At 41.7% G+C, this 243,793-nt stretch overlaps 4 protein-coding genes across 10 annotated transcripts; 2 read left to right on the forward strand and 2 right to left on the reverse strand.

Moving 5' to 3' along the window:
* Positions 1–24,390: 24,390 nt before the first annotated feature.
* On the reverse strand, positions 24,391–114,040 carry lin52 (lin-52 DREAM MuvB core complex component). 4 transcript variants are annotated; one of them, XM_063044240.1, is made up of 6 exons: positions 113,861–114,033; positions 103,772–103,846; positions 99,077–99,114; positions 97,622–97,688; positions 95,685–95,768; positions 24,391–26,940 (listed from the first exon to the last, which is right to left on the reverse strand). In XM_063044240.1, exons 1-6 carry the CDS (start codon positions 113,877–113,879, stop codon positions 26,885–26,887), a joined length of 339 nt encoding a protein of 112 aa, XP_062900310.1. In that variant the 5' UTR covers positions 113,880–114,033; the 3' UTR covers positions 24,391–26,884. The 4 variants fall into 4 exon arrangements, with proteins under 4 accessions (XP_062900310.1, XP_062900330.1, XP_062900320.1 ...); XM_063044260.1 differs by lacking the exon at positions 24,391–26,940 and adding an exon at positions 29,676–29,779 and having other exon boundaries at positions 113,861–114,040; XM_063044250.1 differs by lacking the exon at positions 24,391–26,940 and adding an exon at positions 73,179–73,237 and having other exon boundaries at positions 113,861–114,040.
* Positions 114,041–114,055: 15 nt separating this feature from the next.
* Positions 114,056–138,428, forward strand: aldh6a1 (aldehyde dehydrogenase 6 family, member A1). The gene is given in 13 exon segments (XM_063044273.1): positions 114,056–114,154; positions 114,156–114,263; positions 116,266–116,307; positions 119,507–119,581; positions 122,153–122,314; positions 124,913–124,991; positions 125,373–125,675; positions 125,979–126,100; positions 126,649–126,838; positions 127,605–127,786; positions 130,408–130,587; positions 131,760–131,858; positions 136,423–138,428. Coding segments are annotated over 13 exon segments (1,746 nt in total). The 3' UTR covers positions 136,528–138,428.
* A 133-nt stretch (positions 138,429–138,561) lies between these two features.
* On the reverse strand, positions 138,562–182,573 carry LOC134344458 (basal body-orientation factor 1-like). The gene is made up of 11 exons (XM_063044288.1): positions 182,473–182,573; positions 180,818–181,070; positions 176,766–176,831; positions 170,440–170,583; positions 163,993–164,073; positions 159,997–160,067; positions 157,489–157,633; positions 154,280–154,773; positions 149,587–149,688; positions 145,536–145,604; positions 138,562–141,646 (listed from the first exon to the last, which is right to left on the reverse strand). The coding sequence occupies exons 1-11, from the start codon at positions 182,490–182,492 to the stop codon at positions 141,514–141,516; spliced, it is 1,578 nt and encodes a 525-aa protein (XP_062900358.1). The 5' UTR covers positions 182,493–182,573; the 3' UTR covers positions 138,562–141,513.
* A 2,042-nt stretch (positions 182,574–184,615) lies between these two features.
* On the forward strand, positions 184,616–240,735 carry entpd5a (ectonucleoside triphosphate diphosphohydrolase 5a). Of its 4 annotated transcripts, XM_063044310.1 has the most exons (15): positions 184,629–184,702; positions 185,738–185,815; positions 187,682–187,914; positions 190,586–190,662; positions 192,515–192,658; positions 199,940–200,015; positions 204,628–204,663; positions 214,253–214,341; positions 217,621–217,700; positions 222,703–222,764; positions 225,896–225,997; positions 227,612–227,752; positions 228,425–228,481; positions 238,051–238,166; positions 238,983–240,735. In XM_063044310.1, exons 3-15 carry the CDS (start codon positions 187,686–187,688, stop codon positions 239,067–239,069), a joined length of 1,296 nt encoding a protein of 431 aa, XP_062900380.1. In that variant the 5' UTR covers positions 184,629–184,702; positions 185,738–185,815; positions 187,682–187,685; the 3' UTR covers positions 239,070–240,735. The 4 variants fall into 4 exon arrangements, with proteins under 4 accessions (XP_062900372.1, XP_062900391.1, XP_062900400.1 ...); XM_063044302.1 differs by lacking the exon at positions 185,738–185,815 and having other exon boundaries at positions 184,616–184,702; XM_063044321.1 differs by lacking the exon at positions 185,738–185,815 and having other exon boundaries at positions 184,616–184,702; positions 225,899–225,997.
* Positions 240,736–243,793: the final 3,058 nt, after the last annotated feature.

The raw sequence follows: 243,793 nt of genomic DNA on the forward strand, positions 1-243,793 counted from the left end.
GACACCAACCGCAGCCACAGGGCAGGGCTGTCACTTCCATTTAGGAGCGCGCCAACCACATCATCAAGAAAAATCAGCATCCTGGAGGCTTTGGTGTTACTGCTTCGTATCCTCTATCCAGCATTAGGGTAAAAAAATATGGACAGCCTAATTATGCAGCGTGGAAAGAGAAGGGGGACATTATGGTCAAGGCTGCACCATCTTTCTCTCAAAGGGTGTGTTATACCATGGGCGCTGGAAGCAGACCCGAATGCAAGGCACAGACACTGAAGTACTAGGAACAGGCCAAGGTTTGTCAAGAAAGCAAGGGGAGTCAGGAAGAAACGACGCTGGACATGGACACAGACCCTGGAGGAGACAAGGACACCGGGCCTGGGCTAGGACTAAGACCAGAAAAGCGGGACCAGGACAAGGAACTTGGAACTAGGAGCCTGGGCTAGGACTCTGAGCCAGAGACTGGACAGGGACCCGGAACCTGGGTCTTGACTTGGGCTCGGACCCCGGATCTAGGCGAGGACAAAACGTGGCTACAGGACTGGACGAGGAACACCTGCACAGGACGAGGCACATGGACAGGACGAGAACACAAAGCTTTGACTTGGACAGGATGAGGTTCTTGGACTAGGCTTAGACAAGATGAGGTTCTAGGACTTGGCTTGGACTAGACGAGGTTCTTGGACGTGGCTTGGAGTAGACAAGGTTCTTGGACGTGGCTTGGACTGGAGACTCCTGGACTGGACGAGAGACTCCTGGACAGGACGAGGGAACTCCAGCACAGGACCGAAGAATCTCCAGCACCGGACCAAGGAATCTCCAGTACCGGGCTGGGTGAGGTACTGCTGAGCTGGGTGAGGTACTCCAGGGCAGGACATGGAACTCTACGCCAAGTCTTGGTTCTTAGACTAGGCTAGGCTCAGCTCTTGGACTCAGCTCTGTTAGGCCCTTGGGTATGGAGCCGGGACTCCTTCTTGGAGCGCGGGGCCAGAACCCTTTCTAGGACGCAGGGCCGGGATGACTGCCAAGGATACTTGCCGAGGGAAACTGCCAAGGTAACTGTCAGGAATCTGTATGGGGAGGGGAGGGGAACAGTCCAGGCCAAAGGAGCTGAATCCCGAAGCTATTTATGTAGCCAGCCCGAAACTAGAATCAGGTGCCTCGATTAAGGAGCCCAACAGAACTGGGCAAAACAGGGAAAACCTGGAATACGGATCGATGGACCGGACCGTGAACCAGAATGCAGACTTCACGGACCAGACCATGACAGGGTTCCCCAACGGGTCACTGGGTTGTCTAGTTTTGCCTAAAATTCAACCTTCCAAAGTAAATCACTTTACACACTTCTGGGTTGAACTCCATCGGTATATGTCGTGAAATTTGTCCATTGTGAAAATTTGCAGTACAATGCAATACATAATAATAGAAAAATGTGAATTACTGTAAAAATATATATACTGTATATTAAATAGTTCAATTAAATAAGTAGAGCAAAAATGGAAATAAAAAAGTAGTGAGGTAGTGTTCATGGGTTCAATGTCCATTCAGGAATCGGATGGCAGAGGGGAAGAAGCTGTTCCTGAATCGTTAAGAGTGTGCCTTCAGGCTTCTGTACCTCCTTCCTGATGGTAGCATGCCCAAGGCATGACCTGGTTCAGGGGAAACATAAAATCCACTCACTGGCCAATCCTGGCCTACTATACTTGAGGCTATATCAGACTTGCACTATTTTTCTTGACTTCAGATTGATAAATCAGTTCATGTGTTCATCACGTAAACTTTCAAAATGTCAGTCTGGTTGTGCAAATACAAAACAACCACAGAGTAGAATGGAAATGCACAACTCGATAAGGCAGAGTTTTGCAGAAGGAATAGATAGTGTGTAGTGCAGTTTATATGTATCATCTGGGAGGTACCAGGCACTAAATTAGGGAACAGTTTCTTTGTGCATTGAGGGAACTGGATCAATTAGTCAGAAGAGAGTGGAAGAGCATAAATCTGGCTCAGGATTGGAAAATGGTCAGATTCAGACTGCAACAGTAATCTGAATCAAAAGGCAGAAGTTATTCTAATGGCTAAATTCCTCCCTTTTAATAAATTTATTAAATTCCCCTCCTGCAATTATATGTCTTTTGTTAAAACAATCAAGTGGGGTTTTCATTGTTGTGCATTCCAATATACTCATGGGTCTTCGTTAACAGAGAGAGCTACAGTGTCTATAAAAAAAGTATTCAATCCCTTAAAAGTGTAAATGTTAATTGTTTTACAATATTGAATCACGGTGAATTTAATTTGGCTTTTTTGACACTGATCAACAGAAAAAGGCTCTTTTGTGTCAAAGTGAAAACAGATTTCTACAAAGTGATCTAAATGAAGTACAAATATAAAACACAAAATAATTGATTGCATAAGAATTCACCCCCTGTCTGTCTGTATCTTGTTTTACGGCGGTTGGCATCCAGCTTAACCGCCACCCTCTGCTTCAGAATATGCACTAGACATATATTCTAAATCCCTTCACCCTATCGTGCACGCGCGCACACACACACACACATACAAACCTACACTTCACCCTCCCATCTTTGACCATCCTAGTATCCTATTCCTGTTTATTCGTCATATTCTATAAAAAACCCCTGTACCCCTTAAAAACACTAAAAATACCCGGACTTGTGCTCTCTCACCCATGCCCAGCAACCCTTTTAATGTGAATTCCTGCACCCCCAACTCCCTTAATTTATTTCTCATCATCTCTCTCTGTATCCCATACTTCCTGCAACACAAAACTACATGTTCTACTGACTCCTCTTCCTGACATTCCTCACACAATCCTGTCTGGTGTTTCCCTATCATTTTCAATGTTTTGTTTAATGCACAATGCCCCAGCCTTAACCTAGTCCACACAGTTTCCTCTCTTCTGTTTCCATTACCTACCCTAGTAACTGCAACACTCTTTTGTATTTGATATAAATGCCTCCCTTTCCCCTCCCTATCCCATCTTTCTTGCCACATTCGGTTGACTTTTTCCCAGATTACACACTTAACCTCTGCTTTACTGATACTAATGTGCATTTCCACATTTTCTTTCTTTAACGCCCTCTTTGCCAACTCATCCACCCTCTCATTCCCCTTCACCCCTACATGTGCTGGAACCCATAGAAATTTTACCTGACCTCCCTGATTTGCAATTCTCGTAACTAACTGAAGGACTTCATAAAGTACATCTTGCCGACTGTTTGTGTGAAAAGACCTTAAACTTGCTAGAACTGAGGATGAATCTGAACATATCAATGCTTTGGCTTGTCTGGCTTTCTGCACCCATTGCAACACAACCAACTCTGCCAGCATCTCCACTGTAAACACCCCTAACTTATTAGATGTTCTTCTGCTGATTCCAATTTCTTTTGCTGGTATTACCACCCCAAATCCTGTCACTCCTGTTTCAGGCTCCTTCGCACCATCCGTACAAATGTGAGTATAATCACTATACTCTTCCATCACATGACAGTTAAATGCATTTACCAAATCTGTTTTATATCTTTATTTCCTTTTTACCTCTAACAAATGCCAGTCTATGTCAGGCCATACAAGCTTCTATGGAGCTACAACCGGATAAACTACTGAAGGAAATTCACCCCCCCCCCTTTAATATGACACACCAAATCATCACCAGTGCAGCCAGTTGGTTTTAGAAGCCACATAATTAATTAAATTGAGATCACCTGTGTGCAGTCAAGGTGTTTCAATTGTTTGTAGTAAAAATACACCTGTATTTGGAAGGTCCAACTGCTGGTGAGTCAGTATCCCGCCCAAAGTCACGAAGACAAAAGAACACTCCAAGTAACTCTGTGAAAAGTTTATAGAAAAAGCACAAGTCAGGAGATGGATGCAAGAAAATTTCCAAGTCACTGAATATCCCTTGGAATACAGTTAAGTCAAACATCAAGAAATGGAAAGAACAGCAACAAAACTACCAGGAGCAGGCTATCCTCAAAAACTGAGTGACCATGCAAGAAGGGGACTAGTGAGGGAGGCCACTAAGAGACCTATGACAGCTCTGGAGGAGTTACAAGCTTCAGTGTCTGAGATGGGAGAGACTATGCATACAACAATTGTTGCCTACGTGTTTCACCAGTTGCATCTTTATGGGAGAGTGGCAAAGAGTAAACCACTGTTGAAAAAAACTCACATGAAATCTTGGTTAAAAGAACTGGAAGAAGGTTCTATGATCTGATGAAACCAAAATTGAGCTTTTTGGCCATCAGACTAAATGCTATGTTTGGCATAAGCCAAACACCACACATCATCAAAAACATCATCTCTACCATGAAGCATGGCGGTGGCTGCATCATGCTATGGGAATACTTCACTGCAGCAGGCTCTGGAAGGCTTGTGAATGTAGAGGGTAAAATGAATGCAGCAAAATGCAGGGGGAAACCTGATGCAGTCTGCATGAGAATGGCAACTTGGGAGAAAATTTGTTTTCCAGCAAGGCAATGACCCCAAGCATAAAGCCAAAGCTACACAGGAATGGCTTAAAAACAACAAAGTTAATATCATAGAGTGGGCACATCAGAGTCCAGACATCAATCCAATTGAGAATTTCTGGCTGGACTTGGCAAAGGGCTGTTCACTCAATCCCCATGCAATCCGACAGAGTTTGAGCAGTTTTGTAAAGAAGAATGGAGAAACATTGCAGTGTCCAGATTGGCAAAGCTGATGGAGACCTATCCCCACACACTCGAAGCTGTAACTGCTGCTAAAGGTGCATCTACTAAATACTGACTTGAAGCAGGTGAATACTTATACAATCATTTTTTGTGCTTTAATTTGTATTCAATTTGGATCACTTTAATAATTTATTTACTAAAGAGAGACAGCAGCCACTGGAAATCTAGAGTAACACACACAAAATGATGGGGGAACTCAGGTCAGGTAGTGTCTGTGAAGAGAAATGAACAGTCCCCATGAAGGATCTCAGCCCAAAGTATCAAATCTCCATTTGCCTCCATAGATGCTGCCTGACCTGCTGAGTTCCTCCAGTGTGTGTAATTCATTAAAGAGTCAGCCTTTTATTGAAGCATTGTGCAATAGCAACTGCTATTTCTTCCCACTTTTAATGTTCCTTTCAAATCTCCCTCCCACTGCTTGCACCAAATGTTTTTTTTCTAACTCCAATGGAAAGACTACACACAAAGATGGACAAGCAACGAATGTGCAAAAAAAAAGACAAAATGTGCAAATAAATAGATAATATTGAGAACATGAGTTGAGAGTCCTTGAAAATGAGTCCATTGATTGTGGAATCAGTTCAGTGTTGAAGTGAATGAAGTTATCCACGCAGGTTTGGGAGCCTGTTGGTTGAAGGGCCATCACTGTTCCTAAGCCGGTGGTGTGGGATCTAAGGTCCCTGTACTTCCTTCCTTCAGCAGTGAAAAGAGAGCATAGCCAGGATGATGGGGGTGCTTGATGGAAGTAATAGGTTAGTTGGGTACAACTACAGAAGCACTGTGATCCATTGCAGTATTCTGCAGTGACTATTAAACTGGCTAAAATCCAACAAAACCTCTTCAAAGGCTTTCAGCTGGTCCATACTTGCCTGAGTTTACAGATGACCTGCTGGAGGAACTCAGCAAGCTGCATCTGTAGGAGAAATCTGCCAACGTTTCAGGATGAAACCCTGAAGGACAGAGAATGGAGAGGGGAGATGATCAGTATAAAGAGGAGAGGGGAAGTGATGAGACAGGAGCCCAAGGTGGTCGGCCACCTGCCCACAGCACGTCTTTCCGTCTTGCAAATGACACATTTCACTAAGTTTCAATGTACATGTGAAAAGTAAATCTGTATCTGGTGGACTGACAAGAGGTGTAAGACAACAGGTAGGTTGTGCCAAATCAGGAAGGGGGAATTACTGGGCTATTGTTTTTTATTTGGGTGAAGGCCTATGAGGGAAAATATGAACAGTTTTTAGGTCAACTGAAATTCTACAGGGAAGAATCTTGTCTGACTGGGGATGGGTTTCTGTACCTAACAGACATCTCATTGTTCAAACTGACCAGTAACTAATGATAGTTTGCAGCGGTCTGTTGTGCAGAGGCACTTGGAGTGCTTGTGCATGAATTGCAAAAGGTTGGTTTGCAGGTGCAACAGGTTATAAGGCCATCAAACATGGGAGAGGAATTAGGCCATCGAGACTGTTCCACCATTCCATCATGGCTGATTTATTATCCCTCTCAACCCCATTCTCCTGACGCCGCACCCTCCCCCATAATCTTTGACACCCTGCTTAATCAAGAACTTATCAACCTCCACTTTAAATATACCCATTGACTTGGCCTCCACAACCATTTGAGACAATGATTCACCATTCTCCGGCTAAGGAAGTTCCACCTCATCCCTGCTCTAAAAGATTTTCCCTCTATTCTGAGGCTGTGCCCTCTGCTCCTCGACTCTCCCGCTACATGAAGCATCTTCTTCACATCCACTTTATCCGGATCTTTCAATATTCAGATGGTTTCATTCCCCCCTCATTCATCTAAATCCCAGCAAGTACAGACTCAGAGGCTTTTCATACATTAACCCTTTCATTCCTGGAATCATTCTCATGAACATCCCCTGGACCCTCTCCTATGCCAGCACATCTTTTCGAAGATAAGGGACCCAAAACTCCTCTCAATACCCCAAGTGTGGTCTAACCAATGTCTTAAAATGCCTCAGCATTGCATCTTTGCTTTTACATTCCTAGTCCTCTCAAAATGAATGCTAATGTTGCATTTGCCTTCCTCACCACCAATGCAATCTGCAAGTTTACCTTTAGAGATTCCTGCAGGGTGATTCCCAAGCCCCTTTGCACCTCTAATTTCTGAATTTTCTCCCCATTTAGAAAAGAAGGCAAATGAAATGTTGGACTTCATTGCTAGAGGGATTGAATTTAAGAGCAGGGGGGTTACGCTGCAACTGTACAGGGAACTGGTGAAGCCGCACCTGGAGTACTGTGTGCAGTTCTGGTCTCCTTACTTGAGGAAAGATATACTGGGCTTGGAGGCGGTGTAGAGAAGGCTCACCAGGTTGATTCCAGAGGTGAAGGGTTATGCTCTGATTCCGATTATACTCACTGAATTTCAGAAGAGAGGGATCTTGTAGAAACATATAAAATTATGAAAGGAATATATAAGATAAAGGCAGGGAGTTTGTTTCCACTGGTAAGTGAGACAAGAACCAGGGGACATAGCCTCAAGATTTGGAGGAGTAGATTTAGATTGAAGATGAGGAGAAACTGCTTTTTCCAGAGAGTAGTGAATCAGTGGAATTCTCTGTCCAAGAAAGCAGTAGAGGCCACCTCATTAAACTTATTTAAGACACCGTTAAATAGATGTTTGCATAGCAGGGAAATGAAGGATTTTTGGGAAAAAGCAGGTAGGCAGAGCTGAGTCCAGAGCCAGAACTGCCATGATCTTATTAAATGGCAGAGCAGGCTGGACAGGCCGGATGGCTGACATTTGCTCCTATTTCTTGAGCTCTTCTGTTCATAGGCCCCTTTATAACAGTGAGGGATTGTTCAGATGATTGGGTATCACTTCAATCTATTCATAAAATTAATAATTTCATTGTAGCTGGGACGAAGAAATTTGGAAGATCTGAGTGGTTTACAGTCGAATGTGCTGTTAAACATAGAAAGTCTCTGCATTTGCTACAGGGTGCCACACTGCACTATACTCCTGTCTCGCAAGTTTTATAAAATTCATTAGTACTCCAGCTAAATGCATAACATTTAAATGTAATTTCATTCTGACAAGTTGTAGTATAAAATATCACAGCCTGCCCTCCATTTACAGATTAACTAGGATTATTCCTTTGACAATTGTTTGTACATATTAATTACTTTTTGTTTCCAGCTTGGAGGAAAGGAAGCCTTCAAATTTATGTCAAAACTGAGCAGGATTTAATGGTGTTAATAATTATGAAAACCCATCTTCCTTTTCTAAAATAAATTATTATCTCAGTTCTATTCCCCAATATCCTCTTCACCACACTAAATAAACCATATCAGAATCCGGCTTATTATCACTGCCTTCTATGACATGGAATTTGTTGTTTTGCAGCTGCAGTGCAAAGATATAAAATGATTATAAAATACAAAATAAATAGTGAGAAAAGGAATAATGAGGTCCTGCTCATAGGTTCAGGGACTGCCCAGAAATCTGATGGTGGAGGGGTAGAAGCTGCTACTAAAACGCTGAGCGTGGGTCTTCAAGATCCTGTACCTGATGGTATTAATGGAGAGGGCATGTCCTGTATGGTGAGGGTCCCTGATGATGGATGTCATCTCCCTGAGGCACCAGTTCTTGAAGATGCTCTCAGTGCTGGGAAGGATCGTGCCTGTGATTCACTGGCTGACTCTCCAACCCTCTGCAGTCTCCTGCAATCCCGCGCATTCGAGATTCCAAACCAGGCATGCACTCTTCACCGTGTATCTGTAGGAGGCTCCTGAGACCAGGTGAGGGGTAAGGTGTGAGGGTGGAGGAGGGATGGGATGCAGTGAGCAGCTGGGAGGTGATAGGTGGAAGAGGTAAAGGGTTGAAGAAGGAGGAACCTGGTAGGAGAGGACAGTGGACCATGGAATAAAGGGAAGGTGGTGGAACGGGTGAGGAGAAGAGGGGAGCAGAACGGGATTGGAAATAGAGAGAAGGTGGAGGAGAGAGAAATTACAGGAAATTAGAGAAATTAATATTCATGCCATTAAGTTGCAGGCTACCCAGACGGAATATGGGGTGTTGCCCTTCAACCTGAGAGTACCCCCATCTTGGCAGAAGAGGAGGTCATAGACTGGCATGACTTCACAAATGCCTCAACTGATCAAGGCAAGCATGCCATATTCCTGATGAAGGTCTCAGCCCAAAATGTCAACTGTTTATTCCTCTCCATAGATGCTGCATGACCTGCTGAGTTCCTCCAGCATTTTGTGTGTGTGTTGCTGATCAAACTTGAACACTTTTGGGGAAACCTCCACTAGATACAATAAGCCTAAACCAAATAAAGACATTTTGTAACCACTTTGTTTTCACTTAAGCAGAGTAAAGCAGCCTCTTTAAACAAGAGTTGCAGCAGTGCCGTCTCCTTCTGGAGAGCGTGTGAATATGTACAGCAATTAAGGGCTTATTAGGGTCCTGACATGATGCATAACTTGCCAGTAGTAGCCAAAATAGCCCAGGTCTTCACAGCAAACCCCAGCTGAGAAAAGACCCAGCCATTGTCTTGTCTAATTATTCTGAAAGGGCCTTCTTTTTGTTCCCCTTTGCCATGGTCTGTCCAATTGCTTTTACCAGGCTGCTCCTTGCATCCGTGCTGGAAGTGTGCTAATTAACTGCGAAACGGCCACAGTAATTATGTCAGGTCTGGTTAAAATGACAACAATGTGGAATATTATTTTTAAGCAATGTTTGTGAAAGCCCCAGTTTTGAAATCTCATTAAAGAGGAAACAGTGCATGCAGTAAAACTCAGTGCTCATCATACTTACTTATTTTCCTGATTTTTTTTTTAAACAAGTGTGTGGCTCCTGGGTGATGTAGCCATGCTGTTATTGTGCTAATTACTGGTCTTGAGACAGACCACTGCTCTTGGACTACTGGTTAAGTGAGGTGAGAGCCACTTGCTTTGGGAAATCTCGGCTGGATTCTCAGTTGGTAGTTTATTTAACTCAATAAGTTGTTCAGTCATGGCTAGAGTCCTCGGCCGAAATATCAATTCCTTTCATTGTGCTGAATGACCTGTTGAGTTCTTCCAGCATTTTGTGTGTGTTACGCTGTCAAGTCTGTGCTTTTCTTTCTGTTTTGGATTCCTCCGGGTGTTCTTTTTCTGTTTTGATTCAAACTACTGTAGTATGCTTGTTCCCTTTTGCAGAGTGAATTATCAGCTGCAGGCATGACCTATCGGTTAGGAAGTTTTCTGGACACTGTGCCAGTCTTTTGCAAAGCATCTATGCCTTCAGCTATCTAGGCCCTATGCTCCAAAATTCCCTCTGTTCACCTCTTCTACACCCGTTTCTCCTCATTACAGCAGCCCTTAAAATCTACTTCTTTGATCAACTTGTTTTATTATCTCCTTATGTGACTTGACGTTGAACTTTTGATTGATAATTCTGGCTGTATACATGGGAAAGGATAGTATGGTGAAGAAACCAAGAGAGATGGAACATTTAGTCAAGAGGAAGAAGGAGGATTAGGAAGCAAAATATCATGCAGAGTACTTGAGGTTTATGAGATAGCCAGGAAGGAGCTTAAGAAGGGACTTGGAGAGCTGGAGCAGGAGATAAGAGGGCCTTGGTGAGTAGGATTAAGAAAAACCCCAAAGCATTCGACACGTACATGAGGAATAGAAGGATGACTAGAACAAGGGTAGGATGCTCAGGAATTAAGGGAGAAATATGTGCCTGGAGGCAGAAGAGGTAGGGGAGGTCCTTAATAAATACTTCAGTGTTCACCAGGGAGAAAGAATGTGACGAATGTGCGGACAGCTTGGGACAAACTAACCTGCTGGAGCATGTTGAAGTTAACAGAGAGGTAGTGTTAGAGCTTCTGAAAAGCATTAGGATAGATCATCTCCTGGAGTCCCAGGTTACTACTGGAAATGAGGAAAGAGATTACTGGGTTGTTGACAATGATCTTTGCATCCTCCCTGGCCACAAGAGTGGTAGCAGAGGATTGGAGGATGGCAAATGGTCTGTTGTTCAATAAAGTTAATAAGAATAATCCTGATTTATAGACCAGTGAGTCTTGTTTTGGTAGTAGGGAAACTATTGGAGAGGATTTTTAGGCACCAGATTTGGAGAAGCAGTCTGATTTGGGATAGTCAGCAAGGATTTGAGGATAGAAATGGGAAGGATGATAGAAAACAGTTGAGTTGCAGAACTTCAAGATAATACCTGAGGACAGAGTAGCACAGCTCAACAAAACTACTTTCCGATCTGCATTTGGTTTCTCTCCCCATTCTTTGGAGTCCTCTCTTAGAGTGACAAATACAGAATGGAGAAATAATGCATGAACTGATGTCAGTTCTATATAATACTGGGTGAAATTGGAAATGGAAGCAATTGTACTGCAGTGTCAGAGGCTAGAATGAAGTGAAGTTGATGGAAGGCAAAGACGGTGTACAGGAGTGAGATAGATCAGCTGGTTGAGTGTTGTTGCAACAAACTTGCACTCAACATCAGTAAGGCCAAGGAATTGATTGAAGACTTCAGGAGGAGAAAGTTTGGAGAACACAATCCAGTCCTCATCAAGGGGTCAGGAGTGGAAAGGGTGAGCAAATTCAAGTTCCTGGGTGCCATCATCTCTGAAGGTCTACCCTGGGGCCAATATATGAATGTAATTATGAAGAAGGTATGCCGACAGCTATATTTGATTAGAGGAAATTTGGTATGATATTAAAGACTGTAGCAAATTTCTACAAATGTACCGTGAAGACTACTCTGTCTGGTTGCAGTACTGTCTGGTATGGAGGCTCCAATAGAGTTATAAACTTAGACAGTTCTATCACGGGCATTAGCCTCCCACCGTCGAGGACATATTTAAAAGGTGGTGGCTCAAGAAGGTGGCATCCATCATAGTCATAGTCATACTTTATTGATCCCAGGGGAAACTGGTTATCATTAAGGACCCTCACCATCCAGGACATGCCGGCTCATTACTACCATCAGGCAGGCAATGCAGGAACCCAAAGACGCACACTCAACACTTTAGGAACAGCTTCTTTCCCTCTGCCATCAGATCTCAGAACCGTCCATGAACCCATAAACACAGCCTCATTAGTTTGCTCTTTTTTTACACCACTTTCTTTTAATGTTTCTTGTTGTAAACTTACTGTAATTCTATTATGTATTGTGTATGATGAATTGTACTGCTGTTGTAAAACAACAAATTTCACAACGTGTCAGTTGTAATAAATGTGATTCTGATGAATACAATGAAGGAAATACTGTTACGAAATTTGTTGTTTTTGTGGTAGCAGTACAGTGCAAGACATTAAAAAAGTACTATCAATCATAATAGTAAATAGTGCAAAAGGGAAATAGTAAAGTAGAGTTCATGGAACAGTCAGAAATCTGAAAATAGAGGGGAAGAAGCTGTTCCTAAAATATTGAGTGTTTTCGATAGGCTGCTGTACCTCCTTCCTTTTGGTAGCATTGAGAAGAGGGCATGTTGTATTGAGTTTTATTCAAAACTACGTACAGAAATAATGCTGCAGAAATGGTTAAACTGTCCAATTTCTACTGATAAGGCAGTTGCTGCATAACTGATTACAGCTACAGTCATAGAGCTTGTGTACGATTCCACTCCAGATTAAAGCTCAGATAATTCTCAGACAGTTTAATCCTGATTTTCTATTTCAGGAAGGCCAAGAATGACCATCGCAAATGATTTTTAACAACAAGTTAAAATTATTTTGCATTTAGTGCATAATTCAATTGACTCATGAAGAACATTGAATTCAGCAAAACTTTCTATTTGGTTTCTGCACCTCATTTGTCCTAAACTGTGTTTGGATGAGAGTATCCCTGGAAGAAAGCTTTGCTGTATATGGGAGAAACAAGCAATCTGCTGGAGAAGCTCAGTGGGTCAAGTACCATCTCTGGAGAGAAAAGAACCTATCAATGTCTTGAGTCCAAAACCCTACACCAGGACAGGTGCAGGGTTTCAACCAAAAATCCCACAGATGCTGTTCAATTTACTGAGCTCTTCCAGCAATTTGTTTGTTGCTCTAGCTTCTAGCATCTGCAGTCTCCTGTAAGGCTTCACATCCATAGGATCTCGGTGTGAAGTTTGGGCATCCTTTGAGAGGGAGAAGCACAACTCAGATGTGTCACTATCGCAATGTAATAAAGGGAATTACAGAGGCATGAGAGAGGAGCTTGAAGGGTGACATTGGCAGGGATTACAGCAGAGCAGTAATGTCTGAAGTTTCTTGGAATAGTTCACAAAGCATAGGATGCAAATGTCCCACAATAAAGAAGTTCTCAAATGGCTGTGGTAGGCAATCGTGGCTAACAAGGGAACTTAACAAATGCATAAAAGCCACATGAAAGGCCATATAATGAAGCAAAAATGAGTGGGAAGTTGGATGATTGGGAAGTTTGTAAAATGCATCAAATGGCAGATAAAATGCCATAAGAATGGAAAGGATGAAACCTGAGGGCAAACTAGCCAGTAATATAAAGCAGGATACTAAAAGTTTTTCAGTTATATAAAGAGTAAAAGGAAGGCAAGAGTTAATATTGGACCACTGGAAAATGATGCTAGTGAGGTAGTAATGAGTGACAAAGGAATGGTTGGTGAACTTAATGAGTACTTTGCATTACTGTGCAAGACATTTGCAGTGTGCCAGAGGTCCCATTGCTATTACAAAGGAAAAAGTGCTAGGCAAACTGAAAGGTCTTAAGGTGGATAAGTCACCTGGACCAGATTTTCTATATCCCAGACTTCTGAAAGAAGTTGCTGAAGAGATAGCAGATGCATTGGTCATGATCTTTCAAGACCCACTGCAATTTGCTTATTACTACAATGGGTCAACAGCAGACACAATCTCAATGGTTCCTCACATGGCCTTGGACCACCTGGACAATACAAACACCTGTGTCAGGATGCGGTTCATCAACTATAGTTCAGCATTTAACACCATCATTCCCACAATCCTGATTGATAAGTTACAGAGCCTGGGCCTCTGTACCTCCCTTTGCAATTGGATCCTTGACTTCCTAACCAGAAGACCACAATCTTTTTTATCTTCAGCGGTTTGATTGGGGCACGACTGTGCAAGCACGTGGATGTCAGCCAGTTAGAACAGCGAGAAGAGTTTAAAAGGAGATAGCTTTATAGAGCGGGTGTCAGTGGTGGAGGATTCTCAATGAAACCTACCGAATGTTGAAAGGACTAGATAAAGTAGATGTGGAGAGGATGTCTCCTATAGTGGGGGTGTCCAGAACTAGATGCCACAGCCTCAAAATTGAGGGGTGACATTTTAGAACGGAGGGAAGGAGGAAATTTTTTGTAAGGGTGTAATGAATCCGTGGAATGCTCTGCCACAGACAGCTGTGGAGGCCAAGGTTGTAGGTATATTTAAAGCAAAAATTGATGGTTTCCTGATTGGTCAGGGCATCAAAGGTTATGGCGAGTAGGTAGATATATGGGGTTGAGTGGGATCTGGGATCAGCCATGATGGAATGGCGGAGCAGGCTTGATGGGCTGAATGGCCTAATTCTATGTCTTATGGTCTATGGTAATAGAAGCGAGCTGACATGAATGATGGGCAGAAGAAATAGTTTGGAAGTAGACCTTCCTAACTAATATCTATCTCATCATCGTTGTGGCTATCCCTCGAGGTCGAGGATGATGGTCTTCGTTCTGTTGATCTACTTATGGGCTCTCAACGTAGGCACGAGGAACTCAGCAGATGATGGAAATTGACGCTCTGTCCGCCAGAGAACAGAAGAGATTCAAAGACGTCTTAAAAGCCAACATGAAGAAATGTAACATCGACATCAACAATTGGGAAATGCTCTGTCCACCAGAGAAAGCAGGATCTCCCAGTGGCCACACATTTTAATTCCACATCCCATTCCCATTCTGATATGTCTATCCACAGCCTCCTCCACTGTAAAGATGAAGCCACACTCAGGTTGGAGGAACAACACCTTATATTCTGTCTGGGTAGCCTCCAACCTGATGGCATGAACATTGACTTCTCTAACTTCGCTAATGCCCCACCTCCCCTTCGTACCCCATCCGTTATTTATTTATATACACACATTCTTTCTCTCTCTCTCCTTTTTCTCCCTCTGTCCCTCTCACTATACCCCTTTCCCATCCTCTGGGTTTTCCCCCCCTCCCCCTTTTCCTTCTCCCTGGGCCTCCTGTCCCATGATCCTCTCGTATCCCTTTTGCCAATCAACTGTCCAGCTCTTGGCTCCATCCCTCCCCCTCCTGTCTTCTCCTATCATTTTGGATCTCCCCCTCCCCCTCCCACTTTCAAATCTCTTACTAGCTCTTCCTTCAGTTAGTCCTGATGAAGGGTCTCGGCCCGAAACATCAACAGTACCTCTTCCTAGAGATGCTGCCTGGCCTGCTGCGTTCACCAGCAACTTATGGGCTCTCAAGTGGCTTATGAGTCCAATCTTGGCTTTGAAAGTTTTTCTGCATTCAGGACAGGTAGTTCCAGATGGCAGATCGGGCTTTGGTTGTTGCTGCCTCTCTTCTTCTCTTTTCTTCTAATTCTGCAGATCTGTTGGCTTTGAAAGTTGCTGTTCCTTCTCGGATAACGGCTTGCCAGAGTTTTCTGTCCTTGTCATTGGTTTCCCAATTGTTGATGTCGATGTTACATTTCTTCATGTTGGCTTTTAAGACGCCTTTGAATCTCTTCTGTTGTCCACCTCTTTTACGTTTGACTTCTTTAAGCTGGGAGTAGAAGATTTGTTTCGGCAGACATTCGTCTTTCATCTGAACAACATCTATCTAACCTCAACCTCATCCTCATCTTCTCTCCTGGAAGTTCCAGTCCCTTCCCTTCCAGCAGCAGAGAGATGCCTTGCTGCTTTCATCCTATCCTCTGGATTGCTAGCTCTTTCACCATTACCTGGTCCAGGTTCCAGAGGTTCTGTACTTCAGAGTAACGGTCCTCTCAACCTGCCACTAGCTATCACTTGCACCCTTCTCACCCAATATGATTTCAGCGGATATGGAGAGGGGTGGCTAAGGTTTCAAAAGTGAGGAGGAGATGCTTCAGTTCTACAGAAGCAGGATCAATGCTCATCTGGATTATCATAGGTCTGGTATGGAGAGAGCAATGCACAGGATTGCAAGAGGCTTTAGAGAGTTGCAGCCTCAGCCAGTGCCATCATGGGTCTCTCCACAATTGAGGACCTCTTCAAAAAGCGGTACCTCAAGTTGGTACCCACCATGAAAGACCTTCACAGTCCAGAACATGCTCTCTTCTCACCACTATCCTCAAGGAGGAGACATGCGAGCCTGAAGACCCACAATCAACATTTTAGGAACAGTTTCTTCTCCTCTGTCATCAAATTTCTGAACTGTCCATGAACTCATAAACACTACCTCACCGTAACTCTGCACTACATTTTTTTTTAATCATAACATGGAGTAATTTGTTATGCCAACATTGTGCTGCTGCCACAAAAAACAAATTTCATGACATGTCAGTGACAATGAACCTGATTCTGAAATGCTGACATTAGATGTAATTACCTTGTTTCTTTGAAACATTGCCTAAGTTTTATTTTCTATGGATTTGAGAGGTCAGGTGGGGCCTCAGTTTAATATCTCACCTAATAAAATGGATCGCCAGATGTAAAACTTGCATTGGAAAGTTAACAAATGCAGTGTGCTCAATTGTCTGCAATGGAACCTGAGCCTACAGCTTCCTGGCTCATAAACTAATCTGCTAGCATTCAACTATGATTGACAGACAACTACAAGAGTAAAGATAAAGATGAGCTTTATTTGTCGCAAGTACATTGAAACATGGAAACGTACAGTGAAATGTGTCGTTTGTGTCAATGACCAAAACAGTCTGAGTATGAGCTGGGGGCAGCCCACAAAGTGTCACCAGCTTCTGATGCCAACATAGCATGCCCACAACCCGTACTAATTCATACAAAGCCAGAGCACCCAGAAGAAGCCCAATGTGGTCACGGGAAGAATGTATAAACTGTTTACAGACAAGAACAGGAATCTAACCCTGATTGCTAGCGCTGCAAAGTGTTACGCTTGCTGCTACACTGCTGTGCCACAAACACATTACGGTCAGCAGCAAGACCCCTATTCAGTGAACAGCCAGTGTAAGTAACCATTGGCAGAGATTTCAACTTGCCTTTCTCCCTCTTGCTTGTCTTCATTAACATTGTGAATGAGAGTTAATCACATTTACTTCTATGTGAACCATTTCAGAATCTGATGCACTGGTAGTTGACTTCTACCATTTTCTTAATTCCAGAACAGTTCCCACAGAAAGCAAACATAAGTACACTACTTAGGATAGGGAGGAGTAGGTAGAAAACAGTAAAATGTTAATCATCTATTACATGGCATCAGACCATTTCAAAAATAATGATAGTCTTGGGCAGTCAACATAGGTTTATGAATGAATCCATGCTTGACAAATATCTTGGACTTGCAGTACATCCCAAGGTACCTTTATACATCAATACTTCTAAGGGTTCTGCAATTTATAGCGTACTTTCCTCTTGCATTTAACGTCCCCAAATCCAGCAGTTCATGCATCCAAATTACATTTCATCTGCCATTTTCTGGCCCATATTTCTGATTGTTTTACATCCTGCTGTAACATTCTTCGACAATTTCTTTGACAACTTTTCTCACTATCCACAACTCCATCAACTTTCATTCCATTTGTAAACTTGTGAATCAAATCACCTGTAATTTCCTCCAAATGTATACATTTCAAAATTCAAGATCAAGATTTTTTAATGTCATTTCCAGTACACAAGTGTTGAAGGTGAATGAAATAATTGTTACTCCAGATCTGATGCAGCACAAAAAACACAATAAGATAAAGAATACAATAATTTTAAAAACACAAATATAAACACTTACATGCATAGATTGATCACACAAACAAGGGATCCCTATAACCTTTCAAATTATTTCCCTTCTTTAAGCATGTAAGATGCTTATATAAGCCACTTTTTAAAAATGTGTGAGTTTAGAGAAAGCACCTAAAAGGAAAACAGAAGAAAGGAATGGACCCTCATCTAGTTTAGCAAGATTGCATTAGAATGCTGCAGATTAGCAGATTAGTTGTCTGATCAAGTCATCATGACAAATTGTCCAACCTTTCACCTTCTAATCCTTTGTACTAAGTAAGATCTACTCTAGGGAGCATGGCAAATCCAGTACAGTTTTATCTCCACTATAAAACAGAGCATTAGCCGCAATAAGTGATTGGACGCAGACTGCTTAACTGTAAAACCACATTGACTAGAAATCTCTATGTGGAGCATTACATTATTAAGATAAGGAAAATGTATTAAAGCATCTGTTGACTGCAGACTCATCTACATATAACTGTGAATACCTGTAAGATCTACCAACAGGCAGCATCTATGGAGAGGAATAAACAGTCAACATTTCAGGCTGAAAGCCCTCATCAGGTCCTTGTTGCTCATGGCTTCTAGCATTGCAGAATCTCCTGTATCCATATATCAGGTGTTTCTAACCCAGGGATGGCCTGTGTGCCTCTGGCTTGGTCTTCGGGGAAGGGTGTGAGGCAAAATTTCCAAGTCTGCGGATAGTGGGAAATTGAGAGGTATTGCAAATAATGAGGGGGATTATGATGCAGAGAAGAATGGGCGAACTCATGCACAGGAAACACAAAGCAGCAAAGTGTGAGCCTTAAACCCACCTCAGCAATACTGACAGGTGTATCTCTTCACCTTGGCACAGCTGGTAGAGTCACTGTCTCAGAGCTCCAATGACCAGGGGTTGACCCTGATCTCTGGTGTTGCTTAAACATTCTTCCTATGACTGCATGGGCTTCCTCTGGGTGTGGGTCACTTGGTTTACTACCCACTGTAAATTGCCCCTTGAGAGCAGGTGAGTAGAAAAATCTGATGTAGGTGGATGTGAATGTTTCAAAATTAATGTAATTGGGTGCTTGATGGTTAGCAGACTGTAATGTCAGTGTGATGGGTAGGGAGACATAGCACTGTGATGCCTTCAGTTGTCCATCAAAATCCAATGACGATGTCCACTCCTTTAACTGTGAGATCTTTGATGACTATACAGTCCACAGCAGTGCAGATTTAACTGCTTGCTTGTAGGTGACTCAGTGGCATAGCTGGTAGAAACGCTGTGTCACAGTGCCAGAGACCCCGGGTTCAATCGTAACATGGATGTTCCTTGCATAGAGACTGGAATTTCACCATAGGAGTTTCCTCTCACATTCCAAGGATGAAAAATGTCCTGCCAAAGGGTCTCAGCCCGTAAAGTCAACTGTACTTTTTCCCAAGGATGCTTTCTGGCCTGCTGAGTTCCTCCAGCACTTTTATGCGTGTAACTGACTAACCTGTACATTTTTGGAATGAGAGTGGAAACCGGAGCTTCAATGCAGACGTGGGGAGAATGTAAATCTCCTTACAGAGAGCAGCAGGATTGAACCACGTTGCTGACACTGTAATAGCATTATGCTAACCACCATGTTACTGCGCCGCCTTGATGGTTGGTATAATCTCAAAAGAGCTTGTTTCCATGCTATTTCTCATTGTGGAGGTGAACTACCATAAACCTATCACAGAATCAATGAATGATAACAGGAAGGGACCCTCAATCTTGCATCAGTGTGTTGAAAGAATTAATTGCTTCTTCATGTTATTTCTTGCAAATTTCCCTTTCTTGTATTCAAAAGCTATTTTCCATCAGCAGGCACTTGTATAGTGCCTTCAACATAGTGCGCTGTGCCAAAGCCTTTCACAAGAATTCGATCAAAGAAGACGGGGTGACATGGTAGCATAGCAATTAGCATTACACTTTGCAGCAACAGTGATTACCAACCGGAGTTCAATTCCCACCACTGCTTGTAAGGTGTTTGTACATTCTCTCAGTGACTGTCTGGGTTTCTTCTACGTGCTCCGGTTTCCTCCCACACTTCAAAGACGTACGTGTTAAGGTTAGTGTTAGTAACGAGTAGTCTTTGGGGTACTGCAAGTCTGGGTCTTTATTGATGCACGTTTGAGTGCTCGGTGAGGGGCAACGATGCTTTTTTACTGGTGGGGGAGTAAGGGGGGTTGTGCCTTGCTGGTGCTCATGTGTGTGGGAGGGGAAAGCTGGGGGTTGCTTTGGGGTTCTAACATTTGTCATTCATTCTTTGGGGGCACTCCTCTGTTTTTGTGGATGTTTGCAAAGAAAAAGAATTTCAGGATGTATATTGTATACATTTCTCAGACATTAAATGTACCTATTGAATTTATTGAGTTGGGAGCATGCTATGTTCATGCCAGAAACATGGTCACACTTGTGGGCTGTCCCCCAGCATCTGTGTTGGCCATTGATGCAAAAATCACATTTCACTGTATGTGTTGATGTACATGACAAATAAAGCTAATATTTAAAATCTTTACACCAAATAAATGGACGGACAAGAGGGTAGATGAGCCAAAAGCCTGGTGTAATAAGTTTTGTTTTGAGAGGCATTATAGCTGACTGTGGAAATACAGTGGGGTAGAAGGGTTTAGAGAGGGAATTCTAGAGCTGAAAGCCTTTATGTCTGAGGGTGTGGCTGCCAATTAGAATGCAGAGCAAGACAGAAGTACAAAAAGCTCATGGTTGAAAGGGATGACGAAGACTTGAAGTTAGAGAGTGGCAAGGGCTTGGGATATTTGTCAACAGCTAAAAGGCATAAAGATGATAAAAACCTGAAATTAGTTTTCAGGTTTTTATCATCATCTACATGAGGTACTTAATAAAGCGGCCACTGAGTGTATATTCATGGTCTTCTACTGCTGTAGCCCATCTACTTCCAGATTCGACATGTGAGTTTAGACATGCTCATTTGCACACCACTATTGTAACTTGTGGTTACTTGAGTTACTGTCACCTTCCTGTCAGCCTGAACCAGTCAGGTCATTTTCCTCTCACCTGTCTAATTAACAAGGCTTTTTTGTCCACAGAACTGCAGCTCACTGAATTTTTTTTTGTTTGTTTACCACACCATTCTCTGTAAACTCTAGAAACTGTTGTGTGTGAAAATCTTAGATCAGCAAATTTTGAAATACTCAGACCACCCCATCTGGCACCAGCAATCATTCCATTGTCAAAATCACTTGGATCATATTTCTTGCCCGTTCTGATCATTGATATGCACAGCTACTGAACCTCTTGACTATGTTTGGATGCTTTTATGCATTGAGTTGCTGCCACATGATTAGCTGATAAAATATTTGCATTAATGAGATGTACAGGTGTATTGAGAAAGCGACCACTGAGCAGAAATCACTATATTCAATAAAGGCAGCATCTGGACTGGAAGAGTAAACAGCTGAGGTTCAAGATTTTTTATTCCAGCACTGCTGATAAAGCAATATGCAGTGCTTGAAAATATAGAATCTATGTTATTTTCAAGATGAAGCATGCTGGATGTATACATTTGGTTCAATAAACTGCACGCATGCAGTTTTCTGCGTAGAACAGAGTTCATGGATGACACAACAGTGGTTGGCCTCATCAACAATGACGAGACGGCGTATAGAGGAGGTAGAGTGAGTGGTAAAATGGTGTAAGCAGAACTTGAGTCTCAGCGTAGACAAAACTGAAGAGATGATTATGGACTTTAGGAAGATGCAGGTTCACCACTCCTCACTGCACATAAATGGCTCCTCTGTGGATAGAGTTAGGAGCACCAAGTTTCTGGAAGTGCACAGAATGAACAATCTCACCTGGTCCCTCAACACCACGTCTTCAGTGAAGAAAGCACAGCTGGGTCTCCACTTCCAGAGGAGATTGAAGGAAGTGAGATTCCCCCCACCCCCTTCATTCTAACCAATTTGTATAGGAGCACAATTGAGTATCCTGACCAGCTGCATCACTGCCTGCTATGGGAATTACAAGGCATCTGACCACAAGATCCTACAAAAGATTGAGGACTGCTAAGCAAATCATTTTCACCCACAAGAGATATTTATCTGGAGCACTGCATACCCAGGCCCTTATATTGACAATGATCTCTCCCATTCTTGCTACTAACTCTGACACATTACCATCAGGCAGGAGGTACTGTAGCATTAGGACCAGAACCATTAAGATGAGAAACAGTTTCTTCCCCCAAGCCTAAAGACTACTGAACTCTCTGCCACCACCCAGGTCTCACCACATAACATAGTACTGTTTACTTTTTAACTTGTGATGTAAAATCATATTATTGTTAATTTGCAGTAATGTTTCTTGGTGTCGTGAGTTCTACGTACTCTGTTGTGCACCTTGATCTCAAGCAATGTTCCAAGGTGTGCAAGCACATCTTTTACTATTAGTGCAAAAAAAAATTTAAACTTGCACGAAAGGTTGTCACCCTCTACCTCGTTGGCAAGTTAAGTATATTTCACAATCGTGAAAAGGCAATCACATTTCCTTTTCCTGTTTCTGATGCAGACAGTGATGACAATGTGGAGTTTGCGATGATTTGACTGCAGGTTTTAGAACTGGCTTATTTATAATGTTTTTATTGAAGAAATTATTGATTCATTATGTCAAATTCCAAAGTAGCCAAGGGCATGAAGTGCAAAAGACTGCTAGTTCATTTAAAGCTGAATGGCTTATTATCCTTGGAGCAGCTTCAGGTTTACTTCCACTTAAAAAATTCAGTGCACACGTTTTGCTGTCACTGAGCAAAAAATTGCATAGCACAAGATTTTTACATACACTGGTCATTACAAATTACAGGGAACATTGGTCTAGAGCAGGGGTTCCCAAACTTTTTTATGTCATGAAGCCTTACCGTCAACCGAGGGGTCTGTGGATGCCAGGTTGGGAATGACTGGTCGAGAGGAACTTTGTTTCACTTGGCAGTATGCATGTATGGGGTTGAAATGACAATAAACTTGAACTTGATTTAATTTTCCTTTTTCAGCTTGGCTGAGTGGAGGCCTGGTACCATATAGTTTGTGTTCAGCACAAGCAGGTATCAATGACAAGACTTCCTGAGTGACTCTGGAAGATGGAGTAAGGAGCCTCTTTGTCTGAATCTGCATTTGAAAGAGGAAAGTTCTTTCAAATTTCCACAAGTCTGGTTGGCGAGTCCAGAGGTAGTGGTGGACTAGAAACAGGAGGCCCAATGTGTGCAAGTCTGGTAGTCCAACCCAGAGACAAGAGGTTGGAGTGCCGAGGTCTGCGAGTTTAAGTGTCCAGGGCAAAGGAATGTTTTCCAGGGAGCGGAGTGAGCAAGTGGGGGGGAAAGGGGCTTGTCTTGCTGTTGTTCTCTTGATATTGCTGCTGTTACTGCTTGTGTTGTCCTGTATTGTGTGTCATGTTGAGCATATTATGTTGGCGTCAGAATGTGTGGCAACACTTGTGGGCTGGTCCCAGCATACCCTTGGGTGTGTTGATTGGAAGTGACACATTTTAATATACATGTACATTATTTCAATGTACATGTGATAAATAATCTACCATTTAAAAGATTGAGAAGTGAAGAGCAAATTCTGAGTTTATGGAGCTAATTGAAGAGGGGAAAAAAATACAAGAGAAGATAACGCCATGCATTTTGCAAATGTGCAGATGAAACTAATCTGCTCGTGTACGTCAAAGTCACAAGGAAAGTGCTAGCAATGTTGGGGCTATTTCTTCCAATGGTGCACCTAAATTCTACCAAAACAGCACAGAATTTCTAGAGGACCTCAAATAAACTCTGATTACCACTAGGAGAACTGAGAGCTGGATGGATTTAGTTGAATTTATGTCACTAGTGCAAATTATTCTAATTGCAATTCTTTTGGGCTGGTAATTCAGGTAGGAAGGACCTCTAATATATTGACTTGATTTAAGATCCAACCTTAGAGACTGATAAAGATAACAATAAAGATATGCTATCCCTAGAGATTTTTTAATTCTATCTTGGCAGAATGTTGTGCATCTCTGAAAAGGGTTACACAGCTCTTAGACACCAATCACACTGGTTCAGAACTTCATGCTCAAAAGTAAAGACAGAAAATGCCAGAACTACTCAGTAGGTTGGACAGCATCTGTGGAGAGAAAAACAGAGTTAATATGTCAGGACTGTTAAAAGTTAGAAATGAATAAAATTTTTAAATTGCAAAGAGGAGAAACAATAGCAGAAGTTTGGGATAGAGTGTAGATGAGGAGAAGTTGAATGATAAAATTAAATATAGAAAATGCTCAACAGGTCAAGCAGCACCTGTGGAGAGCTGAAACAAAGCTTCAGACCTGAAGAGTTTCAAATTGTAGAGATGGGAAAAGGGACTGTGTGTGACAGGTGGAGATTAACAGGGATTTGAATGATATGAGTGATAATCTATCTGAAGAAGGTGTAAGCAGAGGAAGATGATTGAAAACCAAAGTAGAAAAAGAAAAAGCAATGCCAAAGCTATCCAATACAAAATCTTAAAAATGCAAAACACTGCAGATTTGGGAAATCTAAAATGAAAGCTGGAAATACTTAGCATGTTAGGCACCATCTGTAGAGAGAAAAGCATCTCAATTCTCCACAGATGGTGTTATTTCAAAGATTCTACATTTTAAATTCAGATTGCCAGCACCTGCGACTGTCTACTTCCCAATAGCTCAAGAACAGTTGTACATTTAGCATTTGACACCATTCATTCTTAATTTCACAAACAGCAAAATTACACTCACAAACATAATTAATGTGTATTTTCTTTTAGTCATCTTTTCTCCACCAGATTCACCCTAATTGGCCATTGCTATTTCCTTGTTTTTTTTTCTTTATCCACTTCTTTCATTTGACAGGTGAAACAAATCAAATTTTCAACCATGTACAGCAATCTGAAGGGCAATGGAAATCCAGTTCAAGTAGTTCAGGACAAGATGCACATTACAGCATTTTTGGATTATATTTACAATCATGATTAATAAATAATTTGCTCCAAAACATCTCCCAGATGTCCAAAAACACCTCCCAGATGTCAATCACATTTGCCCAAATGGACATAGTAAACCATTTATTAGAAAATGCAATAGTGGTTGATTTTCAATTAAATATTTATTTCCAAGGGCTGCATTCAAATGATTGAGAAGATATTTTAAAAAGTAATTCACATTTATTAATTCAAAAATAAAATGTATCATATAAGTATTTGACTAATTAGTGCACAAGACTGTTCAAGAAAATAAGTCCTGTTTCACATGTCTAAAATAAACTAAACCCAAGCATAAAACTTAAACAGCAATGGTCCAGATACATCTACGTTAAGTAAAAATCCATTGAATAGAGGCCTCAAAGATTCATGTGACTGAGACATAGGAGCCAAATCCTTTTACAAGTAAAACTGTAAGGCCTAATCTGTTTGGGATGCCTCCAAACTGCTTTAGTGGTCAAGTTTCCAGCTATATCTGTCGTCAGTCTATTCCTATCATATCACCCTGATCCTTATTCCAAAACATCAGACTTAAGCTCAATAAGGCTATAAATACATTCTTAAAGGATGGTTTTCACCTTACCAGAAGCTTGCAGTGGGTATTGTGTTTATTAGACTGGGCTGAACAGTATCTTGCAGAGCAACACATCAGACTGGATATGAAAATTTGGGGTCCTTCCACTCCCCAAGATTTCTAATGACATCTGTCCCAGATGTGTAAAGTTACCATAAAGTACATCAAGAGTTTAGCTTTATGTTCTTTACCTCAAATATAAAATAAAAGGAAAGGTACGTCGCATCCAGAGTTTCTCCAGTTAGCGGACGATTTCCCTCCACGCCTCTCTGATGTAGTGGGGAACTGCATATGAGGCAAGTTACAGCAGTGGTTTGCCATTGCCTTCTGCCGGGTGAGTTTCCAAAGAGCTTCACCAGCTCATAACTCACCACGGATGGAAAGCGTGCAGGGGAGCCGGCTAGATTCGAACTCGGGACCTTTCACCCCACTACGCCACCAGCTGGGTCGAAATATAAAATATTCAATCAAAATTTGGTTTAAAATATATTTATTTTTCTTAATATAACCCTGTCCCAAAAATTCACCTTCAATCTTAGCAGCCTACTTTAATTAAACCTCCAAGGTGATCACAGAACATTACAGACTAAGCCCTCCTGGAGGAAGGGTCAGTAAAACAAAGTAAGTTTTTTTTTCTTTCAAAGTTAATCAGGCAATAATTAAATGTGTCAATTTTAATGTGATACTGGAAGAATAAAAAGCAAAGTGAAATTTACTTCCCTAGAAAAATCATGCATTTAAATCAGAATTTCTTACCTGTTGTACTCTTTCCAATTTTTTCATATGGCCTTTCTCTGGATCAAAAAGATCCAGAAACAATTTTAATTGCTCTGTTTTGTCAATGGGCATGTTATTAATATATCTTATTTTGTTTCCTCCTTTGAATTTTTCTTTTGTTTGCCAGCCCAGTCTTTTATACCATGTTGGTGGAAAATGTACTTTAATGTATCATGAGAATTTCCAACTAAACCTTCCTGTTGTTCTACTTTGAAGAATACCAGTTCAGTAGAGTCAACTAAATTTTTATAGATTCTATCACAATATATGAATTAAAAAACACTGCAAGGCAGCAAAATAATAAAAACAAGATGATCTATCAAATTATCAGAAATGCTGAATGCTCGACTGACCTCATCTCAAACCTAGAAGATTGTTACATCTTTTGAAATGTGCTGTCTTGCATTAATCTACATGGTATTCAGAAGTGAGAATTGTGGTAGCAGTTTAATTGCATACCCAGGCACTGTATATTTTTGTAATTTGTTACCCCATCAGAAGTAATACTATTTATTTTGTAAAGATGGACATGTGCTGTTAAGAATCACATGTCTTTAACTAAAGTGCTATCATTCTGCATAACTTCACTGCTGTTGCTGGAGAACAGTAGATTATGGAAAATATATCTAGATTAGTACACCACAATAATAACTTTGTTATTTGACATGCATGTGATAAACTAAACTCTGTCTCTTCGACACTAATTGTGATCTCTGTTTGCATTTAAAAACGATTTGCCTTGCAGGCTAAAAGATGAGTTCTTCACAAAATGTGGTCTTGTGTTGCACTATTACATAGGCAGTTTGAACAGATGCCACGTGAAGGCATTTGTAGATCTGAAGCAGACAGTGACTGTCTCTGAACAAGTGCTGAGTCTTCTTGCAGAAGCAAGCGGTTTGGAGTTATACAGCTATTTCTTGGGCCGTTCCAAGATGTTTAAGAACTTTCCTCTTGTCATTTCTCGTGCTGGAAAACAAAATATGGTAGAATATAATAACATATGGACTGATTTGTGTAAAAACATCTTGTCTGTCAGTCATCTGAGAAGACAATGTGGTTGTTTGGTGGTTACAGCAAGAAATTAAAGAATATACATCATTATCTGTGAAATTGAACTGCATAAATCTGATGACCTGCTAGGTCAGTGGTCCCCAACCATCGGGCTGTGAGGAAACAATATGATTTGGCAATATGAAACGATATGAGTCAGCTGCACCTTTCCTCATTCCCTGTCACGCACTGTTGAACTTGAACACCCACCCCGCCCCCCCACCCATCGGCCGGTCCGCAAGAATATCGTCAATATTAAACTGGTCCACCGTGCAAAAAAGGTTGGGGACCCCTGTCTAGGTACCTCATGAGGAAGTTAGCCACATCCTCACAAACCTATCCAATACAAATAGCCTGGCAGGAGGGACCATCACCTGATCAAAAAAGTTTCATCTTTACAGTAAAGAATTCTTCATCGCATTCTATTCTAAATGGAACAAAAGATCTAGCAACCCAGAACATTAATACAGGAGTTATTCAGGGAAGTGTTCTTGGCCTATGTATTTTTAGCTATCCTTTCCATAAGTCAAGATACATATTATTCTCTGAAAATCTTACAGTGCTTGACATATTTCAAACACCTCTAATAACTTATACTCTACAGGAAGACTCAAATAAGATTTTGGTTCTTGACCAGTTCAAGCCAGAGATTTTGACCATCCCCACTATGAAAAAACTCCAATCTTCTTCTAATCAGCAGTAAAACTACCACTGCCATGCCCCCAGCATCAATATGTTGTAGGTGATGAGTGAAAAAACAGCTTAATTTCAGAGTAAAAGTGTAGATATTCTGCAATGAATAGATTATCAATTCCATTTCTCAAACTTTCTTCTACAGGACTCATCTGCACCATAATAGTGTTCTGACCATTTGTGTGGGAAGATGAAAGATCTATCTCATTTACCTGTGCTACACTTCTTCAGTAACTTTTACATTTTACTTTATTGTTTTACTTTACTCTAGCTCAATGCACGGTGTAATGATTTGACCTGTATAATTACAGATCAACAGAAGGATCTTTGAGTCCACATCCATAGATCCCTCAAAGTTGCTACACAAGTTGATAGGGTGGTTAAGAAGGTGTAGGGTGTGTCAGCCTTCATTAGTCAGAGGACTGAGTTCGAGAGCCAAGAGGTAATGTTGCAGCTCTATAAAACACTGGTTGGACCCCACTTGAAATATGTTCAGCTCTGGTCACCTCGTTATACAAAGGATGGACAAGTTTTTAGAGAAGGTGCAGAGGAGATTTACTAGGATGCTGCCTGGACTTGAGAGTATGTCTTATGAGGATAGCTTGAGTGAGATAGGACTTTCCTCTTTTGAGCAAAGAAAGATGAAAGGTGATTTGACAGAGGTATACAAGATGATAAGAGGCATAGATCAAGTGGATAGCCAGAGACTTTTTCCCCGGGCAGAAATGGCTAATACCAGGGGATATAATTTTAAGGAGATTGGAGGAAAGAATTTGTTTTTATACACAAAGTTGAATGGTGGTGGTAGAGGTAAATATATAAGGAGCATTTAATTGCCTCTTAGATAGACAACTTAATAGGAGTGAACTGAAGAGCTACGTAGGAGGGAAGGGTTAGACAGATCTTAGAGTAGGTTAAAAGGTCAGCACAAGATTGTGGGCTGAAGGTCCGTACTGTGCTGTAGTGTTCTATGTTCTAAATAGTACAGATTTCTGTATTGCTGAACAGAGTGAGTACACAATGTGGGTATGTATGTTTCTACATACTTGTGATAAATAAATGAGTTGAAACAGTATGCAAGACAAGTTTTCTACTATATCTTGGTACATGTGACAATAATAAACCAATACCAAAGCAAAGATTCAATTTTTTTTCTTGTTGACTGCTTAATGTCCTGCTGATGCCTACAATGATACAGCATGGCTATAGTTTCTGCTATGTGCACGGTTATTTTGCCACCATCTTTTTGCCACAAGCCTCAATGAATGAGAGGGGTGCATGTTAGCTAGCAAGTCCACACCCCTAAAAAAAAATTCTCCAAGATATTGCAATGTCAAAAGATTAGCAATCCTGAAATTCTTCTGGACATCACCTGCACTCAGAGGAATGAGTGGCGAATAACAAAGAGAAATCCTTGCAGCTCCTGTCTATTTTGGGATAATTATCATCTGTATTGCTAGAATTCTCCCTAAATGAATTCAGAAAATGAAAGGGCTAATTTTCAAATGCAGAACAGTCACTAATTTCTCCCTCCATGTCTTGAAATGAAATCAAAAATGCTTTGTTCATAAATCTGCAATTATAAATTTGGACTTTCTAACACTGGAACTTCTTGCATTCAGACTGACAGCAAAGTAGAATTAGTGTCTGAACTCTCAGAGTGAACTTACTGGTTAACGTGAACTCCTCTCAACGGGAGGAGAGTGGCTAAAAAATGGTGTCAAAATATCTTTGTCATCACTAAATTGATTGAACTGTTAGAAGTGAAGGCACGAAGTATACAATATTGCAGCACACAGATCATTTAGATCTTCATATCGCTATCAATTCTTTGAAGGAGCAGTTCAAATATTAACATACCAGTCACAGAACATTATAATGCCACTACATCACATCTGCTGCTTCACATCTTTAGTGATCTGGTTCAATCCTGACCTGTGGTGCTGTTTGTGTGGAGTTTGCAGACTGTCCCAGTGGGCTTCTTCCCATGTTCCAAAGAAATGTGTGTTGGTCATTTAACTGTCCATTGTAAATTGCCCCAAGGATAGGTGTGTGGTATAATCTGGGGAGAGTTGATGAGAAGATGGATGAATAAAATGAAATTAGTGTGAATGGTTACTTAATGGCTGACATGGATTCAGTGGGCTGAAGAGCCTGTGTGTGCTGTATGACTATGAAAATACCAGATGTAATCTGTTACTTTCCTGTTTGAACCCAACACATGAACTCTTCCCTTCAACCACCCAAAAAAAGGTATCACATTGCTATTTTCTTCATCTTGCAATCACTGGAGTTATCCAGGATGATCTCCCAAGGGGTTGTCTATTGGTGGGTCCTCAAGCAGAGGAGGTGTTGATCCAGCATCCACACGTTCTGGTGCAGTATTCGCACAAGTGGTTAGTGGATGAGACATTTGGTTGTTCAGTCTCCCTTTTCGCAGCTGCTGTTTGTTCTCTGCGGCACAGTGGAAGTCACTCTAATGTAACATAGCCCCCTCTTGAACAGATTTCCTCCAGGTGTATCCATTGAGTACAATGTCTTCCTAGTTTTTAGAGGTAATATTTAATTTCTTCAAGATGATTTTGAATCCATCTTTGAAGCATTTCCATTGCCCACCAGGGGATCGCTGACCTTCCTTCAACTGGGAGTAAAAGATCTACTGGAGCAGGGGTGTTGACATGACCCATCCATTGGTGTTGGTGTTACTTTATCATGGTGGAGATGCTGTTTATGTTGGCTTCCTCCAGAATGCTGGTGTTAGTACATCTGTCCTCCTAGCTGATCCTCAAAATCTTTCAAAGGGTTCTTTGGTGATATTATTCAAGGGCTTTTAGATGTATACTGTAGGTGGTGTATGGTTCAACTCCATTCAGAGGAAGGACAACTGCTCTAAAGACCATTGCACTACTCAGGACATGGTTGATCTGAGTCGATATCTGCTTTTGAGGAGAGAATGCGGCCAAGGTAGGGAAAGTAGTCCACATTTTCAAGGGCGATATCATCAACTTTTATGGAAGACTGGATAAATGGCTGGTTGGGTGGTGATTGATATAGTACCTATGTCTTGTTTATATTCAAACAAGACCCTATGTTTTATATGCATTGGCAAAGACATTCAGGATACATTGGAGTTCTTCAGAGTCTGGTACAAAGACAGTGTCATCTGTATACTGAAGCTCCATGATAGTGGTGATGCTGACTTAGTTCTTGGCCTTGATCCAGTTGAGGTTGAAAAGCTGCTGTCCATTCTATACACAACTGAGATTCCCTGTGTCATGGCCAACGAGGTGAATGATGGCAGCAATAAAAATGCCAGATAAGGTGGGCACAATGATACAGCCCTGTTTAACCAATCTTGATAGTGAAGGGTTCTGGTTCAGTGCCACTATTACTGAGTACTATGGCTGACATGCCATCAGGCAGTAGCCTCAGTATTCATAAGTACTTGTCAGGACAGCCATGTGCTGACAGCATACGCCTGAGAGCTTGGCACTCTACTGCATCAAATGGCTTTGTCAAACCTATGAAAGCCAAATACAAGGATTGCCTTTGTTCACAGTAATTTCCTGCAATTAGCATGCTGCAAAGATCATGTCTACAGTACCTCTAGATGAGCAGAAACCACACTGTGATTCAGGAAGTACTTCTTCAGCTAGTGGAAGGAGTCGGTTGACCAGGATACATGAAAGCACTATGCCTGTTGTTCACAAGAGGGAAATGCCTCTAATTGTCACAATCGGCCTCACCTCCCTGTTTGAACCCAACCTGTGAACTCTTCCCTTCACCCACCCAAAAAGGCATCTCTGCTCTTTTACCAACCACTCAATGCCACGGCTCTTTGGTAATCTTGAACTATATTATTTCACTTAGTTCATATGGGATTTTCATCATGTTCAGTAACATCTAACACAGAACAATATACCAAAGAATAAACAAAAGGAAAATCATTTTAGAAACATAGAAAACCTACAGCACAATACAGACCCTTCTGCCCACAATGCCCTCTATTTTTCTAAGTTCCATGCAACTATCCAGGAGTCTCTTAAAAGACCCTATTGTGTCCGCCTCCACCACCATTGCTGACAGCCCATTCCACACACTCACCACTCTTTACATAAAAAACTTACCCCTGACATCTCCTCTGTACCTACTTCCAAGCACCTTAAAAAAACTGTGCCCTCTCAAGACAGCCATTTCAGCCCTGGGGAAAAAGCCTCTGACTATCCACACAATCATCTTATACACCTCTATCAGGTCACCTTTCATCCTCCATCGCTCCAAGGAGAAAAGGCAGAGTTCACTCAGCCTTTTCTCATAAGGCGTGCTCCCCTATCCAAGCAACATCCTTGTAAATCTCCTCTGCCCTTTCTATAGTTTCCATATCCTTCCTGTAGTGAGGTGACCAGAACTGAACACAGTACTCCAGGTGGGATCTGACCAGGGTCCTATATAGCTGTAACATTACCTCTTGACTCAAACTCAATCCCACGGTTGATGAAGGCCAATGCACCATATGCCTTCTTAACCACAGAGTCAACCTGCGCAGCAGCTTTGAGTGTCCTATGGACTCGGACCCCAAGATCCCTCTGATCCTCCACACTGCCAAGAGTCTTACCATTAACACTATATTCTGCCATCATATTCGACCCACCAAAATGAACCACCTCACACTTATCCAGGTTGAACTCCATCTGCCACCTCTCAACCCAGTTTTGTATCCATTGATGTCCTGCTGTAACCTCTGACAGCCCTCCACACTATCCACAACACCCCCAACCTTTGTGTCATCAGCAAATTTACTAACCCATCCCTCCACGTCCTCATCCAGGTCATTTATAAAAATCACAAAGAGAAGGGGTCCCAGAACAGATCCCTGAGGCACACCACTGGTGACCAACCTCCATGCAGAATATGACCTGTCTACAACCACTCTTTGCCTTCTGTGGGCAAGCCAATTCTGGATCCACAAAGCAAGGTCCGCTTGGATCCCATGCCTCCTTACTTTCTCAGTAAGTTTTGCATGGGGTACTTTATCAAATGCCTTGCTGAAACCCATGTACACTACATCAACTGCTCTACCTGCATCAACATGTTTGGTCATATCCTCCAAAAATTATTTCATTTTCTCTAGAAATGCAGCAAATTAACAGGCTCTTCCAGCCCAATGGACCCATGCCACTAAATTACACCCATGTGACCAATTAACCTACTAACCGGTATGTCTTTGGATTGTGGGAGGAAACCCACGCAGTCACAGGAGAGAATGTACAAACACCTTACAGGAAATGAATCTGGGTGGCTGATGCTATAAAGCATTGCACTAACCCCTATGCTTTCGTGCCACCACTAAAACAAAAACTTGAGGTTATTAGTGTTTTTATCAATCTATGTAACACCTACAATAGAGAGTAGACCATGAAAAGGCTGGAATTGTGTTTCGTTTCACAGCACTGATATATATGTCACTTTCATAAAGAAGAGAATTAATCAAATGTCTTTCTTGAGAGAACATACTAATTTAACTAGAGGTAGCAAAGTAAGTGATTTTATTGTGGCCTTACTATTTCGGAGTTTATACTTTAATTCTGTATGACCATTTGAGTTGAGGGGTTATTGACAGGCAGCTTTCAAGTCCCCAGCATGAAGAGGAAAAGGTCAGCTTGTTTTCCAATCAGCTGTCAAGTGTTAGTCAATAACCAGATTCTTGCCACTGGCACCTGTCAGCAAACATGGAGGGCACTGTGTTGTACCTGTCAATAACTGACAACATCAATTGCATTGGCGTGGAGTTTCCTCAGTGGTAGAACAGTTACAGTAGCCCTTGCAAACACTTTGATTCACAGAACACTGAAGTTTTCCAAGGCAAAGGCATTCAAGAGATAAATAAAAATATGTGGGGGCAAAACCGAAATAAAACAGTGTAGAATATAAACTCAGTGGTCACTTTATTAGATACCTCATGTCCATATAGAGGGGCCACTGAGTGTATGTTTGTGGTCTTCTGCCCATCTACCTCAAGGTTCAGCGTGTTGTGTGTTCAGAGATGCTCTTCTCTACACCATTGTTGTTATGAGTGGTTATTCAAGTTACTGTCATCTAGAACCAGTCTGGCCTTTCTCCTTTGACTTCTCTCATTAACAAGGAGTTTTCACCCACAGAACTGTCACTCACTGGATATTTTGCTTTTTGCACCATTCTCTGTAAATTCTGGAGAATGTTGTGCGAAAATCCCAGGAATTTCAGCAGTTTCTGCGATACTCCATCGCATCCACGATCAAGGTCATTTAGATCACATTTCTTCCCCATATTGCTGTTTGGTCTGAACAACTGAACCTCTTGAGCATGTTTATGCATTGAGTTGCTGCCACACGATTGCCTAGTCAGATATTTGCGTTAGGGTGTAGAGGTGCATCTAATGAATGTAGTTTTACTGTTACAGAGGAAGTGGAATACAGATAGACAAATAAAGTACAAGGGCCATGATGAGTTAGATTAAGACAGTAAGATCAGTGAAGTTGTACACAGTGTGGAGGGTAGTCTTAAGTTACAAGGTGATATCGATGTGATGGTGAAATAGACTGAGAAATTACAGGTGATGCATTTTGGGAATACTAACAAGACAAAGGCATGTACCATGAATGGCAAAGCCTTAGAGAGAATCAAGTAACAAAGGGACTTTAGAGTACAAATCTATAAATTCTTGAATTTGGCAGAGCCGGTAGATAACACAGTTAGGAAGGCATAAGGGAGGCTGGCCTTCATTAGTTGGGGCAGTGAATATAAAAGGTATGGAAGTCATGCTCCAAATTTATAAAACATTGGTCAGACTTCAGCTGGAGTAATGCATGTGATTCCAGTCACCAAGGGATAGGAAAGATGTGATTGCATTGCAGAAGATACAAAGGAAATTCACCAGGTTGTTGCCTGGGATGGAGCAATTTACTAATGAGGAGAAACTGGAGAGACTAAATCAGTTTTCCAAAGAGCAGGGATAATAAATTGAGGAGTAAAGACAGGGTACATTTTTGGTAAGTTTTGCTCTTATCTAAAACTAGGGGACAGAGATTTAGATAAAGGATAATAGATTATGAGCCATAATTCCTTTCACTCAGAGGACGGCAAGTACCTTGAATCCACCGCCAGAGTGTGGTGAAAGCAGAATTGCTGACAGCATTTAAGAGAGTGTAATGAATATTTGAATCACCTAGGTATTGAAGGTTACAGACCAAGACCGTAAATGGAATTAATAAGAATTGGGTTGCCCTACAGAAGACAGCATGAACTTAATAGAGTGAATGGTCTCTTTTTCTGTCAAGATGATTTGAGGCACAGATAAACATTTATTGCATACCATGTCTCTGATGGGCTAAAGTGAAACAATGAGCAGATGACTGCGGCCTCTGTTTGTAACCTATTGCTTTTGGTAGGCTCTTTGATTTTTTTTGCTCATCACATCAAAAGTCAAAATCTATTACTCATTCCAGTTCTGCAACAGTCTCATGTCCTTTGGACTGGCCCTTTAATCTGTCCGAAAATGAAATCCCTAACTTCTAAGGCTTCTCATCCTGCGATTCCACTTGAACCCTTGACCTAAACAAAAGAGATTCCACAAATGCTAGAAATCCAGAGTTACACACCCAAAATGCTGGAGGAATTCAGCAGGTTAGGCAGAGTCTATGGAGAGGAATAAACAACCAATGTTCGGGCTGAAATATCAATTCATCAGGACAGGAGAGGAAGGTGGAAGAAGCCAGAATGTGGAGGAGGGGAAGGAGTACAAGGTGGCAGGTGATAGGTAAAGCCAGGTAAGGTGGAAAGTAGGTGGGTGGGTTGAAGTGAAAAGCTGGGAGATGATCCTCTTACTTCCCCATACTGCCTGCAAACAGCTCTTATTATTAAATCACTGATCAGTATTCTTTCCTAGTCCCGCTATCTCTATTACTCTACTCGTTCCGATGTGAAGTGCTTTGTGCATTTTATGTTATGGATGCCACAATAAACATACAGTAGATTATATTAGACCAGACTGTCCTAATGTAGGAAAATATTTAATTGAAAAGTAGTGACTACTGCTACACATCATGAAGGACAGACAAAGGCTGCCAATAAACAGTGTTATTACACAGTGTGGCAACAGCATTGATCACTGCATCGTTAGGTGGAACTAGACTACAAAAAAACATAGACTTTTCTCAGCATCAATAATTCAGAAATTTCCCGGCGAGTCCTCCTCATTGGTGCTACAACTTTGACAGAAACTTCAGATAAATGAATGAATTAGGTTTCTACTGACCTTCCAAAGATATTACATCTGACTGGAATGCATGAACCTCACAGAATGTCAACGTTTGTGATATGGAACAGAAGTAAAAAGATATCAGTTTATTTTAAATAGAGCTATCAAATATTAATCTCCATGAAGCATTACTTAATAGACATTGAGATCCAGCAGCAAATGACATGACTATTGCTCTCTACATCTGTCTCCAAGAGTGTAACTGCAGCATCAATGTATTAAAGTTTAGTTTTGTGTGAGATTATATAAAATAAATCAAACTCTAATCTCTCTACTTGCCCAGATGAGTGAAGCTCCAATACTCAAGATCAACACTATTCAGGAGAAAATATTTGAATGGCACCATATTAGCTACCATAAAAATTTACTCCTTCCATTACAGTGCACCAGGTCTATAACGTGCACTATCTAAATGTACTGCAATAAATTACCAAGTACCTTCCAAACCTCTAATCCCTACCACACAGAAGAGAGCCGAAGCGTAATTGTTTCTTACAGATGTTCCCTTTCACAAACTCTTACACAGGAGGTAGAAGCTCACCACTATCTTCTTAAAGGCTATTAGATGTGGCCACCATGTTAAACAACTTCTGCCAGTGAGCACATTGCAAAAATAAATAACAATGTGAAAATATTAAAGATAGAATAGGACTTTTTGAAGGACAAAGTCATATTTCCATTCAGTGCCATGCCAGATTTACATAATGGTTAGTAAGTGCGAAGATTTTGCATTTGTATTAGGATGGTGGATAAAGATGCAACAATAGCCTGCAAAAGGGAAATGGAATAAATGCAAAAGGAAAAATGAAGATCAAAGAAAGAGTAGAAAGCAGGAGATTAAACAAAAATAGAACATTATGGTAGAAAACAAAAAAGAATGGCAAGAAACAAACGATGGATCTGAAGGTGTAAACAGAGGCCGACAGTTGCTACTACAGTTGCTTGATTAAGGAACGTTTATGTAACAGAATATTATTCAGCAACTTCAGGTGGATTTATGAAACAAAACAAAAAATGCTGGAAACACTCAGCAGGATAGGTATCATCTATAGAAAGACAAAATTAATGTTTTAAGACCAAAATGTCTAATGAACAAGTTGTGTCAAGAGGCCAGTATTCATGCCGTATTCTTGGATGAACTGTTTCTATTTTCGTTCAGATTTAGGATATACAGCTTGACTTAGGATATACAGCTTGACATTGCTGCCCTCAGCCAAGTAGTGGATAGTGATATTATGTTGAGACTGATGACAACCTACCAAAATATTGGCAACCATAAAATCATACTTTGGCTTGCAGCCAACACTCAAGCAGACAAAGGAAATGGAAAATAAAAGTTCAGTAAAATAAAATAGTAAAACAATTAAGCCATTAGTTAGGAATGTACTGATTACATGTAAACAGTCAGTATTAAAGTTATTCAATAATGTTGTTAATTATCAACACTTCCTTACAGATTTGTCTCTTTTTAAATTTGTGCAGTGCTGTACTTTGCTTTAAGATAACTAAGAGCAATGTTAAATCATTTTGGCTAGATAGAAAAACAGGATTAACTTCACTGTAACCCAAATTGATTTTTTATCATTTGAATCCAGAGATTAGATTGCAGCCTCAAACTAACAGTTTGGTATCTGCTTTTAATAATACATATGACCCCATTTTATTTATGAGTTTCTTGTTTCCATTTTAGAGTTAGTCCAGTCAATTTTGTTCTCTAGTGCAAATTATTTGTCTCGTTATAACTTGTACACAACGGAAGAATTAAACATCTTTTGCAATCAATAAAAGAGCATTGGCCATTTCACCTGTAGTTCAGTATTAGGACTGTTTGCCAAGGCATGGAATTACAAAACGGTACAATGCCCCCCTATGCAAAGCAGGTACATTGAGTGTTAAGGTATTTCAAGCACATGATGCAGTGACTGAGAAAGCAGAGTAACAGATTTAAAAGCTGAAATCTCCACATAGTGACCTCCACCTCTTGAAATATGGTTATGGAAATAATAGCAACTGGAACTTTAGAGCAGGGTTTCCCAACCTTATTTAAAGCCATGGACCAATACCATAAAGCAAGGGGTCTGCAGAGCCCAGTTTGGGAACCCTGCTTTGGAGGGATACCAAGCTAAATGCAGGCAAATGAGACTAGCATCAACGGGCATCTTGGTTGGCATGTATGAGCTAGTCTGAAGGATCCTTTGTGTGCCCTATTACTCGATAACATTAGGAAAGGTGAAATCAACACCACAGGCCAAGAGAGTTCATGCCACATGAACACTGACTTCTCAAACTTCCGCTAATGCCCCACCTCCCCCTCGTACCCTATCCATTATTTATTTATATACACACATTCTTTTTCTCTCTCTGTCCCTCTGACTATACCCCTTGCCCATCCTCTGGGTTCCCCCCCCCTTTTTTCTCCCTAGGCCTCCTGTCCCATTATCCTCTCGTATCCCTTTTGCCAATCACCTGTCCAGCTCTTGGCTCCATCCCTCCCCCTCCTGTCTTCTCCTGTCATTTTGGATCTCCCCCACCCCCTCCCACTTTCAAATCTCTTACTAGCTCTTCTAACTATTTAGCAGTTACATTTCAAACCTCATCACCAAGATAACAGAACTTTAACACATGTAAACAACTAATTGAAAGCAGACAAGGTTGTGGCCTGGATAAATTCATCTTTTATAATTATTTATTGGAGTTCATGAACTAGTTCATGGACATTGTAAGAAGTACTTCTGTAACTGCTTGCTGTGCTTTTTAAAAAGTGTAAGTGGTCAGTTCTATATTTAAAATAATAATGGTGCAGGGTAAATTATAAATAATACATTTTTGTAAATGAATAGCATTACCTACACTGGTTGGCACATTGCAACATATCATATTACGGAAATAGATCTCTGCTAATTATAATGCTCCTGATATTCTGGTCAATGGTGAAGTAACTGCTCAGCAATACTCTCAAATAAGTGTCCTGTGGGGATTGACCCCTCCCTCCTGTGGATTTCCAAGTTCCCCAATGTTAATTACAGCACAAGTGTCAATTCTACAGCATCTCTGGCGCCCTGCAATAGTAGGCTAACCAACAGGGGGCAATCATAGTGGAAAATTCTTTGCAGGGTTTAGACTTCCAACATCTGCAATTTTTAATTTTCAGTAAAAAGCACAATTTGTAACTATGTTTTTTAAACACTTCAAAAATACATGCAAAGGTTAACATAGAAAATAAAGTATTATACACTCTTTAGAATAATAATAATCATAAAAAGTACAGAGGACCTCCATTTGTGAGGGTGAAACATAGACGTTGTGTTCTAGCTGTTGATTCGCAAGCCAGGGCGATACAACATTGGAAGAAAGCTGTTGATAATGCAGCAGGCTAACCCTCTCCACGTAGCTGATGAATCCAAAGGAAAGGCAGAGACCAAAACAGTTTGACACCAGTGGTGTCACAAGAGTTGCCAGACAGTGTTGAACTCAATGTTGGACTGTCTTAGGGACTGCATCTCCAGATTTTTCCACATGGTTTACTCCCAAAGTCTGGCCCATGAGTGGGTATAGCTGCAAGGTAGTACATTTTGAGGATTACCCCAAAAGAGGCTGCAAAACAGAATGTCCAATGGAGGTGCAGGACTCCACTGAAATTAACGTACATTCCCAAGTTTCATATTTCGGTATTTCGGAAGATAACGTTGTTTTCACAATGTAATGTGGCTATGCTGCTAGTTATGCCATTCACACAACAGCAATGTACTGTCCCCGTTTGCTTTAATAGCACTGTATTCATCTCTCACCTCTGTCAAATCCCTCCACCAATTCTGCAACCATCAAGGGAATTAATTCACACTACTGATTATTCGACCACGGTTCAATTAGGCTAGAAATTCACTAACAGCATTTTATAGGAGGGCTCTGCAATGGGTACTTAAAACTGCCCGATGCATCACCAGCACCAGTCTACCCACTGGACAAAGGCCAGCAATATCATGAAGGATCGCACCCACCTTGCTTATGGACTGGTTGTACCATTTCCATCAGAGAAGAGGTTACACAGTATCCATGCCAGCACCACTAGACTCAAAGACAGCTTTCTCCCCAAAGCCATCAAGCTGATCCACACCTTCACCCATTAACCCACCCATCTAATACCACCATTATGTCATACACATCACCTTATGAACATACTTCGCTTTATGTACATAAAATCAGTCTATACATATAACATTTGTGTTTTATAGAATTGCTTTTAGACTTTTGTTTTTTTTTGTGTCCTCTATGCTTATGATGTTTTTAAGCTGCATCGGATTCAGAGTAACAATCATTTTGCTCTCCTTTATACTCATGCACTACTGAATGACAATAAACAATCTTGAATTTGAGAAAACACAGAGCACTGGAATAAAAACAGAAAATAACAATGCATTGTTTTCTGTGCATTAATTTAATTTCAGAACCTGATGACATCAGATGAACACGAACAAATGTCTGCAGCGGAAATCAGTTATCTTGCATAAAATAGTCAGGGTTATGGTTTCCTTTCCTGAAATGTGTCCATAAAGTGATTTCCCCAAAATAAGAATGTGAAATCTTTAGACTCAAAAGCCCTTAAGAACTGACTTGCAAGGAGTAGACTAGGGTACGGAGGTATAGATGATAGTGGTTACCAGTGAGTGAACTGTGAGAAATGTTTGCCTGAATGCAGTCTAAGAGGGAGTGACTTGGAGAGCTAACCTACTAATCAGAGAGAAAGCCATCAGCAGTTTAATGAAAGAATATGTATTAACGAGAGGCGGCTCAGGGGTCATAATGTTTGATCCTACCCAAAGGAAAGTTTGGAAAGGACATTGGCTTTAACAAAGGCTGATCTCTGCATTGTTTACTGGTGGGGGATTTGAGTACTATACCCAAGAACAGACTCCAAGAGAATATTCATCAGGTTGAATTTCTGTCACCTAGTTCTTCCACAACCTGGTGAGGGCCTGTATTATTTCAATTTTAATATTGTTCCCAACACTGGTTAATTAGAAACTATAAGCCATATGATTTATGAAATAGTTTAAAAAGTTCAAACATTCGACATTTTTATCCTTAAATGAATTTACCTTTTGATAATTAAAACTTGAATTGAAGTTGTAGTCAAATTTTTTTTCCCCACATAAATACTTTTGCTTTTGTATTAATTTCTGGGTACGCTTTACTCACATACCATCTGCCATCCATTATAATTACACAGTACTACATAATGTAGTATCAGTGGTTTATTGTTCAATATTTTAAACCGTCCTTAATTTTTGTTTCATATTCTGCTTACTTTAAGCTAACAGTTGCATGCCAAAAATGTCTTCCAGCATCTATTTCAGTCTTATTTTAAAATTAAGTACTGGAGGCAGCTTTTAAAAGCCAAAGAAATCAAGCCATGCTAAGAAATAAGGTACTTAATTATGATTCAGTTGAGAGGAGCTAAATTGACTAATAGCAATCCAAAAATCATTATGAATACATCACCTTGGGGTGTCCATCACTAGGTTAAACATGATGCTAATTGGAAATGGGCTGATTAATAGCCCTCTGTCCTGTCTATTCAAATAACACTTAACAAAATAATCAGTGGTGGCTGGCCACCAATTTCCCTAAAAGGAATTAAGCCATCAGAATTAACTGATAGGAAACAAATGAAGATGACCTGTAATTACTAAACTGGTGAAGTAATTATCATATTATAGAAAATTATTCTTGATGAAAATCTTGTAAAACTGTGTCTCTAAGTCCGTTTCTTTTCAATTTCAGGCCCTTCATTTGTAACTCAGAAACACTTTTTCCTTTCATTTTAATTATTTGCCCAGAGACTCTGGAGGTATTTGCTGTCTGTGGTACTATAATTAAAAATGCAACTTGGTCAACAAACCTCTCCCTATTTTTGTTTGAAATTTAAACAAATTACAGATGCATGAGAGGGTTCAGTGGGTTACAACAACCAAGTGCATTCCCCTTACCATGACATAGGCAATCATTTTTGTAGCTTAGGATTGATTTTATGGGTGTATTGGATTTTTTTTAAGAAAAGGAAAACAACTTACACTTAATAGCATTATCTACGTGATAAACATCCAAGTGAGCTTTATAAGATTTCAGATAAAACGGAAGTGGATGTCAGTTGAAAGCTGAGTTTTATGGGGAGGCATTTTAAGAATGTCCCATGGCAGAGGTGTGGCAACTGACAGCTCATTCACTGAGAATGGATGGGAAGGAAAGGAAACAGAGGAAAGCAAGTGATGGAACTTTGATACCAGATATTTGAGAATCTGCTGGGGAGGTGGAAGCCAGGTTTTTGTAGGCTGGACTCCAGAGGCCTGTCCTGGGGTATGTGTGGTAACACTTGGGATGCCCCGTGGACACCAGAGCAAGGAGGCCTACAAACCTGACTCAGTTACACCAGTTCTATCTGGAGGAATGGAACAAAATTCCAGCAACTTGCTGTGAGAAGCTTGTGGAAGGCTACCCAAAACATTTGACCCAAGTTAAACAATTTAAAGGCAATGCTACCAAATACTAACAAAGTGTATGTAAACTTCTGACCAACTGGGAAAGTGATGAAAGAAATAAAAGCTGAAATAAATCATTCTCTCTACTATTATTCTGACATTTCACATTCTTAAAATAAAGTAGTGATCCTAACTGACCTAAGACAGGGAACGTTTTCTAGGATTAAATGTCAGGAATTGTGAAAAACTGAGCTTAAATGTGTTTGGCTAAGGTGTATGTAAACTTCTGACTTCAGCTGTATGAACCATCTACAACCACCCTTTGCCTTCCGTGGGCAAGCCAATTCTGGATCCACAAAGCAAGGTCTCCTTGGATCCCATGCCTCCTTACTTTCTGAAGGAGCCTTGCATGAGGAACCTTATCAAATGCCTTACTGAAATCCATATACACTGTATCACTGCTCTACCTTCATAAATGTGTTTTGCTACATAATGATCTGAGCTTGTCCCATCATAAAGGAATAGGCCATCTTACCCATCAGATCTGCTGTCATAGAAACATAGAAAATAGGTGCAGGAGTAGGCCATTCGGCCCTTTGAGCCTGCACCGCCATTTATTATGATCATGGCTGATCATCCAACTCAGAACCCCGCCCCAGCCTTCCCTCCATACCCCCTGACCCCTGTAGCCACAAGGGCCATATCTAACTCCCTCTTAAACATAGCCAATGAACTGGCCTCAACAGTTTGCTGTGGCAGAGAATTCCACAGATTCACCACTCTCTGTGTGAAGAAGTTTTTCCTAATCTCGGTCCTAAAAGGCTTCCCCTCTATCCTCAAACTGTGACCCCTCGTTCTGTCATTCAATAAGATCAGGGCTGACTTGATCTTAGCTCCACTTATCTGCCTTTTCCCCAGAACCCTCAATTACCCTGCCACGCAAAAGCAATTTTAAATTATGGTATGAATATAATTCACATTTATATACTAAGTGAAAGGAGCAGATTCTATATGTCAAAAGTAGTTTTTCTCACTGGAATTACATAAACGATGCAGCACAAACTAGCCTGATCTACTCAGTGTTGGTGGACTTCACTTCCTCCATTTCATTCATTCATTTTAGCTTCTCGGTATGCTATTTTCACTCCTTAATCTTACATAGGGTTGGCAGGTGGTGTAGTGGTATCAGAACTGGACTTCAAAGCAAATGGTCCCGAGTTCAAAACCGGCCAGGTCCCAACCCGGGTAGCAGCAATATCTGTGCAGAAGAAAGGCCTGGCAACCTACTTCCATGTATTGCCATGAAATGCTATGGACAACTACACCATCCATGTGGTCACCATGAGTCAACAATAACTTGATGGCTCTCAACAACATTCTTACATACCCCAGTTTCCTTTAAAAATAAAAGTTAGTTTTAAATTAGATCTGTTTTATATAATTTAGATTAGGAAAGTCTAAGTAGCTTCAATCCTAAACATTCAGTCGCTCCACCACTAGTGTACCATGGTTATACCATCTACAGAAAGTACTACAGTAACAGTCTTCCAATATCTCCTGAACTTGTAAACTCTAGCACTAAGGACAGTGACAGCAGGCCAAGAGGAGTGCCACCACCTGCAGGTTCCGTCTGCGTCACACATCATCTTCATTTGGAAGCATCTCCGTTCTTTCATTGTCACTGCAGCCAACCTTAAAGGACTGGAGTGGTACAAGACAGTTCACATATTTTCAAGAGTAATTAGTGATGGGCAATAAATGTTAATCTTGAAGGTGATACCCATGGTCTGTGGAAAATACCCTTCCTGGACAGCACTAATCAATGCCATTCAATCCTTCCAATGTAACATGATTTAAAAAAGCAACTAGAAATCTACTGACTTCATGTCATGTAATATGTAAATACTAAAATGTTATGATATTCCACCCCCACCACCACTCCAACAGGAGGGGAATATTGATTACAATTTTGTTTCTATCTTCTGGTAGATACTGAGGAAGGAACTGCACCTTCCTAAGAGATACAGTCACAGGTCATCTGTTTGTATAAAGCCACTTTGCATTTGCAATTTAAGCCGCAAAAGTCATTTTTTTTCTCTAAAGCAATTTTGAACAAGACCATTCAGAAGTATGCAGCTCCCCTTCTCATCTCCTGAGACCTTAAGGGTTAACTCCACCCACATAACAATTCAGGACTTATTGAAAGGCCATTTAATATTACTACAGATAGTGACCAGTTAAAAACCTGGTAGAATTAGAGATCACAAGCTTCTCCACTAAGCTTATGCATGATTGCTAAACTCAAAGTGGCCTTTTTTTTTTAACATAAATCTGATACAGGGCAAACTATAGCAACACACACAAAATGCTGGAGGAACTCAGCAGGCCAAGCAAAAAAGTACAGTCGACATTTCCAGCCAAAACCCTTCGGCAGGACTGGAGAAAAAAAGCTGAGGATAAGGGTTTCCCTTCCTCCACCACCAACGCTGCCCTCAATCATATCTCTTCCATTTCATGTATGCCTGCTCATGCTCCATCCTCCCGCCACGCTACCAGGGATAGGGTGCCCCTTGTCCTTACCAACCACCCCCCCCATCCTCCACGTCCAGCAGATAATTCTCCAAAACTTCTGCCATCTACAACTGGATCCCACCACCAAACACATTTTTCCCTCCTCTCCACTTTCTGCTTTCCGCAGGGATCACTCCCTATGCGGCTCCCTTGTCTATTCGTCCTTCCCTACCTATCTCCCTCCTGGCACTTATCCTTGCAAGCAGAACAAGTGCTACACCTGCCCCTACACCTCCTCCTCACTACCATTCAGAGCCCCTAGACAGTCCTTCCAGGTGAGGCGACATTTCACCTGTAAGTCTGTTTGGTCATATACTGTATTTGGTGCTCCCAGTGTGGCCTCTTGTGTATCGATAAGACCCGATGTAGATTGGGAGACCGCTTCGCCGAGCATCTATGCTCTGTCCACCAGAACAAGTGGTATCTCCCAGTGGCCACCCATTTTAATTCCACATCCCATTCCGATATGTCCATCCATGGTCTCCTCCATTGCCGGGATATGGCCACACTTAGGTTGGAGGAACAACATCTTATATTTTGTTTGGGTAACCTCCAACCTGATGGCATGAACATCGATTTCTCAAACTTCCAGTAATGCCTCCCCCTCCCTCATTCCCCTTGTCCCTCTCTCAAGTTATCTCCTTGCTCACCTATCGTCTCCCTCTAGTGCTCCTTCCATCCCCCACCCCTTTTTTCTTTCTTCCATGGCCTTCTGTCTCTTTTACCAATCTACTTCCTAGTTCTTTGCTTCATCCCTTCCCCTTCAAGTTTCACCTATTGCCTGACATTTCTCTACCTTTCAAATCTACTCCTCAGCTTTTTTTTCTCCAGTCCTGCTGAAGGATTTTGGCCTGAAATGTCGACTGTACTTTTTTCCATAGATATTGCCTGGCCTGCTGAGTTCCTCCAGCATTTTGTGCGTGTTGCTCAAATTTCCGGCATCTGCAGTTTTTCTTGTTTGTGACAGGGCAAACTACGACAATTACATTTGTCATAGTTTCTAGTAATGCCTTGAAAGCCATCTTTCACATCATATACAGTGTCTTCAATAAGGAATCTATGATAAAAAGCAGAAACATTGCACTCATGAGAATACGATTGCATTTGCCCAGCTTCTGTCTTGGTCACATTTGTGGCGAAGATATAACATTCTGTATAGGTTCCTAAAATATTTCCTTCTTCCTGAACTACAGTACCCCCTTTACCACAGTCAACAGAGCCCTTGACCACATCGCAACTCTTACCCCTTCTCCTAGAGGGGGCAGGAACACAGGTGCTTACCTTCTATCCCATCAGCCTCCACATCCAACTGATCAACTTTCACATTTCTGCCAGCTGAACTACCAGATATACAGTAGTCAGAGTAATAGAAATAGCACAGAATCAGGCCCTTCAGCCCAACGAGTCCATGTCAACCACACATCCTCCCTGCTAGTCCCAGATGCCCACTTACAGCCCATAACCTTCCAAGCCTCTCCCATCCATGTACTGTACCTATTCAAATGCTTCTTAAATGTTGCAATCGTACCTGCCTCAACAATTTCCTCTGACAGCTCATTCCAGGTACTTACGACCCTCTGTGTAAAGAAGTTACCTCCCAAATATCTTAAATCTCTCCCCTTTGTATCTGAGGTCTCTAGGGCTCCCGACCCTGGAGAAAAGACTATGACTGACCACATTATCCATAACCCTCATGATTTTAATAAGTTCTATGAGATCACCCCTCATTCTCCCCTTTCCTTTTCACGACATATGCCAGTGATATTAAAATGATTCTGATCCTAATTCTGTTCTATGTTCTATAATTACTAGTCAGAGGAAGAAATTGGGTCTAGTGCTAGCTGGCCACAAGCTGGCAATAGAGAGGCAGGAAGGTTTGGTGCCAAAAAATGGAAGGTATTGCCAAAGACAAGTATCAGAGAAAGAAAGGGTTCAACTTCATCGAGTAATTTAAAGTAGAGGATAAGATTCCTAACTTCCAATTGCTCCATCTCCAGAATTCAAGGAGTTCCTCTTGTTTCTATTGGGAACCAAATGGCTAATTTCAACCCAATTTGTAGGAAAATCATTACATAAATCATAATTATGACTCCTTGCTGGGGCTCAGCAGGCACCACTTCTAATGAAAATGGAGAGATTGATGGGATGCTGCACTATATATATGTGGCACCAATGGAAATTCACAGATTATCAATTAAACATTTTAATCAACAGAAAATTAAACAGCTACTTAGCCCCTTGTCATCAAGCCAGCTGTTATTTTACAACATACAGACAGCTCATCTGATCGTTAAAGGAATGATGCTAACATTGGATTTAATAACAAACACTCAAATGTACTTAATCCATGCAAATTGGAGGCCTGATGGGCAAAAAATCAACGAGATGCTGAAACAGCATTTAAGCATTCATCTAATGATGGTTAAATACTCAATTGTTCCCCTAAATTAATAAAATATTCAGCTCCAAATGCTAAATGTAATGATACAGGCTTACTAATTTAAAATATTGTTTTTTTAAAATTGTCCAAAAAAATAACTACTTCAGTAGATTAGTGAACCTCTTTGTAATTTAATAAATAACCCAAACCTCAATTGGATCCAAAACAGTCTGTATATTAGCTTGATGCACAAAGAAATAAGACTCAAAACTGGACTCATCCACAATATCCAAATCTCCAAGGGAAATACAGACAGAAAGGCATGTGTTTTGCCTACAGTGAAGCCATTTCCCCACAAGTTTATATATGCTGGTGAAGGGGCAAGTTAATCAGCTCAATCACGCTTAAGTAAATTAATACTTCAAACTTTTACAGTTAAGTAGCATTATAGCACCAATGCTGCAGTATCAATTCAGAGTGCTCAAGGATAAACAAGGTAGAAGTTCAGCACCTCCCCATGCAAACACACTTCTCTTAATGAGTGTTTCATCTCATCTACTTTATAATGAGAATTTGCAATTGGAAAGAGGGAAAACTTATCACCAGACCACTTACACACTTTTAAAGCCTGTAGGGAGATTGGGAGCAAATGTAAGTGTGAAATAAAGATAATGTAACAATAATATGTAAATACAGGCAGACTTTTTCCACTGAGGTTGGGTGAGAATATAGGGGGTCTTTGAGGAAGGATGAATGGCAAAATGTTTGAGGGGAACGTGAGGTTGAACTTCTTTACTCAGAGGGTGGCAAGACTGTGAAAGTAGTGGATGCGGGTTCAATTTCAATATTTAAGAGAAGTTCGGATAAGAACATGGATGGGAGAACATGGAGGACTATAGTCCAGGTGCAGGTTGATGGTCTAGGCAGACTGTGGCTCCTCCACAATCACCATCAGCACAGGTGTACCAAAAGGCTGAGTGCTTAGACCTTTGCTCTACTCACCTTATACCCAAGACTGTGAAGCTAAGCACGGCTTCAGTGCCATATTTAAGTTTGCTGATGACACCATTGTCGACACCAAATCAGCGGTGGTAACGAATCAGCAAATAGGAGGGAGATTGAAAATCCAGCTGAGTGATGCCACAATGAGGACCTTTCGTCAATGTCAGCACGACCAAAGAGCTGTTTATTGACTACAGAAGGAGGAAACTAGAGATCTGTGAGCCTGTCCTCATCAGGAAATCAAATGTTGGAGAGGGTCAGCAACATTAAATTCCTCAGCATTATCATTTCAGAGGATCTGTCCTTGGACTTGCACACAAGAGCCATTACAAAGAAGGCACAACAGTTCCTCCACTTTCTTAGAAGTTCGCAAAGATTCGAAATGTCATCTAAAACTTTGACAAAAACGTCTATAGATGTGCAGTAGTGAGTATACTGCCTGGTTGTATCATTGCCTGGTATGAAAACACAAATGCCCTTGAACAGAAAAGCCTACAAAAAGTAGTGAATACAGCCCAATACATCATGGGTAAAGCCCTCCTCATCATCCAGTACAATAAAGGTCGATAGAGTGGCTGTGGAGAGGATGTTTTTTATAGGGGGAGGGGGAAAGAGTCTAGGACCAGAGGACACAGCCTCAGAATAGAGGGGCGTCCTTTTAGAACAGAGATGAAAAGGAATTTCTTTAGCCAGAGAGTGGTGAATCTGTGGAATCCTTTGCCACAGGCAGCTGTGGAAAGTCTTTATTTATATTTAAGGCAGAGGTTGATAGATTCTTGATTGGTTAGGGCATGAAGAGATACAGGGAGGAGGCAGAAGAGGAAAATTGGATCAGCCATGATGAAATGGCAGAGCAGACTCAATGGGCCAAATAGCCTAATTCTGCTCCTTTATCTTTTGGTTTTATCTATAAGGACATGTAGCAAGAAAACAGCATCCATCATCAAGGACTCCCACCATTCAGGTCAAACTCTCTCCTTCTACTGCCATCAGGAAGAAGGGTAAAGGAACCTCTGGCCCCACACAACCAGGTTCAGTAACAGTTATTACCTTAGGCTCTTGAACCAGAGGGGATAACTTCCCTGAACTTCACTTACACCAACACTAAACTGTTCCCTTTCCCCTCATCCCTCATCACCTTGTGTTTCTCTCTCCCACCTTTTAAATCTACTCATCTTTTTTTCCTCCAGTCCTGCCATGCATCTCTGCCAGAAACATCGACTGCACTTTTTTTCATAGATGCTGCCAGGCTTGCTGAGTTCCGCCAGCATTTTGTGTGTGTTGCTTAGATTTCCAGCATCTGCAAATTTTTTCTTGTTTGTTACTGAATTGTTCCCACAACCTATGGACTCACTTTCAAGGCCTCTCTAACTCATGGCCTCAATATTTATTGCATATTTATTAATATTTGCATTAGCAGTTTGTTGTCTTCTATACTCTTCCTCTTTCATTGATCCTTTTTAGTCACCATTCTGTAGATTTGCTGAGTGTGCCCACAAGAGAACGTAGTTCAGGGTTGTACATGGTAACGCACATGCACTCTGATTATAAATTTTACCTTTGACTTTTTTTTATTATTTTGTCAATACAACAAATTTTTCTGAAGTGTTACTTACTCAATTTTTCTTGTTTATGATAGACCACATGAAGCAGAACAAATATGATTTCAGACTTGTATCACATAGGAATTTGGAGAAACAAGAAATTAACTCTTATGGAATATAATGTGTTTAAATGCAAAACAGTGCTAATGCTTTGCAATAGGTCAACTAAGCTAAAAATGTTTTGATGATTTTTGTTTGTACTCAGTGTCTGAGACTTCTTGCTTAGGTGTCCAACAACAATCAGCCAGCATTAATGGATTCCAGTTGTCCTGATACCATTTCTTCATGACAGCAATGTCTGGTGAAACCTATCACCATTCTTGTCATCGGCAATGCCTAAATTTTCAGGGAAGTCGTCTAAATGGGAATGCAGAAAATGAATCTTTAAGTGACATGTTGCACTTCATGGTTTTGTATGCTTGAAACATGTTGTCAACCAGCTGCATGTAGTTGCCAAAATAATTTTCAACAATTTTCCATGAGACTTTCTCCATTCCCACTAGAAGTTCTTTGAATTGCCTGTCAATGAAGACCTGTTTGATTTGTGGACCAACAAAAATGCCTTCCTTAATCTTGGCATTAGTTATTCTGACACAAAGTAAGAATTGATTTAACAAAAATAGGTGAATTTTTAAAATAATGGTGTTATAGGGAAATTTTGTAATTTTCATGATCAGCAGCCCCAAATCCATAAGATACACCCAAAAATATTCAGGAAGCAAAATCTTTGTTGTCCAGAATATTCAGGATACAATAGGATCTTTTAAGAGCCCCTTAGATAGGACAATGGAGTTTAGAAAAATAGAGGGTTACACACTAGGGAAGTTCTAGGCAGTTTCTACAGTAGGTTACATGGTCGGCACAGCATTGTGGGCTAAAGGGCCTGTAATGTGCTGTAGATTTCTAAGTTCAATAGGTTTCAATGAGATTCCACTTATTCTTCTAAACTCTAGCAAGTGCCGGCCCAGAGCCAAACACTCCTCATAGGTTAGCCCTTTCATTGCTGGAATCATTCTCATGAACCTCTCCAATGCCTGCACATTTTTTTCTCTTAGATAAGGGGCACAAAACTGTTCACAATACTCCAAATGTGATCTGACCAATGCCTTATAAAGCCTCAGCATTACATCCTTGCTTTTATACTCTAGTCCTCTCGAACTGAATGTTAACACTGCACTCCTTACCACCAACTCAACCTGTAAGCTAATCTTTAGAGAATCCAACACACAGACTCCCAAATCCCTATGCACCTCCGATTTCTGAATGTTCTCTCCAATTAGAAGGTAGCCTAAGCCTTTACTCCTACTACCAAAGTGTATGACCCTATATCTGCCACTTCTCTGCCCATTCTCCTAATCTAAGTCCTGCAGACTCCCTGCTTCCTCAACACTATCTGCAGGTCCACCCATCTTCCCCAGAGGATGGGGAATTTGTAGAAATCATTGCCACAGACAGTTGTGCAGGCCAAGTTATTGGGTATATTTATTTAGTTTGGAGGTTTATGAGGTCCAAAGGTGATGGGAAGGTGGCAGGAGAACGGGGATGAGGGGGATAATAAATCAGCAATGATGGAATAGCAGAGCAGGAGCAGACTTGATGGGCTGAATGGTCTAATTCTGTATGTCTTATGGTCTAAATCCTACAAGTTTCACTGAGAGGTACAACTCTGACATGATCTGGTCCACTTGGCTTCAGACCCAACCTCAAACTCCAAATCACTGTCTAGCTTGTACCTATCGCCTTCTAGATCACACACACAAAATGCTGGTGGAACACAGCCAGCCAAACAGCATCCATAGGAAGAAGTACGGTCGACGTCTCCGCCTGAGACGTCGACTGTGCTTCTTCCTATGGATACTGTCTGGCCTGTTGCATTCCACCAATATTTTGTGTGTGCTGCTTGAATTTCCAGCATCTGCAGATTTCCTCGTGTTTACCTTCTAGATTAACTCCTTCCCCTCACCCCACTTTCTTAAATCAGGCATCTTCCCCGTTCCTTTCCAGTCCTGATGAAGGACCTCAGCCTGAAACATTGACTGTTTATTCATTTCCAAAGATGTCGCTTGACCTGCCAAGTTCTTTCAGAATTTTGTGTGTTGGTCTGGATTTCCAGCAACATCTCATGTTCAAACTGCTTTCACAATTCAAGATATATAGGGATGGACAATAATCGATGTCCTTTATCAATGACATCCACACCTTATTATCCATAGATGTTCCAACCATGCAGTGTGAAATAGGAGAAAAACAGGGCAAAAAGGACACAAGATAAAAACAAACATGCTTTGGTACATCCTTGTTGCAGCAGAAGTTATCATTACAAGAAACAAAATTATTAAAATCTAAATTAGAATGAGAAGCCATACAGTAGTTAAGGTACCATCCTTTCAAAATTTCAATCAGCACATAACAGGTTAAGTAGGAATGCAGAAAAAATGCATCACCCATTATGTAGGTAAAATGCCATTTTGAAATGTTACAGTGCGTAATCTTTACTTAATGGATTTAAAGGCCATTCTATTTGGACTGATCCCGCAGAGGACAGTACAGAGGAAAAGACAGCCCCTTCCTCTCCCTTGCCACCTGTATGTGATGTTTGTGTTCAGGATTCAATTACACCATTATTGATACCTCACAAGGATATTTAAAATGCAGACGTGGAGCCTGATTTCCCATGGGCCTGCTCATCTTTATTTCAATGCCAGCGTCCCTAGGTGAATTCCTAAGGCGTCCATATTAATAGGCCTTCAGTCTGGATTCATTCATTAAACACTGTGCAAAGTTTATGATGCTATGATTATTAGCCGACAAGTCCTTGAATCTCAATTTACTTATGCAAATGCAAGTTTTCTCCTTGAATTGCCTGAAAAAATACTACAGACTGATCCAGTAAACTCAGAAGCCATAAAAGAACTAAAAGGTTTTAATTTATTGCTCCAGCTAACTACTTGCAATCTGACCCAAGAAATAAAAAGCTACTATTTGCTTCTATTAAGTACTTGCATAAGAATATAAAACAAATTTGTCAGTGTGAACCAATCATCCAGAATGTCTAAAAATTACTATGTTCAATAGTTTGGGGAATAAAGCACTTTCATTGCAAAGTAAGTATTAAGCACATATATACAACAAATATACCAGATGAATTGCACACAATAATAAGATCATGAGACATAGAAGTAGAATTAGACCATTTGGCCCATTGAGTCTACTCCACTAATCCATCATGGCCGATTTATTATCTCTCTCAACCTCATTCTCCTGCCTTTTCCCTGTAACCTTAGGTGCTCTTACTAATCAAGAATCTATCAACCTCTGCTTTAAGTATATCCAATCACTTGGCCTCCATAGCCATCACTGGCAATGAATTCCACAAATTCACCACCCTCTGGCTGCAGAAACTCCTCATCTGTTCTAATGGACGTCCCTCTATTCTGAGGCTGTGCCCTCTAATGCGAAACACCCACACTATAGGAAACATCCTTCTACATCCACTATATCTAGGCCTGAGGGGTGCAAGTGGCTACACTTCAGATCCAGTTATAAGCTACAATCTAATCAAGGAGCTTAGATGACTGCTGGAAAAGAAGCATGCCTACCTGGGAGTGATTAGAGGTGGCCTATCAATGTATCATATCTCAACACAAAATAATCTGCAGATGCTGGGGTCAAAGCAACACTCACAACACGCTGGAGGAACTCAGCAGGTCGGCAGCCTCCGTGGAAGCGATGAGTCGACGTTTCGGGCCAGAACCCTTCATCCTGACGGATGCTGCCCGACCTGCTGAGTTCCTCCAGCATGTTGTGAGTGTTGCAATGTATCATATCTATTTTGCTGTTACAATGCAACAAAGTTAATATAAAATTAAAGACCTCAACTGGGCATATAGACTCAATGCTTACTCTCCTTTTACCCCAAAGAATTACAGACTATGAAGATCACATCAATGACTTTAAGCAGCATCATTTTTTAAATTTGCTACCGTTGGTTCTTAATGAACTCCCAGTATGGTAGCATATAGGCTAGTACAAAAATTTACAATGTCAGTGATCACTGATTGGGGTTCAATTCCTATTTGTAAGAAGTTTGGACATTCTCCCTGTGATCCCATCAATTTCCTCCCACATTCCAAAGCCATACCAGTTAGGGTTAGTGAGCTGAGCTGTGGGTAAGCTATGTTGGCACTGGAAGGGTGATGATATTTGTGACTGCCCTCAGCAATCTTTGGACTGTGTTGGTTGTTGACACAAGCAGCATATTTCTGTTTCAATATACATGTAACAAATAAAGCTCACCTCAAAATTAATCTTCGGGTGTAAGAATGTTCAACCATAATGGGCTTACACAACTTGTACATTTACAGCTATCATTACTCAGAAACTATACCATTATTAAAATACAATTATCTTGTACTGACTTCCAGACTTGATGGGACTGGTTTTGAAGTTTTTAGGCAACAGGACACAGATGTCACTGTCAAAGCCAACATTTAGTGTCCATCTCTATAGTTCTATCCTGCAATGAAATTGGAAGTTTTCAAGCTCACTATTACCAAGAGAGCAGTGGCGTACAACTAAATCAGCAGGGAGAAAAACGCTGATAATCAGAAACTGAGAGACAGTCAGGCAAACACTGATATCCAGATATTCTAAGAAGCCCTCACTGCTATCACTCCAACTGCATTTAGACAGTCGATTCTTGGCAAAATTCAATGCTTCCTGGGAAGCACCGACTAAACCTGTGTGCAGATTTAATCCTTCCATTCAAGTTTCAAATTTCTAAGTACATATATGTCACCATATACAACCTCAATATTAGTTTTCTTGCAGGCCTCATTGTAAATCCAAGAAACATAATAGAATCAATGGATGACCACACCCAACAGGAAGAACAAACAACCCATAGGCAAAAGACAACAAACTGCACGTACAAAAGAAAAAAGAGCAATAAATATTGAGAACATGAAATGAAAAGTCCTTGACAGTGAGTCCATTAGGTGGTGGCAACAGTTCAGTGATGGGTGAGTGAAGTTATCACCGCCGGTGTTATCAACAATCAAATATAGCATTGGAACTGCGCTTGGCCTCACAGTCATAATCCCAGATCAGTGGCTTTCAGGTCTGGCAACCAAGAAAGATATAAGATGTCCAATTATGATCTCCAGAATGCCAGCTCACAGGTGAAGTAGCAATTCCAGACCAAACTTGAGTCACTGGGGGATGCTAGACAGCTGTGGCAGGATTTGAATACCTCTTACAACGTGAAACTAACTGACATTGGTGACATCAAGGCTTCACTCACAGATGAGCACAATGCCTTCTATGCTCACTTTGACGGTCAAAACATGGAGGAAACTTCACGAACTCCCACAGCCCCTGATGACCCTTTGATTTCAGTCTCTGGAGCTGGTGCGAGTGCATCCTTCAGGAGGGTGAATCTATGGAAAGCAGATGGCCCAGACTGGGTACCTGGCTGAGTACTGAAGACCTGTGCTGATCCCCAATATCTTTAAACTCACGCTTGAGCAGTCTGAGGTGCAAGCAAACCTGTTTCAAGCAAACTTCAATTATACTGGTGCCCAAGTGGATCATGGTAACGTGTCTCAATGTCTATCGTCCAGAAGCACTTACACCAACTGTGATGAAGTGCTTTGAGAAGTGGTGATGAAACACATCAACTCCTTCCTGAGAAGCAACTTGGGACCACTCCAATTTGCCTACCGGCACAACATGTCAATGGCAGATGCCATCTCTTTGGCCCTTCACTCAACCCTGGAGCATCTGGACAGCAAAGATGGATCCATCAGGATACTCTATACAGCTCAGCATCCAATACCATCATCCCCTAAAAACTAATCGATAAGCTTCAAGACATTGGCCTCAAAACCTCCTTTTGCAATTGAATGCTCGAATGACTCACTTGCAGATCCCAGTAAGTTTGGATTGGCAACAACATCTGCTCCACAATCGCGATCAGTATAGGTGCGCCACAAGGCTGTGTGCTTAGCTCCCTCCTCTAATCGCTTTTCTCATTCACTTCAATAATGAAGAGTGGTTCCAAAGAAGCTGAGTAAACTACTGGTAATTAAAAGGAGCTGAGTATAAACCAGCATCTGCAGACTTTCTCTTGTTTGTGAGCAAAAAGTGCTTTTCTCCCCCTACACATTTTTCCATTGCTTCATGTTTCATATGCATATTTTGTTTAAAAAAAACTTATGATAGTTAATTTTCTATTATCAAGGTTCAAAGTTCAAAGTAAATTTATTATCAAAGTGTAGTCACGCGCAAACATGCTACTAAAGAAACACGCAGACGCAGAGAGAGCTGAGCTCAGAATGCCCTTACTGATTCAAAATCGCGAGCTTAAATCTCCCCTCCCACGGGCCCCGGCGACCCACCGACTCTCGGGTGCACTAGGAGGGCTGCCTTTGCCAGCACCTCCTGGGCCTGCTCGAACACCTCCGTGGACTCCGTGTCCCGTGCCACTTCTTTGGCCTTGTTGGCCATCAGGCTGAACAAGGGTCTCATGATGCGTGCCGCCGCCGGCACGAACCGATGATAAAAGTTGACCATCCCTACAAACTCCTGCAGGCCCTTGACCATGCTGGGCTTGGGGAACTGGCAGATGGCCTGGACCTTATCCAGTAGGGGAACTGCGCCATCTCGGTTAACTTTGTGGCCCAAGAAGTCGACCTCCGTCAGCCCAAACTGGAACTTTGCCAGATTGATTGCCAGTCTGTGTTCGCTCAGGCGTTGGCAGAGCTGGCGCAAATGTGCCACGTGCTCTTGGTGCGAACTGCTGACCACCAGGATATCGTCCAAGTAAATGAAAACAAAATCCAGGCCACGTCCCACCAAGTCCATGAGCCTTTGGAAAGTTTGGGCTGCATTCTTGAGACTGAAGGGCATCCTCAGGAATTCGAACAAGCCGAACTGGGTGATGAGTGTTGTCTTGGGCACATCGTCGGGGTGCACTGGGATCTGATGGTATCCCCTGACCAGGTCGATTTTCGAGCAGATGGTTGCTCCGTGCAGGTTCGCCGTGAAGTCCTGGATGTGGGGTACCGGGTATCTGTTGGCGGTTGTGGCATCGTTGAGCCTTCTGTAGTCTCTGCAGGGCCTCCAGCCTCCTGCGGACTTGGGCACTATGTGCAGCGGGGATGCCCACGGGCTGTCTGAGCAGCGTACGATTTCCATCTCTCCCATCTTACTGAACTTCTGCTTGGCGAGGTAGAGCTTGTCGGGTGGGAGCCTGCGAGCTCGGGCGTGCAGCGGCAGTCCTTGCGTGGGGATGTGGTGCTGCACGCCGAGCTTAGGGTCGGCCGTGGAGAACTGCGGGGTGACTATGGAGGGGAATTCCGCCAACACCCTGGCGAATTCGTTACCCGAAAGTGTCACAGATTTCAGGTGGAGGGCCGGTAGCTTGGCTTCTCCGAGCTGGAAAATCTGGATCATCTCGGCGTGGACCAAACGCCGGCCTTTTAGGTCGACCAGGAGGCAATTGGCTCGTAGGAAATCTGCCCCTAGTAGGGGCTGTGACAACGCTGCCAACGTGAAAGTCCAAGTGAAGTGGCTGGATCCAAAATGCAGTGAGATAGTTCGCGGGCCATACGTCTGAATACTGGTGCCATTTGCAGTGGTGAGTTCGGGACCTGGGACCGTGTTACAAGTGTCCAAGTTCGGGGGGGTGGGGGGGGGGGGAGTACGCTGACTTCGGCCACGGTGTCTACCAGGAAGCACCACCCGGAGTGTCGGTCCCAGAGGTACAGGAGGCTATCTCGATGGCCAGCCGTCGTAGCCATTGGCAACAGCTGGCCCCGGCGTTTCCCGGAAAAGCACACGGTGGACGGCAGCGCCGCGCGCCTGAGCCCCATCTTTGGTGATAGAAACACCATTGCTCCGAACTTTTGTCTTTTTCCCGTGGGTCTCGACGGCTTCGGTTGTGGGGCCTGGGCTTTGGGGCACACAATCATGGCTAGGCCGATGGAGGCTGCTCCACGTTGCTTGCTCTGCCAAATGACATCTGCTTTAGCTGTGACCCTGCGTGGGTTGCTGAAATCCTCACTCGCGAGGAGGAGGCGAATGTCCTCTGGCATTTGCTCAAGGAACAACTGTTCAAATAGAAGGCATGGCTTATGACCATTCATGAGCGCCAGCATATCATTCATGAGCTTGGATGGCGTGCGGTCGCCCAGGCCGTCCATGTGTAGGAGCCGCGTGGCCAGTTCGCAGCGGCAGAGACTGAAGGTACGGATCAGAAGCGCCTTAAGCTTCGTGTACCCGTCCTCCGTTGGTGGCTGGCGTAGGAAGTCGATGATCCGGCCTGCCGTCTCCTGGTCGAGTGTGCTGACCACGTAGTAGTATCGCGTGGCATCGGCTGTAATGACTCTGATATTGAACTGGGCCTCAGCCTGCTCGAACCAAACGTGGGGCTGAGTGGCCCAGAAGGTCGGGAGCTTCAGAGAGACCGCGCTGTGCGAGTTGCTCGAACTCATGGCTGGTCGCTGAGTCCCCAGCTCCAGAAGCCGTCTGGAACGTCGGGGTTACCAATGTAGTCGCGCGCAAACGCGCTACTAAAGAAACACACGGAGGCAGAGAGAGATGAACTCAGAATGCCTTTAGTGATTCAAAATCGCACGCTTAAATCTCCCTCCCATGGGCCCCTGCGACCTGTGGGGTGGACATGATGTCAGACTATCCCCGGAAGGTCCGCCCCAAGCGGGTAGTTCCAAACGCGCTATCGCGTGTTTGCCTGTGGCTCCCGATGGCGGTTCGAGTCCCGCGTGTGCAGGCCGCCACAGAAGTACATATATGTCACCATATACAATTATGAGATTCATTTTATTGCAGGCATACTCAATAACTCCATAATAGAATCAATGAAAGACTGCACCAACTTGGGCATTTAACCAGTGTGCAAATACAGAAGTAAATAATAACAATGATAAGTAAGTAATAAATATCAAGAAATTGAGGTGAACTGTCATAGATTGTGTGAACATTTCAATGATAGGGCAAGTGAAATGAGGTGAAGTTATCCCCTCTGGTCCAAGAGCCTGACATTGAGGGATAATAACTGTTCATGAACCTGGTGCTATGAGTCTATAGGCTCCAGTACCTTCTTCCTGATGATATCAGCAAGAGGAGTGTATGACCTGGGTGGTGGGGGTCCCTGATGATGAATGCTGCTTTCCTGAGAAAGTGCTCTGTGTACATGTGCTCAGTGGTAGGGAGGGCTTTACCCACGATGAATTCAGTCATATCCACTACTTTCTGAAGGATTTTCCATTCAAGGGCATCGGTGTTTCCATACCAGGCTGTGATGCAACCAGTCAATATTCTTTCCACCACACACCTACAGAAGTTTGTCAAAGTTTTAGATGTTATGCCAATTCTTCGCAAACTCCTAAGGAAGTACAGGCGCTGCTTCTTTGCAATTTCTTTGTAATTGCACTTGTGTGCTGGGCCCAGGACGTGTCCTGTGAAATGATAACACCGAAGAATTTAAAGTCGCTGACCCTCTCCACCTCTGACCCTCCAATGAGGACTGGCTCATGGACCTCTGGTTTCCTCCTCCTGAAGTCAATAATCAGCCAAATAACACGCACACAATGCTGGAGGAACTCAGCAGGTCAGGCAGCATCAATGGAGAAGAGTAAACAGTTGATGTTTTAGGCCAAGACCCTTTGTCAGAACAAGAGGAAATTGATGAAAAGTCAGATCAAGAAGGTGGGGGGAGGGGAGGAAGAAATACAAGGTAGTAGGTGATAGGCAAAACCAGGAGGGGAGAGGGGTGAAGAAAAGAGCTGGGAAGTTGATTGGTGAAAGATGAAGGGCCCGAGAAGGGGGAATCTGTTAGGAGAGGACAGAAGGACATGGAAGAAAGGGAAGAGGGAGGAACATCAGAGGGAAGTGATGGGCTGATAAGGAGATAAGGTGAGAGGGAAATGGGAATGGTGGGGTGGGGGTCACATTACCAGAAGTTCAAGAAATCGATGTCCATACCATCAGGCTGCAGACTACCGAGACGGAATACAAGGTGTTGCTCCTCCAACCCGAATGTGGCCTCATCGTGTCAGTAGAGGAGGCCATGGACTGACATGTCAGAATGGGAATGGGAAGTGGAATTAAAATGGGTGAACACTGGAAATCCTGCTTTTTCTGGCAGATGGAGCATAGGTGCTCGGTGAAGCAGATTCCCAATCTACGTCGGGTCTCACCAATATATAGGCCACACTGGAAGCACTGCATACAGATGACCCCAACAAATTCACAGGTGAAGAGTCACCTCACCTGGAAGAACTGTTTAAGGCCCTGAATGGTAGTGAGGGAGGAAGCATAGGGGAGGGTATAGCACTTGTTCTGCCTGCAAAGACAAGTGCCAAAAGAGAGATCAGTGGGGAGGGACGAATGAGCAAGCGAGTCATGTAGGGAGCAATCCAATCCCTGTGTAAAGCAGAAAGTGGGAGAGGGGAGGAAAGATGTGCTTGGTGGTAGGACTGCTTCGCAAAGCACCCACGTTCCATCTGCCAGAAAGAGTGGGATCTCCCAGTGGCCACCCATTTTCATTCCACTTCCCATTTCCATTCCAACATGTCAGTCCATGGCCTCCCCTACTGCAGCAATGAGGTCACACTCAGGTTGGAGGAGCAACACCTTATATTCTGTCTGGGCAGCCTCACACTGATAGCATGAACATCGATTTCTTGAACTCCCGGGAATGGCCACTCCCCACCCCCCCCCCATCTCACCATTCCCCATTCCCACTTCCCTCTCGCCTTATCTCCTTACCTGCCCATCCCCCTTCCCTTTCTTCCATGGCCTTCTGTCCTCTCCCATCAGAGTTCCCCTTCTACAGCCCTTTATCTCTTTCACCAATCAACTTACCTGCTCTTTACTTTATCCCTCCCCGACTTCTGGTTTCACCTATCACCTACTTCCTCTCCCCCACACCCCCCCCCCACGTTTTTAATCTGACCTCACCTTTTTTCTCCAGTTCTGATGAAAGGTCTCAACCCAAAATGTCAACTGTTCACACTTTCCATAGATGCTGCCAGGCCTGCTGAGTTCCTCCAGAATTTTGTGTGTTGCTTAGATTTCCAGAATCTGCAGATTTTTTTCTGGTTTGTAATCAGTCAAATACATGCTTTTAATTAAATATACATTACGACTAAATATATATATACTTCTTGCTCTAATGAATACTTATGAGTGCCAGAGATGTTCATAGAAACTTAAATTTCTTTGATAGGCAATGGTGTGACGTATTTTCCAATATGTTTGTCTTGCACGAACAGAACTTGCCAATCAGAATCCCCAAGACAAGCTGGATGGGATAATCCTATGGGCCACATACTGAGAGTAGCAGGACAGTTTTTCTATTAATCATTCCAGTGAGGGCTAGCTGCTATCTGCCAACAGACAACAATAGGAACAATCCAATGGGCCATACATTGAAAGCATCCAAGAAAGTACCACCAACAAACAGCAACACAAGGAATCCAAGAGTACACTGGATTATCTGATCTACCTCACACAAGAGTCAAGGGAACAGGAGACAATGATTTGAGGTTTGCATATCCCTATCAACTATGACCGTACCATAGAGTGCATATGTAGATATGACCATACTGTAGAGGACGACAGCACAGAAACAGACCCTTCATCCCATCTACTCCATGCTGAACTGTTATTCTGTCTAGTGCTATCAACCTGTATCTGGACCACAGTCCTCCATATCCCTCCCATCCATGTACTTAACCAAACTTCTCTTAAGTGTTGCAATTGAACCCGGAATAATCACTTCCACTGACAGCTCATTCCACTTTTGCACCAGCCTCTGCAGAAGTTGCTCCTCGGGTTCCCCTTAAATATTTCACCATTCAACCTTAACTTGTAACCTATAGTTCTAGTCTTACCCAAGCTCAGTGTAAAAGAAAAACCTGCTTGCATTTACCCTACTTATACCCCTCGTAATTTTGTATACCTCTATCAAATCTCCCCTCATTCCCCTACACTCCAGGGAATAAAGTCCCAACCTATTCAACCTTTCCCTATAACTCGGGCCCTCAAGTGTCAGCAAACATCCTTGTAAGTTTTCTCTGTACTCTTTTGATCTTATTGATATTACCAGCAATGCTTTCAAAAAATATTTTGAATCCCTCGATAAGAGAAGCATGTATACAAAAACAGACCTCTAAATGTGGTACTGAAAAAGTATGCAACTGGATAGATCATGCAGAACTGCACAAAGAACACATAACAACATCTCTTCTTTATACAGAAGAAAATGAAGTCAGCCAAACAGTTTCAGCTCAGAGCTTTTCCCATCTGAACACAAACTAAAACTCACTAATGGACAAGTGACCTTGGTTTATCCACATTCATGATTAATGCAAGATGGAGCTGCTGCTATCCTTTAAAGTCAAAAGGGACAACTGATCAAAGTTAGACTAATTCACAATAACTTTGATGCAAAGTTCTTTCTGTATTTGATAACAATGCATATTGATTTTTTTGGTAAATCCATTTTATGTGACTGTGCATTGTTTACATAAAATATAGGAATGCAAAAGGGCATTGATATGAGATTGTAGGTAATCTGCATCTTAAATCCATCCATAAACCTTGGCTCCTTTATCCTTCTGTACCATATCCAGCAATAAGCTAACGTTTTCAAGACTTCAAATTAATAATTAAACTAGCATTAACACAAGAGATTCTACAGATGCTGGAAATCTTCAGCAATACACACTGCTGGAGGAACTCAGCAAGTCAGGTAGCATCTATGTTTCGGGCTGAGACCCTTCACCAGGCTGGAAAGGAAGGGGGCAGAAGTCAGAATAAGGTGTTTGATGGAGGGAATGGAGTACAAGCTGGCACATCTGCCCTCACCCCCATTGTCCTAATCCCATTACAGGGATAGGGTTCCCCGTGTTCTTGTACCACCTCATGAGCCTCATTAACATAATTCTTTGCATCTTCTGCCACCTTCAATGTATCCTATCACCAGGCACATCTTTTCCTCCAACCCGTCCCCCACTCTCCACTTTCTGTAGAGAGCACTTTCTATGTGACTTCTTTGTCTACTCATCTCTCTTAACCGATCTCCCTCCTGGCACTTACCCTTACAAGCAGCACAAATGATACACCTGCCCTGACACCTCCTCTATCACAACCATTCAGGGCCCCAAACAGTTCTTCCAGCTGAGGCGACACTTCCCGAGAGTTTTTTGGGGTCATCTGCGTACCACGATGAGCCCTCTCTCAGGTTGGAGAAGCAATACCTTTTATTCCACCTGGGAAGTCTCCAACCTGATGGCATGAACAGCATGGAGTTCTTTAACTTCCAGTAATTACTCCTCCCTTCCCCTTCTGTCCTTTACCAATTCCCTTCTTCTCCTCACCTGCCAATCACCTCCCTCCACCTTCCCTTTCTTTAATAGTCCACTGTCCTCTCCTAATAGATTCCTTCTTCTTCAGCCCTTCAGCTTTTCTGCTTATCATATTCTAGCCTCTCACATCAACTCCCCCATCCTCAACTCAGCCACCTTCCTGCTCACCTGGTCTCATTTATCACTTGTCAGCTTGTCCTTTTTCCTTTCCAGTCCTGATGAAGGGTCTTGCCCAAAACGTTGAATGTTTATTCCCCTCAATAGATGCTGCCTGACCTACTGAGTTTCTCCAGCATTTTGTGTTGCTCTGGATTTCCACCATCTGAAGAATCTCTTGTAATTAAATCTAACTACCTTTCCCTGATATCCAATGAGATTACTATTGCTGAGTTTATTTTAGAAAGCTGGAGGGAGTCATATTTTTCTCTACTGCAAACAGGACATGCGCCACATATCTGATTACAAGGAGTTGAGAGAGCTCAATGAGATGCAAATTATTGCATGATTCATGCATTTTATTATATACTCATGCCTCAGTGCCGGTATGACTCAATGTACTGCTGCAAAATGCAAGGAGGTTAACCAATTTTGCTAAAAAAGTGCTTAAGACTACACCCCTGACGTGCAATTAGCAGGGAAAATAAAAGGCTGCAGATATAGTGATAGCCAAGTATACAAACATGGGTTTGCAAAAGTTAATTGTTTGGTTCTCATATTTCTATATAATACAGAATGTGGCCATTCAGACCATTGAGTCTCTGCAAGTTCTTACACCCAACCCATTCCCCCACTTTTATTTCCCTGTAACTTATTCTCTTATCCAGTCCATTACTTCCCCTTAACTTCTTACCACCCTCACACACTACAGGCAATTTACAGTAGCCAATTAACCTCACAATGAGCATTTTCTGAGGGGTATGTGGTGAAAGCAGAGCAGCTGGGGAAATCCTCATGGTCACGGGGAAAACATCGAAATGAAGACAGGATTAAACCTGGGCTGCCGCAGCTGTGTCACTGTACTGTCCTTGTCGGTCTCCACTGACAATTAAAGAGGTTACATTAGTCACAGAACGAGTCACCAAGATAAATGAACTTACATGTCCAAACAGGGGACTTCACTAACATAACAGCAGTGTATTCCCTCAATCTTGTAATGACGGACATTCAGACAGGTGATTCATTTCTAAAGAGCCTCATTAGGAAGTCAGAAACACAAATTCACAAAGAGAGATCAGGGACCTAATGAACCCATTTCAGATCAAACTGCACTCATTTCTCTATTAATCCTCTTAGCCATCAGCTTCTTTTTTAATCTGATTCTCTGCAATAAAATAAAGGATTTTTTTAATATACAACAAACTGTTAAATGCTCGTGGAGGAAAGTTAAGCAGAGTAGATAAACCCCTTCACAAACAGAAGATCCTCTTGTCATTTCATTTTGCATTCTGGATGACTTATAGTCATGAAATCTTCTCATTGACCACTGAATTTAGGTGGAGGTCAAACTCTTAAAACAGGGTACAAATCCACACAAAATAGGAATGTGGTATTCACTATGTTCAGCCTATATTAGTTTGTGAGGGGGGGGGGAAAAGAGCAACTTTTGGTGAGGGAGAGGTCTGCTACGAGTCCCAACCTGCTACAAATTAGCAGGCAATTTGCATCAGTTCAGCATTTGCCTTGGAAATACAAGAAAAATCTAAAACTTTGCCGTGATACTCAGTACTAAGATAAGTTTCACGAAATTGCTAGATTTACGTTGATAATACAAATTAATCTTGCTGCAGCCATTTAGTGCTGGTAATTCTAAATTGATGCAAACACGAGGAAATTTGCAGATGCTGGAAATTCAAGCAACACACACAAAATGCTGGTGGAACGCAGCAGGCCAGGCAGCATCTATAGGAAGAGGTACAGTCGACGTTTCAGGCCGAGACCCTTCGTCAGGAATAACTGAAAGAAGAGATAGTAAGAGATTTGAAAGTGGGAGGGGGAGGGAGAGATCCAAAATGATAGGAGAAGACAGGAGGGAGAGGGTTGAAGCTAAGAGCTGGAAAGTTGATTGGCAAAAGCAGTGGTCCCCAACCACCGGGCCGCAAAGCATGTGCTACCGGGCCGCAAGGAAACGATATGAGTCAGCTGCACCTTTCCTCATTCCCTGTCGCGCACTGTTGAACTTGAACATAGGGTTGACAACTGTCCTGTATATGCCGGGACACTCCGTATATTGGGCTAAACTGGTTTGTCCCATACGGGACCACCCTTGTCCCGTATTTCCCCCGCTAAGGTAGAGCGTTCCTATGAAACCTTTTGTGCCGAAATGGCGTAAAGCGAAGAAGCAATTACCATTAATTTATATGGGAAAAATTTTTGAGCATTCCCAGACCCAAAAAATAACCTACCAAATCATACCAAATAACACATAAAACCTAAAATAACACTAACATATTGTAAAAGCAGGAATGATATGATAAATACACAGCGTATATAAAGTAGAAATATTGTATGTGCAGTGTATTCGGAAAGATTAAGCCAAAACTGATTTGTGGGAAAAAAAATCGGCACGTATGTGCATGCGTACGTCACATATGCGTGCACATGTACCCGTGCAAGGCTTCATGGTCATGGTAGTCTTTCTCAGGGTAAGCACAAGTGTCCTGTATTTGACTGCTACTTTTGTCCCTTATTTGGGAGTGAGAAATTTGGCAACCCTAACTGTAAAAGACATGTTAAGGTAGGTTTAACAACCCTGCTTGAACACCAAACCCCCTCGCGCCCCCCCCCCCACCCCCGGGTCAGCCTGTCCGCAAGAATATTGTCAATATTAAACCGGTCCGCGGTGTAAAAAAGGTTGGGGACCCCTGGGCAAAAGGGATACAAGGCTGGAGAAGGGAGGGGATCATGGGATGGGAGGCCGAGGGAGAAAGAAATGGGGAGGGGAGCACCAGAGGAAAATGGAGAGCAGTCAAGGAGTCATTGTGAGAGGGACAGAGAGCGAGAGCGAGAGCGAGAGAGAGAGAGAGAGAGAGAGAGAGAGAGAAGGAAAAGGAAAAATAAATAAACAGACAAAAATAACTGGATAAAAATGAATGAATGAAGGAATAAATAAATAAAGGATGGGGTAAGAAGGAGAGGAGGGGCATTGACGGAAGTTAGAGAAGTCAATGTTCATGCCATCAGGTAAGTCGACTGTACTTCTTCCTACAGATGAATTCTAAATTGACCTTGTTAATAATGTGATTTATTGTCCTGATGTAACACTAAACCTTGGAGGCCCAGAAAAGGACCAATGAATGTACAGTCTCAATTGAGCTGGCAGTGAATTGTTCTTGCACGATTTTTAAAACTCTTTAATCTGTCTTAGCATTATCTTTGTGTCAGTCTTACAATTCATAATGCCGATGGTATCAGATGAAAAGTGGTGTAAAATTGCTACAAGGCTGAGAAATACAAAATCAGAGGTTTTCTTTTCAGGAAAATTTTGGAATTCTGTACAAGACTAATTTGAAATATGACATGCTACATGCAGTAGGCTTGAAGGAAGATAATGATTTGGACCTATGATTCCCAAAGCTCAGCATCCTTGAGTTTGCCTTGAACCAATTGCGTGATTAGTCAAAAACAGTTTAATCACCGTATTACGTGACTACCTTGTTGCTAGAAGGTAAAGCAGACAGAACTGATCTCTTTGCTGTTCTTGAAGGACAAGGCTGGTAGTTTTTCATTTGGTTGGTCAATAACATTTTACAGATTTCCCTCCTATTCATTCAACTTCTCAAAGCCTAGTACAACTCCCAAACGCAGCTCAATCACAATATCTTCATCTGTTTGTTCATTCAAACAATTCTCGTCTCCTTCCCCACTTTTTAATCTATTCTCTTTATTCCTGTTTATATTCAATCTGACTTTATTTTACATTATTTCATTTTCTGTTGTTTGCTGTATTCTGTTTATTACAATTTTATTTTGTTAATCGAGAAGACAGATCACCAGTTTTAACACTCAGAAGATCTGAACAGTGATAATGACATTACAGGTGTAAAGTAATATGCAAGCAATATGCTGAGGAACTTGATGGTTGAGGTATAAAATTTTATTCATATTTGCTATAGTAATTTCTGACTTCCTGTCAGCCTTTCATTTTCTATCTTCCATGTACTTCATCTAGCTACATTCTGTTAACTGTATTTTTTTAAACAAAGACATTTAACCTTTTGAAAGTTGCAACTTTAACAAAGGAAAATGGTGCGTGGCATATCCCATAAAGAGGAAGCACATACTGTGAAACTCCCTCCTACAAATCTTGGGACAATGTTCAAATCAACACTTTTTGAAGTTCCACACACAAAACGCTGGATGAACTTAGCAGGTCAAGCAGCAGCTATGGAGAAGAATAAGCAGTTGACATTTCGCGATGAGACCCTTCATTAGGGCAATCTGCAGTGTGATGAAGGGTCTCGGCCGGAAATGTTGACTGGTTATTCCTCTTCATAGATGCTGCCTGACCTGCTGAGTTCCTCCAGCATTTTCTGTGCGTTACTCTGGGTTTCCAGCATCCACAGAATCTCATGTTTATTTCTTGAAGTTTGGATGATACAAGTAAAAATGTTAACAGTCATTCTTCTCCCCTATTTCGTGACCTCACTTAATGATATTTCAGAAACTAAATTTTCCACTGTACTGTATTACCCCGCATGAAACACACCACCCAATCCATGTGCTTGATAATTGCTCTTCTCATTTTCATGGCTGTCATTGACTTGAAACAGGAACTGTTTTTTAAAATATCTGCACAAATCTTACCTGACCTGCACAATACAGCCAGGACTTTGTTTTTAAACTTAACTTGAACGTCTTAAAGCAGACTATTAAACTTGCACCCAATGCTCCATCTTTAGCATTAACTCTCTCCATCACCAATGCAGTAGCTACAATGTGCACCAGCAACAAGATGCACAGACCAATGTACCAGAAGTACTTCAACAACAGGTCCCAAAGTTATAACCAAGCCACCTTGAAAATCTGGAAGCACTGACGCTTCTGTAATTGTCAGGTTGAATCATTCCTAGCATAAATGTACTGTGAAAGTACAAAGGCTCAAGAGCAGTTTTCAGCCATCTTCAAGGCCAATTGCAGATAGGCCAAAAGATAATGTTTTCACCCAGTGAAGAACACATCCTAAGGAGTTGTTACACACTTCACTCACCTATTTATTCACCTCTTAGCTCCTGAGAACAATTTCATTAGAAGTGTGGAATGCAATGAAGTGCTCTACTTATCTGGAATTGTTTCAGTAATTCTCAAAAAGGTTGACCCCATCCAAAATACAGTGGTCTGCTTAACTAATGGCTCGTGTGCTACCTTAAACATCTATCTCCATCACCAATCATACATGATAGCTGCAATTCGTATATCTAAAAAAAATTACCACAGAGACTCATCTTCTATCACTAAAGAGGAATAGGGCAACATCACCTACAGGTTTTCTTTCAAATAACATGCTACAATCAGTGTCTACTTTATTAGGGACAGGAGTAGAACCCAGTGTGGTTTTCTGCTGCTGTAGCCAATCCACTTCAAAGTTCAATGTGTTGTGCATTCAGGGATGCTCTTCTGAACACCACATTTAATGCATGGTTATTTGAGTTACTGTCGCCTTCCTGTCAGCCTGAACCAGTCTGGCAGTTTTCCTCTGACCTCTCTCTTTAACAAGGCATTTTCACCCACAGAGTTGCCGCTCACTGGATGTTTCTTTTTTTAAACCATTCTCTGTAAACTGTAGACACTGTTGTACACGAAAGTCCCAGATCAGCAGTTCCTAAGATGCTCCAACCAACAATCATTCCATGGTCAAAGTCATATTGCATCACATTTCTTGCCCATTCTGATGTTTGGTCTGAACAACTGAACCTCTTGACCATTTATGCATTGAGATGCTGCCACATGATTGGCTGCTTAGATATTTGCATTAACAAGGTGTACAGGCATACCTAATAAAGTGGCCATTGTGTGCATATCCAATATGACTAATTAACATTAGACAGTGGAGAAATTATATTGAAAAATAAAGAATTCACGTAAAATTTGAACAAATACATTATGATTGTCTATTTGGAAATAGTGAAGGACTAAAGGCAAGAGCTAAAAAAAAAATGGTTTGTGGATTGAAAACAGAGGGCAGGAATAACTGGGTCATTAAGGGGCTTTAACAATTAATTGGGCCAGGAAATGAAAAGTGATATATCCAAGTATGCACTTGATAGAATGCAAGGTGGCAGAGAGGCTTCATTGGGTGAAGGGTATAGACTGGCAAGAACATAGCAAATGGAATATAACGTAAAAGAATGTGAACATAATGATGAAAAACAAAGTCAGAAAATTTTTACAAACACTTGAGGTTGCCAAGGATTAGGTGTTCAGATGTGCTTACTCAAAATACAAGAGAGTGAGAAGTTTCCAGGAAACAAGATGGACCTTTATCATTGATTCTGTTCAGTTGCTTGACTTCTTATGTTTCCAAGTTGTGCCAGATACAGGGATGAATCTGAACTAATTGTATTTGTTAATACTAGTTTTATTCATGTCAACACAGTAGCAGGACTAATTATGTTGCTGTCCACAGACTCTGTGACTTACATATTCTCCCTGCAACTACATCGGTTTCTTGCACATTCCCAAGGTGCAAGATGCTTATTTAATTGGCCACTATTAATGTGTAGGCAAGTGGTAGAAACTGGAGCCTTTGATGGGAATGTAGATAGAATTAAATGAGATTATTGTAAATGAGTATTTGGAGAGCAAAAGGGCCTGTGTTATGATATGCAACACTTTCAGCCAGCCACTCTTGTAATATTACAGTGAAATTAAAGATATGGATTGGTGAAAAATACTTATTGCTTATTTTGAACATTGCATACGATAAAATACAAAACATTCTTCAATCTAGACATATTATTTCTTTAAGTAATTTGCAAATTCTATTTGCAGCAATAGCATCAGCATGACTGAGACATCTTAAGATGGCAGCTGAACCATGGATTCATTGGGCTGCAAGTTAAATGAATCAGCTTTGCTCTGGAAACGTACTCTGCATTAAAGAAAGCTTAAAGCATAAGATCAAAATGATCTAAATATTGTGCCTCAACACGATGGTCTACTAAATCCTCCTCGCAAATATATTTAAAAACAGGATCTGGCCAAAACCAACAAGTGTTTAACTATCAACGTACTCACAAGACCCAAGAGAGTAATCCGAATTCAATTACTATAAATAACATTAGTTAGAAAACAAGCAGAGAGCCCCTGAGGGACAGGGAGCCGTGATGACAAGCTGCAGCCTCTTGCTGCAGAACAATTCATTAGGCAGAGCGTAACAGATGTGCCACGTGCTTACTGAAACCCATCAATTCTACTGGGGATTCATGTAATTATTTGAGTTTCGAGTGGCAGGCGCCACCAGTGGCACGGCAGCTGCACAGGCACTGGGGACCCTCGTGTTTTAATCAGCATCACTTAGACGGGCCCTCAGTGCACTTGACGCTAGCTTGATATGCAGTCAAGTGCAAATCCAAGCTGATAGCACAAGTAACTACCATCTAGATTGTTTTTTAAAGTGAGACCTGTAACAATTCACCAGTGCAATGTTCATACCCATCTGCCTATGAGAGTCTGGAACTGAGACTAATGAAAGACAGAGTAACTCACTGACTCGGATGGAATGCACTGAACTGACAGATTAATTTATACAAGGAGAAAATGCATCATGTACCAACCTAAGAAATGGTGGTTTCTCTCCTAATCAAGGCACTTTGGATGCCATTTTCTATCAATGCTGGATGAATGAGGCCTCTGCCAATGCTGCTCTGTAAACTATCACAATGGGAATGGCTCACGGACTTCCTCCTTCGGATTGATTTCCTGTTGAAGGGTCTCTGTCTGAAACGTTGACTGTTTTCCTCTCCATGCTGAGTTTCTCCAACATTTGTTGTGTGAGTGTGTTGCTCTTTCAGATCTGTATGCCTTCATATGGATTCTGCAAGGCATGACCTCAATTTGGCACAATGGTGGTAGCTCTGTCAGGCATTCATATAACTATTGCAAAACCTTACTGCTCTTTCTAACTGTCCAACTAATAACAATTAAAACTTTACAATGTCTTTGAGAAATAATTAATGTGTAATTGTATTGAATTAACCATCACCAGGCTACCAGCCACCACACATCATTAGCTATATTGATCTCTCTATAGATTAGCAATAGGTAAGTTTGTTTTGTTTGCAGGATGTCTTCCTTTATCTCATTCTTAGATTTTGCCTTCAAAATGGGACGCTGGTAAAAGCTGTGACATGGGAAGGAGGGGGAGGGGTCAAGAAATTTGGAGGAAAGAAGTACCTTTGCAAATAAGTATGCTCACACGTGCATACATGACTACATTCATGTCTTGGTGGTTCTGAGCCAATAACATTTGGGTGTCATAGCAAACGACTACAAGGACTGTGTGTTTGCAGGAAGTGATGAATAATATAATTCCTTCCAAATTTTATGATCTGCAGCAATTGCATCACAATCTGGGGCTCATTACCGAGAAACAGTATTGTCAGCAGACATACAAGCTAAATGGAACATGGTATTGGAAAAGAGAAATTTGCATTCAATTCTTGACAATTCTGAATTGTTGCTCTTCCCTCAATACACAAAGGTGACAACTGACATTGCAGGAAGACAGTGTTCTGCCCACCAACTCACTGCTAACAGAAAATACATTCTATGAGAAGTAAAGGCATTTTCTAGACATGCAGTGTTAAATTTTAAATCTCTTCAGCCTTACCATCCTGTTCTAAATGCAAGAACTAAATGGCAGGCAAAAGGTCCTCAGGGTGAAATTCCAGCAGTCAATAACTGAATCAAAAAAGTCAGTGTGAATATGAAACAGGATTTTACATTTTGCACACTCATTGGCTATTTTACTAAAATAGTGACAGGAGAAATTTTACATACAAAAGATTTATGTTATGGATGAGGTCTCAAAGATAATTAGAGAAGAGATCAAGACCTGCCTTTTGAACACTATAAAGTCAGACAGAAAGCTTTGGGGCTGTTCTCATTATAAATGAGGAATGATTTAATAGAGGTGTATAAAATAATGAAAGGGTGGGACAGAGTAGAAGCAGAGGAGGTCCCGGGGATTAATAGCTCCAGAACATGAGGACACAGCATAATATTAAATACATGAGAGTAGCACAGAGATCAGGAGAAACTTTTCCTTTTATCATTGGGATTTAAACTTCTGTGAGATGTATCACTTATCAAGAATTATCATCAATTACGTTTTAATTAATTTTAAAACTTTATAACAATAGCTTCAATAGGTAGTTGCAGGAAAAGAGAAATAAAATGATTTAGTTACAGTGCAGCCACACAATATTGGAACTGAAAATTTTGTGAGGACAAATACCAACACAGATTGTTTGGACCCAATTGCAACTTCAGTGCAAGTGAAAGAGAACTATAGCACAGAAACAGGCCCTTCGGCCCATGCAGTCCATGCCAAACTATTATTCTGCCTAGTCCCATTGAGCTGCACTTGGGCCAAAGCCCTCCCATCCATGTACTTATCCAAACTTCTCTTAAATGTTGAAATCAAACCCCCATTCATCACTTCCACTGTCAACTCATTCCACACTCTCACCACCCTCTCAGTGAAGAAGTTCCCCTTCATGTTCCCCTTAAATACTTTACCTTTCACCCTTAATCCATGACATCTGGTTCTAGGCTCACCCAACCGCATTGGAAAAAACCTGCATATACAAATGTAATTATCCTATCAATACCCCTCAATTTTGTATACAGGTTTCCCCCGCTATCCGAAGGTAGAGCGTCCTATGAAACAGTTCGTAAGCCGGACTGTCATAAAGTGAATAAGTGATTACCATTTATTAATATGGGGAAAATTTTTGAGCGTTCCCAGACCCAAAAAATAACCTACAAAATCCTGCCAAATAACACATAAAACCTAAAATAACAGTAGCATATAGTAAAAGCAGGAATGATATGATAAATACACAGCCTATATAAAGTGTCTAGCTCAGCGAAAATCTCGCTGAAGCGCTCTCAGCAGAAAAACTCTCTCCAGTAACCTTAAAGCTATGAAGCTGTCAAATCACACCAAATAACACATAAAAATACACAGCCGATATAAAGTAGAAATAATGTATGTACAGTGTAGTATCACTTACCGGAATCGGGAAGACTTCAATAAATTGCAGTTTTGTCACAGTTAAACACTTGCTTATACGAATAACCATCTGACGCAATCGGCAATTGCCTCTGATCTGGGCCGACATTTATGTGCTGGGCGGCACATAAAGCTAATTAATTAGCTTGTTTATTTTGGCTCTTTTCTTAAGGATGTGCTGGGTGCATTCCGACTACTGCTGCACCCCTGCATACTTCACGGCAATGTATCAGTCCGCGGCCCAGAGGTTGGGGACCACTGCTTAAACTATGAAGCTGCCCTCGCCTCAGAAACTGATCAAATCACCCATGACTACCTTTAAATTCCACTTTAGCAACACTTTCATCACCATCGTCCAGTGCTTTCTGTTTCAGCTTATTAAAAAGACTGATTTCTCCTTAAGTATAAGAAAATTTAACAGAACACCACGCTTTGTACACCCATCAGTCCACTCAAGCAATAGACATTCCATTTTATCCATTATTGGATGCCGCTAAGAGAGACCACTTTGCTATGAGCAGAACCAACAGTAACATCCGCAGCTTTCAAAATTTTTTCTCTCTGCGTATAAATAGTGCGAATGGTGGACGCAGGCAAGTTCAACACGTGGACAATGTCCTTACTTCGTTCACCACGATCGAAACAATTAATTATGTCTAGTTTTACGCTAAGTGTAACACCCTTACGAGCTCTTTTAGGCTTTTCCGATACCTTAGAACTAATCTTGCTAACGGTTGCACAAAATAAAACAAGATAAAGTACGTGTTTAAGCAATGCCGGCTAGAATGCAGTTCCAGGGGGAGGGGCTTGGCTGTTCAGGCGTGCGTTGTATTTTTTCGTAACAGTGAAAACACCTTCTGTTAGCAAAAACAGGTAACTAATGTAGGTCTTTCATAACAACGAGGTGTCATAAAGCAAATGTTCAGAAAACGGGGGCCACATGTACCTCTATCAAATCTCCCTTCATTCTCCTACACTCTAGGGAATAAAGTCCTAATCTATTCAAATTTTCCATATAACTCAAGTCTTCAAAATCCTTGCAAATTTTCTTTGCATTCTTAATGTTATTGATAACTTTCCTGTAGGTATGTAGGTGACCAGAACTATATACAATTAGTGTTGTTAAAGTCAAGTCTGGTCAATTCATTTAAACAGGTAACTATTCTAAGGCCTATAGCTTTTCCAATCCCCACACCACCACCCCACACTTTAAAAAATCACATATTATTTAAATTCATTTTTTACTTGTCTGCAAAAGTTACACCACCCCTTCAATTATTTTCTCTTTCATGTTCAGTTAGAATAACAGTAACTGCTGAACAACTCTAGTAACTGTTGAATGGGAAGAATACTGTCAGAGACCAAATTTACTTTTTGTCATTAACCTAACGTAACGTGAAGTAACTTTCAACATGTACCATGAAACGTAACCAGAACTGATTTTTTTATATATTTATTAACTTTTTATTTATTTATTGCAAACAAAAAAACAAAAAAAAAGCACATCCATAAAAACCACAACCATAACAAAATCAAATTAAATATTGGGCAGTAAAAGGGAGAAAAATATAAAGGCAAAAGTAAACATACACAGCAGAGGTGCACCGCACCAAAACACCTCAGTCCTCACCCCGCAAGAAAGCCAATACAGGGCCCCATATCCTTTCAAAGATGTCCCCTCTGTCCTCATTACATAGTCTTAGTCTCTCCAAATGTAGAGTTTTTGCCGGTTCTCTCAGCCACAGATCGTACGTAGGCACAGTCCATTTTCCACATTTGCAGGATTAACTTCTTAGCAATCACCATTCCAAACAATACAGCCATTTTTTCATACATATTGGCTGAAGATAGGGAGTTTGTTGCTCCAAGCATGGTTATGAGCGGGTCTGGTTCCCACTTATATTGACACTCCGATTTGTGACAATCATTCCTTTTTGCCTGGCCTGAATGATACTGTTTTTTCTACCTGGCATCTGTAGTGTAGGTGACAATATATTAATGGAAACTTTGCCTCATTTGCACAGATACAAGCAGTTTACAATATCCCTGCATCTAGTTGTTTTTTTTTAAGATATTTACAAATTCGAGATTATGTTAGGGAAATATATACCTAACTTCGAAGTTTTAGACAAACACGAGTCCCTGGAGACAATAAATAAATTTGAACTTGTTACTCATAGTGTGGTATCCTATTTTTATCAGATCCTACATAATGGAGCTCTGGTGAATTCTGCAGATTTTAAACAGGCATGGGTAGGTGAATTGGGTATAGAACTGACAGAGGACGTCTGGGATGAGTGTTTAAAGAGTATACATGATTGTTCGGTCAACGTCAGACACAGACTTATACAGTTTAAAACAATACATAGACTCCATTATTCCAAAGAAAAGTTGCAGTTTCTACCCTGATGTTTCACCAGTTTGTAATCGATATAAATCTGTGAACAATAACTTGTCACGTGCATTCTGGTCATGTTATAAGCTTTATGTATACTAGAAAAGCATTTTTCACTGTTTCTATAACCAGAACTGATTTTTAAAATATGATAATATAATTAAAAGCAGCTAGTCTCAGAGGAGAGAATGATAGTTCTTACATTTGAAAACCACAGTATTTGCATGTACTTTATACTGCTTACTCTGAGGTTCCAATAGTTAGTGGAGAGACAACTGGCAAGTTTATATGAAGAATTCTGGTATAGATGTACAACAAAAATTAGCCTTAATTATATTTGTCTATCCTGGGTAAAGAATCTGTAGCCCTCCAATACATAATTGATTATAACCCCAGCATGGAATGTCACAAAAGATCAATTAATAATAGAGGAAATATCTTGCTAAAAATTAAACATATACTTCGAAAGACGTTAGCAGAATACATAGGAGGAAACTCCTCTCTTTGGAAGGACAGCTGATAACCACAGAATACTGAAGGCAATTGGCAAAAGAAAAATTTTTTTTCAGCAGCAGGTTTATGATTTGGAATGCATTGCACAAAAGATTAATGGAAGTTGATTCATTAGCAAGTTTCAATATAGAGTTGGTAAATACTTGAAAAAGGAAAAACACTAAATCTATGGGGAAAGAGCTGTGAGGTGGAACCAATTAGAGAGCTCATTCATAAAGCTATACAAAGTACGGAGCCCTCTCACTCATCCATATCCAGGGCACATTAAATATTAAATATTACAACAAAAAATAAATATAAAGTATTTTGCTGATCCCTTGAATATGAAGAATAACAGACATTCATATTTATTTTTAAAATTTCTTTTACAGATAAATCCACTCTTAAAGTTAAAATGCACAATACACGATCAAATCTCTGCCTAAAATCCTTAAGATATAGACTATAAAATATAGGAACAGAATTACGCTATTTTGCCCATCACATCTGCATCGCAAAACCCTTCTAATTAGAAAGCTTATTCGTAAAGCTACACAAGTACTGAGCCCTCTCACTCATCTATACCCAGGGAACATTAAATGTCAAATACTACAACAAAAATTACATACAAAATGTTTGTTGATCCTTTGAATACTTGGAATAACAACTGAAATATATATTTATTTTAAAATTTTCTTTTCCAGGTGAATCCACTTTTAAAGTTAAAATTAATTTTGATGGTAGTGCAGAGTGCATGATCAAATATCTGATTAAAAACCCTTCGAGTTCGGCATTTTTTTTAAAAATAATGTCCTTAATTTTTTTTTCTCCTTGTTATTACGAATCAGTGGCCAGTAAAAAGAGACCCATGTTCCTTTGGTGGACAATGAATAAAATCACACATTTTACTACAGAGTATTATACTGACAGTTGTGAATAATCTACAGTATATAATTTACCTTATTCATAGGCACTTTTGCCTAAAGGACGTTCAGCACATTGGGCCACCTCAACCCATTTCCTAATTCATACCAACCTACAAATTTAATCTTATCCTTTGGAGTTATTTTTTGATCTACTGAATAAGGTTATAAAATTGGCCGGTTAGAGAAATTAACATACATATTGAGTAGTAGACCAGCATCTTCACTGACACCAAGAATTAATACAGATACCAGTGGAAAGCTGGGAAGCAGCCCTTTGAGTGATGGGGGATTAGCCAAATAAATGTTCAAGAGCTCTGGAAAAGATTAAATGCTCCTCTTGTTGTTTATCTTGTCCTGTCCTAAAGCATTCCACTTACATTAATTGCATTAAAGATCCTTCGATAACAAAAAGAAAAAAAAACAAATACATTGCTGGTGCTAGAAATCTAAAATAAAACAGAAGATAGTGGAAAATCTCAGTAGGCTTGGCTTTTATTTCAAGGTTTTCATTCTTTATTAAACAGGTTGCATTTATAAAGCACCATTAACACAGTAAAATGCCTCAAAGGAACATTACCAAAGTAAGTATGATTCAAGTTACACAAGGAGAACACAGATGATTTAAAATTACATCAAAGTAAGGATTAAGGAGGACAGTACCAGGAAATTTACAGAAGGAATTTTAAAGTTTCAGATCTAGGCAGCTGAAGACTGAGCTGTCAAGAGTAGAGTGATGAAATTTGAGAATGTGCAGAAGGCCACAAGGCACAATTTAAGGTGCACAAATGGACAGCTGCAGAAGGTTACATAGAGTGAGGAAAGGGGAGGCACTAAGGATTTTAAAAACTAGGATAAGAATTTGTAGAGTTGGTGGATATTACTTAGAACTTCACAGGCCTTTATCAAGATATATATCTATAGTAGGTAATACAGGTTTCCCCCACCATCCGAAGGTAGAGTGTTCCTATGAAACAGTTCGTAAGCCGAAATGTTGTAAAGCGAAGAAGCAATTACCATTTATTTATATGGGAAAATTTTGTGAGCGTTCGCAGACCCAAAAATAACCTACCAAATCATGCCAAATAACACATAAAACCTAAAGTAACAGTAACATATAGTAAAAGCAGGAATGATGTGATAAATACACAGCCTATATAAAGTAGAAATACTTTTCCACAATCATTACTGAACTGTTCTCCATAGCGAAAATCTCACGCAAGCGCCGTTGGCAGAAAATCTCACGCAAGCGCTGTTGGCAAGAACGCTCTCTCCAGTAACCTTTAAGCTATGAAGCTGCCAAATCATACCAAATAACACCTAAAAATACACAGCCTATATGAAGTAGAAATAATGTATGTACAGTGTAGTATCACTTACCGGAATCGGGACAGCGCCGAGCAGACTGATGATGGTGTGTTAGACTGAGTCGTCGCAGGCTGGGTGGTGCAGTGGCCCCCACCCTCCGGGCCACCAACCAATACCGATCTGCGAAGCATGCAGGGGTTCAGCGGTAGCCAGGAGGTACACAGAACATCTTTAAGAAAAAAGCCAAAACAAACATGCTAATTAATTAGGTGCCGCCCGTAATTGTCGGCCCAGATCAGTTTCTCTGCTGTCTCGTTGTCTCTGATCTGGGCTGACAATTACGTGTCGGCGGCACCTAATTAATTAGCAGGTTTATTTCGGCTTTCTTCTTAAAGATGTGCTGTTTGCCTCCCGGCTAACTTTGCATTCTACGCGAATCAGTATCTGTCCGTGGCCTGGGGGTTGGGGTGGTGGGACACTGGGGTGTCATCTCGTCATCTGTTTCCATTAGAGCAGCAGCTCATCTTCTCCTATCTCTGCCCGCCTCGATGTCGAAGGTCGAGGTTCGTCGTCTGCTGCGGCTGATGTGGAAGGCTTGCTTGACTGCTGAGCCTCGCACATTTTTCTATCACACAGTTCTTTAATAAGGACTCAAACCATCCTGCAAATATCTCCTAAACCGACATACCCTTTCAAAATTAAAGTCGTACTTTATCATTACTCATTGTTATCCTTTTTTCTTCCAATTGCATCAGCTCTTCATCTGTCAGTTCTTGGTGATGGGATGCCAAAACCTCTTCAACACCATGTTCGTCAGCTTCCACAAGCCAAACTCACGTTGTCCTTACTTTGTTCACCACGATCAAAATGCTTAATTATGTCTAGTTTTGCTGTAAGTGTAACACCCTTATGAGCTCTTTCAGGCTTTTCCGATACCATACTCATCTTGCAAACGGCTGCTCACAGGCACGTGTTAAAGCAATGCCGGCAAGAATCCGGGGGAGAGCAACTGCTTGGGGTGCGCTGCTTTTTATCACGCGCTGATTTTTTCACGCGTTGAATTTTTTTTCATAACAGTGAAAACACCTTCTGAAAGCGAAAACAGGGTACTAATGTAGGCTTTTCATAACAGTGAAGTTTCGTAAAGCGAACATTCGAAAAGTGGGGGACACCTGGTGTATATTAGAATTAGATAAACCAGTACCCAACTAAACACTACCCTGCAAAAGCCCAATTTGCTAGAGGGGCACTTAGACCTTCGGTCAGAAGCTGACAAGTAATATCCTCCGCACTCCTATACTTTTAAAGGGGATATATGCTTGGGTCGCTTGCCGCTGTGCTGGGAACATTGCACAAATATCTACCTAGCCTGCTGTTGTTGAAGGGACCTGGCACAAAACCCCTGCAATTCACTGACACCCTTGTAGAAAAGAATCACCAACAGCTTGGTGAACTGAGTTTATCTGTGAGGGTAGTGTTGATCTGGAAATGATATTGTCCAGAAGGTTCTTCAGAAGTCAGAAATGGGGCCCAAAATGGAGTCTCAATTTTGAACTTTAACAAGTTACAAAACAAAATCGGGCAGCATCGCCAACAGTAGCAGATCCTATCCTGATGAGCTTAACGCATTCTTTGCACGTTTTGAACAAAGGGAAATGGTTGTGTCACCACTCATCCTGACAGCCTCCAGTGCATCTAATTCTACAGTCACCATCACAGACATAAAATTAGTCTTCTGCAACAAGCATCAGGCTTGGATGGTTTCCCTGGCTGTATCCGTAGATCCTTAGATCCTGTGTGGGTCAGCTGGCAGGGCTATTTGCAGACATTTTTAACCTCTCCCTGCTTCAGGCCGTGGTTCCTCCTGCTTTAAGAAGGTCATTATCATCCCGGTACCAAAGAAAAACAAGATAATTGCTTTAGCAACCACCAGCCAGTGTCTCTGACACCTACCATCAAGTACATCAAGCGGCTGGTTATGACACATATTGACTTCAGCTTTCCAGACAAACTCAACCACTGCAAACTGCCCACTGCTGAAATGGGTCTACGGCGGGCAATATCCCCCTGGTCCTACACTCATTCCTGCAGCATCTGGATAGCAAACACAAAATGCTGAAGTATCCCAGCAACTCAGGCAGCATCTATGGAGAGAATAAAGAGTAAACGTTTCAAACTGAGATCTTCCATCAGGACTAGAAAGGAGGGGTTAAAAGCCAGAAAAGGGTTTGGGGGAGGGGGGACAGAGAGAAGGAGTATAAGCTGGCTGGTTATAGGTGAGACCAGATGATGAGGAAGGTGGGTGGGTGAAATAGCACCCCCCCCCCCACACCAACCCACCTTCCCCTCCTCTCTTCCCCCACCCGTCCACGTTATTACTCTAAGTAAGCTCATCACCAAACTCCAGAAACTGGGAGTCAATGCTTCCCTCTGCAAATGGATCATAAGACCATAATATATAGAAACAGAATTAGGCCATTTGGCCCATCAAGTCTGCTACACTGTTTCATCATGGCTAATCCAATTTTCCTCTCAGCCGCAATCTCCTACCTTCTCCCCATATCTCTTCATGCCCTGACCAATCAAGAATTTATCAACCTCTGCCTTAAATATATGTAAAGACTTGGCCTCCACAGCTGCCTGTGGGAAAGAATTCCGCAGATTCACCACTCTCTGACTAAAGAAATTCTTCTTCATCTCTGTTCTAAAAAGACACCTCTCTATGTTGAGGCTGTGACCTCTGGTCTTAGATTTTCCCACCATAGGAAACATCCTCTCCACTTCTACTCTATCAAGGTCTTTCACCATTCAATAGGTTTCCATGAATTCTAGTGAATACAGGCCCAGAGTCATCAAATGCTCTTCATATGACAAGCCATTCAATCCTAGAATCATTTTTGTGACCTTCCTTTGAACCGTCTCCAGTTTCAGCATATCCTAAGATAAGAGGCCCAAAACTGCTCACACTATTCCAAGAGAGGCCTCATCAGTACTTTAAAAAGTCTCAACATTACATCCTTGCTTTTATATTGTAGTCCTCTTGAAATGAATGCTAACATCGCATATGCCTTCCTCACCACAGACTCAACCTTTATGGCACTCTGCACAAGGACTCCCAAGCTCCTTTGTGCCTCATTTTTTTGTATTGTTTCTCCCTTTAGAAAGTAGTCAATCCTTTCATTTTTTTCTACTAAAGTGCATGACCATACACTTCTGACACTGCATTCCATCTGCCACTTCTTTGCCCATTCTCCTCATCTGTCTAAGTCCTTCTGTAGCCTCTCTACTTCCTCAAAACTACCTGCCCCTCCACCAACTTTCATATCGCCTGCTAACTTTGCCACAAAGCCACCAATTCAGTCATCCAAATCATTGACATATTACATAAGAAGAATCGGCTGGCTACCACGAGCCACCAGCGGCCAACCAGAAAAGGCTCCCTTTATTTCCACTCTTTGCCTCCTGCCAATCAGCCACTGCTTCATCCATGCTACAATCTTTCCTCTAATACCATGGGCTCATAGCCTGTTAAGCAGCCTCACGTGTGGCACCTTGTCAGAGGCCTTCTGAAAAATTGAAGTGCACAACATCAACCAATTCTCCTTTGTCTATCCTGCTTATTATTTCTTCAAAGAATTCCAACGGATCTGTCGGTTTTTGATTTTCCCTTGAGGAAACCATGCCTACTACAGCCTATTTTATCATATGCCTATAATTTCCTTTCTTCTGCCTCTCTGCCTTCTTTGCCCATTCTCCTATTCTGTCAAAGTCCTTCTGCAAACTCACTGCTTCAACACTACCTATCCCTCCACCTATTATCCAGAACCTCGACCACAACAACAATTGACTCCATTTCGCCAATTAAAGCTTCACTGGGCGCTAATTAAAGAGATGAGGGACATTGAAGCATCGAGGCGAATGTGGAGAGTGAGCGCTGGCTGTCTGTCTTTTTGATCGCTCTGTACTGGAGAGGGGTGAGCCTGCTGCAGTGCCTGGAGGGTGTTGCCCAGGTTTTCTGCCCAGGATGTGGTCTATAGACGTTTTATCCAGTCTTAATAGTTTTTTTTATATTCTGTGTTTTTCATCAGATCTTTCTTTTTTTTGTGTAGGTGGGGGATTTGGGGGGGGTCAATGTGCTGTTCTATTTTGCTTGCTTTTTGTGCAGGGAGGTGGGAGTTGGGGGTCGATGATTGCACTGCCTTTCTTTTCTTTCTTGTTTTCATGGCTACCTGGAGAAGAATAATTTCAGAGTTGTACAAGGCCAAAAGAGATAGGAGTAGAATTAGGCCATTTGTCCCATCGAGTCTGCTCTGCCATTTAATCGTGGCTGGTCCTTTATTCCCCTCCTCAGCCCCAATTCCCAGCCTTCTCCCCAAAACCTTTGATGCTGTGTCCAATCAAGAACCTATCAAGTTCTGCCTTAAATACATCCAACGACCTGGCCTCCACAGCTGCCTATGGTAATAAATTCCACAGATTCGCCAGAGATGCAGAGCACACGCGGCCTCTCCGGTGAATGAATCATATCTGTTATCTGTCAAGTAGGGGACCGTGCACAATTCTGATTTGATGGAGACAGGCGTGAGAGTACGGAGGAACATCTGGAAAACTTCTGAAATGCCCGCTTCACTGCCGCTGCTATTGTGTGGTAACCGGAATCTCCAGAGCAGAAGGTCCTGAAATCCTCCGCTTTGCGTGTTTCAGCGGCCGGGGCGAGGTCGAAGGCGCTCAGCAGAGGATGGCGCTCGGGAGGCTGTATTGAAGCGGCTGGTCGGAGGCTCGAAGTTTTCGGACAGACGGACTGGGTGTCGGCTTTGGTCAGCTGCTTCCAAGGCATCGGCAAGTTGACAGTGCTTGGAGGTTTATGGCAGGCAGTTTCTCCCTTTTTCTGCCTGCTATCAGGAACTCGGGAGTCAATTGACTCGGGGACTTTGAGACTATTTTTACCGTGCCTATGGTTTGTTCTTCATCAAATTATGGTACTGTTTTGCACTGCTGTAACTACATGTTATAATTATGTGGTTCTAGTCAGTGCTGGTCTTTGGTTTGTCCTGTTTTCTGTGATATCACTCCGGAGAAACATTGTATCATTTCTTAATGCATGTATGCATTTCTAAATGACAATAAAAGAGGACTGAGTGTTCTCATAATCTAAATCTAAGTGAATACCCCTCTATTCTGAGCCTGTGCCCTCTTGTCCTAGACTCCCCCCAGTGGGAAACAACCTTTCCACGTCTTCTCTGTCTAGGCCTTTCAAAATTCAAAAGGTTTCAATGCGATCACCCCTCATCCTTCTAAATTCCCGTGAGTACAGACCCAAAGCCTCAAATATTCTTTGTATGATAACCCTTTCATTCTTGGAATCATCCTTGTGATCCTCCTCTGAACCCTCTCCAATGCCAGCACATCTTTTCTTTGATGAGGAGCTGTTCACAATACTCAAGGTGAGGCCTCACCAGTGCCTTATAAAGCCTCAGCATCACAACCCTGTTCTTGTATTCTAGGCCTCTTGAAATGAATGCTAACATTGCATCTGCCTTCCTCACCACCGACTCCACCTGCAAGTTAACCTTTAGGGTGTTCTGCCACCCTCTGGCTGGGTAGCCTCCAACCTGATGGCATGAGTATCGATTTTTCCTTCCGGTAACAAAAATTTTCCCTCCCCCTCCCCTCTCCTTCTATTCCCCACTCTGGTCTCTTACCTCCTCTCGCCTGCCATCAACTCCCCTGGGTTCCCTCCTCCTTCCCTACTTTGAGAATAAGTGAACCTTAGAACAAAACCATCAATTCCATCATCCAAATCATTGACGTATGACATATAATGTGGAAAGAAGCAGTTTCAACACGAACTCCTGTGGAACACCATTAGTCACTGAAAGTCAACCAGAAAAAACACACACACACATAAAACAGTTGAGCTGCAATCTCAAGGCAGTGCTGCCATCTTGTGGTGAAGCTGACACCCTAACAATCAATTCACTGAACTTCATTCAACACAGATACACAGAAAGCTCCACCACTTTGTTGAAGAGTGGGCCTTTTGTGATTTGCGTTTACCAAGTGTAGAATGTGCAATCTCTTTGTAAAAACATAACCCAATTATGCAAGCTCTGACAGATTTACTATAGACTGGGAGAGAAAAAAGGTTAGGGTTCTCCAGATACACACAAAATAATTAATGAAAATCAATCAACTAAAATTAAAAGACCACTGGTATGCTTAATGTTAATTGTCCAGCTGGGTCCATCTTAATCATGAGAGTTTTAGCCTGAACACAATGCATTATGATCCTCTCCAGACACCAAACTCTTTTTCAAACCTTCCACCTTTTAACTTTCCAATACCTCCTGATTCCAACAAAGCGCAGGATAGTTCGATATTAGCATTGTCCTGGAGTGCTGTGTAACCCTCTGATTCAGGTTCATGTCTGCTACGTATGAACTCACTCAGATCCAAACCTGAAGTATCAAGTATGTCACCTTGGATCCAAATACAAGAAAACTAAAATAAGAACAGAAATGGAAGCAGGAAGAGCATATTAGACCTCTTAGGTACGCTCCACTCAGTAGATGACTTAAACAGCACTACTTTTCTATGTAATCTCCTATACCTTTGATTCTATTTATATCCAAAAATATTGATTTCCATCTTGAAGATACTCAGTGCCTGAAACTCCATAGCCTTCTTGGTCACTGAATTCTAAAAATGATTACTGCACGGATACAGAAAGGTTTTCTCAGTTGAATTTTGAAATGTCACCTTTTTAGTCTAAGGTTGTGACCCCCTAGTTTTAATCATTACAGCCAGGAAGAATCTTATACTATCATACTTTATACTAGGAACTTAGTCACCTCTTACTTTTCTGAACACAAGAGGATAATCCACCACAAACCCATGCCAGAAATCAAGAGAGTAAAGCTTTGAAAATTTCCTCTCGTCCAAGATAGGGAGGCCAGACCTGCATGTAATGTCCCAGGCAATCTCAGCTGAGCCATATACAAGAAACTTTTTTCTTCTTGTACTTACATATTGCAATAAGTTTAAAGGAAAGAGAAACCTAATACCACAAAATATGAAGAGGTGACCTCAGTAAAACAAATTTTGTTGCACTTACACACCACATTCCTCTCAAACCCAAAATCTTTCAACATTTAAAAACACGGCTTTCCTTTTTCTCCCCTCATTACATCAGCCACATCCTCAAGCATTTATTAATCCTATCTAATACTCCAATGCCCAAAATTTCTCTGCAGCCCTTTGTATCATAAACAAATGAGGATATATTATACATGGTCTCCTCAAGCATATCATTGCCATAGACTGTGAATATTTTATACTTTATTGTCGCCAAACAATTGATACTAGAACGTACGATCATCACAGCGATATTTGATTCTGTGCTTCCCGCTCCCTGGATTACAAATCAATAGTAAATATTAAAAATTTAAATTATAAATCATAAATAGAAAATAGAAAAATGGAAAGTAAGATAGTGCAAAAAAACTGAGATGCAGGTCCGGATATTTGGAGGGTACGGGCCAGATCCAGGTCAGGATCCGTTCAGTAGTTTTATCACAGTTGGAAAGAAGCTGTTCCCAAATCTGGCCATACGAGTCTTCAAGCTCCTGAGCCTTCTCCCGGAGGGAAGAGGGACGAAAAGTATGTTGGCTGGGTGGGTCGTGTCCTTGATTATCCTGGCAGCACTGCTCCGACAGTGTGCAGTTTAAAGTGAGTCCAAGGACGGAAGATTGGTTTGTGCTGCGTCCTGTTCACAATTTTCTGCAGCTTCTTCCGATCTTGGACAGGACAACTTCCATACCAGGTTGTGATGCACCCTAGAAGAATGCTTTCTACAGTGCATCTATAAAAATCAGTGAGGGTTTTAGGGGACAGGCCAAATTTCTTTAGTTTTCTCAGGAAGTAACGGCGCTGGTGGGCCTTTTTGGCAGTGGACTCTGCTTGGTTGGACCAAGTCAGGTCATAGCTAGGAACTCTGGATTGATCGGAACTCCATATCAAACAGAAAAGCCTACAAATAGTGGATACTGACATTCTCTTCACTCTTTCTGCCCTGCTACTTCTCTCTGCAACTGGAAACTTGTTTTACCTCCAGCTTTTCTGTGTTCTGATGAAAGGTCATTGTCTTGAAATGTCAGCTCCACTGCTACTGTGTGACCTCATGAATATTCTCACCATTTTCTATTTTATGTCACCTTGGAGCCACATCAACAACACCTCTCCCAATGAGGCCACTTCAACTTACGTTATTTTGCTTTCTCTTTATCAGTTCTGCCTAAAGTTCTTAGATCACAGAAAGTGTTTCTTTTTGAATACACGCTACCTAAAGGAGGGAGGAGAAGATGGCGGCGCGACACAGCGCACGCGGCCGTTCTAAATGATATCGTGTGTGTTAACTAGGGGCCGTGCACAATCCTGATTTAATAGAGACAGCCGTGAGAAGCACAGAGGAACACCTGGAGAAACTTCTGAAATGCCCACTTCGCTGCTGCTGCTACTGTGCGATCGAGAATCTCCGGAGGGGAAGGTCCCAAATCCTCGGCTTTGCCTACTGCATGTTGCCGGGGCCGGGGTCGAAACACTCGGCAGAGATGGTGCTCGGTGCTCGGTGTCAGAGAGCTGGTCGGAGGCTCGGAGTTTTCCGATGGACTCGGAGTTGGACTGTGGTTGGACGCTTCATTGGCAAGTTTGCGGGGCTGGAGGTTCACCATCTGCGTGAGATGATGGGACTTTCGAAAGACTTTGAGAGTTTTTACCGTGCCCATGGTCTGTTCTTTATCAAATTATGGCATTATAACTATATGTTATAACTGTGGTTTTTGTCAGTTTTTCAGTCGGTTTGTCCTGTGTTTCTGTGATATCATTCTGGAGAAACATTGTATCATTTCTTAATGCATGCATTACTAAATGACAATAAAAGAGGACTGTGTGTCCTCATAATTTAATCTAATCTAATCTGCTGAATGTTTCTAATATCTTTTTATTTTTAAGAAAGTAAAACGTGCATGCCCGGCTCCGTACTTGTCCAACACTACCAGCTTCTGCTTGGATTCTGAATTGGAAGATTGCAGGTTTAAAGCTCCTCTGCAGAAACATACATTTCATCCCCCTCGTGGACCGGGAGAATGAAGGGCATGTCACTGTGAGGAAGTTCAAGCGCAAGTGCAACTCTAAGGATTTGCAGCCAACAAATGGAGGTGCCTCCTTCCCTTTTTTGAGACGAAAGGGTTTTTGTAGTGTTGCAGGAAGAACTGATCCCAGGACAAACAGATTATCCCTACACTAAATATATTTGAAGCGAACACTGAAGTAATGCACTGTTAAATTATACAGGAACAGCTGAAACAGTGCAAACACCTTTTAAGTGCAAGACATCGTCTTCGCTTTTCCCCAGCAACACATTGTAATAGCATGCTTTCCCCAAATATACATTTCTATGAGGAAAGTTTGAATAAAAACAGTACATTACAGCTTCAATTCACTGTAGAATTGAATCTATCCTTTCATTCAATGTCGATGCAACACGCATCAAAGTTGCTGGTGAATGTCGACTGTACCTCTTCCAATAGATGCTGCCTGGCCTGCTGCGTTCACCAGCAACTTTGATGTGTGTTGGTTGAATTTCCAGCATCTGCAGAATTCCTCGTGTTTGCGTTTTTAAATTCAATGTCGATGATTGGACTCCAACCACTGTTAGTTTTTTTATTGTCAAGGTACATGATGATAATTTGTGGATATTCATAGCAGCAACAGGAATATAGTGCGATTTAAAAATCACAATTTTTAATATAGGGCTTTCATTGCCTTTATAGCTTTAAGATTCCTTAACCCTTTACTGAGATTACCTTTGAATAAATCAGTTGAATATTCGTGAAACTCTAAAATCATGTGGCAATAAAAATTTCTATTAAATCAACTTCCAGCCATTCCTTAATAATTGCTGTAATTATGTTCCAAACATTATTCCTTCAGTGTGAATGCTATCAGACATCAATATTGAAGGCCTTTTCCAGTCATCATTATTGCTTTTAAAATTGGACCAAAACAATTTCAATGTTATTGTAATTTTGCTTTCATTTGACAGTTGTAAATCCTGCAAGTATTATTCTGACAATTTAGGAAATCCACAAAACAGCTCAATTAGTGTCTTGTAATCATTCCCAGGGATCCATTATATTCTGTATTATTATAAGTTCATGTGGATCATTATACATATTGCTCACAACGATGACAATACAACAGCTTCAATCAATCTTCAAGCAGTAGGCAGTGTCTATTTTATAATATGCTATGACATTACATATTCTTCTTTCCTATTGCCATTCAAGATTTTTTAGTTTATAATTCTCTATTTTCTAACCAGAAGAAATACCCAAAGTGATTGCTTTTCCTATACCTTTCACATCTCCCAAATCTGCAAAAAAAAATCATACTCTTAGGGTTGCTCCAAATAAATTCTCTATAGCCAATATTCTACAACACTCAGCTTTAGATTTGTGATATGAATCAGTCCAGTGGTATGATTCTGGGAACCACCTAAAGTCAAGAAATCATTATATGTAGACAAGTTCCCTTAAGACCAATCTTGTTCCAATGAATAGCAGCACAACTTTTACTCAATGAGGCAAAGTATGTTTGAAAAGCAGGACTTCATGCCTGGCACAAAGCTCATGCTCTACCAAGCAATACAGATCCCCATTTTTCTGTACTTCAGTGTCATGATCTACTTACAACAGGCTCCTTAAAGCACTGGAGAAATACTACCAAAAATGTCAACACAAATTAGATTTATTGCCATTATCCTCTGTCAGGCCAATATCTTCAGCATTAAAAGGCTCAAATTACCCTCAGCCAGATCCAATGGGTAGAGTGTCTGGTTTGAGACATTCATCCTTTGCATCTCTCAAACCTTCTTTAATAAAATTGAAGAAATCATTGATTCCTGGGAAACCATGGCTTTTGAGTGACAAAAGTGAAGGATGAGTAACCAGAAGGACTCTGAAAACCTCAAGTCACTTCAACAGGAAAATGTGCAATCCAAGTGGAAGAGGTGCAGCAGCTCCCAACTCTACAGGCACCACCTATGCTACAGAAATTGTCCAAGAAGGATAAGACAACAAGAACACTGTTTCAACCACAGCTCATATTCTGACCCAATTGTTATAATTATTGAATATGGAAGTTATATTTTGCTGCTACTATGGCTTTTTGGATATCATTTCAAGGTCTATATACTTCGACTGTATGCACTACATCCAACAGGTTTCAAAGAGCGGGCCTTAATGTTTATATTTTCCTCACATCATAACTAAGCATAGATCACAAAGCTATTTGTATTCACAATGACCATCTCAATTTATGCCATATCATGCTTAAGCCAGTGAAGGTGGATGATGGGAACTCTCTAATCATCACTATAGGTCCTCTCCAGGTTACTATAGAGAGCCTATATAAACAAATGTGCATTTGGAAGACCAATGAGATGGATTTTCTCGCTGTTGCAAGGCTGCTGGCATCTTCTACCCCCTGGATAGATGGCTGCATTTATAACCTATAAACAGCTGGGTTACGAACAGTTCACGAGAGAATTCATTTAAAAGAGAAATCAGGAGGGCTATTTAAGGGCATGAGGTTGCTCTGGCAAGCAAGATGAAAGAATTCAAATAATTTCTATAGCTATAGTAAGAGTAAATGGATAACAAGGGAATCCTCTTGAAGATCAGTGTGGTCACCTATGCATGGAGCTGAAACAGATAGGGGAGATTTTAAATGATTTTTTTGCATCCATATTTATTCAGGATACAGAGACTACAGAATGGAGGCAAAAGGGTAGTGAGGTCATGGACTGTATCCAGATTACTGAACAAGTGGCATTTGCTGTCTTGAGGTGAATTAGGTGCATAAATCACCAGCAACACACACAAAAGGCTGGAGGAACTCAGCAGGCCAGGCAGCATCCATAATAAAAAGTACAGTCAACATTTCGGGCTGAGACCCTTTGGCAGGACTGGAAAAAAAAAAGATGAGTAGATTTAAAAGGAGGGAGAGGGGAAAAAGAAACATAAGGTGATAGGTGAAACTGGGAGGGGGGATGAAGTGAAGAGCAGGGAAGTTGATTAGTGATAGAGATACAGGGCTGGAGAAGGGGGAGTCTGACATGAGAACAAGAGGCGACACTTCACCAGTGAGTCTGTGGGGTCATCCACTGTTACCGGTGCTCTCGGTGTGGCCTCCTGTATATCTGTGAGACACGTCATAGATTGGGAGACTGTTTCTCCGAGCACCTACACTCCGTCCGCCAGAAGAAGCAGGATCTCCCAGTGGCCACCTAATATAATTCCACTTCCCATTCCAATACGTCAATCCACAGCCTCCTCTACTGTCTCGATGAGGCCACACTCAGGATGGAGGAACAACACCTTATATTCATCTGGGTAGCCTCCAATCTGATAGCATGAACATGGATTTCTCAAATTTCTGGTACTGGCAACCTCCCCCACCCATCTCCTTAATCCCCTTTTCCCTCTCCCTCCTTGCCGACCCATCACCTCACTCTCGTGCTCCTCCCTTTTCTTTCTTCCACGGCCTTCTGTTCTCTCTTGTCGGACTCCCCCTTCTCCAACCGTGTATCTCTTCCACCAATCAACTTCCTAGCTCTTTATTCATCCATCCCCTTCCCGGTTTCACCTATCACCTTGCATTTCTTTCTCCCCTCTCCCAGCTTCTAAATCTACACATCTTTTTTTCCCTTAGTCCTGCTGAAGGGTCTCCACCCAAAATGCTGACTGTACTTTTTTTTCCCCCCATTGTTACTGCCCGGCCTGCTGAGTTCCTCCAGCATTTTGTGTGTGTTGCTCGGATTTCCAGCATCTGCAGATTTTTTCTTGATTGTGCGTAAATCACCAGGGCTTGGTGAAGTGTCCTCTCACATCTTGCATGAAACTGAGGGGTTGGGGGGGGGGGGGAAGGTGGGGTGTGCTGTAGCAGACAGCAAGGAAGGCCATCACAGCTTGCGAAGAGATCTCTGGACCAACTGGGAATACAGGCTGAAAAATGGCAAATGAAATTTAGTGCAGACCAGTGTGAGATGTTGCACTTCGGGAAGGCAAACAAGAGTAAGCCTTACAGTGAATGTTAGAGCTCTGAGGCATGCAGCAGAAAAGGACTTCAAGGAACCTGGGATAGATCTTTAAAATGTCCTTAGTCACAGGTGAGATCCTGGAGGACTAGAGTATAGTTAATGTTGTTCTATCGTTTAAAAAAAGGCTTTAAACATAAGCCAAGAAATTATAGGCCGACGAAATTATACACCCAACAACCTGGCCTCCACGGCTGCCTGTGGTAATAAATTTCACAAATTCACCACACCCTGGCTAAAGAAATTTCTTTGCATCTGTTTTAAATGGACGCCCCTCTATCCTGAGGCTATGTCCTCTAGTCCTCGGCTCACCCACCATGGGAAACATCCTTTCCACATCTATTCTATCAAGAACTTTCAACATTCAAAAAGTTTCAATGAGATCCCCCCTCAGCCTCGTAAGTTCCAACGAGTACAGACCAAGAACCATCAAACATTCCTTATACGATAACCCCTTACTGTAACAGTAATGAAAACCAATTTCCCCAGGGATTAATAAAGTATGACTATGACTTTCACTCCCAGGATCATCCTTGTGAACTTCCTCTGAACCCTCTCCACTGCCAGCACATTTTTTCCTAGATGAGGAGCCCAAAACTGTTCACAATACTCAAGGTGAGGCCTCACCAGTGCCTTATAAAGTCTCAGCATCACATCCCTGCTCTTGTATTCTAGACCGCTTGAAATGAAGGCCAACATTGCATTTGCTTTCTTTGCTACAGAATCAACCTGTAAATTAACCTTCTGGGACTCTTATACAGGACTCCCAAGTCCCTCTGCAACGCTGATGTTTGAACCTCCTCCCCATTTAGATAATAGTTGCACTATTGTTCCATTTACCAAAATGCATTATCGCACATTTCCCAACACTGTATTCCATCTGCCACTTTTTTGCCCATGCTTCCGATTTGTCTTAGTCCTGTTGCAATTGCTTTGCTTCCTCAGCACTACCTACCCCTCCACCTATCTTCGTAACATCTGCAAACTTGGCCACAAAGCCAAATCATTGATAAACAATGTGAAAAGTAGTGGTCCCAACACTGATCTCCAAGGAACACCAGTGTCACTGGAATGTTGGAGAGTGAAGGGTGACATTATAAGAGGTACACAAAATTGAGGGATATAGGCAGAGTGAATTCTTGCAGGCTTTTTCTCCTCAGGTTGGGCAACACTAGAGCTGGATGTCTAAGGTGAAAGGTGAAATACTTAAGGAAGATATGAGAGGGAGCTTCTTCATTCAGAGGACATATGGAATGAGCTACCAGAAGTGGCAGATGCAAGTTTGATGGTAACATCCAAGAGAAGTTTGGACAGCACATGGATGAGAAAGGTATAGAACATAGAACATAGAACATAGAATAGTACAGCACAGTACAGGCCCTTCGGCCCACAATGTTGTGCCGACCCTCAAACCCTGCCTCCCATATAAGCCCCCACCTTAAATTCCTCCATATACCTGTCTAGTAGTCTCTTAAACTTCACTAGTGTATCTGCCTCCACCACTGACTCAGGCAGTGCATTCCACGCACCAACCACTCTGAGTAAAATACCTTCCTCTAATATCCCCCTTGAACTTCCCATCCCTTACCTTAAAGCCATGTCCTCTTGTATTGAGCAGTGGTGTCCTGGGGAAGAGGTGCTGGCTATCTACTCTATCTATTCCTCTTACTATCTTGTACACCTCTATCATGTCTCCTCTCATCCTCCTTCTCTCCAAAGAGTGAAGCCCTAGCTCCCTTAATCTCTGATCATAATGCATACTTTCTAAACCAGGCAGCATCCTGGTAAATCTCCTCTGTACCCTTTTCCAATGCTACCACATCCTTCCTATAGTGAGGTGACCAGAACTGGACACAGTACTCCAAGTGTGGCCTAACCAGGGTTTTATAGAGCTGCAACATTACATCGCAACTCTTAAACTCTATCCCTCGACTTATGAAAGCTAACACCCCATAAGCTTTCTTAACTACCCTATTCACCTGTTAGGCAACTTTCAGGGATCTGTGGACATGTACCCCCAGATCCCTCTGCTCCTCCACACTACCAAGTATCCTGCCATTTACTTTGTACTCTGCCTTGGAGTTTGTCCTTCCAAAGTGTACCACCTCACACTTCTCTGGGTTGAACTCCATCTGCCACTTCTCAGCCCACTTCTGCATCCTATCAATGTCTCTCTGCAATCTTTGACAATCCTCTACACTATCTACAACACCACCAACCTTTGCGTCGTCCGCAAACTTGCCAACCCACCCTTCTACCCCCACATCCAGGTCGTTAATAAAAATCACGAAAAGTAGAGGTCCCAGAACAGATCCTTGTGGGACACCACTAGTCACAATCCTCCAATCTGAATGTACTCCCTCCACCACCACCCTCTGCCTTCTGCAGGCAAGCCAATTCTGAATCCACCTGGCCAAACTTCCCTGGATCCCATACCTTCTAACTTTCTGAATAAGCCTACCGTGTGGAACCTTGTCAAATGCCTTACCAAAATCCATATAGATCACATCCACTGCACTACCCTCATCTATATGTCTGGTCACCTCCTCAAAGAACCCCATCAGGCTTGTTAGACACCATCTGCCTTTCACAAAGCCATGCTGGCTGTCCCTGATCAGACCATGATTCTCTAAATGCCTATAGATCCTATCTCTAAGAATCTTTTCCAACAGCTTTCCCACCACAGACGTAAGGCTCACTGGTCTATAATTACCCGGACTATCCCTACTACCTTTTTTGAACAAGGGGACAACATTCACCTCCCTCCAATCCTCCAGTACCATTCCCATGGACAACGAGGACATAAAGATCCTAGCCAGAGGCTCAGCAATCTCTTCTCTCGCCTCGTGGAGCAGCCTGGGGAATATTCCGTCAAGCCCCGGGGACTTATCTGTCCTAATGTATTTTAACAACTCCAACACCTCCTCTCCCTTAATATCAACATGCTCCAGAACATCAACCTCACTCATATTGTCCTCATCATCATCAAGTTCCCTCTCATTGGTGTATACCGAAGAGAAGTATTCATTGAGGACCTCGCTCACTTCCACAGCCTCCAGGCACATCTTCCCACCTTTACCTCTAATTGGTCCTACCTTCACTCCTGTCATCCTTTTTTTCTTCACATAATTGAAGAATGCCTTGGGGTTTTCCTTTACCCTACTCACCAAGGCCTTCTCATGCCCCCTTCTTGCTCTTCTCAGCTCCTTCTTAAGCTCCTTTCTTGCTTCCCCATATTCCTCAATAGACCCATCTGATCCTTGCTTCCTAAACCTCATGTATGCTGCCTTCTTCCACCTGACTAGATCATGGAGGGCTATGGTCCAGATACAACCATGATGGAACTTGGTAAAAGATCAGACTGTCATGGACTAGATGGGGTGGGTGGCCTGTTCCAGTGCTCTATGACTAAGAATGGAACATGCAGTAACCTGTACATTGTTTTACACTACATTGGATTAATTGTCTTTACTCTAAAATGGAACCAAGACTCATCTCAACTGTTCAGCCCAAAGCTGTAAAAATATAACAAACAGATTAGGTTTAATAACCAAAGAAGATGCTGCTACCATCAACAATGGCTTAGGGCAGCAACAGCAAGTAATCTGTAATTGATCACCTACTTTTAAGCCTCCGATCGAATTTCTTAGTGACCAGAAACTAGTGAATAAATTGTTACATAACATTGCAGTATTATAATAACATGTAAAACTCAGAACAAAAATCAGATACCTACATTCATCTAGTCCAAGCTGATATGCAAGATTCTGGAGCCCTCGTACTTTCTCCATTAAGTTTGCAGTTGTAAGGCTTCCCAACTCTGTGATAGAAACCACAATTCACTAAGATACCATAACTAGAGCATAACAAGATGTTACAATTAAACTTGTTCAATATGCTAAGACCAAGTCCACAACTTAACGTGACAATTTTATTTTAAACACAATTGATTCGGCAGATGCTGGAAATCCAGAGTAGCAGACACAAAATGCTAGGGGAATTCAGCAGGTCAGGCAGCATAAAGTTTCAATGTTTTGGGCCAAGACCCATCATCAGGACTCAATTTAAAACTATTGCAATTTCAGGACAATCTGCAAATTGAGAAGCATTTGAGAGGGGGAAGAATAATTTCAGGTCAAAACCCTGCATCAGTGCATCAAGAGCTGTGCTTATCACAATAAAAAAAAACACAAAATATTTCAGTGAAATCCTATTCAAAATTTAAATACTCCATAGGAGTCCCCAGTGCATAACAGTCCAAAGGATTTCACAGTGGATAAACAGTTAATAGTAAGAAAACATTTATTAAAGGAAAGGTTTAGAAAATTCAGGAGTCTGAAAATGCTGCATGCCAGAATTTTCATCTGTGAGCACAGGAAAATTAAGACCAGATCCTTTATTACCATAACAGCCCATGAACATTGCATTCATTTTTAAAAGGACCATTCTACTCTTTTCACGTGGATATTTTGGTTGCTACTTCTTTCAACTGATCTCTCATGTACAGACAGAAACTATACAAACGGCTCCTTGAAAACTACATCACTAAGGGAAAAGAGCACTTGCCAAAAATTATGAAATTAAAAGAATAAAATGAAAATAGGCATGTACCCTAGAAATTAGGAGTGATATAATCACAAAATATTGTTAAGCAACATATAAGGAAGTAATAATTTTGTACATGAAGACACTGACAAGGGATATTTAAATCAACAAAATGTTTTGGCAATTATGATTAGATAAAGGGTGGTAAGGTGCATTGTGGGTCATTAAAGATTTGGTAATCTTGGAAGACAGGATTTAGGAAATATTTCAACTTACAAAGGGCAATTAAGATTTGGGACTTTCTTTGCAGCTGCAGCAAATTCCAAAATCAGAATCAGGTTTATTATCACTGACATATGACATGAAATTTGTTGTTTTGCAGCAACATTACAGTACAAACATAAAAAATATAAATTAGAATAAGTGTATATAAAATATTAAATAAGTACTGCAAAAAGACCAAAAAAGAGAAAAATAGCAAGGTAGTGTACATGGGTTCATTGTCCATTCAGAAATCTGATGGTAGAGGGGAAGAAGCGGTTCCTAAAACATTGTGTCTCATTGGGCTTCTCTGCCTCCTCTCTGATGGTAATAATGAGAAAAGAGGCAATAGTTAATGTAGATAGCAGTTTTATGTTGAACTTTAACTTCAAATCTATATGTGACAAATTTTTGTTTATCAAATGTATGAAGACATGAAATATGAAATGTACAAAGATTAATGGATGAAACTAATATATTAAGTGACAATGATTCCTCTAAATGGCAGAGCCCACACGTGGGATTAAATAATTATATTGCTGACCAGTATTTTCTTCTCTATCTCATGTACAAAACCCACTAACAACTTTCAATATGTTCCTTTCTGCACTTTGTTTCCTAATCTTGTATTCCTTCTACACTTTCCATACACCTTGTGATTACTTAAGATTTTTTGCCTTAACTTTACTGATAGGCTGCCTTATAAAATATGTTGGAATTTTATGAAATTGTGAAAGGTATTATACAAATGCACATTCTATTTCATTTATACTCCCAACTTTGAGTCCATGCATTAATGTGCTCTGGCTCTGTACTATTCTAGATTATTTGAAAATAATTACTGCACAATTTGAACAGAACAAATACCTTTCAGCATGTCAATATCATCTTTCTCAAGTTCTGCCATCCATTTGGGTGGAGAGCTGGTAATGGGCTACAACAAAAAAAAATGCAAATTAGCCTTCATTTGGATCTTACAATTCAAGCTTTACTTCATGTTACGTTTTACTTTTGATTTGGGGAAAAGAAGTGGCACATCAAATTTCTAATGTATTTTCACCTTAGATTCAGAATTACAAAATATGGAAACAGACCCACATGACTAAAATGTCTCACTTGCCTGTGTTTGGCCGATATCCCTCTAATACAAAGTTCAAAGTATGTATACATTATACAACCTTGTGATCTGTCTCCTTACAGGCAGCCACAAAACAAAGAAACCCAAAAGAACCCATTACAAAAAAAAAACAGTCAAACATCCAGTGTGCAGAGAGGGAAAAAACACAGATCGTGCAAACAATAAAAGCAAGCTAGTAGCATTCAGAACTGAAGTTCATGAAAGAACTTCATCCACAACTCTCAGTTTAATGCAGAGCTAAGCAAACATCACAGAGAAGCAAGCTGAACCAGCCCGTTTCTCACTCAGGCCCTGACACCCTGACCTTTTCATCATATTCATATTATCTGTCCAAGAGATTTTTTTACATGAACGTTGTGATTGCACTTACCTCTACCATTGCCTCTGGTAGTTCATTCCATACGCCCACTACCCTTTGCATGGAGAAAACTAGTCCCTCTAATCCCTTTTAAATCTTTCCTCTCTCATCTTAAAACAATGGGCTCTAGCCTTGGACTTCCCTATACTGGTTTAAAAAAAAGATACAAATTTTCTACCTCTCAATTTTATAAAGCACCCTTTATCTCCTTTGCTCTAGGGAAAGCAGTCCCATTTATCTAATCTCTCCTTATAATTCCAGTTCTTCAGTCCAAACAACTTTGCTGTGAAGACTTTCTTCATTTTCTTCAATTTATTATCTCTTTCCTACAACATAAAGATCTCTGGGATTGAAGCTCCTATTCACCCATCGTAAAGAAATGCATTAGCATGGGTTGTTAAGGTTCAAGAGGAGAGGAGCCAATCTACAACTATATCATGAAGAGAAACAAATATGGAAGCTGTATATCATTTACAATGAAGGTTCAAATATACATACATGGGGAAATACATTTTATTTTCCCAATATTAAGCTTTATTTAAAGCATTTGTTTCCAACAATATCATATACTCAAATTGGAACTGGTACTTTGGAACTTATCAAGACAGATTGTGGAATAGGATCTTAAATATTATACTATTTATCCACAGTTAAGGAGGCAAAGTTCCTCATGTAAATAAATTTAAGAAAGCAGAGTAGTCTGCTTTTACAGGGATTCTAGCTTCACATGTAATTATTTACTAAGAATCTGTATTTGTATAACCCTATGTATCAGCAATACTCACACTATATTCATCAGAACATCAATTTGCGCAAAGACACTTACACTTTTGAAAGATGCAGCAAATTCTGCTACCCCTGGCACTGAAAGAGATAATGAGATACACGATTAGAATAAAATGAGATTAGCTTTATTTGTCTCACGTACAGCGAAACATCGAAACATACAATAAAATCCGTTGCTTACGTCAATGGCCAACAAATCCAAGGATGTGCTTAGGGCAGCCTTCAAGTGTCACCATATTATGATATTGCACAACGTCTAAAAGAAGTGAATTTAAAATATGTATGGGGTATTCATATGTATGGATGCCATCTCTCTGGCCCTACATTCCTCCTTAGAACACCTGGAGAATAAAGACGCATATGTAAGGCTCCTTTTCATTGACTACAGCTCTGCCTTTAATACCATCATTCCAAATAAACTGATTCCTAAGCTCTGGAACCTTGGCCTTAGCACTCAGATCTGCAGCTGGATCTTCAACTTCCTCACAGACAGGATCCAGGCTGTGAAAATAGGGGACAAGCTCTCCTCTACAATCACTCTGAGCACCGGTGCCCCACAAGGCTGTGTACTCAGCCCCCTGCTGTACTCACTGTACACCCATGATTGTGTAGCCAAGTTTCCATCAAACTCAATATATAAGTTTGCTGATGACACAACAATTGTAGGCCGTATCTCGGGTAATGATGAGTTTGAATACAGAGAGGAAATTAAGAACCTGCTGGCATGGCGCGAAGACAATAACCTATCCCTCAACGTCAGCAAGACGAAGGAATTGATTGTTGACTTCAGAAAGAGTAGCAGACCACAAGACCCAATTTACATCGGTGGTCCGCAAGTGGAACAGGTCAAAAGCTTTAAGTTCCTCGGGGTCAATATCACAAATGACCTGACTTGGTCCAACCAAGCAGAGTCCACTGTCAAGAAGGCCCACCCAGTGCCTTTGCTTCCTGAGAAAACTAAAGAAATTTGGCCTGTCCCCTAAAACCCTCACTAATTTTTATACATGCACCATAGAAAGCATTCTTCTAGGGTGCATCACAACCTGGTATGGAAGTTGTCCTGTCCAAGACCGAAAGAAGCTGCAGAAGATCGTGAACATGCGCAGCACATCACACAAACCAATCTTCTATCCTTGGACTCACTTTACACCGCGTGCTGTCGGAGCAGTGCTGCCAGGATAATCAAGGACACGACCCACCCAGCCAACACACTTTTCGTCCCTCTTCCCTCCGGGAGAAGGCTCAGGAGCTTGAAAACTCGTACAGCCAGATTTGGGAACAGCTTCTTTCCAACTGTGATAAGACTGCTGAACGGATCCTGACCCGGATCTGGGCCGTACTCTCCAAATATCCACACCTGCCCTTCAGTTTTTTTGCACTACCTTACTTTCCATTTTTCTATTTTCTATTTATGATTTATAATTTAATTTTTTAATTTTTACTATTTTTAATATTTAATATTTGTAATCCAGGGAGTGGAAAGCACAGAATCAAATATCGCTGTGATGATTGTATGTTCTAGTATCAATTGTTTGGCGACAATAAAGTATAAAGTATTAAAAGCAGTAACATTAAATGGTCCCAAAAATCCCTCAATCCAGCACCAAAGTTCTGAGTGTGCCGGATTACCACCCCCCCCATATACTTCAAATAAAATAAAAGAATGTCAAATATGTCTGCATATTCTAATCTTAGAGCATGGCACTTATAAGTCATTGAGTAATTTGTACTATTAAGAATATCACTTGCGGTAGAATATATTTATTTGCAATTCCATGGTGATTATGAAGAATGCAACTGCCCTGTACAATTCAGTCCACTTTTATTGAATACAAGGTTTCCAAACTGCGCTGTGCATACAATTAGGGGCATTAAATTCATCCCTGAGGTACTCATTTCTTCCTCTCCAAGTGGTCACCGAGTATAGGACTGTGGTGGCAGCCTCTTACTTCAAGCTCAGTGGTGGCAGTGGTAGAATCCCTAGAGATTCAGCTGTTCCATACACTACTGCCCGATGTCTGCTTTAGTCTTCACAAAACATGGCTGACACATTGTTCTGAAGGCCTCTTTGGGCTTCTAAGGAAGTTTCTCTTAGGAGTTACAGAGCTACATAGCAAGGAAAACAGGCTCTTCAGCCCTAATCATCAACAGTAACCAAATTGGCAATTTAAGCTAGTCCCATTTAGCCCATATTACTTTAACTTTTCCTGGCCCATATACCTGTTCAAAGTGCTATAAAATGTCAATATTATACCATCTCTACTACTTCCTCTAGCAGCTCATTTCAATGTGTACCAAACTCTGAAACAAAATTTTCATAAGATTCCTTTTAAATCTTTTCTCTCACTTCAAACCTAAGCCCTTTAGCTTTGGATTCCACTACCCCGGGAAAAAGACTGGTTATTCGCATTATCTGTGCCCATCATGATTTTAAAGAGTGTTTTTATTTGTCACATACAGTGAACTGTGTCCTAAGAGGATATTCTGTGGACAGCTCATAAGTGTCACCATGATTCTGGAGCAACACAGTATTTCGGGTAGATGGAGCTCGTCAGCCTGAGAAGGCAGTCCATCTAAGAGAGGGAAAACTCTGATTTCAAACCTCCATTGCCTTGCGGCCATACCCACACAAGGGAGAGGCTTCGGGAGTAAATACCGAGGACAAATCCGGAGCTGGAGTCCCTAAGGCAGTCCGATGTCGCCTTCAACCTTGTTCTGGCAACTGCTGCAACAACACTGGTGCCAAGCTGTATCGGCCCTTGCCCCTCCCTTGGACGACATCAGTGTCGTGGAGAGGGGAGACTTGCTGCATGGGCGACTGCCAGTCTTCCATAAAACCTTGCCCAGGCCGGCGCCCTGGAGACCTTCCAGGCGCAGATCCATGGTCTCACGAGACCAATGGATGCCATCATAATATGTCCACAACATACTAACCCTACCCTATACATGTTTGTAATACAGAAGGAAACCCATGCAGTCACAGGGAGAACATACAAACTCTTTACAGACAGCAGCAGGAATTGACCCCGAATGCTGGCACTATTACAGCGTAATGCTAACTGCTACACTACCATGCTGCCCTTATATAAACCTTTCCAAAGGCCATCAGCTTCCTATACTCCAGGGAAAAAATTCCTTGTTAATCCAGTCTCTCCTTGTATCTCAAACACACCATTACCAGGAACATCCTTGTCAAGACTGACTGTTGGCTTCATAGTTCCAGCTACTGCAACTCCTTAAAGTCCAAAGTAAATTTTATTATCAAAGTACATGTCATCGTGTACAACCCAGTGTGGGCACATGGCCAAGTGGTTAAGGCATTGGACTAGCTACCTGAAGGTCATGAGTTCGAGCCCCAGCCGAGGAAACGTGTTGTATCCTTGAGCAAGGCACTTAATCACACATTGCTCTGCGACAACACTGGTGCCAAGCTGTATGGGTCCTAATGCCCTTCCCTTGGACAACATCAGTGGCGTGGAGAGGGGAGACTTGCAGCATGGGCAACTGCTGGTCTTCCATACAACCTTGCCCAGGCCTGCGCCTTGGAGAGTGAAGACTTTCCAGGTGCAGATCCATGGTCTCGCAAGACTAACGGATGCCTTTACTTCTACTTTTATACAACCCTGAGACTCTTTTGTCTACTCAACAATCTATAAAATAATAACTATAACAGAATCAATGAAAGACCGCCCAACCAGGGCATCCAGCCAGAATACAGAAGACAACAAATGCTGCAAATACAAAAAGAAGAAACAATAACAATAAATAAACAAACAATAAATATCAAGAACATGAGATGAAGAGTCCTTGAAAGTGAGTCTATTGGTTGTGGGAACATTTCAATAATGGGGCAAGTGGAGTTATCCCCTTTGGTTCAAGAGCCTGATGGTTGAGGGGTAATATCTGTTTCTGAACCTTGTGGTGCAAGTCCTGAGGCTTCTGTACCTTCTACCTGATGGCAGCAATGAGAAGAGAGCATGTCCTGGTTGCTGGGGGTCACTGATGATGGATGCTGTTTTGCTGAGGAGGTATTTCTGTAGATGGGCTCAGCGGCTGATGCACTGGGCTGTATCCACTACTTTTTGTGGGATTTTCCTTTCAAAGGCATTGGTGCTTCCATACCAGTCTGTGATGCAGCCAGTCAATATACTATTCATTACACATCCATAGAACTTCTTCCAAAGTTTTAGCTGGCATGCCAAATCTCCACAAACTCCTAAGGAAGTAGAAGTGATGCTGTGCTTTCTTCATAATTGCTCATGTGCTGCCAGAACAGGTCCATCAAAATAATAACACTTTGGAACTTAAAGTTGCTGACCCTCCAATGAGGACTGGCTCATGGACTTCTGTTTCCTTCTCCTGAAGTCTATAATCAGCTCTCTGGTCTTGCGGAAATTGAGTGAGAGGTTGTTGTTGCGGTGACACTGCTCAGTCAATTATGGTAACTGAATTATGGTATATGCTGATATACAGCACTCAAATCTGGTAGACAGCAAATCTTCAGGATCTTCTGTGATATACCATTGACTTGCTGCGAGTCTTCCTTAGTCTTCAATCTTCCCTAGACATTAAATTATGTGGCATGAATTCCCATAATTATTCCATGTGGGGGACATTCATAGTCCACTGCAGGTACTATCACCTTCTACATTTAGATGTCAATACCAGACAACCATTTTAACACAACTATTGGATCTGTCTGATACCTATTTGAATCATTGCAATAGTGTCTTACTTTGTTCTGGCCATAAATCTGGTGAAGCTCGGTCTAGTTTCTCAAAACTCAGCAACGACTGCTCCAAGTCTGCACCTGATAACATAGAAGCAGAAATAACGAGTTAGACCTTGATGGGCCAATGCCATTAAATTTCTGAACAGTAGTGGAATAACATATTTTGCATAATTAATTTGGCCTGGAGAAATTAAATGAAGAGTTAATGTATTCAAAAATGTTACATCTAGCATATGGGACCACTAACAAGAAAAAAGTCTGCAGATGCTGGAAATCCAAGCAACACACACAAAACATTGGAGGAACTCAAGCAGGCCAGGCGGCATTTATGGAAAAGAGTACAGTCGATATTTCAGGCCGAAATCCTTCAGCAGGACTCCGTGGCACACAGAACGCATGGGAGAAGCAGTCAGTTGAATGCAAGTACATGGGATCCTTGGAGGGTCCAAATCGAGCAGCTTGAAAACAAATCTGGAAACTGTGTGCTATAAACTGGCGGCAAAGACATGTTCCCAGAAAGGATACATGGCTGTAGTAGTGGGTCTGGGTAAACACATGGTCAAAGAGTTGGAGGGCAGCAAGTATCACAGCAGGAAAGCAGTGAGAGAGAGTTTCACTGAACTCCGAAAGGGAAGATTTAAACTTCTTCAGGGTAGGCATCCTTGGAAGAGACTTCGCAGAGTAGTAATCAAACCATAAATGAGAAAATCTGCAGATATTGGAAATCCAAGCAACACATACAAAATGCTGGAGGAACTCAGCAGGCCAGGCAGCATCAGTTCTGCCAAAGGGTTTCGGCCTGAAACGTCGACTACTTTTTTTCCATAGATGTTGCCTGGGCTGCTGAGATCCTCCAGCATTTTGTGTGTGTTATATGGGACCAATGATCCCTTCAAATTTGATATAAGAGGATCACTATTAAATTTATGGAGCAAATTTGTGTGAGCACCACCAAAGGCAGTGAGTTCTTTCTCCTTGGGTGGGTTTTTTCTTATTTTTTTAAACCATACAAGACAGATATGGTCTAGCAGAGCGGCCCATCATCGGAATAGGAACTAGAGTCAAAGTAGGAACTTAAAGACTTTGACTTGAGAAATCGAGGCCAAAGAAACAGATAATGGTAGGTTTTTCCTTTCATTATTGTTGATTTGATCTCAGTACAGTGCAGGCAGGATGGCAGATATGGCAGTGGAATGTTCCTCTTCTAGGATGTGGGAATTCAAGGAACTTGATAGTCTCCCTGATGACTACACCTGCGGGTAGTACAGCCAACTCCAGCTCCTGAAAGACTGCATTAGGAAGTTGGAGATGGAGTTGGATGAGCTAAGGATCATCCAGAAAGCAGAGGAATTGATAGATAAGACTTTTGAGAATTCAGGGAGTAGATGGGTGAACACTGAGGAAGTTAAAGGGAGAAAGAAGTCAGTGCAGGATCCCTGTGTGGCCATTCCCCTCAACAACAGGTATACCCCTTTGGATACTGATGATGGGGATGAGCTATCTGGGCAAGGCAGCAGCAGCCAAACCAATAGCACTGTGGTCAGCTCTGAGCCTCAGAAGGGTAGGGCAAAGTCAGACAGAGCAACAGTCATAGGGGACTCAATAGTTAGGGGGACAGAGAAGAGATTCTGCGGCAGCAAGAGAGACACCAGGATAGTGTGTTGCCTTTTGGGTGCTAGAGTCAGGATGTCTCTGAGCTGCTGCAGAATATTCTTGAAGGGGAGATTGAGTAGCCAGAAGTCATGGTACATATTGGTACCAATGACATAGACAGGAGAGGGGTAGAGGTCCTGTGTAGTAAGTTTAGGGAGTTAGGAAGGAGGCAGAAGAGCAGGACCTTCAAAGTGGTCATCTCTGGATTACTCCTGGTGCAACTAGCTAGGTAAGGTCAGAACAGGAAGATAGCGCAGACAAATGAGTGGTTGAGGAAATGGTGCAGGGGGCAGGGTTTCATGTTCTTGGATCATTGGAATCTTTTCTGAGGAAGAGGTGACCTGTACAAGTAGGATGTGTTGCACCTGAACGGGGGGGGGGGGGGAGAGAGAATGACTATCCTAGGAGGGAGTTTGCTAATGCTATTGGGGAGGATTTAAACTAGATTTGTAGGGGACTGGGAACCAAAATGAAGAGGCAGTTGGTACAGAGGTAGAGACAGCTTGTAGGGAGGTTATGAGGAAGGACAGGCAGTTGTTAGAGCAAAGACGCACTCAGCCAGGTGGTTTATTGATGTGTCTACTCTAATGCAAGGAGCATCATAAACAAGGCAGATGAACCTACAGCGTGGATCAATACGTGGAACTATGGTGTCGTGGCCATTACAGAGACTTGGGTGTCTCAGGGGCAGGAACGGCTGCTGAGTATGCCGGGCTTTAGATGTTGCAAAAAGGACAGGGAGGGAAGCAAGAGAGGTGGGGGTGTGACATTACTAATCAGGGATAGCATTAAGGCTGCAGGAAAGGAGGAAGTCATGGAGGAATTGTCCACTGAGTCAGTGTGGGTGGAAGTTAGAAACAGGAAGGGGGCAATAACTCTACTGTGGTTTTTTTTTTATAGACGTCCCCAATAGTTATAGAGACATCGAGGAGCAGATAGGGAGGCAGATTCTGGAATGGTACAATAATAATAGGGTTGTTGTGATGAGTGATTTTAACTTTACTAATATTGACTGGCATCTCCTTAGAGCAAGGAGTTTGGATGGGGTGGAGTTTGTTAGGTGTGTTCAGGAAGGTTTCCTGATGCAATATGTAGATAAGCCAACTAGAGGAAAGGCTGTACTTGATCTGGTATTGGGAAATGAACCTGGTCAGGTGTCAGATCTCTCTGTGATCACAACTCCATCTCTTTTACCATAGCACTGGAGAGGGATAGGAACAGACAAGTTAGGAAAGCATTTAATTGGAGTAAGAGGAAATATGAAGCCATCAGGCAGGAACTTGGAAGCATAAACTGGGAACAGATGTTCTCAGGGAAATGCACAGCAGAAATGTGGCAAATGTTCAGGGAACATTTGCATGGTGTTCTGCATAGGTATGTTCCATCGAGGCAAGGAAAGGATGGTTGGGTAAAGGACAATGGTGTACAAAGGATGTAGAAAATCTAGTTAAGAAAAGAACAGCTTATGAAAGGTTCAAGAAACTGGGTACTGTTACAGCTCTAGAAAATTACAAGGTTGCCAGGAAGGAGCTTAAAAATGAAATCAGGAGAAATAGAAGGGGTCATGAGAAGGCCTTGGCAAGCAGGATTAAGGAAAACACCAAGGCATTCTACAAGTATGTGAAGAGCAACGGAATGAGCCGTGTGAGACTAGGACCAATCAAGTGCGATAGTGGAAACATATGCATGGGGTTGGAAGAGGTAACGAAGGTATACTTTGCTTCAGTATTCACCAGGGGAAAGGACCTTGGCAATTGTGGGGATGACTTACAGCAGACTGAAATGATGTAGCATATAGACATTAAGAAAGCGGATGTGTTGGAGCTTTTGAAAAGCATTGTTAGATAAGTCGCTGGTTCTGAACAAGATATACCCCAGGCTACTATGGGGAGCATGGAAGGAGACGATCTTTGCATCATCAACAGGGATGGGAGCAGTACCAGATTGGAGAGTTGCAAATGTTGTTCCCTTGTTCAAGAAAGGGAGTAGAGATAACACGGGAAATTATAGACCAGTGAGTATTACTTCAGTAGTGGGCAAGTTGTTGGAGAAGATCCTGAGAGGCAGGATATATGAGCACTTGGAAAGACAACCTGATTAGGGATAGTCAGCGTGGTTTTGTCAAGGGCAGGTTGTGCCTTACGAGCCTGATTGAATACTTTGAGGATGTAACAAAACACATTGATGAAGGTAAAGCAGTAGATGTAGTGTATATGGATTTCAGTGAGGCATTTGATAAGGCTCATTCAGAAAGTAAGGAGGCATGGAACTCAAGGAGACATTCTTTGTGGATCCAGAATTGGCTTGCCCACAGAAGGCAAAGGGTAGATAGTTCGTATTCTGCATGGTGGTCAGTGACCAGTGGTGTTCCGCAGGGATCTGTTCTGGGACCCCTCCTCTTTGTGATTTTTATAAATGACTTGGATAGGGAAGTAGAAGGGTGAGTTAGTAAGTTTGCTGATGACACAGAAGTTGGGATTGTTGTGGATAGTCTGGAGAGTTGTCAGGGGTTACAGCAGGACATCGATAGGATGCAGAACTGGGCTGAGAAGTGGTCAGCACAACATTGTGCACCGAAGGGACTGTAACATGCTGTAGATTTCTATAATAAACCTCAACTTCAGTTCTACAGCAAATTGTAAATACTTTTGCTCTTCTATGGCTATGCTTGCCAAACAAAAGCAGAAATTACCCCTACATCAACATCAATTAACTTCAATAAATTACGTAAGTATTACCATGAAAGAGTTAAATAGGTTACTAGCAAATTAACTGTGGTGATAAGCAATTTTTTAAAAAATATATACATATGATTTTGACAGGCAGGTTTCAGAAATTTAGCCCCACCCATGTAGTAAAATATTGGCTACAACTACATAACTGACAAGCACTTTAAGTAGTTATATGGACTGTTTCAAAGATAACTTCAAAATTTTGATCAAACTAGTTTATATATAGCCAATTGGTAAGTGGCATTGTACAAGAAATGTTCAAGTTTGTTAGAACAGATGAAAAGAAATTTCTGGAAATATTCAGCAGATCAAAGGCACTTATTCAGCACTTGAGGAGAAAGGACAGAACTAATATTGATCTTTCATCTCTCTGCCCCAATGTTAATCAAATTTTTCCAGAATTTTGTATTTCTAATTTAACAATTCTAGCAATTCTGGTTGTGTCCCCCCGCCCCCCCACTGGGAACAAATGCCAATTGTCCGAATCCTTTTTACAATTTTGTGGTTATTTCACAACTTCCCTGTATGATTCATTGGATGAACCCATTTATCTATTTACCTTCCCAGTTTTTAAATTTTCAATGGCTTATTATGGGGAGAATTTCAGACTTTTACTATCTTTTGTGAACTTAATGTAAACCAGATTTCACTCCATTTGTTAAACAGATCAGTATATGCAGATGATATTCAGTATTCACTTCAAAGGATGAGCATTGTGTCTTTATTTTGTACTATTAAATAATTCCAGGCCACAGCCAACACCTCCTTGGAGAAGAGGCTGTAATTATACCATACAAGTCAACAATTGTTTTTTTCAAAAAAGACTAACCAACTGCAGGGAACAATAGCATTGTAGTTAAGTTCCTTACCTGGTACTCAGAAATCTGAACTACTGAAAGGGAGATACAAGTGCAGAATCCAGTGCAACATGTTTGCCATTTATATGAATGATTTGGATGCAAATGTACATGCTTACACAAAAATAGGAAGTATCACAGACAGTGAAGGTGGTTATGAAAGATCATAGAGGGATCATAGAAACATAGAAAATAGGTGCAGGAGTAGGCCATTCGGCCCTTCGAGCCTGCACCGCCATTTATTATGATCATGGCTGATCATCCAACTCAGAACCCTGCACCAGCCTTCCCTCCATACCCCCTGATCCCTTTAGCCACAAGGGCCATATCTAACTCCCTCTTAAATATAGCCAATGAACCGGCTTCAACTGTTTCCTGTGGCAGAGAATTCCACAGATTCACCACTCTCTGTGTGAAGAAGTTTTTCCTAATCTCAGTCCTAAAAGGCTTCCCCTTTATCCTCAATCTGTGACCCCTCGTTCTGGACTTCCCTAACATCGGGAACAATCTTCCTGCATCTGGCCTGTCCAATCCCTTTAGGATTTTATACGTTTCAATCAGATCCCCCCTCAATCTTCTAAATTCCAACAAGCCTAGTTCATCCAGTCTTTCTTCATATGAAAGTCCTGCCATCCCAGGAATCAATCTGGTGAACCTTCTTTGTACTCCCTCTATGGCAAGGATGTCTTTCCTCAGATTAGGGGATCAAAACTGCACACAATACTCCAGGTGTGGTCTCACCAAGGCCTTGTACAACTGCAGTAGTACCTCCCTGCTCCTGTACTCGAATCCTCTCGCTATAAATGCCAGCATACCATTCACCTTTTTCACCGCCTGCTGTACCTGCATGCCCACTTTCAATGACTGGTGTATAATGACACCCAGGTCTCATTGCACCTCCCCTTTTCCTAATCAGCCACCATTCAGATAATAATCTGTTCTCCTATTTTTGCCACCAAAGTGGCTAACTTCACATTTACCCACATTAAATTGCATCTGCCATGAATTTGCCCATTCACCCAACCTATCCAAGTCACCCTGCATCCTCTTAGCATCCTCCTCACAGCTAACACTGCCACCCAGCTTCGTGTCATCTGCAAACTTGGAGATGCTGCATTTAATTCCCTCATCCAAGTCATTAATATATGTTGTAAACAACTGGGGTCTCAGCACTGAGCCTTGCGGTACCCCACTAGTCACTGCCTACCATTCTGAAAAGGTCCCGTTTATTCCCACTCTTTGCTTCCTGTCTGCTAACCAATTCCGTATCCACATCAATACCTTACCCCCAATACCGTGTGCTTTAAGTTTGCACACTAATCTCCTGTGTGGGACCTTGTCAAAAGCCTTTTGAAAATCCAAATATACCACATCCACTGGTTCTCCCCTATCCACTCTACTAGTTACATCCTCAAAAAATTCTGAGATTCGTCAGACATGATTTTCCTTTCACAAATCCATGCTGACTTTTTCCGATGATTTCACCGCTTTCCAAATGTGCTGTTATCACATCTTTGATAACTGACTTCAGCAGTTTCCCCACCACCGACGTTAGGCTAACCGGTCTATAATTCCCCGGTTTCTCTCTCCCTCCTTTTTTAAAAAGTGGGGTTACATTAGCTACCCTCCAATCCTCAGGAACTAGTCCAGAATCTAACGAGTTTTGAAAAATTATCACTAATGCATCCACTATTTCTTGGGCTACTTCCTTAAGCACTCTGGGATGCAGACCATCTGGCCCTGGGGATTTATCTGCCTTTAATCCCTTCAATTTACCAACCACTTCCCTACTAACATGTATTTCGCTCAGTTCCTCCATCTCACTGGACCCTCTGTCCCTTACTATTTCTGGAAGATTATTTATGTCCTCCTTAGTGAAGACAGAACCAAAGTAATTATTCAATTGGTCTGCCATGTCCTTGCTCCCCATAATCAATTCACCTGTTTCTGTCTGCAGGTGACCTACATTAGGAGAGTGGACCATGGAATGGCAAATGGCATTCAATTCAGATAGATTTAAGATATTGCACTTCAGGAAGTCAAACTAGGGTAAGACTTTCACAGTGAACAGAAGAACCTTGGGAAGTGTTGTGGAACAGAGGGACCTAATATTACGGTATACAGTTCCTTCAAAGTGCTGTCACACATAGTCAAGGTAGTGAAGAAGGCATTTGGCATGCTGTCCTTTGTCATTCAGGGTATAGAGAATGGAAGTTTGGACTTTACGTTGTGGAGGAGTGGGGTCATTGCTTTGCTGCTGCTTATGCATGGGAGGGGGGAGTTGGGGGCTTTGGGGTTCTAACACTTAAATGTCATTCATTCTTTGGGGCACTCCTCTGTTTTCGTGGATGTTTGCAAAGAAAAATAATTTCAGGATGTATATTGTATACAGTTCTCTGACATTAAATGTACCTATTGAAACCTACTGAGTTACATAATATGTTGGTGAGGCCACATCCATTAAAGCAAAGACATCTTCATCTAATAAAACTAAAGATTTACGAGAATGTAAATAGAACTCACGGGCCTCCGTTACAAAGGTTGTCAGACTAGGACTTTAGTCTGTGGAGCGTAGGAGGCTGACAAGTGACCTTTTAGAAGTGCAAGACATCTAGAGAGTGCAAATGTACACACACCTTTTCCCCAGGAAAAAAAGAATCAAAAACTAGAGAACATAGGTTTAAGGCAGAAAGGAGAGATTTAAAAGGGACCAAAGGGGCAAATTCTCGACACAGTGTGATTTGAAGAGTTGCCAGGGAAATTATTGAGGCACATACAACAAAAACATTTTAAAGAGTTTTTGATCAGTAGACGAGTTGGAAAGGTTTAGAGCAGGGGTTTCCAACTTTTTTTATGCCGTGGAGCCTTACAATTAACCAAGGAGTCCGTGGACCCGAGGGTGGGAACCCCTGGTTTAGAGGGATATGGGCCAAAGGAACCAGCTCAGCTGGGCATCTTGGTTGGCATGGACAAGTTGGTTGTATTATTTTGTAACACAGCTGCTGGGAAATTAAAATTCAAAAGCCAAACTAAAATATGGTTGATTCTTCAATGATGACTTCACAATTCAGGAGCAAGAGGGTTTGGGCAGAATAGGCAATAAGTTGTGTCCTGACCAATGAAGTGTCCAGTAAAAGATCAAATGGGCAAAAAATGTTGGAGACCAAATATGGTATTCAGGTGATGTATATTAAATGCTAAAGTCTGTTATCAATAACAATTAATAAGCAATGTACTTGTAGCAAAATCAAAAGAATACAAGATTGTGAAGCTAATAATCAAACATTACAGTACCAGAGAGCACAATCTATTTTTGTTATCAAATGAACAAGGCAATCAAAACCTGAAGGTTAAGCAGAAAATAGCCACATGAGAAATCAAAGTAATGCCATCAGGTTGGAGACTATCCAGATGGAATACGAGGTGTGGCTCCTCCACCAGAGAGTAGCCTTGTCGTAGCCCAAGATGAAGCCATGGACCAATCTGTCAAAATGGGAATGGGAATCAGAATTCCTTGTTGATTCCCAGTGTGTGTTGCTTTGGATTTCCAGCATCTACAAAATTCCTTGTGTTTATGGAAGGCCCAGATAGAGTGAACAAGGAGTGGCTTTCCATTAGCAGGACAGTCCAGGATCTGAAAGCATAGCCTCAGAATAAAGGGACATCCCTTTAAAACTGAGAAGAGGAGGAATTTCTTCAGATAGAGGGTGATGAATCTGTGGAATTCGCTGTCACAGAGGATTGTGGAGGATTATGCCCAAGTCACTGGGGGTACTTGGGCGGAGATTGACAGCTTCATAGTTGATTGGGGGCTCAAGGGTTACAGGCAGAAGGCTGGATAATTGGTTTGAAAAAGAAATTGATTGAATGGCAGAGCAGACTCGATGAGTCGAATGGTTTAACTCCGGACCTGCGTCAATCAGACAAGGCACGCGTCTATTCCCAATAAGTGTGGTTAGGCCACACTTGGAGTACTGTGTCCAGTTCTGGTCACCTCACTATAGGAAAGATGTGGAAGCATTGGAAAGGGTACAGAGGAGATTTACCAGGATGCTGCCTGGTTTAGAAAGTATGCATTATGATCAAAGATTAAGGGAGCTAGGGCTTTACTCTTCGGAGAGAAGGAGGATGAGAGGAGACATGATAGTGGTGTACAAGATAATAAGAGGAATAGATAGCGTGGATAGCCAGCGCCTCTTCCCCAGAGCACCACTGCTCAATACAAGAGGACATGGCTTTAAGGTAAGGGGTGGGAAGTTCAAGGGGGATATTAGAGGAAGGTTTTTTACTCAGAGAGTGGTTGGTGCGTGGAATGCACTGCCTGAGTCAGTGGTGGAGGCAGATACACTAGTGAAGTTTAAGAGACTACCAGACAGGTATATGGAGGAATTTAAGGTGGGGGCTTATATGGGAGGCAGGGTTTGAGGGTCGGCACAACATTGTGGGCCGAAGGGCCTGTACTGTGTTGTACTATTCTATGTTTCTATAACAACCTTAACTTGTAATTACAACTCTGCCCGGTAATAACGCCCTCTGGGCGAAGGGAATTTATTACCCACACTAACGGCTGTAAGTTTTGATCCACTTTTCAATCACCATTCCCACTGGCAAAGCAGTACCCATGTTTTGACAGCTTCTAGTCAATGCTGACGTTGGGGGGGGGGTGCTGTGGAGACCAACGAAAAGAAAAAAATTAACTTTTTTTACGAGACAGAAGGAATCTGTGTCTCTTTCGTCTCACTTCCCCTCAGAAACGTACGAATAGCGGCCTCCAGGGCACGGTACGGACCAACACACTGACGGCTCTCACACGCACTTTCTCTCAGTCTCAAAAGCAAATTAGAATTTACCCGCACTCGGCGACGCCATCTTCTCAGCACCATCACATGACCTACACGTCAGCGAATGTGGAAAAAGCTCGCCATCATATTAATACTTCCAGATGATAAAATAAGTTCTTATCTCAAACCAGAAATACGCAACTGTAGACTATGCTAAATAACGCTTAAATGAACTCACTGAATGCTCGAGGGGCGGTTTGTAAAATGGGTTTGGATGGACGTCGGAGTGGACCAATGATAAGAGGCGGTGGGTGGAGGCTGCGCGGCTACGTCAAGGCGCTGACAGGAGGCCCCGCCCCCCAGCTGGGTCGGCCTTTCGCGGTTTTTCGTGGGCAGTCTCCCCTCGTTCAGCTGTTATCGGCTGGTCGCTTCAATCATGGCAGCAATCCTCAGAATAGCCTTCAGACGCAAGGTAAACCTGCAGCAGAGGCGGGGAGGTAGAAATAGGGGAAAAAATTACCATTGGAGACTTTCTTATTAGTGTTCTGGCGATAAATAGCGGTTATTTTTTTAATTGTGTGCAAGACAGACCTAACGCATCTTGCAGCCTTCAATGAGCTAATCCAAACTCTCTACCTGGCAGTGAGCAATATGAGTGGTTGGCATTTTGGGGTTTTTTTTGTGTGTTCCCTATTTACCAACCAGCGGAAACAACAATGTTCTGTCTACATGGTTTGTACTGATTTATTTCGTTATGTCATAATTTTATATTACTTTTGCTTCTGTTCGTTTGGTGACTCCTCTGCAAACTCTGTTGCAGAAACTAAGTCGCCATTTTTGCGTGAAGGGAGTTTGCACTTTTTCACATCTAGTTGTAGACCACCCCTTTAATTTTCTCGTCTTTAATGATCAGGTTGCAAACTTCAGTCGCTTTCCAGTGATTTCCCTGAAAGGAAAATCCAGTTGTCTTTTTTTTTGGCGTTGTTTATTATAGTTCTACCTTAGTGCTTCACGACCAAGGGCTTTTTGAGGTTGCAACTAATTAATCGTTTAACTGTCACCGATTCTGATGTCTTTCCCCGCAGAAATCTTTGTTTCTTGCAGCTTCTGGTCGAAATGTCTGAAAGAAAAGCAGATTCCTTTTTATTTTGTATTCAAGGTCTGTAGTTCATTCGCCTGGAAACAACCCTGTAGGTCAACGTTAGTGGGTGGCTTCCAATGCTTGTTATTTATTGGTTCGTACTTGCTGGAAAGGTCTGTCTTTGGTTCACAACTCTGGAGCATCTTTTGCTCTTGTTTTCCTGAAAGTGCGTGAATATTTTGTTCCCTATTGGAAAGGGACGGTGGAGATAAGTCAGGAGATTGCAGCTGGTGATTTTTATATCAATGTAGGGAAATCTTCGGAAAAGTAATGTAAGAGACATATCGTGGAAATCAGGTTTATTCTCATTGGAATTTGTTCTGCGGTAGCAGGTCCCTATAAGACAACTGTAAGTTGCAAAAAAAAAGTGCAAAGAGGACTAGTAAGGCAGTGTTTATGGGTTGTTAAGAAATCTGATGGCAGAGGGGAAGAAGCCGTTCCTGGAACATTGACCATGTCTCTTCAGGCTCCTGTACCGCCTCCCTGATGGTAGTAAGAAGAGGACATGGTGAGGATCTTTAATAGCGGATGCCACCCTCTTGAGGCACCATCTCGGAAAGATGTCGTTGATGGTGCGCGGAGGGGGGTGGTTCTGGCTGAGTCTGCACCCCTCTGCCCCTCTGCAGCTTCTTGCAATCCACTGCACTAGAGCCTCCACCAGGGGCTGTGCTGCACTAAGTCATGCCATCAGGTTGGAGGCTACCCAGACAAGAATACAAGGTGTTGTTTCTTCAACCTAAGTGTGGCCTCATCACGACAGTGGAGGAGGCCGTGGATGGACATATTGGAATGGGAAGTAGAATTAAAATAGGTGGCCACTGGAAGATCTTTCTCTGGCGGACGGAGCATTGGCGCTCGGTGAAGCAGTCAGTCTCCCAATCTACGTTTGGTCTCACCGATATGTAGGATGCCACACCAGGTGCACCAAACACAGTATATGACCCCCAACAGACTCATGGGTGAGGTGTCGCCTCACTTGGAAGGACTGTTTAGGGTGCTGAATGGCAGTGAGTGAGGAGGTATAGGGGCAGGTGTAGCACTTGTTCCACTTGCAAGGATAAGTCACCTCTGCTCTTACCCCATCCTCCCACCACCCTACCAGGGATAGGGTTCCTCTTGTCCTCACCTGCCACCCCACCAGCCTCTGCATCCAGCACAGAATTCTCCAAAAAAATTAAGTGGCGCGATTGTAAGAAAATGAGGAAGAAATAGGCCAGAGAAATGTATACAGTCCAAAGAAGTCCTGATGGAGCAGGTGAAAAAAGATGGTCAGGATTTTTAAACAGCTGATCAGCTTTAGCTACACTATGATGTTTTTATCTTTTTGTTCCAGCTCACTCCATGTTTGGGACGGATGTGCTACTCATCATCTCCAGTAAGTTCACACCTGCAGCTGTGCAATTATTCAATGAAAGTAGTTGTTCAGTGGTAATGACTTTGTTTTGTTTTACTTTTAAATATCAAAAATTGCTATTGAGTGCTGTACCAGCACCTGAAGCTAAGTCATGAGTGTAAGTCGTTAATTTTACACTGGGCTGTGTAATTAATTACATAGATATGCATTCACAAGCAAGAGAAAACCTGCAGATGTTGAAAATCCAAGTAACACACACAAAATGCTGGAGGAACTCAGCAGGCCAGGCAGCATCTATGGAAAAGACCCTCCTGCCGAAGGGTCTCTGCCCAAAACGTTGACTGTATTCTTTTCCATAGATGCTGCCCGGCCTGCTGAGTTCCTCCAGCATTTTGTGTGTGTTACATAGGTATGCATGTTAGGTTTATACTTTTATTGCAAGTATACTTTACCTGGTGAAAAGATTATTGACATTAATCAGTTTCAAACAAAGTTAAAAGTTCAGCAACAATTAGCACTTTTATCAGTGGAGCATTGGGGCATTCTGGTGTAATCTTACCTCTAGTTTCTTTGTTCTGACTTTCCGCCAGTGTTAGAGCATCTTGTGTTGAGTGTTGGCGCGTGGCCAAGTGGTTAAGGTGTTCGTCTAGTGATCTGAAGGTTGCTAGTTCAAGCCCTGGCTGAGGCAGCATGTTGTGTCCTTGAGCAAGGCACTTAATGATGACACTGGTGCCAAGCTGTATGGGTCCTAATGCCCTTCCCTGGGATAACATCGGTGGCGTGGAGAGGGGAGACTTGCAGCATGGGCAACTGCTGATCTTCCATACAACCTTGCCCAGGCCTATGCCCTGGAAACCTTCCAAGGTGCAAATCCAAGGTCTCATGAGACTAACGGATGCCTAAAAAAACAGCATCTTGTCAGCTTGATAATAACTGGATGAATAGCAAACTTGAATCAAATTCAAAAGATTTTTAAAGAAAGTGTTGAGCAAAGAAAGGGCAAATGCTGAGAAGGTCCTTCCAATGAAGAGAGCTTGCATAGCATAAGACCATATTAAGAAGAATAACCTTTTTGAAAAATGATTTCCTTCAACTGAAGAGGAATAAGGGGTCACAGACTCTGGGTAAGGAGATGAAAAATGTTCACTCATGGTAAACTTGTATTTTCTGTTGGAAGAGAAGTGGATGCCTATTCAGAGATTCGTAGATTGTTGGACACTAAATGAAATTGGCAGGAAGAGTGCGAGAAGTAGAAATATTCAATCTTATTTAATTGCAGACGAGCCTGCTGACCTATCCCTTTATTATATTGAGCATGCATACATGGGAAAAAATATGACTGAGACTTGAAAATAAAAAGCCATTTTATGGGCACATTAAATAGTTGAGATTGATCAGTAAGTCAAAGAAATGAGTGGTGGCAATGACAATGTGCTCTAAATTATATACTTACATCATACTGCTAGTATGTTGGGTGGTCGATAGGTCTTAACCCTTTGTTTCTCAGGAATTTTACACAGATCTGGGAAAGCCTCATCCACCCAATGGAGCATATGCTTAGTTATAGATTGTGCAACTGGAGCAGAATGGCCCATCAAGTGAGCTCTGCCATTCATTTGTGGCTGATATATTTTCCATCAAAACACCATTCTCCTGACCTCACAATAACCTTTGATGCCCTTACTAATCAAGTACCTATCAACCTCCACTTTAAATAAAGCCAATGACTTGAATTCTACAGCTGTGGCAATGCATTCCACAGATTCACCACCCTCAGGCCAAAGTAATTCCTCCTCATCTGTTCCAAAGGGGCTTTGCATTCTGAGGCTGTGCCCTTTGGCCCTAGATTTTCCCACTATTGGAAATAACCTCTCGGCATTTCAATGTTTGGTAGGATTCAATGAGATTATCCCTCATTCTTCTAAGCTCCAATGAGCACCAGGCCAGGGCCATCAAGTACTAATGTTTTGTGCAAACTCACTAGGAATCTGTGGTGACAGGAAATGAGTACTGTAAATGAATCGCCAATCAGTCAGTGCATTGAGAAAATAACTTGCTGTTTGTAGTTTGCCAGTGCATTTTTATTGGCACAAGATGGTTTACTATTATAAAAGAGGGGAATGTTTCTTTTCTCACATTAACAAGTCAGCATTCTATATAGAAAAATTCGAAGTATTGAGGTACTGTAGTGTGCAAATGGTTTTGTTATACGTGAATTCTGTTTGACTAATTTGTTGGATTTCTTTGAATGAAGAAGCATTTCATAGTTGGGAACTGAGATGTACTACACTTCGATTTCTAGAAGGCACATTAAATGTTATATCTTATGAAGTGCCTTTTAAGATGTGGAGGCAGAATCTAATACAAAAGTGGTAAGTTTTGCCTGAGATTGGTCATTAGTGAAACCATGTGTACACTGCAGTACCCCATACATGAAGTTAAATATGTTATTAGGTATTAGTTCCTTGGAAGCAACTTATGGTAGGTTGTTTTAGACAAGCAACTGGAATAGGCTGCTTGCCTTGTGTGGAAGGCTGGATAAGCTAATCTTGAATTTGTTGGAATTTTGAAAAATGGGAAGGGACTTGATTGAAACATATAATATTCTTAGGGTCTGGACAAAGTGGAGCACTAGAAACTGTTTAAAAGTAAAGGATGGCTCATATAAAACTGGGGCTTTTTTTTTCTTCAGAGGGCCCTGAGCTTTTGGTACTCAAGTTCCTCAAAGGGCAGCAAAAACATAAATTTTGAGCTTTGACAAGCTTTGAGATGGATTCATGTTGAATAAGTGGATGAGATGGGACCAAATCCAGCTGCCTGTGACTCAAAGAACAGGCAGTGTTCAAATATTCACAGTTGCAGACAAACTGAATGACAGATACCACTGTCATTTCTATTTCACTGCCACTGGGGCTCCATACAGAGTCCCATAATGCTCAGGTTGCCAAACTCGGGAGGCATAGATTCTGTCTGTAAATGTTAAGAACTACAGAATGAGAATTTGGTCATCGAGTGTGCTCTGCTATTCAATCATGGCTGATTTATTTTCCTTCTCAGCTCCATTCTCTCGCCTTCTCCCCATGACCATTGCTGTCCTTACCTCCAACTACATAAAGTGCCACCATCCTTTAGTAGTGTTCTCAGAGCTATCATTTTAATCTATTGGTGCTGTGCATTGTGTCCCTGCATTACCGTCCACTGACCTCATTCTGTTTTACAGCCTACAACAAAATTATTTATTGACGGAAAGTTTATTGAATCAAATACTTCTGAATGGCTTGACGTCCACAACCCTGTGAGTATCTCTTTTTATATTTGATTTAAATTTTAAGATAGCTGATTCACCCAGTATTTAAACTGGAAAACCCACACAGGTTATCAGCAAAGAAATGGTGTTCAGTTTTAGAAAAAGAAAAGTCCTTGAATTGTGTATATTCTATGAAGCCTTCCACTTACAGTTTTAAAACAAATTAAGAAAATTTTAAATGCATATTGAACTATGCTAGAAGTATTGTTAGTCTTTGTGAACAATCTGTATTTGTGCAACAAATAAAAGTGAGAAATCAATGAGGGATGTATTAAAATGTTATTTATTATTGGCACATATTTTGTTTCCATGCTATCCATTCCAATCATTTCAAAGCATAAGTACTTCAAGGTGATATGAAAGAAAAAGCAATAAGAGAATGCAGTTCATGTTGTAGTTCTAGAGAAAGCATTGCAGGTAGACAGTAAGATACAAGGGTCACAATGAGGTAGATCAATCTTGTTGTTCATCTATAATGTATTTAACACCAGGTGGGTGCTGCTGAGCCTAATGGTATATATTTTAAAGCTTTTGTATCTTCTGTCTGAAGGGGGGGGGGGCACGGTGGAAGAGAATGACCAAGATGGGAGAGATCTTTTATGATGCTGGCTGCTTTCTGGAGGCAGTGGTAAGTGTAGACAGAGCTCATAGAGGGAAGGCTGGATTTCATGATGATGGACCTAACTCTGCCCATAACTCTCTCTGCAATTTCTTGCGTTCTTGTGCAGAGCAGATGCCATACCAAGCTGTGATATGTCTGGATAGGATACTTTCTGTGGCACATCAATAAGTGTGTGCAGTATTGTTTTGAAAGTTCCTTTTAACTCTGAGTTTGCTTTGTGTATTGGCATGCAGCAATTTTCCCACTGAACCACTTGCCTGTAACTGCTGTATTTTACATTTGGGAAAGATAAAGGCAACTTCCTTTGTTGAAAGTTCAGAGATTCAATTGTTCATACCATTTAAAAGCATAAGAAATCAAAGCTGGAATAAGCCAAGTTGAAGTTTGTTGTGAAAACAACATACCCAAGTTTGGATGCCAGGAAAAATAGCTTTACAACAATGGCACAGAATATCGCAAACATGACAAACACAAGCTAACATAAATTTAAGTTAATAAAATATATGAAACTTGCATGACAATATAAGCAAATAACAACGTTCGAATAGGTTAAGAGAAGAAAAAAAATATTGTCCAAACACATGTTAGTGTTTTTCTCGCTGGTTCAAGTACCTGACAGCAGTGGAGAAGAAGCCGTTGTTGAAAATCCCCTGTACTGGGGAGAAAATTCAAAAATCTGAAGTGCAAAGGGGCTTGGGAGTCCTTGTGCTGCTTCCCTCTTGTTGTGTTACTTATCTGATATAGGCTGATCCTATCTGACCTGTACTATGATGAACATCTTATAAGGTTCTGTAACCATAAGCACAAGAGATACTGCAAATGCTGGAAATCCTGAGCATCACACTTAAAATGCTGGAGAAACTCAGCAGGTCAAACTGCAACCCTTCATCCTCAAAGACTTCACGGTCTCAGCCTGAAACTTTGACTGTTTATTCCTCTCCGATGCTGCCCTACTTGCTGGGTTCCTCCAGCATTCTGCCTCATTTGTGGTTTCTGAAGAACCTGAACAATATTATCTCCAGATCCAGCGACGCCCTCAGTGGTGGTGACAATTGTACCTGTGACTGAACAGGCTATAATCTTCCATCTGTAGCCCTTTGACTATCCTTGCCTAGCCTCTTATTTATTTCATCTTGTAACACAGTCCATTTCCCATTATTTCTTTATCCAAAAATCTTTGCCTCCACTGCCAAAAAAAATCCAGATTCGCAATCCTTGCGATTGGGAAACTTAATCTTACCTATATTCTGAATTGCTGTGCCCTTATTAAGATCCTTGGTTCTAAATACCCAAGTCAGAGGAAGCATCAACCCTGCATCTGTTCTGTCAAGCCCAGTAAGCGTTTTCAAAGTGATTACCTTTCATTCTTTCACGTTTATAAGTCCACTCTTCTTTATTTCTCATCAGAGGGCAGTGCTTCCATCCCCAGGAATTAATGTGGTAAACACAGAAAATAGGAGCAGACATGGGTCACCAGGACTCTCCAGCCTGCCTGACATTCAATATGACCATGATTAATCTATGCTGGTCTGAACTTTTCTTCTGTGCCAGTTCCTCATAGCCTTCAATTCTTCAATCATTTCAAACTTCTATACACCATGATTTTAAATTAATGGCCCCTTATTTTATAATTATATCCTCCTGTTTGTGACTCTCACAAGTGTAAACATCTCAACGTCAACCCTGTCAAACCCCTTTAGGATCTTGTATATATGAATAAGGTTGCCTGTCGTTCTTCTAAATGGCAAGGATTTCAAACCCAAATTGCCTAGCTGTTTTTGATAGGACAATCCTCTCATCCCAGGAGTTAGCCTTCATTATATTCAAGTTATACTTCCATGAATAGGAAGACCAGACCTGTGTACAGGTGTGCCCTTGCCAGGGCTATATTTAATTTCAGAAATACAGTTTCTTGTGTCTCACTTGTCTACCTTTAGGCAACGAGTGAAGTGATTGGCAAAGTCCCAAAGGCCACTCAGGAGGAGATGCTTGCAGCTGTGAGTTCCTGTGAGCGAGCTTTTGTTTCATGGTCAGAAACGTCAGTACTGACTCGGCAGCAGATTTTCCTGAAATACCAGCAACTGATTAAAGAAAACCTGGTGAGTCATGTGGAATAAATGTGCTACCGAGTTGAGTTTCAGGGAAACAATTGAGGTGGAGGTGGTGAGATGAAGAATGCTGAGTAAACAACTGACTTGTTTAATTGCACAAGAGTTCCGTCTAATTATTTATCAAAAGTAACCTCATTGAGATAGTTTGGGAATGTTATTTTTAGATTAGATTCAAATTTATTGTCATTGTGCCAAGTACAGATACAAAGCCAATGAAATGCAATTAGCATCTGACCAGAAGTGCAAAAGAATGGTGCTATTTACAAAATAACTGCAAATAAAAAGTAAGTGTTACAGCACACAAATATAAAAGTACTGAGACAGTACAATATGGGTGCAATACTGCTTTGCGCTGTGATGTGAGGTTCAGCAGGGTCACAGCCTCAGGGAAGAAGCTCTTCCTGTGCCTGCTGGTGCAGGAGCGGAGGCTCCTGTAGCACTTACCAGATAGGAAGAGAGTAAAAAGTCCATGGTTAGGGTGAGATGCATCCTTTTATAATGATTTTTGCCCTGCCCAGGCAGCGTTTATGGTAGATGTTCTCAATGGTGGGCAATTGGGTGCCAATAATCCACCGGGCAGTTCTCACCACACGCTGGAGTGCTTTGCGGTCCGATACGGGACAATTACCATACCACACTGAGATGCAGTTGGTGAGTATGCTCTCAATGGTACAGCGGTAAAAGTCCGTCAGTATCCTGGGACAGAGGTGAGCTTTCCTGATGCTCTGCAGGAAATAAAGGCACTGTTGCACCTTTTTGATCAGGATGGAGGAGTTCAGGGACCAGGTGAGATCCTTGGAAATGTGGACAGTTGATGTAGATGGGGACATGAGTGTGGCTCCTAGCATGCCTGAAGTCCACAATAATCTCCTTGGTCTTCTGGGTGTTAAGGGCCAGGTTGTTGTCGGTACACCATGCAGCCAGGTGCTGGACCCCGTCCCTGTAGGCCATCTAGTCATCCCCTCTGATCAGGCCAACCACCGTGGTGTCGTCTGTGAACTTGGTTATGGAGTTAGAACCATGTAGAGGAACGTAGTCATAGGTGAAAAGGGAGTACAGAAGAGGGCTCAGCACACAGCCTTGAGGCACACCGGTATTCAGGGTGAGAATGGAGGAGGAGAGGTTGTCTAACTTAACAGATTGGGGTCTGTCAGTCAGAAAGTCCAAGGTCCAATTGCAGAGGGATGAGCTAATACCAAGCTGGCAAAGTTTGGCGATCAGCTTGGAGGGGATCACAGTATTGAATGCCGAACTAAAGTCAATGAGCAGCATTCTGACGTAAGAGTTGGGGCTGTCCATGTGGGTCAGGGCAGAGTGAAGTGCTGTGGAGATGACATCCTCTGTAGACCTGTTGGTGCGATAGGCAAATTGATGGGAGTCTAGGGTAGTGGGCAAACAGGATTTCAGATGCAATAGAATCAGTCTCTCAAAGCACTTTGCATCGATGGGGGTGAGTGCAACTGGGCGGAAATCATTCAGGCCAGTGGTAGTGGAATGTTTCGGCACTGGCACAATGGTGGCGATCTTGAAGCCTGTGGGGACAACTGCCTGGGCCAGGGACAGTTTGAAAATGTCCGTGCAGACCCTGGCCAACTGCCCTGCACAGACTCTGAGCACATGGCACACTCCGGACCAGCTGCCTTCCGTACATTCACCCTGCTCAGGGTGGCACAAACATCGGAGGTGGTAAGTGAGAGAAGCAGTTCACCAGGTGGGATATCCACTTTGAGGGTGACCTTGTTCTCTCGGTCAAAGCGAAAATTAACCTCCCGACTTCCTGCTGTTGGACCCACTAACTATCCATCAGGCCTCTTTATTTCACTATATACTTATTCGATGTGGAAGCAGAATTAGGCCATTCAGCCTGTCACTTCTGCTCTGCCATTCAATCATGGCTGATAGTTTCTTTGCCAACTATAGCACTACTTGTCTAGGGGAAAACAGAGACAATAAGGCATAGGAGCAGAATTTGGCCATTCAGCCCACAAGTCTGCTCCGAAAATTAGAGTTTCTGCCGAGATACTTGATAACACAAAACGAGAGATCGAGACAAAGCAGGTTACCAGCTCGCTAAATATGACAATGATGTTTTGTGTTCAATCAATGAGAGCATGGTATCTAATGTCCCCTGTTAGAGCTGATTTATTTAGCACAGTATGCAAAGGGCTCAAACATTTCATGCTCTCATTTCCCAAAAAACATCCTAAATGTTAATTGAGGTCCTAGTATATTTTTTAACCAATTACTCCGAGCTACACAATAACAAAGGGTAAATTAAGCCTCATTTAATGGGAAACTTAGAATCTTCAATTGACTTAAATGGGTACCCAATTTTGTCAGTCTACTACTCAAAGGTTAGACTAAATTGCAGCTTCGTGGTATGGTTTTCCTTTTCACCAGATAAGTGTTTTATTAGCATCTCCCTATGCTAGTTCAGAAGAGCTTGCGTCTTTCAAATCATGGGCTTAACCCCTCCTGAGTGCAGACTTCTCTATTCTGTATAAACATTGTTAATGCTATGGTGCAAAAAGTGATTTCTTTCTCTGTGCATTCAAACAGATCTTAATTTATTTTATTTATTAACAGGGAGAAATTGCAAAGCTCATTACAAAAGAACAAGGAAAAACCTTGGCAGATGCTGAAGGGGATGTTTTCAGGGGCTTGCGTAAGTGAAGTGTAAAACTTTAAATAATGATGTGTATTTTTCTTTCCTACTGAAATCTTAGCCTTGAATAGAAATTCACAAAGGTAATCATAGATGAGAGAAAATCTTTGGCCCATCACTTTCATATTGTTTTAAACTTTCTCCTATCTTTCTTCCTTTGCTTTTCCTTTAAATATTTACAAAATCTTTCTGGTATTGTTTCCAAATCATGATGTAGAGACAACTTTATCTTTTCTTTTCATTGTATTAGTTTGCCACATACTTTTGAGAATACTTTCTAAAATACTATTCAGGTAGCTCATCTTTTTCAAGTTTATAGCTGCGTTAGGGGTATTTATTTGTCCTGTATATTAAATCTCTGCTTTCCTTTCCTTCCCACAGAGGTTGTTGAGCATACTTGCAGTATCACGTCTCTCATGCTTGGTGAGACCCTGCCCTCCATCACCAAAGACATGGACACGTTCACATACCGTTTGCCATTAGGAGTGTGTGCTGGCATCACCCCATTTAACTTCCCAGCCATGATTCCACTATGGATGTTCCCTGTGGCTTTGGTCTGTGGAAACACCTACCTGCTTAAGCCATCAGAGCGAGTACCTGGAGCTGCCATGTTGTTGGCCAAGTTATTGCAAGATGCAGGAGCTCCAGATGGCACACTTAATATTATCCATGGTCAACATGACGGTAAAAACCTAAAGCATATCTGTAAATTGTTTATGAAAATTAACTTCAAAGCTGTAATAATTTCTTAAACATTTTAGACATGGGATGTAGTAGTGTCAAGTAACTGCAATTTTACAATACAGGATAATAGATGGTTACATTTACTTGCATTTCAGCACACAAAGCTTGGTGTAAGGTTGTACACCCCTTTAGCATGTTTGATTGAGGATTGCATGCCTTCATGTTCAGATTGCACCTTTTTATCCTTGCTATAGCATTGTTGAGAAAAGAGAATAATGTAGTAATTTCTCATTTTATTTCCAGCTGTGAACTTTATTTGTGATCACCCAGCTATCAAGGCTATCAGCTTTGTGGGGTCCAATCAGGCTGGCGAGTACATCTACACAAGGGGCTCCAAAAACGGCAAGAGAGTACAGTCCAACATGGTGAATATTTTGTACCTTTCCTGCCACTCGGTCTTTCTTCGTATACAGGAAAAAATAAATAAACTATTTCCTGGCCCTCCTGCCCACCTATAAATGCACTAACTTTCTTAGGATTGTATTTTCAGGCTTTGTGGAGGCTGTATGTTTTACCAGTGTTCTGTTGTGACCTGTTAAAATTTGATTAGTGTACAGTATATATGCAGAAAGTCTTGTAACTAACTTGATGTAAGCCTTGGTTTGAAAAGTAAACCATGGATTATTTGATATAAATTGTAAAAAGCTCAGTTTAAATTAAAGCATTTGTTGCTGGTCATGATTGATAGAATTTTTCTACTGTTTTAAACTGCTCATCACCCAAATGAGTGAGTTTCAGGATTTCACTCAGTTAAAGGAATCAGTTTAGTAAATGTTTCATAGATTGAAATTACTAGTATTTTGAGACAGGCATTACTTTAGAAGTTCTGTTGTTCCAGTCTGTCTTTGGTTGTGTATTTACTCTTAGGGTATTGGGTGGTACTTGCTTATCACTCTTAACTATGAACTTTCAGGGTGCTAAGAACCATGGAGTGGTGATGCCTGATGCCAACAAGGAGAACACTTTAAATCAGCTGGTTGGTGCAGCTTTTGGAGCAGCTGGGCAGCGTTGTATGGCTCTGTGTACTGCTGTCCTGGTTGGGGAAGCTAAAACTTGGCTGCCTGAACTGGTGGAAAAGGCGAAGAAATTGAGAGTCAATGCAGGTGTCTTTGTTTTTCAATTGGTTTAATACAGTGTGTATAAACAGTATGATGCAGTAGGTGTCTACTACTTTTTTCTGAACATTTATCACTCTCTATCCCTCTGCAATGACCTTCTATAACCAAGGAGTACTAGAAGATTCGGTGCAGTATCCGTGCAATTTTTATCCCTGCTTGGTTCTTAAAATCTTAGGCTGTCTCCCATTTGGTCCATAAAGTCGAGTTAATAAAGATAAGTTGATAGGGATGTGGGGAAAATAAAATGGGATTAATGTAGGTTTTGTTTAAATGGTTGTTTGTTAGTTGGTGAGAACTTGTTGGACATGAAGCAAGTTTATCTTTGTACAACTCTACCTTCATTGTTTTGGAAGCACCCTCTTCACCACTGATGGCATGTAATGTACTCATTTAGTACCTTTTACAATGTTTTTCCTGATTGCTACACTCCTCCATGTATTATCTTTTTACTATTTATAAGCTTCACGAACACTTTTGAATTCTCATTTAAGTTGACAGCTCATCTTTTTCTCATACACTTCCTTTGCCTCTCTGCTTTCCACTTCCCTTTGGATTCCTTTATAATCAACCTGATTCTCGCCATCCTGACACTTGTAGAAACTGTAAGAGGGATGGAAGAGTGAGGAAAAGTATCTTGCTTGTTACGTGCTCTGTTTGCAATCTTGACTCAAGTAGACTTGCCCACATTCTGAAAGGGTGAGGATTCACTTAGTTGATTTATGTACTTAACATTTTTCCTTCCTGACACCAGGTGACCAGCCAGATGCAGACCTTGGACCCCTCATCTCCCCTCAGGCAAAAGCCCGGGTGTGTGACCTGGTCCAGAGTGGGTTGAGCGAGGGTGCTACACTACTGCTGGATGGACGGACTATCCAGGTGAAAGGATATGAAAATGGCAACTTTGTAGGACCCACCATCCTTGCTGGAGTCAAGGTAAGTTGGCCCTTTATTAAATGCAAGACAACTTGTTTCAATTTGGTCCTTAACATGGATGTTTATCACCGATGAAGCTAGCACCAGTCACTGAGAAACGTTATGGATGGAATAATCTTCATGCCCTCTACCTTACAGTTGTACTAGCTAGTGTAACGCTCAGCTATATTGGCTCGTATTTATGTAGGGGAAACCCCATCCGCCGCTCACCCTTGTCTCCTGATTACGTCGGTTGCTGTGTAATGCCACCTGATTCGGCTTCAAACATCAATCATCAGCCAGCACACAACTTACGTTTTATAAATCTTACTAGGACTATGAGATTAATAAAGGTACAATTTTTTTTTTAAAAAAAGGAATGAAAAAGGTGCCACACTTATCAAAGTTCAATTTCTTCGTGCACACAGTTGGAGCTCGGGACCATCTTTCTTCCCCCTGCGATCAACTCGGACCCACTCGACTCGCAGCTCGGGACCACCCAGAGTGATGGACCAGAGCACCCCCAGCACATCCGTCGTCCTCCCGGTCTCTCCTCCAACTCCCCGCCATATCCCCGTTTCCCAGCCATATGAGACAGCATATCACCCCAAGAAAGAATAACACGGACACCCATTGGTTCACTCGCTCTGTTAATACTAATATAACCCAAGCAAACTGCTAGCAAAAGAACTTTCTCAGCATTTAACATAACAAAGAAGCCATTTTGATTAACATGCGCAGTCCCACAAGGATCTGTTCTGGGACCTCTACTTTTCGTGATTTTTATTAACGACCTGGATGTAGGGGTAGAAGGGTGGGTTGGCAAGTTTGCAGACGACACAAAGGTTGGTGGTGTAGATAGTGTAGAGGATTGTTGAAGATTGCAGAGAGACATTGATAGGATGCAGGAGTGGGCTGAGAAGTGGCAGGTGGAGTTCAACCCGGAGAAGTGTGAGGTGGTACACTTTGGAAGGACAAACTCCAAGGCAGAGTACAAAGTAAATGGCGGGATACTTGGTAGTGTGGAGGAGCAGAGGGATCTCGGGGTACATGTCCACAGATCCCTGAAAGTTGCCTCACAGGTGGATAGGGTAGTTAAGAAAGCTTATGGGGTGTTAGCTTTCATAAGTCGAGGGATAGAGTTTAATAGTTGCGATGTAATGATGCAGCTCTATAAAACTCTGGTTAGGCCACACTTGGAGTACTGTGTCCAGTTCTGGTCACCTCACTATAGGAAGGATGTGGAAGCATTGGAAAGGGTACAGAGGAGATTTACCAGGATGCTGCCTGGTTTAGAGAGTGTGTATTATGATCAGAGATTAAGGGAGCTAGGGCTTTACTCTTTGGAGAGGAGGAGGATGAGAGGAGACATGATAGAGGTGTACAAGATAATAAGAGGAATAGATAGACTGGATAGCCAGCGTCTCTTCCCCAGGGCACCACTGCTCAATACAAGAGGACATGGCTTTAAGGTAAGGGGTGGGAAGTTCAAGGGGGATATTAGAGGAAGGTTTTTTACTCAGAGAGTGGTTGGTGCGTGGAATGCACTGTCTGAGTCAGTGGTGGAGGCATATACACTAGTAAAGTTTAAGAGACTACTAGACAGGTATATGGAGGAATTTAAGGTGGGGGCTTATATGGGAGGCAGGGTTTGAGGGTCAGTACAACATTGTGGGCCGAAGGGCCTGTACTGTGCTGTACTATTATGTTTTATGTTCTAACATAAAAGAAGAAACCCCTTACACTAGCTAATTACCCTAAAGTAAGATCTTGTTATGATCAGAGTTCTGGGTATGTTCCAGTAAATGAATTGCACGTATAAATGTGGATGGAAGGGGTTTAAATCATTCATTTGTTTTATCAGGTTAAAAAGCTCTAACTACCCCCAACTTTGAAATATTTTCCTGACTCTATTGAAGGTTCAAGAATAAGGTTGCCACTTTCTCCTGAGCTACAGACTGGAAGCTGGCTGATTCCGACTTCAGAAGGATTTTAGGGCTGAATGAACTAGAGGTCTGCAGGGAAGAACCAGTAGAAGTAACATGAAAATGATGGTGACATTTAAATTTGTTTCAAAAGGCACCGGTGTAAATCAAAGTTAAGGGTGGCACGAAAGTGGTGCGATTAGCATAACGTTATTATAGTGCCAGCTGAAAGATTGGGGTTCAATTCCAACTGTCTGTAAAAGGTTTGTACATTCTCCCCATGAGCACCTTGGTTTCCTTCAGGTGTTCTGGTTTCCTCCCACATTCCAAAGACACATGGGTTAGGGTTAGTAAGCTGTGGGCAAGTTATGTTAGTGCTGATCACTAATTTGATGCAAACAACACATTTCACTGTATTGATGTACATGTCACAAATAAAACTAAGTTTTATTTTAAAGTTATAACGGATAACTGTACCCAGCTGGAAGCCTAAGAAGTGTTTATTCATCATATACGAAGAGAAAATGCGATCCTTTTTCTAAGCTTTCTTCGTTAGAGATTGGGGATTTTGGGCCAGTTTAGATTTCTATGAGATAGACAGCGTTTTGGTGCAGAAGTAGGACCAGACTACCTAACTCCATCTGTTAGGATGATCAATGAAGCAAAGTAGAATGTGTATAAAATCATTAAATTGTTTTTCTCCTCTTTCCTCCTTAGCCTCATATGAAATGCTACACTGAGGAGATCTTTGGCCCAGTCCTGATTGTCCTTGAGGCAGACACGCTAGATGAAGCAGTTGATATCATCAACCAGAATCCATACGGAAATGGCACTGCCATCTTCACCACCAATGGTGCCACAGCTCGTAAATACACACACCAAGTTGACGTTGGGCAGGTGTGTTTTAAATTGAGGGTTGCAAGTTTACTTGAATGGTTCTCCACGGACCTAACCTTAGTTACAGCTGGTTGCTGATTGATTTCAAAGTACAACATTTTAATTATTGATTAAACTATTGAAACTGTTTTGGGAGGAAACAATTCAATATGACTGACAAGACTTTAATAACACAGCAGTGCAGCTAATGGCTCAGCTTCGTTGCAGTACCAGATATCCGGGTTCATTCTTGATCTCAGCTGCTGTCTGTGTGCAGTTGGCACATTTTCCCCATGATCACATGGGTTTCCTCCAGCTTCCCTAGTTAGCCCCCATATTAAAGACATGCAGGTTGGTGGGTTAACTGGCCATTGTAAATTGCCTTGAGTATGTACGTGAATGGTAGCATTTAGAGAGAGCGTGGAGAAAATATATAGCACCATTGTAAATGGGTAGAGTAGTGGTCAATGTGGGCTGAAATCCCTGCGTTTGTGCTGTATCTCTCTGGCACTAGAGTTTTATTTAGATGGACCTTCAGAATTCTGCAAGATATTCTGAATAAAAGATGACAAAAACCATTATTTGTCTGCTACCTAAAGCTTCTACAGTGTTCAGTCAGTTACTGCAAACTCAATCAGTATAATGTTATTTTGATAATGTAATACCCAAAGTCATCCAGCCTTAACATGTATCCAGGATGCAAAAGTGCAGTTTAATGCAAAACAAAAGAACTTCTGGATGAACTCAGCAGGTCAGACAAATGACATTTTGGGATTAAGATCCTATCCAGATGAAGTGCCTTCACCTGAATAACAATGGTCCAGTTTCCTTTGTAAATGCTCCCTGGTGGGCTAGGTTCCTCCAGATTCCAACATCTATAGTCTCTTGTGTCTCCAAGGGCAAATTAATGTTTACATTAAACTGACAGAGTAACTGGAACTTAGATTTACACCTTTGTATAGAATCATCAAGGCTAGCTGGTTTTGCTTTTTTTTTACTCTCTATAATCTCATTTTACAATTCAGCTGCTGCCATGGTTTCCCCCTCATTTGAACTCTCCAATGTTTCAAAGCATCTTGATAATTGAGAATTGCAAACAGGGATGTACAGCCCTCAGTTACTGCAGAGAGAGCATCTATTTTGATGTTGTTCTGACTGTTTTAATCTTTTGTAACTGTCTGTAATATTTTCAGATTGGAGTGAATGTGCCTATCCCAGTTCCACTGCCCATGTTCTCATTCACTGGATCAAGGCGCTCATTCAGAGGTGATACCAATTTTTACGGCAAACAGGTATGTATGCTCATCCCCAACACAATTGTGTGTAGTACCACCTGGTTTTTGAAGGCTGGGTCATTGGAATTATTTTTTAAAAAAAAGGTCAATATATTTTTTCTAAGATCAGAAAATTAAGGGCTCTGCAGAACTAGAAAAGCTTGGGGCAAATCAGATGGTCCTCTCCAGTTTGTGTTCAAAGCCACAGGAGCATACGGGTTAGTATGATGCTATTGCAGTTCAGGGGGTTCTGGAGTTTGGAGTTCAGTTCTGGCACTGTCTGTAAGGAGTTTATACATTCCCGTGAACCATGTGGGTTTCTTACGGGTGCTCAGGTTTCCTCCCACAGTCCAATTAATAAGTTAATTGGTTATTGTAAATAATCCTCTGATTAGGCTAATGTTAAATGGGTGGATTGCTGTGCAGTTTGGTGGACTAGAACAGTCTGTCTCTAAATAATGAATACTAAATGTAGATATAACCTTCAAAGTAGTTTAACCAACACAACTTTGGTCAAACTGTGTCAGGCATCTGGTACACATTGGGTTTGGGATCCAGTTTGTTGCATTTTAGATCCTGATGACATGGCAGTCACCCACCAAGTGTTGTTAAGAAGCGTGAAAAGATAAAGAACCAGGAATTTCAGGCGTGTCTCCATATTAATGGAAGAGAGGTTAAAATTACATTTTCTAAAAAGGTTTCAGATACATGTAATACTTACTTTCATGAGGAACAGATTCTGGCTCTCACATGCTATATTGTCTATATTGGCAAAAAATTGATCAGAGGAGGATTGCCCATTCTGAGTGCAATTCCATGACCTGAATTCAGTTGCCATTTACCCATTCCTTGCCACTGATCACTCAACACATCCATCCTTGTGCATGGTTTCCCCATGTCAATTGATTCTCATTGCCATTTGGGGTGATACTTCATTGTAATTGACTTCATTGTAATCGACTTCATTGTAATCATTCATTGTTCAATTATTTTAATTTTTGTTCCTTTGGTTTTGAGCTTCCTCACAGCAGACTGGTATTGAATTTAGATAGACAGATAGACATACTTGATTGATCCCGAGGGAAATTGGGTTTCGTTACAGTTGCACCAACCAAGAATAGAGTATAAATATAGCAATATAAAACCATAAATAATTAAATAATATGTAAATTATGCCAGATGGAAATAAGTCCAGGACCAGCCTATTGGCTCAGGGCGTCTGACCCTCCAAGGGAGGAGTTGTAAAGTTTGATGGCCACAGGCAGGAATGACTTCCTATGACGCTCAGTGTTGCATCTCGGTGTAATGAGTTTCTGGCTGAATGTACTCCTGTGCCCACCCAGTACATTATGTAGTGGATGGGAGACATTGTCCAAGATGGCATGCAACTTGGACAGCATCCTCTTTTCAGACACCATCGTCAGAGAGTCCAGTTCCATCCCCACAACATCACTGACCTTACGAATGAGTTTGTTGATTCTGTTGGTGTATGCTACCCTCAGCCTGCTGTCCCAGCACACAACAGCAAACATGATAGCACTGGCCACCACAGACTCGTAGAACATCCTTAGCATCGTCCGACAGTTGTTAAAGGACCTCAGTCTCCTCAGGAAATAGAGACGGCTCTGACCCTTCTTGTAGACAGCCTCAGTGTTCTTTGACCAGTCCAGTTTATTGTCAATTCGTATCCCCAGGTATTTGTAATCCTCCACCATGTTCACACTGACCCCCTGGATGCAAACAGGGGTCACCGGTGCCTTAACCCTCCTCAGGTCCACCACCAGCTCCTTAGTCTTTTTCACATTAAGCTGCAGATAATTCTGCTCACACCATGTGACAAAGTTTCCCACCGTAGCCCTGTACTCAGCCTCATCTCCCTTACTGATGCATCCAACTATGGCAGAGTCATCAGAAAACTTCTGAAGATGGCAAGACTCTGTGCAGTAGTTGAAGTCCGAGGTGTAGATGGTAAAGAGAAAGGGAGACAAGACAGTCCCCTGTGGAGCCCCAGTGCTGCTGACCACTCTGTCTGACACACAGTGTTGCAAGCACACGTACTGTGGTCTGCCAGTCAGGTAATCAAGAATCCATGACACCAGGGAAGCATCCACCTGCATCGCTGTCAGCTTCTCCCCCAGCAGAACAGGGCGGGTGGTGTTGAACGCACTGGAGAAGTCAAAAAACATGACCCTCACAGTGCTCGCTGGCTTGTCCAGGTGGGCGTAGACACGGTTCAGCAGGTAGACGACGGCATCCTCAACTCCTAGTCGGGGCTGGTAGGTGAACTGGAGGGGGTCTAAGTGTGGTCTGACCATAGGCCGGAGCAGCTTCAGAACGAGTCTCTCCAGGGTCTTCATGATGTGGGAGGTCAATGCCACCAGTCTGTAGTCATTGAGGCCGCTGGGGCACGGCGTCTTCGGCACAGGGACGAGGCAGGATGTCTTCCACAACACAGGAACCCTCTGGAGACTCAGGCTCAGGTTGAAGACACGGTGAAGTACTCCACATAGCTGAGGGGCACAGGCTTTGAGCACCCTGGTGCTGACACCATCCAGGCCTGCAGCCTTGCTTGGGTGGAGACATTTCAACTGTCTTCTCACCTGTTCAGTTGTGAAGCCCACGGTGGTGGTTTCATGTGGGGGAGGGGTGTAGTCATGGTGCAGGTGGGGGGCTGTGAGGAGGGGTAGGAGGGGAGAGTGGAGTATGTGTTGGTTGGGGGCCGACAACAGATGAATCATGTGGGGCATGGGCAGGGGCCACAATGTCAAATCTGTTAAAGAACAGGTTAAGTTCGTTAGCCCTGTCCACACTGCCTTCAGCTCCTCTGTTGTTAGTTTGCCAGAACCCAGTGATGGTCCTCATCCCACTCCAGACTTCTCTCATGTTGTTCTGCTGGAGTTTCCACTCAAGCTTCCTCCTGTACCTGTCTTTAGCCTCCCTGATCCTGGCTTTCCGGTTCTTCTGTATTGTCCTCAGCTCCTCCCTATTTCCATCTCTAAACGCCCTCTTTTTAGCATTCAAGATGTCCTTAATGTCCTTTGTTACCCATGGCTTGTTATTTGAATAACAAAGGACAGTTCTTGCCGGAACATTGCAGTCCACACAGAAGTTGATGTAATCAGTGATGCACTCTGTGAGCCCATCAATATCCTCTCCATGTGGCTCACAGAGTGCCTGCCAGTCTGTCACCTCAAAACAACCCTGGACCGCCTCATAAGCCTCCTCCGACCATTTCCTCACTGTCCTCGAGGTTGCAGGTTTACTCTTCACCAGAGGCACGTAGCAGGGTTTGAGATGCACCAGGTTGTGATCTGACCTTCCCAATGGGGGGAGGGGAGAGGAGCTGTATGCATCCTTAACGTTAGCGTACATCAAGTCCAGAGTCCTCTCCCCTCTGGTTGTACAGCTGACACACTGCGTGAAGTTAGGCAATATTCTAGCCATGGTAACCTGGTTAAAGTCACCCGAGATGGTAATGAGGGCACTCAGGTGCTGGGTTTGTAATCTGGCTATGACGGTGTAAATGATGTTACACGCCGACGTCGGGTTGACAGGGAGGGATGTACACAGCAACCACAATTGCATGTGAGATTTCCCTTGGCAAATAATATGGCCGGAGTCCAACAGCAAAAAGTTCAATATCTGGGCTATAAACACGTTCCTTGATCGTAATATGACCAGGATTGCACCATCTGTTGTTAACCAGAACAGCAAGCCCCCCTCCTTTACGCTTACCACTCTCAGTGCAATTCTGGTCAGCCCAAACGGTCTGGAAGCCCTCTATGGAAACGCTTTGGTCGGGTATGTCCTCGTGCAGCCATGTTTCAGTAAAGCACATGACACTGCTCTCCCGAAATGTTCTCTGACTCCTGGCTAGCGCCATCAACTCGTCCATTTTATTACCCAGAGATCTCACATTGCCCATAATGAGAGAGGGGAGACACGGCTTATAACTCCGCTTCTCCATAAGTCTCTGTTGTCTTGACCCGGTCCTCTTCCCTCGCCTTTTTAATCCCCCTCTGCATCCTCTGTGTTTTCCTCCAGATCTCAGTAGGGGTGTCTGCTGCTCTGTTTGCTAAACCGGTCGGCATAAGCGCAATCAGCTGGTCCCTGGAATAAACAATGTGACCATACTGCTGCCCCGCTAATGAGACGTGTCCGAATGTAACTATTTCCAGCGCTAAAAACCCAAATAAAACTCTCTCCACCAGCATGTTAGAGAGGGTGCAGCTTTAACGTGTTACCATGGGGGGGAAAAAATACAACAAATAACGCAAGTTAAAAAAGTAAGAAAACTAGTCGGAGCGGCTGTAACAGGCCAGCGCACCTCAAAATCTCTAGAGTAAAACTAAAAAGTAGAATACCCTGGTCAGAAACTAATCAAATGAAAGATGGATGCCCAAAGCTTATCCATTGATCAATAGCTTAACATTTTCTCAAAAGCAACACACAGAGTGCTGGAGGAACTTCAGGCAGCATCTATGGAAAAGAGTAAACAGTTGACATTTTGGGCCGAGGCCCTTCTTCAGGAACAGTACCATCTATATATACGTTTAATTCATCTGCTTTTCTACTTTTCCAGGGCATTCAGTTTTACACTCAGATAAAGACTGTAACCTCACAGTGGAAGGAAGAAGATTCAACTTTATCCAGCCCAGCTGTTGTCATGCCAACAATGGGACTCTAAGTTCATGTTACTGAAATGGCAAGCTGCATGTTCAGCACACTGCTTGGTCTTGACTTTCCTGATCTGACCAGTGGAGAATTTAAGATGGAAATGAGTGGGGAAGGTGCAACTTAACCCTGGGTGATTGTAAGAGGTGTGCACAGGAATGGAAAGGGGTGGGAAACTAATCACTTGAATACCCTGGCAACTTTGAACATAACATCCCTACTGTGTTTCTGATCTGTAAAGAAAAATTAATTTCTAATCAGACAACTCAACTGTTCATAAATGGAGCAAAATGCTAAACAAAAAAAAAATGTAATTCTCTTCCCTGTCCAACTTGAGCTTTTGTTTGCTTAGTTTACTCTCTCAAGATGTGATTTAAAACATGTATGTGGAAGTACGTGATCTTTGCAGCTTGTTGAGAATGTAACTGAAGTGGCCGAAAAAATTATGAATTCTGCAACTGTATGGGTATTGTAATGATTATTTTAACTTTGTTATTAGTCATTATAGAAGACCATAAGATACAAGAGCCATTTGGCCCATTGAGTCTGCTCCGCCACTTTATCATGGCTGATTCATTTACCCTCTCGGCCCCAATCTCCTGCCTTCTTCCTTCCTGTATCCCTTTATGCCCTGACTAATAAGAATCTATCAACCTCTGCCTTAAATATACCCAATAACTTGGCCTCTACAGCCACCTGTGGCAATGAGTTCCACAAATTCACTACTCTGGCTAAAGAAATTCCTCATCTCTGTTCTAAAAGGATGTTCTCGTAGTTCCAGTAAGTGGAAAGGAAACCATATAGTTATGAACAGCAATTGTTAGTAAAAGGCAAATGCGACTAAGATTCTTTTCTATATAAAATGCACTCTTATAGTTATGAAAATGTGATTTAATTTTAACTGTTGTGCTTTATATGCCAATAACCTTAATAAGAAAATGATTAATTTTGGGAGAGAGTTTCAGACTAGTACACTCCGGCAAAGTTAGATGAAAATGAGTTGTTGTAGTGGCTCAGGTCAGTCCCTTGTCTGGTGAGATACTGTGAAAGACAGGTCAAAACAAACTCAAATTGGGACATTTGAGAAACCAGGTCCCGTTCAGGGCAAGCAGCAGAGCCACAGTTATTGTGGCATTGACATGGTTCTGTCTGGTGAATGGTATGCAGCAGCTTCTGCTGGAAAGGTGGATAGCAAATTCTGATCATGTAGCACATAACTGGATAATCACTAAGTAAAGTTAACCTGCTGCTCTCTGTCCTGCCCACAGTTCAAACTGCTATTTGCCTAGTTCACTTTCTCCAACATTTCATTTAGGACTAATTCTCCATTTCATATCATTGTCATTGCTTGCTGCTGAGTGGTACTGTAGGGGAGGTGGAATCAATGAGCCCTCACTCCAACAAAATGGCAATCTTCAGAACAAATATGTGGATGACGTTCATGCAAAAACAACATTGTAGAAAGACTTTTAATTCTAAACTGTTTTTAAACGTTTTTTATTTGCAGCCCTGTTCATAGTCTGGCTCAACAACAAACAACTGACTTGAATATCACAGATCTCCCAAAAAAAATTGATGATAACTTGGTCTTCCTCGTGTCTAGTTGAGGTAACAATATTGTGTGCAACTGGCATGTTAATGGATGGTACTTTCTGTTGCTTGTGTAACCAATATACTGGTATCTTTACACAGACAATGTGATTTTTGTACTCAAGTTTTGAATTCATGCGGACAATAAATCTGACTTCAATGCATCTAGGCAGATATAACAGAAGATAAGTTAGTTATGCATTATCACCCTTCAGTTGGGGTGGGCGAGGGGAAGATCATTTGGGTGTACATGAGGACTGTACTGTATTTAATCATGTGAAATATACTTGATGTAGGTTGACAAATTAAAAATATTGCATCATCTTTGTGATTTTTATGGATACTAGAACATTTTTTCTTTTGCATCTTTTAAATGCAGTGTCATTCATAGAGAAGTTAGATGTCTTGTGGTCTTAAGTGAACATGGTTCAAAAAGAAAAATATATTAGAGCTGACACTTCAAATGTCTTTTGCCATTTTCTCAATGATAGAATTGCTGGTTCTTGGGCAGTCTCTGGAAAGCGAGAATGATTTAAGACAATAAGACATAAGAGGAGAATTAGGCCATTCAGTCCATTGAGTCTGCTTGCACTCTGGCTATGAGATGACTAACGAGGCCATTGTAGATTATTTCACCTTTTGGGCATATGAAGGCTAGCTTGTTTGTGATGTGGTCCATCACATGACCTCAAGATTCTGTCTCATCTTCAATGCTCTTCCATGGGCGAGAGGTTCCCATAGGTTGGTGGGGACAAATACAAGAGATTCTGCAGATGTTGCAAATCCAGAGTGCAACACATAAAATGCTGGAGGAGCTCAGCAGGTCATACAGCATTTATGGAAATGGATAAGCAGTCGATGTTTTGGGCTAAGACCCTGCAGGACCTCATCAGATATTGAGTCCTGATGAAGGGTCTTGGCCTGAAACATCGACTGTTATTCATTTCCATTATTGGTGGGTATGTTCATTTCTTCAAAAAGATAGCTTGGATGCCTAAGACTTTTGCACAGTACAGTATAATGTCATTCCAGTCTCCAAATAGCACTTAATACTACTGACCTAACACAAAGCTGAGTACTCTTATTTCTGTTTCCTGACCACCTTCCAATTTTAATCAATATATAGTACTGTGCAAAATGTCTGGCGCCCTAGCTATTCATATGTGCGTGAGATTTTTGCACAGTACTGTATGTGTAACTATAGTTTCTGTGCTGCAGATGTTGGTCTGGCAGGCTCTGCTGACATGGTCCGCTTATCCTAATGGTGAGTTTGGAGGTCTTTGATATAAATAGTGTTGGTATTTTTTGAGTGCCTTGAGCTAATGGCCATAGATCTCCAGGTACCACATGTAGGAGGGTGAGAATCACTGATACCTATAGTGGACCTATACATTTTATGCCAGATTGGATAATTGATCCTCAAATACCTGTTTTCTTAATTGGCTAAAGAAGCATAGAAGATTGTGGTGAATTTCATCATGAATCATCTGGAAGACTCCACAATATGGGGGAAGATCTGTTTTTCTAGAGGCTTTCTGTAACTATCAGTGGACAATATGATGCAAAAGGGAGAACCTTTGCCTTAACACTGAATGTAAGACCTATTTTCTCACACTTCAATCAAGCGTTTAAAGTTCAGCTTCTCAGAAAGCACAAATGGTTGCCACAGTGGCGATGATGCTATTGCAGTTCAGGGCATCGGAGTTCTATTGTGGTATCCTCTATACAGCGGTCCCCAACCACTGGGCCTCGGGCCGTGAGGAAACAGTACGAGTCAGCTGCACCTTTCCTCATTCCCTGTCACACTGTTGAACTTGAACATAGGGTTGCAAACTGCCCTGTATTTATCGGGACATTCCGTATATTGGGCTAAATTGGTTTGTCCCATACGGGACCACCCTTGTCCCATATTTCCCCCGCTAAGGTAGAGCGTTCCTATGAAACCTTTCGTGCGGAAATGGTGTGAAGCGCAGAAACAATTACCATTAATTTACATGGGGAAAATTTTTGAGCGTTCCCAGACCCAAAAAATAACCTACCAAATCACACCAAATAACAACTAAAACCGAAAATAACACTAACATATAGTAAAAGCAGGAATTATATGATAAATACAGAGCCTATATAAAGTAGAAATAATGTATGTACAGTATAATTGGGAAGATTAAGCCAAAACCGATTTGTGGGGGGAAAAAGTCGGCGCGCATGCGCACGCAGGTGTCCGTGCAAGGTTTCGTGGTCATGGTAGTCTTACCTGGGGTAAACGCAAGTGTCTTGGGATTTGACTGCTAATTTTGTCCCTTATTTGGGAGTGAGAAAGTTGGCAACCCTAACTGTAAAAGACATGTTGAGGTGAGTTTAACCCTACTTGAACAACCACCCCCGATCAGCCGGTCCGTAAGAATATTGTCAATATCTACCGGTCCATGGTGCAAAAAAGGTTGGGGGCCCCTGCTCCCTAAGGAATCCGTGTATGTCCTCCCCATGAAATGTGTGGGTTTTCCCCCCACAGTCCAAAGACGTATGGGGTAGGTTAATTGATTATTATCAATTGTGATTACTAATCGTGATTAGGTTGGGGTTAAAATGGGGTTTGCTGGGTGGTGCAGATCTTGGGGCCAGAAGGGTCTATTCATGCTGTATCTCAAAATAAAATAAATAAATGCAAGTGTGCTTGCTGGAGCATAATTACTAAAGTTTGGATCATTTGGTTCTGCCGTGTAGGTGAAACTTTCCCATTAGTGTTGAAGATTAAACTCTTCCATAGGTTTGTTGAAGGCATAATGTAAATTGCAGCAGGATAAGATTTGAGGGAAGTGTTAGGATGTAGATGCATCTTTGACACCACCCTTCACTGTAGGCCCATTTGTTAATATCACAGCTTGCAGGTCATAGTAAAACACATGAAGTGTAAGGTGGAGAAATATTTGTGTGCAGCTGAACTTGGAGGAAGTCAAATGCTAGTACTGTACAGCTCCCTGAATTTTTTGTGGTGGAGTTTTAGGTGACAGGGTCCACTGTGCCTCTAGATTGGAAAGTCCATAAGTGTCTTTGGGAGTTGCTCTTCAGCAACTGTTAGGTATTCCACAACACAGAAATCCATTTGTTGACTTCAGGGTGAAAACCAAATATCTAGGTTACATAGCCCTGGGGCAACGCAGCTGAAATCATAGTTTTAGTGGGGTGATAAAACCAGAATGTGCTTTGCCTTTCTTCTGCATTGTCCAATGTACAACTCCGTCCCACTTAGAGCAAAGTTTCTATTTTAAAATGTGATGTTTGAAGCTCTTAAAAAAACTTAAATTTTAATTGAAATTTCACTCTTTGAGCACCAATTTTAGGATTTTTCTCACATGCACCTTTTCAGATACTAATTCACTATAAATCCATTGTTTAATTTTTTAACAATCTACGTTGGTACAATTTCTGGTAACATAACTTCTTTCGGCAACTGGAGATCTGGTAAAGTGCTGACATGACTTGAAACCGAATCAATAGGAGCCTGGGTTATAAAAGTGGGATTGGGATTTTCATCTTGTGTGCTGCAAAGGAAATGATATCAATTAACTTTTTGAAATTTGAGACAGAAACAAAACCACAAGCTACCAGTGTAGTCACATTTATCCAAGTTGTGAACTTACTGTGCCCAGTATCTTTATTAGTAAGAATAACATCATATAGGAATACTGTACTGCTCATTCTGCTTGCTTCAGATGCAAACAATCTTGAATTTAAGAACAAGAAATAGAGGTGAAGTAGGCAATAGAACACCTTGAATCTTCTCTACCATGACTAGGTCCAACCTCGACTGTATTTATTTCCTTAAGTGTCAATCTCCATCTTGAAGGTTGTTAATGACTGAGCACCCACCATCCACTGGGACAGAATTCCATAAAAATAGTACCTCATTTCTGTTTACAAGTAGCCAAATATTCACTTTTGAGATTAAAACCTTAATCATTTTTGGGCATCCGCCATTTGTTGACGAGTTCAGCATTTATTGCCCATCCATTATTGCCATTGAGAACCACCTTTCAAAATTAAAAGTAATGAGTGGATCTACAGAGAACAGCATGCAATAAGAGTTGCAACACTTTGGTGCCACCTTGCTTCAGTCCTGATGGTTGCACTGAATGGTGTTAGGTCGAAATTTCTGATTTTGACTCAGTTACAAAGGTCCTGTGATATATTTTCAAATCAGAATGGAGGATGACTTGCATTTTCAGGTGGTGCACCTATAAAAATACTTGTAGGTAGGGATAGTGGGGGACAGTGACCACCGCTCCCTAACCTTTATAATTATCATAGAAAAGGATAGAATCAGAGAGGACAGGAAAATTTTTAATTGGGGAAAAGCAAATTATGAGGCTATAAGGCTAGAACTTGCGGGTGTGAATTGGGATGATGTTTTTGCAGGGAAATGTACTATGGGCATGTGGTCGATGTTTAGAGATCTCTTGCGGGATGTAAGGGATAAATTTGTCCTGGTGAGGAAGATAAAGAATGGTAGGGTGAAGGAACCATGGGTGACAAGTGAGGTGGAAAGTCTAGTCAGGAGGAAGAAGGCAGCATACATGAGGTTTAGGAAGCAAGGATCAGATGGGTCTATTGAGGAATATAGGGAAGCAAGGAAGGGGCTGAGAAGAGCAAGAAGGGGGCATGAGAAGGCCTTGGCGACTAGGGTAAAGGAAAACCCCAAGGCATTCTTCAATTATGTGAAGAAAAAAAGGATGACAGGAGTGAAGGTAGGACCGATTAGAGATAAAGGTGGGAAGATGTACCTGGAGGCTGTGGAAGTGAGCGAGGTCCTCAATGAATACTTCTCTTCAGTATTCACCAATGAGAGGGAACTTGATGATGGTGAGGACAATATGAGTGAGGTTGATGTTCTGGAGCATGTTGATATTAAGGGAGAGGAGGTGTTGGAGTTGTTAAAATACATTAGGACAGATAAGTCCCCGGGACCTGACGGAATATTCCCCAGGCTGCTCCACGAGGCAAGAGAAGAGATTGCTGAGCCTCTGGCTAAGATCTTTATGTCCTCGTTGTCCACGGGAATGGTACCGGAGGATTGGAGGGAGGCGAATGTTGTCCCCTTGTTCAAAAAAGGTAGTAGGGATAGTCCGGGTAATTATAGACCAGTGAGCCTTACGTCTGTGGTGGGAAAGCTGTTGGAAAAGATTCTTAGAGATAGGATCTATAGGCACTTAGAGAATCATGGTCTGATCAGGGGCAGTCAGCATGGCTTTGTGAAGGGCAGATGGTGTCTAACAAGCCTGACAGAGTTCTTTGAGGAGATGACCAGGCATATAGATGAGGGTAGTGCAGTGGATGTGATCTATATAGATTTTAGTAAGGCATTTGACAAGGTTCCACACGGTAGGCTTATTCAGAAAGTTAGAAGGCATGGGATCCAGGGAAGTTTGACCAGGTGGATTCAGAATTGGCTTGCCTGCAGAAGGCAGAGGGTCATGGTGGAGGGAGTACATTCAGATTGGAGGATTGTGACTAGTGGTGTCCCACAAGGATCTGTTCTGGGACCTCTACTTTACGTGATTTTTATTAACGACCTGGATGTGGGGGTAGAAGGGTGGGTTGGCAAGTTTGCAGATGACACAAAGGTTGGTGGTGTTGTAGATAGTGTAGAGGATTGTCAAAGATTGCAGAGAGACATTGATAGGATGCAGAAGTGAGCTGAGAAGTGGCAGATGGAGTTCAACCCGGAGAAGGTGGTACACTTTGGAAGGACAAACTCCAAGGCAGAGTACAAAGTAAATGGCGGGATACTTGGTAGTGTGGAGGAGCAGAGGGATCTCGGGGTACATGTCCACAGATCCCTGAAAGTTGCCTCACAGGTGGATAGGGTAGTTAAGAAAGCTTATGGGGTGTTAGCTTTCATAAGTTGAGGGATAGAGTTTAAGAGTCGCGATGTAATGATGCAGCTCTATAAAACTCTGGTTAGGCCACACTTGGAGTACTGTGTCCAGTTCTGGTCACCTCACTATAGGAAGGATGTGGAAGCATTGGAGAGGGTACAGAGGAGATTTACCAGGATGCTGCCTGGTTTAGAAAGTATGCATTATGATCAGAGATTAAGGGAGCTAGGGCTTTACTCTTTGGAGAGAAGGAGGATGAGAGGAGACATGATAGAGGTGTACAAGATAATAAGAGGAATAGATAGAGTGGATAGCCAGCGCCTCTTCCCCAGGGCACCACTGCTCAATACAAGAGGACATGGCTTTAAGGTGAGGGGTGGGAAGTTCAAGGGGGATATTAGAGGAAGGTTTTTTACTCAGAGAGTGGTTGGTGCGTGGAATGCACTGCCTGAGTCAGTGGTGGAGGCAGATACACTAGTGAAGTTTAAGAGACTACTAGACAGGTATATGGAGGAATCTAAGGTGGGGGCTTATATGGGAGGCAGGGTTTGAGGGTCGGCACAACATTGTGGGCTGATGGGCCTGTACTGTGCTGTACTATTCTATGTTCAATGTTCTATGTTCTATGCAGTAGAAATACCCTAGATGAGTAACTGCAAAACACTTTGTAGATGTTAAAGGTTCAAGTCACTGCTCTAATAGGGGAGGGAATGAATAATTAGAGACACAAAAGCATTTGTTCTTTTCGATTTCCATTAACTATAGCTTTTCCCCAGGAGTGTTAGCTATAAAGTATTAACCATAGTAAGTAGATTTTAAGCACGGTTAATGATTTACCATGTTAATTGTGGCACAGTCTTGATTTTAATGTTGACCAACTAGTTACCTTTAATTAAATATTCCTAAGGTAAAATGCAGAGTAAACAATCTCTGCATCGACATAAGCAAAGTTCATCAGTAAAATTAATTTGACCCAGACATGGAAAAGAACAAAGATCATTGCTGTATCATGGAATGCTTATACACTTATTGCTCCAGGACTGATATTAAATTTAAATATGACAAAAAAAATGAAATGGGAAAAATTATAACCCCTTAACTACCATAGTGGCCATAAGGAATATCATTAGACTGTATTTTCTGCTCAGGAGGTAAGGATTCGTTTTTCATGTGTTGTGAAACAATCCAAGCTCAACGCCCATTCTCCAATGTAAATTAATGTGCAGTTGAAAATAATTAAGAAGTTGAAGTGAACTATTAAAAAGGGAATCTCAAGCAAGTGCATTCTATGTTGTGGGAATAAGAGGGGAGGGATGCACTTAAAAATACTGGTATTTGGTGAAAATTAAAATAAAAATGGAATCTCAGTCAAATCATTATCATCCAGTCTTCATCATCTCCTTCACTTTAATCATTCATGCTCCTGGATCCTCCCAGAATATGTGGCATTGCTTAATTACTGTGTTATGCAGAATTAAATTGGCTCCCCCATTGAACTCTGGAAAGTAAAATTGAAATATTTGTAAGCAGTTTCCTGTATTGATCTGAGTCTTACCTTGCTTGTTCTACCTCTTTTATAGTCTCGGGTGAAGCTGAGGAGACCAAATTTTTATTATACTGTTTCCTATAGGGAATATGAATAAAATAAATGTAAAGTAAGTGTTATCTGCAGAATATTAAATGTCATTCCTATTTTATTAAAAAGTGCATCAAAACAAATATATGGCTAATATAGTTAGGTAATTTCGGTGTCATTGCAGCTCCTACTGTTTTATTACACAAATTTGATTCACAGGGTGGTGCAGAAGATTTAGGAAGTTGAGTAGTCATATTTGCGATAGATAACCATTTTCTAATCTGCTTTACTTTGTTGATCTAATACAGTTCATGCACGCTGCCAGCAGTGATGCTCATGCCAATGAACGTCAAAGGGGAATGGTCTGTGCCTGATGCTTGTTTTGCTCAGTGTCACTTGCCATTTATCAGTCCAACTGAAGATGTTATCCTGGTTTTTTTTCCACTTACGAGCCAGTACACAGGTCGCAAATCATTTAAAGAAATGGCAGTTAAAGAAATTGACCCTGGTAGGAAAGGGAGCAAGGAAGATCTGATTCGCTAAACTGCATTTATTTTAATGCAAGAAGTCTTGACAGGAATGAGAGATGAGCTGAGACCATGACTAGGCACATGGGGTTGTGACATTATAGCTATTACAGAAACATCGCTGAAGGACAGACAGAACTGGCAGCTCAGTGTTCTATGGTACAGATGCTATAGGCTTGATAGAGGTGAAGCAAAAAGAAGGGGGAGTTGTGTTTTGATTAGGGAGAATATCACATGGGTATTCCTTGGGGAACATCTAGTGAGACTACATGGATAGAACTTTGCAATAAGAAGGTGGTGATCACTGATGGGCTCATATTTCAGGCTCTCCAACATCAGGAATTAGAGGAACAAATATGTAGGGGGATTGCAGCTAGCTGTAGGAATAATAGGGTTATATTAGCAGGTAATTTTTACTTCCCTGATATTGACTGGGGCTGCCAAAATGCTAAGGGATTAGATGGGCAGAATTTCTTAAGTGTGTCCACGGAAGTTTTCTCAAGCAATATGTACAGCCTATTAGAGAGGGACAACACTTGACCTCATATTGGAAAATGAAATGTCAGTGGGGAGCACTTTGGGACAAGTAACTATAATTCTATTAGTTTCAAAACAATAATGGAAAAAGATAGAACTGGTTTGCAAGTTAAAATTCTAAATTGGAGCATGGTTAATTTTGACACCATTCAACAGGGAATATCAAAAGCTGATTGGGAGAGGCTTTCAGTGGGTAAAGTTGGAAGCTTTTAACAGTGAAATGGAGAGCACTCAGAGCCATCATGTTCTTGCTAAAATAAAGATCAGGTTGGCAGGATGATAGAACCCCAGCTGATGAGGGACATTAAGACTCTGGTTGGGGAAACAATGGTAAGGGCAGCCGGGATCAAGTCAAAACCTTGATGAATATAAGGGATGTAGGAGTACAATTAAAAAGGAAATGAGGAAAGCAAAAAGTGAACCTGAGATGTCCTTGACAAAAAACATGGAGAATACTAGGAGATTCTACAAGTATATTAAGAGCAGTGTTGTGGAACATGGCGATCTAGAGACACAATTCCATAGTTACCTGAACGTGGCGACTCAGGTAGTGCAAGGATGAATGGCATGCTTTCCTTCATCAGACAAGAGCAACGAGTACAAGAGTTATGATGTTATCTTACAGCTGTACAGAATTTTTGTAAAATACTGTGTGCAGTTCTGGTCACCGGACTATACAATGAATGCGATTCAGCTACAGATGGTGCAGGAATGATTCATAAGGATGTTGCTAGGTCTACTTGATTTGAGGTTTAATGAATGATTGGATAGGCTGGGACTGTGGGAATGAGAAAGGCTGAGGGGTGAGCTTATCAAAATCCATAAAATCATGAGGAGCATAGAGACTGTGGCTAGTCACAGTATTTTCCCCAAAGTAAGGGAGTCTAAAACTATGTCATAGGTTTAAGATGAGAAGGGCAGGACTGAAAGGGGTCTTGAGAGGAAAGTTTTTTTTCTGCTTAGAGAGTAATTAATAAATGGAATGGGCTGCCTGGTGATCTAGTGCAGGCAGGTACAATTATAAAGTTTAAAAGACACTTACAGTAAATGAGCTCATGGCAAGGAAAGGTTTAAGGATATGGGCCAAATGCTAGCAAATAGGACTAACTCAGGAAGGCACCTTGGTCAGCACAGAGGAGTTGGACTGAAGTATCTGTTTCCATTCTGTATAACTCAATGACTATGACACATCATTTACCACCAATGCACTTTCTCTACAGCTGCAACTCTAGATTTTATATTTGGTTTTCTTTTTACTTATGAAGCCCTCCGCTGGTTGGGGTTGACCCATGGATATTGTGCCCTAGCTGCCTACGTGATACTCAAGCCAGGGTAGTGCGCTATGGAAAGCAAGCACTTGCCCACGTAGCAGTCTCCTCCTCTCCGTGCAGGTAATGAATCCAAAGGAATGGCAGAGATCAAAACAGTTTGGCACCAGCAGTGTCACAAGAGTTGCAAATCAGCACTGAACTCAACGTAGAACTCCAACACCAGAGTTTTTCCTTGGAGTTTACTCCAGAAGCCTTCCTTGTAAGTGAGTAAAGGTGCAAGGCAGCAGAGGATTGAGATCAGAGTTTTCCTTCTCCTAGATGAGCTGCCAACCACAAGTGACATCTGCCTGAAGCAAATGGTTTTAAGATGTCTTTGTCCTTCTCCTGTCTGTAGAAACAGTTCCACCAAACTTAGTAGTTAAGCCACAGTTGAAGGCCAGGAGCTGGTCTTGTTGTCAGAGGCTATTTGAGATGCACACTATTGGGAACATTTAATAGGTAGTGGGAGCTTATCCCCACCACCTCTCCCCCGACCCCTGGCTATAACAACCTTAAGGAACCAAGGTTGCTTTTTACTACCTCAATGTAATTATGTATGGAATGATCTACTGGGACGGTACTCAAAGAGAAGCTTTTCACTACATCTCAGTATGTAAAGTAAGTAAAGTAAAGGCATCCGTTAGTCTTCTGAGACCATGGATCTGTGCCTGGAAAGTCTTCACTCTCTGAGGCACAGGCCTGGGCAAGGTTGTATGGAAGACCGGCAGTTGCCTATGCTGCAAGTCTCCCCTCTCCACAACACCAACGTTGTCCAAGGGAAGGGCAAGGGCCGATACAGCTTGGCACCAGTGTCGTCGCAGAGCACTGTGTGATTAAGTGCCTTGCTCAAGGACACAACACGCTGCCTCGGCTGGGACTCGAACTCACGACCTTCAGATCGCTAGTCGAATGCCTTAACCACTTGGCCACATGCCCACGTGGTTATTATTGTCAGTATGTGTGCCAATAATAACCAATACCGATAAGCCTGGTGCCTGTCACTGATTAATTCAAAGCAGTGTGTTTTTTGTACTGAGTAGTTGAATTCTACAATAATTGAATGAAGCATCATCATTAGCAGAGCAAAATGAGAATTTAGAGATAAAATAACTGAACTATCAGACATAAAAGTGGAAAATCTAGAAACACTCAGCAGGTTAGGCAGCATTGATGGAAAAAGAAACAAGGGTTAATGCTTCAGGTTGAAACACCTACATCACAACTGGGAAAAGTTAAATATGTTAAGTTAACTGGTTTTTCATACAACAAAGGATCTTGACCCAATCTGTTAACTTGTTATCCTTTCAGATGCTGCCTGGCCTCCTACGTATCTTCAGCATTTTACTGTTTTCATTTCAAATATCTAGCATCTGTGGTTCTGTTATTTTCATGAATAATCAGAATGTCTGAACAAGTAACTTAGACTACATTAATATATATTTCGTTGTTTACTAAATATGCTTCAAACAAGAAACCAGAAAAAATAACAAGTGAAAGTTTCAGATTGGGGTGGAGCGGGGTGACGGAGGACAATTTTTGAAACAGATTATGCATATAATTGTATGATTCAAAACTGCAGTGCAATACCATCAGACAGAGTTCAATTTCTAATCACTAGTGGCAATGAGAAGGGAACCACATTTCAGTCCAACATACCTGTTTGTTTTCAGTCCATTCATCTTTGCAAACAAAAGGCGTAAAACTTTCTCCTTCTGCTCCCAGGTCAAGTCGGAGATACTCACTTTTCCAATATGAATGCTTAAAAATAAAGAGTATTGTTTATTATTAAAATGTGAAGGCTCGAAGTGTAAACAGGAAACAATGAATGAGGGTACTGAATGAATCAGAAAACATCTGCGGAAGAAGAAATGGAGTTAATATTTCAGGTTGATGATGCACTCGACCTGGTACTCAAATTCATTAAGACCAAAGAATTGATTGTGGTCTTCAGGAAGGAGAAATTGGGAGAACACACGGTGGTGGAAAGGGTGAGCAGCTTCAAGTTCAGGAAGTCAATACGTCAGAGGGTCTATTCTGGGCCCAACATTTTGATATAATCCAGAAGGAAGGCACATCAGCAGTTATATTTCATTAGGAGGTTGAGGAGATCTGGTATGTCACCAAAGTCTAGCAAATTTCTAAAGATTCTTGCGTCACTGTCTAGTATGGAAGTGCCAACCATGGGATGGGAAAAACTGCACTGGGTTGTAGACTTACCCAGCTCCATCGTGAGCACTAGCCTCCCACTATCGAGAATATCTTCAAAAGAAGATGCCTCGAGAAGGGGCATCCATCACGAAAATACCACCATCATCCAGGACATGATCTTTTTCATTACTGCCATCAGGGAGGAGGTACAGGAGCCTAAAGAAGCACAGTCAGCCGTAGTGCCTCTTTCCTGCACTAACTTGATAATCACTAGTTGTTTTTTTTTAGTATATTCAGTCCCCGTTACAAACCACAGAATGGTTATAATAAGGTAGGATGCCATTTTGCCCATCAAGTCCATACCATCTCTGTGTAAGGGCAAATTGAACGATTCCAACCTCATGCCCCATCTCTGCAGAGACCTGCAAGTTCTTTCAAGCATCCATCCAATTCTCTCCTGAGCTCTGCAATTGAATCTGCCTTCAGTACTAGCCATGGCAGTGCACTCCAGAATCATTACATAGAAATGTTTTCCCTCATAATTTTTTCTAAGTTCAAAGTAAATTTGTTAGCAAAGTACATGTACATCACCATATACAACCCTGAGATTAATCTTCTCGCAGAAATAATCAATAAATCCATTGAATAATAGCCATAACAGAATCAATGAAAGACCACATCAACTTGGATGTTGAACCAGTGTGCAAAGGACAACAAGCTGTGTAAATACAAAAAGAAAGAAGTAATAAAAATAAATCAATCAGCAATAAATATCGAGAACATGAGATGAAGGGTCCTTGGAAATTAGTCCATAGGTTGTGGGCACATTTCAATGATGGGGCAAGTGAAGTTATCCTCTTTGGTTCAAGAACCTGATGATGGCTGAGGAGTAATAACTGTTCCTGAACCTGGTGGTCTGAGTCGTGAAGCTCTTGGATCTTCTTTCTGAGGACAGCAGTGAGAAGGGAGCATGTCCTGGGTGGTGGGGTCCCTGATAATGGATGCTGTTTTCCTGCGACAGCATTTCATGTCAATATACTCGACGGTGGGGAAGGCTTTACCTTTTTTGGGCCATATCAAAGGTGGGGATGAATCAGCATACAGGAGAGAGTTTGAAAATTTGGCAGAGTGATGTCATAACAACCTCTCACTCAATGTCAGCAAAAACCAAGGAGCTAATTGTAGGCTTCAGGAGAGGAAAACCAAAGGTCCATGAGCCAGTCCTCAACAGAAGATCAGAGGTAACTTTAAATTCCTGGGTGTCACTATCTCAGAGGATCTGTCCTGGACCCATCATATAATTGCAAAGAAAGCACAGCAGCACCTCTACTTCCTTAGAAGGCTGTGGAGATTTGGCATGTCATGAAAAACCTTGACGAACTTCTATAGATGTGTGATTGAAAGTATGCTGACTGGCTGCATTATGGCGTGGTATGGAAACACCAATGCCTTTGAACGGAAAATCCTACAAAAGGTAGTGGATTCAGCCTAGTACATAACAGTAAAGCTCTCCCAAACATCGAAGACAACAAACTGTTGAACTTGATGGACTGGGCCAGTGATCCAACAACGAAACTGATGAAGAACATAAACATATGTTTGAAGAAATTGCAAGACCTACAACAGATCACAAAGGAAAAATGGTGGAGAATTAAAGCAGCTGAATCAGATATTGCTCAATTCTACGGACTACTGAAAATACACAGGGAACATACCACTACGACCAATTGTGTCATTCCCTGGCACACCTACATACAACTTAGCAAAGGACTTGTGGAGACGGCTGAAACATTTGATCGCTGAATCCCAGTACTCAATCAACAACACTCTACAATTCCTGGAGAAACTCAAGAATATGTGAATGAGGATGACAAGATAATGGTTTCCTTCAATATCACCTCACTGTAAACATCGGTCAGTTTGGAATTTGCACAAGAAACTGTTGCAGAACAATCAATAAGTGGGACACTCAGGATAGAAGGCATATGTGAACTTCTCAATCTGTGCTTATCAATCTACTTCAAGTTTGATGGAGAAGTTTACAAACAGATGAAAGGTGTACCAATGGGATTTCCTATCTCTGGCTTAGTTGCAGAAGTCAGAATGCGGAAATTAGAAAATACAATTATACCAGAATTCAAACCCAGACTCTGGGTGCACGATGTAGACAACACCTTTGTGATAATCAAGGAAAATGATGTACAAATGATGCATCAGCTGCTAAATAATATCTTTAATGACATCAAGTTCACAATGGAAATTGAAAAAGAAAGCCAGCTTGCATTCTTGGATGTTCTTATCAAGAGGACTACTGCTGGTCAATTACAGACATCCGTCTACAGGAAAGCAACACACACTGATCAGATTCTGAATTTCAATAGCAATTACCCAAACAGTCACAAACAAAGCTGCATGAAGACCTTATTCAAGATGATGGAGTCCCATTGCAACACCATAGATATAAAACTAGAAGAAGAAAAGCACCTCTTCAAGACCTTTCAACAGAATGGATATCCAAGAAGCTTCATCTGAAGGTGCCTCAAGGTCAGAAACCTGAATATGCAAACTACATGAATAACAAATAAATGAATTGTATTGCCAGACATAAAGAATGTCTCGGAAATGACGGAAAGATTGCTTCAGCAACACAACATCACAGTTGCTCACAAACTGACTGCAATTTTGAGGAGGAACCTATCAAAACTCAAAAATGCAACAAAATGTGACTGATAGAATAAATTGAATCTACAAAATCCAGTGTATTGACTGGGACAAGTACTACTTTGGTCAAACAGGAAGAAAACTATCAACCAGGCTACGTGAGCATCAGCGAGCAAGCAGAAGGCATGATCCACTCTCGCTAGTATCAGCTCATGAAGACGAAGAAGGACACCATTTCAAATAGACAACAGCCAGAGCCTTGGCTCAAGCAAGAACAAGAAAAGAACAATAATTTCTCGAAGCTTGGTTGTCTACAGAAGGACCCATCAGCAAACACATAGACATAGATCTGGTATATGAACCCTTACGGAGAAAAGAGAAATTACGATGTCAATAATCAACGAATCGCCAGTCATCTTGGGATCTGGACAACAAAGCAAACACTTCCAATGGACCTCCCTCAAAATTAGCCAATCTGAATATTGTACTGCTGAACTGTTCACAGTGTTTTGAACTGCCAATTAGATCACAACATCTAATCAATATGCATTTGGACAGCACACACAAAATGCTGGAGGAACTCAGCAGGCCAGGCAACATTTATGGGAAAAAGTACAGTCGACATTTCAACCGAGACTCTTTGGCAAGGAAGAGGAGTAGATTTAAAAGGTGGGGGAAGAGAGAGAGAAACACAAGGTGATATGTGAAACCGGGTTTGGGGGGGGATGAGGTAAAGAGTTGGGAAGTTGATTGGTGAAAGAGATACAGGGCTGAAGAAGGGGGATACATGGCTGTAGCAGCGGGTCTGGGTATGCAAGTAGTCGAAGAGTCAGAAAGTAGTAGAGATCACAGAGGGGGAGCAGTGAGAGAGGGTTTCACAGAACTCCCATCGAAGGAAACATTTAAACTTCTTCAGGGTAGGTATCCCCAGAAAAGACTTCACAGTTTCATAATCCAATCACAAACAAGAGAAACTCTGCAGATGCAGGAAATCCAAGCAACACACACAAAATGCTGGAGGAACTCTGCGGGCCAGGCAGCATCTATGGAAAAAAGTACAACCAATGTTTCAAGCTGAGATCCTTTGGCAGGACTGGAGAAAAAAAGATGAGGAGTAGATTTCTGCTGCCTGGCCTGTTGAGACTTTTAAATCTACTCCTCATCTTTTTTGTCTCTCCCTCTGTCCCAAGCACATCCTTCTTTATGAACAGAAACTAGACCTGTCCATATAGTGCAGGTAAATATAGTCTTAGAGCCCCGTAAGCAGAATGAAAGCAATAAGAAAAAGGATGAGACAGAGATACTGATGCATGCAGCAGAGGGACACAACTGTGAAGTTCTGGGTTCAGGATGTGTGTCTAATTTTGATAGCCAGTAAACTCAACTCCTGAATTCCTGGCTAGGCTAGGAATACGTTTGCATACTTTCACTGCATGGTAGTTTTATCACTTCAGGACAGACTCAGTTAAGAAAATCCGAGTTTATGTTCATTATTGCATAGGGAGCATCCTGCAAATTGAAACATTGAACTTTCACTTACCTCTTATCAGCTTCTTCCATATCTTGGTACACACAGTTTGTACTGTACTCGCTTTTCGCAAAGGTCCTGATTTTGGGATAATCCTCCTTGCCAGTCTGTGCCTTTAACATCTTTCTCTGAAATGCAATTTGAGCTGCTTGTTTATATTGAGCCCGACTATAGGCAATTTGTTGCCTCACTTCTTCAAGGGATTGCAGAAAAAACATTTCTACATCGGTGCGCTGGTCCAAGATGTTTTTAGCAAGTTTCTTCACCCGGTTCATTTCTTTATCTTTCAGCTTAATTACTTCCCCTAGCCTTGAGATCTCTACCTGGCTGGTTGCCATTTTAAAGTCATTTTCTTTCTTTATCTTCTGTTTCGCTGTCTCAAACTCAGCCGCCATGTGTCCCAAAGCTTTCTCCAGGTTCTCAACCTTTGTTTGAAGCTCATTGATCTTTTCTCTCTGCTGCTTGCTGTCTGACACTTTCTCTTTCACTAATTGCTCATTGGTTTCCTAGAATGAGAAATATCCTAATTGAACATCAATTCAGTCTGAACAAAAACAATTGCAAGAAGTTGCATTAAAGGTTCAAAGTTCAAAGTAAGTTTATTCTCAAAATATGTATATGTCACCATAAACTACCCTGAGATTCATTTTCTTGCAGGTATTCACAGTAGATCTCCAAGAGGACCACAACCTTGTCGTAGGGTTGGAGACTTGCGTGCCTCACTGACCTGGAGAGCCAGGTTGGCTTGTGCTTTGGCTCTTGGTTGGTCACCCATGCCAAACAGGTCAAAGGGAAGAGGCCAGACTTAGAATGGTCCAGTGGTCCTCCAGGTTCGGGGGTTCAGCTCAGGGCTAACAACCCTGACTGGTCAAACAAAATTGTAATGGAAACAGCAACGAAAAATCCTTCTATACAGACAGAGATGGAGGACCTACCTATACTGCTGCCCTAAAAGCCTGCAGTATTACGGGCAGTAAGTAAGTAAGTATTCACAGTAGAACAAAGAAATACAATAGACTCAATGAAAAACTACACACAAGTAAGACTGACAGAACAGCCAAAGTGCAAAAGAAGCCAAACTGTGCCGATACAATATTAAACATAATAATAAATAAGTAAATACTACTGAGAACATGAGCTGTAGAGTCTTAAAGTCTAAAGGAAGTGGATTAGGAAATAAAATCAGAAATTAAAAAGGTTTACAAACTGTGGTCTAGAATGAAAGCAGTGACTTAATGAACTAAAAATATTATTCGGTGCTGATAAACAAATTCAAAAGATTACTGAAATTCGTCTGGTAAAAACAGTCATGGTACATTAAATTCAGAAATATTCAAGTGGAAAATTACCAGGAAATCACTTTGAACTCTGTCAAGTTCAAAGGCCTTTTATCATCTTTATTTTTGATTTTGCTACTTGCCTCCCAAGAGGCCTTAATGATAGGTGCAAACAACATGCTTCATGGTGACTTCAGAAATAAAATTGACATTTATCAATCTTTTGGAAATTGCTAGCATTATCTGACACTGTAATATTTACCTGATAACGAGGACTGTGACGAAGGTTGTCCAAGTTTACAACAGGTTATTATTAATCTGATAAGAGGTCAAAGGAATGGCAGATGGACTTTTAACTCCAACAAGTGCAATGAGATGTACTTTGGGAAGTTAACCATGCAGGATCTACACAATGAATGGTAGAACTTTGGGGTGATTTGTTGAACAGAGCACTCGGGGGTACAAGTACTTAATTCTCTAGAAGTGCCAAAATGCCAGGCACCTTTGGCATTTTTAGAGTGCCAGGATGTTGAAAAAGGTGTATGGCATCACTAACTGAGACACTGAGTAGAAGAATTGGGACAACATGTTACAGTTGTACAAAATGTTGATTAGGCCATATTTGGAGTATTGTGTGTACTGTGGGTTGCCACAAAGATGTAATTAATGGAAAGGGTGCCAAAAATTTCACAGTAATATTGCATGGGCTTAAGTTGAAAGAAGAGGCTGGATAGGCTGTGTCTATTTCTCCTGGAGCAAAGGAGGATGAGAGGTGACATGATAGAGGGTTTAAGAAATTCTGAGTGGGTAGATGACCAGATTCTATTTCCCAGAGTCTGATGGGGTATCTAAAATTAGATGGTACATGTTTACGGTGTGGGGGAGGAAGTTTAAAGAGTACTTAGTTTTCAACAGAAAGAGCAGTTGGTATCTGGAGGATGCGGTGGAAGCAGGAACAGTAATGACATTTAAGAAGCATCTAGACAAGTTCTTGAATGAGCAGGGTATAGAAGGATATGGAAGTAGTACTGCATAGACAGGCATGATGGACCAAAGGGCTGCTTCTATGCTGTACAACTCCGACTCCAAATGAATCCCACAATGATTAGCAATTTTCTCACCTCCTCACCTGACAATACCGTAACCTGGACCAAAGGTTCCAATCAGTGTGGAAGGTGATCTAGCTATAACATGGTTTCAAATGGTTCCAAAACAGGGCATTGTCCCTTGTGCTAAAGATAATCAGATTTCCTAATGATGATCCATCAACACAGGAACTTGCTTTCACTGCTAAGCACTGGTATTTGTCCAGAAATATAAGAATTCACCAGTAACAATAGATTTTTAAAGATTTCATTCCTGGTTCAGTGCAGTGCAGTTATGAAAAAACCCCATGTAAACCAGTTGCCTTTCAAGATTAAGATCAATGAGAAATCCTATTCCTATCTCTTGTGCCTCCTGTATTTTCGTGGAGAATGAAACTAAAGAAGAGATTCTTGCTAAAGATGAGCTTTATTTATCATATATACATTGAAACATAGAGTGAAATGTGTCAAATTGTTAAAATTTTGCGGGTCAGTCTGCAAGTGTTGCCATGCTTCTGACACCAACATGGCATGCCTGTGACTCACTAACCCTCATCTCTTCTTTGGAATGAGGTAATAATCCGGAGCACACAGACGAAATGCATGTGGTCACGGGGAGAATGTACAAATTCCTTTCAGGCATTGGCAGGAATTGAACCCCTAATGCTGTAAAGTGACGAGCTAACTGCTACGCTATCATGTTGCCCTAATACTGTAATTCAAACTAACCTGCAATCCAGCTCACGGGTCTAAACTCAATCACCTAGATTTCTTGGTAATGGGAATTCTTCATTTCTATTTGTGGAGTTGGGTTTTACAAAGAGGAAAAATGTTACAAGATGTTCATTGTATGCAAAACCTTTTCACTGGCAAGCTGTGTGTTTTTATCTTCTAGAGCCTTGTAGCTCTTCCTCCTTTGTTCTTCTTCCATCTTGTAGATCTTTATTGTCTCATGTAGTCTTACATTTTCTTTAAAGACACTTTGAGCCCTTTCGTTAAGATTCCTGTGGAAGGAGAGATACAGAATTTGATATGATTAGTCAATACTTACACCGATTTGTTCCAGCAAGAATAGATCAGTGTTGGATCCCCTAGTGTTTGACGTATATATTAACAATTTGGATGGAAAATGTAAGTAGCACGATTAGTAAGTTTGCAAATGACCAAAATAAGTGGTATGGTACACAATGAAGAAAGTTATCTAAGATTGTACCAGGATCACAATCAACTGAGAAAGTGACCCAAGCAATGGCAGGTGGAATTTAATTTAGACCAACGGGAAATAATGCATTTTGGAAACAAACTAGTGCAGGATTTGTGCAGAAATGTCAGGGTGCTGGGGAGTGTTGTAGAACAGCAGAGCTTAGGAGTCAAACACATACTGTAATTCCATGTAAATGGCAACACAGGTAGACAGAACACTCGGCTACATCAGGTGAGGCTTTGAGTACAACAGGTGAGACGTCATGTTAACAGTTGTATAGGACATTGGTGAGACCACACCTGGAATATGGAATGCAGGTCTGTCAGGTTGCCATAATGTAGGAAGGATGTAATTAAGCTAGGAGGGGTGCAGTAAAGGTTCACAAGGATGTTGTTGCAACTGAGGAGCTTGAATAATGAGTAAGCACAGGATAGTCCCAGCCTTTTTTCCCTGGAGCAAAGGATCTTATAGAGATTCATAAACATAATAAGGGGCATAGATAGAGAAACACCAATACTTCTAAAAGGTAACTTGACGAGCAACTAAAATTTGAGCTGGGAAGTAGTATTGACCCAGACAGATACTTCTTATACCTATGTTATTTACTTCTTTAGGGATACAACATGGTAACAGGCCCTGCTGGCTCAAAAAGCCCAAACTGTCTAATTACAGATATGTGCCCCATTAACCTACTAACTCGTATGTTTTTGGAACGGGGAGGCAACTTCTTGATCATTCTGGACTCAATACACCAACTAGCTTCTTTACTGTGATGTTTTTTTTATGAGGTGTTCATATCTGATTAGCAAATTATAGTGTTCCTGTTAAAGTGGTTCTTCCAGCTAGAGTGAAATTCAAAGAAAAAATCTGCAGGTGTTAGAAATCTGAAAAAATATGGAAAAACTCATGGATCAGGCAAATATTCTGCTGGATTCAATTTCAATACATGAGTGCTAAGGTGTACATCTTTGTACTTCTGTAGAATGGCAGTTCACAACATCGATCTTGCCAGCAAAACCCAGATCCTGAAATGCACTTTAGACAGAACTATACACATTGTCAATATGTTGCATCAGCAGTGTTCCCTTGTTTACAAGAATTGTATCCAAGCTGTCTCCACTTTAGCATGAGAGCACTCTGCTTGAATTAGAAGACTGGGTCTTGAGAACAAAATACTTCTCCACTTCCCAATGTAGCACAAGGGAATAATGCTATATTGCCACAGCTGCAAATTTTCAATTGGACATTAAGCTGAGAATCCTTTTTCTCTTAGAGAAAACTATAAGATCACACTGCACCATCTGAAAAAGAATAGAAGAGCTCCACATGACATCCAAAGTAATATTCATTTCTTGATCAGCATCTGGAGACAGATTATCCCATCCTTTCCTCAGGCTTTTTCCACTGTGTTTGGATGAGACTAGAACCAGAGGTCATAGATTATGGGTGAAAGGTGAAATATTTAAGGCAGACTTGAGGGAGAATTTCTTCACTCGGAGGGTGGTGTGAGTGTGTAACAAGCTGACAGCAGAAGTGGTGAATGCAGGTTTGATTTCAACATTTAAGAGAAGTTTAGGCATGGGTGAGAGGGGTATGGAGGGGGATGGTCCAAGCGTGGGTTGATGGAACTAGAGAATAATAGTTTGGCACAGACTAGATGGGCTGAAGGGTCTCTTTCTGTGCTGTGGTGCTCTATGACTCCATGACTCCCCATATATAATTCATCTTCTACATTACCTACACTCTAACAGCTTCAAAAGTACAGCCGGAGAGTGAGAAACACAGAATTAATATTCCCCCACTGGGAATCTTAACTCTGATTCGTTTTTTTTCTTCTCTCTCTCCCTCTCTCCCTCCCCCTCTCCTCCCCTCCCCCTCCCCTTCCACCACCTCCCCTCCCCCACTCCCCCTCCCCTCCCCCTCCCCTCCTCCATCACCCTCCTCCCCTCCCCCTCCCCTCCTCCCCTCCCCTCCCCCTTCCACCACCTCCCCTCCCCCTCTCCCCTCCCTGAGTATTTGCAGTGTTTTCTGATTTTATTTTGGATCTACAGCATCTGCAGGCTTTTTCTTTGCATTTTTATTGTTTGCAAATATATTTGAAATGGAACTTTACTGAAGTAAATTGAGGAAGATCTGGAAAAACTATTGCAGGCAAACTCTTACTTAACGGCTTCAGTGTGAGCCTGCTCACTCAGCTGATTCAGCCTCTGCTCTGCCTCCCGCTCCAGACGGACCTAAAATTAAAAGTCAATACTACTGAATGCATTAATACTATTACAATGTAATGTGACTACATTTTTCTCATTCTGTTAGAACATCGAACATAGAAATTTACAGCACATTACAGGCCCTTTGGCCCACAATTTTTTGTCAACCATGCAACCTATTCTAGAGACTGCCGGGAATTTCTGTAGCACATAGCCCTCTATTTTGCTAAGCTCCATGTACAGTGGCATACAAAGGATTGGGCACCCCTGGTCAAAATTTCTGTTACTGTGAATAGGTTAAGTGAGTAGCAGATGAACTCAACTCCAAGAGTCATAAAGTTAAAGATGAAACATTCTTTTCAACATTTTAAGCAAGATTAGTGTATTATTTTCGTTTTGTACAATTTTAGAGTGAAAAAAGGAAAGGAGCATCATGCAAACGTTTGGGCACCCCAAGAGATTTGAGCTCTCAGGTAACTTTTACCAAGGTCTCAGACCTTAATTAGCTTGTTAGGGCTATGGCTTGTTCACAGTCATCATTAGGAAAGGCCAGGTGATGCAAATTTCAAAGCTTTATAAATACCCTGACACTTCAAACCTTGTCTCAACAATCAGCAGCCATGGGCTCCTCTAAGCAGCTGCCTAGCACACTGAAAATTAAAATAAATGATGCCCACAAAGCAGGAGAAGGCTATAAGAAGATAGAAAAGTGTTTTAAGGTAGCCGTTTCCTCAGTTCGTAATGTAATTAAGAAATGGCAGTTAACAGGAACAGTGGAGGTCAAGTTGAGGTCTGGAAGACAAAGAAAATTTTCCAAGAGAACTGCTCGTAGAATAGCTAGTAGAAAAGCTCCTGTTTGACTGCAAAAGACCTTCAGGAAGATTTAGTAGACTCTGGAGTGGTGGTGCACTGTTCTACTGTGCAGCAACACCTGCACAATTATGACCTTCATGGAAGAGTCATCAGAAGAAAACCTTTCCTGCATCCTCACCACAAAATTCAGCATCAGAAGTTTGCAAAGGACATCTAAACAAGCCTGATGCATTTTGGAAACAAGTCCTGTGGACTGATGAAGCTAAAATAGAACTTTTTGGCCTCAATGAACAAAGGTATGCTTGGAGAAAAAAGGGTGCAGAATTTCATGAAAAGAACACCTCTCCAACTGTTAAGCACAGGGGTGGATCAATCATGTTTTGGGCTTGTGTTGCAGCCAGTGGCACGGGGAACATTTCACTGGTAGAGGGAGGAATGAACTCAATTAAATACCAGCAAATTCTGGAAGCATACATCACACCGTCTGTAAAAAAGCGTGAAGATGAAAAGAGGATGGCTTCTACAACAGGATAATGATCCGAAACACACCTCAAGATCCACAATGGACTACCTCAAGAGGCGTAAGCTCTAGGTTTTGCCATGGCCCTCGCAGTCCCTTGACCTAAACATCATCCAGAATCTGTGAATAGACCTCAAAAGAGCAGTGAATGCAAGATGGCCCAAGAATCTCACAGAACCAGAAGCCTTTTGCAAGGAAGAATAGGCAAAAATCCCCCAAACAAGAATTGAAAAACTCTTAGCTGGCTACAGAAAGCGTTTACAAGCTGTGATACTTGCCAAAGGGGGTGTTACTAAGTACTGCCATGCAGGGTGCCCAAACTTTTGCTTTGGGCCCTTTTCCTTTTTTGTTATTTTGAAACTGTAAAAGATGGAAATAAAAAAGTAATCTTGCTTAAAATATTAAAGAAATGTGTCATCTTTAACTTTATGCCTTTTGGAAATCAGGTCATCTTTTACTCGCTTAGCTATTCACAATAACAAAAATTTTGACCAGGGGTGCCCAAACCTTTGCATGACACTGTACCTATCTAATGGCCTCTCAAAAGACGCTATTGTATCCGCTTCCACTACTGCCACCAGCATTGCATTCCACACACCCACCACTCTCTGTGGGAAAAACTCACCCCTGACATCCCCTCGGTACCTATTTCCAAGCACCTTAAAACTACACCCCCTTGTGTTAGCCATTTCAGCCCTGGGAAAAAGCCTCTGGCTATCCACACAATCAGTGCCTCTCATATTATACACCTCTATCAGGTCACTTCTTATTCTCTGTTGCTCCAAGGAGAAAAGGCCAAGTACACTCAACCTATTCTCATAAGGTACACCCTCCAATCCAGGCAGCATCCTTGTAAATATGCTTTGCACTCTCTCTGTAGTATCCACATTCCTCCTGTAGTGAGGTGAGGTGACCAGAACTGAACACAGTACTCCAACACCAAGGTCTCATATGACCATAACATTACCTCACGGCTCTTGAACTCAATCACACGGTTGATGAATGCCAACACACCATATGCCTTATCAACAACACTGTCAACCTGCACAGCAGCTTTGAGTGTCCTAACGACACGGACCCCAAGATCTCTCAAATCCTCCATGCTATCAATAGTCTTACCATTTATATTACTTTAATGAATTAAAGTTCTGTGCTATTTGCTGAAAAAGTGCTTTACTACTTACTCAAAAATAATTGCAAATTACTTTAAAACTACAAAAAGCATAATTATAACATAGAATATAGTACATAGAACACAATACAAGCCCTTCGGCCCACGATTTTATGCCGACCTTTTAATCTATTCTGTGATCAGTCTAACCCTTTCCTCTCATGTAGTTCTCCATTCTTCTTTCACCTATGTGCCTATCTATGAGTTTCTTTAAAGGTTCCCGATGTATTTGCCTCTACCACCAACCCTGGCTATGCAATCATTCACTTATCATTCTCTGTGTAAAAAATTTTCCTCTGACATCCTCCCTATTCTTTCCCCCAGTCACCTTAAAATTATGCCCTCTCATTTTAGCCATTGCTGCACTGGGATAAAGGGGCTGGCTATCCACTCAATCTGGGCCTCTTATAATCTTATACACCCCTTTCATGAGAATGCTACCATCTCATCTTCCTTCACTCAAGAGAAAAGTTCTAGCTCACTCAATCTTTCCTCATAAGACATGCTCTCCAATCCAGGCAGCATCCTTGTAAATCTCTTCTACACTCTCTCTAAAGCTTCCACATCCTTCCTGTAATGAGGTGACCAGAACTGAAGACAATAGTCCAAGAGAGAGCTTATGTGGACAAAATCACTGGCACAGACCAGAAAGGCCTGCTTCCATGCCATAACACTGTGATGGCATGAATACTTTTCTTTAATTGCAAATAATATTAACAAAGGGTCCTCCCTGGGTCCGTTAGGTCAATGTTGGGCTCAACATTGTGGGGGACCGTCAACAGAGTTACAGTCATTATCACACATATCTTGGCGAGTCTGGTGTAAAGTCCTAACACTCAAATTTAGCACGTCTCAGGTTTTATCAAATGATGATCGTCTCATTGTATGTTTCTGGCATTTTCTCATTTTGTTGTCGTTATAAATATTATTTGTTTAATCCTGAGAGCAACAGGTTTCAATGGCATAACTGTTAATTGAATTTATATATTGTGGAGCTCAGTAGCTCTTCTCAATCAATACCCATTGTTTGAAACCTATAATCTATTAAAATGCTTTCTCACTACTTAAGTAAGATATTTATATTTTCCTTCCTGGTGAAATTATATTTAAATTATAAATGTAAATTTATAAAGAGTGTGTGTGTGTGTATAAACTGCATATATCACCAAAGCAAAATGACTCAGTCCTTACTCTTGCTTCCCCTCCCCATGCCCCAACCTGCATCCGTCCTCTTTTGCCACAAGCTAGCCCCTTCCCTCTAACTCTTTCTGAAATCTTTTTTTTGACAATAAGAGGTCTGAAACACATGAAAGGAGGGGAGAAGGAAAGGTCCCCTTTGTACAGCTGCAGAGTACTTTCTGTCACCAGTCACATGCCAATATTTGCAATTGTAGACAGGCCAAAAATTAATTAGTGTTAGACTAGATTTTTGGCTACCAATGACATACCTTTCCTTCAAAAAATTTGTTTTCCAGCTGCCTCAGTGTTTCTTTGTGTTCTTTGTTTGCTGTGTTCATAGCCTCTTTTATCTGAGATGACAATAAAAAAATTGAAAAAACATTTATTTTGTTCTTGTATCACCCCAGATTCGCAACGATGTAACAGATCTCTTTTCTATGCAATGGTACTTTTTGGAAAGAAGTTAAATGAATACTTGACTGTTTTCATGGGCAAATGGAAACATCTCACCATAGGTACTATGTTGAAGAAAAGGATGAGAGATCATCCTTCAAAGGAAACTGATGATGTGGTTACATATCATTGTCTGTTTGCAATTTGAAACCATAATTACAACAGTGATTGCACCTTGAAATCAGTGCATTCACTCGTATGTAAATTGTTAAAGGTGCTAGTACAATACTGTAGTTTTTTTTGAAACAACAAGTCACCATTTAGCAACATCTAACAGCGAAGACTGAGACCATGCATTCTTCTGTACTGTTATGAGAATACACATAAAATTAAGATGTTTGCTGGCCTGGGCTAGCATCAGTGGCATCAGCAGTTGGTCTGCCACCTGCCCTCAGGGGAAGGAGAGATAAGGAACAATGGAGCAGCGTCTGGAGATGTGTAATGAAGGGATGTGGGAGGAAGAGCTGTCTGGAGCGGCTCCCCCCTTTGAACCCTGAACTGTTTGAAGTGATGGACAGGCGATACCCCAGCAGGGGGATAAAAAGGTACAGGTTCGCTAAGACAGACACACACGCCACCCGAGGTAACGAGACCCTGGAAGCGGTACGCTTCTCACGAGTGGGTGGAAAGGTACGATCAGCGGGAACCCGGTGTGTGTCCGCCCTTGCCTGGGTGCCGGGTTCACTGCAGAGGATCGACCGCATCTGGAGGAGGGGTCACAGTCGGTGACCTCAGGTGACATCACCAAGGACCCGCCCAAATGCTGTTTGTGAGCCATCTCGCTGGTCTGTGAGTGAAGCTGTGCTGAATGATGAGTTGTTCCTATTCTATGTCTCTCTTCCCCCACCTTGTCCATCGCCATGGCAACGATTACTGCGAACTGAACTACTAAACTGGACTGAACTTTGAGTCATTTTGAAATTGGTCATTTACCCCTAGACAACGATAGAGCTTGAGTGATGCTGTTATCTTAATTCTGTGCACATGTGTGGTTATCATTGTTGAATTGTTGCATTTATTATCCTTTCGATTACTGTGTTGCTTGTTTCTTTAATAAAACTTTCTTAGTTCTAGTACTCCAGACTCCAACTGAGTGATCCATTTCTGCTGGTTTGGCAACCCAGTTACGGGGTACGTAACAGTACCAACACAGAGGCTGTGTACAAGAAGGGCCAGAGTCACCTTTACTTCCAGAGGAGATTGAGGTCTTTTGGAGTATGCAGGCCTCTCCTTCACATGTTCTACCAGTGTGTTGTTGTCAGTACAATCTTCTATGCGGTGGTGTGCTGGGGCAATGGCATCAACACGGATGATGCCAAATGGCTCAATAAACTGATTAGAAAGGCTGGCTCTGTTATAGGAGTCAAACTGGACAAAATGGAGACTGTGGTAGAACAACGGACGCTACGGAAAATCCTGACAATTCTGGACAATGTTTCTCACCCTTTGCATGCCACCTTGGCTGAACAGAGAAGCACTTTTAGTAACAGATTGTTGGCCAGAAGAAACTTCAGTCTGATCAAGGACAGGGGAAGCAGACAAGCCAGATGTCTTTGCTTCCCCCATTTTGTGGACTCTGAACGATTTCTTGCTCTTGGATAATCTAATCAGAGCAACTGAATATGGACACAGGAAGCTTCAGGTAATGATCTGCTAAACTTGAGACCATTCTCAAACAAATAGCCATTTGTTATGTAAAGGGCATGGACTCTGAACTGTTTCTTGCTCTGGGACAACCTAATCGGAGCAACGGTCTCCTCTGAGACCATTCTCAAAGGAATAACTACTTCTTATGCAAAATGCCAGACTTGCAATCGGTAATCTTGTTAGACTCTGTCTGGGTTGCCTCATTTAACTGGTTTGGACCAGTCAGAGTGTAAAGACACAAATGCACATGGCTGGGATGGGCAGAGCCATGGAACAATGTTGGCTGTAGCCCTGTACAATGACCCAGTAAGAAGGTGATCCAGGTAAGTCAGGTAACCTTGAGCCAGTGGGATGGAGATCCAATGGTTCAATTGATGAGGAACAGTACAAGACTCAGGAGCTCCAAATACGCAGGGGCGATAACTCTCCAGCAGCCAGAGACCAGCCATCGCGGACAAGGAGGACCCCACGGACACGTGGAGATTGGGACCACGAGGAATGCCTGGCCAGCGTAGGCTCGTTTCCCAGGTAATGCCTTTTCTCTTCATTGACTGTTCATGGACTGCCAGGGATTTCTAGTAGGGTGCACACAGAGACAGTTTGTGAACTCACGTGCTTTTAGTTGAAACAATAGAAGTTACTTGTCGTTAACTACAGATTCTTTGTGCCTCGCTGATCATTATTACAAGGGGTGATTCTTGTAACAGGACTAAGACAACTCTGCCGCTCCAAAGAGTGTTACGAGGTCATTCTTACCCTCGGCCATTAGGCTCTATAATGAGTCAACCTATAACTGGGTTATAACTCCTGTTGGACTGTTTGAGGTAACTTATTTTTTTATTCTTTCTTACTTCTCCTCTAATACTTGTATATTTATATATCTGTGCACTTGTAATGCTACCATGACACTGTAATTTCCTTAAGTGTACATATTTGATCCCTTACTTGAAATTACTGCTAGAATGTAGAAGTACCAGCAAGGAAAATCTTAAATGGTAAAAGTACGGGTTGGAAAAGACTAAGTGGATTTTTTTTTTGTTTCCACAAATAAACTGATCAATTTTCTAAGAGAAATAAATTTTAACTGACGCATTTAATTTTCTCTCCTTACCCCGTTTTCACTTATTGTCGTAAATTTATATTTACAATGGATTCCAGTTAATTAGACCACTGGTTAATCAGGGCAGCTGCTTATTTGGGACAACTATAAAAGAATAAAAATGAATCGAGAAAATAGCCAGAATTTCCTTTGTTTATTTGGGACACTATGCTGCTTAATTGGAGCAGGAGACAGTTACCAGTTTCTAACTAGTGTCAGTCACATGCATTTGCATGACTTTTAGACACTACACCATGCTAAGAGTGAACACTCTTTAAATAATGTCAGTTGTGTGCACTGTGTTCAAAAAACAGTGATTTTTGTCACTGATAGTTGGTGAGAGATAATCAGTAAGACAATTTAGAACTGCTTTGTTGACTGCGTTTTCAAGCTTTCAGGCCTGGAGTTGCCTAAAACAGCTGGGAGTGAAAATGAAACAACTTCACTACTTTAACGAGTTAGGAACTACAAAGAATTTAAAGGTATTGACAATCATCTTGAATATTACAATGGAAATGAAGATTTGGAGGATGCAATCATTGATAGGATTGTATGAAGGTAATCCATATCTAGACTAGGTGTCGGCATCAATTTATGTTTATTTACAGTCAATCAAAAGAACATGGCAAGGAACATACTTTATACTTTATCACCAAACAATTGATACTAGAACGTACGATCATCACAGCGATATTTGATTCTGCGCTTCACGCTCCCTGGAGTACAAATCGATAGTAAATATTAAAAATTTAAATTATAAATCATAAATAGAAAATAGAAAAGGTTAAGTAAGGTAGTGCAAAAAAACCGAGAGGCAGGACCGGATATTTGGAGAGTACGGCCCAGATCCGGGTCAGGATCCGTTCAGCAGTCTTATCACAGTTGGAAAGAAGCTGTTCCCAAATCTGGCTGTGCGAGTCTTCAAGCTCCTGAGCCTTCTCCCGGAGGGAAGAGGGACAAAAAGTGTGTTGGCTGGGTGTGTCGTGTCCTTGATTATCCTGGCAGCACTGCTCCGACAGTGTGCGGTGTAAAGTGAGTCCAAGGACGGAAGATTGGTTTGTGTGATGTGCTGGGCTGTGTTCACGATCTTCTGCAGCTTCTTTTGGTCTTGGACAGGACAACTTCCATATCAGGTTGTGATGCACCTAGAAGAATGCTTTCTACGGTGCATCTATAAAAATTAGTGACGGTTTTAGAGAACAGGCCAAATTTCTTTAGTTTTCTCAGGAAGTAAAGGTGTTGGTGGGCCTCCTTGGCAGTGGACCCTGCTTGATTGGATCAAGTCAGGTCATTTGTGATATTGACCCCGAGGAACTTAAAGCTTTTGACCTGTTCCACTTGCGCACCGCTGATGTAAATGGGGTTGTGCGGTCCGCTACTCCTTCTGAAGTCAACAACCAATTTCTTCGTCTTGCTGATGTTGAGCGATAGGTTATTGTCTTCGCACCATGCCACCAGGTTCTTAATTTCCTCTCTGTACTCAAACTCATCATTACCCAAGATACACATTGGATTGAATTCCTCCGTTGATAATTATTGGGAACTAATACACAGTTTTATAGTACTGTAGTAGTATTGATAGTATTCTAATTTGTTCTGATTTTTACTTAAATACATAATATATTACTCAGTTAAACAGTAGTTTGTCTTTTCTATACCTCTTTAGCTATTTCCATCAAACTTCAGCTAACTGGAGCAGCTGCTTAATTGGGCCAAAATGTACTGATCCCAATGTGTCCCATTTAACTGGAATCCACTGTATTTGTATATTTCATACTTTATTGTCACCAAACAATTGATACTAGAATGCACAATCATCACAGCAATATTTGATTCTGTGCTTCCCGCTCCCTGAATTACAAATCAATAGTAAATATTAAACATTTAAATTATAAATCATAAATCGAAAATTGAGAAATGGAAAGTAAGGTAGTGCAAAGAAAACGAGAGGCAGGTCTGGATATTTGGAGGGTACGGCCCAGGTCCGGGTCAGGATCCATTCAGCAGTCTTATCACAGTTGGAAAGAAGCTTTTCCCAAATCTGGCCGTATGAGTCTTCAAGCTCCTGAGCCTTCTCCCGGAGGGAAGAGGGACAAAAAGTGTGTTCGCTGGGCGGGTCGCATCCTTGATTATCTTGGCAGCACTGCTCCGACAGCGTGCTGTGTAAAGTGAGCCCACGGACGGAAGATTGGTTTGTGTGATGTGCTGCGCCATGTTCATGATCTTCTGCAGCTTCTTTCGGTCTTGGACAGGACACACAGTATTTGTTCATGGGATATGGATGTCTTGACCATGCACCATTTATTGTCCACCTCTGAGAAGCCAGTAAGGAGTTAATGATGTGTTTCTGGAGTCACACATTTCAACTACAAGGATATCAGTGAACTAGAATTGTTTTTGCAACATTCCAGTACTTTTATGATAAGTCAGATTAGTTTTATTTTTAATTCCAGATTAATATGTACATCTTAATTTAAATTATTCTGTGGATATGGTGAAAGTGAATCCTAAACTAATTTTCTTGGATCAATGATCCAGAGCTCTGCTAATATCGTAACTCAACCATTAGTCCGCCGTGTCACTCCAAAGCAGTGTTGTTCATTTTCCATGTATCGATAAGGAAGGTATATCCAATGTAAAGATTGAGCCAAAGGTGAAACCCCTAGCTTCAAGAAGTGATGGTGCCCAGGTGTAAAAGTTGTTGCATCCTTGCCGTTTGAGGAATAGGACAACTTAGGTTCTTCAGCTGGAGAAAAAACAGGACTGGACGGATTCATTGGGAAAGCTGATCACATTTGAGATCCCCGTTGACCTCAAAGTAAACAAACCTCCCAGTTAGACAGGATGGGTTTGGTAACAACAGGTTTGAATGTTAGATGTAAGTCTCGGAAATAAAGCTAAAATGTTCTTCCCTGTGCCCTGCAGAAGGGTCTTGGCCAGAAATATTAACTGTATATTCATTTCCATAGACGCTGCCTGACCTGTTGTGTTCCTCCAGCATTTTATGACTATTGTTTTGGATTTCCAGTATCTCCAGAATCTCTTGTGTCTGAAATATCCATGAATACTTTTCTCAGGGAAGGTAGTTGCATCATAAACAGATCTCTATTTACTGATGGTGAGTGTGAAGAAAGAATAAGGAAAAACACCTTTAAAAATGGAGATTTGCTATTCAGCTAGAAGAAAATATGTATAAAACAAATTTAGAGCAAAATGGCAACATTCAAACAGAAACTTCTCAAAATAATTAAATAACACAGAATCATTACACTTAAATGACAATTGTTAATAGCTGTTCACCAGTTATATCCTCAATTGCAGAAAAATAATCCAGTATATAATTATTAACAAGTAGTCCTTGTAATTATAGTTAATAATCATAAATAACTTACTTTGTTTAATATTGAGTTATTAATTTCAACAGAACTTTGTTAACACCAGATAACCAGTTTGCGTAATGCTTATGATTTAATTTATACAAGTGCATACATAAACTAACAAGTCTAAATGGACTCACATCATCCAATTCATTTTCCAGGAAAACTTGTTTCTTCCTGAATTCTTTGACCCTGTTCAATTCTCCTTGAATTAGCTGCATTTCTTTCATCTTTTGCAACATTTTGTTTTGCAAATGCTCAGTTTGTTGGGTGTGGATTTCGATCTGTGGAAATGTAAGAGAAGGTTCAAGCAAAGTTGACTGCAATGCAGCTTTTCACTGAAAACACATTCATTATGTAGGCAGTTCCCCTATATTTATGGAGGAAATTTTATTTATGTATCTAATCATAGTAGTTCAACAACAAAAAGCATACAGTATATTTTATGTTTGCAGTACGATCACCAAATATGCAAAAACACTCCTGGTGAACTTAATATCAGAGTGAGCAATTGAGAAGTTAGAAAAAATCTTCCTTACAAAAAGAAATGTTGGACTCTGTACCAAGAAGCAATAATTGGTTGCTTAATAAACAAATGGAAAACTGATATCAGTCTTTCCTTTTCAAACAAATGGTATAAAATGATATAAAATATGAAAGTTGTATGAAATGTATAGGAAACAGGGGGTAAATCAGGTGCTTGAGGAGTATAAGAAGTGCAAGAAAATACTTAAGAAAGAAATCAGGAGGGCTAAAAGAAGACATGAGGTTGCCTTGGCAGTCAAAGTGAAGGATAATCCAAAGAGCTTTTACAAGTATATTAAGAGCAAAAGGATTGTAAGGGATAAAATTGGTCCTCTTGAAGATCAGAGTGGTCGGCTTTGTGCGGAACCAGAGGAAATGGGGGAGATCTTAAATAGGTTTTTTTGCGTCTGTATTTACTAAGGAAGCTGGCATGAAATCTATGGAATTGAGAGAATCAAGTAGTGAGACCATGGAAACTGTACAGCTGTACAGATTAAAAAGGAGAGGTGCTTGCTGTCTTGAGGAAAATTAAAGTAGCTAAATCCCCGGGACCTGACAGAGTGTTCCCTCGGACCTTGGAGGAGGCTAGTGTTGAAATTGAGGGGGCCCTGGCAGAAATATTTAAAATGTCGCTGTCTACAGGTGAAGTGCCGGAGGATTGGAGAGTGGCTCATGTCGTTCCGTTGTTTAAAAAAAGATCAAAAAGTAATCCGGGAAATTATAGGCCGGTGAGTTTAACGTCAGTAGTAGGTAAGTTATTGGAGGGAGTACTAAGAGACAGAATCTACAAGCATTTGGATAAACAGGGGCTTATTAGGGAAAGTCAACATGGCTTTGTGCGTGGTAGGTCATGTTTGACCAATCTGTTGGAGTTTTTCGAGGAGGTTACCAGGAAAGTGGATGAAGGGAAGGCAGTGGATATTGTCTACATGGACTTCAGTAAGGCCTTTGACAAGGTCCCACATGGGAGGTTAGTTAGGAAAATTCAGTCACTAGGTATACATGGAGAGGTGGTAAATTGGATTAGACATTGGCTCGATGGAAGAAGCCAGAGAGTGGTGGTAGAGAATTGCTTCTCTGAGTGGAGGCCTGTGACTAGTGGTGTGCCACAGGGATCAGTGCTGGGTCCATTGTTATTTGTCATCTATATCAATGATCTGGATGATAATGTGGTAAATTGGATCAGCAAGTTTGCTGATGATACAAAGATTGGAGGTGTAGTAGACAGTGAGGAAGGTTTTCAGAGCCTGCAGAGGGACTTGGACCAGCTGGAAAAATGGGCTGAAAAATGGCAGATGGAGTTTAATACTGACAAGTATGAGGTATTGCACGTTGGAAGGACAAACCAACGTAGAACATACAGGGTTAATGGTAAGGCACTCAGGAGTGCAGTGGAACAGAGGGATCTGGGAATACAGATACAAAATTCCCTAAAAGTGTCGTCACAGGTAGATAGGGTCGTAAAGAGAGCTTTTGGTACATTGGCCTTTATTAATCGTAGTATTGAGTATAAGAGCTGGAATGTTATGATGAGGTTGTATAAGGCATTGGCGAGACCGAATCTGGAATATTGTGTTCAGTTTTGGTCACCAAATTACATGTAGGATATAAATAAGGTTGAAAGAGTGCAGAGAAGGTTTACAAGGATGTTGCCGGGACTTGAGAAACTCAGTTACAGAGAAAGGTTGAATAGGTTAGGACTTTATTCCCTGGAGTGTAGAAGAATGAGGGGAGATTTGATAGAGGTATATAAAATTATGATGGGTATAGATAGAGTGAATGCAAGCAGGCTTTTTCCACTGAGGCAAGGGGAGAAAAAAACCCGAGGACATGGGTTAAGGGTGAGGGGGGAAAAGTTTAAAGGGAACATTAGAGGGGGCTTCTTCACACAGAGAGTGGTGGGAGTATGGAATGAGCTGCCAGACAAGGTGGTAAATGTGGGTTCTTTTTTAACATTTAAGAATAAATTGGACAGATACATGGATGGGAGGTGTATGGAGGGATATGGTCCGTGTGCAGGTCAGTGGGACTAGGCAGAAAATGGTTCAGCACAGCCAAGAAGGGCCAAAAGGCCTGTTTCTGTGCTGTAGTTTCTATGGTTTCTATAAAATGATATGCAGCCATGCTGACAAACAAAGTAGAGATATGCTGTAGATTAGGGTAAGCTCCTCTTGTAGTAGAACAGGCTTAAAGGCAGGCTGGATAATTTTTTGCTCTTGCATCTGATAAAAACATTTAAGAACAGATAATTGCAGGATAAAAAGAGCATTCAAAAATTAATCTCACTGCCATGCACTCCTATGACTTAATATTAATCTAATCATCTCTTGATAGGTCATTCTCCCTGGCAAAGCATTCCATGTACAAACAAACATTTAGAAAAAGAACTTTCCTCAAACATACTGTGATTTGAGCTGCGACATAGCATGGCCCTTTGTTACCACGGCCACACATTGTACTGCTAGTTTCAGTATTTTACTCCCTTGCATCCAGAACCAATTACATAAAGTTGGTAGCATAGTGGTTAGCACAACGCTTTACAGTACCAGTGACCCAGGGTTCAATTCCCACCGCTGCCTGTATGGAGTTTGTATGTTCTCCCCGTGACCACGTGGGTTTCCTCCCAGTTTCCTCCTACATTCCAAAGATGTACCAGTGAGTAGGTTAATTGGCTATTGAAAATTGTCCCATGATTAGGCTCGGATTATAGCAAATAATATCAAAGAGGATACTAAAAGCTTTTTCAAGTACATAAAGAGTAAAAGACAGGTGAGAGTTGATATAGGACCGATAGAAAATGATGCTGGAGAAATTGTAATGGGAGATAAGGAGATGGCGGAGGAACTGAACAAGTATTTTGCATCAGTCTTCACTGAGGAAGACATCAGCAGTATACCGAACACTCAAGGGTAGCAGGGAAGAGAAGTATGCGCAGTCACAATTACGACAGAGAAAGTACTCAGGAAGCTGAATAGTCAAAAGGTAGATGAATCTCCCGGACCAGATGGAATGCACCCTTGTGTTCTGAAGGAAGTAGCTGTGGAGATTGTGGAGGCATTAGTGGTGATCTTTCAAAAGGCGATAGATTCTGGCATGGTTCCGGAGGACTGAAGGATTGCAAATGTCACTCCGCTATTTAAGAAGGGGGCAAGGAAGCAAAAAGGAAATTATAGACCTGTTAGCTTGACATCAGTGGTTGGGAAGTTGTTGGAGTTGATTGTCAAGGATGAGGTTACAGAGTACCTGGAGGTATATGACAAGATAGGCAGAACTCAGCATGGATTCCTTAAAGGAAAATCCTGCCTGCCAAACCTATTACAATTTTTTGAGGAAATTACAAGTAGGCTAGACAAGGGAGATGTAGTGGATGTTGTATATTTGGATTTTCAGAAGGCCTTTGACAAGGTGCCACACATGAGGCTACTTAACAAGATAAGAGCGCATGGAATTACGAGAAAGTTACATACGTGGATAGAGCGTTGGCTGATTGGCAAGAAACAGAGAGTGGAATAAAGGAATCCTATTCTGGTTGGCTGCCGGTTACCAGTGGTGTTCCACAGGGGTCCATGTTGGGGCCACTTCTTTTTACATTGTACATCAACGATTTGGATTATGGAATAGATGGCTTTGTGGCTAAGTTTGCTGACGATACGAAGATAGGTGGAGGGGCCGGTAGTGCTGAGGAAACGGAGAGTCTGCAGAGAGACTTGGATAGATTGGAAGAATGGACAAAGAAGTGGCAAATGAAATACAATGTTGGAAAGTGTATGGTTATGCACTTTGGCAGAAGAAATAAACGGGCAGACTATTATTTAAATAGGGAAAGAATTCAAAGTTCTGAGATGCAACGGGACATGGGAGTCCTCATACAGGATACCCTTAAAGTTAACCTCCAGGTTGAGTCAGTGGTGAAGAAGGCGAATGCAATGTTGGCATTCATTTCTAGAGGAATAGAGTATAGGGGCAGGGATGTGATGTTGAGGCTCTATAAGGCACTGGTGAGACCTCACTTGGAGTACTGTGGGCAGTTTTGGCCTCCTTATTTAAGAGAGGATGTGCTGACGTTGGAGAGAGTACAGAGAAGATTCACTAGAATGATTCTGGGAATGAGAGGGTTAACATATGAGGAACATTTGTCCGTTCTTGGACTGTATTTCTTGGAGTTTAGAAGAATGAGGGGAGACCTCATAGAAATATTTCGAATGTTGAAAGGCATGGACAGAGTGGATATGGCAAAGTTGTTTCCCATGATGGGGGAGTCTAGTATGAGAGGGCATGACTTAAGGATTGAGGGGCGCCCATTCAGAACAGAAATGCGAAGAAATTTTTTTAGTCAGAGGGTGGTGAATCTATGGAATTTGTTGCCATGGGCAGCAGTGGAGGCCAAGTCACTGGATGTATTTAAGGCAGAGATTGATAGGTATCTGAGTAGCCAGGGCATCAAAGGTTATGGTGAGAAGGCTAAATGGGAGAATGGATCAGCTCATGATAAAATGGCGGAGCAGACTCGATGGGCCGAATGGCCAACTTCTGCTCCTTTGTCTTATGGTCTTATGGATTAAATCGGGGGATTGCTGTGCAGCGCAGCTTGAAGGACCTATTCTGTGCTGTATCTCAATAAATAAACAAATTTACAAATTGTGGACACTTCCACAATTTCCTGTTGTGCTATCTGAAACCGAGTACTTCAGGTTTTTGAAAGTTTTGTTAGCACTTTATGCCTCTGAGCATACTTATATCTCAAATGTGTCCTTCACTTTGTTTCTGTTACTCTTAAAGAATGATTACATAGCATCACATAATGATACAGCACAAAAGGTTGTCATTTATTTGGAGGTACAGCACAGTAACAGGACCTCCTGGTTCAACAAGCCCACACTGCCCAGTTACACCTATGTGACCAATTAACCTTCTAATCTCTACATCTTTGAAATGTCGGAGGAAACTAGAGCCGGGACAACGTACAAACTCCTTACAGACAGCGAAGGGAGTTGAACATGGGTTGCTGGAGCTATAACAGCGTTACACTAACTGCTACGCTATTGTGCTGTCCTCAAGATCAATCTTTAGGGCAAATATCCAATCCAATTAATCCCTGCGGTTTTACTCCATATCCTGGTAAATCTATAGATATATTTATTGGATTATTCTGCAAGTGATACAACAGAATATAGATCAGTTATAGTTATGGACGGAGTACTGGCAGATGGAGTTTAATTTGGGAAAGTGTGAGGTTTTGCACTTTGGGAGGTCAAATATAAGGGGAAATTGGGACTGATGTACAGAGGCATCCTGGGGTCTATGTCCATAGATAGATAGCAGAGTCTTTTTTCCATGGTAGAAATACATGGAGGATATAGCTCTAATGAGAGAGGGGGACAGTTTAAAAGTGACCTGTGGATTGTTTCTTTACATGGAGTATAGTAGGTGCCTGGAACTCACTGCAATGATTGGTGCTGGAAGCAGACACAAAAGTGACCTTTAAGTGTATTTGGACAGGCCAATGAAATTGAACATAGAACGTAGGACGGTATAGCACAGTACAGGCCCTTCGGCCCATGATGTTGTGCTGACCGTTTACTCTACTCTAAGATCAATCTAACCTTTACCTACCCCATAGCCCTCCATTTTTCACACTATTTGTTAATGATCTTAATGAAAGAATTGACGATTTTTGTGGCCAAGTTTGCCGACAATAAAAGATAGGTGGAGGGGCAAGTAATGTTGAGGAAGCAGTGAGACAGCATAAGGTCTTGGATAGATTAGAAGAACTGGCAAAAAAACCAAACAGCTGGAGAAATTCAGCAGGTTGAATGGTGTCTGTGGAGGCAAAGAGATAGTTGAAGTTTCAGGGTGAGACTCTGCATCAGGGTTGAGTTTAGTCTGAAGTTATGTTCTTTACAAATTCCATAAGTACACAGGAAAAACGGCAAACACTCACCATTTTCTTATTCTCATCAGCCGCTTGTTGCTTTTGATCAATTAACTTCTGTTGAAGTTGGTTAATCTGTAAAACACAAATTTATTTGATTATATTGACAAGAATCAGCTTTTTTTTAGGATCAAAGCCAAATTACTAACAGCTTTTGATTCTCCTCTCATCCTGAATGCAAACACGAAACAGCATGACGCAGAGGTCTCAAAGTAAATTCTCTAACATTCTGCATGATGATCTAATTAGAATAAGAAAGACTATTCACAAACACTGGAAAAGCAACAGGCTATTCGGTCCATCAACCTTGGTCTGCCTTTCCATCACATCAAATTCATTTACCCATCATTGGACCATATCGTTTGAAGTGAAATAGGAATTGATATGGGAGATGAGGGGAGTAATGAATTAAAAGTATTGTATATGAATGCACAGAATATAAGAAATAAAGTGGATAAGCTTGAGGCACAGTTGGAAATTGGTAAGTATGTTGTGGGAATAACAGAGACATGGCTTCAAGTGGACAGGGCCTGGGAAATGAATATTCAAGGGTATACGTCCTATCGAAAGGTCAGACTGATGGGCAGAGGGGGTGAGGTGGCTCTGTTGGTGAGGAATGATATTCAGTCCCTTGTGAGGGGGGACATAGAATCAGGAGACATAGAGTCAGTATGGATAGAACTGAGAAATTCTAAGGGTAGAAAGACCCTAATGGGAGTTATCTACAGGCCCCCAAACAGTAGTCTGGATGTAGGGTGCAAGTTGAATCAAGAGTTAAAATTGGCATGTCGCAAAGGTAATGCTGCAGTTGCTATGGGGGATTTCAACATGCAGGTAGACTGGAGGAATCAGGTTGGTGCTGGACCCTAAGAAAGGGAGTTTGTGGAGTCCCTCCGAGATGGATTCTTAGAGCAGCTTGTACTGGAGCCCACCAGAAAGAACGCAATCAATGAACCAGATTTGATCAGGGACCTCGAGGTAAAGGAGCCATTAGGAGGCAGAGACTATAACATGATAAGTTTTAATCTACAATTTGAGAGGGAGAAGGGAAACTCGGAAGTGTCAGTATTACAGTTGAACAAAGGGAACTATGGTGCTATGAGGGAGGAGCTGGCCAAAGTTCAATGGAACAATACCCTAGCAGGGATGACAGTGGAACAGCAATGGCAAGTGTTTTTGGGAATAATGCGGAAGGTGCAGGATCAGTTCATTCCAAAGAGGAAGAAAGATCCTAAGGGGAGTAAGGGGAGGCCGTAGCTGACAAGGGAAGTGATGGACAGTATAAAAATAAAAGAGAAGTATAACATAGCAAAGACGAGTGGGAAGCCGGAGGATTGGGAAACTCTTAAAGAGCAACAGAAGGTAAGCAAAAAGGCTATATGTGGAGAAAAAATGAGGTATGAAGGTAAACTAGCCAGGAATATAAAGGAGGATAGTAAAAACTTCTTTAGATATGTGAAAAGGAAGAAAATAGTTAAGACCAAAATTGAGCCCTTGAAGACAGAAACGGGTGAATTTATTATGGGGAACAAGGAAATGGCAGACGAGTTGAACAGGCACTTTGGATTTGTCTTCACTAGGGAAGACACAAACAATCTCCCAGATAAAAGAGTGGCCAAAGGAAATAGGATAATTTCCTAGATGAGCTGAAGGAAATTTATATTAGGCAGGAAATGGTGTGAATAGATTGTTGGGTCTGAAGGCTGATAAGTCCCCGGGACCTGATGGTCTGCATCCCAGGGTACTTCAGAAATCGTGGACACATTGGTAATCATTTTCCAATGTTCTATAGATTCAGGATCAGTTCCTGTGGATTGGAGGGTGGATAATGTTGTCCCTCTCTTCAAGAAGGGAGGAAGAGAGAAAACAGGGAATTATAGACCGGTTAGCCTGACTTCGGTGGTGGGAAAGATGCTGGAGTCAATTATAAAAGATGAAATTACGACACATCTGGATAGCAGTAACAGGATCGTTCCGAATCAGCATGGATTTATGAAGGGGAAATTGTGCTTGACTAATCTTCTGGAATTTTTTTGAGGATGTAACTATGAAAATGGACAAGGGCGAGCCAGTGCATCCACCTGGACCTCTGTGTACCTGGACTCTCAGAAAGCCTTTGATAAAGTCCCACATAGGAGATTAGTGGGCAAAATTAGGGCACATGGTATTGGAGGCAGAGTACTGACATGGATTGAAAATTGGCTGGCTGACAGAAAACAAAGAGTAGCGATTAACGGCTCCCTTTCAGAATGGCAGGCAGTGACCAGTGGGGTACCGGAGGGTTCAGTGCTGGGACCGCAGCTGTTTACAATATATATTAGTGATTTAGATGAGGGAATTAAAAGTAACATTAGCAAATTTGCCGATGACACAAAGCTGGGTGGCAAGTGTGAAATGTGAGGAGGATGTTATGAGAATGCAAGGTGACTTGGACAGGCTGGGTGAGTGGGCAGATGCATGGTAGATGCAGTTTAATGTGGATAAATGTGAGGTTATCCACTTTGGTGGTAAGAACAGGAAGGCAGATTATTATCTAAATGGAGTCAAGTTAGGAAAAGGGGAAGTACAACAAGATCTAGGTGTTCTTGTACATCAGTCACTGAAAGCAAGCATGCAAGAAAGCTAATGGCATGCTGGCCTTCATAACAAGGGGAATTGAGTATAAGAGAAAAGAGGTCCTTCTGCAGCTGTACAGGGCCCTGGTGAGACCACACCTGGAGTACTGTGTGCAGTTTTGGTCTCCAAATTTGAGGAAGGACATTCTTGCTATTGAGGGAGTGCAGCGTAGGTTCACAAGGTTAATTGCCAGGATGGCGGGACTGTCATATGTCAAAAGATTGGAGCGACTGGGCTTGTATACTCTGGAATTTAGGAGGCTGAGAGGGGATCTTATTGAAACATATAAGATTATTAAGGGATTGGACACACTGGAGGCAGGAAGCATGTTCCCGCTGATGGGTGAGTCCAGAACCAGAGGCCACAGTTTAAGAATAAGGGGTAGGCCATTTAGAACGGAGTTGAGGAAAAACTTTTTCACCCAGAGAGTGGTGGATATATGAGATAAAAAACTTTTTCACCCAGAGGCTGTGGAGGCCAAGTCACTGGATGCTTTCAAGAAAGAGATGGACAGAGCTCTTAAAGACAGTGGAATCAAAGGTTATGGGGATAAGGCAGGAACTGGATGCTGATTGTGGATGATCAGCCATGATCACAGTGAATAGCGGTGCTGGCTCGAAGGGCCAAATGGCCTACTCCTGCACCTGTTGTCTATTGTCTATTGTCACTCACTGACACAAAATTTTCCAGTCCTGAAAAATCATTCCAGGATCCAAAGCCATTTGACAAGAAAGTTCCAAATTTCTGCTCTTGTACTAGAAAGTGCATCCTGACTTTGCTTTTGATGGTCTAGACCATGGGTTCCCAACCTATGGTCCATGGATCCCTTGTTTTGGTTCATAGCATAAAAACAGTTGGATTTTAAGATTACATGCTCACCATAGAGAGAAAAAAAAGTTTCTCCACTTCTATCCTGTCATAATTTATAATATTATGAACATTTGAATAATTTCCCAACCTTCTACAGTCAAGGGAGTACAAGCTTGGTTTATGCAACTAGTCCTCATGACTTAACCCTATAAGTCCCAATTTTTTTGACTAAAGCTCCACATTTTCAAGATCAATATCCTTCCTGCAAAAGACTGTTGAGAAATGAACAAAGCACTCAAAATGGGGTCTGACCAAGGTTCTATCCTTTTCCACATAGCATACTCCCTTCAGTATTCCCCCATGAATTTAGCTCTAGCGTTTGCCTTTAATTATACCGATTTACTACTTAGCAGGTTGGAAAGGCGACTGAATCTTTATTCTCACATGAAAGAAAATAAACAAATACAGAACTCCATTCAAGTCCTCAAAAAATATCCATGAAAGGGAATTGCAGTAAAGGAGCCACACTACATCAAACATGGTTGTGTCAGGAACAGGTTTGATAGGGATAAAGAGAAGTATTATATATTAAATAAAATTTAAATTCTTGGGAAATCATTCAAGATTCTTTTTACCTTAGCCTCTTTCTCCAAGTCCTGTTTCTTTAAATATGAGATCACTTCCATAGTATTCCTCTCTACTTGAAACCGATCATTTATTAAAGATTCATTGGCTCTTGCAAGCATTCGCGCTGTGTTGCGATACTCCATTTGTGACTTCTCAATAACATTCAACTTGGATTCCCACAAAGTAGCATTGACTTTTGCCTTTTCCACATCTGAATCCGTGGAAACCTTCGCATCAGATTTTTCATCTTTTTTCTTTTTTCTAAGTAGATAAACAAATATTTCTGAAGGAAATACTTTAAAAAGCTATTTGTTTACTAATTCCCCATTTCCAAAAAAAAACCTAGATTATTTCTGCATCAGGTAGAAAGAACATCACTCATTACATCAAAGTTCAAAGTACATATACAGTATGTCACCATATACAGATTCATTTTCTTGTGGGCATTCACAGCAAATACAAAGAAACACAATAGAATCAGTGAAAAACTGTACACAACAAACGGCCAAACAACCAATGTGCCAAACAACAAAAAAAAAGATTCATGATAGTCTCAGAATTCCTGGCAGACAGGAATCCAGATTAAGTAACTGAGAATGCAGACAATTGAATTCCCACCTATTTATCATTCACAATGTATCCAAGTTCAAGTGGCAGAACTAACACTTCCTAAATTAAAGGGTTCTGCCCTTCTGACTGTATTTTGGCTGACAACTGTGATGTTTTGGTGCAATTTTGGGTGCTGGCAGGTGATTCCTATCTTCATAAACACAATAGCCATGATGAAATGGCGGAGCAGACTTGATGGGCCAAATGGCCTAATTCTGCTCCTATATCTTATGGCCTTAGATGCTGGAAATCCACAGAAACACACACAAAATACTAGAGAAACGCAACATGTCTGGCACCATCTACGGAGGGGAATAAACAATCGACATTTCAGGCCGAGATCCTTCATCAAGACCGGAAAGAAAGGGGAAGAAGCCAGAATAAGGAGGGGGAAAGACAGAAGTTGGCAGGTGAAAGGTGAAGCCAGGTGAAGGGGAAGGTGGGTGGGTGGGAGAGGTGGGAATGAAGTGAGAAGTTGGGAGGTGATTGGTGAAAAAGGTGGACTGAAGAAGAGGGAATGCTAAAGAGTATAAGAGTGGAAGTGGCAGCAGAGAGAGGAGACAGGCAGGTGAGGTGACAGAGAAGGAGTAAGAGGAAAGCTGTCAACTCCTCATTTTTTGCTTCTTAACTAAATTTGGAGAAGGGTCCTAACATCTAACCTTGGCTGTGCTCACATCTAACAAATTTTAGTAATTGGCCCACAGAACCCGATCCTCTTTGCGTTCCATGTTGCTTGTAATGTCTCCATTTTTCACAAATGGAAAATGTATCTTTATTAGCTTTTCGACTGTAGTGTTACGTTTATTGGTAGATCTACTGTGACAAGGAGTCATATCCCAAACATTTACCTTTTTCCTGATGCTGAACAGCATGCCACTCGACCCCAGCAATTTGGTTCAGTACTTGAAAGGAATGCGATTCATGTTTACAAGTTTCTGCCCCAGCAAAACCTTCCTTCATTTTGACAGCAGGTTAAAATAAAAGCAAGACAGAAGCGGCTAGACTCAATGTTGCAAACAAATTATTTCAGTGAAATAAACAAAAGCAGGGTTACCCTTTTGCTTTCTTCGGCATGGTGAAGTGTAGTTAAATTCAGAGTTGCTGTACTGGAAGTTAATTCGCTTTCAGTCGGTCACGCACCAGGCCTGCAGCCGTTACCTAGGAAACGGGATACACAATGTTTGGGTGACGTGATATGCAAGGAACATACTTCTGTGACGTAATACGCAGAACTTCTCGTGTAATTTAGAAGTTCTGGGATATACGTTTATAATATACATGTTTAATCTGCTTGCTGATTTACATTGCGTTTGAAATGCTTTATACTGAATTTTCTAAATATAAACTCGTGCAAGGGAGAACAAAGTGTTCAAATTTGGTCTCCACACATACAATGCTCGAGATCTCATTGAAACCTACCGAATATTGAAAGGCGTAGATTGCGTGGCCGTTGACATCCACGAAAAAGTCACAAGCACCACCAGACTTTGTGCTGATAATCGTTTGATATATCAGCCAATTAAGGCAGCTGATGATAAAGATGCTCTCCAAAAAGATCTTGATAGGATGGTTGAGTGGTCTCAACAACGGGGCATGTAGTTCAATCCTTCCAAATGTGAAACCATGCGTGTCAGCAGGCAGAGAAAACCAGGTAAAACATCATATAAAATCCTAGGTGTCACCGTTGAAGAAACCAAACACATCAAGTATCTTGGTATCAAAATCCAGAATGATCTACGCTGGAACTGTCAGAGGCATCATGCAACAGGAGTCCTAAATTTTTTGAGACGCAATTTTCATCATTGTTTAGCTTCAGTTAAGGAGAAGTTGTACCCCACCAGTGTTAAGCCACATTTAGAATATGCAGTTGCTGCATGGGACCCATACACAAACAAAAACACTACTTCCATCGAGCGAGTCCAAAGACAGGCAGCCCGATTTGTCACAAATACATATGAGAGAGAAGCGAGTGTTACTCAACTTTTAAGTTCATTAAAGTGGGACTCTCTCCAAGATAGACGCGAAGCACACCGCCTGACCTGTTTTTACAAAATGTTAAATGGTCAACTCGACATAGACTACCAATCCCACATCAAACCCAAACCTATTAGGAGCAGACGAGGGCACTCAACTCAATTTGAAATACTACCAAGTCAGATGTGTACAGCGATTCATTCCCCCCCCCCCCCACCACCCCGCACAATTAAAGCATGGAATAATCTTCATCCTACCACAGTCACACAACTAAACCCAATTAAATTTAAGGCAGTTTTTCTTCTTCAAAAATCTCCTCCTTAAACCCACCCTCCGCCACCTCCAGATTAAATCCCATGCGGAATAATTTGGAGGATCAAGAACCAAGAACCAAGAAAGGATGTTTCCTATAGTGGGGCAACCTAGGACCAGACGGCCCCGCTTCAAAATAGAAGGACGTCCCTTTAGAACAGAAATGAGGAGGAATTTCTTTAACCAGAGGGCGATGAATCTATGGAATTCATCGCCGCGGATAGCCGTGGAGTCGTTGGGTATATTTAAAGCGGAAGTTGATAGGTTCTTGATTAGTCAGAGTATCAAAGTTTATGCGGAGAAGACCGGGGAATGGGATTGGGAGGGATAGTAAATTAGCCATGATTGAATGGCGGCGCAGAGTCGATGGGACGAATGGCCAGATTCTGCTCCTATGTCTTGTGGTCTTTTCTGAAGTTTAGCACATCAGGTAGAATCCAGTGCTTCGAGTGAGCTGGTCAAGATTACCAGCATTGCGGAAACACTTGTATTTTAAGTTTGCTCTAAACTGGTTTACTATTTTTATCACTTGTACCCAAGTACAGAGAACAATTTTTATTCTGCATGCCATGCAAATTATTTGATTACAACATTTGTATTGAGGTAGCACAAGGGAAAACAATAACAGAATGCAAAATAAAATAGTCATAGTCATACTTTATTTATCCTGAGGGAAATTGGGTTTCGTTACAGAGAAAGCGCAGTTATTTAACAACATATTGCTTTATAACGAAGGCTTTTTCTGTTCTTGGGCATTAGTTTTTACATAATTATTCACTGAAGATTAATTAAGTGTGTACATTAGTGGAAAATAGATTCACCCACCGGTTGCCATAGAAACGAGGCTCTTTTCCATCACGCCGGCCAGTGGGAGGGTCAAGTGGAGTGACGTCAGTGCGATCGGGCGCGACGTCACGCAGGCCGGACGTTCCGTGCCCGCTAAACACGCACAGTGCGGTGACCGTGGAGCCGGCATCGGAGCCGTGGCTCGTCTCGGGGTGAGTGGCTATCGTGGTCGTCCGGTTGTCCTGCCCGGTAAACTGCGCCGGCCCCCGGGTCGCTTGGGTGACCGTGAGCGATGCTGGTGAGAGCTTTCCCTGTTACCGGAGGTTGACACCGGCTGTGATGTTACTGGAAGTTTCTGCCTGTCGCCTATCAGAGCCACAAGTGTCACCTCTGCCCCGATGGCTGTGCCAAACTTTGCAATCGATCTGAGCTGATAAGGCTGCCTCTGCCCTGCTGAGGGGCTTAGTTTACCTCGTCGCTTTCCCTTTTAATCGCATCATTTATTTTAGAAGCGTTATCGTGCTGTGTTGTGCATTTTCTTTCCTGATTATATTTCACTCCTAAGATTGTAAATCGTCTGATCATGTTCCTTCGCCCCTACTCCTGACTATTCTGATTGATTATTTTATTGGTAGATGTAGGAAGCATATCTACATTGACGAGGATGTGAATTTTTAAAGAGGAAAAACTGCATTTGCAAGACATCCAGAGAAAGAAAAACGGTCTTGGAAAATGAAAAGTTTACTATTAGTCTTTCCTGCATGACTTGCTTGTCATTTTCTTTTTAAATTTCCTGAAGACGTTTTAAAATTGTCAACGAAAAAGAATCACTGAAAGCAAAGTTAGGAAACTGACGCAATTCAGTATTGTTCTTGTGTATGTTGTTTATCCTATTACAGACCAGAATAACCTTGTGTAAAGAAAGGAAGGGGTATGAAATCAATAAAGGGCTGAGAAATTAGGATAAGTGGAAACTTCCTTACTGGAATTGTGAAATGGGGACGAGGGTGTAAGGAGTATCTAAGGGAAGGCATTCATTCAGTTATTTAGTAAATGGACAATGTTTGCTTGTTTTCCCTGCTGGAGATGCATTGCTGTGGTAGCTTTAAGGATTTAAGGGTGGTGACTTGTACTCTATTTATTGAGTAGATCTCAATCAGTTATCATTTGGCTGCAGGAGTACATACCTGAGCTTGCTCAGCATACCCACTGCTTCTGTGCTATTTTGAGATTCTTCACTATTTCAGATGAGATCAAGTGATAATCACTGAAAGGAATCCTGATTTATCCCACTTCTACTCTCAGCAAGTCTGGACTAAAATCAGGTAATTTAGTACCAAGCACGAATCAAATCTGGGAACTTTGTGAAATGTACATGGGGCAACATGGTAGCACAACACTTTATGGTACCAGTGACCTGGGGTCAATTCCCACCACTGTCTGTAAGAAGTTTGTTCATTCTCCCTGTGACCGCGTGGGTTTCCTCCAGGTGCTCTGGTTTCCTCCCACAGTCCAAAGACCTACTGCTTGGTAGGTTAATTGGTCATTGTAAATTGTCCCGTGATTAGGCTAGGGTTAAATAGGCAGTGTGGCTCAAAGGGCTAGAATGGCCTATTCTGCACTGTATCTCAGTAAATGTGGATCAGTACCATATTACATAATGTTTATACACTGAGGTATTAGTCTTTGATACGTCTCCATGCTCACGTTACTTCTACTTATTGATAGCAATATTTATTTTATTTTAAACTTGTGAAATGAGGACTGAAAATCTTCCAATATGGAAAACGCAGTGGCCAATTGGCAGGAGGCAAAGAGTGGGAATAAAGGGAGCCTTATCTGACTGGCTGCCGGTGACTAGTGATGTTCCACAGGGGTCTGTGTTGGGATCAATTCTTTTCAGTGACCTGGATGATGGAATTGATGGCTTTGTGGCAAAGTTTGTAGATGATATGAAGATAGGTGGAGGGGCAGGTAGTTTTGAGGAAGAAGACTGGCTACAGAAGGACTTAGACAGAGAATGGGCAAAAGAGTGGCAGATAGAATACAGTGTCAGGAAGTGTATGGTCATGTACTTAAGGTAGAAGAAATATAAGGGTAGACTATTTTCTAAATGGGGGAAAAAAAATTCAAAAATCTGAGGTGCATAGGACCTTGTGTAGTATTCCCTAAACATTACTTTGCAGGTTGAGTCTGTGGTGAAGAACGCAAATGTGATATTAGCATTCATTTCAAGAAAACTAGAACATAAAAGCAAAGATGTAATGCTGGGGCTGCATAAAGCACTGGTGAGGTCTCACTTGAAGTATTGTGAGCAGTTTTGGGCCCCTTATCTAAGAAAGGATGTGCTGACGTTGGAGAGAATTCAGAGGAGGTTCACAAAAGTGATTCCAAGATTGAAAGGATTGTCATATCAACAGCATTTGATGGCTCTGGGCCTGTACTCACTAGAATTCAGAAGGTATGAGGAGAGACCTCTGAAACCTATTGAACATTGAAAGGCCTCAGTAGAGAGGCTGAGAGGCTGCTTCCTACAGTGGGAGAGTCTACGACCAGAGGACACAACCCGAGAGTATAGGGGTGTCCTTTTTTAGAATGGAGATGAAGAGAGATTTCTTTAGCCAGAGAGTGGTGAATCTGTGGAATTTGTTGCCACAGGTGGTTGTGGAGGCCAAGTTTTTGCGTATGTTTAAGGCAGAAGTTGATAGATCCTTGATTAGTCAGGGTATGAAGAGATACAGGGAGAAGGCAGGAGATTGGGGGCTGAGAGGAACAATGGATCAGCAATAATGAAAAGGCAGAGCAGATTCAATGGACCATATGGCCTAGCTCTGCTCCATATCTAATGGTCCAACATCATTTTACCTTTCTCTGCGTCTGTGAGTAAACTCGAGTGACTGACATACGGCTTTTACATATCTAACAGCATTACTGAATAGTATAGCAAAATATGGAAAGTATCTTATTCTGTAACCATGTTCCATGTTGTAGTCGTAGAACTATACAGCAAAGAGATGGGCCACTTGGCCCAACTCATTCAGACACCTTAAGGAGGGAGTGTTTTGCATATTTTTATGCAAGAAGGTTTGCTGACAAATATTTTGCTAAACTTGTACTTCCAGATGTACAAAGTCAGATCAATTTTCCAGATTTAATCTCCATCCCCAATGCTACTGTTTACTCATCCACAGAAAGATGGAATCCTCAAGAAAGCTCTTGGTTCTGGCATCCCTTGTGTCCTTGGTTTACATTTCATCGTCAGAAGTAGACATTTATCACCCTCAATATGGAATTGGAAATCAGGACATATTATCCTCAAGATTAAGTTCTGGAAATGTATCCAACGTGTTTTATGGAATCGTATTTGATGCTGGAAGCACAGGGACACGCATTCATATCTACACATTTGTACAGAAGGGTCCTGGTGAGTGCAGTTTATGTATTTAGTAAAGTCATTAGCTTATTTTGATTTGGTCATCTTGAATTTTTATTTCATACAGTTGAATCTGCTGCGTTTGAAGATTTTAAGGAGAAATTTTAGCTTTATTTGTCACATGTACATCAAAACCTACAGTGAAATGCATAATTTGCATCAAATCAGATTGCTAAGGGCAGCCTGTAAGTGTTGCCATGCTTCCAGTGTCAACATAGCATGTCCACAATTCAATAACTCTAATTTGTACATCTTTGGAATGTGAGATGAAACCAGCAAAGGTCACACAGTCATGGGGAGAACGAACAAGCTCCTTATAGACAAACCTGATCAGTGATCGTCAGTGCTGTAAAGTGATAGAGCTAATTTCTATCATATCTATCACTTCCCAATAAACAACAAATTAACAAGTTTGTTCACAAACAAGAGAAAATCTGCAGATGCTGGAAATCCAAGCAACAAACACAAAATGCTGGAGGAACACAGCAGGCCAGGCAGCAGCTATGGACAAGAGTAAATAGTCAACATTTCGGCCAGGACTGGAGGAAAAAAAGCTGAGCAATAGATTTAAAAGGTGGGGGGAGGGGAGAGAAAAGCACAAGGTGATAGGTGAAACCTGAAAGGGGAGGAATGAAGTGAAGAGCTGGGAAGTTGATTGATGAAGGAGATAAAGGGCTAGAGAAGGGGGAGTCTGACAGAAGAGGACAGAAGGCCATGGAAGAAGGAAAAGGGGGAGGAGCACCAGAGGAAAGCAAAGGGTAGGCAAGGAGATAAGGTGAGAGAGGGAAAAGGGGATGGGGATATTTGTTTGCCATAAATATGAATGAATTTGGTGAGGATGTAAGTGTCATGAATATTAAGTTTGTAAATTACATCAAAATTGGTACCTTAGTGGAAAGTGAAGGTTGTCTAAGGTTGTACATGATATACACCTGGGGAACACATACAAAATGCTGGAGGAACTATGGAGAGGAATAAACAGCTGCTGTTTTGGGCCAATATCTTACTTGATGACCGGAAAGGAAGGTTGAAGAAGACAGAATAAGGAGGGAGGGGAATACAAGCTAGCAGGTGATAGGTGATAGGTGAAGCTACCTGGGTGGGGGAGGGAGGGTGAAGTGATTACCTGAGGGATGTTGGGTGTGGGTGGGGGGAGTAAAGGGCTGAAGGAGAGGAGTGTGTATCATGGGAGTAAGTGAAGGAAGAGGGGCACCAAAGGTGAGGAGAAGAGAAGGGGTAAGAGGGGAGCCAGAATGAGGAATGGAAAAGGAGAGAAGGGAGATCAACTGGCCAAGTGGGCTATAGAAGGGCAAGTGGAACTTAACCTCAGCAAGTATAAAGTGATGAATTTTGAGAACTTAAACCAGGATATTTCACACAGTGAATGGCATAATCCCCTGGAGAGTTGCTAATCATAGATGCCTTGGGGTACAAGCTAGACAAGGTGCTGAAGAAGGCATTTTGAATGCTTGCTGTCATTAGCTAAGGTATCGAGTATGAGTTGGGTGTCATGTCACAAATGTACAAAATATTGGTTAAGCCAAACCTGAAGTAGTGTTTGCAGTTCTGGTTGTTACTCTGCAGGAAAGATGTGATTAAGCCAGAGTGTGTGCTGAAGAGATCCACAAGGATGTTGCCTGGATAGGAGGGTGAGTTATAAGGAGAGATTGGTGCTCCCCCTCATTTCATCTCTACCATCTCCTGTCAGGTTCTTTCTTCTTCAGCTCTTTACTTCTTCCATCTATCACCTCCCAGTTTCTCACTTCATCCTCCTTTCTCCACCCCCCCCCCACCCACCCACCTGCTTTCTCCCATCAACTACCAGCTTGTACTCCTTCCACTCACCCAAACTTCTTATTTCGGCTTCTTCCCCTTCCTTTCCAGTCCTGATGAAGGGTGTTGGCCTGAAACATTGTTTATTCCTCTCTCTATAGATGCTGCCTGACCTGCTGAGTTCCTCCAGCATTTTGTGTGTGTGTTGCATATGAAAGGCTAGAGCTGCTTTTCCTGGGGCAAATGAGATTGAGAGGTGATGTGATATTAGCTGTGTTGATAGGTTAGATAGTCAGAATATGTTTCCCAAGGTCGGGGGGTCTGAAACTAGAGGGCACATATGTAAGGTGATAAGGAAGAGGCCTAAGAGGGATCTGAGGAGTTTCACATGAAGCGTCTGTGGTAAAGGGAATGAGCTTCCAGAGGAGGTGATTGAAGTCAGATTAGTACAACATTCAAGAGGCATCTTGACAGGTACTTGAATGACCAGGCCATAGATGGAAATGGATCTAATGCAGGGAAGTGAGATTAGTTTAGATGAGCAAGTTGGTCAGCATGGATGCAGTTGGCCAAGGGGCCTGCTTCTGTGCTGTACTGTTTCTATCACTGTTATTAAACTGTATTTTGTAGGGTAGAACTGGTAATGATAGAATAATTACAACTTGCATGCCCATATTTAATGTAATGACTGAACCTATAAAAAAGTTGTGAATATAATTTAATCTGTGTAAGTTTCCCTGTTTCAAAATTAATTCATCAGATGTGAAACTGAGTGCCATAATTTATATAAAAAAGCATTTCCTCTTGTTGAATATCGAGATCAAGATTTTTTTTTACAACATTCACTGTATTGTAAAAATGGTAATCGATGCATTTTTCTTTTAACCAGAACCCCCTCAATTGTCCAGTGAAATATTTGAGTCAGTAAAACCCGGTCTGTCAGCTTATGCAGATGACCCTGAGCAGGTGCGTACTACATTTCTTCTTGGGAAATTCAGTTAGTTAGTTGTCTTGGAAGTTATAGCTATGTATCATTTGTGTGTTTACAGTATACAGGCAGTCAGCAGGTTATGGCAGGGCTCAGTTCCTGAGTAATGTTCTAAACCCAAAATGTTTGGAGGTCAAAAATGGATAAAATCACTGTGTGGGTGAGGATAACAGAAGAAGCCGTGGCGGAAGAGTGATCAGGCGCGGGAAGAACCTCACTGACTCTGAGTGACTCTGCTCGGTGCTCCCAGATCTGCTTGGTTTGACCCAGCACCTGATTCTTGTAGCTCGATGGAAGTGGTGAGGGGGAGAGAATGCACAAAGAACCCCCATTCCCACACAGAAGATGCCTGCAGCCCTTTGCAGTCAGTAAATCCAGCCCCATCCGTCCCACCTGTCTCCCAAATGGTTGTTCAGCATACAAGTATTGATAAGATTGAAAGAGTGCAGAGAAAATTACAAGGATGTTGCTGGGGCTTGAGGCCCTGAGTTATAGGAAAAGGTTGAATAGGTGAGGACTTTATCCCCTGGAGCATAGGAAAATGAGGGGAGATTCGATAAAGGGATATAGCTTGGATTTATGCAAGCAGGCTTTTTTCACTGACGCTGAATGAGACTGGAACTAGAGGTCATGGGTTAAGGGTGAAAGGTGAAAAGTTTAAGTGGAACATGAGGGTGGTGAGAGTGTGGAACGAGCTGCCAGCAGAATCGGAATCTGGTTTAATATCACTGACATATGTCGTGAAGTTTGCTGTCTTTGTGGCAGCAATACACTGCAATACATAATAATAGAGAAAAAATGTGAGCAGTGGTCATGGATTTTAGTGATGGATGTATGTTCAATTTCAACACTTAAGAGAAACTTGGGTAAGTAAGGATGTGGAGGGCTGTGGTCCAAGTGCAGGTCAATGGGACTAGGAAGAATAAGCTTGATGGGCTGAAAGGCCTGTTTCAGTGCTGTACTGTTTTATGACCCTAAGCTGGGTGTTCATGATCTGTGGAAGCCCTGTAATTAAACTAACAATAATGCAGATACATTTCAAATATGATACTTAAGAACACTTAATTGGAAATTTTGAATTGTTTAATGTGCATGAAAGGTAGAGTTTTATGCACCTGCACTAATAATTATGGTTAAATGATAATGCTGTGTACTTTAATTGCTGCATGAGAAGCAGAGTTCTAAGTGATTTCAGTGTATAAGAACAAGTTTGATCCTGTTCACTTTTACTTCATCTTATTTTTTTTACATGAAGGGAGGTAGATTTCAGGTGGGTAGGAAGAGGAAGAGAATCTTTCAATCTCATTTGATATTTGATACGTGGGTAGAATTGTGCAGGATTTGACCTGTTCCTTCAATGACCATACGTGTGGGTTGAATATAACAAGCTTGTACATTTTCCCCATGAACCGTGTGGGTTTTCTCCAGTGCTCCTGTTTCCTCCCACAGTCCAAAGACCTACCGATAGTAGGTTGATTGGTCACTGTAAACTGTTCTGCAAAGTTGGTGTTAAACAGGTGGGTTGCAGAGTGGTGCGTCTTGTTGGGCTGCTGTATCCGCAAATAAGTAAATAACAGTGAGCACCAGTAACCACTCTGTTTTGTTTTCGTCATCTTGTAGATGAGTACATGTGAACAAATTACAAATAACTTTGGAATACAAAAGGCATTATATAGGCACGAACAGTGGTGTCCTTATTGGCAGCAGTGTGCTGCAACAGGGCTTTGTTTGTTCTGCGACAGTTTGAATCAATCCCTCTGCCTTGGATGCCAACTCCAGCTTGTGCGGAACAGACAAGGAATGTGCCTAAAGCAATCTGATGTGTTTTAGGGTGCAGAGACCGTGCGTGGGCTGCTGGACATAGCCAAGCAGGCAATACCTTCAACATACTGGTATACTACCCCAGTGGTACTGAAAGCCACGGCAGGACTACGACTGCTTCCCAAGCAGAAAGCACAAGCTCTGCTATTAGAGGTATGGCCTTTGAGTGCTATTGCAGAACTGACAGAGTATTTACTTGTGATTTTACGGAAGGTGGGGTGGGGCGTGGAATCTGGTACGTAGTGTCACTCTGTTTGGTATACATACAGTACACTCAGTAGCATCTTTATTAGGGAGCTGCTGTACCTAATAAAGTGGCCACTAAGTATATTTTTATGGTCTTCCTCCCACACTCCCATTTCAAGGTTTGACATGTACTCAATACTTTAATTTATGAAGGCCAATGTGCCAAAAGCTATCTGCCTGTGACGGTTATTTGAGTTACTGTCACCTTCCTGTCAGCTTGAGCCAGCCTGGCCATTCTCTTCTCGCCTCTCTCATTAACAAGGCATTGTTGCCCACAGAACTGCCGCTCACTGGGCGTGCGTTGTTTGTCGTACCATTCTCTGTAAACTTTAGAGACTGTTGTGTGTGAAAGTCCCAGGAGATCAGTTTTGTGATCCTCAAACCACCCTGTCTGGCACTAACAGTCAGTCCATGGTGAAAGTCACTTGGATCACATTTCTTCCCCATTCTCATGTTTGGTCTGAACAGCAGCTGAATCTCTTGACCATGTCTGCATGCTTTTATGTGTTGAGTTGCTGCCATATGATTGGCTGATTGGATATTTGTATTAACAAGCAGGTGTGACTAGTAAAGTGGACACTGAGTGTTGTTTGTGGGCCAAATGGCTGGTTTTCAAATTTTCCATAATGTCCTAGACAGGGTGGGGGGGGGGAGGTGGGCTTGCCTGTATATTTTATTGTAGGATAAAAGACTTTGCAAATGATTCAAGATTGACAGTGATAGGAAAGCTTCAGACTGCAGGAAGATGTGGGTGATCTTAACTGGGCAGAAAATGGCAAGAGTTCATAGATCGCAAGGGGTGGTGGCGGAGGGGTGTTACCGATTTGGAGTTCTGTCATCAGTGATGTTCTGTAAGGGTCAGTGCTGGGATCTCTGCTGCATGTAATAATGAACTGGGCAAAATTGTAGGTGTTCTGATTAGTGCATTTGCAGATGAGACAAAAATTTGTAGAATTGTGGGTGGGGAAGCAATTTGTCAAAGGATACAGCACAATTTGATCAGATAAAAATGTGGTCTGAGGATTGGCAAATGGACAATGTGAAGTGGTGCATTTTGGGAAGTCAAATGCAGGAGAAGAATTACACAACTCTTTGGAGCAATGAGTACAGAGTGATCTTGGGATGCAAGTCCGCGACTCCCTGAAAGTGGCAACAGAAGCGGGTGGTAAAGAAAACATGGCATGCTTGTCTTCATTCAGGCGTTGAGTATAAAAGCTGGCAAGCCATGCTGAGCTGTGTAAAACTTCGGTTCGGCTACATTTGGGATATTGTGTGCAGTTCTGGTTGCTGCATTCAAGATAAGGATGTGGAGTCTTTGAAGTGGGTGCTGAAGAGGATCTCTAGGACGTTGCTCAGTTTAGAGTGAATTCACCATGAGGAGAGATTAGACAAACTTGAACTGTTTTCTCTGGAGCACCAGAGGCTGAAGGGCAACTTTATAAAAGTACATAAAATTCTGCGAGATGTGGATAGTGTAGACGGTAAAATTCTAGAGGACATAGGTGTAAAGGAGGGGAAGTGGCAAAAGCAACATTTAAGAAACATTTATATAGACACATGAACAGGCAGGGAATGGAGGGATAAGGACCTAGTGCAAGCAGATGGGGTTAGTTTGCAGATTAGCAGATGACGTCTTTGTGGGGAGAGGGGCTTGTCCTGTGCAGCACTGCTCTGTGTTCTAGATTGTATAAATTGCACATGGACAAATGTGGCAAGAAGCACTTATGGCAGCAAACATCTCCAGTAAAGGAATCTAATCACCACCTCCAGCAAGAGTATCTATTGCCAAGCAGAGACATTACTGGCATTGAGTCCCACAGCTGACCTAGAAACATACAAACCCCATTTCCAAAAAAGTTGGGATATTTTCCAAAATGCAATAAAAACAAAAATCTGTGATTGTTAATTCGCGTGAACCTTTATTTAACTGAAAAAAGTACAAAGAAAAGATTTTCAATAGTTTTACTGACCAACTTAATTGTATTTTGTAAATATACACAAATTTCGAATTTGATGGCTGCAACACACTCAACAAAAGTTGGGACAGAGTTAAAATAAGATTGAAAAGTGCACAGAAAAGTCATACTACTGTGACAATTATAGCCACCTGGGCTCGGGAGTACTTTAGAAAACCATTGTCACTCAACACAGTCCGTCGCTGCATCCAGAAATGCAACTTGAAACTGTATTACGCAAGGAGGAAGCCATACATCAACTCTATGCAGAATCGCCGGCGAGTCCTCTGGGCCTGAGCTCATCTCGGATGGACTAAAAGACTGTGGAACCATGTGCTGTGGTCAGATGAGTCCACATTTCAGCTAGTTTTTGGAAAAAACAGGCGTTGAGTTCTCCGTGCCAAAGATGAAAACGACCATCCAGATTGTTATCAGCGAAAGGTGCAAAACCCAGCACCTGTGATGGTATGGGGGTGCATCAGTGCCCACGGCATGGGTGAGTTGCATGTATGTGAAGGTACCATTGACTCTGAGGCGTATATTAGGATTTTAGAGAGACATATGTTGCCATCAAGGCGACGTCTCTTCCCAGGACGTCCATGCTTATTTCAGCAGGACAATGCCAGACCACATTCTGCACGGGCTACAGCAGCGTGGCTTTGTAGACACAGAATGCGTGTGCTTGACTGGTCTGCTGCCAGTCCAGATCTATCTCCTATTGAAAATGTACAGTGCATCATGAGGAGGAGACTCAGACAACAGAGATCACGGACTGTTGAACAGCTGAAGTCTTATATCAAGCAAAAATGGACAAAATTTCCAATTGCAAATCTACTGCAATTAGTATCCTCAGTTCCAAAACGATTAAAAAGTGTTATTAAAAGGAAAGGTGATGTAACACAATGCCTCTGTCCCAACTTTTGTTGAATGTGTTGCAGCCATCAAATTCTAAATTTGTGTATGTTTACAAAATACAATTAAGTTGGTCAGTAAAACTATTGAAAATCTTTTCTTTGTACTTTTGTCAGTTAAATAAAGGTTCACGTGAATTAACATATCACAGATTTTTGTTTTCATTGCATTTTGAAAACTATCCCAACTTTTCTGGAAATGGGGTTTGTAGAAACATAGAAAACCTACAGCACAATACAGGCCCTTCGGCCCACAGAGTTGTGCCAAACATGTCCCTACCTTAGAAATTACTAGGCTTACCCATAGCCCTCTATTTTTCTAAGCTCCATGTACCTATCCAAAAGTCTCTTAAAAGACCCTATCATATCCACCTCCACCACCATTGCCAGCAGCCCATTCCATGCACTCACCACTCTCTGAGTAAAAAACTTAATCCTGACATCACCTCTGTACCTACCCCCAGCACCTTAAACCTGTGTCCTCTTGTGGCAACCATTTCAGCCCTGGGAAAAAGCCTCTGACTATCCACACGATCAATGTCTCTCATCATCTTATACACCTCTGTCAGGTCACCTCTCATCCTCTGTTGCTCCAAGGAGAAAAGGCCGAGTTCACTCGACCTTTTCTCGTAAGGCATGCTCCCCAATCCAGGCAACATCCTTGTAAATCTCCTCTGCACCCTTTCTATGGCTTCCACATCCTTCCTCTAGTGAGGTGACCAGAACTGAGCACAGTACTCCAAGTGGGGTCTGACCAGGGTCCTATATAGCTGCAACATGACCTCTTAGCTCCTAAATTCAATTCCATGATTAATGAAGGCCAATACACAGTATGCCTTCTTAACCACAGAGTCAACCTGCGCAGCTGCTTTGAGCGTCCTATGGACTCGGACCCCAAGATCCTTCTGATCCTCCACAATGCCAAGAGTCTTACCATTAATACTATATTCTGCCATCATATTTGACCTACCAAAACGAACCACTTCCCACTTATCTGGGTTGAACTCCATCTGCCACTTCTCAGCCCAGTTTTGCATCCTATCAATGTCCCACTGTAAATTCTGACAGCCCTCCACACTATCCACAACACCTCCAACCTTTGTGTCATCAGAAACTTACTAACTCATCCCTCCACTTCCTCATCCAGGTCATTTATGAAAATCACGAAGAATAAGGGTCCCAGAACAGATCCCTGAGGCACTCCACTGGTCACCGACCTCCATGCAGAATATGACCCATCTACAACCACTCTTTGCCTTCTGTGGGCAAGCCTGTTCTGGATCCACAAAGCAATGTCCCCTTGGATCCCATGCCTCCTTACTTTCTCAATAAGCCTTGCATGGGGTACCTTATCAAATGCCTTGCTGAAATCCATATACACTACATCTACTGTGTTTAATCTCATCCTCAAAATATTCAATCAGGCTCGTAAGGCACAACCTGCCCTTGACAAAGCCATACTGACTATTCCTGATCATATTATACCTCTCTAAATGTTCATAAATCCTGCCTCTCAGGATCTTCTCCATCAACTTACCAACCACTGAGGTAAGACTCACTGGTCTATAATTTCCTGACTATCTCTACTCCCTTTCTTGAATAAAGGAACAACATCCGCAACCCTCCAATCCTCCGGAACCTCTCCTGTCCCCATTGATGATTCAAAGATCCTCGCCAGAGGCTCCACAATCTCCTCCCTTGCCTCCCACAGTAGCCAGGGGTACATCTCACCCGGTCCCGGCGACTTATCCAACTTGATGCTTTCCAAAAGCTCCAGCACATCCTCTTTTTTTTAATATCTACATGCTCAAGCTTTTCAGTCTGCTGCAAGTCAGTCACCAAGATCCTTTTCCATAGTGAATACTGAAGTAAGGTATTCATTAAGTACCTCTGCTATTTCCTTCGGTTCCATACACACTTTCCCACTGTCACACTTGATAGGTCCTATTCTCTCACATCTTATCCTCTTGCTCTTCACATACTTGTAGAATGCCTTGGGGTTTTCCTTAATCCTGCCTGCCAGGGCCTTCTCATGGCCCCTTCTGGCTCTCCTAATTTCCTTTTTAAGCTCCTTCCTGTTAGCCTTATAATCTTCTAGATCTCTAACATTATCTAGCTCTCCGAACCTTTTGTAAGCTTTTCTTGACTAGATTTATTAGAGCCTTTGTACACCACGGTTCCTGTACCCTACCATAACTTCCCTGTCTCATTGGAACATACCTGTGCAGAACTCCACACAAATATCCCCTGAACATTTACCACATTTCTTCTGTACCTTTCCCTGAGAACATCTGTTCCCAATTTAAGCTTCCAATTTCCTGCCTGTTAGCTTCATAATTCCCTTATTCCAATTAAACACTTTTCTAACTTGTCTGTTCCTATCTCTCTCCAAGGAGATAGAATTATGATCACTATCTCCAAAATGCTCTCCCGCTGAGAGATCTGACAGCTGACCGGGTTCATTTGACACCTGACCAGGTTCACTTGACACCTGACCTGCCACTGTTAACCATTTGAATCAACCATTCACATGCCATGGTGATAAGGGCAGGTCAGAGGCTACGTATCCTGTGGTGAGTGAATCTCCTACTGACAGCGCAAGCCTTTCAGCAATCTCCAAGGCATAAATCACAAGGAGAGCGCTAACTCACAGTGCCAGTGATCCAGGCTGAATTCAGCTGGATGTCAGACTTCCTGACCAACAGGCAAGATGCACAACCGCTCCTCCCTCCTCATCATCCTCAACATGGGAGCTCCCCGCCCCCCAGGGCTGTATTCTGAGCCTGTTGCTGTACACTCTGCTCACACAGGATTACATAGCTATAAACCCAAGTAATCACATTTGTCAAGTTCGCCAATGACGCGACAGTGATGGGGTTCATTACCAACAACAATGAGATGGCCTGCAGAGAGGTGGTAGGAGAGCTCTTGGGTGGTGCCAATAACCTGTTCTTGCATGTGAACAAGACAAGAGATGTTTATCAACTTCAGAAGAACTCACAGCAGTCACACCCCCCTCTACACTGGCGACAGAGCAGTGGAAACTGCAAGCAGGTTCAAACTGCTGGGAGTGCACATCTCGCACAACCTCTCATGGTCCCAGAACACACATCACACACAATCAGGAAAGCTCTCCAGTGCCTCTACTTTCTGAAGCGAGCTGGGCTATGTACATCTATACTCCTGTCATTTTACAGATGCACAGTGAAGAGCATCCTGTCAAGCTGTATGCCTGCATGGTACAGAAACTTCACTGCAGCAGACAGGAAGCCTCTACAGTGGCTGGTCAAAATTGCCCAATGTGTCACAGGCACCAGCCTGCCTGCCGTCAAGGACATTTATACAGAAAAGGGCCAGTAACATCAGGAAGGATCCCACCCACCCTGCTAATTGTCTGTTTGTCTCACTCCCTGCAAGGAGGAGGCTGTATAGCATCCATGTCAGAACTACCAGACTCAAAAAGCAGTAAAGCTGGACAACACTTACACCCACTAACCCATCCCTCCACACCCCAGTATTTCATGATACTGCATAGCGTGGAGGAACAGGAAGACTTTAGAGTGTATGAATAGATATCCTTGAAGATAGCAATTGAGGATTTGAATGTGTGCTGTGTTGGTAGACATTACTGGAATGATGTCATTGCCGTGGAAAAAGTGTAGAGGTTGTTTAGAAAGGTGTTGCCGGGATTATAAAACCTATGACGAAATATTGCATAAACTAGGGTTGTTTCAGAGGCAACTGAGGAGAGAGGTAGATTGAATGTAATTGGTTGAAGTATTAAAGGGAAGATAAGGTGAAACGTTTCTGCCCAGAGAATGGTGGTAGCGTTGAACTCACTGCCTGAAAGACAGAAACACTATACACGTTTAAACAGTACTGGGTTGAAGACCCATAACCTGGAGGTTTCAGGCCAAACTCTCAAAGGTGGGATTAAGCTGGAAAGCTTCTTTTCAATCAGCACAACCATGATATGTTAGAGTATTGCAATTGTATGTGCCCTTTGGCCCACCATGTTCATGCCAATCTCTTCACCCATCCACACTAATCCAATTTTTTTGCTATGAGAGTGTATTCTTCTATGCCTTGCCTGTTTAAAAGTAGATAATTGCCTCTCAATCATACTAATTGTATCTGACTCCACTACCTCTTGTGATGAGTTCCAGATATCATCCACTCTCTGTGCAAAATGTTTCCCTGAAAACCTCTTCCTCTCACCTTCAACTTGTGTCTCTGGTTTTTGATGCCCTGCCATGAGGGAGCATTTTGCAGGGTATGAAGAAGAGTCATATAAAATCCTAAGATTTTTTTTCTCTATCTAGATCCAGGAACTTTTTGAGGATTCCCCTTTCCTCGTTCCAGATGACTGTGTTAGTATAATGAACGGTACATATGAAGGTCGGTACCAAAATTCATATATTTTGTTTCAATGGAGCTGAAATGTATCTGTAATAGGGATTAATGATGAAGTATCAACTGAAATTGAAAGAGTTCTTTGTGATTCATGTACAAGTTTAGTGAAGGGTGTAATAACAATGTTGCATAACGATAATCTCTAAATTTCATCGTTGCTTAAGCTATTTGCGTTGTTTAAATTACTTGTGATACATTAGGTTTTGCTTCTGTAACGGGCATGAAACCACTCCTTTTAAATGACTTGTTGGTTAAAATTTGTTTTCTGATCTTGCTTAAATTGAGTTCTAATGCATTGTTAGCGGAATTGTATCAAGGGGAGCATTAGTTCCTTATACTTAAGCTTATTTTAAGATCTAGCAGTTGGGTGAGCCACAGGAAAACATTCTTCTCCTGTCCTGTTCTACCATCGTGGACCTGATTTGAGATATAAACTTCGTGCCTTGTTTTGCAAATTGCAGGCTGAGGTCTTCTGACCTAATTGTTTCTTTGATGTTGTCTTGCCATGGCCGTGTGGGTGGCCTTTTAGCTCTCCATCCTCATTTTTCCTGCATCCATTTTGTTTTTCATCTGGTTCCCGGAGCAATTCTGTTTAAAAGATTTTTTTAAAAATTAGCTCTGTTTCTCACATGTACATTGAAACATGAAGTAAAATACCTTGTTTGCATCAGCGATTAGCACTGGCTGAAGCAAGTGTTAACATGCTTCTGGCGCCAACATAGCATGCCCACAACTTGCCCTTACTAAACTGTATAACTTTGGAATATGGGAGGAAACCAGAGCACCTGGAGGAAACCCACCACAGTTATGGGGAACACACACAAAATGCTGGAGGAACCCAGCAGGCCAGGCAGCATCTATGGAAAAGAGTACAGTTGACATTTTGGGCCGAGACCCTTCAGCAGGAAGGCTGACTCCTTACAGTCGTGGTCAAAGTTGAACCCCAATTGTTGGTGTTGTAAAGTGTTAAGTTAGTTGCTGTGCTACTGTGCCAGTGCCTTCTGATACAGTGTAAGATTTGTTACTTCCCTATTACCAATTCTCATGTGGCTGTTCTTGTCACTCACAGTGCTGGACACATCCTTTCATGTAGCAATGTAAACATCAAGCTCTGGAACTGGTTGGTTAATTGATTGTATAATATTTTCCTTGAGAAGAATTAATTGGTGACACTTCATTCATGGACTTCTTTGCCTTTGTGCATCTGACCTGTCTTTCACCAGTCACTCATTTGTCTTTGGTGGTGGGGAAATTCCAGCAACTTGAAACAAAAACCCTACCCCGTTCTTTGGCTTCAAGTAAGGATGTGTGAGAAGAAGCAGTGGAAAGAAATAATGAGCAGTGAATGAAAAATAATCATTCAAAGACACCTCTAGTTCCACGCCCAGGTCTATTCCCATCTCTCCTAATTCCTCTACTAACAATTTTGGGAGGATCTTTTTCTGAACTCCAGGCTTGGATAGGTTGAAATTCCCTCCCTTTGGAAGTATCTTAGACCAGATTTATTTCAAATCAGTCCAGTTTAGATTTGTTTAATTACCACATGTACATCAAAACATACAATGAAATGCATCACCCGTGTTAATAACCAATACAACCTAGGGATGTGCTGGGAGCGGCCGGCCCGCAAGTGTGGCCACACATTCTAGCACCAACATAGCATGCTCACAATGTTCAGCATAACAATACAAGCAACAGCAACAACAAAACACAGAACAGCAGCAACAAATCCACGCAGCAAACCAAACCCCACTCCTCCCACACACACAATCTTTCAACCCCGGGCCTCTGACTACCAGTGGACTCCCAGACTCGTAACATCAGGCCTCTGACTTCCCTAGCGGACTCACCGAATCGGCACTTCGACCCTCCATATAAACTCTATTCCCTGATCACTGATTGCACAACCACCACGAACCGAACCAGATTGTTCACAACTTGGTGTGTTACAACACCTGTAAAACGTATTTACCACGCCTCCCCCCCCCCCAGAAGTTTTCATGTTTTATTGTTCTGCAACATTGAATCACAGTGGATTTAATTTGGCTTTTTTGACACTGATCAACAGAAAAAGTACTATTGCCAGTTAGGTGGTTGAAGACATCATACAGAAGGTTAGTAGACAAGGTAAGAGTTGCAGGGAAAGAAATATCTTCCTAATTAGAAGATATTTTATTAATTTTATGGGAATACGGTGAACATACTGCCTTTACCAATAGTATTGACCTTGCCTCTGATAGCCACATCCTATAAAACTAATAAACAACTATTAAAATTTCTTTTAATTCGGGTCTTTTGTGTATATCTTACTTTTTGTATTTGTCTTTCTTTCGTGAGTTCAATCAGCTGGGCTTCAAATTCTGAAACTACCTCCTTTAACCTCTCCTGCCTTAAAACGTTCTCTTACAATGATTTAGTTATTTCTCTTCATATCAAGGCAAGGCTGTTCTGTGTACTATGAAATTAATCATAAGGGATGGGATGGTGTCTCCTGTCTGTGCTTTGAGTTTGGTAAAACTTTTCCATGAGGGTTTTCTCCTTCTTGCCGTGTTAATCCACAGGATCTCAAATTCCTGCCACTGTCTTCGAGTTCGAGGACTCTGTACGTGCTTGAGCGGGAAGGTGGTAGGAAGGAGCAGGGCTTAGTTTAGCTGTTATTGTTTGTTGCTTCTCCGCTTCTGTGTTGCTGGGCCAAAGACTGTGGACTCCGGAATGTGTGACAACATTTGTGGGCTGCTCCCCATCACATCGTTGGGCTGAGTTCGTTGTTAACACAGGCGATACATTTCACAGTATGTTTCAATGTATGTGTGATAAATTAATCTGAATATGAACATCTTCAGCTTGCTGTTGATCTTTGTGCTCCATGATTCTTCTTGGCTGCACATTAGCATGGTGCTGTTGTAATGATAAACTGGTATCATGGAATTTTAAGGGATGGACCATGACCTGGGCCTTGTTCTCTATTCTCATGTGAATGGAACCTTTGAGACTAAATAATTTGGAATGTTTTAACTGAAATACAAAATGTGTGTAGTTAGGGTGATTATGCATTTTTCACTTCACGGGTTATTCTTGCGGAGGCTTATTGTGATAAACAGAAAACACATTAACTTTTATAAATCCTAAATGCACAGTGAACCCATGAAGACTACCTCACTTTTTAAATATATATTATTTCTGTTTTTGTACAATCTATTCAATATACATATACTGCAATTGATTCATTTATTTTTCTTATTTCTTCTATATTATGTATTGCATTGAACTGCCACTGCTAAGTTAACAGATTTCACAACACATGCCGGTGATTATAGAAACATAGAAACATAGAAAATAGGTGCAGGAGTAGGCCATTCGGCCCTTCGAGCCTGCACCGCCATTTATTATGATCATGGCTGATCATCCAACTCAGAACCCCGCCCCAGCCTTCCCTCCATACCCCCGACCCCTGTAGCCACAAGGTTCTGATCCGAAATCACTGTTAAAATAATGTTCACTCAGACAAAGGAATGCTAGCTATTTGGGTAGTTTCATTATTTTTTTTGAGTTGAGTGATTGAGCCAAAATCACACCCTTGTCTTGATAACTTCATGTCTCAGGTTTTAATTCAGGTGTACTGGCACAGCCAAATGCTGTCCTTCAGTTTCTCATTGATTTCATTACTTTGTTTATGAAAATGAACTTGGAATGGATTCCTCTAAATACCGGCTTCAAACTTTGGATTAAATAACTCTGTCAGAGCTGTATGGTATCATGTAGCACAGATCCTTTGAAGGAACAGGTTCATTGTTCTAATTCCTCACTCTTGCTGTATAAATCTCTTTTTTTTTCTAACAAAAAGCAAACAATTTTTTAAGAATTTAACTATTGGAATAATCCCTCTGCCATCAAATTTCTGAATGGACACTATCCTTCATATTTGTATTCTAGATGATTGGAATTGATTTATTATCGTCACACATACTGAAATAGTGTTTTGTTTGCTTGCTTCCAGACATGTCAAACCATACATCCGTACATGGAGATAGTACAAAAGGGAAGGAAAAACAGAATGCAGAATGAAGTGTTTCAGTTATAAAGTGCAGTGCAGATAGATACAGTACAAGGGCCATGACAAGGTAGATTGAGAGGTCAAGAGTTGATACTTAGCATATAATATTTTGAATGAAATGGGTAACGCCTCTCTTACCAACTTCCCCCACCCCTACCATTCTTGTTAATCATACCTATGGAAATTATGGGTGTACCTATCCTGGAGGGAAGTCTGACTTAGGGTTCAATAGGACATTATAGAAAAGGAATCCTTCATAAGATCAAGAATAAGCTAAGTGCACTCTACAATTATATTAAATATTTACAGGTACTAAATAGGTTAGTGGCTTGTTCGCGGTTCATAAAGGTAATGCTGTGTGGGGAGGGGTGGCGGAAAAAACTATAGTAATCCATTGTGTCCTGGACATGAACTGAAACAAAAGACTAAACTGTCGGGGTGGCGAACTGCTTTACGTTTAAGAGTTTGCCTGGTCTTTATAAGCCACTTTAACGTGAATTTCGATTGTTTGTGCTGATTGTTTCATTTTGTTTATTTTTACAGGAATTTTAGCTTGGATCACAATAAACTTCTTGACTGGTATGCTTGCAATTTTGTTTTTAAATATATCTTCACTTTCCTGTTGCAATCATTGTTTCAACCACAGGGAATAATTCTGGGTTGGAATTTCTTTCTGGAAATGTTTCAGCTTCTTTATTCTGTAATGTTTAGAATCACTGTTCATGGTTGGTTGTTGCCATAAATCTATGAAATGTTAATCTTTCATGATTTAGTAATAGTAAAAAATGTAAATGCCTGTAATGATATCCGGAAGTCTTTATCAGTCTCCAAGCTTTGAGGACCACACAGTCCTTGTTAAATAATTGATTTTCTACATCAATATTCTGTACATCAGCATAAAGTACAGCAGGACATGTTCTCTTCTCATTGCTACCATCAAAGAGGAGGTGTAAGCACCGGCAGATACACACTCGACATTTTAGGAACAGCGTCTTTCCCTCTGCCATCAGATTTCTGAATGGACAATGAACCTATGTATACTACCTCGCAATTTTTTTTGCACCTCTTATTAAAAAATATATGTATATACATACAGCATCTATATATGTATGTCTATATATGTATAGTGTAGGCACGTGGCCAAGTGGTTAAGGCATTCGACTAGCAATCTGAAGGTTGTGAGTTCGAGCCCCAGCCGAGGCAGCGTGTTCTGTCCTTGAGCAAGGCACTTAATCACACAGTGCTCTGCAATGACACTGGTGCCAAGCTTTATCGACCTTGCCCTTCCCTTGGACAACATCGGTGTCATGGAGAGGGGAGACTTGCAGCATGGGCCACTGCTGGTCTTCCATACAACCTTGCCCAGGCCTGCACCCTGGAGAGTGAAGACTTTCCAGGCGCAAGTCCATGGTCTCCCAAGACTAACGGATGCCTTTATTTATATATGTATATATGTGTGTGCAAAAATATATATGTATTTCTTATTGCAATCATAGCTTTTCTTTTAGCAATATGTATTGCAATGTAGTGCTGCCACAAAACAGTTTTCACTACATATGTCAATGATATTACATCTGATTCTTATTCTGAATCTTCAGAAGATATGAATTCATTTTGTCCTTTCCCCATTTGTCATACATATTCTAGCACATGACCCAGTGCATTAGAACTCCATAATCATGGCAAAATAGTGAATCACAGAGAGAACAACAGCTTCTTCCCCCACTGCTATCAGATTATTGAACTGACTTGAAAATCTCTGACATTACCTTTGTCTGTATTGGACTATATTTCTTTTCCTCCCTCTCAACTTGCAAGACGTCATTGTTTATTTTGATGTTTATTTTTGTGCCCGTTCAAGTTATGTATAATTTATGTATATTTTACATTAATTTGTTTGTCATGTTTACAGATATGAAGTAATCACTGGATTTAGCCTGAGGGTGATAGATCTGTGGTATTCATTGCCACAAACAGCTGTGGATGCCTAGTCATTAGGCATATTTAAAGTGGAGGTTGATTGATACTACATTAGTGAGGCATCAAAGGTTAGAGGGAGAAGGCAGAAATGGGTTGAGAAAGAGAATGAAGCAGGCATGGTTGAATGGCAGAGCAGACTTTATGGACTGAATGATGTCACACAGCTCTTTGGCTCATAGGGAAGAATGAGGAGGTGATAGATAGGTCCTACAGGGAGGTAGTCATTCCTAAATTGCAGGAGGCAGGTAGCTGGGTGACTGTCAGGAGAAGGAAAGGAAATAGAAAGCCAGTGCAGATACCCCTGTGGCCATTCCTGAGCAACAAGTGTAGTAGTTGTAGCAACCAGGTTTCTGGCACTGAGTCAGGTTCTATAGCTCAGAAGGGAAGGTGGGAGAAGAGGAGTGCAGTAGTGATAGGGGATTCCATGTCAGAGGAGCAGGCAGGAGATTCTGTACATGTGAAATAGACACCTGGATGGTATTTTGCCTCCCAGGTGCCAAGGTCAGGGATGCCTCAAATCAGGTCCATAGGATTCTAAAGCAGCTGGATGTTGTGATACATACACGACATAAGTAGGATGAGATCCTGGAAAAAGAATATATGGAGTTGGGTAGAAAGCTGAAAAGCAGGACCTCTACTGTGGTAATCTCTGCATTGCTACCTGCACCATTCACCAGTGAGGGTAAGATTACCATGACTTGGCAGATCAGTGTGTGGCTGAGGAAATAGTGCAGCAGGCAGGGTTTCACATTTCTGGGTGATTGGGATGTCTGCTGCGGAAAGTATGGTATGAACAGTACAAAAAAAGACAGGTTACATCTGAACTCAAAGGAGACCAATATCCTTGTGGGCGGGTTTGCTAGTGCAGTTGGAGAGGGTTTAAACAGATTTGGTGAGGGCACGGGGACCAGAGTCATAGGGTTGAGGATGGGGCAGATAGAATCCAAGTAGGTGCAGTGTGTAGTTTAGAAAGGATAAGAACTCAACTTCCAACATGGGGACAAAATTGAAAAGGGTAATGACTACAGGACTGAAGATGGTAGATTTGAATGTACGTACTATACAGTGGTGCTAGAAAGTTTGTGACTTAAATTTATGCAGAAATTTTCTCTATTTCTGCATAAATATGACGTAAAATGTGATCAGTTATTTAAGTCCTAAAACTAGATAAAGAGAACCAAATTAAATAATTAACACAAAAACATTATACTTATTTATTCATTGAGGAAAAAAAATCTAATATTACCGTTTGTACATGTATTTGTTGGAAAAAGTAGGCGAACCTTTGGGGTGTTGCCTTCTACAAGAGCTGTTTGGAGTCGGGTGTTTTAATCAATGAGATGAGATTGGAGGTGTGGGTTGTAGAGGTGTCCTGCTCTATATAAAGAAAAAGATACAGTCAGGTTACTGATAAAGCCAGCTGTTCTCAAGAAAGATCTGTTTATGTGCACCATGCTTCATTCAAAACAACTTTCAGAGGCCATTGGAAGAAGAATTATAGAAATGCATGAAGCCGGAAAAGGCTACAAAAATATTTCTAAAGACCTGAGTGTTCATCAGTTCACAGTAAGAGAAATTGTCCACAAATGGTACAAACTCAGTACAGTTGCTACTCTCCCTAGGAGTGGGCATCCTGCAAAGATCACAGCAAAAGCACAATGTGCAATGCTGAAGGAGATGAAAAAGAACCCAAAGGTAACAGCAAAAGACCGTCAGAAATCTCTAGAACTTGTAAAAGTCTCTGTTCATGTGTCCACTATAAGAAAAACACTGAACAAGAATGGTGTTCATGGAAGGACACCACAACGGAAACCACTGCTCTCCAAAAACAAACATTGTTGCTTGTCTCGAGTTTGCAAAATACCACCTAGATATTCTACAATGCTTCTGAGACAATGTTCTGTGGACAGATTGAGACAAAAGTTGAACTTTTTGGCAGAAATGCACATTGCTATATTTGGAGGAAAAAGGATCAACACCAAAACCTCATCCCAACTGTGAAGCATGGTGGAAGGATCTCCATGGCTTGGGGCTGCTTTGCTGCCTCAGGGTCTGGACAACTTGCAATCGTTGACAGAACAAGGGATTCAAAATTGTATCATGGCAATTTACAGGAGAATGTCAGGGTAGCAGTCTGTCACCTGAAGCTTAATAGAAGTTGGATAATGCAACAAGACAATGACCTGAAAGACCAGAGTAAATCAACAACAGAATGGTCTAAAAAGAAGAATATTTGTGTTTTGAATGGCCAAGTCAAAGTCTTGACCTTAATCCTATAGAAATGCTGTAGCAGGATCTGAAGCAGTTCGTGCAAGGAAGCCCACCGATATCCCAGAGTGGAAGCGGTTGTGCAAGTAGAAATGGCCTATAATTCCTCGTAGCCGATGTGCAGGACTGATCAACAGTTATCGGAAATGTTGGGTTGAAGTTATTGCTGTACAAGGGGATCACACCAGTTACTGAAAGCAAAGGTTTACATACTTTTTCCAACAAATGCACATAATATTGGATCATTTTTCTCAATAAATATATGAACAAGTATAATGTTTTTAAGTTATTTATTTGGGTTCTCTTTTTCTAGTTTTAGGACTTACATGAAGTTGTGATCACATTTTAGGTCATATTGATGAAAAAATAGAATGCCTACAATATAGCTTTTTCAGAGTAACTTGTGGTCGAGACCGCTAGGAAGAAGGCAATTCTGAATTGGATGTTGCAAAATGAATCAGATTTGTTAAGGGAACTTAAAGTAAATGAACCTTAGGAAGCAGTCATTATATGATAGAATTCACACTGCAGTTCGAAAGGGAAAAGCTAAAATTTGATGTATCAGTATTACAAAGGGAAATGCAGAAGCATGAAAGAAGAGGTGGCCGAAGTTGATTGGAAGGGAATATTACTTTCTTGGATTTTGAAAAGGCCTTTGACAAAGTCATAGTCATAGCAAAGTACAACACAGCAAAGAAAGGGGCCCTTCAGTACATCTTGCCCGTGCCGGATCATTTAAACTACAAACTTCTGCCGCATATGAGGCTGCTAAATAAGATGAAGGCCTATGGTATTACAGAAAATATGGATAGAAGGTGGAATGATTGGCAGGAGGCAAAGAGTGAAAATAAATGGGGCCTTTTCTGGTTGGCTGTCAGTGACTAGTAGTATTGAGAACACTTCTTTTCACATTATACGTCAATGATTTGGATGACAGAATTGACAGCTTTGTAGCCAAGTTTACAGATGAAACAACGATGGGGGGAGGTAGTGTTGAGGAAACGGAGTTTGCAGAAGGACCTAGACAGATTAGGAGAATGGGCAAAGAAGTTCCAGACAGAACATAGTGTAGGGGAGTGTGTGGTCATGTACTTCAGTAGAAAGAAAAAAATGTAGACTATTTTCAAAATGGGGTGAAGTGCAAAGAAACTTAGGAGTTCTTGTGTAGGACTCCAAAAAGGTTAAGTTGCAGGTTGAGTCAAGGGTAAGGAAGGCAAATGCAATCATTTCAAGAGGACTAGAATATAAAAGCAAGGATATTATGGTGAAGATTTGTAGGGCATTTAATTAGATCACACTTGGAGTATTGTGAACAATTTTGGGCCCCTTATCCAAGAAGGGATGTACTGGCATTGGAAAGGGTCCAGAGGAGGTTTACAATAATGATCCTGGGAGTGAAAAGTTTAATGTATGAGGAGTGTTTGATGGTTCTAGACCTGTATTTATTGGTGTTGAGAAGAATGGGTGGGGGGTGGGGGGGGGGCTCTCATTGAAACCTATCAAATATTGAAAGGCCCAGATAGAGTGGACATAGAGAGGCTGTTTACTTTTGTGGGGGAGTCTAGGAGCAGAGGGCACAGCCTCAGAACATCCCTTTAGAACAGATAAAGAGTAATTTCTTGAGCCAGAGGGTAGTGAATCTGTGGAATCCATTGCCACAGATGACTGTGGAAGCCTAGTCACTGGGTATATTTAAAGTGGAAATTGATAGGTTCTTGTTTAGTCAGGGCATCAGAGGTTATGGAGAGAAGGCAGGAGAATGAGTTTGAGAGTGATAATAGACATGAAAATCTGCAGATGCTGGAAATCCAAGCAACACACACAAAATGCTAGAGGAACTCAGCAGGCCAAACAACATCTATGGGAGGGGAAAAAAGTAAATTGTCGATATTTCAGGCCAAGATCCTTCATGAAGAGTTTCAGCTCGAAACGTCAACTGTTGCGTTCCTCCAGCATCTTGCGTGTATTGCTGAGAGTGATAATAAATCAGCCATGATTGGATGGTGGACTAGATTAAATGGCCTGATTAACCTAATTCTACTCCTTTGTCTTGTGGTCTAGCGATCTCTTCCCCTTTACCCTAAATCTTTATCCTCTGGTTTTATTTACCACTGATATAGGATAAAGTTTACTGTGGTCTCCCCTAGCTATATCTCTAATTTTTTATAGGTCAATCTATAGAATGCCTTCACATTCGGTAGAATTTTGTCTGCCTGACATTTCTTCTGACCCCTCTTAACGTTTCTAATTTCCTTTTTAAGCACCTCCCTATACTTTTTATGCTCTTAACAGGCCTCCTCTGTCAGTTGTTCCTATACCTGATGTAGGCTTCTCTTTTCCTCTTTCATGGGGGTGGGGGGGAATATCAGAGGTAAGGTTTTTACACAGTGATCAGTGCATGGAAAGCATGCAAGGGGTAGAGGCAGATACATTAGATTAGTTTATGAGGACACGCAGTCCTCTTTTATTGTCATTTAGTAATGCATGCATTAAGAAATGATACAATGTTCTTCCAGAATGATATCACAGAAACACAAGACAAACCAAGACTAAAAAAAAACTGACAAAAACCATATAATTATAACATATAGTTACAACAGTACAAAGCAATATCGTAATTTGATAAAGAACAGACCATGGGCACGGTTAAAAAAAAAAGTCTCAAAGTCTCTCGAAAGTCCCATCATCTCACGCAGACGATAGAAGGAAGAGAAACACTCTTCCTGCCATGAGCTTCCAGCGCCGCAAACTTGCCGATGCAGCATCCTGGAAGCACCTGACCACAGCCAACTCTTGAGTCCGTACAAAAACTTCGAGCCTCCGACACCGAGCACCATCTCTGCTGAGCGCTTCAACCCCAGCCCCGGCAACAGGCAATAGGCAAAGCCGAGGATTTGGGGCCGTCCCCTCTGGAGATTCTCGATCACACAGTAGCAGCGGCAGCGAAGCGGGCATTTCAGAAGTTTCTCCAGATGTTCCTCCGTGCTTCTCACATCTGTCTCCATCAAGTCAGGATTATGCATGGCCCTACTTAAATACGATATCATTTCAGAGCGGCCGCACGCGCTGTGTCGTGCCGCTATCTTCTCCTCCCCTCCTCTCCACCCCATTACGGGCACTTAAGAGATTCTTAGATAGGAACATGATTGACTTTTTTTAAAAAAGGGAGACTATGTGGGGAGGGAAGGGTTAGATTGATCTTGGAGTCAGTTGAAGTTCATCAGAAAATTGTGGGCCAAAGGACCTGTACTGAGTTTGACTGTTTGTTCTGTGCTCTATGTTCAATGGTTCTATTTAATATCAGATAATGTACACAATATACTACCTGAATCCTTGCTCTTCGCAGACTTCCACAAAACTGAGGAAGAAAAACCCAAAGAAAGATTGACAGAAAAACATTAGAACCCCAAAACCCACCTTCCTCCCTCCCATGCACAAGCAACAACAAAAACATGGACCCTCTCCTCCTCAGCCCACTTGCTCCAGCATCAGACTACTTCCTCCCACCATGCAAGCATTAGCAAGCCCCCAGACACCCCGATTATGCAACCCTTAATCTTCAGGGTTCTGTGTACTTGTTACCTCTGGGATTTAACCTGCACGAACACGTTGGCCTTAAACTTTTACCATTTCTTCTTTGAATGTCTCCCTCAGTGCAAATGTAATTACAGTGCCTATAAAAAGTATTCACCCCCCGCCCCTGGAAGTTTTCATGTTCTATTGTTTTACAACACCGAATCACAGTGGATTTAATTTGGCTTTTTTGACACTGATCAACGGAAAAAGTCTCTTTTGTGTCAGGGTGAAAACAGATCTGTACAAAGTGATCTAAACTACTTGCAAATATAAAACAAAATAATTGATTATATAAGTATTCACCCCCTTCAAGTCAGTGTTTAGTAGATGGCACTTTTAGCAGCAATACAGCTCTGTCAGATTGTATGGGGATCAAGAGTGAATCCTTTTCAAGTTCAGTCACAAATTCTCAATTGGATTAAGGTCTGGACTCTGACTTGGCAACTCTAGGACATTGCTTTTTTTTAAGCCATTCCTGTGCAGATTTGGCTTTGTGTTTAGAGTCATTGTCTTGCTGGAAAACAAATCTCCCAAGTCGCAGTTCTCTTGCAGACCGCATCAGGTTTTCCTCCAGGATTTCTCTGTATTTTGCTGCATTCATTTTACCCTCTACCTTCACAAGCCTTCCAGGGCCTGCTGCAGTGAAACATCCCCACAGCATGATGCAGCCACCACCGTGCTTCACATTAGGGATGGTGTGTTTCTGATAATGTGCAGCATTTGGCTTACGCCAAACATAGCATTTAGTCTGATAGCTAAAAAGCTCAATTTTGATGCTATCAGACCTTAGAACCTCCTTCTAGCTGACCTTAGAGTCTCCCACATGCCTGCTGACAAACTCTAACTGAGATTTCATTTGAGTTTTCTTTTAAACAGTGGTTTTCTCTTTGCCATTCTTCCATAAAGCTGGTGAAGCACCCGGGCAACAGTTGTTGTATGCACAGTCTCTCCCATCTCAGACACCGAAGCTGGTAACTCCTCCAGCGATGTCATGGGTCTCTTGGTGACCTCCCTCACGAGTCCCCTTCTTGCATGGTCATTCAGTTTCTGAAAGTGGCCTGCTCTAGGCAGATTTACAGCTGTGCCATATTCTTTCCATTTATTGATCATTGATTTATCTATACGATATTCAGTGACTTGGAAATGTTCTTGTATCCATCTCCTGACTTGTGGTTTTCAGTAACATTTTCGTGGAGTTGCTTGGAGTGTTCTTTTGTCTTTATGGTGTAGTTTTTGACAGGATACTGACTCACCAGCAGTTGGACCTTCCAGACAGATACAGATGTATTTTTACTGCAATCAATTGAAACACCTTGTCTGCACACAGGTCTCCATTTAACTAATAACATGACTTCTAAGACAAATTGTCTACACCAGTGATGATTTAGTATGTTTTATTAAAGCAGGGTAAATACTTATACAATCAATTATTTTGTGTTTTATATTTGTAATTAATTTGGATCACTTTGTAGAGATCTATTTTCACTTTAACATGAAAGAGTCTTTTTCTTTTGATCAGTGTTTTAAAAAAGGCAAATTAATCCCACTGTGATTCAAAGTTGTAGAACAATAAAACATGAAAACTTCCAAGGGAGGTGAATACTTTTCATGGGCTCTGTACTTGCAAGTAAATGCTCCCAATACCCCTTTGATAATGGAATTGGTCTTACCCAAATTTAAGACTTTTATTACTATCCTTTTCTGTAATTGCTTTAAGTTATACAGATTTATCGTTTATTTTTGTTTCAGATTTATAACTTGTACAGTATTTTAATTTTATTTTGTTCTAGAAAAAATACAAAGATAAGATCAGAAAATTACTAAAGTTTCATAAACATGGATTTCTGCAGATGCAGAAAGGGTCTCCGCCCTGAAACATTAACTGCTCATTCCTTTCCACAGATGCTGTCTGACTTGCTGAGTTCCACCAGCATTTTGTGTGCATGCTAGATTGCTGAAGTTTCTTTTGGAAAATGCAACTTCCAATCATGCAGAGGCCCCAGTCTTAAGTACTCCCACTTTCCTCTCCACATGTAATAATTAAGGGACTTTTAATTATTGGTTTGACAGTGAAAAAGGAAGAATTTTCTAAGAGCTAAACCAGGAAATGTGTATACAACAAGAGTGATTTATCAATTAGCTGAGTTGGTCTCTCAGCAACCTTATGAAACCTGTTATTTGCCTACAAAATCTAGACCTACGTGTATAGGGAACTTAGTAATTTGCTTTAGTCCAAATGGCCCAGTGAGCCAAATGGCCTCTATTTCCAAAGTATGTTAGAAAAGGAAGATTTCTATCAGCGTTTTAGTATGGAAATGTGACTCTCATTGCATGCTCTTTATAGGTCACTTGTACAGTGCCAATGAAAACACTGTCGGAATCCTGGACTTGGGAGGTGCTTCCACACAGATCACATTCCTTCCTCAGACTGAGGTAAGAAAAATATCAAGGACATGAATCTCAACCAGAAACTACACGCGTTGAATCTACCATTTAATATAGTCCTGTTTTAATTACTTCATTCTCCCATCGTCCAACCTGAGTGACAAATATATCTGGTGTGATGGTAGTTATTTTTAGTTGCTGAAATGTATACCACCGGCATTCATAGAACATTACAGCACAGTACAGACTCTTTTGTCCATGATGTTGTGCCAATCCTTAAACCTACTATAAGATTAATATAACCCCCCCCCCCCAGGTTCTTGTGGGCAGGTGACAAAGTATTTCAACAGAAATACGAAAGAGCCATTTAGCCTATGGAGCCACTAGTCCTAGTCCATAAATCATGTTTGACTTGTGGCTTAACTCCATTTACCAGGCCTTGCCTTATCTTCCACATTGTCTGGTTAACCAAAGATCATTGTTAATCTGAGATTGAAAGGTACCTAAGGCTTAGCCATTTATAAAAGAGAGTTATGGACTTCTACCACCCTCTAAACGTGTTTCCCAATTTTACTACTGAAAGGCCTGGCCCTAATTTTTAGACATTTCCTTTGGTCCTGGATTTTCCAATAATTGGAACTGGATTCTCTGTATAATACTGCCTGTTTATTTTCTTTTTGCTTGACCTGTTAGTCATGAGATTTTCCAGATATAACTTGTGGATATCCTTGTATAGGTCTGGTAAATCTATGCTACACATTCCAAGTTCAAAATATCCTTCCTTAAGGTATTTTGCTCATGTTATCACCTAACTACTACTTAATCTGTGTTAGATTACTTCTATTCCTTTATATTCTGGTCCTCTGTATATAATGGTGACATGCCATTAACTTTAATTATTTTCTGTACCTTTCCTAGTTAATTAAATGTCATGAGTCTGAGCTCTAAATTTACTCAGATTTACAGTAATCTCTTTATCACTTCTTTCTTCATTAATATCCAAAGTAGACAGCATCCTGCTACAGAGCTTGCAGTTCTCCTTGTTTTACTGATCAATCTTTATCATTGCCCTCACAAATCCACATAGTAGTAAACCTGTATATTGTGTCTGTTGACTAGAGCAGCTTTACATTTCTGCATTCTGTATCCCAGTCGGCTCTCCTTGCTCAAAGTAATCCCATTCTGATCCTGCACATATACTAGGTATGACTTTGGTCTTAAGTAGCTGAAAATTCCTTCCACTTTCACATAGCATAAGTACAAAGTGCATTTGTTATCAAAGTATATATACTATATACAACCTTGAGATTTGTCTTCTCACCGGCAGCCACAAAACAAAGAAACTCAATAGAGCCTATTAAAGAAACCAATACAACAAAGACCATCAAACACTCAATGTGCGAGGGGAAAAAAGAACAAATCGTGCAAATAATAAAAAAGTGGACAAATGGCACACACAACATGAACTGCAGAGTCCCTGAAAAAGAGTCCACAGCCACACAGCCAGTTCAGCGCTGAGGCAAGTGAAATTCACAGAGTAGTGAGTTGAACGCTGGTTCATCCTTTGCCCTTGGCCTTGATATTTTCAATCTGGCATGGCTTTTAAATCAGTTCATTTTTCACTCATCGGCCCAGGCCCCACCTCTTTGATCTAGCCCCAAGTCCACTCCAGCAATGGCCGCCGCGGCCGTACCTTCAACCCTTGAGAGTCCAGTTCGCTGAAGCCTTTGGGGTACCACAAAAATGTCAGGTTGTACAGACGGTTCAAAAGCACAAGTCTCAAAGAGAAATTACAGGCTGTGGATTGCAGTGATCGTAATCCAGAAAAAGTGGAATTGATAGAATGTCCCCAATTTCCATTTCAGCTCAATGACGTTCCCCCCCCTGCCCCCCCAAACGATTGGAGGGATACAAGTTGGAGCCATCAATTGTAGGTGTGCTCATCCAGTCAGTCTTGGTGTCCACTAACACCCACATTCTATTTGGTCATTCAACCCATTCTGCTATCTTATCTGATTTATACCTGTAGTTTTGTACAATTAGAGACAACAAGTAAAATTTTAGGCATATACCATTGCTAAATGGGAGACTGGCCATGACATTATATGTCCTTAGAGGTGACAGATTGTGAAATAAACTTTTCATCAGCTTTACCAATGTTCAGTAATTAGGTTTCATGCCCAAGTTTCTGAACAGGGCCTTAAACACACAGCTTCCTCAGTTTTAGATGACAGTGCTAACAACTGAATAATCTTCTGTTAACCTAGCAGAAGGCTTGATTTCATTTCCCTGTAAAAATAACTCTCCCATCAGTTCAAATCGCAATAACTTCTTTAGATGTCAAATAATTCCATCTTTACCACATTCACTCAATATCAAATCCTAATTTTTGTTTTAATTCCTTATCTTGGTCTTATCACTGTAGCATCCTGTATTTGTGACTCAAGGGTCTCAGCCCAAAACATTGACTATTTTCATTTCCATAGATGCTGCCAGATCTGCTGAGTTCCTCCAGCATTGATTTTGTGTGTGTGTGTGTGTCTCTGTCTATCTGTCTTGCACACCTTCATGGTTGCCCAAAGGGCCTGTTCTTGTGCTGTATTGTCTTTAGTAGTCTATGCTGTTGGACATCAGTTCAGTTCAGAAAAGTATGTTGACGATAAATGATCAATTTGTGAAAATAATACACATATACTGACATGAGAGTATTAGGAAGGGAGCTTAAATAGCCATAGAACAGTACAGCAGAGAAACAGGCCCTTCAGCCCATCTATTCCATGTCGAACTCTTAATCTGCCTGGTTCCAATTGTCTGCACCCAGACCGTAGCCCCCCATATCCCTTCCATCCATGTGCCTAACTAAATTTCTCTTAAACCTGCATCCACCGCTTACACACTCTCAGCACCCTCTGGGTGAAGAAATTCCTCCACGAGTTCCCTTAAACATGTCACCTTTCACTCTGACTCCATGACCTCTAGCTCTAGTCTCATCCAAGCTCAGTAGAAATAACTTGTTTGCGTTTAACCCATCTATACCCTTCATTAATTTGGTAAACCTCTGTCAAATCTCCCCTCATTCTCCTACACTCCAGGGAATAACGTCCTAACCGGTTCAATTTTTTCCTGTAACTCATTCTTCAAGTCCTGGCAACATCCTTGTAAATATTCTCTGCACTCTTTCAAACTTATTGACATCTTTCCTGTAGGTAGATGACCAAAACTGAACATAGCGCTCGAGATTAGGCCTCATCAACATCTAATATGTAACGTCAACATAACATTCCATCTCCTGTTTACAAGGTTTTTTTTTCTTTTTTATTCTTTCAGAGTACACTTCATGCTGCCCCTGAAGAATATATCAATTCATTTGAAATGTTTAACACTTCCTACAAACTGTACAGCCACAGGTCTGATTCCTAACAGTAGTCTTTCAATACCTTTATGCTGAAGTTTCCATTGATAATTGTTTAGTGTTAAGTGTTGTATATTTGTTGAAGAAAGTTGACAGTTGTTCAAGTTCAAGGCAAGTCCAATGTTTTTTCTCTTAATGCAGAATTGTAAGTTAAAAGTCCATGATAATGTGTTTAAATTTGTTTCAGTGTTTATTTTTAACTGTTAAAGGTGAAAGATATCATCCTGGTTACAAATTTGTGACAATATTAACTTTTAGTGTACAATGGTGCTGGAAAGTTTGTCACTCCTGTAGAATTTTCTCTTTCTGCATAAGTACAATGTAAAATATGATCAGGTCTTCACGGTAGTCCTAAATCTAGATGAAAAGCACCCCAATAAATAAATAACACAAAACACTATACTTGTCATTTATTTATTGAGAAAAATTATCCAATATTACACGTATTTGTTGAAAGAAGTATGTAAACCTTTGCTTTCAGTAACTGGTGTGACTCCCTTGTACAGCAATAACTTCAACGAAACATTTCCGATAACTGTTGATCAGTCCTGCACATCGACTACGAGGAATTTTAGGCCATTTCTACTTGCACACTTGCTTCCACTCTGGGATATCGGTGGGCTTCCTTGCACGAACTGCTTCAGATCCTACTACAGCACTTCTATAGGATTAACGTCAAGACTTTGACTCGGCCATTCAAAACAAAAACATTCTTCTTTTTAAACCATCCTGTTGTTGATTTACTCTTGTCTTTCAGGTCATTGCCTTGTTGCACTATCCAACTTCTATTAAGCTTCAGGTGACGTACTGCTACCCTGACATTCTCCTGTAAAATGTCTTGATACAATTTTGAATTCCTTGTTCCCTCAACTGTCCAGGCCCTGAGGCAGCAAAGCAGCCTCAAACTATAATACTCCTTCCACCATGCCTCACAGTTGGGATAAGGTTTTGGTGTTGGTCCTTTTTCCTCTAGGTATGGCAATGTGAATTTCTGCCAAGAAGTTCAACTTTTGTCTCATCTATCCACAGAACATTGTAGAATATCTAGGTGGTATTTTGCAAACTTGAGACGAGCAACGATGTATTTTTTTGGAGAGCAGTGGTTTCCGTTGTGATGTCCTTCCATGAACACCTTTCTTGTTCAGTGTTTTTCTTATAGTGGACACATGAACAGAGACTTTTGCAAGTTCTAGGGATTTCTGTAGGTCTTTTGCTGTTACCTTTGGGTTCTTTTTCACCTCCTTCGGCATTGCACATTGTGCTTTTGCTGTGATCTTTGCAGGATGCCCACTCCTAGGGAGAATAGCAACGGTACTGAGTTTGTACCATTTGTAGACAATTTCTCACGGTGGAATGATGAACACTCAGGTCTTTAGAAATGCTTTTGTAGCCTTTTGCAGCTTCATACATCTCTACAATTCTTCTAAGGTCCTCTAAAAGTCATATGCACGGTGCACATGAACAGATCTTTCTTGAGAAGAGCAGACTCTGTCAGTAACCTGACTTTGCATATCTTTTTTATAGGGCAGGACACCGACAATCCACACCTTCAATCTCATCTCATTGATTGGAATACCTGACTCCAAATAGCTTTGCACCTATTTTTCTAAGAAATAGATGTAATATTAGATCACATTTATGCAGAAATAGAAAAAATTCTACAGAGTTCACAAAGTTTCTAGCACCACTGTAGATCGATGTTTGCAAAGGTGGCCGACTGATCCAAGGGGAAATGACAAATTGGATGCAAAGTGGAAAGAAGCAAAAAGTTTTTTTTAAAGTTGTTGAGTTTATTTTCACATGCACAAATACATTCATGTACAGGTACTTGGAAACAGCATGACATGTTGTTACATAAGCAGTATACACAGGGAAAGCATAAACATAATTGGAACAAAATTATACAAGAAAGAACAATTCGTATGAAACAAAGTACATTGTAGTGCAAAGTGAGGTAGTGATTAGGTTATGCAGCTTGGTTTCAAGAACTGAGTGGTTGAAAGGAAGTTGTTGTTCCTGAACTTGGTGATATGGGACTTAAGCTTTCTATACCTCCTTCTCAATAGTAAAGGCATGACCTGGACGGTGGGGATATTTGATGAAAGATGTTTCCTTCTTGAAGCAGCGTTTGATGTAGATACTACTGATGGTTGAGAAGGTTGTGTGTTTGATGTATTGGGCTGAGTCCACGACTGTCTTCTGCAGCTTGTGTTCCAGCACACTTGAATTGCTGTACCAGATCATGATGCAACCAGTCAGGTTACTTAAAACAGTTGTTGAGTGTCACTGAGTCGTCGTCAACTCATGTAATGAGGTTATCATAAGGTTTTCGTGGCAAGGTATAGAAGAAGATTGCCAGGCCTTTCTTCCATGCAAGTACTGCTACTGCCTAGGTTGTATAAACTCAGGATCATCCGCCGTGAAGTCCAGTGATGATGTAACTACACCACCGGCCAGCCCAAACTGCACAACAATACAGTTTGTTAACGTGTTCAGTGACATGCTGAACATCTTTGATCTTACAAGAAAACGACACTGCAACACCTTCTTTACAATTGCATCCATGTGCTGGGCCCAGCACAGGTCATTCAATATGTTAATATCCAGGAATGAACCCTCTCATAGGGTCAACGGCCATCTAGCAAACACGTGCCGTGAAGCGTGGAAAGGGCATCCCTTGCATCGAAGCTTGGTCTGGCCATTCACTGCAACAGAACCTCCCCCAGCCGTCTTGGACCCCACCATGCCGCTGGATCCGGGAGATGATGTCGAAAGGATGGGTCTGGACCTGTGCAACCCCCTATTCATCTAAAATCCACTCACGCACACGCTGTTTCTTTCTGAGGAGCGGGGTACCACCCCACTAACTGACTGATGGGATGGATAGCCAGAGAGAGAGAGATCCAGGAATTTAATGTTGCTGACTCTTTCAACTGCTGATACACTGACATAGACTGATGTACATCCGCCTTTCTTCCCCCTTCTTGAAGTTAACAATTAATTATTTAGTTTCACGGATACTGTATCATTTCTATATAAGGAGTAGAACGGGGGCTAAGCATGCAGCTTTTGAGATGCTCCTGTGTTGAGGTCAGCGAGGAGAAGACGTTGTTACTTATCCTCACTGATTGAGATCTGCTGGTGAGGAAGTCAAGGATCCAGTTTCAGAGGTCAAGGTCTTGAAACTTGATGAAGTTGATAGTTGATGAATAGAAAGCTTAAGTCCCATATCACCAGGTTCAAGAACAACAACTTACTTTCAACCACTCAGTTCTTGAAACCATGCTGAACAGCCTAATCACTACCTCAGCAGCCTTTCTTGAGATTTTTATAAATAGCAATCACTCCTCCTCTCATTCTCTGTTCCTTTCCTGAGATTTTTTGACGCACATCAGGTTACTGTTATCCAAATTGTCCAGAGCAGAGTGAGAAGCTAGAGAAATCATGTCTGCTTTTGTGATTGGAAGATTGGTTTTTAGTGAAGTTCTACTGGGCTTGCTACTTCCCAGCTTTTTGTAATGTATGGTTATCACTTAGACCCAAATGTAAAAAACATTTTTTTTGTTATGTATTCATTTAAGGGATGTAGGCAGACTGAGCCAGCATTTAATTGCCCATCCCAAGATGCCTTGGGAAGGTGCTAGTGAGCTGCCTTCTTGAACTGGTGTAGTTCATGGGTTGAAGGGTTCTGTCTAAGAAGCCCTGGTGAGTTTCTGCAGTGCATCCTGTGGAAGATACAAACTGCTGCTACTGTGGTTTTGTGGTGTAGTTTCTAGTTATAGTGTTTCTAGGCAGAAGATGGGGCAAAGACATGCAGGTTTGATCCTACCTCAAAGAAAACGTGTGCTCTACATCTTACCCAGTCCTAAGTTAGAAGTCTTCCCTGATGGTCACCTAAACCAAATCTTGGGCCTCTCGTAAATGTTGAGAATAACATAACGGATGACCCCCTGACTGCATTGAGCTGAGATCTGTTTGGGTTTCCTGCTGTAGATTGGTTTAATTAGTGGCTGCTGTCACAAGTAGTTTTCTCTGCCTAAAGCACCATCAAGTGGTATCAGGAGAAATGAGTACTCCTCCAGGACTGCGTTACATACCTGAAGGAGCTGGTGCAAATTGCAATTACTCCCCTCCTCATTCTCCATTCCTTTCCTAAGATTTTCCTCAAAGCTGCTGTAGAAGGGACAGGGAGCCCAGATTTGATTCAAAGTGTGATCAGTGCTGCCAACTCAGCAGCTACTCACATGTGACTTGATATGGTTTTAGATTATGCTTCAGGCTGTTCCATTCGGATGAAAAAGGCCATTTCTTATGCCCATTATGTAACACAGGTTTAGCAAACCTACTTCTGCCTCTGTTTTTGATATCTTGCATCAATGCACCTTTAATTTTCTCAATCCATTGAAGTTCAAGATCTGTTTTGTGGTCGTTACCTAAACTACTGACAAATCCTCTTTCTGCCATTCCACCCAGGGGTATATTGTTCACACAAATAAACATGCCACTTCACACCTGGGATCCAACATAGGAGCTTTATGCCAGCAAGCTCTTTTTCCATACAACAGAGTGTATATATATTCCACACTTCTTGATGGGGTACTGATTTACTTGCAGTAACACACAAAAAGCTGGAGGAACTCAGCAGGTCAAGCAGCATCTATGGAGGGAAATGAACAAGTTGACATGTTGAGACTCTTCGTCAGGACTGGAAAGATAAAAAGAAACTTAGACGTTATAAAAGGGTGGGGGAAAGAGTGGGGCAGAAGCTGGCAGGTGATAGATGGAGTAAAACACACGAAATGTCGGGGGATGACATTTTGGGACCAGACTCTTCATGAGCAATTTGAAAGAAAATATTTCTCTCTGTTTTGTATAGAAATAACATATTGTACATTTCAAACAATTCTGCAAACATTTAGCAACAATTTTGTGAATTACTATAACCATTAAGATTTTGCAAAATATTCTGATTTTTAAAAAATATTCTTGACTATTAGTTACTTGGGCTTTGGATTGAAAGTAGCAAGACTGGCTGTACTGGGAGCACTGGAAACAAGGGGTAAGTGCATTCAAAAATAGATTATTAAAGATTTTTTAGATTGTATAATTTAACAGAAGATGTCAGGTGCTAGAATTTTGCCCATTTCAGTTTTTCCCCTGGGCCAATCAATTGGAAATACAGGTAAACTTGTCCTTGAACAAGTTTCTGAAGAGGAAGAAGAGATGTTAATTAATGAAGTAATTTTACGTGCAGGTCCCAGTGCTCTACAATCTATCCCAATTACACTACGGGGAAGAATCTTGCTTTGGGGACAATACAGTAACTTCCGGATAGACTGTTGTTTAAATATGTCATACCAGAGATGTGGAGAAATTTCTAAAGGGCAGGGGGTGGTGAATTTGTGGAATATGTTACCACAGGCAGCTGTGGAGGCCGTGTCATTGGGTGTATTTAAGGCAGAGCTTGATAGGTTCTTGATTGGACATGGCATCGGAGGTTACGGGGAGAAGGCCTGGGAATGGGACTGAGGAGGGGAAAAAAGGATCAGCCATAATTGAGTGGTGGAGCAGACTCGATGGACCAAATGGCCTAATTCTGCTCCTATGGCTTGTGGTCTTATAATGAAGGCAAATTCATTCAGGCATTGTCATGCTTTCTAACGATCACTGTTAGAAAGTGTTTCCCCACCCCTACTGCCCAAAAGGAGGGAAGCTGAAATGCAAAACGTTACAGGTATTCGAAATCTACTATAAAAGGAGAATCTGGGATATTTGGGTTAGGCAGCATCAGTGAAGGGAGATACAGATATTTTTCTATTCCCAGAAATTTTTCTTCTAATGAGAGAAGCTTGGGGCTAACTATAGAACCCACCATCTCCATGGCTGAGATTCTCTGTGTGGACAGGGAAGTAAACTCGGCATTTCCCTGGTTTGTCTGGCCAGTGCTGAGCCATGATGACTTGAGTTACAGTATTGGTGCTGAAATAATTCAGAAATTGAGGTTCTTGGTCGTGTGCATGGATGTTAAGAGTCATAGAACACAACAGCACAAAAACAGGCCCTTCAGCCCATCAAGTCTGTCCTGAATGGCCTACTTCTGCTCCTATATCTTATAGTCTTATGGTCTCATAGATCTGCACCTGGATCCTTCTATACCTCTCCATAGCTCTCCATATCCCTCCCGTCCATATACCTATCCAAATTTTTCTTAAATGTTGAAATAGATGAGCTAGCAGCTCTTTCCACACTCTCACTACCCTCTGAGTGAAGAAGTTCCTCTTGGTCCCTTAACATTTCACCTTTTACCCTTAATCCATGACCAACCAGCCTCAGTTGGAAAAAGCCTGCTTTCATTTACCCTATCTATACCTCTCATAATTTTGTATACCCTCATCAAACTTACACTCAATTTTCTATGCTCTAGGGAATAAAGTCCTTAACTTATTCCACCTTGCCCTGTAACTTGGGTCCTCAATAGTGCCAACATCCTTATAAATTTTCTCTGCACTCTTTCTGTCTTATTTACATCTTTCCTGTAGTAAGTGACCAAATACTCCAAATTAGGGCTCACTAACATCTTTTACAATTTCATCATAACATCCCAACTCCTGTAATCAGTGCATTGATTTATGAAGGCCAATGTGCAGAAAGCTTTCTTTATGACCTTACCTACCCGTGAGAACACTTTCAAGGAATTTTAGATCTCTATTCCCAAATCCCTCTATTCTTCCCCACTCCTCAGTGCCCTACTGATCACCATGTAAGACATACAATACAGTGCAAAAGTCTTAGGTACATATGTTTAGCTAGGGTGCCTAAGACTTTTGTACAGTACTGTATTTGTCAATATGGAGTGAAGAGTGGGTTTATAAATCTGGTGGGAGTGGTGGCAAAGGTGGGGATGGTGTGGGTACAGACACACCTAACCCTGCGACACCAGACTGATCATTTGATTCCAAACAATTGGGTTATTGATCATTACAGAGTGTCTCTCTAGTGCTTCCTGCTCCCTCCCCTCTTCCTTCCTCTTTTCCAACCATGATTCCCATCTCTGTGCGACCTTGCCACTCTCGGTCCACAACGGAGACCCATATCAGAATCATAGGATCGTCAGATATAGGAGCAGAATCAGTGCATTTGGCCCATCGAGTCTGCTCCACTATGGTTGATACATTTTTTTCCCTCTCCGTGCCAATCTCCTGCCTTCTCCCTGTATCCCTTCATGCCCCAACCAATCAAGAATCTGTTAACCTCTGCCTTAAATATATTAAGACTTGGCCTCTACAGCTGCCTGTGGCAAAAAAAAAACTCCACAGATTCACCACTCTGTGGCTAAAAACAAAAATGCCTGCTCATCTCTATTCTAAAAGTTCGTCCCTCTATTCTGAGGCTGTGGCCTCTGGTTCTAGACTCACCCACTGTGGGAAGATTCCTCTCCACATCCACTCTATCAAGGCCTTTCAACGTTCGATAAGTTGCAGTTAGGTTACCCCTCATTCTCCTGAATTCTAGTGAAAACGGGCCCAGAGCCATTAAACGCTCTTCGTATGACAAGCTATTTAATTCTAAAATTATTTTAGTGAACCTCCTTTGAACCCTCTCCAGTTCAACACATCCTTTCTAAGATAAGGGGCCCAAAACTGCTCACAATACTGCAAGTGAGGCCTCACCAGTGCTTCATAAAGTCTCAGCATTACATTCTTCCTTTTTATCAGGTCTATCATCACTCACATGTGTCATTTTTTTTTTGTGCAGCAGTACATAAAATAATTATGCATGTACATATAGCTAGGGTCCCTTAGACTTTTGCACATCCCAAAGTGCTACAACTCACACTTGCCTGCATTAAATTCCATCTGCCACTGGAAGTCTTTTTTTTCCCCAGCAGGTCCAGATCAAACTTTGACGGTCTTCCTCGCTGCTCTATTGTATTTTTTTTGTTCTACTGTGCATGTGTGCAAGAAAATGAATCTTAATGTATGATGACATGTACATATTTTGATAATAAATTTATTTTGAATTTTGAACCAACTCTGTTCACAATTGTTCCATCCCATCATGAACATAATGGTAGGTATTCAGTGATAAAACAATTCTCTTTAATGAATGATTTTATGTCTGGAATATCTTCACTATGTATCTTTGTTTTTTTTTAACTTGTATATTTCTAAAATCCATTCTTCCATTCAGCAGATGAGAGCAGAAGGTACAGAAGTTCATGTCTACCACCGTTCGTGAAGGCAGAGTGGAAATTTAGTGGTGTCAACTATAAGTTTGGTGGAATGAAGGAAGGTACGGACCACTTAAGCAGTCAGCCTTTGGTCTACACGCACTCCATATCATCTTCAGATGAGCGTCCATGAAGTATTGACCCTATCTCAAAGGTTGTGTTGCCAAATAAACGTGCTGTGGTGAATTTGGGACTTTCGCAGAAAGGGGCGCTGTTTATGGAATACATCAGTAAACTCTTTGTGTTTACCTATGTCTCCAATGCTACTTTTGCAAGGCATTGGTTGGTTAATGCATCACATTAGATCAAACTCTCTTGTCTGCCTTGATTCAAAAAATATAACCTACATTTTAAAGAGCTCTTTTTATAACCTAATATCAGTGGGGCAAACTGCAGAGTAGAATTAGTTTAGTAACATGCAAAAAACTACTAAGGTTCCTGCTATCATCATCTTAGCTGTTTCGGAACTGAATCGTTCAACAATGCTCCACTTCAAGAATACATTGGGCCGACCTCTATGGTAGATATTCAAAAATAAAGATATTGTGGAACTCCGTTACATAAATGAAGTTAGTGCAACATTTCTTCAGTTCTGTCATCAGTGGAGAAAAAGCAGACTTGAACAAGTCCCAAAGCACTTTATATTGCTGTTTTTTTTCAAAAGAGCAGCCAATATGTGCACAGGAACCCCCCCCCCCCCCAATTAGTGATCATGGGACTTTTTTTTGACCAATAATTATCCTTCCAGTCAAAGTATCCCAGCTCTTTGAAATAATGCAGTGGAATATTTTACATACATCATATATCAGGTGTTTATCTCATCTACAGTTGTGATTATGCTGCACTCTGTAACTACTACCTTGGTGTTTTAGGCATAGATTTTTACTGACAATACGGTAATGTAGAGTTAGTGTAATGTTTAATGGTGCTAGTGACCCGGGTTCAATTCCCACGTATATCTGTAAGGAGTTTGAATGTTCCCCACATCACAATATGGATTTCCTCCATGTACTCTAGTTTCCTCCCTCATTCCAAAGTTGAACAGATTAGTAGGTTAATTGATCACACAGGTGTAATTGGGTGGCAAGGCCTCATTGGGCCTGTTACTGTGCTGAATCTCTAAGTAAAAGGCAAATAGAATTGTTATGTCCAAATCTATGGAAACACTATTCTGTGCTCCAGGCCAGAAAAGGAAATTTCCAGCCAAGGATCCAATTTCTGTATACTGTCCTGTCAATATGCTGTGTGTGGTTGTTCCTTTGTTCTATACTTGTTCCACAGCAACCTCCAAAGAGAGAAGGAAAGCAGTTCTGTAGTTCTGTGGTAAAATGTAACCACCCTCTCAATCAGATTAGTTTTATCTGTCATGTGTATACACACTGAAATACAGAGTGAAATGCATTATTTGTGTCAACGACCACCACAGGGCGAGGATATGCTGGACGCAAGTGTTGCCATGTTTCAGGCACCAATACAGCATGCCCGCAAACTTACTAACCCATACGTTTTTGGAATGTGGAAGGAAACCTACGTGGTCACAGGGAGAACATACAGACTCCTTATAAACAGTGGTGAAAATTGAAGCTCATCACTGGTACTGTAAAGTGTTACTCTGGATGCCACTCTACCGTGCACCCAGACAGCATGTGTAAATAGAATTATGTTTGTCCTCTCAGTTCCCTCTAGCTTCCAGTCCTGCTACACCGAAGTCATTAAGGTAATACAGCAGAAACTCGATCAGCAAGATGAGATCAAGAAGAGGAGTTTCTATGCCTTCTCTTATTACTACGATCGAGCAGTGGATGCAGGAATAATTGGTAAGTAAAGAAATGTTACGTTTCCTTGGTCTGTCTGTATACTTTAGAAACCAGTTTTGAAAAGCTTTCTTGGAAGTGTAAGAGACCGCAGGTGCTGGAAACTGGAGCAACATACAAAGTGTGAGGGGAACCCGGCCGGTCAGGCAGCAGCTATGGAGCGAAATGGTCAGTCGGCCATCTTGACTGGAAAGAAGGGTGGGTGGGGGAGGGGGAGGGAGAGCCAGTATAAAAAGAAAGGGTGAAGGGCTGGAGCAAGAGCTGGCAAGTGATAGGTGGATCCAGGTGAGGGAAGTGATAGGCAGACAATGGTGGGATAAAGTCAGAATCTGGGAGGTGATAGGTGGAAGTGACAAAGGGCTGAAGATGATGGAACCTGATGCGAGAGGACAGTGTGGCATGGAATAAAGGAAGGAAGGTGGGGAAAGGGAACTGTTGGGAGGAGAGTGAGAGTCATGGGCAGGTGGGGGGTGGAACAATGGAAAGATGTAAGGTTATGGGTACCAGTTGGATCATGGAGAGAAATAGAGGTAATTGGATAGAGGGGGTGCGGTTACCAGATGTTTGAGATTTGATGTTCCTGCTGCCATGTTGGAGACTGCCCAAGTGGAATAGGAGGTGTTATTCTTCTAATTTTCTTTCGGCCATGACCAAAAATATTTTTGTTTTGTATAGATCATGAAAAGGGTGGTGTTATACTTGTGAAGGATTTTGAATTAAAAGCAGAAGAAGGTAACTGTTTTAATTATTTGAACTGGGAATACAGTGGATTCCAGTTAATTGGGCCATTGGTTAATAAGGACAGCTGCTCATTTGGAAAATTCTTAAAGAACAAAAACAAATAGAGAAAAATGCCAGGATTCCCTTCATTTGTTTGGGACCCTGTACTGCTTAACTGGGGCAGGAGACTTGCTGAACAGGTTTTAACTAACGACAGTCATGTGCACTTGTGTGGCATTTGGCACTACACTGTGCTTCAAGTGAACTGTTTTTAAATAGCGTTGGTGGCATATGTTTGTGTTCAAAAAGCACTGATCAATATCACTAATAGTGAGAAATCAGCAGTAAGACAATTCAGAGCATCACACATAAAATGCTGGAGGAACTCAGCCGGTCAGGCAGCTTCTATGGAAATGAATAAACAGTCGCTATTTCAGGCCGAGACTCTTCTTCAGGACTCAGAACTGTTTTGCTCACTGTGGTTTCAAGCGTTGAGGCTTGGAGATGCAAGAAACGGTCAGGAGTGAAAATGAAACAATTTTCCTTCTTCAACAAGTTAGGAACTATGAAGAATTTGAAGTTATCGACAATCATCTTGAATATTACCGCACAGGATACAGCTCTCACCTGTGGCTCCAGGTAGCTGTTTGCATGCAGCAGTAGCCACACCCTAGTACACCACTTCGATAGGCAGGCTAAACCAGGTGAGGGTGGCCGGTGGGCCTCAGACCCCAGTGAGATAGGGACATGCCTATCCTAGCAGGCAAAGTCAGCTCTGGAACTCACAGTGGATGAGATCTACAGGTGAGATGCAGCGGCCAGGAAGGCGGTCTGCAATGCTAGGTGGAGAGTGAAGGGCACAGAGGAGTTGTGGTCATCCACTGCAACCAAGGAACACTCCAGTTGTGACATCTACTCGCACCATTGGACCAATACTTCCAAGGTCGAGAGAGTGGAACTTCCCCAGTGCAATGGCTTTTCTGCTTTAAAAACCCTCTCGTACAGGTTTCTTGTCATTGTCAGATATAACAAAACAACCACCAGTAGCATTGGTAGTGTTCTGTATTTAATCTAAATACATAATTTGTTTGACTTTTTTAATACCTTTTTTAACTATTTCCATTAAACTTCAGCTAAATGGGGCAGCTGCTTAACTACACCAAAATGTACTGTCCCAATAAGAGCACAATACCATATAAGGTAGGAAGGTAACAAGGAATTACTGGGAAGTATAGTGTAACATAAGAAGGTTTGAGTGCACATCTACAGACCCACAAAGATAGATATCATTATGGGGTAATTTTAAAACAAAGTAAGCAGAACATTTATTGTCTCAGATTTCATAGAGTCAACTGAGAATTAGAAAAAAACATAGAGAAACTTACAGCACAATACAGGTCCTTCGGCCCACGAAGTTGTGCCGAACATGTCCCTACCTTAGAAATTACTAGGGTTACCCATAGCCCTCTATTTTTCTAAGCTCCATGTACCTATCCAAATGTCTCTTAAAAGACCCTATTGTATCCGCCTCTACTACCGTTGTTGGCAGCCCATTCCACGCACTCACCACTCTCTGAGTAAAAAGACTTACCCCTGACATCTCCTCTGTACCTACTCCCCAGCACCTTAAACCTGTGTCCCCTTGTGGCAGCCATTTCAGCCCTAGGAAAAAGCCTCTGACTATCCACACGATCAATGCCTCTCATCATCTTATACACCTCATCTTCCATCACTCCAAGGAGAGAAGGCTGAGTTCACTCAATTCTGGTGGCCTTTCAGGAAAGAGAGAAGATTACAACATCTGAGAAAGTTTGAATGGGTACATGGAGGGGAGAGGCATAGAGGGCTATGGTCCAGATGTGGGAAGATGGGACTAGGCAGAATAACAGTTTGCCAGATCTAGGTTGGCCTGAGGGACAGTTTCTGCATGTGATGTTCTATGACTCTGAGACACAGCAGCAATTCCAACTGAACGTAAAGCTGCAAAGGAGTGAATTATTTGTTTAAAGTTGACCCCAGTTTTTTCAACATTATAAAAATATTTTGCTTCACATAACATTGTAGCCTTGAACTATGAGGTTCTGTTTTGAACCTGAAACTATTTTGAGAATGACTCTACAAAAAAAGCAGCAAAGTTTAAATTCGCAAGCTGTAAAACGTGGAGCATTGTATTTGATGCTTTGGAAATGAAAGCTAAGCTTAGGTTTTCACTCATACAGTCTATGTACTATACGCCACGATAAATTGAAACATTTAAGAAACGGGCTTTTGGGAGCTATATAGGTTACAGCAGGTAGAAGAATCAGTAAACAACTTTTTCTCTCTTAGTAAAAAGTTCAAAGTAAATTTATTAATGTACATGTATGTCACCATATACTACCTGGAGATTCATTTTCTTGCAGGCACAGTAAGTACAAAGAAACACAATAGAATTAACAAAAAACTACACACACACATGGACAAACAACCAATGTGCAAAAGATGGCAAATGGTGCCAGTACAAAAGGAAAAACAAAATAACAATAGATAAGTAATAAATAATATTGAGAACATGAGTTGAAGGGTTCTTGAAGGTGAGTCCATAGATTGTGGAATCAGCTCCGTGTTGGGGTGAGTGATGTTTTCCACACTGGTTCAAGAGCTTGATGTTGAAGGGTAATAACTGTTCCTGAACCTGGTAGTATTGGATCCTCTAGCTCCCCCCTGATGACAGGTGCAAAAAGCAACCAGGGCTTGGATGCTGGATGCTGCTTTCTTGTGACAATGTTGTATATTTTTTGAGCTCATAGGACTAGATGTTTAATCCCTTTGATGGGTAGATCCTAACTCGGGTCATAGCATAGAGATCTTGAGGTGGGTGGCAGATGCTTCCTAGGGGTCACCAGGTGGGCACCCGCTTCTTAGATGTTTCGTCATTTTAAGCCCACTACATCTCCAGAGGGCCCAACAGTGTCCCAGGTGCATCCTCCCCTCCACATCTGGTCACCCATGGGTCATTTTGAGACCCAGCTGCCATCACTCCTCTTCATCCATAACCTTTGGCTGGTTCTAGAGCCTGAAGCTTGAGGAGTAGTAACTATTCCTGAACCTAGTAGTATTGGGTCCTTTACCTCCTTCCTGAAGACAGGTGCAGAAGAGACCAGGGCCTGGATGGTAGATGCTACTTTCCTGTGACAATGCTGTACTTATTATAAAACTGTAATAAGGGTTCAACTCAAGTTTATTGTCATTTAACTAGATATATGTATACTGTCAAATGAGACGTTTCTTTGGACCAGAGTGTAAAGCACGGTAACACACAATAACTTGGGAAATTAGGAATTAAATCTACAAATGAATGAATTGTGTATAGATAAAGTGCATAAATTCAATATTGTAAGGTACAGTTCAAATTATCTGGCGACTCTTCAAATGCGATGCAGCAGGGAGTTCAGAAGCCCAGTGGCCTGAGGGGAGAAACTGTTTCCCATCCTGACTGTCATTGTGCATGGGAGTCTCCTGCCTGATAGTAGAAAGTCAAAGGGGATGATGGATGGGTGGTATCCTTGATAATACCAAGGGTCCTGCATATGTAGTGCTCCTGATAAATGTCCCTGATGGATGGTAGGGAGACCCCTATGACTCTGAATCTCTATGATCTTCATATTGGAAGAAGGTACGATAGTAATGTTTAAGAGATACGTCGACAAGCACATGCATAGAGATTTTTGAAATTTTCGTTATTTTTTTTTCTCCAACGGCTTTCTGAGAGGCGGGACTGCGCAGGCGTGTGACGTCGGGCAGTGCAGCGCGGCAGATTTAAAAGGAACAGAGCCTCATAGAGCGGGCAGCGTAGTTTGCGGGCTGCGGAGTGAGCCGGGAGCAGAGTGAAGACTTAAGGGCTTTGGCTCAACGGGCTTAGGCGGAAGCGGGCGAGGCGAGGAAGGTTTGACATTCATTTTCTGTTGCTATTTGAGGAGAGGGGCATTATGACTGTGAGGGCAGTTTGCTGTTCTCGGTGTCGGATGTGGGAGGCCCAGGAGTCTCCAAGCCTCCCGGACGTCTACATCTGCGCCAAGTGCATCGAGATGCAGCTCCTAAGGGACCGCGTTACGGAACTGGAGCTGCAGCTCGATGACCTTCGTCTGGTCAGGGAGAGCGAGGAGGTGATAGAGAGGAGTGGAAGGCAGGTGGTCACGCCGGGGCCACGGGAGGCAGACAAGTGGGTCACGGTTAGGAGGAGGAAGGGGAAAAGGCAGGTGATGGGGAGTACCCTGGTGGCTGTGCCCCTTAACAACAGGTACTCCTGTTTGAGTACTGTTGGAGGGGACAGCTTACCCGGGGGAAGCAACAGTGGCCCTGCCTCCGGCACAGAGTCTGGCCCTGTAGCTCAGAAGGGTAGGGCAAGGAAGAGGAGGGCAGTTGTGATAGGGGACTCGATAGTAAGGGGGTCAGATAGGCGATTCTGTGGACGCAGTCCAGAGACTCGGATGGTAGTTTGCCTCCCTGGTGCCAGGGTCCGGGATATTTCTGATCGTGTCCAAGATATCCTGAAGTGGGAGGGTGAAGAGCCAGAGGTCCTGGTACATATAGGTACCAATGACATAGGTAGGAAAAGGGATGAGGTCCTGAAAGAAGAATATAGGGAGCTAGGAAGGGAGTTGAGAAAAAGGACCGCAAAGGTAGTAATCTCGGGATTACTGCCTGTGCCACGCGACAGTGAGAGTAGGAATGCGATGAGGTGGAGGATAAATGCGTGGCTGAGGGATTGGAGCAGGGGGCAGGGATTCAAGTTTTTGGATCATTGGGACCTCTATTGGTGCAGGCGTGACCTGTACAAAAAGGACGGGTTACACTTAAATCCTAGGGGGACCAATATCCTGGCAGGGAGATTAGCGGGGGCTACTGAGGTGACTTTAAACTAGAATGGTTGGGGGGTGGGAATCAAATTAAAGAGGCTAGGTGTGAGGAGGTTAGTTCACAACAGAGGGATGGGAACCAGTGCAGAGAGACAGAGGGGTGTAAAGTGAGCGTAGAAGCAAAAAGTACGAAGGGGAAAAGTAAAAGTGGCAGGCCGACAAATCCAGGGCAAGCATTAAAAAGGGCTAAGAGAGTTGTAAAAGAGCGCCTGAAGGCTTTATGTGTCAATGCAAGGAGCATTCGTAATAAGGTGGATGAATTGAAAGTGCAGATTGTTATTAATGATTATGATATAGTTGGGATCACAGAGACATGGCTCCAGGGTGACCAGGGATGGGAGCTCAACGTTCAGGAATATTCAATATTCAGGAGGGATAGACATGAAGGAAGGGGAGGTGGGGTGGCGTTGCTGGTTAAAAAAGAGATTAACGCAATAGAAAGGAAGGACATAAGCCGGGAAGATGTGGAATCGATATGGGTAGAGCTGCGTAACACTAAGGGGCAGAAGACGCTGGTGGGAGTTGTGTACAGGCCACCTAACAGTAGTAGTGAGGTCGGAGATGGTATTAAACAGGAAATTAGAAATGTGTGCAATAAAGGAACAGCAGTTATAATGGGTGACTTCAATCTACATGTAGATTGGGTGAACCAAATTGGTAAAGGTGCTGAGGAAGAGGATTTCTTGGAATGTATGCGGGATGGTTTTTTGAACCAACATGTCGAGGAACCGACTAGAGAGCAGGCTATTCTGGACTGGGTTTTGAGCAATGAGGAAGGGTTAATTAGCGATCTTGTCATGAGAGGCCCCTTGGGTAAGAGTGACCATAATATGGTGGAATTCTTCATTAACATGGAGAGTGACATAGTTAATTCAGAAACAAAGGTTCTGAACTTAAAGAGGGGTAACTTTGAAGGTATGAGTCGTGAATTAGCTAAGATAGACTGGCAAATGACACTTAAAGAATTGACGGTGGATATGCAATGGCAGGCATTTAAAGGTTGCATGGATGAACTACAACAATTGTTCATCCCAGTTTGGCAAAAGAATAAATCAAGGAAGGTAGTGCACCCGTGGCTGACAAGAGAAATTAGGGATAGTATCAATTCCAAAGAAGTAGCATACAAATTAGCCAGAGAAAGTGGCTCACCTGAGGACTGGGAGAAATTCAGAGTTCAGCAGAGGAGGACAAAGGGCTTAATTAGGAAGGGAAAAAAAGATTATGAGAGAAAACTGGCAGAGAACATAAAAACGGACTGTAAAAGCTTTTATAGATATGTAAAAAGGAAAAGACTGATAAAGACAAATGTAGGTCCCCTGCAGACAGAAACAGGTGAATTGATTATGGGGAGCAAGAACATGGCAGACCAATTGAATAATTATTTTGGTTCTGTCTTCACTAAGGAGGACATAAATAATCTTCCAGAAATAGTAAGGGACAGAGGGTCCAGTGAGATGGAGGAACTGAGTGAAATACATGTTAGTAGGGAAGTGGTGTTAGGTAAATTGAAGGGATTGAAGGCAGATAAATCCCCAGGGCCAGATGGTCTGCATCCCAGAGTGCTTAAGGAAGTAGCCCAAGAAATAGTGGATGCATTAGTGATAATTTTTCAAAACTCGTTAGATTCTGGACTAGTTCCTGAGGATTGGAGGGTGGCTAATGTAACCCCACTTTTTAAAAAAGGAGGGAGAGAGAAACCGGGGAATTATAGGCCCGTTAGCCTAACGTCGGTGGTGGGGAAACTGCTGGAGTCAGTTATCAAGGATGTGATAACAGCACATTTGGAAAGCGGTGAAATGATCGGACAAAGTCAGCATGGATTTGTGAAAGGAAAATCATGTCTGACGAATCTCATAGAATTTTTTGAGGATGTAACTAGTAGAGTGGATAGGGGAGAACCAGTGGATGTGGTATATTTGGATTTTCAAAAGGCTTTTGACAAGGTCCCACACAGGAGATTAGTGTGCAAACTTAAAGCACACGGTATTGGGGGTAAGGTATTGGTGTGGGTGGAGAATTGGTTAGCAGACAGGAAGCAAAGAGTGGGAATAAACGGGACCTTTTCAGAATGGCAGGCGGTGACTAGTGGGGTACCGCAAGGCTCAGTGCTGGGACCCCAGTTGTTTACAATATATATTAATGACTTGGATGAGGGAATTAAATGCAGCATCTCCAAGTTTGCGGATGACACAAAGCTGGGTGGCAGTGTTAGCAGTGAGGAGGATGCTAAGAGGATGCAGGGTGACTTGGATAGGTTGGGTGAGTGGGCAAACTCATGGCAGATGCAATTTAATGTGGATAAATGTGAAGTTATCCACTTTGGTGGCAAAAATAGGAAAACAGATTATTATCTGAATGGTGGCCGATTAGGAAAAGGGGAGGTGCAACGAGACCTGGGTGTCATTATACACCAGTCATTGAAAGTGGGCATGCAGGTACAGCAGGCGGTGAAAAAGGCGAACGGTATGCTGGCATTTATAGCGAGAGGATTCGAGTACAGGAGCAGGGAGGTACTACTGCAGTTGTACAAGGCCTTGGTGAGACCACACCTGGAGTATTGTGTGCAGTTTTGGTCCCCTAATCTGAGGAAAGACATCTTTGCCATAGAGGGAGTACAAAGAAGGTTCACCAGATTGATTCCTGGGATGGCAGGTCTTTCATATGAAGAAAGACTGGATGAACTGGGCTTGTACTCGTTGGAATTTAGAAGATTGAGGGGGGATCTGATTGAAACGTATAAGATCCTAAAGGGATTGGACAGGCTAGATGCGGGAAGATTGTTCCCGATGTTGGGGAGGTCCAGAACGAGGGGTCACAGTTTGAGGATAGAGGGGAAGCCTTTTAGGACCGAGATTAGGAAAAACTTCTTCACACAGAGAGTGGTGAATCTGTGGAATTCTCTGCCACAGCAAACTGTTGAGGCCAGTTCATTAGCTATGTTTAAAAGGAAGTTAGATATGGCCCTTGTGGCTACAGGGGTCAGGGGGTATGGAGGGAAGGCTGGGTTCTGAGTTGGATGATCAGCCATGATCATAATAAATGGCGGTGCAGGCTCGAAGGGCCGAATGGCCTACTCCTGCACCTATTTTCTATGTTTCTATGTTTCTATGAAATGGAGTGATGTAAGCCATGTGCAGGCAAATAGGCTTAGTTTGGATTAGTACCATGTTCGGCACAGACTCCCTGGGTCAAAGGACGTGTTCCTGTGCTGTTCTGTTCTATAGGGAACATTTGTGGAATTATTACCACAGATGATAAATAGTTATTAATATGGAATTTGCTTCTGTATGGAGTTGCTTTCAGATGAATAATTGATGTATAATTTCATGACAATATAAAGGTAGTTGGGGAAATAAATTGCAAGAATAATATGAAGAGATAGATAGGTTAAGTAAGTGGGCAAAAAGTTGGCAAGTGGGAAATAGTGTAGGGAATGTAGGGGCATCATTTTGGTAGGAAGAATCAAAATCCAGAATACTGCTTAAATGGAGACAAAGGTTTTAAAGAAACACTGTGAAGGGATCTTATTGTCTTCGTGTATAAAACGAAGTCAGTACAGAGATTAATTAGAAAAGCAAACAGCTGCTGTTCTGTACCGCAGAAGGGGCTTTAGAAAGTAATATAAAAGTTGGGAAGTTGCTGCTGGCATAGCAGGGTTGGTGTAACCATGGTAAGCATAGCAGTTGGTATGATGCTGTTATAGCTCAGAGCGTTCCGGAGGTCAGTTCCGATGCCACCTGAAAGAAGTTTGTACATCCTTCCCGTGACAGCATGGGTTTCCTCCAAGTGCTCCAGTTTCTTCCTGATTAATGTAAACTGTCCTGTGATGAGGCAGGGGTTAAATAGGTGGGTTGCTAGGCACTATGGCTCGTCAGGCCAGAAAGGTCTCTTTCATGCTGTTTCTCTAAAATAGGACTTATTTCATAATTTACTGGCATAATTTACATATTACTATTTAACTATTTATGGTTCTATTACTATTTATGGTGCAACTGTAACAAAAACCAATTTACCCCCGGGATCAATAAAGTATGACAATGACTATGACTAGAGAAGCCCTGATCTTATTGAATGGTTAGTAGACTCAAGAGATCCAATAGTATTCACCTTTTGTATGGAAACTTAAACTAGTTTGACGATTGCTCTGGAAAATGCCACAGTAGCATAGCAGTTAGCATGACACAATTAAAGCTCAGGGTGTTCCACAATTCAGAGTTCAATTCCAGCACTGTCTGTAGGGAGTTTGTATGTTATCCCATGAACACATGGATTTCTTCCCACGCTCCAAAGACATACTGGTTAGTGGGTTGGTTGGTCATTGTAAATTGTCCTGTGATTGGGCTGGGTTTGTATCGGTGGGTTTCTGGGGGGCACAGTTTGTTGGCTGGAAGGGGCTGCTCTACGCTGTGCCGAAATAAAAATATCAGAAGCAGTAACATTTAAATTTGCCAGGAAGTGTAAAACATAGAACATAGTCATTTATGTTTTGGGAATAAAAGCTAAATATAACTTTTTACCTTTGCGCCTTGGGTACAGTACACTTCTAAGTTTCAAATGTGTGTTTGAGAGGTACATGGGTATGTTAGAGGACAGGAAGATGACTACGGGTGATGTGTTACACAACTGATGGTTTGTCACCTCTGAAGATTTACCTGTAATCCTTATGATCTCTTTATATTGCAGTATGTGAAGACATAAATGAGGTGACAACAGGCAGTCCCTTCCTCTGCATGGATCTAACATATATCACTGCCTTACTCAAGGAAGGGTTTGGATTTTATGATGACACAAAACTCCATGTAAGCACAGCATGTGTTGTGATTTTACTGTGTTGTAGCCAAAGTGCAAGAATGTTACAGTGTGAGGATTCTTCTATTGTTGAGCATACCTACCCTATATGCAAAGGATATCTATGTAAATTTTATATATAAACGCCAGCTCAGACAGGAGTACATAATTAGGACACATTTAGGACAGGACTTATCAATTTTAATTGCAAGTCTTCAATTAAGTTCACACTTTTTCAAAATGCATAAGACCACAAGATATAGGACCAGAATTATGCTATCGAGTCTGCTCCACTATTTCATCATGACTGATCGATTTCTCCCTCATTCCCAATTGCCTTTGCCTTAAATATACCCAATGACTTGGCCTGCACAGACACCTGTGGCATATTGCAGGGGATTTGCTTGCCTTGCTCTGCTGATTGACAACTTTGTCTTTTAAATGTTTACTTTTGAATATAGTAAAATGCAAGGTGAAAAATATCCAAAAATTCAGCTAAGGTTGCAAAGCATTTGAAAATAGGTTTACCTTGAATACCTCTGAACCCCAAAAAAAAAACCCACATGTATTCTTTAGCTAAACAGAAGTCCTGTTGTGAGTTTTAACGTAGAATTTAATTTGCCATGTACTTGAGTAACAAACACAAAATGCTGGAGGAACGCAGCAGGTCAGGCATCATATATGGAAATGAATAAAGCCTATTATCTAACTGGCTTTATAAAGAAAGAATCAATGCTGGTATCTCTTTACTTTTGATTATGGCCAAACTGACCTTGTTCTTGACAAGTTTATTTTGTGATGAAATTCTCCTCCTTTGTTATTTTCAGCTGGCCAAGAAAGTCAATGATATTGAAACCAGCTGGGCACTGGGAGCAGCATTTCATTTCATCCAGTCATTGAGGACAGCACCCTGAATTCAAAAATAGATCACGAAGCCAATGATGCACATCGACTTTGTTTGAAAATGATTCGTATTTGCCAAACAAGCAAAGTAATTTTGATTCCTTTCACTGAAACCGACCCAAAGATGTTTCCCGATGGTCCTCGTGGCTGTCATTTCTCCCACTGGTACGAGGAAGAGGTTATTTTTCAGCATTTTTACAAAATGATTGGGAGGGAAAAAATCAAACCATGGAAGTTTATGAACTTAGAAACAATGGGTGACACACCTTCTTGGATCTAAAGTACTGAATTGTGTGATAATTATGCAGAAATTCACCCTCTTATTGTAATTCAGGAACAAGCTTGATATGTTCAAGGCTGCAGTAAAACTTTTAACACCCTTAGCAATATTCACTTGAAATGATGAAAGTACAGAAATGGCAAGTTATACAAGACTTAATCAAATCTTTAAAAATCTTAAATGGAAGCCCAGTCTTTAAGATGTTTTTATCATTTAGTGGAGATTTAATAGAATAATAGACAAAGGAGAAAGCCCTTAACTCCGAGTGGAGTCATCAGGACACTGTCATGACTCTACTCAGAGTTTTTTTTTTAAAGCAGGCTTTCTTATTTTTACGAGGCTGAGTTGCTGGCTCGATGCTCAACCCAGCGCAGATGGAAAGTGTGCAAGGGAGCCAGCTGGATTCGAACTCTGGAGCCTTCGCTCCGAAGTCCGGCACTGATGCCACTGCGCCACCAGCCGGCCACTGTTGAGGCAATAAGGCTGTCAAATCTTCCTATTGAACAACTTCTGGCTCTTGCAACAGCTGAAAGCGGTGAAGAGGGAGAAGATTAATTTTACCTGTGAAGAATGAGAAGATACTTTTATGACAGTCTTAGATGCCTAATAACAAAGTTAGTTTAGGGTGAGGTTAGCCCCAGATGTTCTAAACACTCTTCCTCTGATATTATCACTTTAGTTGTAACTTCAAGTGACCCACCTTTCAGCCCCTGTATCAATTTAAATGCATCTTTCTGAATTTTAAATAGAGGATTGAAATAAAATATCTACTGGTACTGAGGATGCAAAATCCAGCTTTAATTAGATGAAGCCTATGAATTGACTTGTACGATAAACCACATCACTTCTGGGGTCTTAAGGTGCTGATTAATCAATAGTAGTGACACTGGAAAGACTAATCTTTTAAGGTTGCTTCAAATGAGATATTCTATCCACCTAATCTATATTTAAATAATTAGAGTGGATATATTTAAAGTCTTAAAATCAGTTTTACAGATCTAGTTTACACTACAGGGAGCTTAACTTCTTAATACTGACTTGTCCTCACTCAACAAGTTAACTCTGAAGTTTAAAACTAACCTGTTTGCAACTCAGTTTTCAACCAAATAAAGGTCTGGATTCTGGAAAGCAGGAGCGTATTTTTAGCTGAGAAACACAAGTGGCTGCTGTCTGCAAAATTTCTTGCAACTGCACGTGATCTCTATTCCAGAATCCATTCTAGCTCCTGCAAAACAATACTTATTTTTGAAATGCAAATTGCACTTAACTTTGGCTGTAATTAATACTTTATACAAAGAGTCACTTGTGATTATTGAAAAATTTTGAGGACATCATGTCATGTAAATTTAATGTTTGATATTTTGTACCAACTATTTTTTTTAAATTAAACAATATTGAATATATGCACCGCTTACTGTCATAGTAGCAGAATATACAGAACAACACTAAGTTGGCCCAGTAGGGTACAGCAGCAATGACCTGGGCTCAACTCCAACCACTGTCTAAAGAAGTTTGCACGTTCTTCCCCCATGAATGTATAGGTTTCCTCCCACATTCCAATGACGTACAGGTTAGTACTAGGGTTAATTGATCACAAGAATGTAACTGGGCTACAAGGGTTTGTAGTGCCAGAAAAACCTGTTGCCCATAAAATAAAGAACCTGCATTCCTCTCCATCAGCTTTTAGCAACCATTCAAGCTCTTCAAAACCTAAACAAATCTTAACATGCACAGCCTTCTTTATTAGGCAAAACGCATTAAATGTAGCCGCAGCATATGATGTAGATTGGCAATAGTACTCAAGTTTCACTCAGACTAAGATGGCCCCACAGTGGCATTGTTTTTCCAACCTTGTTGCAATAAGGGCATAGTTTAATAAAAGTAGCCAAGTTGTTTCTTAGAAAGCACATAATTCACTAGCAAGGGCATGAAGGAAGGGTTTTTGTTGTAATGTGCTGCAAATCAAACCTGACACAACCTCTCAGGATGTACCCCTTGAGCCTTATACGTCTACAACACCACTGTCTATAGCCAGGGAACCTTTTCAGAAACATAGAAAACCTCCAGCACAATACAGGCCCTTCAGCCCACAAAGTTGTGCCAAACATTTCCCTACCTTCAATTACTAGCCCTCTATTTTTCTAAGCTTCATGTACCTATCCAAAAGTCTCGTAAAAGACCCTATCATTTCCACCTCCACCACCGTTGCCGGCAGCCCATTCCACGCACTCACCACTCTCTGCGTTTAAAAAAAAAACTTACCCCTCACATCTCCTCTGTACCTACTCCCCAGCACCTTAAACCTGTGTCCTCTTGTGGCAACCATTTCAGCCCTGGGAAAAAGCCTCTGACTATCCACACGATCATCTTATACACCTCTATCAGGTCACCTATCATCCTCCTTCGCTCCAAGGAGAAAAGGTACTACATCTACTGCTCTTCCTTCATCAATGTGTTTAGACACATTCTCAAGCTGTTTTCATAAGGCATGCTCTCCAATCCAGGCAACATCCTTGTAAATCTTATCTGCACCCTTTCTATGGCTTCCACATCCTTCCTGTAGTGAGGCGACCAGAACTGAGCACAGTACTCCTAGTGGGGTCTGACCAGGGTCCTATATAGCTGCAACATTACTTCTCAGCTCCTAAATTCAATTCCACGACTAATGAAGGCCAATACACCATATGCCGCCTTAACCCACAGAGTCAACCTGCGCAGCTGCTTTGAGTGTCCTATGGACTCGGACCCCAAGATCCCTCTGATCCTCCACAATGCCAAGAGTCTTATCATTAATACTATATTCTGCCATCATATTTGACCTACCAAAATGAACCACTTCACACTTATCTGCCACTTCTCAGACCAGTTTTGCATCCTATCAATGTCCCGCTGTAACCTCTGACAGCCCTCCACACTATCCACAACACCTCCAACCTTTGTGTCATCAGCAAACTTACTAACCCATCCCTCATTCAAGTAATTTATAAAAATCACGAAGAATAAGGGTCCCAGAACAGATCCTTGAGGCACACCACTGGTCACCGACCTCCATGCAGAATATGACCCATCTACAACTACACTTTGCCTTTTGTGGGCAAGCCAGTTCTGGATCCACAAAGCAATGTCCCGTTGGATCCCATGCCTCCTTACTTTCTCAATAAGCCTTGCATGGGGTACCTTATCAAATGCCTTGCTGAAATCCATATATGCTACTTCTACTGCTCTTCCTTCATCAATGTGTTTAGTCACATCCTCAAAAAATTCAATCAGGCTCGTAAGGCATGACCTGCCCTTGACAAAGCCATGCTGACTACTCCTAATCATATTATACCCCTCCAAATGTTCATAAATCCTGCCTCTCAGGATCTTCTCCATCAACTAACCAACCACTGAAGTAAGATTCACTGGTCAATAATTTCCTGGGCTATCTCTACTCCCTTTCTTGAATAAAGGAACAACATCCACAATCTTCCAATCCTCCAGAACCTCTCCTGTCCCCATTGATGATTCAAAGATCATCGCCAGAGGCTCAGCAATCTCCTCCCTCACCTCCCACGGTAGCCTGGGATACATCTCATCCAGTCCGAGCAACTTACCCAACTTGATGCTTTCCAAAAGCTACAGCACATCCTCTTTAATATCTACGTGCTCAAGCTTTTCAGTCCACTGCAAGTCAGCACTACAATCACCAAGATCCTTTTCCATAGTGAATACTGAAGTATTCATTAACTACCTCTGCTATTTCGTTCGGTTCCATACACACTTTCCCACTGTCATACTTGATAGGTCCTATTCTCTTACATCTTATCCTCTTGCTCTTCACATACTTGTAGAATGCCTTGGAGTTTTTCTTAATCCTGCCCGCCAAGGCCTTCTCATGGCACCTCCTGGCTCTCCTAATTTCCTTTTTAAGCTCCTTCCTGTTAGCCTTATAATCTTCTAGATCTCTAACCTTTCCTAGCTCTCTGAAACTTTTGTAAGCTTTTCTTCTTGACTAGATTTATTACAGCCTTTGTACACCACAGTTCCTGTACCCTACCATAACTTCCCTGTCTCATTGGAACATACCTGTGCAGAACTCCACACAAATATCCCGTGAACATAAGCCACATTTCTTCCGTACTTTTCCCTGAGAACATCGGTTTCCAATTTAAGCTTCCAGTTACCTGCCTGATAACCTTATAATTCCCTTTACTCTAATTAAACGCTTTTCTAACTTGTCTGTTCCTATCTCTCTCCAATGCTATTGTAAGGGAGATAGAATTATGATCACTATCTCCAAAATGCTCTCCCACTGAGAGATCTGACACCTGACCGGGTTCATTTCCCAATACCAAATCAAGTACAGTCTCTCCTCTTGTAGGCTTATCTACATATTGTATCAAGAAACCTTCCTGAACACACCTAACAAACTCCACCCCATCTAAATCCCTTACTCTAGGGAGATGCCATTCG

The sequence above is a fragment of the Mobula hypostoma genome, chromosome 1 (assembly GCF_963921235.1).
Source record: "Mobula hypostoma chromosome 1, sMobHyp1.1, whole genome shotgun sequence".
Classification (NCBI taxonomy): domain Eukaryota; kingdom Metazoa; phylum Chordata; class Chondrichthyes; order Myliobatiformes; family Myliobatidae; genus Mobula; species Mobula hypostoma.

Excerpts from the sequence above, each read along its gene's own strand:
- lin52 (XM_063044231.1), bottom strand. Across the intron at positions 97,689-99,076 it reads TTGCTGCATCTTTCAAAAGT|CCCATTACCAGCTCTCCACC; the intron begins GTAAGTGTCTTT and ends TTTTTGTTGTAG. Across the intron at positions 79,022-95,684 it reads TCAGCTTGGACTAGATGAAT|ATGTTCTGTGTACCTCCTGG; the intron begins GTAGGTATCTGA and ends TTTTTCTTAAAG.
- entpd5a (XM_063044302.1), top strand. The coding sequence starts at position 187,686 with ATGGAATCCTCAAGAAAGCTCTTGGTTCTGGCATCCCTTGTGTCCTTG. Across the intron at positions 204,664-214,252 it reads CACAATAAACTTCTTGACTG|GTCACTTGTACAGTGCCAAT; the intron begins GTATGCTTGCAA and ends TGCTCTTTATAG. Across the intron at positions 214,342-217,620 it reads CATTCCTTCCTCAGACTGAG|AGTACACTTCATGCTGCCCC; the intron begins GTAAGAAAAATA and ends TTATTCTTTCAG.
- LOC134344458 (XM_063044288.1), bottom strand. The coding sequence starts at position 182,492 with ATGCCGAAGAAAGCAAAAGG. Across the intron at positions 176,832-180,817 it reads ACTTGGAGAAAGAGGCTAAG|ATTAACCAACTTCAACAGAA; the intron begins GTAAAAAGAATC and ends TGTGTTTTACAG. Across the intron at positions 145,605-149,586 it reads AATGGACTGAAAACAAACAG|GAAACAGTATAATAAAAATT; the intron begins GTATGTTGGACT and ends TATTCCCTATAG.